This window comes from Meriones unguiculatus, chromosome 11, assembly GCF_030254825.1.
Source record: "Meriones unguiculatus strain TT.TT164.6M chromosome 11, Bangor_MerUng_6.1, whole genome shotgun sequence".
NCBI classification, from domain to species: Eukaryota; Metazoa; Chordata; class Mammalia; order Rodentia; family Muridae; genus Meriones; species Meriones unguiculatus.
Window position 1 is genome coordinate 17,284,992 of NC_083359.1, and position 286,038 is coordinate 17,571,029.

Sequence of the window (286,038 nt, forward strand, 5' to 3'; positions counted from 1 at the left end):
CAGCAGTTTGAGAATTTGAGTAAGAAGTTGTGCTACGTGAACTTAGTCTGTTTATGTGCGTGTACACGTATGCATCTGTGCATTCCTCAACCATTCAGTTGACTGTAGAGCGCTCCGGTAGATAGGTGAGGGCTTTTGTTTGGGGGTGGTGCCATGGATTGAACCTCAGGCCTCAGCCAGGCTGGGCAAGGGTCACGCTCCTATTTAAAACTGAGCTCTTTGAAGACAGAGGTTTATTTCTGGCCTGAGGTATCTGAATGAAAAAAAAAAAAAAGGAAAAGGAAAGGACACGGCTGCTCCTAGGTATGGTGGAGGAGAAGGTTTATTGTAGATAAAAGAGAGGGCACAGCCAGAGTCAGAGACATCTGGGAGAATTCAGGGTGAACGTGACCCTGAGCCAGGTCTTACGAGTAGAGTGGGGAGGAGAGAGAAGAGATGGAGGAAACCAACGGATTAGTGGAGCCAAAATGGTTGGATTATGTAGGGAAGAGCCCCGGGAGGGCAGCCAGCGCCTGGGCGGGAGAATTCAGGGGAGGCAAAAACCCTGTAGCAGGTGCGGACTGAGGGATGCCGGGAGTGCCTGGCAGCCAGGTCCACTTTCATAAGTTAAATAGGCAACCCAGTTAGCCATTCGTCCCTGGTTTGAGACATAACAGTATCCACCCCAGAAACTGGCTCAAAGCAGAATCTCCATCTAGATGACATTTGCTCAACAGGACCAGTTTGGATTCTTCAGTTACGGGAATTGGTTTTGGTTTGATACAGGGTCTCACTGTGTAGACCAGGGAGTTGCCTTGAACTCACAGAGATCCTTTGACACCCCAGTGCCGGCGTTAAAGTCATCTACATTACACCTGGGAGTTACGGGCGATTTTAAGTTGCAAGAAATTGCAAAGCATGTTTTGTGTTAACATTTAGGATGTTCATCTTGGGGCTGGAGAGATGCTCAGCAGTCAAGAGCACACACCGCGCTTGGGGAGGGTGGCGTTAGGGTCCCAGCACCCAGCTCAGGCATTCATGACACTCTCTTCCGGTCTCTGTGGGCACTGTACTCACGTGTATATACACATTCACAGGCACACACATACACTTAATTTAAAAATAAAAATAGCCGGGTATGGCGGCGCGTGTCTTTAATACTCCATAGCAGTTGGTCCTTTCTTCCCCTGATGGAACCGAGGAAGGTCAGGGTTAGTGGCAAGTAGATTGCCTCTACCCACTGGGCAATCTTAAAAGATGTCTTTAGGGGCTGCAGAGATGGCTCAGAGGTTAAGAGCACTGGCTGTTCTTCCTTAAGGTCTTGAGTTCAATTCCCAGCAACCACATGACGACTCATAGCCATCTATAATGAAATCTGGTGCCCTCTGCTGGCATACAGGCACACATGCAGGCAAAATTTTTTAAAAGTTTTTTTTTTTCAATATATTCTAAATGAATCCAGCTTCATGGCTCTGCCCATTTTTCCTGGTATAATCCTGCATTCATTACATCATACGACATAACATGGAGATATTTAGGCTACCATAAGCATCTTGAATCTAGAGGCTTTATATGTATGGTTTTTTTTCCTCTTTGTGTTGCATCTCTGAAAGAGTATTAAAATGTTTGCTGAAAGGATGAAATCAACCCATTTTGAGTGCACTGCTTTGCATTCAGATACCTTCTACTAGTGTAAAGGTTTTTTTTAGCTGTGTAAAAATCGCGTTATTAATACCATACAAAAGGAAAAATAGAAGAAACGTGGCCATTGTACATTGCGTTCCAGTTGGGGAGCAGAGCAAAGGACCTTTCAGAATGACCTTGCTGATTAATTTGTTTATTTCATGGACCACCAGCAGGAAGGGAGTGTCTTCAAAGCGAGCCCAGATCCTCACCTGCCTTACCACAGCCAAGCACAGACCCTCACCCAGAAGAACCAACGATCCACCTCCCTCCAGCCCAACCTCTCACCTGGGTGTCAGTCCACTTGGGTGTGTAACAGATATTCTAAGTTTGTCCTGTCAACGTTTAAACCCCACTCCCCGGTTAGCATCCCTCACTTCCCTACTGCCTTATAGTAAAAGCAGAGTCTGTGTCTCACCATCACTACCTGTTGTGGGGGAAAAAAAAAAGCGGCTACTAACATTCAATATTGATTTATATGACGATTAGGGTGACAGTTATCCCTTAACCCGCTGTATTAGAAATAAATGGGCACAGAAACCTGTTAGATTTTTAATAAGCCTTAATATGCCTGGGGCTGGGCAGATATTACCCCTCTAAGCTAGCTTGTCTATTTTCCATCTAAAAGCCCCATCAAATGCTTGCACAGGTTCCACTTGAGCTGTTCCTGCTCCATCCGGCCAGTCCTCAGAGCGAGCTGCTTTTGGCCACCTGTACCTGGTTCACCCTAACCCATGGCAACCTGCTCCTTCTTTTCCTTCTCCTCCCTGACCCCCTCCTGGTCCTTCTGCAATCCCCCAAAAGCCCTCAAACCTAGGATCCACCTCCCTCTTCCTGCCCAGCCCAGGTGTAGGCACTTTATTCACCAATCAGGGACAATTTGGAAAGCAAGGTTTTGGATACGTGAGGATACGCGAGGCTTTGCTCCTAAGGAACTTGGGAAGCGAACAGTTAACATTTGAAAACACAGTAGCTCCATATCAACCACAACAACTACCACTGTGGTTGCTCACAGGCATTGCTACTTTCAGAGTTGGTTTCCATAATAGCATCTTTGAGGGGTGACAGCTGTGGCTTGGTTGGCACGTCCTTGCCCAGCAAGCTTGAATCCCTGGGTTCCATTCTCAGTGCCTCATAAACCTGGTATACGCAGGTGGAGGGAGGAGAATCAGAAACTCAAGGTCATTCTCAACTACACGGTGAGTCTGAGACAACCTGAGAGCCACGAGACAGAGGAGGCCAGGTGTGGTCATCCCAGCACTCGGAGGCAAGAGACAGGTTGTTAGCTATCTGTGAGTTCAAGCTTGGTCTGTATAGGGAGTCCCAGGTCAGAGCAGCAAAGTATGACCCATCCCCAAAACAAACAAACAAACAAAAAACAGAAAACCCAAGGGGCTGGAGACACGGCCCAATGGGTAAGAGCACTTGGGAAGGTGAGTTCTCTTCTTTGACCCTATTGAGCCTGGACATCAAATTCAGGTCATCAGGCAAGACAGAGAGGTCTTTACCCACTGGGCCATCTTGCTTACCCTATGTACAGACTTTGTTAAGATATAATTAATACCCCACACCATACAATTCATCAATTTAAATTGCTAAGATGGGTGGAACGGCATGTCTATATAACTACAATCAGCTCCTTTACCCTAAAAAGAGGTGTAAGCCTAAAAAGTTCTGTGCTTAGAGTAGTCACTCTGTGACGGGGCCCCAGACTTAGTGGGACCACAGGCCATAGCATGACTGACTCCATGAGGGAAGTACCAATCGCACTGTAAAACTCAGCACATTGACAGCACCGCCTGCCAAAAATGGAAACAGAAACCTGACCTACCAAAGCTCTGTGAAAGTCTCTAAATGTACCAACCTTGCTTTGGGCTCTGTAGTCCTGATTCTGGCGAACTGTTCTTGTTAACTGAGTGATGTCAACCCATATGTTTGTGCTTAAAAGCTCATCCTGAGAAAGGCTCAGGGCTACGCTGTGATCCCAAACACCCAGTGTAGTTGCTGGCTGGCTAATAAAGACTTTCTGTTGGCTTAGGTCCATGTGCGAGCAGTCTTCTCTGGCAAATATCCCACAACGTTTCATTCTCTGTTTGTTTCCTTTCCGTTCTCCCAACACCCCGGGTGCTAGATCATCATTTTCTGTCTCTGTGTCTTTGCCTAGTCTGGACATTTCATGCAAATGGAATTACGTCATGGGTGACTTTTGCGAATGAATTCGTCCACATTTTTAGCATGATTGATGTCATAACCTTTCTCTGACCTGTATTCATGTATGTACACCAATGTGAGTGAGTGCCTGGTGCTCATGGAGACCAGAAGAGGGAAAAACAAACAACAAACAAACAACCCAGAGCATTGCCAGTTCCAAGGTGAGAACGTAGTTCAGTTGGGAGAGAGCTCACCTAGCATCCCTGAGTTCATCCCTAGTGCCCTCTCCTGGTGATGGAAGTAAGGAGGTTCAAAAGTTCAAGAGCATCCCGGGCAAGCCAGAAATACATGCGATACTGCTTCAAAAACAAAAACGTTACTAGCCCCCTACACATTCCCTGTACCCCTTTCCACCACTATTCAACCATTCCAAGGCTGCTGTAATGGTTTGAATAAAAATGGCCCTCGTTGGCTCAGAGATCGGAGTGCTTAGTCATCAGGGAGCGGCGCTGTTGGGAGGTGTGGCCTTGTTGGAGGAAGTGTGTCACTAGGGGTGGACTTTGAGGTTTCAAATGCTCAAGCTGGGGGCCCGGTGTCTCTCACTTCCTGCTGCCTGTTGATCCGGATGTAGAACTCTCAGCTACTTCTCTAGCACTGCACCTGTCTGGGTGTCTCCATGCTTCCCACCGTGACAATAACAGACTGAACCTCAGAAACTGTAAGCCAGCCCCAATGAAATGTTTTCCTTTATAAGAGCTGCCATGGTCATGGTGTCTCTTCACAATAATAGGACATAGACTAAGACAGCCACTGTGTAAATGGATAAATGCAGAAATGACTAACCTACCTTAGAGGGTGGGCTTATCACTTTTTCTGTGAAACAGAGTCTTCTGTAGCCCAGGCTGTCCTCAAATGACTATGTAGTGGAGGATGACCTTGAACTTCTGAACCTCCTGCCTCCGCCTCTCAAGTGCTGGGATTACAGGCATGGACTACCACACTGGGTTTATGTGATGCTTCGACTAAAATCCAGAGCCTTGTGGGTAACTGAGCTACATCCACAGCTGGGATTTTCACCCTTTTGGATAATCGGAAACCCAAACCCTGAGATCAATGCGCGGTAGGTCAGGAGCTATCCCAAGACTCAGGAGTGCTTTCTTGAGGCTCCTCATGTCCTCACATCAATTCTATCAGGTAAGATGCAGGATGGATGGCCAGGCACACACCAGACAATCCAGGAAGACTGTGGAATTCTGTGTGGGGACCAGGCCTGTTTAGGGAAGAGGTGTAAAGCATGGGTATAAGGGAGGAAGAGGAGGAGCCTCTCACTCACAAGTGGATGCAGACTTTCACTTTTTCACACACTAGGTGCCTAGCACCCAGTTTCACAGTGAGGGCTAAGATGCAGCCACCCGGCAGCAGAGCAAGTAAGTCCAGCAAGCCCACCCCTTCCTTGAGGTTCCCCAACTATAGGGTCACAGCACGTGGCCGTGAAAAGCTAGCCTGGATCTAGACTCCATCATGCTGGTGCCTAGGGTGAGAGGTGTGAGCCATCTGTGTCTTGTGTTGGCTTTGCTCTCCTGGAGGACCCCTGGTGGCCTTTTGATGAACAGCATGGGTTCCTCAAGCCTAGGCGGGGTCCAGACACCAGTAGCCTAAGCTGCATCCCAGAGGCACCATCCGGAGTGCTCCTGGCCTGCCCTCCTGATGCACATCCCGAGTGAAGACACGCACTGTGCTTTGGCAACCTCTGCGGGACCCAGACCCAATGCTGCCGGGCGTGCTTTCCCTCACCTAGCTAGCAGGTGCTTCTGCCTTAGAATAGGCCTGCAGGGGACTTAATTCCATCTGGGTTTAAGATCTTCTAGCCCCTTTGGTCTTTGGTCACCTTAATCAGGAGGCCTTGCCACTGCTGGACCCCAGACTCTGCCAAAACTCTGGCCACCCTCCTTGATTCTTCTCCCAACAAGATGAGATGTGCTATGCTTTGCAGGAAATCCTCTCCAGGCTAAGAACGTCTTCTATTTTTCTGAGCCAAAGTATATATACATATGAATAAGTTTAAATCCTGTGGATGTGTGTCTGCCTGTGAGTTTGTACATGTTAAATGTGGGTGCCTGTGAAGGCCAGAGATGTTGGATCCCCCTGGGAGCTAGAGTTCCAGGCAGCTGTGAGCCACCTCATGTGGGCACAGGCAACCAAACCCTGATCTTCCGCAAGAGCAATGTGCACTCTTTACCGCTGAACCAGCCCTTCCTTGCAGGCCACGTTCAACCTGGCTCTTTTTGCTATCTTCCTACAGCAATATAGTCACAGTAACGGTAGGAAGGCTCCTGTGAGATGGTGACAGTTGCTAGGACAAGTGACTTCAAGTTTACTTCCAGAAACTTGACCTGGCTGTGCCCATGAACGTGGTCCCTAATGACTTGAGACCCTTCTCTGAGAGGGGCAGGAGGTCCAAGTGCTGGGGAAAGAGCAGAAGTTCTGTATGTGCTTCAAGTTTGCTTGGCCGCCAGAGTTTTACTGTGGCATTCTGTCAGGAGATGGTTTCTCAGTCAGCTTCCCAGACCTTCCCACCTCCGGCTGCCCTCTTCCACCTTGAGGGTAGGGACATTCCTGCCATTTCTCCAGCACCTACCCTGGCCAATGCCAGTCTCCAAGGAAGCAGGAGAATATGGCTTGTGTGTCCAGTTCCAAACCTTGAGTACAAATGTTTATTACAATATAATCTGTGGGCTGGAATGATGGCTCAGTGGTTAAGAGCTCATGCTGTTCTTGCAGAGGACCTGGGTTTCTTTCCCAGGACCCACGTGGTGATTCACAAGCATCTGTAACTCCAGTTGAAGGGCATCTGTTGCCCTCCTCTGGCTTCCTGGTATACACAAACCCCCTCATAAACACGTGAGTGTGCATGCACTCACATACAACACACACACACACACACACAATTTTTTAAATCTTTTTTTGTTTTGTTTTGTGTTTTGAGACAGGGTTTCTCTGCATAGCCTTGGTTGTCCTGGACCACGTTGTAGACCAGGCTGGACTCATAAAATCTTTTTTAAAAGATATACTTTGTGCCCACTAAATTTTGTTTTTGTCTAATGAAACCTCAAGTGAATAACCTTTAAAAATAAGTAGTTCGGGAGGTCATAGTAATATTTTGTTTCTCTAAAAATGTAGTCTCAAGTCATTAATGCCTTTGGTATTTGGAAGTTTACAAAGGCTTCCACGGTTAGAAGCCTAGTTGTTTGTTTTGCTTTTGGCTTTGACTTTCAGAGACAGAATCTTCTGTAGCCAGGCTAGACTCAAATTCACTAGATAGCCAAGGTTGACCTTGAACTCCTGAGCCTCCTGCCTCCACCTTCCCAGTGCTGGGATTTTGTGTGCATATCACATCTGACAGACGTAGTCTTCTCAGACCTGAACCATCTTCAATACAGGCTGAAGGACGGGGGTGGGGCAGTGCATCAATTGGTAAAGCGCTTGCTGTGTGAGTGAGAGCCTGAGCTGGCTGAGATGAGAGGCATTTATAATCCCAGTCCCAGGGAGGCGGAGGAGATAAATCCCTAGGGATTGCTGGCCAGCCACTTACTGGAGCCACAAGTTCCAGGCACAGAAGAGACCCTGTCTCAAAAAACAAAACGTGGTCGATGCCTAAAGAATGATATTCGAGTATATCCTCTGGCCTCTTGTACACACACACACACACACACACACACACACACACACACACACACACAGAAGGGATAATAAGGTTGAAGGAAGATATGAGGCTACAGAGCTTTCAAGGCCCTGGGCAGTTTTTCAGAGTGCCTGTCCAGGAAACTGGAAGGTATCTTTTTTCTTTCTCTTGGTAGCCACGCTGGGATTGAGAGGAGTGAGTGAAACCCACAGCTCCCGGGAAACTTGGGGTGAGCTCTTGCAGCTGATCACACATGACCCAGCCCAGCCTCCGAAGCGCCCCTGTGGCTGAGCTGGCAGGCAGTGGAGGTTTTAGACCTTTTGCAAAGGGAGTCCCTCTGAAGTACGTGACAGTCACCACTTCCTAGTGACTTGCCAGACAGGCAAGATGTGGTTTGGTTTTTCTTCCAGAAGTATTTTCGGTGGCAGGCCACTAGAAGACAAGTATGTTGTGTGTGGATGCCCCGGTCCCCATGGATAAGAAAACAAAAGCTACTGTGACATGATGTAAGGCTTTGGCCTCTTTTATTTTCTTTTTCTTTTTTTTTTTTACAGTCAACTCCACATGTAAAAGACTTCATAAAGCATTGTGGCTCTGGCTGTACCCCGAATGAGCTGCTGGGGATGGGACTGGCTATTCCGAGCAGACTTCGCCGGGACCCCCACGCGGGGATGGTCGCTGGGGTTCTCCGTTATAATAAGCATGAGTTCGCTGAGTCTCCCTGAGACTCATCCGTGCCTTTGGAACAGCTGTTTTCACAACACAGAACAGGCAAGGCACAGGCGTGCAACACCTTGCCCATGCACCACGGCGAGGTGATCTGATTCACAGAGGCTCACAACATACCGCAGGGTGGAAAAAAAAATGTCATCTCTATATCCCACACCATTCCACCGGACTCGCACGTCTAAAGGACACAGGGTTCACTGGACGGAGACATTTGGACGGTACTATTATGGTCAGTTTCTCTCTTAAACACACACTGCAAAAATATTGAACTTTCCGTTCTATGAATATTGTAATATAAATATCTGTCTGCCTTTGCTATACTTTACACACATTCACTGAGCTGTCTCTATTCACCTACACACAGTCCTTATGGAGGCCTTAGACCCCTCTGATCTGGCACTTAAAAAAAATGTATCAGATATCGGTTCGTGTTGGTTTTAGTCGGGGGGGGGGGTAGGGGGGGGAGGGGATGGGGACATCCTTCAGGACGTGCTTGTTAGTAAGGCAAAATTATGCAAATGAGGAAATGTCATGGCGTCTTGGTCTGTTATGAAGCGTGAAAGTTAAACCACTAAGGGCAGTTTCGTTAGGAAAAACTGGCGCTGTTGACAAGGTTCCAGGTTTCTCCTCAGGACAAACGGTTACAGGTAACTTTCCCCGCTCACGGTAGGCTCACATTGCTCAGAATCCAAGCGTGGCCATCTATAAGGCTCCCGCCTCAGAGGGACCACGTCACAAATCAGACTCTCTGGGGAAGAAAAGGGTTGGGCCCACGCCGGATGCTCCCTGATCGGAAATTGGAAAACCATTTGCAATTTTGGTCATTGATATGTGACAACTGGGGGTGGAGGGGGGCGCTGGGGGAGTTGGGGGCGAGGGAAGTCTCTGTTCTAAATTAAAAAACCATGGTCTCCACTTCCACGCCCTGACGGTCCTGAGCTGGCCCCCACGTGGCTGAACGGCTGCCTCAGAGGAATCCTTCCCTCCACGTCGCGTCCCTGACCAGGCAGCTGCAGCACTGGATGGCGGGCCACCAGCTGCTGCAGTTCAAGGGTTCCACATTGGCTTTGGTCATCATCACCTTAGAGCTGGAGAGGCCCATGGCCGACTGCTGTGCTCCTATATCTGATCTGCTAAAGAAAGCACAGGTAGACATCAACTTGGCCCTTCGGGGCTGGCCCATGGCCCTGCTTGCTCCTTTAGGAACTCCAGAAGATGCAGGATGGCAGGAGTGACTGCGGGTGCCATGTTTTCTGTACAGGGTCATGCTCTGCATTCCCCCAGGATGGCAGACCTTGAACTCACGGTGGAGAGGTTTTGGCAGCGAGGAACAAGAATACAGGCAGTCTTCCGGCCAAGAGGATAGCAAGTCCTCTGGCAGAGGACTTGCGAGCTCAACACTGAGGACTCTAATGAATAACGTGAGAATGAACGGAGGATTATAGACTTCCATGTTACATGAGTGTGCAGTGACAGGCGCGGGGTTGGGGGGAATGCTGTTTTGAGCAGGTCAGATTAGGATGAAATGGTCGATTAAAATGATGGTGATTGAGGTTGGAGGTGGAGTTTCCTAGGATGGTACAGTTAATGCTATGAAGCAGGGGAGTTGTGCCACGTTCATAGCGCCTCACGAGACCACGCTGGCACTTGGCTGCCCATTCCTGCGTCTGAGATGACTCTGCTTCAAGTTTACCACTCTGTGTCGACACCCATCAGTGCTGAACAGCGCAGTGTGGCTGAGAGGCACTCGGGAAGCCTCACCTGACAAGTCTGTAGTTACCTGCCTGCACAACCAATTCTGTTTCACCCAGCAGCCGGCCCCTCTGCCGCCATCCCAAGGCCTCCAGGACCTGTGGGAACACAGCATGCTTGCACGCCTGTAAGCTCTTTGGCTTTATGAGTCTCATAAGGAGACTGGGAGACGATTCTACAACAGCGGCTCTCAACCTTCCCAATGCTGTGACCCTTTAATGCAGTTGCTCATGCTGTGGTGACCCCCAATCATCATAATAATAAAATTGTTGCTACTCAACTGTAATTTTACTACTGTTGTGAAAACAGTAAATCTCATAGGCTGAGAACCACTGCTTTAAAAGCCCCGCTGGGGAAGCTCCCTAGTCCTCAGAAGAAAGTTAGGAGAGATCAGGACCAGCAGAGGTGAGGTGGCCTGAAGCTGTGGCCCTGCCTTTCCTCTGCCCCCTCTCGGGGGCCAGGAAGCCAAGGAGAAGGCCATACTCTAACTTTTTCATTCCTCAGCAGGGGCTGGTTGTGTCCCTCAGAGCTGGCCTAAGAGCTACGGTGAGCTCTCCTCAGCCTGAAGAACAGGGCTAGTCCTCACGCTTTTTCTGTTGACACAGGGTCTCACTGTGTGACCAGAGCTGGCTCAGAACTAACAGAGATTCCCCCTTCCCCGGCACGCCCAGTGCTGGGATGAAAGGTGTGCACCTCCAGGCCTGGCTCCCTCACTGACCATTTCTTGCTGTTCCCCCTGCCAAGCCAAGCCAGGTCCTTCCAGCTTCTCAGACTTGTCCCCAACACAGGAGCAGCACTTCAGTCCCAGCTCCCTCTAAAAGATGGTCTCTCTGGACCTGTCCTGTGCAGTGGTAACTTATGTCTTCTCTGAACATCCAGATTAGAGAGCATCGCATTTCCCCTGTGAGCTCTGCAGCTCCCCCCCCCCCCCCCCCCCAGTGTTCCCTCATCCAGAAGGCTTCATGCTAAGGATGCTTCTGTGGCAAATATGGAGGGAATTACGAAGTCCCAAGCTGGAGTGGCTAAGTAGGCTGGGCCCAGCCTGCCCTGCTGCCAGGAGGAGAAGGGGACTTGCATGATGGCAGGGAAGAAGCCAGCTGCCTCTTTGAAGCTGTACTGCTGTTGAGCCATTCTCAACTCGGTGGAGCCTGGCTGGCCAAGATGCCACCTGGTGGCCTTGTGTCAGTCCTCAAGTTGGGGGCTTGAATGACCAGGCCATAAATTTAGAGGTGGTCTGTGAAGCTTTGTCACTGTGAACGGACCTTTTATGAATGTGCTAAGCCATGGGGTGGGTATGGGGATTGGGTATAGTCTGCTGTCGGATGCTCACTGTGGTCCGGGACCAGACAGGCCATATTGTGAGGCCAAGGTACCATTTAATCCTTTCTTTGGTTTTGCTTATAGGAGCTTTTTTTTTTTTCACATTTATTTATTTGTGTGTGTATGTATATGGATATTGGAGGACAATTTGTGGGAGTTAGTTTTCTCCTGCTACATGGGTCTCTGGGATCAAACTCAGGTTGGCCGGCTTAGCAGCAAGCGCCTTTACCTGATCACTCATTTCAACAGCTGCCATCATCATCATCATCATCGTATCATCGTCATCTTTCTGAGCCCAAATCTTATTGCAGCCCAGGCTGACCTCAAACCTAAAACCCTCCTGCTTCAGCCAGGCATGGTGGTACATGCCTGTAATCCTAGCACTTAGGGAGGCAGAGGTAGGTGGATCTCTGTGAGTTTGAGGCCAGCTTGGTCTACAAAGCGAGTCCAGGACAGCCAGGCCTACACAGAAAAACCCTGTCTTGAAAAACAAAACAAAAAAATCATCCTGCTTCAGCCCTTGGAGTAGTGAAATGCCAAGGACATGGCACCACAGCTGGCTATTGGGGGGGGTCTCTCTAAAAATACAGTTGGAATGGTTTTCAGTGCTGCTGGAGGCCTACTTTCCATTAATGGAACTCTGAGCATCTCTCACTAGAGTCATCTATACCTGGAATCCTATCCCCTGGATCCTGTCAATGGTCATCATCCAGGTAGGTCCTGAGGATAAGGGTGGGAGCTGACAGTTGCCAGGAACCTGGCATTCAGGTATCTTCAGCAAGATAGACATGATGACTGGCCTCTTGCTGCTCCATCCAGTGGACACCATGTGGGAATGGGATGGGAGCTCATTTCAAGGGCTCGCACTAGTGACTGTTCCCTGTGGCACTGGGTGTCTCAGGGGCTCTGGCCATAAAATGTTCCTAAGCTGATCCTATTCTCAAGCTCATGGAGAAAGCCAGAGAGCCTCCTACCAGAGTAAGGACGTGGCCTGTTGCTCTGTACATCTATAAATGAAAACACGTTTTGCTTTGTTTTGTTTTTTGAGACAAGGTTTCTCTGTGTAGCCTTGGCTATCCTGGAACCAGCTCTGTGTAGACCAGGCTGGGCTCAAACTTACATAGATCCCCTGCCTTTGCCTCCCGAGTACCGGCATTAAAGGCGTGCGCCACCATTGCCTGGCTACAAGTGAAATAACTCTTCTTGGGCAGTTCAGGCCTCCACTGCCGACATACCACTGCATTGTTAAGACTGGGATCGCACCGGGGGCCTGGGGTCTGTTCTTGCCTCTTTTAGTTTCTCACCTCAACATACAAATGGGAATCCCTATGGTTGGTTAGTAGAAACACATTTCACCTTCCTTCTGTCCCCACCTGGAAAGACCGGGGACAAGTGAAGGACTCAAACCACAGGAAACAGACATGAGAGAAAGCCCCAAGGTAGCTTAGCTTGTCCTTTCAACCACCAGTCCACCCTCCCTCGGCCAAACATTTCCATCTCCCAGGGCCTCCCACCTCCACAAAACCATCTCAGCCCCATGGCCCACACCATCACACTTATAATGGAAAGAATGACCACATGTCTACTCTTTCCATTATCCCGCTGGGATGGCAGGTTTAGTTCAGGAATTAGGGATACAGATAACCAACATTCAAATCCCAGCCTTCCGACTGCTTGCTGTGTTGCCTTAGGCAATTATCAAGCCTCTCTGGGATTTCCCTGATAAAATGGGGACAATAACAGTACCTAATCATAGGATGGTGAGGATTACAGATGTTAGAACATGTCATTACAAGAGCGGAGAACACACAAGCGAGCTGTCCCAAGCCAAGCTTTCTTAATAAAGATGTAAACTTTGAGGGCAGGGTATGCCTTCTCAGTCTTGGAGCCCATAGCTCTTCAAGAGCCACAGACTGCAGTTTCTCTTTCCTGTGATTCCTCCAGCCCACAAGCATTCCCAGGTGCCTGCAGCAGGATTCACTGGGGAATGGAGTTTGTTCAGGAGATCTGCCTCCTGAAAGGTCACAGGGGAAGCAGGCTGCGTACTGCCACAGCTACAGGATATTAATAGGCTCAAGAAAAGCTACTGCCCAAAAATGACACCATAAAAAGCTCAAAATAAATGCAAAATTTAATGAAAACAAATGAGTACAAAGTGGATGGAAAGGAACAGAAATGAGTCAATGGATGGAAGAGTAAATGGATTAACAACTGAAGTGCCTTTAGAAATGCATGGTAACATAACAGACAAGCAAGCTGGCTTTCCTGGGCCTCCTCTTACCCAGTCTGAGCCCCAGACAAGGGGAGTCCACACAAGCACACAGCAACATATGCGGGGCCAGTGTGCAGGTGACAAGATGCCGGGACTCTAGTCACCCAGGATGAGGGAGAGCAGACAACCTGGTTGGCCTGGGATACATCTGCTTGCTGGCTGTTGACTTGGTTTTCTGAGTGCTAGGGCGAGAATCTGGTCCCCAGTCATGCTAGGCACGTTCTCTAGCTACGGAAGCACATGCTCAGCATTTGTTTGTTTGTTTGATTTTGACATGGCCTTAAACTTTTGATCCTCCTGCCTCAGCCTCCTGCGTGCCTAGGGATCTGACATGATTACTTTTCTCTCTCAGAAGTGGGACCATAATTTACATGGTGATTCTACCACAAAACAAAATGACTAAAGGGGAGACATGACAGTAAATGGCCACATGATCCTATGGCAGTCCCTGTGAAGACAACTGACAGGGAGAAAACAAAAACGAAACAAAACAGGAATGAATCCCAGCTGTACATGGGGTCACACTCCAATAGGCAAGCTTCATGTCTTTCTTGCACACCAAAGACCAAGTTAACCTCAGCTAAAGAAAACAAAATCCCACACAGCGGGAAAAGAGCTTGCCATGGCTGATGGTCTCCACGGGGGAAAACTTAGACCCTAGAAAATGAAAGTTAGGTCTCTCCAGGGTCCAGGGATGCTGGTAAGCTTTGGGCCAAGGTGGGCACAGACCATAAACAGCATGCCCATGTTAGTGAGCTGCAGAGGACAGTGGTGGAATTGGCTGGCCCCAGAGTTCCCAGCATGGACTACAAGCTGGCAGTCCTGTTTTTCATACAACCAGTGGACCTGCTGGGTCATCCTGGTCTCTGGAATATGGCTAGGAAAGGCTGCTCTGACAGTCAGGCTTCGACCGACATGAACATGCTGTCAGATATTTTCCCAAGAAGAGCCACTGGCCTACAGTCCGCCTCTGCCTCACACACCAAGGTCCAGCATTGGTTCCGCCATAACCAGAGATGAATCAGCTGTGACACTCAAGAAGCTTCTAAGGCCTGAACCTAATTCTATATTCTTAAGACAGTCTTTGTAAATAATACCAGTGTCCGGCCTCGCAGCCAGGATCCGCCCCGGTCATGGAGGAGGTTTCCTCAGAGCATCGACAAATCCTATGCTCCTGCTGTGTGGAGCCTCTCACAGGTTCAGGCGGCCTTCGGGGAGTCCTGCCTCAATGCACTCACAACACCCTTCCCTTCCAGCTCATTCTGAATGAACCATCATACCAGGACAGGAAGAAGCCACACCGGTCGGGGGAGAAGTGATGCCGGCCTGGCCAAAAGGGGGAAATGGTGGTGGGGCAGGAGATAGGCTAAAAAACTGAATGCAGCAGAATCAGTGTGGTCCCCTCAGGTTCTCAGTGAGGGGCCCTCCGGGCAATCAGCCCCTCAGAATGAAGTGTATGCTTGGGGGGGGAGGGGAACCCAGCCTGGTGCTGCACCAGTGCTAAGGACATTAGTTCTCCCCCCCATTTTTAACCCTGAGGCTTGCAAACCATCAGGAACAGAGCAAAGTGGGTGTTTTTCAGTACTTTCCTTGTTTTTATTTTGTTTTTGAGATAGGGTCTCACGTAGCCCAAGCTGGCCTCTACCTCACTATGTAACTAAGGCCAACCTCTGGCTTTCAAACTCACAGGTCATCACACCTGTCAGGCAACCTCTTAAGTGTCCACACACAAAAAGCACAGCTAGAGGGGGGAGATCTTGGCTGCTAAGCTTTCGTTTTCCTTTCTCTCTCTCTTTCCCTCTCACACTGTCCTAATACTTCAGACGCCTTTATTTCCTTGTCCTGTGACTGGCCCAGGAAAGAAGTAATAATGACCTAGACATGACAGCCTTCTCCCCACTGAACACGCTGGTTGGGAGCAGGCAACTGTTTTGAGTCAAACACTGAACACACGTGTAGTTGGTCCCTGTCACAGGTAGCACCTTCTAGGGCAGAGACAAGGGCTTTGGGCTGTTGTTCCATTTACATTCACAGTAAAAAAACGTGGGTGTGGTCTCATTCGGGGTCCACTTCCGTCCATAAAGAAGTCCCAAACACTGTCAGAATAGGAACTTTATTTCCCACCTCTCCCTATATATTATAGAGGTGCTTTCTATATAAGGAGGTTTAGAGATCTTTTTAGTTAAAAAAAAAATTTCAGGGAGTCTGTGTTACTTATGAAAATAATGAAAGATATATAGATATTATCTGTCTTTAGGCTGGTGCCAAAATAAAAATTCAGGACTGTGGAAAAAGTTATTGGAATTAAGCTCTCTAGGTTAGAAAAATTAAAATGAAGAGGAACCAGGCGAATTCTGCAGCATGTAAATACCAGACCACAGGCCACGCCTAGGGCACCACAAGAGTCGCCGGCTTTGACGATGATCAGTTAGGCCCAGCATCGCTGGCTGGGCCCTCCCTAGAGCGGCACATAACTGCTCCGTCAAGGAATAGTGACACTGTAAATGGAAGACCAGCCACCGGCTCTGGAAAAAATAAACCTTGTCAGTTTTGGATTCCAGCATTCATGGCTTTGACGCATTTGCATAGAGAGGGGTGGCTGGCCAGGCCCAGGCAGCCTAGGGCCAGCAGGTGGGGACAAGGCAAAGGCTGTAAACACTGGAGTCTGTACCGGCTCCCAGTCCGTCCTCACACCATGTTATGGGAGAAGGGTCACAAGGTGTAACTCAAGCAATTTAACACATGAAAGTCTAAAGTCCGCTCTCGACATGTAAATCTGTGCGTGCTTTAACTGAAAAATAAAAATAAAACAAACAGAACAAAAACAGACACATTAAAAGATACGCAGAACAAATCAAACAGAAGCAAAAGACAGCAAGGTGGACACTGGGAAAGGGCAGTCAGTTTGGCATTTGTGATGAGCAAAGCAGGGAACTCGCTTCAGTTTGTGGCGTCCCGGGCTGAGGGTCAAAATCTGATTGGGAAGTAATTTCGCAAAAATTGATTAAAATTTAAAGAATAAGTACAAACCAAACAAAGCCATTTAACTAAACGGCCATGAAAAGCACCCACTTCCCAAATGCATGCCTGGCCCACCCTGTCCCATCGGACCAGTGCAAGTGGAAGGTTAGCCCTGAACCCCAACTCTGGCTCCAGAGGTACAGAGTCCTCTCTCCCGGGGCCAAATTGACTGAAGCTTTCCACTATATCCAGCCAGCAGAAAGGGCTGGTCTTCCAGACCCACATCTGGAAAACAATATCCCGGGAGACCAGACACGAGCCTCCATGAGAACTATGTCTGTCCTTTGCAGTGTGGGTTCTACCCTCAACTGCCCTGCAAGCTCTGTTTTTTCTCTTTCTTTCTTTCTCTCTTTTTTTTGAGATAGGGTCCTAGGCTACTCTAGCAATTCATTACATAGTCCAGGTTGGCCTCAAAAGCTAAGAGCAACCCCTCCTGCATTTGCCTCCCTGTCCTGGGAACACAGGCTTGTGCTACCACACCTAGCTGGCCCTGGGGGCTTCTCCCAGTTTTTTTGGGCACACTGATTACTGACCTCTACTTTCACAGGGTAGCCTGGGCTGAGCTGGCAGAGAACAGGGCAAAGTTATTTTGAGTGTACAGGCTCTGTCCCTGTTCCCCCCAGAAGGAGGCGCATTTCTGAGCTGCCAGCTTAAAGCCCCGCAATGCTTACACCTCAACTGTCCTCCATACTCACTGACAAAGGGCTGGGCGTGGGACCAGGGCTGAAAGCAACCGTAAAGTTCTACTGGCTGAGGGGAGCTGAGCCTGGGGTCCTCCCTGGGAACAGGGAGCTGGGGTGGGGAAGACTACAAAAAGGGGTAACACCTGTCCCACAGCAGAGAGCAAGCCTTGGGAACCACCATGTGCATCTAGTGCATTGTCTGCCCCAAGGAGACAAGGAGAAGCATTCTAAGTTTGAGGCAGGAGAGAGAGAGAGAGAGAGAGAGAGAGAGAGAGAGAGAGAGAGCTTGTGTGCATCAGGGAATTCCACCTAGGAGTGAGGCAGGATACAGAAGAGTTTATGCACAAAGATGCATCCCAGGACTACAGCTAACAACCCACTGTGTGGCCCTGACCACTAGACTCCACTGCCCCCAAGAATGAAAGGCCTGGGTGCTTATGTCCTTAAGCAATACAAGGGAAAACAGGAGCCCAGGAATGAGGGTGAGGATGGATGAACCTGCTTGCTTATTTTATGGGTTGGCAAGAAAACAACGAGGCCAAATCCAGGCTAAGGGCCAGGGAAACTGAGGCGGATGGGAACACCATGTATGGTGTGGCCTGAGACTGTGAATGAGGTAGCGCGGGAGACTGAGAGCCACTGGAGACAGGGAATCAGACAAGGACACGGGAAAGCTCAGTGGCAGCAAACTTATCTAGCTTGTGCAAGGCCCCGGGTTCAGCCCCCAGAACCACAAAAATAAATAATAAATAGCTTTCTTAAAAAGGCAAAGAGAAAAAGGAGGCAGCAGGGGCTGAGTCTGGGTAAGCAAAGAAAATGCTAAGGACACGTGACTAGAAGTCCTTTGTCTGGTAAGCTGACACACCTGGGAGGAGCCTCCTTGCCATCTGTCACTCTCTACAGGAACTGCTCCAGACCCTACAAGGGGAACAGCGCTGCTCCCTGACACAGCCCTGGAGCCCGGCCAGGAGCCACTGTGCTTTCGGCCCAAAGGAGCTGTTAGAGACGACAGTGACTGGGACAGTGCTGACTGGCCTGCCACTGTGAGTCACCTCCTGCTAGGAGTCCCTGTTGTTCTGGGTCACCATCTACCAGCCAGTGAGTTTCACAGTCCCAGCTGGCCTCAGAGGTCCAGGAGGCATGGGCCACAGCTGCTCCAACAGGAGCACGGGGTCTGCATCTGGCAGGAAATGAGGACAGTCCCACCTTCATCCCTCTCCTGGCCTGACAGACTTGTCCCAGTCTCCTGTAGCTACACCTGCTTGGCTGTTTCCCTGCTACTCACCGCCCATGTGACCCGGCCTCCTTCACTACCACAGCAGTGATAAGGCCCCAGATGCTGAGGATGTGGTGGGAGAATGAGGGAGGGCAGGGAGGAAGAGGGGGAGAGAGAGAGAGAGAGAGAGAGAGAGCAAAGGGGACAGGGTGAGCATAGGCCATGGGGCTGGATGGAGAGTAAACAGCTGCAACAGAGAGAAAGATCCAGATGGTGAGGCGTCAAGAAACGGGTAGAGAACAAGTGAGGAGGTGAGGGCAAACTGCAGTGAGCGTGAGGGATGGAGAGGTGGAGGGCAGGAATGACTGAGCCCAGGGGTAAGGAGCCAGCCCAAGGAGGGAGACACCACTCACTTCTTCTTGTCCTTGTCTTTCCTCAGGGGCTGTTGCGAAGTGGCGTGCAAGGCCTGAGACTGCAGGGCCTCCATGGCCGCCTTTCTGCAGTTGAAGGCTTTGGTCTCCTCCTCCAGCTCCTTGCGCTTCTCCTCTACCTTGCGCTTCTCCTCCTGGTGGATTCGCTTCAGGTGCTCAAACTTCTCATGGAGCTGGGGGAAAAGGGAGGCACCTGGGTGTGGGTGGGACAGCTCCCCAGCTCCACACCAGCCAGCCTGCCCTCCGACATTTCCTCTCCAGGGCGCCCCCACCCCAGGCCTGGCACACACCTCCCGCTCCTTCTCCTTCAGCTCTAACTCCGTCTCCTTCACTTTGTTGACGAACATCTGTCTCATCTCTTCCTCTTTCCTCTGCAGCTCGCTCAGGAACTCCTTCCTCTTTGCCTCGTATGTCTCCTGGAGGCTGTGGAGACCCAAAGGAGAGATCAAAGGTAGAACTGGGGCTGGCAGAGCAATAGAGCCAGATAGAGGCTGGGGCAAAAGACCACAGGCCGCCCCCCCTCCCCCGCCTCTGCCTGAGGCGGTGCGGCGCAGGCTAGCACCTGAAGGGCTGGCTGTCGCCGTCGCTGTCCTGGAAGCCCATCTCCTCCAGCTTGCAGCGCCTGTAGAGCTCGTAGTGCCGACTGTGGGTCTGCTCCCTCAGGTCCTCCATGTTGACCCGGATCAGCATCTCCCGAAGCTTCACGAAGTCACAGTGATTCTCGTTCTCCACTAGAAGCACAAGATGGACATGCAGATAGGTGGGGGAGCAACGGGGCAGCAGTTGGGTACCGCGGTGGCTCCGAAGCAGCACGAGGTGTGCAGACGGGCATAGGATGGTAAGACAAGGGGGTTCCACAGAGCAACACAAACACGCAGACGGTGGTGGGGACAGCAGGACAATGGCTGGGTGCCTCATGGCTCCACAGCATGAGGTAGGTACGGAGACGGGCAGAGGAGCAGCAGGAGAGTGGCCAGGTGCCTCAGGGAGTTCCGCAGAGCAAGGCAGGCATGCAGATGGGCAGAGGGAGAGCAGAACGGTGGTTAGGGGCCTCAGCTGGCAGGACAAGGAGAGAGGGAGCCAGGGTGGCAGCTGGGGGTGCACTTTTCCCACACTCACCCTGCACCACTCCCCAGGGGTACTGCCGTGCTCGAACTAGCTTGTTGCCCACCTTCACCTCCTCTGTGCTGCCCACCACGGCAAAAGGCAGGTGTGCCTGGAAAGTGGCCCAGGCATGTATGTGAGCAGCATGCCGGAACCAGGGGGCAGACTCTCTCACCACCCCTGCACTCTAGGGAGGGGCTGCAGGCCTTTGACAAGGCTCTGGGGTCAGAGGGTCACCTCCCATCACTCTCAGAAGACTGTTCTGGACTCCAGCCTGGGTGTTCCTGTATGTGGCGTGCTCTTATCGGGACCAACAGAGCTCTCTGACAAAGACTGTAAGCCTGGTTCCTTCCAGATTCCCAACCCCTGGCCATACATCTTCCAACTCACATTCCCACCCTGAGTCTAGAACTTGTGACCCTCAGATCTAGGCGACCCTTGGTGCAAACCCAGTATCCAAGTCCTCTAATCCCATGGCCGCAGAACTCAGGCCTGGGAAGCGTGTGGTGCCCACTTCTCTGTGCTGGAGACACTAAAGGTACCATACAGGCAGTGGGGTCCCCAGGGGCTGTCTTAGATTGGCATCTCCAAGCCCTCTAGCTCTGGAGGCCCCTCCCCGCACTCACGTTCATGACTGCATTGATCTCAGCAACAGCCTCGTCGTCGGTGGGAAACTGGTAGATCTGGACTCCGTTGCTGACCAGCTCACCCATGATCTTGATCTTGAACTTGTGGAGCTCGCTCTTGGAGATGGTGTCAGCCTTGGCAATGATGGGAATTATGTTCACCTGGGAGGGTCAGGAGAGGCAGGGCAGCCTGGTGGGTTGGTTATTTTAAGTAGCGGTCACTGACTGTGGACAAGCAGTAGGAGCAGGAAACCAGGAAGAGAGCCGCGGCCATGAGCAGTACCGGTCCAAACCCACCCACCCATGGCCGCTGTGATGCCCGGAACTGTAACAACGGGCTGTAAGGCTTCTCAGGGTCCCGGCTCCCCAACATAACTATCCAGCCCCCAGCCTGGTCACCCTGGGCATACTCAACTTGGACCCCGGATACTCTGAAGGTCTTAAGTGGTTTGGGGACTGGCAGAAACAGTCGTGGTGACCAAGCCACCCATGAAGCAGGTACAACGACTAAGGAGTAGCAGCTATGGAAAGGGCCTTGAGCTCTCCCAGGCCAAGATGACTCCATTTTTCAGTGACAATTGACTCCTGAGATGGAGAGGCAGCCACAGGGCTGAGAGATAACTAGAAGGGGCACAGGTTCTCCAGGCAGGACCCTAACCCTTCCTGACAGCCCCTGAAACTGCCCGCTACCCTCGTTCACAATTCACTCCTGAGTCATCTCCTCTCCTAGTGAGCTCAGAGGACAGCCAAGGGGAAGTCATGTCAGAAGGGAGAGAAATGCAGGGAGGAGCTAGAGACTAAGAGGCTAAGGTGGAAGGGGAACACTCCGGGTCAGCAGGAGGTGGTCATTTGACAAAGAACAAAAAGCAAGGCTCCAAATGAGAAGGAAGGGGCCTGGGGCCTGCTGGGAAGAAAGGGCTCTGAAAAGCTCAGTGAGGGCCACTGAAAGCCCAGATTCCCAGAGAGGACCAAGCTAACCACAGGATGGCCACAGGATGACCACACCTCCTTCCAGAGGAAGGCGGCAGAGGTCAGGTGACAAACAAACTACCTTGCTATCTAGTTTCTTCATGGTCACCAGATCCAGGGACTTCAGGGAGTGCCCGGTGGGCGTGATAAAGTAGAGGCAAACATGGATCCTCGTGTCGTGGTAGTCAAAGAGGGAACGGCGGATCTTCAACTCCTCCTGTAGATAGTTTTCAAACTGCGCATCGATGTAGTCAACGATGGGCCTGTAACTACAGACAGCTTCATCACCTGGGAGGCAGACCCTGGCTGCAGCAAGGGCAGCCCAGGGCCCAAGCCAGGCTAGCCCCTGGGAACAGCTTTGCCCTGTCTGGTATAGGAGGCTGGTTGAACCCTTCTCCTATAGCCCTTCCCCTGGGGCCTTTCTAGGTCACCTTAGGGCTAAATGTATGGGGCAGTTCAAAGCAGGAAGTCCTCGGGAAACTTTAGGACAGGGGTCAACCAGTGTGGGGTGGACGAGGCTAGGTGGAGCCGCCCTTCCCGCCTCTTGCCTGTCATCCTTATTGATCTGATCCCCAAAGCCCACAGCATCCACGATGGTCAGTTTGAGATGAACGTTACTCTCTTGGAGGTCATAGGTCTGAGGCCGCAGGCGTACACACTCTTCATGGTGGCTGGCTTCCTCGGTCTCAAAGGTCGTGTTGAAGAGTGTATTCATTAGGGTGGACTTGCCAATTCCAGTCTCCCCTGGTGAGTGGCAACAGCAGGGAGAGAAGTCAATATCAAAGACTAGACCCAGGGTTCTCTCTAGCTGGCAGCGAGGTGAGGTGGGGACTCAAAGACCCTCAGCTCCAGAGTGAGAGAAGGAAAGCCTTCTGCTCCATCACTCATTGTCCCGTCCTTGACGGCCTCTGAAATGCGGGGGCCGGGGTTGTTGTTGCTCAGTTGTAGAGTACTTGCCTGGCATGGATAAGGCCCTGGGGTTCCATCCCAGAATCCTCCCCCCCCGCCCCCCCCCCAAAAAAAACCAGGTCTGTGAGATGGCTCAGAAGGTAAAGAAGCTGGCAACCCAAGTTTGTTCCCTGGGACCCACAGCAGGAGAGAGCGTCCACTGGCATGTGTTCCCTCAAAAGGAATAAATGTGTTTAAAAAAAAAGGAGGGGGAGAAGGAAGGGAAAAGTAAAAGAAAGAAAGAAAGAAAGAAAGAAAGAAAGAAAGAAAGAAAGAAAGAAAGAGAGAGAGAGAGAGAGAGAGAGAGAGAGAGAGAGAGAAAGAAAGAAAGAATATTCAGAAGGAGAGTCCTAAAGGAAGCCTTTGATGTAAGATGTGGCTGTTCAGGGTATCTGACATTTCCCCAGGGAGTGGGGAAAAGGCAGCACCAGGCGATGGAGATACCACTGTATGCTGGCTTCAGAGGGAGTTAGTCACCAAACATATAGCCTGTCCTGGGCATCCTCCCTCTTAGGCCAATGTGGCCATGGGTCCACAGAACAGGACCTGAAATCATCGGGAGCTGATAGCTAGGGCAGTTTTACTCGGCGTGGTCTCCTTCCCAGGGGACACCTGCAGAGGGCCTTGCAGTCTTGCCATGGACACATGGAGACCTACTCCACCCCGTCAGGTTGTGTTTGTTCCAAGGTGTACTTGAGATTTACCCTGAGACCTGGAGACAGGACAGGGTCTGGGCCACCACTGTATCCCTGTCACACAGTAGGATGGAGGATTTTTGTTTTAAGATTCATTTTTATTTATGTGTGTGTGTGAGTATGGGCCTGTGTCTACAAAATCCAGAAAGAGGGTGTCAGGTTCCTCGGAACTTGAGCTACAAGCAGTTGTAAGCCACCTGACATAGGTGCCGGGAGCAGAGGTCCAGCCCTTTGGAGGAGCAGCAAGTGCTCTTAACCACTGGGTCATCTCTCCAGTCACGAGAAAAAACATTTTCATTTATTTATTTGTGGGAGGAGGGGGGTTGTTTGTTTTTTCCAGACAAGGTTTCTATGTGTAGCTGTGGCTTTCCTGGTCTCGCTTCTTAGACCAGGCTGGTCTCGAACTCACAGAGATAAGCCTGCCTCTGCCTCCCTGAGTGCTGGGATCACAGGCGTGTGCCACCACACAAGGCTTGTTTTATTTTTTTTAATTGAGTTTTGTTTATTTTATCTTATGGGTATTTTGCCTGCGTGCACACGCTGGGTGCAATGAATCCCCTGAAACTGGAGTTACAGACAGGTGTGAGCTGCCATGTAGGTGCCGGGAATTGAACCTGGGTCCTCTAAAGGAGCAGCCCTTGCTCTAAACTACTAAGCCATCTCTCCAGCTCTGAAAAAAAAAATTATTATTTTTTAAATAAATGAGAACTGTGAACCTCTATGATAACTGTGAATCTCTATGATAAACACCCATTTTTAGTGCTTTAGACAGCATTTTCATGGGCCCACTTCTGTTTCCTCTTTGTGGCATCTGAGTCAGATCCTGGCTCTAACCCTGACAGAGGCAGGACCAAAGCCTGAACCGAATATCTCCCTCAGCATGGGAAGCCCTCAGCCCAGCTAGACAGATGACCAGTATGGCAGAACACTGTCTCCGAGAAGTCTCCTCCTCCTCCTGCCACTGGCCAGGCCGCTTACCCACACAGAGGATGTTGAAGCTGAAGCCCTGAGTGACCGACTTGCTGACCAGCTGGTCAGGGAGGCTGTCGAACCCCACATGGCCGCCCAGGGACAGGCTCCGGGGCTCGGGCTCTGCGTTCTGCCAAGAAAAACACAGCAAAACAGTGAGCCCCCTGGGAAAAGATATGTGTGCATCAGACCAGCCCTGACCCTGGTGCCCGTGTTCTCAGCATGGCCCAGGACACTCTTCGAAGGCACCAGGATGCCAATTCCATGTCATGCTCCCACAGAAGGAGCCCTGGCTTCCCAACCCCGCCCCACAGCCACACACACACTTTTGAGACAGTCTGGCCTTGAACTTGCTATCCCATTGCTTCGGTCTCCAAAGTCTGCAAGATGATGAGTGTGTGCCACCACACCCAGCTCCCTGAGCTTTTTGCTAAACAGGAACTCGTGTAGTCCAAGATAGCCTTGAATTTGCTGCATAGCCAAAAACGACATTCTCATCTCTGCTTCCACCGCTTGTGTGCTGAATTACAGGCGTGCACCCCAGGCGGGTAGATGTGGTGCTGGGGACCCCAGGGCTTTGTGCATGTTAGATAAGCCCTCCCCTGGATCTTAAAGAGCCCGGGAGGCCCAGGTTGGAGCATGGATATTCCTGCAGCCAGCTCTGAGAAGGTGGGAATGCTGCCACTCCCCCATAGGCCTTTCTTTCCCAGCCCCTCCGACTTGAGTCTATCAAGGGCCCTCCCTGTCAGGGCCGGCTGGGCTGCTGATCCTCCACAGCAGCTTTCCCCTCCTCAAGTATCCAACACAGAGAGAGTCTCTGCTAGCAGAGCCAAGACTCCTGAGGACGGATGCAGGGTGAGGGCTCAGGGAAGGCCTCTGCTTCCTCCTCCGTGGTGGCCTCTGGAGACCTTAGGCTCTGGGATCTCTGACCCTACCCAAGCCGTGACTGTTTAGAAAGAGGATGCTGGGAGGGAATGTGGAGGCCTGACCTCAGCGGAGATGTGGGCAGCAGGCCCTGAGAGCGCAGGGACCACCGGACTTGGTCTGCAGCACTAAGAGAACCCGTCAGGCCCAAAGAGGGAGTCAAGGATGGATTCAACTTTGTGTGGATATTTTCTCTGGCTTCTCTGGGAGTGGAGTGGCCAAAAGAGTCGGCGGGGGCAGGGCAGGTGGATAGACAGGAGGCCTTGTGGCTTCAGCTACCCAAGAGCCTCCTTGGCACCTGGGCATCAGCCCTTGGCAGCTACACCCTGTTGCCTTTGGCCAGTCCCCCTCTAGCCAGTCTGGCCTCTGGCACAAAAACCCAACCTGCCTTAGGATACTTAGAGCTGTACAAACCATCCCTAAGGATGTCTCTAAGCATTCTAGATCTTATGTGACCCTTTAACGTGCTTCCAACAAGCCAGCTTTGCCCTAACCCTGTTTTCTCCAAAGACTCTTAGTAGAACCTATTTTTCACAATGACCCTTCCTACCTACCGCCATTCCCAGGGCATCATGTCCCCACTCTAACCACTCAGGGCGAGTCCCCTTAGGGCTGCATATGTGACCTGACAAAGGGCCACCAGGCAGCTTTCTTTCCTAGGTGCCCACATCACACAGAGCCTTGGCTACACCATGCCTCCCCCCTGTCTCCCCCTGCAAGGCAGTCAGTCCTTCCCAACAGGCTCGATTCCAGCCCCACTGGTTACTTCTAAACTTCTGTGGGGGGGGGAGGGGTTGTTTTGTTTCGAGACAGGTCCAAGCTGGTATTGAACTTGCTGTGCCAAGAATGACTTTGAACTTCTAATTCTCCCGTCTCCATCTCCCCAGTGCTAGAATCACACTTGCTGCCGTACCTAGTTTTACGCAGTACTGGAGATCAAGTCCGGGGCTTTGTGCATGCTAGGTGAGCATACGGCCTACTGAGCCATGCCTGCATTCCCCCTTCTCTCACACTTATTGTTTGTTTGTTTACTGTTGATTTATTTGTTTGTAGGGGTAGGAGTGGGGCTCACACACGCACAAAGCTCCTGCAGAGGTAAGAGGGCAGCCTGTCGGTTCTCTCCCTCCACCGTGTGGATTCCAGGGATTGAATTTAGGTCGGCAGCCCTGACAGCAAGTGCCTCTACCCACTGAGCCATCTCTCTCAGCCCCAAAATCCCCCTTTTAAGCTCAGCAGCTTCTCTGAACTGGGCTCCCAGGACTCTCTGCCTTCTTGCTGGCACCTGTCCCTAGCTGGCCCCTACACAACACAGCAGGCTGTCCCGGACAGTGGTCCTGTGTCCTGGCACCGATCCTTAACGTTTTATGCTTCCTGGTTCTCTACTTCTCCCCACTTCAGAAAGGTCGACACAGGCTGGGGAAGCCACACTCCCTACGCTTGCCGCCCTTGCCTGCTGTAACATCACCGCTCATTTTTAGATTCATGAACACCATCTTCAGCTGCTGCCACGCCGGAGGTGTCGCCTGCACACCTTACACAGGACTCCGTTATTCAGTCTTCCTTCCTGCTTGTGGCAGCCTGAGGATCAGACGCAGGACAGAATAGTCTGGAGCTTATTTTTAGGTGAGACTGAAAAATCTCCCAAATTGAAGGCATGCTGCGCTTGCCGAGAAGGCTGCGTAGCTATTCGTGCTCTCCTTTCAAGGGTGACACATCAGGAGGCAATCCAACATCCTGTAGTCTGCCCCCAAAAGTGACCGAGTCAGCCGTGTGGAAAACACACACACACACACACACACACACACACACACACACACACACACACTATAGCAGAGAACTTGGAAAGAAAGGAAGGAAGGAAGAAAGGAAAAAGAGAGAGAGAGCAGGCCTAGGTCTCACACTGAGGACCACACAAGCCCACCTACCAAGGCTTAGCAGCCCTGCCTGCCCTTCCCTCACACAACACAGATCTCTCTGTGGAATTGTGTGGAGGGCGGGGAGGTCATCACCCCCAAGTTATTGCCCAGGCTGCACTGCGTCTACGCAGGCCAATCAAGGACCAGAGTGGGGTGTCAGCTTTAGTACACTCACAGAGAGAAACAGCTACTGTCTTGACAGAGCTAGTGTCCTTCCCTGTCCTCGGGAGACTGATGTGACCTTCCGGCTTCACTGAGGGACGGCTCTCGCTAAGGCCGGCCTTCCTGATCACACATTTGGCATCAATAACTCATGACCCAAAATGTCCTACTTACTGCGCAGTCTCACTGTCCCCTCTGACGTTCGCTGGCCTGAGCAGTCATAGCAGAGGAACAAGTAGTAATGCCCAAGGGGTCCCCTACATGATGCAGCGACCGGGACTCAGCCAGAACATCAGGTCTCCCACTGGGTACCAGCTCTGACATTTGGCGGTAGCCAGTCAGCATGATGCCAAAGCAAGTGGCTCAGGGGGAGCCTTTATGATCATCTGGGGGAGCCAGTCTAAAACTAAAGCCAAGAAAATGCCAGAGCAGTTAGGGGGCCCTGTCTGGCCTACCTCTGGATCCCTCTCTCTGTGTCCGGGCTCTATCTCCAGCTGAGTAGAACCTTAGCTTAGCGCTGTGGTTGAGGGTGCCTTGACTGCTATTCTCCATAGAACAAGGCACAGGGTCAGGACAGAGTGGGGACCCCCTGGAAACTCCAAGAAGGGGCTTTATAGCCTCCAAGGAGTTTATAGCCTCGGAGGCAAAATGGAGGTCACCAGCCACTTGCTATGAGCCACTGTGTGTGACCCAAACCAACAGAGCTACAGTCATTGTGTCCCATCCTGTGTGGCACTAACCAAAGCCCGGCCCAGCAGGGATGGAAAGCAGAACAAGCCCTTAGCCAAAGCGCTCTGCTTCCGCCACTCTCGGAAAGCTCCCAATCCATCACAGTCAGTCATTGCTGGACACATCTGCTGTGCGGCGGGCACCGGGACAGCCAGCTGTGAGGAGAGGAGGGCGCTACAGCCTCGACTCCAGGCTTGTTCTAAACTCAAGTGCTACAGAGGCCAGAGAGGCACTGTAAATGGCCAAAGAGGACTGATAGAGCAATGCTGAGGACCCCCACAGTCACAGCTACAACTACTGAGTTCTAAAATATACGGCTTCCATCTTACTCCACACAGCAGGCCCATGAGGTTAGAGTGCAGTTTCCACTGTACAGGTGAGACCACTGGGGCACTGTGACACAAGTCATTTCCAGAAGGCCATGCTGCTCAGGATCTGCGTAGGGATGACGTGACTGGGAGATGTACACTCTGGCCACATTACTCTGGTTCAAAGACAGCAGCTGATATGGTCAAATATAGAATCCTTCCGGAAAGAGGTAGACATGGCAGAGCCCATGCTCAGACATGACTCAGGGTAGCCACAGGTCTGGGACTGCTGTCAACGGTGAGAATGCAGGTCTACTGTTGCCAAATCTGAACCCCACCCCCACCCCCCAGAGAGCCAAGCCGGCCTTGGCAACACCTTCAAACAATTCCAATGTTAAGGAGGCTGAAGCAGGAGGATTAGGAGTTCAAGCCCAGCCTGACCTATGCAGAGAGACCCTCTCTCAAAACACAAACAAGCCATGTGTTGGTGGTGCACACCTTTAATCCTGCACTCGGGGAGGCAGGGGCCTCTGAGTTTGAGGCAAGCCTAGACTACAAAGAACAGCCAAGGCTACACAGAAAAACCGTGTCTCATAACAACAACAACAAAACAACTAAACCAAAACCAAAACACCACAAACAAGGCAGCAATGGTGACACAGAACATGCCATCTGAAAGGCCCCAATTTCTAGCCTTAGTTCCTCCCCCAAACAAAACAAAGTGGAAAGGAAAGAAAAGATGTACGACATTAAAACAGGAGGATCAGGAATTCAAGGCCATCCTTAGGACAGCCTGGGCTGTTCTTTTTCCTGTCTCAAGAAAGAGAGATGTAAAAAGGAAGAAAATAATAAGCAAAAGAGAAGAAGAAGAAGAAGAAGAAGAAGAAGAAGAAGAAGAAGAAGAAGAAGAAGAAGAAGAAGAAGAAGGAGTAGAAGAAGTAGAAGAAGAAGAAGAGGAGGAGAATGCTGGGCCCAACACGGTGTTCAGGCATGTTCGAGAACAGATCTAGACCAAAGATATTACTGTGCGAGCCAGTCTGGTAGGAAGATCTGGGGAGATGATGAGTCCACGCTATTCTGGGGACATGGAGACATGGAAGATTATTCCATGAGGATGAGCCTTTAGGCTAGCAGGCCCTAGACAGGGGTAGACCTTGCTGACTCCTGCCCTTTTCATATCCAGCAACCTAGGGTGCTCATTAGGCGCTTTCAACATGAAGATCCTCTGGGCACAGAAAGGGGTGGCAGCTTGGAGATGTACACACAATAAAAAACTCGATGGGCCAATATCCCCTCTTTAATCACTAACATGCTCCTGGATCCTGAGCCAAGCCCCTGGGTTTCTACGTCACCCTTTCTTTGGCACATCAGAGAAAACCCAACTAAGAAGTGCAATCCTGCACGCCTGGCCATGCGAACAAAGCAGAGGGCCTCGTTTATTACACAGCCCACTGGGTAACTGGGACATCCCGCTCCCGGTCCGGAACTGCTCTGTCTGAACCCTAACTGATGGACACGACAAACTGCCCATTTTACCAAGAATTGAGGTGCCATCTGGGGAGAAATCAGGTCTCAAAACTTGCCCCTACCCACAAAAACAGACTATCCTCAGAGACTGGAAATCTGCTGAGATTGGCGAAGCTGTGGATGATTAAGGAACCCCAAACAAGCTGGTTGTTGGGGGAAGGTGGGGCGGTGCAGAAATCAGACACACAATCTAAGAAATGTGGTTCCTGAATCCTGGATGCAGAGCAGCTCCCTAATGCCAGGCTTTCCACACGTCCCTAGTACCTTGGTCTCTAAACACATCTGTCCCTGTCTCCCGTGCCTAGCATCCACTGGCCTCCTAGACTATCTTAGGGCTTAAAATTCAGAAGGCTTTATCTTCTTGTTCATCTCAAGGCATCCATGGTTACCCTGCCAGTTAGACAGGAAGCCCACTCTCCAGGAGAACATGAGGCCCTGGGAAGACCGCTCTGAGCAGTGGACCCAGGAACCACTGTACCACGGGGAGCCTTCTCCACTCATGCTCCTGGCACAAAGCAGCTTTAGCTACTTCCGAGCAGCCTGGGCCTTAAAAATAGCCAGAGCAGAGGCCTGCAGGCCAGAACTGTGGTGTTAAACACAACTGTCCTTGAGCCCAAGAGGAATCCTAGGAATTTTCCCAGGAAAGGCTGAAGCTCTGGTCCCAGGATTCCAAGCAAGCTTCTAAACCCAGGTCAGAGGTTACGGGAAATAACTAAAAGGCTGTATGTAGGAGGGCAAAGATGGAGATGCTGTTATCCTGGACCTAAGGAGAACAGAAGTAAGACACACCTGCCCTCAATCCGGAGGACAGCTGAGCTGCAAAGTGTCTGTCATTGCAGTAGGAACACCTGGGAGGAAGACCAGGTCAACCTTCATAGTGCCACCACGGTGAGGAGGGCTGCTGGGCCATCAGTCGCTCTCACTGGGCTAGTCATTACCAAGCTCCTGTAGGAAGGCCAGGTTATCCCTGAGCCCCAGGACTTGGCCCTTTGCTTCTCTGCCCAGGACACTCTCTCCTTTTTCCGACCGCCAGACTGTAGCTCATCAACCAGGGATGGTTTGATTCGCACTTCTACCAAAATCAGGTTTCCAAGGGGAAAAAAAAGAAAAAGCACAGACCCTGGGCCCATGCCTGTCCCCACCACCCACAAGGCCTGGGACACAGACACGGTCTTAGGCTTTGGTGTGTTGCTGGAGGAAGAGGAAATGTTCCATCCTGCCGCTGCACATGTGGAGCGCCCTGCACAGCAGCACGGCCTGGCTAGGGGCTGACTGGGGCAGCCACCACTGTCTGCAAATGGGGAAAGCCGCAAATGGTCCAACCTCATTGAAAGAAGGAGGCATCCTTTCCTTGTGAATGAAACACCAGCCTTGGAAGGGGGACTGTGGGTTCCAACGTTTCCTTGCCTTGTTTACCACCACAGGATGGGGGGGGGTGCTGGTTAGGTCTAGAGGGTTGCCCTAGCACCAGCCTCGGTCGCCAGAGGTGGCTACAGCTATGCATCTCTGATGGCCATTCACCCCAGAGGCAGACAAAGGAGCTTCTCTGTCCCCGAGGAGAATTCTGGGTCCATCCCACAGGCCGCCCCTCCCTCCCAATGCCCAGGTCCCCAGTGGCCCATACCCAGAAGGCCCCTCATAGAACAGCCAGAGAGCATGATCAGAGATGGACTCCCACTTCCTCTGGTCTGTCCCTCTATGTGCCTGGGAGCCACTGGTCCTAAGACTATCTAATCTGCCCCAAAGCAAACAGGGCAACTGTAGCTATTGCCAAGAAGCCCCTTGCCCCGTCCCCTGCTGCCTCTTCCCAGCCAGGCTTCCTCACATGAGCCCTGAGGACGCACACAACTCCTACAGAAGCTAATAGAGAACATCCCAGCTCCCGGTAGGGCGTTCTGACTCTTGGAGACATCCCTTTCCCCAAGCACATGTGTCTCCCTCCTGCCTAGCCAGTTCCACATCTGGCTGACCACAAAGCGAGTGCATTGTAGGAGGTGGCTGAGGGTCCCGAAACCCTAAAGGCGACACAGAAACAGGAAGCTGAAGAGGCCCGGAGAGACAGCTGGAGGCCAGCCGGTCCTTGCTTCTGTGCCCAGTCATCCCGCAGCTGGCCAATGGCCCCAAGGAAGCTGGGCTTCAGCCATAAAGACATTGGGATAGTTATTATCCCAAACACAGCCTAGGGCTCAAAAGTCAATCTCCTCAAGGGGCCCTCAGGTGGAAACTAGCATCTGGGTATCGGGCCCATCTTTGACTGGCCAGCAACCAAAATCTGCTTCCTCACCCAACCTCAGCCTGCTGACGTCAAAAAGACGATGAGCCCAAAACATCTATTGCCCTCCCTGCCATCCAAACTTCGGACAAGCCCTGAGTTCTCCGCCTCCTCTGATCCTCCTCGACAGTGGTCAGTCTCTTCTTGCCTCAAGCAGTCCATAGTTGGATGCTCTCTTGGTCCATCAACACCTTCTCGCCAGACTCACAGCTCTGATCCATTCCATAAAGTCCCAGTAAGGTTGGTCCCCTAGCGTGTTAGGTAGGAAAGGAAGGAAGGAAAGGGCACCCCTACCTCCTAGGTAGAGTAGAGCTATGGCTTTGCCTGGGGCATTCACATGTGACCCCTCAAGGCTGGTGACCTCCCGCTGGGAGCTACACAGACATCTCTTACTCAGCTATGTTTCTGTCCAGAAAGGCCCGGCAAGGTTCCTGGTCATTTTCACAAGATAGGGAGATCCCAGGAGACAGGCGCCTTGAGCCACACATGGGTGAGAAGGCTGCCTCCCACATCTCAAGCTTCAGGACAAAATAGGCACTCCTTGGATAGCATGCTTGTTGGGGAAGTGTCAAGATTACAGGGGCGACAACGGATGTAACAGATGGTGCCGGGGATAAAGCAGAGATGGGGGGGGAGGGTGACTGGCTGGGGAAGATGCCAAGTATGAGGCAGCTTCACGTTTCTTCCCGCTCCCCCGCAAATCTTCACTTTGCCCAGGACCCACCAGGTCCCTCGGCTAGCAGTCTGAACCTTGCTCCATTAGATGCAGACAAGACAAAGGATCACAGGATCTAGTCAGGGTAGGAGGAGAGTGAGCCTCAGAATCAGAGACTCAGGAAACAAGAGAGGGGCCCTAAGAGTATGGAAAGAGTCTGACAGCCCAAGGAAGGCAAGAAACGACAGAACCTGTTGGGGGCTGTCCCCACATACATAGACAGCAGCCAGCAACCTGAGCCCCTGAGCTGACCCAAGGCCGAGCAGGACCCAGTCAGGGGTCAAAGATATCGGGCCAGCAAGATGGCTGTAGGTGAGAGCACCTGCTGTCAAACCTGACAAGACTAAATTCCATTCCCAGGACCCGTATGATGGAAGAAAGTTGTCCTCTGACTACCCCACCCACCCCACCCCCGCACACCATCACACATGCATACCCACATACGTACATACTCAGACAACATATATACAACACGTAAATAAAACACAATTAAGATGGGCCTATGGTGCATACATCATGCTGGAAAGAGTTGGTCAAGATGCCAACACACCACCAGGCATGGTGGTGCATATCTTCAGTCCCAGCACTCGGGAGACAGAAGCTGGAAGATCTCTGTGAGTTCAAGGCTGGCCTGGTCTGCATAGTGGGATCCAGAACATCCAGGACTGTGTAGAGATACCCTGACTCAAAAACAAAAAAGATGCCAACACATCTCCACCTCAAAGTACTCACTGTGTGTTCATTTTTTCTTCCAGGCAGCACAAGGGACTGAACTGAGCTTCCTACATAAGTAAGCCGTCCACCCTGAGCTACAGCCAGATCCCTTCTGTGTGACTTTGTAGGCTCCAGATTAAGACAGTTTTCAGGTCCTCAGGAGCTAGTCTGTCCACCTTTGCACAAACCAGAGGGACAGTGGATACCTGCCACAGTGCCACCAAACCTTGCAGCTGGCAAAATATCCATCCAGCATGGCTCCCATAAGCCAAAGACTACAGTTAACCTTTAAGAAACTCTCTAAGGAATGAGTGTGGTTATGCACAAGATAAAGGAGGAGATTACCTTCCCAGGATGACAAGGAAGGGAAGAAAGAGACCAGACTTCTAAATTCCAGCCAAACTCCACCCAATATCTCCACCCAAATTCAATCCCATCCAAGTCCTCCCAGGAGGCTGATGGCCCAGAGTACAGAGGGCGGGGGCAGGCATCCATCCCTCTAATGTAGCCATCATACTAAGCAAGGCCCCAGGATGCCGGCATTCCAGCTGCTCCAGGCTGTCCCCTCCCTGTGCTTTGACCCACTATGGGGATAATATGAAGACTTCCCACAGAAACGGTCCAAAAGCGAACAGAGGCAAGGTCCTGCCAAGCCAGCCACAGCTGCACAGTGTAGGCGCTCAGCTGACCCTCTGAGGATGTCTCTGGCCACAGCAGGATGGAAGTCGCCGCAACCAGGCAAACACACTCCCTGCAGCCGTCTCACTCACGGCTGGGTATTCCCTGAGTCCTTATCAAGTACCTCACCTGCATTCCTTCACTCAATCCACACAACTCTGTGAGGGAGATACTGTTTTCCTCTCACTGTAGAGACGAGAACGCTAAGGGTTAAAGAGGAGCTTGCCAGAGGTCCCGTGAGCAACAAGTGGCCTCTCCAAGAATCCTCTCAGGCCACTAATGCCAATTGCTCTACACACACTCTCATCTGGGCAAGATCAACAGTTAGACAAGCATCTGACCTCAAAACAAACCCAGACATAACCTTCTGGTCAGCTAAGCACCGAAAATGCCGCACACAGACACACACACATCTTTTGGTCTTCATGGACTCGGCAGGTTTATAAGGACTCGGCTGTTTTCCTGCAGTACATAAATTCCATTTACAGCCACGGGAGTGAAGTGGATCTCAGTTTGGCCTAGCCTCCGCATCTGCTCCCCACGTTGTCAAACTTACTTAACAGACGCACAGGCCCCCTGCCCAAGGAGCACAGAACACACCAGTCTACACATTACGAAACCAAGAACCCCAGCTTTGGTATGCATATTCCCAAAGACCAACAAATGTATTTTCAGATTAAAGAAGAAATTTGCATATATAAATTCAGATGACAGTATTTATAGCATAATTACATAAGTCCTGGCTCCTTTATTTAGCCCCAGAACCAATTCGTTATCGGCCACACATTCAGAATTCTCCCTCCCAACAGCCCTAAGCCCTCCTCCACCTCCTCCCTCCCTTCCCCTCCTCCCCTTCCAGCCGACCAGGGCCTCTCATGCTGGCAAGAGGACACAGCTTCCTTCACTGTCACAGCCTAGCCTCCCAGACACACCCAAATCCAGCCTTAGACACCAAGAGAGTGCAAGACAACCCCCAAAAGGCCTCCCTCCGCGTGCAATGGCCTGGCTCAAGTCCACAGACACCCGCGTTAGGACCACCAAGTGACGTCAGCCCGGAGGAAGGCAGACCCCTGACTGGGGCCCAAACAAACATTCAATGGGTTGGATCTGGAATCACTTCGGCTCCTGGGAATGGCTGCCGCAGACCCAGAGCCTACCACTGAGGCTCTGGACCTGTCTGGAGTCGCACCTAGGGTTTAGGCTAGGGGCTAGGGGGAGTCGTGGAGAGGATGAACAGCAAGGCCTGGGTTCTTCCGGACCAAAGTCTGCAACTCCCCTGAGCTCCTTCGGGAGTGTGTGTGCTGGGGATGAAAAATCCCTGGATCCCTGGCGCTCCACCCTCACTCTTTGCACCCAGCTATCAGCACCTGCACGACTAAGGCAAGTCCCCAGAGATGCAGGAACACCTTGGGAGAGAAGAGTTGGGGGCGTCCGGGATCCTCCCGTCTGGACACGAGTCTGTCTTCACACCAGCCCAGAGCCGCCTAGGTCTTGGCTTCTTCCCCCCAAAAGGAGCTTCTGTCACGCGAAGCCTGACACTCCGAGACCCCCTCCCGGGGTTGGCTCCGGAGTCCCCGGGTTCGAGACCCCGCCGTGCGGTGCTGACAGCCCGCCTCGCGCCCCCTCCCGCGCCCCGGCGCGACGCGGGCCTCACCGAGATGCGTTCCAGGTCGGTGGCCGCCATGGCGAGCTGCGCACCGGGCGGGCGGGCTGCGGGGAGCGCCGGGGCCGCGGCGGGGACGAGCCGGCTGCGGGACGCGCTCCGCCCGGGCGGCTGCGGCTGAATGGATTCAATATGGCCACTTCCTGGAAACTCCCCTTGGCGGCGGCGGCGGGAGAAGCCGCGGAGCCGGCCCCGCCCCCGCCCGCGGGACCGGCCTCCCTACCCGGCTCGGCCCCAGCGCAGCGCGCTCCCCGCGGCTGGGACCGACCGGGGGTCTCCGCGGCTTGGCGGGAGGCACGAGCTGCGGGTGCTGCTGGGACTTGTAGTCTGCAAGGTGTTGGGGGGGACCAGGACTGCCACGTCTGGGGGACCCGGGGCTCTTCCCGAGGCCTGCTGCGTGTCCCTAGGAAGCTGCATTGGTGCACAAGGCAGAGGGGTGCTACGTGCGCCCTGGGGGTTCGGCCTTCAAGCTGACCGTCCCTGCTGGAAGCTGCGAATGCCCTGGGACCACCAGCTGGCGGGTTCACGTTCTGCAAGTGCTGGAGAGGGCCCCTCAGTCTCTTCTGCTTGTGCCATGGGTTCCACCTGATGCTCTAAGTCGGAGCCAGGGCGGGAACCCTGGGCTGGACCAGTGCGTCCGGCCAGGCAGCCTTTGGCTCCTTGCGCAATATGAACCGGAGAAAGATGCACAGTTCGGGAAGCGGAGCTCGACCATCTGCGTAGCATATTGCTAGTGATCCTCACCTTGCCTGTCCCACGAGTTTGGAGTTATGTCATTGTGCAGGGAGGACCTTGGTTCTCACAGCACGCGCTTCTTCTTCACCAACCATACCACTCAAAAAAAAAAAAAAAAGTCTCACGTCGGGGCTCCGTAATCTTTTTCAGTGACTACAAGAACCAGCTTGCCCGTCTTCCCTTCCCTGCCTTTCTCTCCGGTCTCTCTGATGGTGACGCAAAATTTGCCTCTGCGCCTCCACTTCCCAAGAGTGTGCACCCCCACCCCCAATATCTTCTTGAGAAACAACCCAGTCCTCCCACACAGTGGAAACTTGCTTCTGCTGGAGGTATCTGGAGACCACATCTGGACTTGGCACGCCGCTGCTGTGGAACACTTCCTGTCCCCTGCATAGCTCTACCGATCACCTTCTCTCCCTGAAGGGCTTTTCCCTCCTTTCCTTACAAGCCATATCTAGTCTCCAAGGTTCCCAGCCGAACTTAACAATGTTTTTATTTTGTTGTGTGCTCCCCTGTGCTGTTGTTTCTTGCACATTTCTCTGACAAGAAATGCAGCCGGTTCGCAGCTCAGTTTATAGAGTGTTTGCTTGCTAGCACGCAGGAAGCACTGAGTTCTGTCCCAACACTACGTAAGACAGATGTGACGGGTACATCCATAAACCTAGCAGGACAATTCAGAGTTCAAGGTCATCCTTCCCTGTATAACAAATTCGAGGCCAGCCAGGAGACAAAACAGTGGGGTCACAGTACAGTGGTTAAGAGTGGATCAATGGCAAACTTTTCCTGTTTGAATCACACCCCACACCCAGCTTCTTAACCTATGAAAACTACTCCTGTGATTGTAAAAATGTGGGTATTCACGGGCCAGCCAGATGGCTCAGGGGGTGAAGTTGCTTGCCACCAGATCTGATGGCCTAAATTCAGTCGTTGGGATCCACAAAATGGAGAGAACTGGCTCCCTCAAACTGTTCTCTGAAAATAAAGAAAAATTAGCAAGGGGGCTTTAAATTGGGTTTGAAATCTATTGTTTAGCGGTAATTCCTCTAGACCACAATGGCCCTAATGTCTGACCCCACAGAGTGAATGTATGTGGCTGATGATGTCATCATCCTTCCCCTTCTCTTTTCCTAGAACAGGCAAGGAGTGACTCCCAGCTGCCCTTTTCTTCCTCACACATCCTTGGCCCTAATTTGCCTTTTAAATGCCCTTTCATTTCTGCTTGAGCACTATTTTCAAAACATCCCCAGAGTTTGGCATGATGGCACTCACTTTTAATCGCAGCGCTCGGGAGGCAGAGGCAGGCGGATCTCTGTGTGCTGAGGTCATCCTGGTCTACTGAGTAAGTTCTAGGTCAGCCAGGGTTACATAGAGAGACCCTGCCTCAAAACAAAAGGAGGAGGGGAGGGAGAGATGGCTCAGCAATCTTTTAGAAGACCCAAATTTGGTTTTTAACAACCATTTCCTGGGGCAGCTTACAACAGCCTGTAAGTCCAGCTCCAGGATTGTCTGCTGCCTCTGGCCTCCTTGGGCACACATACATATACACACCACATACATGTACACACATCTAGCACTTCCAGTTGGCGTCTGAGATGGAAAAGTGCCGGGGAGACAGGTTACTACTCTCTCCTGAGATGTGTCCACACTCCTAGGAAAACTTTCTCCTAATCTCCAAGCCTCCCATTTCTCATATTGTGAGTGTTACTCTGTTTATGCTGCCTTGGGTTTGCACTTGTGAAGGAGGAAGGGCTGTCTGTGGGGGTGGAAAGGTGAGCAGAACAAGCTTTTCACAAGCATCGAGGGCTTCCTACAGCAGTGCCCCAAGTGATCCTTATACACCCAGAAATACAGCAAGGGCAGACGGGTCCCAAAGTCACGTGATCACAGGCTGAGAAGTCTCTGAGGAAGTCCTCAGAGGTTTTGGTTGCCTGATGTGCATTGTCACAGAGAACGCCTACTGTGCCATCTCTGCCCAGCCCTGTCCTGCCCCACCCATCTCCACCCCATAAGCAAAACCAGCAGGAATCTAAACAAGGCCGACCTCGCTCCAGGAAGCAGGGCCTTCCTGGCCTCTTGCTTCTCTTGTGTCTGTTTACAGCCTGCCATCTCTTTTGTGGCACTCAGGTTCAAGTTTTTCATGGGTCCACTGTTATTTTTGTTATGGCTTTCATTTCTCTTCTTTAATAAAATCTCTGGAATGGAATGTAGCTCTGGAGGGGGAATGCCTAACTGACAGGAACAGGGCTCTTGGGATTCCTCCTCAGCAATGGGGGGGTGGGGGGATAAAAAGAAGTTCTTGATCCTTTTGATCCTTGTCTCAGATTCAAAAAATGTTCAAAGGATGGGAGGGTGGGGTGTGGCTGAGCGCTAGAGCACTTGCCTAGCAGGGGCAAGGCCCTGTGTTTGATCCCCAGCACCACGGAGGAGTGCTTGCACTCTAGTTAGAGCTGAGCCCACAGACGTCTTGCAGAGGATTTAATAACTTTTGTAGACCAGTCACTTCAACAGCATTAACGCTTCTTCCCTCCCTCCCTCCCCATGTTGTCCAGGTAGACAGCCTAGCGCTTGGCTGACTCTTCTACCTGTTGTCGGTATCCACAACTTTGCCCTCATGGTCCAGCACGGTTGATACTGTGTGTGACAGTGCAACAGGTAGCAAAAGGCAATGGAGATGATACAGAGGAGATGAGCGAACACTCTCAAGTGATTCCAGGGGCTGCCACAGAGTTCCTCCAGTAGTTCTGCATACATCCCACTAGCCAGAGCTGGGAAAGGAGGTCTTTATTTTGCCCAGCATGTGTTTAGTGAAAAAGTCTATGAAATACTAGAAAGGAGACGGGGAAGTAGAAAGCCATGTATGGCAGCATAGATCCGTAACCCCCGTGCTGCGGGTGCCAGCCTGCTAGACTTTATAAGGAAGATATATACATTTTAAATAATTTTAATAGTACAGCTAAGTTTAAGCGGCCCCAGTGCCACCACCCAGAAATGACCAGCACAAGCATCACTTTGTGTTATCCTGGAAAGCTTTATGTGACTGTCTACAGACAGGATGAAAGGTAACAGATGCTTTGTAGATGTGTCCACCTTGGGCCAGCGAGATGGCTCAGCGGGTGAAGGCGCTTGCCCACAAGTCTGACGGTTCCTGGAACTCACATGCGAGAACTGACTCCTGAAAGTTGTTCTCTGACCTCCAGGGGCCCTGTGGTCTGAAGGAACGCACACATACAGACAAGAAATAAAATAAACAAATGCAGGCCAGGAGTGAGGGGACCCACGTTTAAGCCCAGCATTTGGGAAGCAGAAGCAGCTTGAGACCAAGTTGGCCTACATCAAAAGATCTTATCTCAGACAAACAAAGAAATAAATATTAGATCTATAATATCGATGCTACTGAAATATTATTTAGTATTCCTTGAACCTATTAGAAAAAAAAAATTTTGCGGTGGAATGTTAAGAAAGAGTTGAGCCTCAAAGACTGTTTCCTGACCGCAGGAGACATTACTTCCTACAGACAGCTCTGAGGTAAAACAGAAAGTTGCAACACCCTCCAGAGAATTGTTTCCTTAAAGTTCACACTTCTATTGTATGTGCTGGTCATTGCTGCCTTGGTTTCTTCCCTCCGCTTTGTTAATTGTTATTCTAACAGTGTCTGGCCTAGGAACAATGACATTCCATTCTGGAAACAGAATTCCACAACTGCTCGGTACCAGTTTAAATTAATTCATTTCTCAGCAACTGTCCTTTCACAATATGTTTTCATCTGCAATTAAAAAAAAATGAGAATCTCAGTTCAGCTCTTAATGGGAGGAATCTGTTTAGTTGTTTTTCCAAGAAAGGTTACGCTGCTTAAGAATGTCAATTATCCTAGCTATAGTGGCACTTGGAAGGCAGAGAGAGAACCAACAAGTTATCCTCTGACCTCTACAGGTGCGCTCTCTCTCTCTCTCTCTCTCTCTCACACACACACAGGAAACTTTTTTAAAAAGTTGTTTTAAAGAATGTCAGCTAGTCAGCAGGAATGGGCACATCTTTATTCCCAGCACTCAAGAGGCAGAGGCAGGAAGATCTTCATGGGTTTGAGGAGAGTCTGGTCTGCCTGGTGAGGTCCAGGCCAGTCAGAGATGCACGGGGAAACCTTGTCTGGAAAAGTGAAAAGAAAAACAAACAATATGAGTGTCAATGGCCTGTACCTGGAAACCATAAGGGAGCTGGGTAAATCATGGCTGCTGCTACTTTGCACTGCTTGGGACTGAACCGAGGGCCCAGGGCATGCTACTCAGTGTGTGCACACCTCACTCCCAGCCCTGCCCAGAATAGTTTTAAAATCGTAACTCCTTCCTCACAGAATGCAGTAGCTTTGGCTTTTTTCTTCTTCTAGGAGGCAATCTAAAGCTAACCTGAATGAATTTTTTTTTTTCATCAGAAGTAACGCTTTTCTCTTTGGAAGCGCTTTTAATCTTATTTGTTTGTTTCTTAAGACAAAGTCTCTCTACATAGCTCTGGCTGTCTTGGAACTTACTCTGTAGACCAGACTGACACCAAATTTACAGAGACCCACCTGCCCCTTCCTCCTGAGTGCTGGGATTAATGGCGTGCACCACCAGGCATGGCCCATTTTAAAAAAAGATGATTATGAGATGTCTTAGTAGTCAGTATTCCAGCGTTTTCTGGAACACTGCATGTTCTGAGTCTGCAGCGGCAGGAGGTTTTTGCTTTGTTTTGGTGTGGTTTAGAGGAATCCCTTGGCCCTGGCTTTGGTTTCTCTTCTAGAATGTCTGTCATGTCCTCTTCATTATCCTTCATTCCTTTAGAGCTGCTTTCATCTCTTCATTTACGTTAATTATCTGGCATGAGTGGGCTCCATTCTTTTTGCTTTTAGTTCTAATTGACCTATTTGTTATATAATGATGTTTTTTTGTCTTCAGCTCGTTTCCTTTATGTCTCATTTTTCTGGTTTTATTTTTCCCTCTTTGAGCATTCTAGTTATTAAATTGATTTATTTTAAAAATATTATTTTTATTATTAGTGTGTGTGTGTGTGCGCACATGTGTACAGTATGTGTGTATCTAGAGGTCAGATGACAACTATTGGGGGTCAGATCTCTCCTTGTACCCTGGGTCCTGGGGACTGAACTCAGGTCTTCAGGCTTGGAGGCAAGCACTCTCACCGGCTGAGCCAGCTTGTCAGCCCTTATGTTCTTATTAACTGACTGCATAGCATGAGGCCATTATAAGGATCTCCTTCTACTAGGATTTTTAGGGAAGATGGCCTCATTCTTTGTCCACATCCTCTTTATGTTTCTTACATACAGTGTCAGGAAAGACAGACTTTCTGACCATTGTCCCGCTGCCTTCCAGCCTGGCTCTCCTGCCGAGAGCAGCGTAAGCAGCGTAAGTCTGCATTAGCAGGCTTCACGTTTTGTTGGAGCCCTTGCGAACGCTCCCTGGTTTAAGGTTCTGTTTAACAAACTCAGGCCACACACACACACACACACACACACACTAATAAAAGCAAAGTAGATATGAAGTTAGCTACTTACTTAGAATCAAAAATACACACAACAGGATCTAGAAGGGGCACCTTCCAGTGAGAAATCTGGAAATGGAAGCCTCCTTGTTGTTTGTTTGTTTTTGTTGTTGTTGTTTTGAGGCCCAGAGTGCCTCAGTGAATGAATCATAAAGACACCCCTAGACCTCCAGTTCCAGAGGATCCCTGGTGCATCTCTATGGTCCAGAGCAGCCCAGAAGGAAGGAAATACCACTTCAAGCCTGTCTGGGAGAAGCCTTCAACTTTGTAAGGACTGTGCAGTTTGTCCATGTTCTTTGACTGTGGCCTGGCCTGCCTTCGGGCTCACTAGAACTCTGGTTCTCACAGGCTAGGAGCTTTCTCCTGCCCCCCTCCCCACACTTTTTTTTTGAGACAGGGTTTCTCTGTGTAGCCTTGGCTGCCTGGACTCACTTTGTAGACCAGGCTGGCCTCGAACTCACAGAGAACTGCCTGCCTCTATCTCCCTGAGTGCTGGGATAACAGGTGTGTACCACGGAGCTGGCTGCTTTCATCTGTCTTAACTATGGCCCACCACTTTTGGGGTGGGGTGTGGTGGTAGTGCCAACTATCTAAATAACCAAAGAAATACAATCTATAGCACAAAGTGCTTTATCAGCCCCAAAGAGCAGAGATAAGAGCAGACGGCAGGCTGCCGCACAGGGATGAGAAAATTGAAATGTTTTCCTTTGGGGGGAAAAATGTGACCTTCAAAGAGCAGAAGAGAGTGAATGCTTCATGCTGGCTGTCACGTCAAAGAAAGCATTTAAGAGAGGACAGGTACGTTTGTGAGACCAGATTCAAAACGGGGAGAAGGTCCTACAGAGCCATCCAGCTGGGTCCAGAGGGACCTTGAGGACAAAGAGAAAGGGCCCAGCAGGTGGAGCCTTCCCCCTCCCCAAATAACTCAACCCCATCTGCTTTATACATCAGGCTCGCACTTCAACAAAAGCTTCTTCTACAGCTAAAAATAAATCAGAAACCTCGGCTCCTGGGGGAATTTATTCAGAGACAACATGAGTCCGGAAAAGGCTGCAGGAGGGAGGAACCTGAGGGGGGCCTCTGAGGCGGAGTTCGGAGAACGGACAGGAAGAATTTCACCTGACGCCAGTGGGCTGGCCAGGAAGATGGCGAGAGGTTCTGTGGAGAACCACCAGGAATCACTCAGGAAAGAAGAATAAATAAGCAATAAGGAGAGGACAGGCACCCTAGGGGAGGGCTGAGGACCTGATTAATGGACAAAGATCACCTAGAAAGCCTAAGGAGCAGGGGGCTAAGGCCTCACAGCACATCTGTCTGGTTCATATTACTGATCTGCAAGTGTTTTTGGAGGGCAGAGGCAGAGGCAGGTGGATATCTGTGACTTCCAGGTCAGCCTGGTCTACATAGCAAATTCTAGGCCAGCTAGGGCTACATAGTGAGGCTGTATCTCAAAAACAAACAAAAACAAAACCTGGAACTAAAATAAACTAACTCTGTCTGCCTGTCTCTCTCTCTCTGTGTCTCTCTCTTATGTGTGTATTGTATGCGCATGTTTATGTGTGTGAGCGTGGGCAGCACGCGTGTGGAAGCCAGCAGCGACCTTGGTCCTTGCTGTTCACCTTGTCTGGAACAGGATTTCTCGCTGCTTGTCCGGGAAGCATGCCTCTTGGCCTGTAAGCTTTCAGGGATTCTCTGCCTCCTGTTTCACCCAGGAGTGCTAGGAGCACAGATGTGAACTGCTGTGCCTGGCTGGACTCGGGTTCTAGGGATCCAACCCCAGGTCTGAATATTGGATGCTAAAGACATGGACAGAGAGAGACTGAGGACTTCTCCCTTCTATCACCGTTGCCACGTGCGCGTGTGCGTTCATGTGTGTGCAGGTGTACACCTTCGCACACGCCCACATGGGGGCCAGAGGAACTCAGGTGTCATTCTTTGGGCACTGTCTAGTTAAATCACAACAACAACAAAAATAAAAACAGGTCTCTTCTTGGCCTGGAGCTCAGCTAATAGGTAAGGCTGGCAGGCCAGGAAGTGTCTACTACCGTGGCTGATATTTCTTACATGGGTTCTGAGTGCTGAACCCTGAGCATAGCACCAACTGAGCTACCTTCCCAGCCCCTGCTCTCCCTTTTATTGAGGAAGCAAGCTTTCCCAGATGCCTCCTGGTAGAGTTTATTTTTGTTTGTAAAATGCGGGCAGCTTTTTGCGTGTTAGTCAGTACTTGGTCCCCAGCTGGGGGCGCTGTTTTGGGAGTTGTGGAGCCCCGCTGGCTGGGGTTGGTCACAGGGGAGTGTCCCAGTTAGGCTTGTTCTGCTTGCTGAGCTGGCCACAGCAGGAGCTGTCACACACATACGGCCTCTAAGCCCCTCCCTCTACACCATGCCTTCCAAAATTCAAGTGGCTGAGCCCTCTGAAACTTGGAACCAAAGTGAACCGCTCCCTGGAGTTGTTCTGAGACAAGCTAAAGTCATGTGGGAAGAGGGAACCTCAGTTGATAAAATGCCTCCATAAGATGGGCCTGTAGGCGTGTCCTTGGGGCATTTTCTTGATTAGTGTGAATGATGTGAAAGGAGGGCCAAGCAATCCCTGGTGCCATCCCTGGGCAGGTAGTCTTGAGCTATATGAGCAGGCAGAGCAACCCATGGAGAGCAAGCCAGCAAGCACGGTTCCTCCATTGGCCTCTGCTTCAGGTCCTGCCCTGACTTTCTTCATTGAGTGTGACCTGGGAGTCATGAACCGAAGTAAACCCTTTCCTCCCCACGTTGTTGTTGGTCATGGCGTTTATCACAAAAATAGAAAGCAAACGAGGACACTTGTGTGTTGCCAAGTATTCTGTCATAGCGATAGGACAGTTCCCATGGGGCCTCCCAGGCCAGGACTGAGTCATGTGACTGCAATAGGTCCCAGGATTGCAAAAGGCAGGCCCAGGCTGATGCAATGTTTGTCAGCTGTATCGAGAACGTTGAAGTCTGAGGGAGGAGACAAGGAAAAATAATCGAAGAAGCAGACAAGAAACAGCAGGCGGAGTTGCTAAAATGTCCTCAGTATAGATAGCAATTTGGCAACCTGCGGGCCGCACTAGATGCCGAATAAACGAAACCCAGGTGTTAACAGGTATGAAGAACAGGGCACAGTGGGTTACCTGTAGAGGAGAAGGCACCGGGGCTAGAGAGACGGATGGCTCAGACGTTAAGCGCGCTAGCTGTTCTACCAGGGGACCCAGGTTTGATTGCCAGCACCCACACAGCAGCTCAAAACCATCTGTAACTACAGCTCCAGGGGATCTGTCACCCTTCTTATAGTACACACTGACATGCAGGGGGAAACACCCACATGTACTATGCAAATAAATAGATCGATGATAAATAAATAAATGAATGAATAGAAGGCACTGAAACTCTAACTGATGAGGTAAAACTCTGCCAACTCCAGACTGACAGCTGTTATCCTCACGTCTCACCCCACAGAGACCTCAGGATGCCCCTGCTTGCTCCTCCCCAGCTGCCAGGAGGGTCTCTGGTACCGGTTAGCTCTAACTAGGTATACTTGCACCCACGTCTGCCACACAGCCTGCCCAAGACTGGCTTGGAACTCACCATTTCTTCAAGGGTGACCTTTGAACCCGATCTCCCTGCCTCCACCCCCCGGGTGCTGGGATTACAGGCAGGCACCACACCAGGATATTTTTTTTTTCTTTCTACACAAATTTATTAGGCAGATATGTACCATACATGGGAGAGGCAGGGCATTAATATCTCATAAAACTGGGTACTTGGGCCCCTACCCCAGCTCAGTCCTGCAGAGGTGGTTAACAACAACAACAACAAAAAAACAAAACAAAACAAAAAAAAAAACAAAAAAAACTCCAGACTGGGCACAGAGGTTCACGCCTGTAATAGTGGTTACCCAGGAACATAAGGCATGAGGATTCCAAGTTTGAGACCAGGATGGGCAACTCAGTGAGACCTTGTCTCAGTATAAAATAGAAAGGGGGCTGCCAGTGCAGATCAGTATCTCACATAGACCTGAGTTGAGGCCTAGTCCCGCAGAAAAGAAAAAGAAAAAGAAAAAAAGGGGACATAAAAGTAAAATAAACCACCCACATCAAGGAAGGTCTGGTCCCCGGAAGCAAAAGGGGAAGGGGGGGGAGGTTTCCCAGAGAAGGATGCAGGAGGATGAAAGGATAGCCTAGCACAGGGATCAGGCCAAAGATAGCATCCATCTTCCAGAAAAAGGGCCTACTTACAGTATGATGCTCTGCAGATACCTTCACACACCAGGATTTTACACAGGGCTGGAAACTGAAGGGCTCCTGTGTGCCGGGCACATACTCTCTCACCTGAGCCACAGCTGCAGCCCCTCACTGTGAATCTGAAGAGGAATCAATAAACGTGTAACCTCCAAGCACCTTAAATCGGTCAGTGAGTCTTTCATGACCTTTAGTCCACTTGCCTGAGAGAGGACTCAACAGCTGTTCCTTCACCAAGGTAAGTCCACTGGTGACAAACAATAATGACCGTCCCCTAGGGCTGGAAACACCGCTAACTACGCAAAAAACAGAGCCCTGTTAGTCAGGGAAAGGGGAGAAGCCTGGAGGCTTCAGAGCCAAATCCCCTGAGTTCATTCTGGACAAAGGGAAGAAGTCTTTTCTCAGACAAATCACAGGGCCGCTCCTTCAGAATTAGCTCATCAGTGATGCTCCTGCTCAGGATCAGACAGCGCGGCTTCTCCCATCCTTCTGACCATAGAAGCTTTGGAATTGTTAGTTTTCCTTAACTGTGACAACCTAAGATGTCTGGCTTACAGGGAAGAAAGGTTTACTTGGGCTTACGGTTCCAGTCTGTTGTTTGAGGCCTGTGGTGGCACCATATATTATCTCAGGGAGCACGAACAAGAGGAGGCCAGCTCACCTCATGACAGCGGCAGTGGGGGGTGAGGTGGGAAATGTCTTGAGACCCCCCCCTTCAAGGGCATATACCCAATATCCTAATTTCTTTCCACCAGGCCCCACCTGGTTCTACTAACCTTTCAAAAGCCCCACAGACTAGCCCCAAGCCTGAACATGAGGTCATTTAGTCATTATATGACAAGGATTTCCTCATAAGCCAGAAGTGGTGGCTCACAGCTGTGATCCCAGCATTCAAGAGGCTGAGGTAAGAGGGTTGCTTGTGAGTCCAGCCTGAGCTACAGTGGGAGAGGCGTCTTTGAAAAAAAAAAAGTAATAGATTTACTGAGCACTTATTTTACGCTGTGCGCAAAAGGATGGCTAAGGTATGGATGCTGGCTGTCAGAATTCAGACTTCGACGTGAGAACACAGTACAATTCAATTCCAGCATTCAAGCAGCTGAGGCAGGCAGAGTTCTGTGAGTCCCAGGGCAGCCTGGTCTACCGATCAAGTTCCAGGACAGCCAGGACTACAAAGAGAGACCCTGTCTCAAATACTATTAATAAGATAAATAAATAGGACTGGACAGCCCGGTTCCTTTAAGAATCTTTTCTCATGGGTCGGTGAGATGGCTCAGTGGGTAGAGGAACTTGCTGCCAAGACTGCAAATATGAGTATGCTCCCTGGGACATATATGGTGGAAGTATATCTGTGGTATACTCACTAAATAAATCATTTATTTTTCAGTGTTCAGATCACAGATACAGTAAGCATTCTGAAGCCTAAATCCTAAGTCACCACGTGCTAGCAGTCTGCTTACGTCTCTTATTACCAGCCTTCACCTGTCTTTTTATCTGTCTCGCTCACGTGTGCTGCCTCAGTTGGCCTTTCCAGAACCCTGTTCCCTGGTGAGCACCCACGTCCCTGTTTCTACAGTCTGGGCTGCGCTACCGGAAGCCTGGACACAGACATCTGAAGAGTCCACCTTGCAAAGACGGCAAAGTCCACCCCGTGCCCAGGTGGCCGTGGAGGACAGGGACACACACACAAATCAGGAAGTGGCCTGATTCAATATCCCCTGCCAGCACCCAGAGGGGGACACAGGGCGGGATAGGGAAGCCGAAGGCTCCTCAGGCCATGGTATTCGGGTTGAGGCTTCAACACTAATTTGCTGTGGTCAGCAGCAGCTTCCAATAGAAAGAAAAATGAGCCCACCCAAGGCAAAAACAGTCTCTAGGAATGTAGCCAGGGCCTTGGGGAGCGACACAACTCTTCCAGGTCCCCACAGAGAGTGTGACAGCAGGTCAAATCGCAGTACAAAAAAACCCATCTGTTTTCTCTGCATGCTCCAAGCTGCTCAGAACGGCCTGAAGAGAAAAAGGACCACAGCCTGATGCCAGACTGCGATAGAGCCTCACTTCCATGTCCAGCAGGGCCTCCCACAGGGCAATCCTGCCTGGTCACCTCCCTGCCCCGCTCCCCCACACAGCTGCCTCGAGGATTAAAACCACCACCACCATGTCGGCCACCATCTCTTCACAACACACGTGGCCTCGGCCTTGAAATCTAGTCAATCAACGTGAGCGAGGGGGCCTCCTTGGCACCGGAGGCCTTCTTCCTGTCCTCACAGGGTAATGAGGGCCAGGAAAGCACAACCCAGTGGGCCCAGGGTGGCCAGCTATAGTGGAACAAGCCATCCGAGGCTAGCCTCTGAAACCCTCCTTTTAAGCCCACCCATCACCGAGCACCCACCCCAGGACTGTGCCACAGTGCCTGGGCTCCATGAAAGCTGTGTCCTAACTGCTCCCCAGAGCATGTGTTTCTTCATTTCCTTTTCTTTTTCCATTTCCGAGTGTGCGTGCATTTACTCGAATGTTTTCTCTGCCACGTTATTCGTTGAGGCACAGTCAGCCAATCAAACTCAGAGTTTGCCAAGATGGCGAGTCTTGCTAGCCAGCATGCTCCCAGGTCTCGTCTCCACCTTCTGAGGCTGGAATTACAGGTGGGCTAAAACACCCAAGAGGTATTTGTGAATTCGCTTGGATAGTGGAATCCAAACTCTGTCCCGTAGTTTGCAAGGCAAGTGCTTTTTACCATCGAGCTGTCTCCCAGCCCTTCCTGGGTCATGTCTCAACTCCCCCTCCCCCAACCCCCGCATGCCACCCTCCCCCACCCCCGCAGCTTGCAGCCTTAGTGGTTACTTCTTTTTCCCACAGCTGAGATCTCCTCTCGCCTTCATCTACCCTCTTACTCGACAAGTGCCCTCCAAGACCCTGCCAGGGAAAAGGCCTTGGGCTGGCCCCAGTGTCTCTGAGCCTTCCTCATCGCTCTCTTGCCCTTTGCTGGCCAAGCTCCCTAAGAAATGACCTCTTCAACAGCATCTTACAGTATGAGGCCAGCCATATTCAGGACAATGCTGCCGGGTCCTCACTGCTGAGTATTCTGCTCTTTAGCTCTTTAGCCTTGGGTCTTCTGTCTTTTGTCACATACCTTAAAGGAAGCTGTTTTTGTTTGTTTGTTTGTTTGTTTGTTTGTTTCTGAGACAGAGCCCGGGTTGTCCTGGACTCGATTTGTAGAGCAGGCTGGCCTTGAACTCAGAGATCTGCCTGCCTCTCCCTCCCAAGAGCTGGGCCTAATGGCATGTGTTTCCACACCCAGCTTTCCTTCTTTATTTTCTTTAATTTATTTATTATGTACACACACACATATGCACATGTGCCATGTCAAGTGGAGGTCAGAGGGCAACTTGCAGAAGTGAAATCTAGCCTTCACAGGCACTGCACAAACATGGTGCCTGAACCATGCATGTAGCCAAAACACCCACACATGAAGTAAAAAGAAAGGTTAGTAAATAGACGAGTAAACTTCTGAGAAAAAAAAATTTAAGGAAAAAATGGCTAGGGAGGTGGCTCAGTGGGTAAGGTACTGCTGTGTAAGCATGGGGGTCTGAGTTCAAATCCCCAGCGAGCACGTGTGTGGTTAAAAACTCCCGCAGCTTCAGTGCTGGACACGGAGAGAGGCAAATCTGCAGCTCAGACTGGCTCAGCAGTCAGATAGATCAGTTTGCTGACTCTCCAGACTGAGCAAGACCCTATCTCAAAAACACAGAGGTGGCCAGGCAGGAGAGACGGCTCAGCGATTAAGACCGCTTGCTGCTCTTGCAGGCCATCCAGGTTTCAGGGTGGCTCACAACCACCTATAACTCCAGCTCCGTGAGATCCAGTGCCTCCTTCTGGCCTCCAGAGTGTGTGGCCAGGGGCTGCTCATGGGCTCTCTCTCTCTCTCACACACACACACACAGGAACAGAAATAAAAATAAGAAGTCTTTGGGGAAAAAATGACCAAGGTTAGATATCAACCAATCAGGCACACAGTACACATGCATTACTACACAGCCATTCACACACAGCCACCACCACCCCAACACATATCAAAATGTAGAATGCAGACCATATAACCAAAAAAAAAAAAAAATCCTCAGAACGGATTTAAATTTCTCATTTGGAACACTGATTGCTTAGAGGAAAATGCGTCAGCATTCTCGGGGAAAAGTATTTTCAATCCAGAATTCTATAATAAGCCACACCATCAACTCACCACAAGAGAAGGGTGTGGGAGCTGGAGAGATGGCTCAGCAGTTAAGAGCATGTGTGCTTAGCACCTAAGTCAGGTGGTTCTAATTGCCTATACATCCAGTTCCAGAGGCCCCGACGCCCTCTTCTGGCCTCTGAGCGTAGCTACACAGCTGTGGTGCAAATAGAAAAGCGCACATGCATGCTCATGGGAGTGCACACACATGGAAACAAATCTATTCTTAAGAAGAGGGTGGGGAGCTCATGACATAAGTGAATTAACAATAAATGTAGCTGGGCATTTCGGTGGTGCACTCCCGTAATCCCAGAACTCAGGCAGGCAGAGGCAGGCGGGTCTCTGTGAGTTTGAGGCCAGCCCGGTCTACAAATCATGTCAGGACAGCCAAGGCTACGCAGAGAAACCCTGTCTGGAAAAATTAAGTGAAGAAAAAAGTTTGTCATACATTAGGTGTGGAAGAAAGGAGAAAAAAGAGCTAAGACACTATATAAAAATGTAATTAAATAGCCTCATTTCCAATTGGACTAAGCTTTTGTTTGTTTGGTTCCCTTTGTATTTTTAAGAAACACACACATCAGACAGGGGTGGCGCACACCTTTGATCCCAGCACTTGGGAGGCGGAGGCAAGCAGATCTCTGAGTTCAAGGCCAGCATGGTGTACAAGTTGAGTTCTAGGACAGCCAGGGCTACACAGGGAAATCTTGTCTTGGAAAAAAAAAAAGAAAGAAAGAAAAAGAAATACACACAAGTGTGTAGTGGAGGAGAGAAACAACCCACTCCTATAGTCATCCTCTGACCTCCACATGCACACTGTGGTATGTGTGTGTGCGCACTCACACCCACAATAGAGAAATAAAGTTAATTATAACTCCTTCAGTGAAAACAAATCCCTTGTGATTGTGTGTGTGTTTTTTCTATTTTTTCGAGACAGGATTTCTCTGTGTAGCCCTGGCTGTCCAGGAGCTCACTCTGTAGACCAGGCTGGCCTCAAACTCAGAAATCCCTCTGCCTCCTGAGTGCAGGGATTGAAGGTGTGCACCTCCACCACCATCTGACTCAGTTACTGTCTTTTCTTTTCGTCATGTTCCCCTATGGTTCCTGAACGTAGCTTCTGCTTGGGTCAGGTCATAGAGACTAGATTATACACACTGCAATCCCGGACTTCTCCCTCTCACCCCTGCTCCTGGCTTGAAGCTGGCCATAAAGAAATCTAATGCCCCATCCCAGTGTGATAATACATAGTAAGACTCCTACTTCCCAACCAGTGCTGTCCCCTGCCTGTGAGGACAAATGCCACCTTCCCTCCCCCCCCCCCAGCATACAGGCGTTTGAATCCAGGGCTTCCCTAAGGAAAGCCCTCCACCACTGCGTGACGGCAGACTCAACCTCCAACACTAAAGAATCTGAACTGACCGGCCTTGCTGGGTATCCCTGCCCAGTCGATTTGCCTAACATGACAGCCTTTTTGCCCAATCACCTTTGTACATAGCTGTCCATACTCACATCATGCCTGTGGAATGCATTCTTCATAAGAGGAGCGGGCAGGGTTCAGAGAGTCTCTGGACAGCTGGCAGGCAGAGGGTTCCGGCAGGACAGAGTGCTCAGAGAACATGAGGACACGTTGTACTCCTTCTCCTGAGCCTCGACCCACGCACCCCTTCCTGTGTTCTTTGTAATATCCTTCATAATAAACAGGCAAGCCGGCTCCCCAGGACTCTGTTAGCAAGTTACAGATACCCTGCTTTACAGCTGGTCAGTAGGTCAGAAGCAAAGCCTGGGGTTGCAGGAGCAGTCTGGATAGATGGCTTGGTAGTTAAGAGCACTTGCTGAGGACCTGGTTTGATTCCCAGCACCCATATGGCAGATTATAAGCATCTGTAACCCCAGTTCCAGGGTCTCCAATGCTCTCTGCTCGTCTGCCTGGCGACCAGACATGCATGTGGGTACACAGACATACACGCTGGCAAAGCACCCAAACACGTAAAATAAAAATACATACATCTAAAAAAGAAAATAGGAACTGTCGTAGGACTGAACCCTTGATCTCTGGGTTATGATGCTCTCTTCTGGTAGTCCAGTTGTATCAGAACTGAACTGACTGAACTGTGCTAAAGGTACTTGCCCACTACAGAACTGTCCTAATTTGCCTCTAGGTTGCCATGATAAAAATTGACCAAAGGCAACCCAGGAAAACAAGCTAATTTGCCTTTGGCTTCCAGGTCACAGTCCATCACTGAAGAAAGCAAGGCAGAAACCTAGAGGTATGAACTAAAGCGGAGACCAGAAAAATGAGGAACACTGCTTCGTGGCTTGCTCCTCAGGGCTTGCTCAGCTTGCTTTCTTTTACCACAAAGGACAACCTACCTAAGGAGGATCTAGGCCCTTCTACATCAATCATTAAGAAAATGTTCCACTGGGGGCTGAGAAGGTTGTTGGTGGTGGTGGCCTTTTATCTTAGGAATTGGGAGGCAGAGGCAGGCGGGATCTCTGAGTTTGAGGTCAGACTGGTCTCTGCTTCTGAGTTCTTGGACAGCCAAGGCTACAGAGAGAAACCCTATCTCGAAAACAAAACAAACAGAAAAGAGAAAGAAAGAAAGGAAAGGAAAGAAAGAAAGAAAGAAAGAAAGAAAAGAAAGAGAAAGGAAGAAAGAAAAGAAAGAAGTCACTTTAAAGACTTGACTCGGCCAGGCTTCTGGAAGCATTTTCTCAGTTGGAGGTCTCTCGTCCCATATGAGCCTGGCTTGTAGCAAGTGGACAAAACACTAACCAGCCCAGCCTGTTTGTTGGTGCGAAATAATCCACACACCATTTGTAGTCACAAAGTCTTCTGTGTTCATTGTTGAAGTGAGAGAGCAGAGGAGATTAACAAAAAAAACCAAAAAACAACAACAACAACAAAAAAAACACCTAAGCAACTTCCCCCTCCCCCTCAGCTACATAGTGAATTTAAGGACATGAAGGCTTGTCTCAAAAACAACAACAAAAAAGCCAGTATATTATCCAAGGACACGAAGATGAATAACACAGCAGCCGTAGATGCCAGAGCACCAAAGCTTAGAACTGACCATACAGATTCTGCTGGGAGAATGGTGTCCTGAATCCCCAGGGAAGGCCCCACGAGGACACCTCCACCTTCTGCCAGGAGCTCCTCCCTGCTTGCAGTGTTTCCAGTCTCCATCAAAAGCTGTCTCGCTCAGGACCTCTGGGCCCTTTCGGTTTCTAGTGGTTTTTCACAGACATCTGGATTAGGTGGTTTCCTAAGTGGAGCCCTTTGTTTAGGTATGGGCCAGGGCAGAGGGGAGTGAGGCTGAGGGCCAGGGGCAGGGACAAAGGAAGGGAAGGGCCAGGGCAGATGTGCAGGGGAAGTGGTGAGTGCCAATTGCAGGAACAGGGGAGCTGGGTAGTTTCAGGAGGAGTGGTGAGGAGAAGGTAGAATCATGCCATCTTCGGGAACCTGTCACCTGGGTGACAATGTTGTCCCCTTCCATGAGCTCGGGAAGCCTGGGGGAGGGGCAGGGGGAAGATGGCCAGCTCACTTGGACCCGTTGCTTTCTCATGGAGTGTGCGTACTGCCCTGAGTGGTCTGGCACCATGTACCCTCTCCGACCTATCTCTGTGTTCTACTATTCCTTTGGCCCTGAGCTGTCAACCTGAGCCTCCTGCTGTTCAAATCACTGACGCCCAAAACACACATGCCTTCTTTCTCAGGCTCAGAGCAGTCCTGGTCTCAAGCGGCTCTGACGAGACTTCTCCCCGCCTTTCAGGGCCCAGCTGGCTCACAGGTCACTGCCCCATCGGGTCCACACCCTCCCACACATTTGCTTATAGGGCTGCTACAAATACAGAAGACAGGAACGTCACACGTTACCTTTTATATGCTTCTTCGTAAAGGAGAAGAACAGGCAACACATTTTACTCCGGACATTCCCACTTCCTGGATGCTGTCTGGTAGACCATTCCAGAAGGATGCAGGCAATGTGAGGTGTGGGTTGGAACTGGGAAAGTGAAGGTGTCACAAGACAGGACCAGCTCAGTCAAGAGTGGAAAGCCACTCGTGGCCTACAGGCTCAGTACACGGATGCCTCTTACAGGGAGAAACTTTTCTCACTATCTGGATACCTTAAAACTGGGAGAAATTATATTTTATTTAATTTTTGAGATAGGGTTTCATATAACCTCAAACTCAGTAGGTAGCTGGAGGCAGCCTTGAACTCCTAACCTTCCCATCTCTACTTCCCAAGGGCTAGGTAACCTGTGCACCACCACACCTGGACCTGGATATTTTAAAACAAGTGAACTTCATTTTCCACAGTTCCCAAGGCCAGAAAGGCAAGGTGTTAGCAGGTTCCTCTTACGTTCCTGAGAATCCGTCATCGCCCCTTCCAGCCTTTGGAAGGCCCAAGCAGCCACTGGCAGCGTCACTCCTGTGCTGGCTGCTTCCACCCTTCCTCCCTCTTCTGCCTCTCGTATCTGTACACACCCCCAGGTTCACTGCCTTACCCAGGGACACCCACTGGATTCAGGCGCCACATGAACAATCCAGCATGAAAGAGGGTCTTGTTCTGAAATCCTCTATTCAATTATATCTGCAAAGATTTTGTTTCCAAATAACATCACCCTGAGTCCTGTGACTCAGAGCTTTTAGGGGGTCAGCAGTCGGCCTGCTATAACTTCCGAGTGCAGAGCGGACATAAGATGTATTTTAGAAACAATTTGTCTTTTAGAGTTTTAGTGTAGTATTCAAGTGTGGCAGTGTGTGTGTGTGTGGAGGGTCAGAGGGCAACTGTCAGGGAGCATTCTCTCCATCCACTATGTTTTTGGGGGACTGAACTCCAGGCCATAAGCGTGCCTGGCAAATGCCTTTGCCGGATCCACCGAGCCATCTCTCCAGACCAGTAAAAAATTTCTAATAACGGGAAACCTAAACAATATTGGTAAAAATTTAGACGGACCTCTGGAGTGGAAAAACCACCACCAAGAAGCAGCTGTTCGCAAGAGGAGAAAGAAAGAAAAAAGGGGAAAAAGGGCCATTTCTAGCAAACATTAATCTGATTGTTTCTATCCCAGCTGCCGTAGCCACACAGAAGGCTCTGTACAGACTGTGGTCTTATTGTCTATCCCCTGGAGAGCTTCTGAGACCCAGTGATGCTGGCTTCTCGGGACACGAGAACATTGTGACATTTTGCCAAATTTTTCCAGTCTAAAAAAAAAAAAAAAGAAGAAGAAAGAAAAAGAAAAGACTCTTTTGCCGGGGAAATTCTATGATCAGTGCTAATGAAGGGAAAGATTGGACAAGGAAGAAAAAAAACACAGTGACACACAGAAATAACCAAGCATAGATTTGCCTCTCTTGGGAACACGTTCCGGAGGTGAAATGGGAGACGCTTTGCTCTTTCCAGGCGCTCACAACACCATTTTTTTTTTCCAGTTTCTTGCTCTGGCTTGAATTGGGACCCTACAAGGCTAATATAGTGGGGTTTTGTTGTTGTTGTTTTTGAAGAGGAAGAGATGTTGGGACAGGATTTCATTTTGTAGCCCAGGTTAGCCTCCATTCTGTGGAGATCTTCTAGCCATACTTTCCTGGACACTGGGATTACTGGTTGTAAGCAACCATATCTGGCCACATGGATTTTTTTGTGAGCTAACTAGGCTATGCTCAATTGACATCTAAAATTTACCTTTAAAAAAAAATTGAAGTTGAAACAGGAGGACTAGGAGTTCAAAGCCATCCTCAGAGCAAAGCATGGCAGAGCTGATCTGTAATCCCAGCATCCAGGCTCAGGAAGGAGGATCATGAGTTTAGGGCCATTTTTTGGCTATAGTAGCTTCAAGATCAGCCTGGGCTACATGAGACCCAGTCTTTAGACAGATAGATAGATAGATAGATAGATAGATAGATAGATAGATAGATAGATGGATGGATGGATAGATAGATAGATAGATAGAACAAAGCAAAACTTTCAGATAACTATCCCTTTCTAAGAACCACTTATAGGTCCTAAAATGATGAGACCAGACCCATTTTTACCTGTTGCAACATATCCTAGTACTGACAAAGATGCTTTCCCTGGTCTCATTTTGAAATGAAAAGCTAAAGCGATGCAATTTACTACCATACAGCAAATTGTTGCCATTTTATTACTAGAGGTAGTAGCTGGACAAGGAATGGGCTAGTTTATGTTGCTCTTACAAAGGGCCTGGGTAGGTACTTTCTAAAGAGCTTTATCTGGCTCACTGTTCTGGTGGCTGGAGGGTCCAAACAGTAAGGAGCCAGAATCCTCGTGAGAACCCAGTCAGGACAACAGAATTACAACACAGTAACAGCAAAGCAAAAGGGAAGAGGGAGGGGCTGGCCTTGCTTCCTAAGACCACGCTCTTGTACTGGTAACTAAGCCAGTCTAGGGAGGTGGAACTTACTCCCTTAAAGAAAAGCATAAAATTCCCTCCAGAATTTGTGTCTCCATGATTGACAACACCCCTGCCTAGGCCCCTCAAGTTCTTCTTTGAGTCAGTGTCTGAGTTAGGGTTTCTATCACTGTGAAAAGACACCATGACCTAGGCAACTCCTCTAGAGGAAAACATTTAATTGGGGCTGGCTTACAGATAATGGTTCAGGCCCGTTATCGTCATGGTGGCATGCAGGAAAACGAGGTGCTGAAAGAGTTGGGAGTTCTACATCAGGATCCGAAGGCAGGAAGAGATAGTGGGCCATCTGGCCTGGCTTGAGTCTCTGAAACCTCAAAGCCAGTGACACACTTCCTCCAACCCACCCCAACAGGGCCATGCTTCCAACAATGCCGCTCCCCTCCCTATGAGCCTACGGGGGCCATTTTTATTTAGACCACCCCAGCCAGCGTCTCATGCAGCCATGACTAGCCTTAAACTTCTGCTCCCCCTGCCTCTGCCACCACCACCTTGGATGCTGAGTCTGCAAGCATTTGACAGCATACTTGGCTTACACGGTGCCAAGGACTCTGTGCGCGCTAGGCATAAGTTTCCCAAGGGAGACATCCCCAGCCCACACCGTCGTATTCATCTCAGAGCGGTAGAATTTCCTTGGTGTGCGTCGTTAGGTGAATGAAAGCAACGTTATTAACGACTTCATCTGCAGAGTGCATGGCCTGTGGTGGTGGGGTGACGGTCTGTGGAGTTCATCTTCTTCTTTCTCGCCAATTGTTCAATGGCAAAGACGATTACTCCCAAGGCTGCTAATAAATCTGCTCGATATTTACTTAGCTGGCAGTTTCAGAGAGTTAAGGACCTGGGACTAAACTGCTGCCAGTCTAACCTCTACCCCGACTCTCACCAACGACCTCAGCCTGACCCCTCTGTCAAACACACTACTTCTAAGACAATCTCAATCAACACCTGACATCAGGCCCTTCCTACCACTTATTTCCCGTGATTGATGGGGCCCCTCTGTTAATGAGCACTTAGAACTACAGACAAGGAAGGGAGACAAGCTGATGTCTTTCATCTTAAGCAGAAGGCAGGTTAATTATGTCGAGGAAAGAGGTTAGGGACAAATTGAACTGTGTCTACCAGGCTGTCTTTAAAAACAGGACACCTCGGTGCCAAGGGCTTAATGGCTGTTGTGGGTCTCACATGTCCAAACGTCAGGCGCTATAATCTCGGAGCCCGTCTGAAATGGTACTCATCTGCCACAGCATGAAGTCTGGCCTCTGAATCAGCCAGCCCGGCCAGCAGGGACACCGCTTCACAATCAAGGTCACGGCTAAACAGCACTCTGCAGACTTCTCAAATTAGGCCCATCCTAATTCAGACACAGCCTCATGAGAAAGAAAAACTAAGCCTCCAGATTCAGGGGGGATGGGGAACAGATTTAAAAAAAAAACAAATAAACTTTTCTATCGAGCCTCATAGAGCAGGTGGGGCTGGGGAGAGGGCCCAGCCTTTAAGAGCACTTTCTGTTCTTGCAGAACAACAGAGCTCAGTTCCCAGTACCCCCACCCTGGACTGCTCACCATCCCCCTGCACCAGCTCCAGGGGATCTGATGCCCTCTTCTGGCTTCTTTGGTCACTTGAACACAAGTGCCAGCCCATGCACTCACGAGAGCACACACACACACACACACACACACACACACACACACACACACTCATACAGACAGATGTATGAAGACATATCTAAGTCTTGTACATTAAGGCTGGGAATGTAGCTTGGTTGGTAGAGTACCTCCCTAGAATTGTAAAAAAAATTCTAGGCTCAATATTCAGCACCCCATAAAACAGGCATAATGGTACACACCTATAAACCCAGCGCTAGAGAGAAGGTGTTTGGAAGGTCAGAAATTCAAGGCCATCCTTAGCTACATCACAAGTTTGAGGCTAGCCTGAGCTATATGAGACCCTGTCTTAAAACAATAACAACAACAGATGCATCATATGGTGGGATTAAGCAGGCAGGAAAGAAACAAGGAGGCGGAAAGCTGCAGAGACAGCTTCAGGAGGGTCACCTCACTGGTCCCGGAGGACCAGGCTTCCCTACCTAGCAACCAAGCAACCAATCTGACCAATCAGAGAAACAGCCTGAAAAAAAAAAATCAAGGATACAAAAAACTGAGTTTTCAACATGGGCATGTGACCCCATGTTTGGTTGCTAGGATTTGGAACTATGACCTTGCAAAAACCAACCGGGCAACAGGCTGCAAAGCCCGAGAAGGGAGAGAGAGGCCCTCTTGCTTCCCCTGGGCTAGTGAGCAAGAACAAAAACATGATTTGTTCCGGAAGGAAGTCGTGACTAAAACAGCTTGCTATCTGGGCAAAGTCCCTTTGCAGCCACTGCTGGGCAACACCCCCCCTCCACCCCTCCACCCCAAGTCCCTGGAACTCTCGATTTTAGCTTGAGACTCCCCTGCTGACGATGCGTTGGTGAGGCACAAGAGGGCAGGCGGGGCCCACAGTGAGAGACCACACACACTCAAAACATGAAGAGCCCACGACAGCCCAGCGGGGCAAAGGCATGGAATTCAGAGGCCAGTGTGGGCTGAAAATCCTAACAGAGTCTAATGTTATATAATGTATTTGAGTTAGGAAGAATTTAAAACTTACATTTATTTATTTATTTTGCATGTGTGTATGTAAGTGTGTGTGTGTGTGTGTGTGTGTGTGTAACAGTGTGACTGTAGAGGTCACAACTGCAGGGATCAGCTCTGTCCTTCCACTGTGTGGGTCCTGGGAATCGTACTTAGGTTTGATGGCCAAGTGCTTTTATCCACTGATCTATCTTACCAGTCCCTGAAGGGGTTTGCAAACAAACTTAGATTTATTTATTTATTTTTAATTTTGTATATGTGTGTAGGTAAGTACACATGAATACAAGTGGCCTCAGAGGCTAGAGGAAGGTGCTGGGTCCTTGGAGCTGGAGTTGTTTGTGGGTGCTGGGAACAGAATTCCAGTCCTTAGGAAGAGCAGTAAGGACTCCTAACCACTGAGCCATCTTTCCAATCCAAAGGTTGTTTCTGTCGTTGGTTTTTTCATTCTGCTTTGTTTTCTTCTGGGGCTGGCTATGTAAACCAGGCTGGCCTCGAACTCACAAGAGATCCCCTTACCTCTGCCTCCCAGATGCTGGGATTAAAGGCGGGCGTTATGGCACCCTGCTTAGCCTGAGTTTTTAAACTTTACCTTTATTTGGCTAAGTAACTGGCCTTAACAACTACAAAGAGCTTTCCACCCGCGCTGCTGGAGCTTTTAGGGTACAAGCCTAGGCCCTGGCAGCCCCCAAAACAGGGGTTACTTTACCAGTTAAAGAGACAAGAACTAGTCCAGTATTATTCCATGTGAGCACACTGGGAAGAGAACAAAGAGTTTCAGTGTCCACCCACACACCAAGTCCATCTTTCTGGTACTGGCAGTTTGGAACCGAAGGCAAGAGGTCTATGCATACATAATTAAACAGCCCTAACTGAGGGGTGCTCCCTCTCATCACTGACCGGCCCATTATTGTCTGGCTCCCATATGTCTCCAAGGTGGTCTGACAGGTTGTCAGAAGCTCACCCTGGGGGCCAGGTTCCTTATCGGATGGATGGCATCAGGCCTCAGCCTCCCCTTCCCCCAGCACGGGATTCTGGGACATTTTAATACTTTGGAGCCCTTTTTATCACTAATCTGATAGCCAAAGGGAGAGGACTAAACAATTCCTCAGAGCAGTGGTTCTTACCTGTGGGTCAAGCCCCTTTGGGGGTCCGACAACCCTTTCACAGGGTCCCCTAAGACCACTGGAAAACAGATAAAGATTTATCACAGTAGCAAAATTACGGTTATGAAGTAGCAGTGAAAATAATTTTATGGTGGTGGGGGCGGTCACCGCAACTTGGGGAACTGTATTAAAGGGTTGCAGCGTTAGCAAGGTTGAGAACCACTCATTTAAAGTATCTCCTCTCAGGCAGCAGTTACAGCCTGCCGGCCTCCACGCGGATACCACCGAGTCAAAGGCAATGCTTTTCCTGCTGCCTCCACCATGCTCAAGGCAGTGTGGAATTTTACTCTTGCCATAAACGCACATTTTTCTATCGGATTTTCCTAATGCCTGTGGGCAAACTGCTGAGTCACTGGACGAATTGATTCAATGGCCTCCTTGGCAGCCGGGCCACCAAAATTAAAAAGCAGCCTGGGGAACATGATGCCGTGACCCTCCTCACCCTGATAGTTACTCAAATTAGAAACAAATCATTTAAGATATTGAAGCTAACTATATTCAGATGCCCGAGAAGGCAGAAGCCGATTCTTAGGCAGAAGCTAATTCTTAGGAGTTTTCCATAGGTTTACTTCTTGAACATTCAGAAGCACAATTTCTGAAGAGCTGGTGATCTAACATTGCCTGGTAAGCCTGCACAGGCAGTCTGGGGTTTGAGGTCAAGCTCGGCCGATTATGATCTGTGACCTTGGCCAAGCTTCTTTGTGTAGCTCAAAGCCTGGCATCCGCTGAGCACTGTCAATTCACTTTGCCTGTAGCAGCAATTCCTGTTCAATCAGTATTTAATCCCCTGTCTCTTCTTGGTGGACACTGTCAAAATGAGTTCAAAACACATCAATGGTGATGGGCTTCAGCACTGGCCTTTTCTGCTCCCCTCCAGCCTTTGAGGATGTCATTGCTATTTTAAAACAGGGTTTCAAGCAGTATAGGCTGGGTTTGAACTAGTGGTATAGCCTAGGATGACCTTGAACTTCTGACTTTTCTTGCCCCCACCTTCCAGTGCTGGGGAGACAGGCACAGGTACCACCAGGCCTGGTTTGTGTGATGCCAGGGTGGAACCCAGGGCCTGTGCATGCTAGACACTCTCTACCTAGTGAACTGCACTGCCAGCTTAACAAATACCCACGCTGGTGGAGGCTTTCCTACCTAGGAGATCATGAGAAAGATTTTCCAAGGACCCCAACAATTTACTTTGGTGTGGCGAGGGTGACCATGAAAACTATTCAGAGCAGCTTCAGTAACAAATAAATAAATAAACAGACAAACAAATAATAACAGGATTGACTTTAAAGATGAAAACAAAGCAAGTAATCCATGTTTTGCTTCTGACATACTTTTGGCTCCCATCCCACTGCCCTTACCGCCTCTCATAGGGACCTGCTATCATACACCAACTTATCTGTCCTGTAGTCCAGCACTGATCACACCAGGCTATGGTAGAGGGGGTTAGGAAATGGTATGTGGGGCTAGTGAGATGGCTCAGCAGGGAAAGGGGCTTGCAGCCAAGACTGAGGACACAGGTTCAATTTCCAGCACCCACAGAGTGACTCACATGCACCTGTAACTCCAGTTCTAGGAGACCTGATGCCCCCTTCTGGCCACCACTGGCACTGCACACATGTGGTACACATACATACACATAGGCAAAATACTCGTGCATATGAAATAAAAATAAATACATCTTTAAAACTAAAGATGATTAGGCATGGTAGCATGCGCCTTTAATCCCAGCACTTGAGAGGCAGAGGCAGAGGCAGGTGGATCACTGACTGTGAGGCCAGCCTGGTCTCTGTAGTGAGTTTCAGGGCAGTCAGGGCTATGTAGAAAGACCCTGTCTCAAAATAAACAAATAAATAAATAAAAACAAAAAGAAACAATGTGTGGTTTGATCCCATCTGCATAGGATTTCCAACTGGGATGTGGCTTGGGTGAAGAATGAGCTTTGAGCATGCAAAGGCTTGAGTTTAAGCCCTTAGCATCACCAAAAATGAATAAATGAGTAAGTGAATGAATAAGTACATAAATAGAAGCCTGTCGTGAACATAATCTTAACTGGGGGATTGAGGCAGGAAGATCAGAGTCATCATTGGTTATTTTTTTTTTTTGGGGGGGGAGACAGTGTCTCTCTAAGTAGTCCTAGCTGTCATCATTGGTTAACAAGTTGAAGGCTAAGCTGCATTATGAAACATAGCCCCCCAAAAAAACATAAGTAAATGAACCCCACGTGATATCCAGAAGGAATAAATCTTGATTTTGTGATCAGAAAGTGATTAAACAAACTGGGTGAAGTGACTCACACCTGACACCGAAACTGAGGATCGCCATGAGTTCAAGGCCAGCCTGGGCTACAGAGTAAATTCTAGGTCACCTTTGGCTAGAGTGAGACCCTGCCTCAACAAGCAAGCAAACAAACAGGGCTGGCAAGGTAGGGCAAGAACTAAAAGCTCTTGCTGCCAAGCCTGACATCCGAGTTCCATCCCTGTGAGAGGTGAAAGATAAGAACTGACTACTGAGGATTGTCCTCTGACCTCTACTCACACGCCATGGCTTTTACACACACACAGAGAGAGAGAGAGAGAGAGAGAGAGAGAAAGAGAGAGAGAGAGAAGGAGAGAGAAGGGTAAGAGAGAAAAGGAGAACAAATTCAATTAAAAAAACAGAACAATAAAGTATAAATATTTTATTTTTAAAAAAATACTTCTATCCAAAATTTATTTTAGCATGGCACACCTTTAATTTCAGCACTCAGGAGGCAGAGGCAGGTGTGAGTTCGAGGCCAGCCTGGTCTACATAGTGAGTTCCAGGACAGGCAGGGCTATACAGAGAAACCCTGACTAGAAAAACCAATTTATTTTATGTTGGAGTATGAGTGTTTTGCCTATATGCATGTATATGCACCATATGTGTGCCTGGTGGCCATGGAGGTCAGCAGAGGGTCAGATCACTTGGAGCTGGAGTTATGGATACTTGTGAGTGCTGGAAACCTCCCCAAGAGCAAGCTGTGCTCCTAAACACTGAGCCATCCCTCCAGCTCCTTACTTTAACTTTTCACTATTATGCATATGTATGTGGGTTCCAGCAAGTGTATGCAAGTGCCTGTGGAGGTCAGAGGCATCAGCTCCCCTGGAACGGGAGTTGCTCTGCGTAAGTGCTGGACACCAGACTCGGGTCCTCTGCCAGAGCAGTGTGCACTCTTAACCACTGAGCTGTCTCTCCAACCCAGCAAAATAAAGCAAGCAAGCTCTCTGCGGAATTCTACCACAGGCAGGGTAAAGTCCAAACTAGCACCCAAGGCCTCGCACCCACAGCAGGCGTGCTAACCCAGAGTTATCTTCTCTGGGAGCCGTGGGACAAACACACCCTCCACTGCAAACAGGCACCTCTTGCCCTGAACTCAGCCTTCCGTCCTCCCCACAAGACGTCATCTGTCCATGGGGACCTGCCAGCTTCCCATCTGCTGCCCCGGACCCACCCTTCCGGCAAGCACCCAGAGGGTCCGTTTTCTGGGCCAGGTAGCAAAATGGCTCGGCAGCTTTTCTCTGACGCTCTGAGTGGTGTGCTCCCCAATGGCAGGCCACATCTTCACAGGGGCTTCGGCTCACAGCTCACACTCAAAGACAGTCAGTGGATGCCTTTGGAGTCAAGTGTGGACAAAAGCGGAGTGCCATCGACCTGGGGAAGGTGAGGCAGGTTTTTTTAGGGTGTTAACTTTGGGATAGATTTTTTAAAAAAGGAGTATGGGGCTGGAAAGATGGCTCAGGGGTTAACTGGCTGCTCTTGCAAAGGACCCAGGTTCGATTTCTAATACCCACATGGTGACTCTCAACCATCTGTAACTCCAATTGCAGAGAATCCAATGCCCTCTTCTGGCCTTTGTAGAAACCAGGCATGCCACCAGCGATGCACAGACATGAAGGTAACACCCTCATAGACATTAAAGAAAAAAACAGAGTAAGAAGAAAAGGCAATGTTGAGTCAGAAATGCCAGTGATTTCACTATTAGCAGCACACCTCCACTGCTCACCAGGCTGAGAGTTCCCGACCTCAACTCAGGAAAACCAGACCTTTGGCTTCAGTTCAGAAGAGAATTTCAGGATGAGCTACAATGAGTCAGAGTGAGGGGTTCAGTAAAGATGTTTTCGCATAGATTCCAAACGGAGAGTTTGGAAGAGTGTTGTATTCAGAGAGAAAGTAAGGCCCGTGGAAGAGCATGGGTGTGGGCCTCTCTGAGTCTGCTTCCTATTGCTGTGATGAAAGATCATGATTTGGGGAGGAAAAGATTTGTTTGGCTTAAATATCCCAGGGTATAGTCCCATCCCCGAGGGAAGTCGGGGCAAGAACTCAAGATAGGATCTGGGAGGCATGAATGAAGCAGTGCTAGGGAGGAATGCTGCTTAGTGGCTTGCTCCCCATAGCTTGCTCGGTCTGTTTCTTATACAAGTCAGGGCCACCTGCCCAGGGGTCATACTACCCACCATAGGCTGAGCCCTCCCCCATCAGCCATCAACCAGGAAAATGCTCCCCTCCCCACTGAGCTGCCTACAGTCTATTGCTCAATCTGATGGAGGCATTTTCTCAACTGCAAGTTCCCTCTTTTCAGCCAGGTGCCCCTGGCTTGTGTCAGGTTGAAACAACAAAACAAAACAGAACAGAAACTCAGATAGGGCTCTCAAAAAAATAAAAATAAAAATTAGCATTTACTTGTCTTTGCAATAGTCAGATATACTGTTTTGGTGGCGTTTGAAGTTATTACCTTTAAAGGGTTGGTCAGAAACCTAAGTGAGATCACAGGGGTACCCTCAGGGGCACCTAACAGGATTACAGGCAGTCCAGAAGAATTGGGGTCAATTGCAGGAAGACAGGATGTCGCCACTGTAAGCAAAACCTTACTGATGAACATCCCAGAAAATGTCTCCCAGAGGCCTTAAGCCTGGCTCGTTATTATTATTTACTGTTATTTTTTGTTTGTTTGTTTGTTTTGGTTTTTCAAGACAGAGTTTCTCTTGTAGTCCTGGTTGTCCAGGACTCACTTTGTAGACCATGCTGGCCTCACAGAGATCTGCCTGCCTCTGCCTCCTGAGTGCTGGGATTAAAGTCCTAAACTACCACTGCCTGCCTTGTTTTTGTTTGTTTGTTTTTGTTTTGTTTTGAGACAGGGTCTTACTATGTAGCTCTTCTGGCCTTGAACTCACAGAGATCCACCTGCCTCTGCCTCCCCAGTGCTAAGATTCAAGGTGTGTCCTACTACACCTGGCTTTTCTGCAGGAGTTTGAAGTCATCCTGGGTCATAGGAGAGAAAGCAAACAACCCACCAAGGCAGGACTGGGGGGAAGGGGGGAGCTGAGTTCCATCCTCTTCACATCCACAAGGTGAAAGGAGAGAGCTCCTGGATAATGTCCCTAACTGCCATTCCTGCACCACTGCATGTCTGTGCCTACCACACATGCACCCATAAAAGAAAGTTGAAAACTACAAACAACAAAAATGAAACAAGAACCTTACAGGCTTCCTCTCCTGGAAAAGCTCTTTCCTGCATAACTACCTACCCGGGAGCTCTTGGCTCACCATCACCCACACAATGGGTCCTGTCCTGACCACTGCCCGGTTCAAACTCCCAACCGGTCCCTGTTGAGTTTCACCATGCTCTATTTTCTATGGTAGTTGTGGTGTATGCTATAACTCACATAAACTTCTGTTTCCTCCAGATAAATGAACTCTGCTAGGTCAGAGCTTTTATCTCTGTCAACACATTTCACAGCCTGAAAGGTCCTGGCGAAAGCTATGCCCTCAATAAATATTTGTGAAATAACCAAAGTTTTTAAAAAACGGCATGAGCTGAGAATGTGGTGGTGTGGCCTGGCATGTGGGGGACCCTGGGTTCCATATCTATCTCCCCAATTCCTGTTCCTAGTTTGCTTTTTTAATTTTAAAGTATAGCAGACATACGTATACATAGTGGAAGAAAATATTTCAAAATGTTAATAGTCATTTCTGGTGATATTTTTTTCCCCATCTTTGTGTATTTCTGTGGGTTTATTCCTGAAATCCTATGTTAAATGGGTTATTTGGGGCAGGCATGATGGCACACACCTATAACCCCAGCACTCAGAACAGAGACAATGGTGTCACAAGTTCCAGACAAATTTGAACCGCATATAGAGACAAAACAGAGGGGGTATGTCTAGAATGGCTCGGTGAGTAAAGGGGGCTACCGCCAAACCACAGGACCTGAATTTGAGCTCCAGAGCCTGTATGATGATGAAAATCCAGAACTGACGGCCCAAGTTGTCCACTGACCTAACACACACACACACACACTGAATAATAAGGAAAAAATAAAAATTGCAAAGCTCCACATTTGAAAAAAACATTATTTCATCTTGAGAAAACTGCTTTCTAAACCTCATGCAAGCCTCTGGTCCCATGCACCCAACGCCACACAGCGACCTGCTCTTGCTGTGAGTTTTGTGAATCCGTTTTTTCCCCCCCTGTATGAAAAGCATCAGAAATTGGCGAGGTGTCGATGCAATAGCTGTATTGCAGGGACATAGCTATGTAAAAACATTGCTTATATCTTGTGGCAAATAGCTGCTGAAGGTGATAAATATCCTCGCCTCGCCCATCCACGGGAACATCCCCAGGGAACACACCCACCTAGCAACCGGGTGCGGGGCTGAAGATCGGCGCTGCGCCTTTAATTCCGGTCTGGGGTGGGAGCCGAGCAGAGAGGCTCCGCTCCCCCATCCCCTGCGCACCTCCAGCGGCAGCCGTCACCTGTAAGCCGAGCACCCGCGCAGGGGCATGGAGCCTGGCGCCCATTGGACAGGCCCTCTCGGCAGCAACCTGGCCCCGAGTGTGGGAGCCCGGCGGGGCGCGGGCGGAGGGCGGGAGCCCCAGGCGCCCTTCGCCCGGAGACTCGCCAGCGGCGCGGCGAGGGCGTGACTGCAGTCCAGCTGCGGGGAGCCGAGGCCCAGGTGAGCCCGGCTCGGAGGCGGAGGGCGACCGGGGGGGGGGGGGCGGGGGGGGAGGGGAGGCCCAGCATGGCGCTGGCCGCCGCGGCCGCCGCGGCCGCCGCCGCAGCCGGGGTGAGCCAGGCGGCGGTGCTGGGCTTCCTGCGGGAGCACGGCGGGCAGGTGCGCAACTCGGAGCTGCTGAGCCGCTTCAAGCCGCTGCTGGACGCCGGGGACCCGCGCGGCCGCGCGGCCCGCAGGGACCGCTTCAAGCGGTTCGTCAACAACGTGGCCGTGGTCAAGGAGCTCGACGGGGTCAAGTTCGTGGTGCTGAGGAAGAAGCCGCGGCCGCCGGAGGGACCCGAGCCCCCCCAGCCGGCCCCCACCGGGGGGCCCCCCTCGCCGCTCCCAGCGGAGGACAGCAGCGCCCCCAGAGCTCCCCGCTCCCCACCGCCGGCCGGGGCACCGCCGGAGGATCCGTCCGCACCGTCCGAGCTACGGCAGGGCGCTGAGAGCCCGCCCCCACAGGTCACCCTGCGGGAGCCTCCGTCGGGCTCGGCGCCACAGCCGGGGGCTCCCGAGGAGCCGGAGCCACCCGGGTCCTCCGAGGGGGCCTCCCAGGTGGCCGCCCCGGCCGGCGTGCCGTCGGGGCTGGCCTCGCCGGGCCCCGAGCCGCCAGGCCCGCAGCCCGCCCCTGCCCCTGCCCCTGCCCCTGCCCCTGCCCCTGCCCCTGTCCCTGCCCCTGCCCCTGCCCCTGCCCCGGCGTCGCCGCAGAAGCCCTGCATGCTGCCGCTGCGCTGTGTCGCCCCCGGCCCCGCCGCGCTGCGCCTCCGCGCCGAGGAGCAGGGCCTGCGCCGGCAGCGCTCGGAGGAGCCGAGCCCCCGGGGCTCCCCGATGCTCCTGCGGCGGCTCTCGGTGGAGGAGTCCAGGCTGAGCCTGCCCCTGGGGCCCGGCCGCTCGCCGCACCTCAGGCGCCTGTCCCGAGCCGGGCCGCGCCTGCTGAGCCCGGACCTGGAGGAGGGGCCCCCCGCGCCGCCGCCGCCGTCCCCCGCGGTGCCCCTGGAGCCCACGGAGCACGAGTGGCTGGTGCGCACGGCCAGCGGCCGCTGGAGCCACCAGCTGCACGGGCTGCTCTTGCGGGACCGCGGCCTGGCTGCCAAGCGCGACTTCATGTCCGGCTTCACTGCCCTGCACTGGGCCGCCAAGAGCGGCGACCGGGAGATGGCCCTCCAGCTGGTGGAGGTGGCGCGGCGTGGGGGCGCGCCCGTGGACGTGAACGCGCGCTCGCACGGCGGCTACACGCCACTGCACCTGGCGGCCCTGCACGGCCACGAGGACGCCGCCGTGCTGCTCGTGGTGCGCCTGGGCGCCCAGGTGCACGTCCGCGACCACAGCGGCCGCCGAGCCTACCAGTACCTGCGGCCCGGCTCCTCCTACGCGCTGCGGCGTCTGCTTGGTGACCCTGGCCTGCGGTCCGGCACCGAGCCCGACGCGGCCGGCGGTGGCACTGGGAGCCTTGTGTCTCGGCATCCCGTGCAGGTGGCCGCCACCATCCTGAGCTCCACCACCAGCGCGTTTCTGGGGGTCCTGTCCGACGACTTGATGCTCCAGGACCTGGCCCGTGGCTTGAAGAAGTCAAGCTCCTTCAGCAAGTTCTTGGGCGCCTCGCCCATGGCTCCCCGGAAAAAGACCAAGATCCGCAGTGGCCTGCCGTCCTTCACCGAAATCTCTCGTCGACCCACTCCGGGGCCTTTAGCTGGGTTGGTGCCCAATCTGCCCCCTCCAACCTGAACGGCCTGGGAGCTACCAGTGCCTTGGTTGACCTACCAGGCCCTGGGCCACACCGCCCAAGACAGGCCCAACACTGGCGGCCCGGCTCACTTCCAACTTTTATCCATTGCAGCCTGCTGTACCGCGTGGGTGCGGCAGAAGGTTTTCTGTCTGAAACTTGAGGTGCCTACAGAGATGGGATTCTTGTTCCCCTGGAGAAGGGCCAAGCAGTCAGGCCTGAACTTGGGAGGAGTCAAAGCGTGAAGGGGCAGCAGCTGGTCTGGCCCCTGGACGTGTTTACCAGAGGGCCTCTGCGTGGACAAATGTGGACACTTTCCTAAATCAAAAGTAGAGCAAGTCTCTCGGTGTTCAAAGATGGCCACCTTAAGATCTGTAGGGGCTTTGTAATTCGATGCTTTTATTCTGTTTTTAAATTAAAATGAGGTACAACAAACTTTGATAACACCTTTTGAAATACTGTTTATTTTCCCATTTTTTTTGGGGGGGGCAAGGTACTAAGACATTTTCAGTCTTTTACTAAATGTTTTGGAAATCTATCTTTTAAAAAGAGATGGTCTAAAGGAAATTAGTCCTAGCCAACAACACTCAATAAGTCTATCTACCTCATTGTAGGCAGTACAGATTCTGGAATCTTGAACATGGAATAACCATTGTGACCCCAATGAATGTAACTAATTCTAATTATACTGTGAATGTCAAATATTGAGAAACAAGAGTATGATTGGGCTGGTGGCACATGCCTTTAATCCTAGCATTTGAGAGGCAGAGGTAGGTGGATCTCTGTGAGTTCAAGGCCAGTCTGGTCTACAGAGCAAGCCAGGGCTACACAGAGAGACTGTTTCAAGACAAGACAAAACAAACAAATCCCCATCAAGCCCCCCAAAAACCAAAACAAGCAAAAACGAACAAACAAGATGAAGTACATCTTGAGAGTAATAGTGATTTAAAACTAAGAGAGAAAAAGAGACATTTTGGTAAATAATTTTAAACTACTCCGAAATGTAAATGTGTTCAGCATTAACTGGTGGCTATTTTGATTTGGCATGAAATTTTAATTTTTTTAATTGTGATTTACCTGTGAATTCTGAATCTGTGGTTTTCAGTGCAATGGGTGACTATTCAAAGAAAAAAGTTATTATAACCCCTCCCCAAAAAATCTGATTAATAGTATTGAAATGATTATTACTCTTTTATATGAAGATTCTGAACAAATAAGTGTGTGATGTTTATTTTTTAAAAAAAAATATTTGAAATATCAGATGCAGAGCCTTATTCCATTGATCCAGAAGGATTAGTTTAACCTCCTTCTGGTGAATGGAGCAGAATGGTGAATGTGGGTGTGGCCAAGATTTCCGGTTGGGCACAGTAGAATTGTAAAAGTGCCCTTTCCTCATTATGTTGTTTTTTTTTTTTTTGAAGATGTGAAATCTATTTGCTGTATCAACTTTTTGTATCATATCATGGTATTACTGTTTTTGAAAATTATGTTTGCATGTTATCAGTCATACTGAATGGTTCCTGCTTCCCTCCCCAGTATGTGTCAGCGAGACCTTTGAAATCATTAAAGGCAGCCCAGCCGTCCTTCATGGAACGGTGGAAGCCATGAAATAAACAGTTCCTGTTTCTACTTCTGCTTGTGTGAGGTGCACTTCTCTTAGCTATAATTGCTTTTCCGTATTTAAAGGAATGTTATTATTATTATTGGGGCTGGAGAGATGGCTCAGTGGTTAAAAGTCTCTTGCAGTGGACCCCAGTTTGGTTCCCAGCAGGCACCTCACAGCCTCCCGTAACGCTGGACTCCATACCTCTACAGAGCCACGCACAAATAAGAATAAACCTTTAAATTATTATTGTGATGATTATGTGTGAGGAGGAGGGATGTGGGTCTTCATGTGCTCAGGGCATATGCTGGGGTTGGAAGACAACTTTCAGGGGTCAGTTCTCTCCTTCCACCGTGAGATCCGGGATTTGGATGTAGGTTGTCGGGCTTGAACGGCAAACGCTTTTACCTGCTGGAGCATCAAGCTGCCTCCCTTCCCCTCTTCCCCCCCACCCCCAGGGCTAGAGATTGAATCCAGGGTATCTCCCATAATGGAGAAACGTTACCCACTAGCTACATCCTGTTCCTGTTTCATCTGTGTAATGTCTTCCTTTTCCTTATATTTCCCTGCCCCTTTCAATAATTATATTCAAAGGGTTCAGATTTCTCTACAAAGGAAAGGAATCAATCACACAGGCATAGCTGCCACGAACAAAAAAAAAAAAAATGCAGGCCCTGATCCCATTCTTTCTACTTCCCTTGCCTGGAACTCTAGCTAGTCTGCATAAATTATTTTAAAATGCAAATTAAATCGTCTGCCTCTGCAGAAAATTGTGGAGAGGCAATAATCAGCAATTTGCCTAGCTGGAGCTCCAGGAGACAGACTGAAACAGATTTTCTGTGGTGCAGGAAAGACCTGACAGAATGGGTGATGAAGGTCCCAGGGGTAGATATGAAATGTCTCCCAGCTAACGGAGCAGCAAAGAGAACCAGGGATTAAGGAGAACTCACCTCCCAGGAGAGCTATTCAGCTGCCAGAGGAATCTCATAATTTCCCCAGTACCCTGCAAATCTCCAAGTGAAATAAATCATTTGCTAAGAGTCAAGAATCAATAAAGCCACAGCTCAGGGGTTAGGAACCATTGCTGATTCCTTGCAGGCCAAGACCATTCTGGAACGGTGAGGGAAGTCAGCGAGAATGACAGCACGGGGGAAGAACCATATATTTATTTTTAAAAGGAAATCATTCCTTGGGGGCCGGAGGGAGAGCTGAGTTGGTAAAGTGCTTGCTTCATAAACACATGAACCTGAATTAGATCCGACGAACCCACGTTAAAAAAAAAAAAAGCCAGGTGGACAGGAATAGTGGCACCTGCCTTCAATCCCAGCACTTGGGAGGCAAAGGCAGGTGGTTCTCTGAGTTTGGGGCTAGCCTGGCCTCCACAGTGAGTTCCAGGCCAGCCAGGGCTACACAGAGAAACCATCTCAAAAAACAAAACAAAACACAAAACCAGGTGTGGGGCAGGAGAAGTGGCTTGGGGGTTAAGGGCACTGGCTGTTCCCAGCACCTCCATGGTGGCTCACAGCCTCTGAACTTGAGTTCAGGAGGTCAGGCGTGCTTTCTGACATCCAGGGGCAGCAGGCACTCAAATGGCGTGCAGGCAAAACATCCATGCACTAAATAAGAAAAGAGAGCAAGGTGTGGCAGTGTCTTTAATGTCAATGCTGGGGAGGCAGAGACAGGCAGTTCCCTGGGGCTCACGGGACGGCCAGCCCAGCCCACTTAGTGAGATCCAGGCTACCCAGTGTTCCTGCTCAAAACAAAACAAAATCCGAGGCAGAAACAAATTACAAACGCAGTGGACAACATCTAAGAAAAGGGTGTCCTTCAGAGGCCATATATGTGGGAATCCATGTGTATGTACACACAGACATTTGCATCTGCACACACACACACACACACACACACACAATACACCCAGACAAATGTACAAATGAAATAAATGAACAAATGTAATAGAAAAATGAACCGTTAAGGCAGTTTAGGTGGTAAGGCTTGTCACAGGAGGAGAACGCGTCCTTTAAATGGAAGACAAGTTAATTGCTGATGGAGATGTGTGAGTCACAGCCACAGCAAACTTGCTGAAGTGTTTTACGTTGCGTTTGATGGAGCCTCCTTTGACTAATGCAGATTCAGGGCACCGGTGAAGGCATCTGTAAGTTGTGTTTGTTTGTTAAGCGTGTTCCAGGCACTTTCACTGTGCCGCAGTTGTCAACAAGCCTGCTGTTTGGTGTAGACTCTTCGTAGCTGGATGTTTTCCTCACTCCACTCCGTTTGCACGCGCGCGCGCGCGCGCGTGCGTGTGTGTGTGTGTGTGTGTGTGTGTGTGTGTGCGTGTGTGTGCGTGCATGTTTGCATGTGTATAGGCACACATATGGGTGGTACATGTGGGTGCATATACATGTGGAGGCCTGAGGTTGACGCCTGGAATCATATTCAATCGTTCTTCCGCCTTATGCAACGAGGCAGGGTCTCTCAATCAATCCAAGATTCATAGATATGACTGGTCTCCCTAGCTGGCTTGGCTTGCTCTAGGGACTCCCCGTCTCTGCCTTCTGAGGCTAAAATTACAGGTGAGCCATCATGCCTACCTGGCATTAATGTGGGTTCCGGGGGACTGGAATCTGGTCTCCGTGCTTTGCTCACCAAGCTCTTAAGTACTGAACCATGTCCCTAGCCCATTAGTGCCTGGATGTTAAGTCGGGAAACTAAGGGTTGCAGACGTCAGGAGAAACTTGGCCAGGCTCACTTCTAGGAAGTGGCAGTGTGGCATCTCATCAGCCCTATACTCAATAACTGTGACAGTGCTGGCAGCTTGAAAGAATCTAGACTCACCTCTGGGTGAGCTTGGTTACATCACTTGATCTTAAGGGTGGGCTGGCGGGATCGTACCCTGGGCAGGGAACCCTGGGGTGTGTTAAATGAAGAACGGGAGCTGAGTAGCAACATGCCTGCATTCATCTCTCTCCGCTTCCGGACTGGACATGGTGTGACCAGCTGCTCCAGCCTCCGGTGGCCTTGAATTCTCTGCCAAGATGTGCTTGCCTGTCAGATCAAACTCTTACTCTCACAGATGGTTGTGGGATACCATGTGGGTTCTGGGAACCGAACCCAGATCCTCTGCCAAGAGCAACCAGTGCTCTTAACCACTGAGCCGCCTCTCCAGCCCCTGAGGGCATTTTTATAAAGATTCACAGGTGCTCTCTTTCAGCTCACGTGGTGGCAGTTTCGGTGAGCAAGGTAAGGATAGTAGAGGAAGGTGAGCTAAGAAAGACATTTGCTTATGAGGCAGAAGCAGGCGGATATTTGTGAGATTGAGGCCAGCCCGGTCTACAAAGTGAGTTCCAGGACAGCCAAGACTACACGGAGAAAACCTTGTCTTCAACCACCTCACCCAAAACAAAAACAAAAACAAAAACAAAAAACAGGAAAGGAAGGAAGAAAGCTCAGTGGATAAAGGTACCAGATGCCGAGACTGACAACCAGGGTTTCATCTCTAGGACCTGCACGGCAGAAGGAAAGAACTGAGTCCTAAAAGTCATTCTCCAACCTCCACGCATATGCCAAGTCACGTGCACGCTCACACACGTGCGCACAGATAAATAAAAATGTAATAGAATAGTAAAAGGGTGACGTTGCCGCTTCTGAAAACGGTGGTTATTATTTTGAGACGCAGCCACAAGCAGCCTAGGCTGGTCTGGAACTCCATATGTATGGAAACTCAGGATGACATTGAGTCCCTGGTCCTCTGCCTTCACCCTATGGGGCTAGTGTGTACCATCATACTCACCTTCTGTTGACTCTTTTTTTTTTTTTTTTTTTTTTTTTTTTTAATTGAGACACAGTCCTGATATGTAGCCCTGGCTGGCCTGGAACTTGTTAATGTAGACCAGGTTGGCCTGGAACTCACAAGAGATACTCCTGCCTCTGCCTTCTGAGCGCTGGAATTGAAGGCAGGCACAGTCACATCTGCCTTAGATTTTAAACAAATCTAAGATTCTTTTGTACAGGGTAAGAGTGAAAACTGACTACCTGACCACTCTAAGGTAAGGGTAAGTGGAAGGTTTCTATTATAGACATGAGGGAGAGTGCAGCCAGAGACATCTGGAAGTCTGGAAGAGTTTGGAGCAAAGATAGATAGTAGTAGACTGAGCAGGCACCCAGGGAGGTAGAGGCAGGCGGATCTCTGTGAGTTCGAGGCCAGCCTGGTCTACAAAGCAGTTCCAGGACAGCCAAGGCTACACAGAGAAACAAACAAATAAACAAACAAAAACAAAAACGACAAAAAAGAAAAGAAAGTAGTATCCCATGACCATCTGTCATTCCAGATCCAGGAGACCTTTCTCTGACCTCCAAAGGCACCATCAAGCACACGTGTGGTAGGAAGCATACATACAGGCAAACATACACAAATAAAACGTGGATAAATCTCCTTTAAAAAAAAATTAAGATGTTCTCATCCAGGACCCTTACTCACTCTCTTCTATTTTATGGCGCTTTTTTTTTTTCTGGAAGAAACTAATATTTTGAAATGGTTTCATAAATAGATTCCTTATTCCTCTCCAGGAAGCCTTTTGTCTTCAGGAACTGGCCTCACGATGGGGAACAGCCACACCTCTGGACTTGAACCTCTGAGGCAAAGAGGCAGGGAGCCAGGAAGGAGAGGCAGTAGAAAGGGAAGATGGAGGGAAAGAAGAGGAAGAAGACAGCAGGACTTGGGGCGGGGGGGGGGGGGGTTGGGGAGAAAGAAGACATCTCAATCCATCCCTCTCCCGCAGAGGCAAAGCTAATTCTCTTGATGGGAATTGCAGAGTGATGTAAACACCAAAGATAACGGGCAGTCCCCTCAGCCCCCAAGCGTGACAGTAACGACGGGGATCTCGAGAGGATCTCTTCCCAGTAAGTGTCCTCTCTTTCTCACCCCACCATTCAACTCTTCTGGGCACAGCACATTTGCCCTGCCCTTCCCCGGAGCCTCTGCCATCTGCCATCGGCGCCTCCATCGGTCTCAGTGAGGACCCCCCAAGAGTTTTCCTTTAAGTCGGTGGCCCGAGGTACGCTCTGTAATGAGCCGAATGTTCCCGACAGCTTGGGGTGCCGAGGAACTCAGCTCCCCCATTCCATTTCCAGTTTACAGTAAGAAAGTAAAAAGTACACCAATTAAATTCTTAGGAGGAGGAGGAGCAGCGTGGGCGGGCGGGATGAGCGGGAGGCCGCGGCGATGCCTGTTGCCCAGCAACAACAGCCCAAGCCAAACATCCTTCAAGGCCCAGCGCGCCGCCTCCGGCAACCGAGGGCGTGTGCGACACCCAGTCTCCGCTCAAGCTGCGGAGGCGGCGGACAGAGACAGTCCCGGATGGATGCTCTAGGTCCACATCCCTGGCCTCGCTCCCGGGCACGTGTCCTTCAGTCAGACAATTTCCCAGCGTGAGGCCTGGGTAGCGGGAAAAAGCAAGCCAGCGTTTTCCTTCTCAGCTCGCCAGAATTTTCTTTCCGGCAGGAGCTAAAGGCTCAGTTCCCAGCTTTCGTGCTCCAAAGGGACATTGCCCGTCAGAGCCAGGCCAAATCTCGGTGGTTACCGTGGAAATGTGTGCGAGCCCGCCGGGCTGCGGGTGGCCCCCAGCGTGGGTGGAGGCGTCCATGGTAAAGGAACAGTGCCCTCTGCTGGTGGTACGCCGCAGGGTCAACCCGTTAGGGTTCCGGGGCCCTCAAAATCTTGAGGTCTGGGGTGCCGGTATAGAACCTCTGAACTCCTGAGTGCCCCCAAAAGAAACCACTGAGCGGACAGGAGAAAAACTGAAGCCGGAGGGAGACAAGAGCAGGTGAGGACTAGAACCAGCGCAGGAACTGCGGCCTTCCTTTGGGGGCTCTCGAAAACGGGCAGGAGTTAAACCCAGTGTAGAACCAAGGTGTATTTTAGCTGGAATAGGGCGGGCGTCCTCATCCCCACCCCTGAGCTGGAAGTGCTTTCAGCTGGCTTAGCGAACCGTTTCCAAGAATATCGTGATGGAAGTGTGCAATGGGGACCGTGTGCCGCAATGGGCACGGATTGGCAGCTTGCGCGCAGAAGGCTCCCCCAGGGACTTTGGTGCCCAGGCCCCCTGCCCACAGGGTTCAAAGCGACCAAGGCGAAGTGTAAGGTTAGGTCCCGCAACGGCTCCAGCAGGAGCCCCATACGTTTTTTATAAAAGGACACAGTGTGAGCATTGTTCCCCGCTCAATAGCCCGACTGTTGCAAATAACGCTTTTAGTATGAATACGACCATTTAAAGTCCCCGACCAGTTGCACTTAGGGACAATGCACATCAGAAAACAAGCCCGGGAGCACGGATTTCTCACTTTGGGGGTCAGTTGGTTTTGAACGTGCGTGCACGCGCCATTTAATGCGCCCAGCTTCCAAAAATACCCTGAGCTTCTGCAAGACAATAATATTCTCCCTGGTGTTTGAGGCTCCAATACTGAGGCCGGTCTCACGTTCATCTGCGAAGCCGGCTGTCTGGGCCACCCCAAGTTTAGACATTCTGAATACAGTACAAGCTCTAGCTGCCTTTTTGGGTCTTCAGGCCTCACGCCCCACTAATTCTGGGTACCCTAGCCGCCCTCTTCAGCTCCCACCCTCTGCCCCCTTCTTGTCTGGCTGATCCAGAACTGGTATCAGACCAACAGCTGGACAGAACCCCGGTTATCAGACTTGCACAGTACACTCTTCTTGCCAGCTGAGCCATCTTACCGGCCCAAATCTTCTGAGCTGCTGATGCAGTGACCAGGGCAGTCAGCGATTGCTGGTGGCAGTGGAGTGCCCCTCAGCCCCTGCTGTTTCTAGATGGTTCTCCAGCCTCCCCAGACATCGTTGGGCCAGACTGATGCTCTGCCAAGTCCCTCCTCCACTCTGGGCAGCCGGGACTGCGGCTGGAATCTGCCAGAGACCCCCTCCCCCCTTTCCCTGCCGTGTGCAGGCTCTCGCACTCCTCTCAGAAAATTTTTTTAGAGAATAAAATGCAATGCTTTGCACCTGCAGCTGCAGCGCTCTTCTCTCTCAACTCCTCTGCTCTGCCAGAGGGGCTTGCCATCACAAGGGGCGTGTGTGTGTGGGGGGGAAGGAGGTTGTGCTCTGTTTTTGTTGACCCTGTACCAGGGATTGAACCTAGGTCTCACACGTATCAAGCGAGCACTCAGCAGCCCTCTCTTTAAATTCTTTTTATCTCTATTTACTCATTTGGGGGTGTTTTGCGTGCAGACCCTAGAGCAGCAGATCCTCCCCCCCCCCCCCCCGCCCCGGGACCGGAGTTAAGGTGGGTGGAGCCATACAACACGGAAGCAGGAGGTGGAGCCCGGAGCCGCGGGAAGAACAGCAGGTGGTCTTAGCCGCCGAGCGTCTCTTCAGCCCACTGCGGCCCTCTTGTTACATTTTATTTTGACGCAGCGGTTCCTAAGATGCCCAGGCTGGCTTTGAGCTCCACCTGTAGCCCAGCCAGGCTCTGAACCTGAAATCCTCCTGCCTCAGCCTCCCATAGAGCTGGGATCGCAGCTACACCAACGTGCCAGGCTTTAAATACTGCCAGTTTTTGTTTTTCTCAAGAACCATAAATTCAGTCCCAAGTCATTAAAAACTTTAATAAGGCCACAGGAGACCACTGTGGGCGGATGTGTTCCTGGGAAGGCGCGGTCTGAGTCCTCCCTCAAGGGAAAGCTCTCTGGAAAGCATGGCTCCGGTTGTCAAGGGTGAGGCTGCGCCCTGCTCCTCAGCCCCAGCACCTGTAACTAAATATGGGTAGCAGGAAAGGGTGGTTTGCCCAGAGGACGAATTCCTGGGGCCCAGGACAGTCTGGGGAAAGGGGGGTGATGGCTCAGGTCGTTCCAGATAGTGTCCAGTTGTTCCTTCAGGAACCGGACTCGGTCGTCCAGGCTGCGCTGCTGGGACAGGATCCTGGCCTTGGCGGCCAGCAGCACACAATAGGAGCGCAGCTGCTCCGCGGGCAGCTCCCGTTCCAGCACCTGACGCAGGGCTTGCTCCCTCCGAGCCACGTGCTCCTTCAGCTCCTTAGCGTCCTCTTGCTGTCGCTGCAGAAGCCGGAGTCGCTGCAGCAGCGAGGCCTGGAACCACCGGGAGAGGGCGCAGTGAGCACCGCGGCTCCGGGAATGACAGCAGGCCCCTCCAAACCCGGCTCTTGCCCCAGCCTCAATCTCTTTTACCCTCTCGTCAGGGTCGCTGTCTGGGCCGGCCCTGGCCAAGGCGAGGTGCACACGGGCCAGGCGGCTGCCCAGCAGCAGCAGCAGACCAAGCACGCGCTCCAGATCAGTCATGAACCGGCGGAAGCGCTCCAGCTCCCGAGGTGTGCAGGCCTGGCTCACCGCAGCCTCCAGATCCTCGCTGCGTCCGGTCCAGTCTGCAGCCGTGCCCCGCAGTCGCTCCTGCTCCGTGTGAAGGTCCTGGAGCATCATGTGGAGGAGGCGGGCTAGATCCACCTGCCGGGAAGGCCTAGCTATTCAAGGACTGGGCCAAGGCTTTGAGTTCACCCCACCCCCTCCCCACCCACGACTCACTTTCTTGGCCTGGGTGCTGTTTTGTTCTGGGAACCCCTGCCCACTTGACCGGTCAGGCACGGGGTGGGGGCTAGAGTTCTCAGACCTGGATGCCTCCTGGGAGGTTGGCAGTTCCTGGCTGAGGCGGCGGCATCCGCAGGCCCTGAGGACAAAGCCAAAGTTCTATGAGTCTTCTTGTCCTAGACTGCAGAGAGTCCGACTCAGGAGTCTAGTGCCGGTCACTCACCCCACCTCCGGTCCACCAGCGTCCTTCTCTCCATCCTCCTCACAGGCTGGCCTCATCGCAGTCCAGGCCTCTGTGGCAGGAAAGAGCCCATCCAGCAGGCCCTGAGGTGGCTCTGGACCAGGCTGGGCCGCAAGAGTTTCACTCAGGGCGGGATCCAGTCTGGCCAGCTCCTGAACCAGCTCCTCGAAATGCCGACTAGGCCAAGTCGGCTTGGAACCAGGTTGGCCCCAGGCCAGGGAAGAGTGGTGAGGGGTTCCTGGAGCCTCAGGGCCTGAAGGTTGAAGGACATCGACAGAGACAGGCTCAGGACAGTTATTATCTGTAGCTGAGGAGGGGTCAGTGATGGGAGGCGCAGCGGCGTCAAATGGCGGGATGTCATCGTTTGTAGTCTCGGGGGGGCTACGGCTTATAGGTCTGGAGATAACCACAGAACCGTTCACCCCTTGCCAATGGTTGTCTGCTCCTGTGAGCCCTGGAACCTCATGGAGGGGCGTCTCTGCTGAGCCTGTAGTCTGGCCGGCTTTTTTGCTTACACCATTTTCATACTGCTGGTCAGGGGTGTGAAGATCCCTGGAAGAGGAAGGATCACTGAGTCGGAAAGAGCTTTGGCACAGACAAGAGCTGGCTCTTCAGGGGCTCCCTGCCCCCATTTCTACCCCCCAGGAGTTGAGAGAGAGTGTGCTCCCTGCCCTCTGGCATTTTCTAGATTGTATGTGTGAGGAGTGTGTCTTCCCCATGCTTGGATGCAAGAGGGGATTCACCTGACTGAGAGCCCCTGGGGGGCGTGGCGATCCTGAGGGGACGGTGTCTCGGCTTCTTCCAGGAACACGTCATCGTCAGGGAGGGAGGGGCACGGAGTGGACACCCTGGTCTCAGAGACCCTCTGACCGCAGCCAGCTGGTCTGGTCTGGAGGGCCTCTCCAGGACACCCCACCGCAGCCTCCTTCTGAGTCAGGAACCTAGAGGCAGAGAGCCTGCAGTGGCCAGGAAAGAGTGCCCCCCTCCCACACTGCACCAGAGAAACAGCAGAGCATGCAGTCTGCGAGAGACAGAGCCTCAGACTGAGGGAGGCAAACTGCCCCGTAATGATCAATGCGTCGTCAACTTGACCGGATTTGGAATTAGGAGACAGGTCTCTGACTGTGAGGGGGTTTCCAGAGAGGTATCCATGAGGAGGGAAGACCCGTACCCACACTGAATGTGGGCAGTGCCATCCCGTGGACTGGGGTTCTAGGACTGAACAGAAAGTGAGACAGGAGAGAGAGAGAGAGAGAGACACTGAGGGAGCTGAGCATCATCAGGACTCTGTTTCCTGACCACCGATGCAGTGTGACCAAAAGCCTCATGCTCCCTGAATCCATGCCTTTCCCTGCCAGGATAGACTGGACTCGCTTCAACCACGAGCCAGAATAACTATTTCTTCTCTAAGTGCCCTGTGTTAGGAATTTGGTCACAACAGTAGGAAAAGTAAGGACAGGACCCGTGATTCTTTTCTGAAAGCAAGACCTGTGAAAGTTGACTCCAGACAACTTTGTCCGCGGAGTGTCCCACGTCTCTCACCTGAAAAGCTTGGTCTTAAGCCAAGGTCTGGGGGTTTCTGCTTTCTGGGGAACAGCCTAGAACACAGGGACAGCGGCCTGAAACCCAGCAGGCTCCCACCAGGCGCCCTCCCCCACCAGCCCGGAGTTCTTTCTCTCTCATACCTGGACAGCGGCCACAGTCCTTTCTGAACCTGTGCGGGGAGCCATGACCTCTCCGGAAACGCTCTGACTCCGACCCGCAGGCCTACAGGTATTGCCAAGATCCACGGACCCGGAGCTCAGCTCCACCGAGCTCAGGGACTGAGTCTCCTGAAGCCCTTTGGATTTGGAGAGTGCCTCACGCTGCAACTCCTGCGTGGAGCAAGCCCCTCTCAGGCCCTCGGCCGTCGGCCCACCGCCCCAACCCACGCGATGCAGTTTGCCCGGCTCCGAGAAGCAGCACAGCCTCTGCTGGCTGGTGAGACGGCCCCGGCCGACCGCACCGGGCGCCGGGGCAGCGGTGCGCGCGGGCTCCGCTTCGGGCGCCTCCTGGCTGCCGGAGGCGGAGCGCGCGTGCGCCGAGGGCGGCCGCGCGGGGAGCGCGGGGCGCAGGCGGCCGGGCAGGCTCATGCGCAGCTCCTTCCGCTGGAAGGACGTCTCCCGCAGCACGCGCCGCTGCGCGCCCTGCAGCCGCTGGCGGTAGGCGTCCCGGGAGGCGGGCGGGCTGGGCGGCTCGGCGGGGCGGGCGGCAGCCTCGGCCTCGGCGGCCAGGGCGTACAGCAGCGGGGTGTCTTGTCTGCTCAGTGGCGCCCCGGGACTTCCCTGGGCCTTCTCGGGAGGCCTCGGGACGCCGTGCCCAGCGACTGTCGCCCCGGGCCGCTGGGTCGTTAGGAGGACAGCGTCCTGCGGGGTTGGGGATCGGCCGCCCCAAACCACTCGCACGTAGTCCCAGTCTAGGTACGGGAGGGGATCGCTCCCCGGGGATGGCGTGCGCGTCTCGGGACCGGCAGACGCGGCGGAGAAGGAGCTGTAGGCTGAGTCGGCGCGCGTGGACAGCCGTCGCAAGTCCAGGCTTCCAGGGGCTGACGCGGGGGAGGCGCGGTCGCTCCCAGTACCCAGGGCTTCCATGGCTATGCTGTTGGGGACTGGTGGGCCTGGTGGGGGCCGAAAAAAGAAGAAAATGACACAGGGGTTGGTGGGTAAAGAGTTGGGCTAGAACAACCTGCTGGCTCCTTCACCACGGAGAACAGGGGCTTACGGGTCCCCCCTCTGGTCACACAGTCCCTAGCTCTGGCATCTTCCTCCTACCCCTCAGGATGGTAGAGAAACTTTTGAGGTCGAGATGGCATGGACAGTGGGACAAGAACACAAGTCTGGACGTCGGGAACCTCATTATTGACGAAACTGGCCCGTTCCCATTACTCAGCCTCACCTCTGCCCTGGCACCTCCCGCCCTGCTGCGGACAGGCGCATGCTCAAACCCCAGTTCCACCCAGGCTGCTTCCTGACCATTCTGTTAGCTTCTCTGTGTGATCTTGCCCCGATAAACAAGGATCAAGAATGTTCTGAGATCACAGAGGAGCCCGCAGAAGGGGGGCGGGGGAGGGTAAGAGGCAAGGCAGGAGCAGAGGCAGCTTCAGGAGCCCTGTCTACCCTCGACCCCGTGGCCTTTTTGGTCCAGGTGCAGCATATAAAGACTCATCTTAGTCCTCATCTCCTTGCGTGCTTTTTACAGATTAGAACACTGAGGTTCTGAGGAGGAAGCGATTGGCCCAGAGGCACATACAGAGCCCTGGCTGGAATCTAGGCATGCCTCCAAGCTCACTGCAGCCAAGATCAATTTTCCACAGGCAAACCCTGCCCAAAGTCCTTGCCATGGCCCCTCTTTCCCCAATAAACCCCAAATCCCAAGCAAGTCACCCGAAGTACCATAGATTCCAGAATAATGCACTTGGAGGTCTTGGGGTTCTTTAGGATTTCCACAGTGTCACTCATTCTTGCTCCTCCCAGTCCCACTCCTGAGCTTCCTGGGGACAGGCTCTGCCCTTATTTGCCACCCAGTACCTGGCACCAGCCCTGGCATGTAGTCGATGTTAAATAAATAGTTGCTGAGCGTCAAGGGAAGGGTCAGAGGTGTGGGGAGTGGATGGAAGAGTGGCCTTGCTAGAGAAGAAAAGGCTTCGTGCCACTGGGCAGTGGTGGTGCAAGCTTTTAATCCCAGCACTTGGGAAACAGAGGCAGTCGGATCTCTATGAGTTCGAGGCCAGCCTGGTCTACAGAGTGAGTTCCAGGACAGCCAGAGCTACACAGAGAAACCCTGTTTTCTCGGAAAAACAGAACAACAATGAAAGGCTTCTTTTCCCCTTGCATCAGTCTTTTCTGGAGAAGGCAATAGAACGGGCAAGGAGGCCCTGGCCACGGTGGGTATAACCAGGTTACTCATGCATTATCAGGAAGAAACAGAGCCTGCGAGCAAGCAGGACTGGCTGGAAACTGATCCCTCCCCAGTGCCGGGAGGCAGAGCCAGGGGAAGGCCTCTGTGGCTGTGCTGGGACTGGCTACGAGGTGTTTTGAGGCGGGGATCTGTGACTCCCAATGAACTCTGGTGGCAGTTTGTCTTCTTTGAGCTGCTGGGTGTGGGGGAAGAGATTAGGGGTACACACCTGGGATGTGGTCCAAAAGCAGGCCCTTTGGAGCTTCCCAGAAGCTTTGGAATCCAGGGTCATCCTGAATTCCTCTCTAGATGCAGGATATTATACATTGCCGGGAGCAAGTCCAGGAGCAGAAAGCCTTCCTAAAAAGGAGAGGCAAGCAAGCCTCTAGGTCCTAGACCAGGCATCTTGATGCTGGGGGGCTCTTCATGCACAGCCAGATTAGTCTTTACGCTCAGGTTTGGGGATCTTTTTGTGAAGTCTTTCCACTCTCTAGACCTCAGGAAGGCAAGAAGCTGCGGAGTGACAGCCCCTAAGAGAATACTCAATTCTTCTAAACCGTCTACCCTGGCTGCTCAGGTACCAGCTCCCTTTTTCCTAATTTTTATTTTCTTTAAAAAGTTTTTTTTTTTTTTTTTTTGGCCAAGCAGTGATAGCACACACCTTTACTCCTAGCACTCGGGAGTCAGAGGCAGGCAGATCTCTGAGTTTGAGGCCAGCCTGGTGGCACAGAGAGAGTTCTAGGACAGCCAGGGCTATATGGAGAAACCTTGTCTTGAAAAACCAATAAAATAAAATAAAAAAAAATGTGTGTGTGGTATATGCTGGTGTCTGTGGAAGCCAGAGGTTGATGTCTAGTCTCTTTTCACCCTCTTTTTTTTTTTTTTTTTTTTAATACGGGGTCTTTTGATTATGTAGCCTTAATTGTGCCTGCCTCCCCGGTGCTGGGATGAAAGGCATGTGCCACCACTGCCCCACTGAGACAGGCTTTGTTCCTGTCTGCACTTCTCCTCCACACCCAGCAGCAGTACCCTGCTCTTTACTTGGGTGTTGGGGACTCAAAGTCAGGTCCACGAGCTTGTCCCTTACTTACTAAACCTTACTAAGCCATCTTCCCAACTCCCCTCTTCCTGATGTTTCTAAGCCCGGATCTTCCTTAATCTTTTTAAGCGTATACCACCCATGCCTGGGCCATGCTGGCCTGCCAAAAGGCAGCAGTGATGAAATACAAAGATAGTTCCTCAAAGGGGGCTTTGATGGTGGAGAGATGGGTCAGTCGGAAAGATGGCTGCCGAGCCTGACAACCTGAGTTCCATCCTGAGGATGCAAGTTCCAGGAGGCCTGTGTCAAAAATCAGACAAACAAGCAAGCAAACAAAAAGAGTTGCCGCTTTTGCAGAGGACCCAAATTTGGCTCCCTGGCAGCCGAGAATCATCTGTAAGCTGAGCTCCAGGGGATCCCGTGCTCCCTTCTGGCCTCCACAGGCACCAGACGTGCATGCGGTACACACACGTGGGCAAAACACTCATACACATAAAAAAATACATCTTAAAAACAAAAGGAACAAAAACAGCTTAAGGGACAGAAAGGTGGCTCACTGGGCAAAGCTGTTCACTGTGCAGGCAATTTGAGTCTGATCTCCAGGACCCCTATGGAAAGTCAGGTTCAGGGGCTGGAGAGATGGCTCAGCAATCAGGAGCGCCTACTGCTCTCACAACCGACTTAGGTTTGGTTCCCAGCACCACAGGGCTCACAACCAACTGTAACTCAAGTTCCAAATGATCCAACACTCTTCCCAACGTACGCGCTTAGCTGTACGCACATAAAAGAAATGCTTTTGTCAGATGTGGGTGGTGCCCAGCAGCAGCAGCCTCGGCTCGGTGACCGGCAGCAGCCTCGGCTCGGTGACCGTGAGGTGGGAAGCAGAACCAAGAGAATCAGCTGGGAGCTTTGAAGGCCAGCTACCCTCAAATATGCTAGGCAGCGGCAGAAACAACCTGGCCCCACCTAGGGGGAAGGTGACAAGAGGACTCCTAAAATCTCCCCTGATTTCCGCAAACACACCGGAACACTCCAGCGTACACACTAACACACACACCCAATAAGGTGATTAACGAAAACACCAACTTATAACGAGCCATTAAATGTGTACACATCTGTTTTCTTATTGCCCCTAACGTGTCTCCAGGACTCTGTTGCATAGGTGGTCCCCGAAGGTTTCTGTTCATGCAGAGCTCTGATACTTGTGCCCTTTGCAGGACCTGCAGTGCCTCCGGGCCTTCGAGGCCTCAGCGCAAACAAGGGATTTTCACACTTGTCCCCAGAGCAGGGGTTGTAGCAGCATAGGGTCTGCTTAGAAAATCAGACTGCGGTCCTGGGGGTGGAGGAAGGTGCTAGTCAGCTGAACAGAGGGGTACGGGAGCTGTGCTCAGGGTTCAGAGCCAGGGTTCCTAAGGGTGGAGGATGAAACCGGGCAGCACTCATTCAGTCTGGGGCCCCTGGGCTTTTCTGTGGCCATGGCAAGTCTAGCCATGTTTGAGATGTGGCTCTGCTGCTCTAGAGTCAAGGTGGACCCAGGACTTCAGTCCAGGCTTGTTGGGGGCGAGGGTGGGGAGAGGAGTCGATGAAGATAGTCTTCAGTGGGCAAAACCGCACCAAGACATCGCATGCAAGCCCAGGGCCACGTGACAGGAGAGGCCCAGGAGAAAAGGCAACCTCAAAGCTAAGCTGGGATGAAACTGTCCTTTCAAGGGCCACCTCCCATCTGTCTTCCTGTGAGGACCTGCGCAGGCCACTCCTTGCCTCTTGGCCTTCCCTCAGTACTGTGGAGGCCCGTAACTGCGCTTCCCCACCCCCACCCCCACGCTCCTGGAGTCAGAGATCCAGCGTTGGAGACCAGATCTCAAATCCTAGCATCCCAGACTAGACCTTTCTGTCAAACTCACTGGTTCTCTGTGTCCTGTTTTCCAAGGCCGTGGGTGACATTGCACCCCTGTGCGACAGAGCGACATAGAGGCTAGTTATACGGTCTCTATAGCCCTGCTGAGATCCCGCTTCCAGGACGTGTACAAAATTCACACCCGGGTACAGCCGGTCACTGCCTCGGACAGAGCGCCTACCCGGCGCTTCAAATTCTAGGCGAACCAGGGCTCAAAGACAGCTGGAGGGACGCCGCGAGGACCGCATGGGGCACCAGAATCCCGTGGAGAGACGAGAAAGGCGACGCTTGGGGGACACTAGGAGAACCGGTGGCCTCTAACCAGCCTGTTTTTTAGGCCTTCCCTGTGGAGTTCAAGATCCGGAAAGATAGGGGATTGGGAGGGACCGGGATTCTCCAGCAGCCGAAGCTTAAGAACAGAGAGGGTCGCGAGGCGGACGCCTCTGCTTGCTCCGTGTCCCTGCAACAGCCAGGACAGCTAGACAGCTCTGCGCCCTGCCCGGCCCGGCCGAGAGTGAAGGTGCGCAGGGGCTAGTAAAGGCACTAGCGCAGCCTGTCTGGACTCCAGGTCGGGAGGTCCAGACAGGAGGACGGTCCGGCAGCTTCGCAGCCACGGCTGTCACCGCCCCGACCCTCCCGTCCGGGTCTCCCTCCCGGGAAGCGGATCCGTAGACCACGCGCTGCGCGTCCCCTCCCTCCCTTCCCGGCCCCGCCGCGTACCTGTGGCTCCAGCTCCAGACGCGCTGCAGGGCGCCCGCGACCGCGCAGTGACATCCGAGCCGAGCCTCCGGCTCCAGCTTCCGACGCCACCTCCAGCCTCTAGTCGCCGCGGGAGAGGCGCCACCTCCGGCCGAGGGGGGCGGGAGCGGCGAGGGGCTCCGGGAGCCGCGCCCCTCCCTCGTGGGATTCTGCGCGTGGCCCTCGACCGGAGGCCCCGGGTGCTCTCACCACAGCAGACAACCGGGGCCGGAGGGCGATCGCACTCCCTCCTAGCCTCGGGGCGGAGGTCGGTCAACCCCGCCCCGGAGCACCAAAGTCTCACCTTTCTTTTTTTAACCTTAAAAAAAAAAAATAAATTACATTTATTTACTTATTTGGTGTGCCTGTGCGCGCCCGCGGGGGGGCGGGGGTGGTCCCATGTGGAGGTCAGAGAACAATTTACAGGAGTCAGTTCTCTCTTTCCACCCCTGTGGAGTCCTGGGATCCGATTGAGGCCATCTGGCCTGGTGACATCAAGCGTTATCTACTGGACCATCTCTCCTGGGCCTGTTCTCTTCAACTGCGTAGAGCAAACAGTTGTGCCTGGAGCTCCTGCCTCTTCCTCTCCCTCTGAGTTGCTTTAGATGGTAATGGCTTCTTGGCCAAAAACTCTCTCCTCCGACCCACATTTCCTGTCGCCTCCTGGACTCCTTCTACCGGCTCTCCTCTTTGGTCCTGGTCGGCTTCCTTCCCATTTCTCCCTCTACTAGAGCCAGGCCAGTAAGAAGCCAGCTCACCTTTGTTACCCAGCGCAGGGGACAGTGTGTGTGTGTGTGTGTGTGTGTGTGTGTGTGTGTGTGTGTAGGTGGATTCCTGGAGTTGGCTGGTCAGCTGGTCTACCCAAATTGATGATTTTAGATTCAGTGCGAGTCTTTGTATCAAAAACTAAGGTGCAGAAGTGATACAGGGAGACACCCAGTGTTGACCTTGACCTTTATACGAGCGCGCACGCACACACACACACACACACACACACACACACTGAAAGGGGGGTACACACGCATACACCACACAGAGAGAAAGTTAGGAGCCTGTGGGTTTGGCACTTGTCATTTATGCTGAAAAAATAAAGACCTTTTGCAACAGGCGCGGTGGTGTCCATCTATGACTCCAGCACTCAGGAGGAGGAGGCAGGAGAGCAGGAGTTCAAGGCCAGTCTCAGCTACAGAGTGACTCTGAGGCCAGGCTGGGCTGCGTGAAACCCTGGCTCAAAAAAAAACAAACAAAGCCACGTCTGTCTATGCTTTTAATTTTGTAAATGAGTGTATGTGCGTGTGTCTAGTGTGTTTATACACTTGAGCGCAAATGCCCACAGAGACCAGAAGATGGCATCAGATCCCCTGGAGCTGGAGTTTCAAGCAGCTGTAAAATGACAGAAGCAGGTGCTGGAAACTGAACCTGGGTCTTCTGGAGCAGGTGTAAATCATCCTAACTTCAGAGCCGTCTCGATGGGCAAATGTCTATTTTTGAAATTCCAACAAAACATTATCATTGTTTATATCCAAATAGCTGCTTAAACTGTAAACACTCCTTCAGGGCAATTCTCTCTCTCTCTTTTCTTTTCTTTCTTTCTTTTTTTTTTTTTTAAACCTTTTTGTTTCATTTGAGAACAATCTCAGGACCAGGCTGGTCTGGATTTCCTAATTCTCATGCCTCAGCTTCCTAAGTACTAAGACACAGATCACAGATGAGAGGGCAATTGGCTGTGACATCGGTCAACCCATTGAGTAACAGAGCTGACTCAGCTGATCTGGCCTGCCAGGTGGGTGTTCCCAACTTCCATGGACATCCCTTCCCCACACAGACAGGGCCCAGTCTTCATTCAAGGACAGGAGCAGCTGTGCTTGTCTGTTAGAACCTCTAGACACATGCACACACACACATACACACACACATACATAGTTGTTGTTGTTTGTTTTTCAAGACAGTTGTGTGTGTGTGTGTGTGCATGTGGAGGTCAGAGGTCAAGCTGGACTTTGTTCCTCAGGAGCCATCTACATTGTTTTCCGGGACGAGGTCTTTCACTGAGTCCTGGGCTCAGTGATTGGACCAGGCTGGCTAGCACACCCCAGGAATCGCCGGCCCTGTAGCTCCACTGCTGAGATTACAGTGTCAGCCACCGCAGCCAGCTTTCTCTGTGGATGCTAGGGACCAGACTCAGGTCCTCATGCTTGCATGGCAAGCTCCTCACCCACTGAGCCATCTGTTTGCTTTTGAGTTACACACTAGATTCACGAAACTTGTCCAGAGATAGGGCTTTGACCACAAGAAGGGAGCAGAGGGAGCATGGAGCTTGCTGTTCCCTGTGGGGTTCTCAGCAGCAAGGTCTGAGTGAGACTTGGTGAAGGCTGGCAGTCCTGGAGTGTAAACAGCTCTTCCTTTCGGACCCCCCTGCTCCAAAGAAGGAATGCTGGGTGGTGGCATTCTGCCTGAATACATGTATATCGTCTTTTCCCTACAATGCTGTTAGCTTTGATTATAATAGCCAACTTTCCTCTTCCATCCAGACTCATGGCGCCAGTTCTGGGATCTTCCTGGTCTGTCCTCATTTATAAATTACCCACAGGTCTTTGCACAAAAGAAGATACACAAGGTGAATGAACACATGCCCCCTACAGTTCATTTCGGTTCTCAAAATTAGAAACTAACTCAGGGTCTGGGGAATGTAGTTCAGTCGGTAGAGTGATTGCCTAGCATGCATGAGGTTCTGGGTTCATTTCCCAGCATTCCATCAAGTCAGGCATCGTGGTGCACACCTGTAATCCAAGCATTCTGAAAGTGGAAGCAGAAGGACCAGAGTCCATAGCCATTCATAGAACATTTGAGGCCAGCCTGGGATACATGAGACCCTGCTGTAAAACAAAAACAGAAACAAAAAACAAACAACAACAAAAACCAAAGCTGGCCAGTGATAGCACCTTTAATCCCAAGCACTCAGGAGGCAGAGACAGGTGGGTCTCTGAGTTTGAGGCCAGCCTGGTCTACAGAGTGAGCCAAGACTGCGTGGTGTGAAACATCATCAATGTCACCCCACAAAAAAAAAAGAAAGAAAGAAAGGAAGGAAGGAAGGAAGGAAGGAAGGAAGGAAGAAAGAAAGAAAGAAAGAAAGAAAGAAAGAAAGAAAGAAAGAAAGAAAGAAAGAAAGAAAAGTAGCTAAATCTTATCTGAACTGTACCCTGAGGTGACAGCCTCGACCTCAAATGGGCCAATTGCTCATTTGTGTTTGGACTCTACAAAGAGATGAGGTCATGCCACAAAGCTCCTCTGCTAAAAGCCTTCTTCTGTTCCAGCTGTAACTTTCAGACCTGTGTCTGCTGAGGACTCAGCTGACCTGGAGTCTAAAGAAAACAACAAACCAGTTCCAGAGCTCTGGCCCAAGGCTGCGCATGAGACCTGCATGCTGGACTTGACACAGCACTGGGTGACAGCATGCTGTGTGCGCATGGGGTGAATTTTGATCGTTGGCTCTGGAAACAGAGAATAAAGGCTCCTGGGTTCCCCGGGGAGAGACTTTCTGTTTTTAACTTGAGGGTCTGTATAGTTAGTCAGACTTTGATTTGAAACACAGGTATGAAGATTGACTTCCAAAAATCATGGTCCACATGTTTATTTTATTTTTTTTCTTTCCCTTCTTTTTTTTTCTTTTTTCTTTTTCTTTTCTTTTTTTTTTTGAGACAGTGTCTCTAACACTGGCTGGCCTTAAACTTTCTATCTTGTCTTTGCTTTCCTCTTTTGTTTGTTTTGTTTTGTTTTGAGACAGGGTTTCTCTGCGTAGCCCCGGCTGTCCTGGAACTCACTCTGTAGACCAGGCTGGCCTGGAACTCACAGAGATCTGCCTGCCCCTGCCTCCTGAGTGCTGGGATTAAAGGTATGTGCCGCCATTACCACCTGGCTGGCTATACATTCTTTCTTCATGGCCAAGGATGACATTGAACTTCTGATCCTTCTGCATCTCCCCAGTGCTGGAACTACAGGTGTGAGCCACCATGCCCAGTTTGTATTACGGTGGGCTTCGTGCATGCTAGGCAGGGACTCGACAGCAGACCTACATCCCAGGGAGTATGTTTAAGACTCTGCCATCCCAGGAGTGATTGTGAACACACACACACACACACCCATCAGAGAGAGCAAGAAAGTGTCTAGTTAGTACCTTTGGACTTCAGGGAAAAAAAAGAGAAAAAAAAAAAGCCAGGTATGTTAGCACACACATTTAATCCCAGAGATTGGGAGGTAGAGGCAGGTGGATTTCTGTGAGTCTGAGGCCAGCCTGGTCTACATTGTCAAGTTCCAGGACAGCCAGGGCTATAGAGAGAGACCCAGTCTAAAACAAGGCCACAAGTCACTGTTGGCTCTCCTGACAGATCACCTAGCAAGACAAAAGGGGAGTGTGTCTATGAACCGGGAAACACTGAAGGAATTCTGGTGCAAAGAGCAACTGACCCCAGCTCCCCAGACACTGCAGAGATGAAGTCCCAGACAAGTTCATTGCTCAGCCCTGATTCCTCACGATAGAGCAGGGACAAAGAGGTGTTTTGTCTACAACTCAGCGTCCCAGGGCTAGGAAAGCCAGAGCCACAGAAAAGCACACGTAAGTTGAATGCCAGTAGCTGTTTGGCCTGGAGATATCCCAGCATTCCTGGACTCCACTTCCTCATTCATAAAACAGGGAGCCTGCTACATACTTGCCGGGCAAAGGTGGACTGGGATATGGGCCCAGGTCTCCAGTTCCACGCTCAGAGTAGGTCACCAGTTAATGCTGTGGGATTTTTTACTGCCTGTACAGACCCACATCCGCCCCAGTGCAGTGCCCTGTCCAAGCGCTGATTTACACAACAGGGTCTCGTGAATAGTCTCATACTTTTGGAGCTCCTCACCCAGCTTTGCCCCAGCCCCAGCCCCAGCCCCCAACAGGGCTGAAAATCTTGTTTTGAGGTGGATTGTACATTGTATAAGTCCCGGCGAGAAAGAGCCTCTGTTCCGGGTTGGAGACCCAGGTCTAGCCGATCTGATGCTCCTGCTAGAATCGGGGGTGGGGTGGGGCGTCTTGGGTGACATGGAGATGCAGGGACAGGTGAGAGGCTCCCCGGGTAGTCCTCCTGCTATTGCTACACAGTTGTCCTTGGTCACTGGAAGCTTTCCAGGCTTCTGGTTAATTCTGGGAGCCACCGGATCTCCTAGCAACATATTCCTTCTGGGAACGAGGCTGGCAGAGCCGGTTGCTGAACTTCTAACTCTGATGTTTCTTGTGTGAAATTAAGACAACTTTTCACGCTGGCATGCCCTCGCTGGGAGGAGGGACATGAGCCAGGTTGTGGTGGGCGGGGAAACATTCCCCTGGGGAAAACCACCATCAGGCATGATGGGGAGAAATCTGCCATAGGTGCTTGGGGTTCAAGGAGGTTTCCCTGTCCTTTGATGTGGCAGAAAACCCTCTAAAGCACTCTTACAACAACTTCAAAACGTGCAACTGGGGAAGCAGGATAAAGCAGGGGGCGGGGAGGGCAAGTTCCTGGTTCAAAGTCATAAACACACACTATAAAACTGAAGGCAAGATTTCCCTTGATAAACACAAAATCAAAGGCAAGAAAATGTGGAGAGGGCTTGCTTTTTCCTATCCCCGCACCAAGGAGGGTTAACTTGGATTCCGCCTTTTCTTCTCACACTAACAGGGGCCGAGAGACTAAGCTGAGGTGGGTCAGGGTGGGCCTGTCTGGAGGTCCGGAGTGGCGAGCTTTCACCCCATAGCTGCATGGCCTGGCTGTGGGCCAAACTTCCCATTTCCTTCCCTTCCTTCCTCCATTGGCCAAGGATGCAGGCTGGTGAGGACCAATCATGACGCAGAGTCCCACAGTTCCCCAGCCTGGCTTTACCTCCTCGGTGGACTCTTTCTCAAGACCCGGAAGCAGAAGCCTTTGCTCCCGGCTCCACCTCTATAAATGTTCACTGTCCCCCACAGGCTCGGGAATTTGAACCCTCGCTCCCCAGCTGGTAGCTGCGTTGGAGAGCTTGCTGGGGAACCTTGGGAATAGAGCCTTGCTGTCGGAAGCAGGTCACCAGGGCGCCTTTTGAGGTTTTACAGCCTAGCCCTACTTCCTCTTCTCTCCCTGATTCCTGACTGGGGAAGAAACGTGAGCTTCCTGCTCCCGCCACCGTGCCTTCCAGCCGGCTTGGAATGTATCTCCTTGAACTGTGATGCTGAATAAACTCGTCCTTTCTGATAATTGCATTTGGCAGGCATTTTATCACAGACATGGTCTTACTATGTAATCCAAGCACTCAGGGAGGCAGAGGCACGCGGATCTCTGTGGGTTCAAGCCCAGCCTGGTCTACAGAGTAAGTTCCTGGACAGCCAAGGGTACACAGAGAAACCCTCTCTCAAAAAAAACAAAACAAAAGAGTAAGGAGCTGGGAATGTAGTTCAACGTTTGTCTAGCGTATGCAAGGCCCTGGGTTTAGTCCATAAGAACACACACAAGTAAAAGAGGTAAAATTAATTTTAATATACCAAGAGCTGAAGGTACAGCTCAGTTGGTAGGGTGCCTGCTTAGCATACATGACTTCCTGTTTTCGAACCCCAGCGTTGGCTAAAAAAAAACTGGACATGATGGTGCAGGCCAGTAACCCAGCCCTTGAGATCAAGGCTGGAGGGTCTGAAGTTTAAGGTCACCCTCAGCTGCATGGAGAGTTTGAGTTCACACATAAACCATGTCAACCTCAGGTTAGTTTATCCTCATTGTTGTGACGAAATCTGTGACAGAGTGCTGGAGGGATGGCTCAGCGGGTTAACACTGCCAACTTCCACAGAAGACCCAGAGCCACTAACTGGCATCCACAGCAGACGGCCTACTCACTGCCTGTAACCGAGGCTCCATTTGTTCACACTCTGTCTTCTTGCTTCTGTCCGGGAACGTCTGGGCTGCTACTTTTGCAAACCAGGCCATGATTGCACAAACTGTCGGCACTGCCACGTGCTGTGTTTGCTCTGTGCTTGTGCCCTCTTGACCTGGTGCCTGTGAAACATAACAGCTGAGGCTAGGCTGAATACCTGCACACACATGGTCCACATTCAGACAAGTGTCTCTCTCACACACACATACACACATAAATAAATATAATTTTTTAAATGGAGGAGATGAGGAGATAAAAAAGGGAAGAGGGAAAAAATAGCTCTCTAAGACAAGGGCTTAAGTTGGCCAGGCAGGCCTTGAACTCGCCATCCTCCTGCCTCAGTGTCCCACGTCAAAAAATTTACAGGCCTGGCTGCTCTGAGTGCTTTTCGAGCAAAGGTTCATTTAATCCTTACACAACCCCGTGACACAGATATTAACACCAACCCATATTAGGAAAGGTGAAGGAGTTCTGGAGAGCTTAATTCATTTGTCCCCAATACAGCCAGGCTCCCCAAAGCTGGAGCGTTGAGCTGGCCTCGCCCCCGGGATCTGTCCTAACACTGAGCTCACCCTGTTCGGTAAGACAGCAAGGCCTGACAGCAAGGCCTGTTCTTCTGGGAAACAGCTTTTGCTGATAAAGTGGAGTCGTGGTCCCTTCAGGCTCAGGAAGTGCTCAGCGTGCACTCAGCCAGTCACTGGGACTCGTCACCTTTGCTTCCTTCAGCCCTTTACACATATTTCACAGGCACCGGTCAAGGGCGGGGACCTAAAGCAAACTTACCAACTTGCTGTGCTGAGGGTTCGGGTGATCCTGCATGGACTTTGCTGGAGCTTGTTGAGGGAGCTCCTACAGACTGCTAAACCTGCTTCTAGCTCCTGTTTATTTCTCTTCTCTTTCCTGTGTGTCTCTGTGTGTCTGTGTTTGTGATATGCACAAGTGTGTATGCATGGGTTTTGTTTTTTGTTTTTTGTTTTTTTTGTTTTTTTTCTTTTGCTGGTGCATATTGCAGGCCTCAAGTTGATGTCCAGAACTATCCTCAGTCACTCACCTCATTCATTAAGGCAGGGTCCTTCAGTTAAAACCAGAACTTGAATATTCGAACAGCCAGCTTGCTCTGGGGCTCCCTTTCTCTCTGCCTTCTACTGCTCACTCAGCATTTTACATGGGTGCCTGGGATCCAGGCTCTGGTTTTCACAAGCACTTTGCCACTAAGCCATCTCTAGCCTTTTTTTTTTTTTTTTTTTTTTTTTTTGAGGCAGGGTCTCTCTTCATAGTCCTGGATGTCCTGGTACTCACTATTGCAGACCTCGTGATGGCCCTGAACTCACAAAGGCCCACCTGCCTCTGCCTCCCTGGTGCTGGGATCAAAGGGATATACCACCACACCTGGCTGTTTTTGTTTTTCAAGATAGGGTTTCTTGATTTAACCCAGGTTGTCCTGGAGCTCACCCAGTAGACCAGGCTGGCCTTAAACTCAGAGATCCACCTGCCTCTGCCTCCCAAGTGCTGGGATCAAAGGCGTGCGTGAGCCACCATGCCCAGCTCAAGTTTTTATTCTTAAAATTAATTTTAATTTCAATGTGCTTGAAAATTACATGCATTTGTGGGTTACTATTTGATTATTTTTACATGTATTTCTTTGTGTGTCTGTGTGCCACAGTGTGTGTGCAGAGGTCATAGCACAACCTGAGGGAAGGAGTCATTTCTCTCCTACTCCATAGGTCCCAGAGATTAAACTCAAGCTGTTGGGCTTCAGTGGCAGGCTCTTGGTGCCACTGAGCCACTCGCCAGTCACCAAACCAAACAACCATGTGATGCTTTGCTACATGGAGAGATTGAATAATGTTCAGAGCAGGTTCAACTTACCTCTCCTTCTTTAAAAATTATTGTTTCTCGTGGAGAGAGGATGTTAGGAAGGGAAGATCAGACATCGAAAAGCTGAGTTCAAAGGTAAAACGGTGTATGTGAGAAAAAATAGTGAGCCGCTTGGCAGATTCCCGCAAAGAGTATAAAACTTTGTTCGTGTCGAGACCAACAGGTCCAGGGAGGAGGGGCCTTTTGCCTAGGCTACCCACACTCATGGGTAGCTAAGTGTGAGAGCACCAAGATGACAGGCATGTGCTGGGGATGGAACCTGGTGCTCTGTGCATGCTGGGCCAGCCCTCCACCCGCTGCACTGCACCCCAGCCTCCAACCAGGCTCTGATCTGGAAAACCTCATTCCAGCACTGTCAGTGTCCCGGTGGTTCTGTCACGTTACAGTTGTGAGCACACACACGTGTGGGCATGTGTGTTGATTACAGAAGAAAACCTTGGCTGTCATTTCTCAGGTGCTACCATTTTCTTTTTTCTTCTTCTTCTTCTTCTTCTTTTTCTTCTTCTTCTTCTTCTTCTTCTTCTTCTTCTTCTTCTTCTCCTTTTATCTTGTTTGTTTTATTTGTTTCTGTTTTGTTTTGTTTTATTTTTGAGACAGGGTTTCTCTGCGTAGCCCCGGCTGTCCTGGAACTCATTCTGTAGACCAGGCTGGCCTCAAACTCAGAGCTCTGCCTGCCTCTGTATCCCTTTGAGTGCCGGCTTAGGACTCACACTTTCAAGATTAGCCAAGCACTCCCCAGTACTCTTCTACAGCTTTCTGAGCAGGGTGTTCTCAAAGGAGCTGCACCAGAGAATCATGGGACCTCTCTGCACCATTTGGTTTTTTTGAGACAGAATCTCACTGTATAACTCCGATATCTACCCTTACCTGCCTAGTGCTAGGATCTAAGGCATGCACTAGAAAATGAACTTTCATTTGCCTGCTTCAACTGTTATCTTGGAGGATTACTGCTTCAGTCTGCTGACCTAGGCATAAAATTCTGGAAGCTTCTAGCCTCCGTACAAGCTAGCCTAGGCCTAAAATGTTTTCAGCCTTTAAGAATTACTGCTTAATAAGCTCGCCATTTCTTGTTCTTTCCAAGCTCTGGGCTGGCTGGTTCAATTCAGCTGTTGTGGCTCAAACTCCTCTTCCAGATAACTTATTCCATTTGGCTTTTCTCTCAGCCTCTGAATTGCTCTGTTTGGCCTCAAACTAACTCAAACAATCTGCTCTAAACTCTTGGCTCATTCTCATTCTCTGGCTCATTCTGTCTTCACCTGAGTTCTCTCTCTCTCTGCAACCCATCTGTCCTGCTAAAAATGTCCTGTCTCTCTCTCTTCTCTATCTTTGCATTGCCCCTTAAGTAGTTTCCCTCTCCCTCTCTCTCATGAGAGTTCAGCATATCCTCTGATTTATCACTTTTCTGCCATTCAGTTAGAAATCACTTTCAAACATGTTTGCTTCCTTCTACAAATTAACTTTACCTTCATTATTTGGATTTAATGGCCACCACGTCTGGACCTAAGCTTTTCTTTACCTGAAACTTGCTTTACACCGGAGGGTCTTGAACTCAGATCTGCTTGCCTCATTCTCCTGGATTAAAGGCGGGGTTGTATTCCAGCCAGCTCACATAGACCTAGACAGTCTTTGGATTCATTCTCTTGCCAGTTTGAAATTGGAATTCCTCTACAATACACCATCAAGTTTGGCTCTGTAATATTTCTCACAATAAGCCATAAACATATATCACTTCAACGTTTAGTCTTTAGAAAATCAAACCCAAAGCAAGATACTTCAGCCTCCCTTCAGCCTGCTCATGTATGATCACTCCAAAGTGCATTCCTCTGCTGAGGGGACTTGGGATGACAAAGGAAGGTAGCAGGGTTGTATTGGAGCTAAGGATATTGGACTCTGTGCTTCATCTTCATGGCGCATGTGTCAGCGTTCAGTAAATATTTATTCAGTGAGCTCATTGTTTCTGAGAGAGCCAAGATGCCAGGCACAGCCTGTAAAGAACTTGTAACACTTCCTGTCACAGCAGTTGGTCATGGAGATACAGGAGCACCAAAGCCATTTACAAAGCTCTCATTCTTAAAGCAACAGATGCCTAAAACACACAAGCGACCCCGGTCCTCATGTCTATTTTATTCAAATCTTTTACAAAACTTGCATTAAGTAGGACAATGAAATGCTATGCCAGGCCATTTACCACACAGGCCGGGTGGTGGTGGCACACGCCTTTAATCCCAGCATTCAGGAGGCAGAGGCAGGCGGATCTGTAAATAAAAAAACAGTCCAGCCTGTTCTACAGAGTGAGTTCAGGGACCCCCAGGGCTATATAGGGAAACCCAGTCTCAAAAAACAAAACAACAACAAAAATCTTGCTCTTTTAGGGGTCTGGAGAGATGGCTCAACAGTTAAGAGCTCTTGTTGCTCTTTCAGAGAACCTGTGTTCAATCCCCAGTACTCACATGGTGGCTCACGCCCATCTGTATGTAACTCTAGTTTCAGAGATTCCAATACCCTTTTCTGGCTTTTTGCAGGCATTGTACATACATGGTGCAAAAGACATGCACCATTCGGGTCAAATTCCTGTACCACATAAAAATTTAAATCTTGCTCTTCTGAAGCACTGAAATAGCCCTTGTCTCAATAAGCCAAGGTTCTTGCAAAAAAATTGGCTAATACAGTAATTCCCCCTTCCTGAAAAATATTTATTTTTAATTTATGCATACATGTGTACCTCTGTGTGGGTGTGTGTCATGTGTCTGTGGATGTCCTCAGAGGCTAGAAGGTGGCTTTGAGTCCCCCAGAGATGAGGTTACAGGTGTTTGTGAACCACCTGACGTGGGTGCTGAGAACCGATAACGTCTTCTGAAGGGGTAGAAAGACCTAACTGCTCAGCCATCTCTCCAGCCCCACCCCTTTAACATATAGGGCTTCATGGATGGCCAGGCCAGCCTTGAAATCACCATATAGCCAAAGGTGATCTTGAACTTCTGATGTTCTCTGCCTCTACCTCCCACTGCTGGGATTACAGGTATGAGCCATCACATGTTCTTTCTGTGAGAATGGACCCTCAGGCCTCGTGAATGCTGGGTAAGAACTGTCATCCTCTTTAGCCACAGTTAGCTTTATTTGGTTTCAGTGACCTCTAGTCAGCAAGGAAGCAAAGTCTGGCATCAATTAAGGGTGGGGAGGACAACTGTGACCCCAGCACTGCAGAGGCAGAGGCAAGAGACCACCTCAAGTCAGAGGCCAGTCTGAGCTACCTAGTGAGTTCCAGGAAAAGCTGAACTTTAGAGTAAGACTGATCTCAAACAAACAAACAAACAAACAATCCAAAAACCAGAACAGGAGTTGGGAAGATGGCTCAGCCAGTCAAGTAGTTGTTGCATAAGCCTGAAGACCTTCACCAGCAGCCCCAACCCTCCTCCCCCGAGTCTGTGCGAAGAGACAGGTGTGGCGGTACACACCTGCAATCCCAAAGCTGCGGAAAGGGCAGGAGCAGGTGGCCGCCCGGAGCTCCGGCGCAGCCAGTCCAGCTGAGTCTGAAGTTCCAGGTTCAGGTTCTCCTTGGAGACCTTGTCTCCGAGGACAGAGAAGGACTGAAGAACACTCAGCATCGGCCTCTGGCTGCCACACCCACACACACAAAGCCCGGAAACAGAAATTAGTATGAGTTTTCCGTCTTTACAGCTTCGTGGATGGAAGAATTGTTTTTAACATGGGTCTTAGCAACCTTAGCATGCGATTCTGTACTTTCTAAGTCAAGCTTGTTCCCCTCTTCACTCAGCAGCTCCACCCAGACCTGACTGCATCCTCTGCCTCTCTTGCCCTTTGGAGCTATGACTAAGTAAGCGTTCCCCAGCACAAGCTCAGTGGAGCAGCAACCGTTAACTGAGCTGGCACCTGACACAGATGGACAGACAGAGGGATTCATATAGCTATTACATAACATAGATATGACACTTTTTAAAACACTCTTTTGAGATTTATATCTTATGTGTATGGGTGTATGGGTGTATGTCCATGTGCCACATGCCCAGAAGAGAGCACTGGATGCCCTGGTAATGGAGTTACAGATAGTTTAAGATGCCATAGGGGTCCTGGGAATAGAACCTGGGTTTTCTGAAGAACAGTCAGTGCTCTTATCTGCTGAGCCATCTCTTCAGCCCAATAAGAATTCTATTTTACTATAAATTATTGCTCATCTCTTGCTATGCTACTGTGCCTCATTTGTTTTTGTTTGCTTGTTTTGAGACAGGGTTTCTGTGTGTAGCCCTGGATGTCCCCTAGAACTCATTCTATAGAGCAGGCTGGCCTGGAACTCACACAGATCTGCCTGCCTCTTCCTCCAAGTGCTGGGATTAAAGGCGTTCACCGCTGCCTGGCTATGGCACCTCGTTTGAGTCGAACATTAAATTCGGTGTTATCTGTCTGGAGAGAGGGCTCACCAGTTAAGTGTGCACACTGCTACAGGAGACCCAGCACCCTCTTCTGGCCTCTCTGTGCAACTGCACTCACGTGCACACACACACACAGTTTAAAATAAAATAAACATTAAAAACCACTAACATTACTGAACCAGTGAGAAGGCTTAGGAAATAAAGGTACTTGTTATACATGGCGACTTGAGTCCCAGACTCCAGAGCCCTCATGGTGGAAGGAGAGAACAGGCTCCAGCGAGTTTCCTCTAAGGTCTACAGGTGCACAATGGCATACCCCTCCTCCACAAATAAATGTAAAAGTAATTTTAGAAAACCTAAGCACTGCCACGAATGTGGGAAAACTACAGGGCTACATACATACAAACTACATACAAACTAGCTGCACGTGGTCTCAGGCTTCCACTATGGAGCTTGGAGACCACTGCCCAGGGATGAGGGGCAGGATCGAACCTTTGCCTGAGGAGGCTGGCTCTCATGTGAAGAAACTCCCCTCCCAGTTTGACTCCTCCACTCTGCTGAAGGGTGAGGTGTCTGTAGTCCTTCATAGTGGTATTTTTTTCCCTTTTTTTTATATCTGTAATCCTAGCACTTGGAAGATGGAGGCAGGAGGATTAGAATTAGAGGCTATCTTTGGCTACAGAGTGATTTCCAGGCCAAGTCTAGGCTACGTAAATCCCTGTCCCCAGAAACCCAAATAAATAAAAAATATTTGAATTTCGCTTCACCGTCTTATATAGGACTCTGCCTACACAGTTAAAACGAGTGTTGCCTGCTGAAACATTTTCAGAAGCCAAGACCTTTTCCAAGCTGGTGCCCCTTCTCTGTGTAACTGAACACTTTCTCTTTCTCCCCCCAACAAAGAGCAGCCTTGCTTTCCCCACAGGCTGCCTGCACCAAGCCCTAAACCCAGAGTAGCCGCTGTCCTTCCAGCTGACACAAAGCATTCACACACAGATAAGGGCAGGAAACTAAAGGTAACGGCAGCTCACTGCCCGAGCATTGTTCCCCTGCCTTCCGAGGCCCTCGGCACAGTGCGGTGACCGCCTATCTCATCTGGACTAAATACCAAAGCTCAAGGCATCTATTTAAGGCCGTCGAAGCTTCCTCCTTGAATTTCAGATTTAAATCTCCACTGTCTGTTCTCATCTGTTCTCTAAACTCTCGGCTTTTAGAGGAGTAACTGAAGTAGGGTCAGTATGGAGGAGAGAGGCGGGAGGCAGCTGTGTCTCCTTGAATGTATGAGAAACTTGGAAGTTTAAACTTTGGAGCTGTAACAGCCCAGAAGAGTCCCGCTGTACTAGGATATGAACAGAGCTACACTTATAAGTTAATTCTAGTTCTGTGGTTTTGAGGTAGGGACTCATGTAGCCCAGGTTGTCCTCATACCCACTACACAGTCTAGGATAGCTTTGAACAGCCTGTGCTACAGGAGAACCTGTCACAAACCCCTTAACTCCCCAAATGCTGACACCTAATGCATTGTAAACATTACACTAAGTAAAATAAGACAGATGAAGAAATCTTGAATGAGAACACACCTAGGGGATGCCAGAGGTGGCTAATTCATGAAAAGCAAAGAATGGAGTTTACTGGGGTAGGCTAGCACTTTTTGGTTTGGGTTTTTGTTGAGACAGGGTGTCTCTGTGTAGCCTTGGCAGCCCTGGACTCACTTTGTAGAGCAAGCTGGGCTGGAACTCATAGGCATCCTCCTGCCTCTGCCTCCCAAGTGCTGGGATTACAGGAGTGCATCACCACGCCCAGCTGTTTTGTTTTTTGAGTGACTTTGTGGGATGAAGGAAATACCTGGAGATGGTGCTGGTGCCGATTGGACAATGGTGTGAATGTTTGTGAATGCCAGGTAAGGCCAGTTAATGTCAGTGACCCACACACTTCCATGTGGACAGTGTGGTAAACTGTTATGTCATATGTATTTTATCACACCCTCACACAAGTGAAGAGAGGGCTGGTGAGATGGCTTTAGAAGGCAAAGATGCTGTCATTTAAATCTGACAACCCCCGGTTGGAACCCCGGCACCTACATGCTGGAAGGAGAGAATCAACTCCTGAAAGTTACCCTCTGCCCTCCACACACATTGCTTCATGTGCATGCCCACACACGTATGCTTACACACAGTAATTTTTTTTTTTTTGAAAACATGGTCTCATCTTATATCTCTGGATGGCCTGGAACTCACTGCATACACAAGGCTAGCCTCAAACACAGAGATCTGCCAACCCAGTGCTGGATTAAAGGTGTGTGCCACCAAGATTACATAAACATAACTTAAAAAAAAAGCCAGCCAGCCAGGTGTGGTAGCATATGCCTTTAATCCTAGCACTCAGCAGGCAGAGGAAGGTGGATCTATGAATTCAGGGCCAGCCTGGTCTACATAGTGAGACAGCCAGGGCTCTGTAGAAAGATCATGCCACCCCCCCCCCAAAAAAAGAGACAAGATAGGTCTGGACAGCTGACTAAGCAGCTACGAGTACTGGTTGCTCTTCCAGAGGACCTGGGTTCAGTTCCAGAACTCAAGTGGTGTTAACTTGAGCTCCGGCAAATCCAGCACCCTCTTCTGGCCTCTTTGCTCTCTGGGTACCAAGTGTTCAAGTGGTACACAGACATACATGCAAGCAAAACAAAACAAAACACCCTTACACATAAAATAAATAAAAGTAAATTAAAATTTACCTTTTAAATTCAAGTGAAAAGATAACCCACAGAATGGGGCAGGGGAATTTGGAACCCATATTTTGAATATATAAGGAATTCAACTCATAAAAAAACATGAGTGATCTGATGAGAAAGCAGGTAAAGCTGGAAGCAGTGGTGAACACCTTTAGTCCCAGAACTCAGGGAGTCAGAGGCAGGAAGAAATGCGAGTTCGAGGCCAGCCTGGTCTATAAGCAAGTTCAGGACAGCCAAGGCTTCAGAGAAAAACTGTCTCAGGGAAGAAAGGAAAAAAAAAAAAGCAGGTAAATGGGGCTGTAGAGATGCCTCAGTGGTTAAGAACACTGGCTGTTCTTCCAAAGGTCCCCAGTTCACTTCTCAGCAACCACATGGTAGCTCGTACCCATCTATAATGAGATCTGGTGCCCTTTTCTGGCCTGCAGGCACACATACACGCAGACTTATATATTATAAAGCAGGTAAAGGACCTGAACAGACATTTTTCTTTGCAAGATTTTTTTTTTCTTTTTAAATCAGCGGTGTCCGTTGGATCCCCTGGATTTTCAGGTGGCTATGAGTTCCCAACATGGTTACTGGGAGTTGAACCTAGGTCCTCTGGAAGAGCAGTAAGAGCTCTCAGATGCTGAGCAGTCTCTCCAGCCCCAGAGAAGATATAGAAATGGCTAATAATGCCAACACACTGAGATACGGTTCTACGTGCTCCTGGCTTGCTGGGATTTTTAAAAAGTCAGAGTCAGAGGAGGCATGGACTGCAGGAGTTTCCTATGCTGTTGCGGCTGCTTGGGGAAATAGCCCAGCACATCCTCAAATGGTCAAAGACTCTTACGGCTGCATGGCAGCTTACAACCATGATCCTAGCACTGAGAAGCAGGAAGATTAGGAGTTCCAGGCCAACATGGTCTACATGAGGTAAGGTGGCACACACCTTTGATCCCAATACTGGAGAGGCAGAGGCAGGGCCGAGTTTGAGGCCAACCAGGGCCACATAACGAGACCCTGAAGGAGAGAGATGGAATGCATAAACCAGAAGTTCTGCTAGGGATACAGCAAAGAGAACCGAGACACAGGCTTCGTTCGTGTTACTAATCAGTGTGGGCAAAATGGGGCTGGGACAATGGCTCAGAGGTTAAGGGCACTGGTTGCTCTTCCACAGGGCTTGGGGTTCGATTCCTAGCACCCACATGGCGGATCATGCTCTGTTACTTCAGTTAGAGAGAGTCCATTGCCCTGTGTGGGCACTAGGCACGCACACAATGCACATTCACACATTCAGACCCAATACCCACAGGCCTAAAGTAAAAAAAGTTCAAAGAAAGTTAAGTGCTTGGGGCCAGAGCGATGGCTCAGAGGGTAAGAGAGAGCACTTGTTCTTGCTTCCACATGGTGGCTCATAACCCAAGGAAATCCAGTTTCGGGAGATTCACCACCCATCTCCACATACACCAGGCATGTATGTAGTGCACTCAGATACATAAAATGTAAAAATCATTTGTTTAGAAATTGGTACCTCTAAGTCCCTTTCATAAAAACCCCACTAAAGCCCCTGGGTCCAATTAAGACCAGTCACCACTGTGCCCACTGGGAAGAAAGTCCAGTCCCAGACTGAGGAAAAACAGGAAAAAGCCAACCATCAGAGGCCAAAATAAGCAACAAAAACAGTATCTCAAAACTTCTTTGGCTTCCTTCTATCAAGCTAGAAGGCTTAAAAATGTCCAGATGAAAATAGTTCTAAAATCTTCCACCCAGGCTTGAGGAGAGGTTTGGAGTGGAACGCCCTGTGCTGGACGGGAGAGCAGAGTTCAAGCTCCAGAGCCCACATGAAGGTGGAACGAGAAAACAGTTTCCAACATGTGTCCTCTGAGCTCTACATGCCCACTGTGGCACACGATACCTTCCCTCCACAATAAACATCTTCATAAAGACCTTTAACACTCATGCCTATGATCTCAACACCCGAGAGATGGAGGCAGAGGATCAGGAGTCCAAGGCGACACCTAGGTTACATGGTGAATTTGAGGCTAGCCTGAACTATCTGTGACCCTGTCTCAAAAAGCAGCAGCAAAACACACACACAACCAACCAACCAACACAAAACCTAACAAGAGTAAAACCAAAGCTTAGGGGAATATGTTATACCTACATTTACATTAAACCTATGTATAAAACTGAAAGAACAAAAAAATATAGAAGTATTTCCTTAAATTCAACATTGGAAGCTGGAGAGATGGCTCAGGAGTTAAGAGCACTGGCTGCTCTTCCAGAGGATTGGAGTTCAATTCTCAGCAACCACGTGACAGCTCCCAAGTTCTGTAAGCCCAGTTCAAGGGGATCTGATCCCCTCATAGACACACATGCAGGCAGGCCAAACACCAATGAACATAATAATAAAAAAAAATATTCAACATTGAAGCCAGGCATGGTGGTACACACCTTTGATCTCAGAACCTGGGAGGCAGAGGCAGATTTCTTGTGAGTTGGAGACCAGCCTGGTGTACACAGGGAGTTCCAGGACAGCCAGAGCTACATCGTGAGATCCTGTGTGTGTGTGTGGGGGGGGGGTTGGGGGACCGGAAAGCCATTTTCCCTTAAATGAATGAGGCACGTGTTACATTTTTTTCCTGTGACTCAGCTGAGTACCGTAAGCTAGCTGTGTGCAGAATTAGCACTGTGGTCCTCTGAGTCACACCAAGCAGACATACATCCTAGCTACAGTCCCACTGACTGTGCCTTCACAGGAGTGAGCAGCCAAGTTCACCTCTCTTTCGCTCTAAAAACAACCAAAATCAAAGCCAGGCTGGCTATCCTCAAGCCATCGTATATGAAAAGTGTCTTTTAACAGAACACACACAGTTTATGCCATCAACAGGAATTTATTCTTCTCTTACATAAAACCACAGCACTCTCAAGTGTTTGCAGCTCCATTTCCACTCAAGACTTCCTCGGATCCCTTTGTCCATCAACAATGCTTGTGGGAAGGTTTGGAAAAGGAAGATCTCCAAACAAACTCCCTTTCACTTGGTTTGTGGCAACGGCTGGCGTGTGTCCTCTATCCCCACAGACACTGCACACAACATGCTCATCCGAACACACACTCCCCCTCACACAATGTGCACCGAGTGACGCGGAGAGACTGGTCACGCGGCGCCCTCTGCGCAGGCACTGAGGCCCACGGCATGGCCCTGCGGGCCGGGCTCAAGGCGTTGGCGTGGCGGGCCCCATGCTAACGGCAGGTGCACCGAGTAGCGATCATGTCCTCGTACTCTTTGTAAGCAATGGAGCCGTCAGGTTCAATGGTCAACACGCTCAAGGGGCTGTACTTGCCGGGCACGCACGAAGGCCTGGGCACCGAGGGGTCCAGCTTCTCATAGATGATATTCTGGACCATGGTGTGCACGGGAGAGCCGTACCGGTGCCTGACGGCCCTGGGACAGTCCCCTTTACAGTACCTAGGGTTGTACCTGTGAGGGGCCACGATCCAGTTGTCCCACTTGAGCTGACTGAAACTCAGCCTGAAGTCGTGGAGTTCGCACTCGTTCTGGGGGAAGAGGAACTGTTTGAAATATTCGCTGAGATTGAAGGACGCGGTGAGGACCGGCTTCTTCGCCTCTGCGCCGGTGGCCTTCTGCCCTCGACGGTGCCGGGGAGACCTTTCCACCTGGGCAGCCTCCGCACTGTGCTGGCCAGGACGAGGTGAAGGCCTCCAGGTGGAGTGGACGGAATGCCAGGAGTGATAGGCCTGCGCACTGGTGTCGTTGAGGTATAAAATGAGTGACGGGGGCACGGACAGAGGCACTTTGAACACACCGTCCTCTGGGGCCTCATCTTTGGTGCAGGTGAAGTTGACAGATAGGTGAATGCTTCTCTCGCTGGAGGCCACCAGGGGCTGGAGGAGGGAGGTCACATCCATTTCGATCCATCTGTGTTTCTTCAAGGTGAAGGAGTATGGCACTCTCGGAGGAGCCTTGCCGGAAGGCCTGGGCTCCTTTACCACAAGGTCCCACACGCAGGTCACAGTGGAGGAGGGAGCGGCTGAGTTCAGAGTGTAGAGCAAGACTGATTTGAGCAAGTGCTCCATGGCAGTGACCCGATCCAGGTTGAACAGCAGGTCCACCGTGGGCACGACTCCTGGGGAGAGAAGCCACCAGTGAGAGGTGCTTGCAAACTGGGGGGAGCAGGAGGTGAGATGGGGGAAGCGGTGCTTCCTTAAGCCTCGAAACAAAGAGGCGAGAGGAGCTAACAAAGAATATAGAAGGTCTGGGGGTGTGACCCGGTGGCAGAGCGCTTGCCAGGCATTCACAAGAGCCTGGGCTCATGCCTTGAGTTGGGTGGGAAGGTCGGTTTTTGTACTATCATCGCTTTGGAGGCTAAGGCAGGAGGATTGCCACCAGCCCCAGCTATGTAGTGAGACTGCTTCAAAAATACATACACACACACACACAAGCCTATCCCAGCACTTGGGAGGTGAAGGCCATCTTTGGCTAAACAGCAAGTTTGAGGCCTGCCTGAGTTTGCTAAAGGAGACTGACTCTTTCAAAAATCACCCAAGCCCACATGGAGTGGCTCAAGTCTTGAAAGATAGAGGCAAGAGGACCAGAAGTTCAACAGCCCCTTTGGCTATGGATTGAGTTCAAGGCCAGCCTGGGCTAGAGGGGAATGATGGCTGGTGGGCAGAACACAGTGAAGCTTGAGGACTTGAGATTGAGCCGCAGGATCTACATGGTGGAAGAAGAGAGCCAACTTCTGAAAGCTGTTCTCTGACCTCCACACCTGACCCTCGCCTCCAACTCACACAGGCAGATACATTTTATCTACAGAAAAGTGAGAACAGCTTTGCTGGAGAAGAGAAGCAAGAGACCATCCTTACACCCTCCAGTTTCAGACCCAACAGTCTGCTCCAAACACAGACAGCTGAGCATTTTCCTGGGTGGCATTTCCACCGACACAGCCAGGAGACCATGCAAAGCCGCCCTCGCTAGGCCTCGAAGACATTCTAGGCCCGGATGAAGCAAGTCAATTAAGAACATTTGACGGCCGAGTTAATTTTTCCCTTGGTGATTGGAATCAAGCCGTGGCTGGAAGGCTGCTGCAGGGGGCAGGGAGCGTGCCTTAGAGCAGCCACAACGGCCCTGTACAGTTGTGCTGGTGGCCGGGATGTGTGTGTTGAGGGGGGTGTGTGTGGGGTTAACGGGCACACACTCTCCACGGAGCACATATGGAGCTCAAGAGACAACTTGTGGGAGCTGGCTTGTTTTAAAGCACAGCTCTTCCTTCTAACCAAATCATTCCCATCATTGACTAACACATGAGACTTGGCTTCTGTTTGTTTCTCGGTTGTTGAGACAGGGTATCACGGTGGAGCCCTGGCTGGCCTGAACTCTGGAGACCCAGCTGGCCCTGAGTTCACAGAGCTCGTCCTGCCCCTGCCTCTTCAGGGCTGGAATTAAAGTCATGTGTCACCACGCCCCACTTGAGTTTTGTGTGGTTGGTACTGGAGGTCAAACTCCGGGCTTCCGGTACAATGAACATAAACTGTACCGCATCTCGGCCAGACCATTTTCTTTATTAAAAAAAAAAAAGATGGACTGTGCCAGATGGAGACTGAAACTTTCCTCTTCCAGGAAAACAAACAAAGGGGGAAATATCCCATTTATCACACCTGCCACTGGCTCAAAGAAAGAGGTTTTAGGCACAGTGCTAGGCCAATAGCTTGGTAGAATACAAAGATGCTAGCCAGCTCTAGGACTTTCTTTGGCTGTTCAGGACATGAATCTCTTTTAAGCCTTAATATATTGAGCTGGTGAGTTACTGCAGGCCTATAATCCCAGCACTAGGGCGACCGAGGGAGGGCCGTCCCCTGGAGAGTTTGAGGCCAGTCTGGACTGTCAAGCGAGACGGTCTCAAAATAAAAAAGGAGAAAAACAGAAAGAAAACTCAAACAATATCATATTAGCTTCTTAACTGATGGTTTAAGCAAAAAGAAACGAAACAGTGAAATCAGTGCCAAGTAAGGATGTAGTGGCAGAGGGCTTGGCTAGCATATGTGAGGCCCCTCCCCCACCCACCATTTGATCCTTGCACCACCACACCAAAAAAGCAAAAAAAAAAAAAAAAAAAAAAAAAAAAAACTTAAAGAAAAATGCTAAAGTTGTTTCAGTTTGGATACCGAGAATCATGCAAAATAAAATTCACATGGTGGTGTAAACCTGTATGATTCCGGTTCTCGAGGGCGCTGAGGCAGGAGGATGCAGAGTTTTGAGTGTAGCCCCATGTGTGACAGGGTAAGGCCAACAAGCCCAAAGTGTAGACTGGCTCCTTTCAGTAACAGAGATGCCAAAGCTCCCCTTCTTCCCTCCGCTTAGGTGGAAACTCTGTTTTTACCCACCTGCCGCCTCATTGCTGGGAGCCTGCGCCTGCTGGGCACGGGGGCTGAAGAGCCGGACAGTGTTGTAGAGGTGACTTCTGCTGGGTTTAGGGACCCCCTCCTTGGTAGCATATGTCTTGTAGAGCTTTTTCATGTAGTAGAGTGCTCTGGAGTCAGGCCGTGGCTTGGGGGTCTCACCGCCCCTATCAGATAGGACCTTAAAGAGGGGAGGCAAGAGGCCCGGCCTCTCGGTCCCATCTACTGGCAGCAGCAAGGACCAGGGGTCTGCCTCAGACTCCAAATTTGTACTGGCTCCAGTCTGTGATTCTTGCCGAGAAGCCTGAGAGCTGAGGCTAGTAAGAAAACACAGCCAGGCAAAGCAGCAGAACCCCAACAGGAAGCTGCTGGGAAGTGCCATGGCCTGAGAGAACTAAGAAGGAACGCATCTCCCCGTGCCAGTCTTCTTTCTAAAGCCTGGGGCGGCCCTGGCATGGTCCTTAAATAAAGTTTAGGTGTGGGAGACAAGCATCGCTTCTGTAATCAGGCCTCAAGGGTGCCTAGCTGGAAGTCATTTTTCCTTGACTCTACAGCAGTCAGCTGCCAGCACGTCTTTATCCAATTTGTTCTCATTAGATACAGATTTATCTACTTCTTTAGCTTTCTTTCCCCGTTTCTCCTGAAATTTACCTCCAACCCATCAAGCATCATTCCTCTGATGGACTAGTTATATAGCTGAAAATCCAAGAGAAACCCCAGGGATTTTAAACAGCACCTCTTAGGGCTGGAGATGCAACTGCAAACATGTTGGATTTTATTTTCTCTGTCGATTCATCCTCTCTCTCCACAGCTTCCACTTCCAGGTGCTTAGGATAACTGGTTACTTACCGCATAGTGAGTTGGAGAGACAGAAAGTCACAGTGGGTATGAAAATTCCAGAGTGATGTTGGGCTGTTCAGCCTGCCTGGCTGGCTTAGTGATATAAAGTTGGCACAAGATAACAGCTACTGGCTATGTGTGTGTTTGGAAAATGAGCCAGGTGTGCTGGTGCGTGCCTTTAAGCCCAGCATTTAGGAGGCACAGGCAGGTGGATCCCTGTGAGTTCAAGGCCAGCCTGGTCTACATAGAGAATTCTAGGATAGCCAGAGCTACATAATGCAGAGACCCTGTCTCAAAATAAAAAGAGGACATCACCTTTAACCTTGACGAATTAAAAAAAAATAAAAAACACTATCCTGGGGCTGGAGAGTTGATGGCTCAGAAGTTAAGAGTACTTGTTACTCTTCCCAGAACAAACTGTGTGACTCATGACCATCTGTTACTCCATTTCCAGGGGATCCAACACCTTACTCTGGCATCCTTAGGAATGCAACACACCCAATATAAAATGAAAAGAAACAAATCTTAAAAAAAAAAAAAATCTACCTGGAATGATAAGACAGCACCTGCCACCAAGAACAGTGACCAAAATTCAGTCCTAAAAACCTGAATTGAATCCTGGGAATTCATACTCCTACGGGCTGTGTTCCAACCTACACCCACATGTACCCCTAACCCTCACATACAAAATACATATTTTTAAAATGGAACGGAAAGCACAGTATTCCGATGCCCCGGGTCTACAATTCATTTGACCACACTTTGATCGAAAAGTTTTGAGATATCTGCAAAGTGTTATTAAATAAACGTCTTGTTTATTTTTTAACCACCACACCCAGATGGCAGAAACCACGGCAGTATTTCAGTCCTTGACTAAAGGGTTTGTGTTCCTGCCGTGGGGCTGACACCGGGCTAGATAACGCTTAAGGAAAACCAGGAGCAGGTGCGTCATGAAAGGAGGGGCTCCCTAGCACCCTTCAGGAGGAGACGATCTCTAGGGAGAAAGTCAACCCGCACTCATTACACAAGGTACAAAATCATTTTGCGCAACAGCAGATTGATAAAACTCGAAAAAAACCCTTGCAAAACTGAAGCCGTCTGCCAAGCCGCCCCAGTTTGATTGCCGGATTATATACAGCCACCCATCCCATTCACAGGCCCTGAAAAGAGCAGAAAGGTCGGTGGGTCCCACGGGGAAGTATCCGGAGGAGGCGCTTTGGAGAGTGGAAAGAGTCTGGGCCTGACGAAGCCCCTAGCGCCTCCCGCCTGGTTTCCACCCCGACTATCCGCGTCTGGCAACTGCCAAGCGGAGAGCTGAGGACCTGTGGCTGAACTGGGAGAAGCGTTTGTGTCACGTCTTGGACAAGTCAACAGCCGGCCAGTGCCTTGCTAGGCGGCGTTACCGAGACCCTAATTCGGCGTCCCTAATTTTGTACTGCGGTCCCCTTTGGCTTGCGGGGACAACACCTGGCGGAGGCTAAGGGACAGAGGAGAGCAAGTCCCCCTTGTGCCCTTTTCCAGAGAAACGTCCGGCACTGAGCGGAAAGGACCACGTCTGGAAACGCCCAAGTGCTCCTAAGCCCCTCGCGTTGCCATAAATCGCGCCCTATAAACCCATAGGCCCCGCCCCGTTTCCCTGGACATCAGCGACGTCAACGCCTGAGCTCCCTGGGAGGGAGGGGGAGGACCTTCTAAACCCCGCCCATTCCTCATCAAGCCCCGCCCACCCGTCTTCTGCGCTCTGGTACGACCCACCTGCACCGGGCATCTGCAAGCCCCGCCCCCGCCCCCTAGTTTCCGGTCCACTCCGGCGCTCCGGGAAGGCCAGACCACGCCCACTCGGGTCGGTGGCTCCCTGCGGCTCCGCCCCCAGAGATGAAAGGAAACTGGCAGTCCCCAGAAGTGACTTCACGACCGCCAGCTGGGCTTCCGCTCCTCCCGGAAGTGACGCGCGGAAGCCGGGCTCAGCGCCGCGGAGGTAGAGGTGACCCGGTGTTGAGGGCTGTTTGGTGTGGGGCGGTGGGAGCTCCCTGCGACACTGAGCCGCGCTCCTCTCCGCCGTCCTCAGGGCCGCCGCCGCCATGGGCCGCGAGTTCGGGAACCTGGCGCGGGTGCGGCACGTGATCTCCTACAGCCTGTCGCCCTTTGAGCAGCGCGCCTTCCCCAACTACTTCAGCAAAGGCATCCCCAACATGCTGCGCCGCACTCGAGAGCGCATCCTGCGCGTGGCGCCGCGTGAGTGCGGGGCGGGCGGGGGCGGGGCCGCGCAACTCTCCTTCCACCGTCTTCGGGAGACGTGGAGTTCTTATCGAAACGGCTGGCCTAAGGTCGCTTGGTCGACTCCAACGTCTCCCTCAGGTCATCGCTGCCCATTATCAGTGATGAACTGCTGATGCAGTGTCATGTGTTAGATAGGCGGCCGGTTGTGCTGATGGTTTCATGGCATTGGGAATATACCAAGAGCCCGTGGAAGGTACACTTGAATTGGGTGGAGAGCCTGAGGCCCGATCAAGGCCAGCAAGGGCCGTACAGTGAGAGCCTGTCTGAAAACAGCGGAAGCATAGCGCTGGGGATGGCCCAGCAGTTAAAAGCACTTGCCGCTTTTTCAGAGGATCCGGGTTCTGCCCCCAGTGCCCATACGGTGATTGACGACCAGCTGTCACTCCAGCCCCAAGGGATCTGACAGTCTCTTTAATTACCTCAGCCACGGTCCGTAAGCATGGTGCACAAACATACATACTGGCGAAACACTCTTGAAATGACAAGCAAGGGCTGGGCATGCACGCCTTTAATTAAAGCATTCAGAAGGCAGATTTCTGAGTTCAAGGACAGTGAGGACCACACAGAGAAACAGTGTCTCCAAAACCAAACGAAAAAGTTAAAAATCAGGGACAGTAGAACAGGCAGAGTTGTTTGAAAGTCAGAAATGAGGACTGAGAGCAGGACAGAGGTGGGTGAATGTCTTGTTTGAGGCCAGTAAGTCCCTGGGCCCTGGAGAGATGGCACACTGCTTGTTGGTGGTTTGGGGTTTTATTTGTTTCTGAAACAGGGTTTCTCTGTGTAGCCTTGGCTGTCCTGGACTCACTTTGTAGACCGTGCTGGCCTCAGACTCACAGAGAACCATCTGCCTCTGCCTCCCAAGTGCTGGGATTACAGGCGTGTGCCACCAAGCTGGCTGGAACACTGGTTATTATGGTGCATGTACTTGTTGATGCAGAAGACTGGGGTTCGATTCCCAGCACCTGTATGGTGGTATAACAACCATCCATAACTCCAGTTCCAGGGGACCCTGCATCTTCCAGCCTCCAGCCTCCATGCCTATGGTGCACAGCCATGCATACACACAAAGTGCTCCCCAACAAAATAACAAAATAAAAGTTTAAAAAGAAAGGAGCTGAGAGGTTATGTGCTCTGTGCACTCACAGCTTGCTCTCTTGAATCTTACAGCATTTGTGTTGGTCTACCTGATCTACACATGGGGCAACCAGGAGTTCGAGCGGTCCAAAAGGAAGAATCCAGCCTTGTATGCAAACGACAAGTGAGCAGCATGCATCTGGATGACAGTTTCCTGCCTTTGAAAGACCGTTCTCCAGGAGAGGAGTCTACACTGTAGTGTCTTGAGGACAATAAACTACTTATGGTCTCTCCTTTGGTGACTTTGTTTGCCTTTTTTGAGACAAGGTCTCACTCTGGGACCCTGAATGGCCTGGATCTCCTAAGAAATCCGCCTGCCTCTGCCTCCTGAGTCACGGTTTTCACCGCATACCTAGTCCGCCTTTGTTTTGTTTTAAAAGCAAAGTTCTTAGTGTGACTGGTGATATTCAGGGTCATGATGGTTTTTTTCTCAGCACAAGTTCTGAATGGGGTTTGGGGGTGGGTATGAGTGGCATGGTCTCTGGAGTGCCAGCTCTTAACCCTCCGCTCCCATTATAATCATAAAGTCTAGTGATGACACCGCAATTAAGATGCCGGCTGTTCTTTGTAGACACGTCAATGACTTTTTAACTCACGGCAGCCTTTGAAGCAAGCATTCTAATCCCTTTGCCCATGAGGAGCCACGGCTTAAGTACTTTGCCCAGAATCACATGACTGAGTCGGGAGCCAGGCACCAGTGTGCGCTCTCAGCACCAAGCGCTGCTGCCTTGCTCCCCAGGGAGGAAGGCCTGCCTTAGCCAGTGGGGTTTTAGCTTTGGAAGGAGGGCATGAGGCAGTCCCTTGGCTGTTAGAGCAGGGGTCAGTGAGGGAACTATGTTGGGCTTTGTGTTATGGAGCCAATCCAACAGTGGCTTTTGGTCACTATGTGTACCACAAAGGCTTCAATGAAAAAGGTATACCACCTGCTCTAGAGCCTTCAGATGCCCTATTTTCTCTTCACCTGGAGATGATTGGGTGGGTACGGTTGGCAGTCCTGGGCTGGCCCTGTCAATCAGCTAAGGGCACATGTTGCAGCCTGTCTGACTCTCAGACTTTTTGGCCTGTTGATTGCTAGTTATTGCCAAACATTCTTGGAGCAAATTACTTCCAACAGGGCATCTTTGAGGTAGGATATAGGAAATGGCTGTCAGACATAGCCTTGCACCCAGGTCCTTAAAGCAGTGGTAGTGCTTTAGTAGAGCTCCTCATGTGACCCCCCAACCATAAAATTACTTTTGTTGCCATTTCACATCTGTAATTTCGCTATTATTATGAACTGTAAATATGTGTTTTCTGATGGCCTTAGGTGATTGCTGTGAAAGGGTCATTTGACTCCCAAAGGGGTTGAGAACCACTGCCTTAAACTGTCACATCTGGAGCTTTCAGTGTCCTATCTGTAAACATCAACCCAAAGTGCTTGGGCTAGCTAGGTGTGGTGGCACACATCTTTAATCCCATTACTCAGGCACTCAGGAGACAGGCAATCTGAGTCTGAGGCCAGTCTGGTCTCCAAAGCGAGTCCAGGTCAGCCAGGGATGTTAGAGAAACCTGTCTCAAAAAACAAATGAAATGAAAGAAAGGAGGAAAATGAAAAAGTACTTGTGTTGGCTGTAGTGAAATGGGTGATCCCAGGGAAATTTTCAGGGCTGTACACCATCTCTGTCCTCATTTATTCCTGGGTCTTAAACTCATATTTTAAGAGTTTCTAGAATCTGAATTAAGCTGCAGGTCCCAAGGAGGCAGAGGTACAGCTGTATCCATCTTGACTTTGGCCACACAAGCTCAGAAGAGCACCTTAAGTTTTCTTAGCCCACAGCAGGACATGAGCCTCCTGGTCTGACCTTTTAAAAGTGTATATATTGTATGTGTGTGCACCAGTGCTGCAGTGTGCGTGTGGAGGCCAGATTCTCGCCTTCCATCTGTATCTGAATTGCAGGGATCACTCTTGGGTGCCTGGCTTTGGATGGCAAGCACCTTTACTGCAGAACCATCCCTCCGACCCACTGTGAATCAGCTGATGACCCTGCTGTAAGCGCTCTGATGTCCAGAGGTTCTGCTCATGGCTGAAACCGTTAAAGCTGTTTCAGGCTGTCTCTCACAAGAGAGGCAGAGGTCTCCTCTGTGTGACAGGTGCTCAGTGACTGTGATGTAAGGACTGGAGCTACTTTAGGGACTTTTTTTTTTTTAAGGCTACTTAAAAAAAAAAAAAGAATATAGTTTGTGCATTGGTGTTTTGCCTGCATTCATGTCTGCATGAGGGTGTAAGATTCCTGGAAGCAGAGCTACATACAGTTGTAAGCCGCCATGTGGGTGCTGGGAGTTGAACCTGGGTCCTTTGGGAAGGAGCCAATAATCTTAACCACTGAGCCATCTTTCCAGCCTTAGGGACTTGCTCTATTTACAGAGATTCATAAAAAACAATGTGAGTCGACTTCTCCCCACCATTCACACACATCAGGCATCTTCCATCACTCTCCACTGTGTTTTTGTGAGACAGGGCACGGACCACCACAGATTCAGCTAGCTGAGTGGGTCAGGGAGCCCTAAGGATTCTCTCTCTACTTCCCAGCACTAGGATTGCAAACATGCTACCGCCCCCGGCTTGTCATGTGGGTGCTGGTGATCTGAACTTAGGTCCTCCTGTTTGTGTGGCCGGTACTTAGCCAACTAAGCCATTTCCCTATCTCCATGAGTCAAGCCTTTTAAGGAAGGAACGTCCCATGTCTCAGATACCCAGTCCTAAGATACAGATGGCTCTTCTGTCTGCTAGGTTGCATCCATTTGCTCCATTTAACTCTTTGGAAAGGCCCATGCTCCTGCCCCACATGGCTCTCCCCTGTGGGCTGCCATCTGGGGAAGGGAGATCTCTTCACTCTGCCAGTACTGTAGTCAGGACATAGGCCTACAAATTACAGGCCCAGACACCTGCCAAAAAGCAAATACACTTTGACCCTTTGTTGAAATTTTACCTGGAAACATTTTTCCATTTCAAAGTCTTCCACCTTTTATTAGGCACCTCTTGCTCAGGTTCAACACAAAAAAGCGTCCAATTAGTGCCACGTCTTAATGATCCCCTCTCCATCTGGAAGGCATTCTGACAGCTACCCAGCAGCCTTTGCCCTTTTTCCTGTTTCCTTCCAGCACTTTTCTCTGAACGATCCCTGGGGGTTGTACCTGGAATGAGCAAGCTCCTGCTAGCAAACCCGTTTGCCTCTCTCTTCCTGTAAATTAATTATTTGAATCCCAACAATGTGCCCATGAGGTCCCATACCTATGTTCTTCTCACTGTCCGAGCAAAGACTAAAGCTGAAGAGGGGAAAGGCTGGCCTGTGGTCAGGTCAGCATACTCAGCAGCCTGCAGCTTCTGTCTCCCAGCTGACAGTTCTTGTCTTACAGCTGAAACTAGGGCAGCTGAGGCCCATGAGGAAGGAGCTTGGAGCTCTTCATTCATTTAGCAACATCCTTGATAGGAGAAAACAGACAGATGGTTTAAATTTCAGGTACAGTGTAGTTCTCCACAGCAAAGGTACACAATGGCTGTGAGTAATGGGTGTCAATTCTGCTAAGGGCTTCCATGCTAAAGTTTGAGGGGTGCTCCTTCTATTTATTTATTTATTTTTGTGCTAGGGATTGAATTCTGAGCCTTGCACATGATAGGCAAACACCTGACCCCTGGGCTACATCCCCAGCTTCCACATTTCCTTTAAACACCACAGGCTTTGTTTAGGTGTTGAATAACTTGTCCCTATCACGTCATTCCTTGAGAAGGGCTGGCCTGCAGATGGCTTCAGTCTGGGGCCCTTGGGCCGTGCTGCACCCATGGGGCTGAATGCTCTTTTCCTGTGCACAGGGCATGGGCTTCAGGTGCTTTCCCTTGGCTGGGCTATGTTGAACTTTAGAGACTACACAAAAGGTTACTTTGATTTTGCTCAGGGCATAGGAAGGCAGGAACAGAAGGATAGGGGGGAGGGGGAATCCCATCTTTTGGATGAGCTGCATGCCTGAGCACTGGTGAAAGGAGAGTCTGGCCCCAAGCCTGCAGACCTAACTCATTCTAGGACATCACGTTGTTCAGCCTTGCTTATCTAATCACATCTGTGTTCTTACTCAATGTTCACTGGGTCATGGCATAGCCTCTCCTCATCTCTGCAAAAGTTCCCATTTAGTTTTCTACTTGAGGTCGTTTATGGAGAGGGAGGGGGCAACTGACTAGTCCCGAGTGGGTTGTGTTTAGTAGTCTGATCTACTCAGCAACTTTTTTTTTTGAGACAGGGTTTCTCTGTGTAGCCCTGACTGTCCTGGAATTCACTATGTACACCGGGCTGGCCTTGAACCTGGGACCTGGGGGATCCACCTGCCTGTGCCTCCCAAGTGCTGGGATTAAAGGCGAGCACCACCAGAGTCTGGCTTTACTCAGACTCCTATGTTATGGAGTTCCCCGCCAGCATCCCCCCCCCCTTTTTTTTTTAACAGAGGACTAGAATCAGGGCAGACAGATCTTTGGAGTTAAATCCCACCCACTCCAGCTCCGAAGTCTATCACACTTCTCCCTCGGCAAAGAGGGACCTTAGTTTTGGTTGACTGGTGACCACACTGCTCTCTCCGGCACTGTAACAATTCCTCCATTTTAGCTAGGGACAGAGAAACAAAAACAGGCTCTTGTCCAAATGTCCAGTCATGAAGAATGAGAAGAGCCTTGGGAAGGGCTGTTATCGGTGAGATATTGGGTCAGGGAGAGAAAACTTACTTCCAACTTTTTTTTGTGTTGTTTCTTATGGGCTTATGGAGATCTAAATGCATGACTTCCGATTCACCTTCCCCCCTCCAATGTATTAAACCTCCTATGGCTGAGCATGGTGGGTCACTTCCGAGACCACAGCAGGACTGTGAAATTGGGTCAGCCTGGTCTATGTGGTAAGAGATTCTCAGAATCAAAGGTCTTGTCCCTTTGATAACTGGTCACATTCGGTACAATCAAGTGTCAAAGAACCTACAGGGACTCATTCTTAATAAGACCAGTGTTTGGGCTTCAGCCTCAGCCTATCTGCTGCACCGAGGCTGGTGGGAGTGCTCTGCCAGAGCCCTAATGGCCGAGGATGAAGCCCACCATTGATCTGGTAGCGTCAGTCCACAAGCTGTAATGACACCGACTTCAGAGTTCCAGCTGCTTCCTCACTCACGAGTGTTCAAAAACAAAAGCCTAAGGAAGGGTACAGTTTGAATTCCGCACAGCCAGGGCTGTACTGGAAGGCAGTGCAAACTGCTAGGGCGACAGCCCCTCCTGAATGGGGGCCCCAGGATACTGTAAACCGTCTATGTAGCCTCCCACAGAAGGAATAGAAGGCCATATCCAGCTGCCCGTACACAACAGGACAGTGGGTTTTGCCTAGAAAAGGTCAGAGGTCAACATTACTTCTGAAGACTTTATTAGAATCCTATTTTGATTATAACCGTCTCACTGAGGTATTTTTGGATATATTCTTGGTTCTGGGAATTGAACCCAGGACATCACACATGCTCCCTCTGTTACATTCCCGGGCTGCTGAGCTGTGTTAAAAGTATGGCCAGGTTCCTGGTCTCCCTCATGGATTCACGTGGCTGTCCAAGGGAGGGCAGGACAATGCTGATTCCTGATAAGATGGGTATAAGGGTCCAGACAAGCAACACCATCAAAGTCCAGATGAGGGATCAGTCAGTGCAATGTGCCCGAAGTGTAGCCCTTGAGTACATTCCTTGGGTACACATTAACTTACTGAATCGATCCTGATTACAAACAAACTTTGCCCCTATCTTAGCTGGCAACCATGAGAAAGGCAGATAGGTGTCAGCCTATAAAAGGAAACAAGAACTGGCCCCTGGCTTTCAGGCTCCAACATCTTCCTTCTGCCAACATGTTACAGCTCAAACTCTTTGCAGTGCTCCTGGCTTGCTTGCTGCTGTTGGGCCAGGTAAGAAAAGAAACAGTAGTGGCAGTGGAATTCAGAGTCAGTCTGAGTTCTGAGAAATGCAGGTCAAGCTCCTGCAACCTGAAAATGGCCCCTTTTCTACGGGTGATGCTTCTCCACCTGAGGGGAATATGCCTTTGCTCTGTAGGTCAGTGGCTCCCCAGTACCAGAGCTGAGTCCAGCAAAGAGAGCCCGGAGAATGACCCCGTTTTGGAGAGGGGTTTCCCTGAGGCCCATTGGCGCATCGTGCCGGGATGATTCGGAGTGTACCACAAGACTATGCAGGTATTTGACAAACCTGGGTGCAGGGTGGATCAGAGTGCCTGGGAAAGCTGCAAGGTGTGCTATCAGAAATCACAGAGACCCAAGGGTAAAGCCGAGGCAGTGTGTATAATATATGGAGCTGCAAGCTCTAGGGAGAAGAGTCTCTTGACAGCTAAGAACCATCTAGATCCGTAACACTGGGCAGACGAAACAAGGGGTAGTGGAGGCAGCAGAGGTGGCCTGGGGCACGTTAGGTCTACATCCAATCTTAATCACTTTTTTTTTTCTTCCCCCATTAGAAAAAGACGCTGTTCCCTAAGTGTGGCTCAGGAGTGATGTTCATACCAGGGGAAGAGTCACCTCCAACAGTTCTATGGAATATTGGTTAACTACATCTTAGCTGGAGATACTAAAGTGAAGCAGCCTTGTGTTTTTAATATTTAAAGACAGATACTTGCTTTAAACTGGTCTCCATTTCTTCTTAGAATGCTGTTGATTTGTATATAAACTAAGTTTGTCAGAGTTTATTTTTCTATAAAAGCTATTAAATGTCTCAACTCTAAATTCTGGCAGTCTGGAATTGACCCTTGACTGAGTCACTTCATACACCCAGGAAACAGCACTCACTGTCTGAAGGGTGGTGCAGGTCCACGGGGGGGGGGGGGGCGTGAATACCACTCTTCAAAGACTCCCATACTGAGCAAGCATGAGAGCAGGCAGCACATAAGCTTACAATGGTCAGCTTTGGCAGATCCAAACTTGTGGCTCTTTCCTCGGCAAGGAGCTCTTCAGGCTGGCACGAGCCACCTGAGGACACACACAAGTTTATCTAACTGTGAACATAAAACAAATTTCGGAGAGTCTGATTTAAAAAATAAAACAATAAGCTCGGCATGGTGGCACATGCCTTTAATCCCAGTACCAGGGAGGTGGAGGCGGAGGCAGTGGCAGACGCAGAGGTAGAGAGGCAGGCAGATCTCTGTAGGTTCAAGGCCAGCCAGGTCTATATAGTGAGTTCCACACTGGGCAGGGCTACAGTGAGACCCTGTCTCAGAAAAACAAAAACAAACAATAAATAGTAAAAATAAGTAGTAAAAATAAATAATAGCCTATACCTTAAGAACATAAAAAAGGATTGATGATTTCTGTTGGTACAGGAGATACACGGACAAGGACCCATGGCCACAGTTTTTTAAAAAAAAATTTTTAGATGTATTTTATGTGCATTGGTATTTTGTCTGCATTCATGTCTGTGGGAGAGTACTGGATCCCCTGGATCACAGGTAGCTGTGAGCCACCATGTGGGTGCTGGCAGTTGAACCCGGGTCGTCTGGAAGAGCAGTCAATGCCTTTAACCACTAAGTCATCTATCCAGCCCCAAGTCCAAAATTTCTGTAACCAGAAAATGAGACCTGTGCTGGCCAGACCAGACCTTTACAGCACAAATAAGATGCAAAGGAGCAGGTACAAGAAATGGCCACAGTAGGGTCTGAAGAAGTGAGAGCGCAGTGCATATGAACATCATACAGAAAAGCTATCTGATATTTATTAAACTTAGTTTCTCCAGCTATGGTTTGGCATTATACAAAGCATTATAATGACACAGTAGAGTTAAAAAGAGTTTACAAATTGAAATGTGATACCCTTGTCTCCAAATATTTTAATTGCCATAAATTTGTTTAAAAATACACATTAAACGCATGTTTGACACTCTAAACTTTCTATAATCTCAATACCACAAAATACATATAATATACTATACAGATGTGGAAAATCTAGTTAGTATATAATACTTTGCTCACCATTAACAGCTTATTATGTGAAATGCACATACTGACTTAGAAATTCTAGCTTTTGAGCCCCAAAGTACCTCTGAATTTTAATGTATTGCAACAAATAAAAATCACAGTATATAATTGAAATTTTGGTTGAAAGTGTCAGATGCCTAAATATTTTGGATAAAAGAAACATAACACAAAGATTCGATCATGTACAAAATAATGGCCTCCCTCCTACGAGCAACAGCATCTTTCTGAAGAGTCACCAGGCCTGGACTTTATCAACCATCTTACTGCCCCTCCAAAACCCTCCCCAAATAGCAAACCATTATTTACCAAATGATTTTAGTTTCAAATAAAAAGATCATCAATAAATATATAAGCATTTCCATCCTCCATATATAAAATTTCTCAAAATCATTCAAAACGGAGGCTAGGTAGAAATTTCCCTAACTGTGCTTACCAACCCGGTGTCTCACCCTCAAGTGGGGCCTTCACAGGCCCTGCCAATTGAGCCAGTGCTGTTGGCCAGCCCCACCCCCACCCCAGTACTGTTGAATGCTCATGTCACTGACGTGCCGAGTGTGAGCATAATGGGGACACCTTTGAGTCAGCAACAAGCTCAACAATATGGACGCCATGGCACTGGTTTGAAAGGCAGCACCTCCAACCTGACGTCTTCGAGAGGTACAGAACAGGCAGAGAGCCCCAGCTAAAAGGCTAAAAGCTGAGAAGAAACCTAATACAGAAGCAGCGCGGTCTAAACCGAGTACTATTGGGATTTCTGAGCTTGTCCCCGCTCATCTGAGAGCTTCCTCTGTGTTTAAGGATGATGATCTCTGCTTAGCTGAGCAATGGCAGCAAGGAGAGAGGCGCATGCAGACAGTTCTGAAAGTCAACTTCTTAAATATTGGCAATTTAAGCTGCTGAAACCTCTGACTAGTGGAGACTTCACCTGGACACCTTGTTCTAAATTCCATTTATGAGAGAGGTGTAGCTTCTATTCCCGTCCCTGCTCTAGAGGCAGCAAGTTCTTTTTAACAAAACCCGGGGCTCATGTAAATGGGAATTCCACAGACCAGCAGCTTACTGGTCTTACTCAACTTTGCTTTTCTCAACAAGGTCTCTCTGTGTGGTGCATGCTGGTCTCAAACGGACAACCCAAGTGCTAGAATGAAAGCATGCACCGCTACACTTGCTTCACCAAGTAACTTTCCAGTGTATTGAGCTTTTAGAGAGTGGCTCTCAGCAGCGCAAGCTCTCCACCCAGCAAAGGATGACCTCTGCCTCAGAGCAGAGCTCCTGGCCTTCTCCCATCTTAAGGGCTTGTTGCTTGCTGGCTTGGTTTTAGGGTCCGAATGTCTCCACTGGTAAGCACGTAAAAGGTACCTTCCCAACTGTGACAACTGGCCTCTTCAGGGACCTTCCCAGATGTTTATTACTTTTTCTACTGATTTTACCCACAGCAATGCTCGGTGGGCAATGTTACTGGAAAAGAAGTCTGCCTCTCCAACTGAGATGTGAAGCTGGCTGGGACTTGTGTTTCAAATCCTAGAGGAGCATGAGTCACAGGGATCTGGATCTGAACCAGGTGCTCCGGCTCTCCAAGTCACTTAGCTTTAGTCTAAAAACCACTACACCCGCCTAAAACAGTCATCCTCAGTAGATGTCCTTGGGACCCAGACACCTATAGACGCCTATAAATCAAAACACACAATGAAGCCATTTTGTTCAATTAGCTATTGGAAAATTAAAATCTTTCCCACCCTGTGAGAGCCCTATTACACTACAGAAGGGCTCAAATATATTTCAAAAGTTAATTTACTACAAATCATAGTAATTAAGCTTTAACAATCTAAAGGAATACACACTGCACACTCGAATGTTAACATTCAAGGTGCCAAGAACAAAGTGTCTTTGATCAATTTAATAAATAATGTGGAAATAGTTGCACTAAGCTAAAATACTAAACACACACATTTTTGACAAACTAATTCCATGTTTTCATACATACATACGTACATATATATATAAAGTGTGTATGTGTACATCATTTTAAGATCCAAAGTTGCATGCCCTCATACCTACAAGAGTGCACAGCATCCCCGTCTCAACTGAGCTAGGCATCACCCGGTCGCGCTATCACTGCTTGCACTACAAACTCCTCTGAGCACCAGCCTCAGCTAGTGCGCGTACTCCTGACAAGAGCCTTTGTAGGCTCTGGCTACACAACACAAGCTCACGCATTGAATGTCAATGTACCAAGGTTTCAGCTATTGAATACAAATGATGCTGTCTAAGCTAGCTGAGTAAACCTTTAATGAAAAGAAATGAAGAACAATTTAAAAACAAACGAACAAAAAAATCAATAGCTACTCTAAAGTCACAAGTGTGACATTCAAAGTGCAGCCCAGATGCCTATAAATCCCCAGTGAACGAGTTTCCCAGAAAAACCAGGCAAGTGTGGATGTGTGCACGCGGTACTCTGAATTGCTTTTATATTGGAGAATTAAATCAGTAGTGGTCAGTTTTCTCCCTTCAGCAGCTGTATCTGTGAATTTATTTGAAGCACTCACGGATAGTAAAGTGACTTCATAGCTTCTTGCTCAGAAAAAGGTGTCACTGAGCAAGGAAAGGACTGGGTGCTCTCCAGCCAGAATGGGCGAGGCTGTGTAATCTTGCATGCCTGGAGGGGAGTGCCCCCACGGCCCAGCCTCTCCCAGGCAGGACTACTGTGACAGTTCCATCACTGCAATAGTGTGGGCTCCTGTCCAGAGTCCAATGGTGCGCGCTGCTGCCTCCTGGCACAGAAATGTAAGAGCAGTGAACCGAGTATTAAGGATAGTTGCTATTTCTATTAATAACTATACAGTGAATACAAGTTTCAGACTAAGTTTGTAGCCACTTGTCAAATCAGCTTTAAATGGCTAAAAAACACTGAGGGCACCTACTGAGAGGGGAGGAATGATCACTTGTAAAGGAGTCCAAGGTATGTGCTGGACACGACTGAGACAAAACATTAGAGAAGAGACGCAAAGAGAGTGCATTCTCACACACTAGGACAGCAAGAATTCAGTCACTTAGGATTGGATTTTGATCCATTGCCCATTTCCACCAGGTGGGGAAAATCCTCCACAATGAAAGGCTTAACAATTTCATTCTCCGAGAACTGACAATTTTAAAGAGAAAGTATCTCAAAGCAGCACCATGATCACGTAGAAGTCTCTGCTTTTAACACGACATCAGAATCACTCTAGAGTGTACTGGCTGCCTTGCAGTGCACACAGACCAGAGTTGGACAGCAGAGCCCTGCAGTGTAGCTGCTGAAGGCTAAAAGCCCAGAGGTCGCTTGTTCTAAGACCTCCCTGAAATTAAGGAGCCAGAGTGAGAGAAAAGAGGCAAGGATAGGACACACAACTGTTAGACCACGTAAGTTACTAGCACAAGAGAGGAAACGATGGCCTCTGAAGAAAAAGTACTCCTTAAGCACAGTACGATTAAATTAGAAAGGTACAGAGGCAATTTCTCCAAGGGGAAAATGTTAAATTCAGCGTAAGCTGTAGATATCAACCCTAAACAGTATGTAAAAATAATGAGGTACAAAGCAGTTAAGCTCTGTAAATATGAGACTGCAGGACAAAGTCCACTATCTTCAAAAATAGGTGGTAAAACAGACTAAAGAGAGGGTTTGCGACACCACTAGATGTGAAGATTCTCTATCTCTCTTTCCCTTTCCCATTTCAAGTCTGAACAATCATCTGCTGATAATAGGGATTTTTTTTTCTCCCTAACTGGATGGATTTTTGGAATGAGAAGGAAAAGCCATTTTTTTTGAAGCAGCATTATATCCAATTGATTATACTAAGTCAGGTACCAAAGCCCTAGCTTTTCTGAAGGAATCTATCGTAAATATGACTCTAAAGGAAGATTTAAAATTAAAGAGAATTTAAAATTATTATTGTAGAGGACCAACCATGCATGGCTAATCTGGTCCCAGCGTAAAACTTTATCTGTAAACAATCCATAGAGTTATCATTTAAAGTTAAGATTTAAGGCACACCAGACATGACGGGGTCACTAAAAAGTATAGAGGAAGAGAGACATTCCTCTCCCTTCACTGCTACACGCACCTTGTCGGGAACAGTAGTTTGATAAGGAATTGTTACAGAGCTGGCTTCCTAAGCACTATCTCTATTATTTCCCCCTTTCCAAGAGAGCTCATATTGAGCCACGTTAGGTACTTTTCTAGTATGAATTTTCTTTCTTATTTCTTTTAATGTGACAAGGGATCATATAGTCCAGGATAGCCCTAAACTTACTGTCTAGCTCTATGTAGCTTGAGGATGATCTTGAACCCCTGATCCTCCTGTCACCACTCCCCAATGATGGAATTACAGGCATGCACAACCATGCCCAGCTGCTACTGCGGGTTTTCTGATTCTGTCAGAAGCATACATCACTGATGAGGATCTTTGGAAAGAGAAATTCATCATCTCCACTTTAGACATTGGGACACCTCCTTTCAAGTTCCAGTTACTGCATGGTCATATCCGAGCATCACAATCTCTCCACCATAGGGGAAATCTGCAGACTTTAACCCTTAAATATTATCAAAGAACAAAGGCTGCAACCTTCAGAAACTGGATCACTGTTTTAGGAGTAACTTACTCTGCTTCAATTAAGTGTCAAATGAGTAAAACAAAAAAGTGTATAAGGTTTTAATGAACTCATAGTTTAAGATTGTCCTCTGTGAAGCCCTTCAGTCTGCCGTGCTTCCCCAGCAAGCCTATCTGCTTCTCTGTAATGCATTAGATGCAATGTAGTCACCTTGTGATTGCTAGTGTTACTAACACGCGTTCACAGTTTCAAAATAATGCATACCGAACCAGACCCACTCCATTTTTGCACCCATGTAGAATGCCATCTTCTCATGTTTAAGCGACTTTTCACATGTGAAAGAGCATCCTCAATACAAGCATAAATCCTACAATAATAAAACTGAAGTAAGACTTGAAATAACATCAGGTAAGTAGCTGTAGAAAGAACAGGTCCTGTCTTAGACAAGCCCACTATTATCTTAGAAGACATTAAGTAACACAGCTCCCAAAATATATAAATTAAATGCCTACATTAAATTTATGCTAAATATTCAACAGAATAAATCTATAGGCAAAAATAACTAAGTTTTAAACAAGTTCCAATGTGGGAACTTGAAAAAAAATGAAAATAAATAGAATTTTACTTGATTATTTATGAACTGTAACTGGAATTCCAATTACTGAAACCATCTTGCTGATGTACTTCAGGTTTAGAAGCATTTAAATACTTGTCACATTGGGAATATTGGAAGGGTCAAAATTGATTTGATGGCTTTGGGTTATCAGAAATAACATAAACCAAAGAGGAGAAAACCATTCCTCATTCTTAGTGTCGACTAGGTGGTGTGTTATGGCAGTTTTCCTTTGTGATGTGACACAGTGTTGTGGAGAAAATCAGAGGCAACGAGAATATGTTCAGTTCAAGATATCAACTTGGCATCCTGCCGAAGCCAATGTAGTCCCTGCCGGGTGTAACGAGCCAGATCTGTCATGATGCTTGCATTAAAGATGAGAGGGCCCATCACTTTGTCCAATTCAGAGAAGAATTCTAGAAAATTAAAAACATTCAGTAAGTATCACACTTTTATTAAATCACTGATTTTCTGTAAAATAGCATGCCTCCCACACTGAAGGCCTCTACAGTCTCTCAAGTTCCTGAAGTCATACATCAGTTTAAACAGAATGCACAGCAATGAGTTCCAAGATGAGTACCACTGCTACTACACATTAAAAGTGGCACGTGTGCAGCGCCCCTCTGGATCACGCAAAGCCCTCTCTATGTGCTATTCCTGTGCAAGAACTAAGCAGTAGGGCTGAAGAAATGGTTAAGAGCACTCGCTCCTCTTCCACAAGACCCTGTTCAATTCCCAGCAGCCACCTATCAGCTCATAACTTTATGTAACTCCAGTTCTAGGGGAATCCAACACCCTCAGACATACATGGAAGCGAAACACCAATGCACATAAAGTAAAATAAAAAAATAATTAAAAACAGGAAGTAGTATAAAGGAGGAAACAGTGTTTCTTGTTTCCCATACTAGCTCCTGTGCAGCTCCATACAGTCTACAGCCAACCTTTCTGCTACTATCAGTTGCCATGCACTGATAAATCCCTTCTTAGTCAGTGATGAAACTAAAAGGATCCTTCCTAAATGAACAACAACAACAAAAAAGGCTCTATGGCAGGATGGCATAAATGGGAAGAGAGGACAGTATATTAGGATTTGACTCCAATGCAGTTTTGGCAGGGAACAGACAGGGATGTAGTAAGTACTTAGATACTTCCCATGGAAAAAGCTTTTAGTCATGCAGAGAAAAAAGGCTCTCTTTAAAAAAACATTTATTTATTATGTATGCAATATTCTGTCTGCAAAAGGGCACCAGATCTTATTATAGATGGTTGTGAGCACCATGTGGGTGCTGGGAATTGAACTCAGGACCTCTGGAAGAGCAGCCAGTGCTCTTAACCTCTGAACCATCTCTCTAGCCCCAAAAAAGGGCTCTTAAAGATTACAGGCTATCATACAAGGCAAGAATCAGACAGCTGAGGTGAAACATCTCTACAAAAATTATAACAAATGCAAAAGGAATGTCAGAACAGAATATTGACAGTGGTTTTTCTTTGCTCACCCTTTCCCCGAGGAAGCTTTGACATAGCCTAGGCTGGCCTGATCCCTACGTAGCCGATGATAACCTCAATCTCTTGATCCTTACAGCTTCTGTTCCCAACTGCTGGAATTACAGGTAGGCACTACCATGCCTGACACATAATGAATTTTCTATTTCCTAAAAATGGACCTAGGCAATGTTCATCATGGATGTTCAAAAGTGTAAGTTAAAGTTTAATAGGAAATGTTGTATCACTCATTAGTGACACTATGCAAATACTCTACTGATCTTTAAAATTATTTTTTTTTTAAGAAGACAGGTTCTTGCTACATAGTCTAGACTGGCTTCTAGCTTGCAATTATTCTGCCCCAGCCTTCCAAGTTCTAGGACTAGAGTCTACTTTACCATGTCCAGGTCTGATGAATCTTTTAAGTTTTCTAAAATAGGGTTTCTCTGTGTAACAGCCCCATTAGACCAGGCTGGCCTTGAACTCAGAGGGCCAACCTGCCTTTGGCCTCCTGAGTGCTGGGATTAAAAGCATGTGCCACCACTGCCTGGCGCAGGTCTAATTGGTCTAATTAATCTTAATATCAATAAAAGGTGTGACATGATTGGGAGTTGTTCTGACCTGGCTGGAGTTGGTATAGCTTTGTTGGAGGAAGTGTATCATCACGGACAGGCTTTGAGGTCTCAGAAGCTTAAGTTAGGCCTAGTGACTCACAGTCTCAACCTACTGCCTACAGATCCACACATAGAACACTTAGCTACCTCTCCAGCACCATTTTTGTCTGTATGTCTCCATGCTTCCCACCATGAAAATAATCTCTGAACTGTTAGCCAGCCCCAATTAAATGTTTTCCTCTGTAAGAGTTGCTGTGGCCACATTGTCTCTTCACAGCAATGGAAACCCCACAAAGACAAAACCTTAGGTAACTAGTTGTATCCTAATAAGATGTACCACCTTGAACATTTTATCTAAATACTGAACTTAAATCTAATAAATAGAAAGAAGATAAGAGACAGAAGAACAAATGTACTGATAGCATGAGGAGGAAACCAGTCAAATACGGAACAAGACATACTCTTCTCGACATTAATTGCATGGCCCAATAAGGGGGAGAGGTGCTAAACAGACTTACTGACAAAATGCAGCATTTAGACCTTGAGTGAATACTATGTACAATAAATCAACTACTGTATTTCTTAATGGTTCTCTTTCTTTTACATTTGTTTTTCTGTCTGTGCACGTGTCACAGTGTCCTTGTGGAAAAGTCTATGGAGTCTCTTCTCTTGTTCCACCAAGTGGTCCTGGGGCTTGAACTCAGGCTTGGTGGCAAGCACCTCTACCTATTAAGCCAGCTTGCCATCCCAACTGCTGTACTGCTCAAGGTATATCTGAGACTATGGGGAGGTGACGGTGCTGCCCCCTGAGCTACATGCAACAAGCCGCAGCAGACAGACTTGTGCTGCACCAGGGACTACTTCTAGTCCACCCTGCGTCGCCAGCACTACAAAAGCTCCCTGTCCATGCTGCTTCCCACACATCAGTCCACCTGTCCCCCCTTCATGCCAGGGACCAAAACAAGGGCCTTCTGCATGCTGGGCAAGTAATCTAACAAGGATCCATGCACTGACCAAGGATTAACCACATTTAGTATGTGGCTAAGCAAAGGAGGCTATTAGCAAACTGATTATATGATTGTCTCTAAACCACAAAATAAATAAAGTAAATGTTCTCCACATAACTAAATTACTAAAGTTTCTTTTAAGAATTCTACCCTCAAAGTTTGTCCAGAGCCCAACAAACCTTTTTGCTCTTTGGAAAGCTGTTCAGCTTGGTCCCAAATTTCGGTGGCATAGAGGAAGTTGGACGTGACCTGGACATAGCTCGCTGCCATCTGGTGGATCTTCTGTGGAATGGTCACTGAAGAACCACTTGCTGAGGCACTGCTGCCCCCAGAAGAGTAACTTCCGGAATTGCCTGGAGACAGCTTTGGAGAAACGGGGGAGGGCATCCCAGCTTTGCTATACACAAAGAGAAACAGGAGGCTTGGTCACACACGTGGTGAGCACTATGACATCCACACTCTAGAGGATGGAGGCCGTCCTGGGCTTCACAGTGAAAGCCTCTCTCAAAAGGACAAACTAACAAGGCTGAGGACATAGCTCAGTGGAGAGCACTTTGTCTAGCATGCATAAGGCTCTGGGTTTTTACTTCAGCTCTGGAGATGGCTAGACAGGGAAAACAAGATGGAATTTCTACTTACATTAACACAAGACCTCAACAGAGACCCAGAAAATTAAGAAGAAAACGTAAAAGGTTGTTTGTTCCCCTTTTGGGCATAGGTAGGAAGGGTTAATGTGAGAATGGAAGATAAATGAAAACCATGCCACTTGGCACTCTGGCAGTGCCAAGATCTGAGTGGAGTTAAAAACCACTGTAACAAATCTAAGTAACTATGAAATTAACCTGAGAAGAACTGAGGTACTCTTAAGAACTCAGCTATCTGGGAGCTAGTGAGATGCTTCGGGGGTAAGGGTGCTTGCCACCAAGCCTAAAAGCCTGAGTACTACCAAGGAACCTACACGGTAGAAAGGGAGTAGCAAAACCAACCAAAAGCTAACTCAGATGTCTGTAGGTAACATGTCTCATTTCCAACCTTTCTAAAATTATGTTCACTATATTTTAAATTATTAAATTGAAAGTAATAGCTTAAGAAATACTTTTCCAGAGACATAACTTAGTGGGAGCACATGCAAAAAGACCTGGGTTCACTTGCAAATATAAAAAAAAAAATTTTAAAATACCTAACTAGAGATTTTAATATTTTTAAAGTAGCAATCATTTTGTTGTCCATTTCTACTCTGATACACAAATAAATTTATTTTAAATTTATTTATTTTGATAAATTTATTTGATAAATAAATTTATCAAAAATATTGCAGAGAACAAAACTGTACTTACCTCCCCAAGCCAGGTGAAGGTGCTTGAGAATTACTGTAAGAATTCTGCAGGGAAAAATAAATTTATTTAACAGCAATATATAACCTTTAAGGTATCCAGTGTCTTCAAAAGTATTGGGCTAGGGCGAATCTTAAGAACTTAATAATCATTGGCTCCACAACCAGTATGAGGTCAGCTTAGACTTATGAGACTCTATCTCAGAAAACAGAAACATGATGCTAGACAGATGGCCCAGTGGTTTAGAGTAACTGTTGCTCTTCCAGAGGACCTGAGTTTGGATCTCAGCACCCAAGTTGGGTAGCTGACTCTAACTACAACAGATCTTGGTCTTCCTCTGGCCTCTGAAATGCACACACACACACACACACACACACACACACACACACACACACACACAAATCTATAAGTGTTTCAGTATTTTTTTGTGTATAGGTTTTTGCCTACATGTGTATCTGTGTATGTCACACATATTCTAGGTGTCCTCAGAGGCCAGAAGAGGCTATCAGATCCTTTAGAACACAGACAGTTGTAAGCGGCTCTCATAACTATAAGGATGCTGGGAACTGAAACTGGTTCTTTTCAAAGAGCAGCCAGTGCGCACTGAATCTTTAAAAAACATCAACAAAGAGTATGCGGAGGCACAACAGAAAGAAAGTATTAAATGAAAGCTAGGCTGTTCTAGAAGACTCCATAGACAATGCAGAGTAACAGAAATACATGAAAGGAAGTGGAAAAGAACAGGAAATGATGGGCAAGGTGGCACACACCTAAAATCCCAGCATTTGGAAGGCAGAGGCAGGCAGATCCCTGTGAGTTCAAGGCCAGCCTGGCCTACAAGGTGAGTCCAGGACAGCCAAGGCTACAGAGAAACTCTGCCTCAAAACATAAAACAAAAAAACCAAAAAACCCACAACCATGAGCTGAGCAGTGGTGGCCCACACCTTTGATCCTAGCACTTGGGAGGCAGAGGCAAGCAGATCTCTTTGAGTTCCAGGCCAGCCTGGTCTACAAGGCGAGTCCAGGACAGCCAAGTTTACATACAGAGAAACCCTGTCTTGGAAAAAAAAAAAAAAAAAAAAAAAAAGAAAAAAAGGACACAGGGAAAGGAATCATTATTATAATTATAATATTGGCTCCAATACAAAACTAAGCAGAAAAGAGAACACAAATGACTCATCTAGGTTATGTAAGAAGGGGTTTAGATAAGAAATAGGAGATGCTTGAGGAACTTGTAGGCCAGACCTTGAGCCTGTAGGCAATAGTGAGTTATGGAGGGTTCTAAAATCCAAACTACAGCAGGATTTTGGAAGAATTTATATGGTACTGGCTTGAAATTTTTTTAAAAAAGGAAGACATTTTAAGATACTATAATAACTTTGGGCTGGGTATGTGGTTCAGTGGTTGGGCACTTGCTTAGCATATACAAGCCATGAGTTCGTCGATTTCTAGTAGTGTAAGGAACAAAACAAGGTAACAGTTTAAAGACAGGTGTAGCAAACATACAAAGAACATTTTCAAGTATAGACTTGGCTGGTGTATACAGCTATATGAAAATTCTGTAGTTCAATATACACATTTGAAAGCTTTCCCAAGAAGGCACAAACGTCTGAGAACGTTCAAGCAGTAGTAGTTAGTTTGTTATGGTTTGCCTGAATATGAGGGTATCTCTGGGACAAGGATGGACTCCTAGGCGATAGATTCTGTTATATATACTTACCTTCAGGTGCTCAGTCAGTGTCTTAGAGTACTTCAGAGCATTCTCCTTCTTCAGTTTGAACAGTCTCAGGTACAACAGTGACTGGCATCTCAGGCTAAGCAACGGGCAAGGACAGTGTATTTAGACATGGCTTTATTTACAAGCAATCTATCCATTGTGTAGGAATATAGGGCTGGCTTCACGTGAGCAACCATAGTTCAGGGTTAACATTACTTCTCAGACAAAACCAAAAGGTCAGCTTAATATGGAACACATCATAGGAAAAGAAAACTAGCTAAGAAACTTAGGACTAATATCCCAGATGGTACTCTGACATTCAAAATTAAAACTACACCAACATAGAATGTACTTTCAGAAAGTTAAAAACCAAAAGTAGAAAACTGAAATATTACAAGTATTATGGAATATACCGACCTTCACCCAGCTCACACAGTTCAGCCCACATAATTATTGTTCCTGCCTATGTGCCCAGGAAAGGCCACTCTCTCATTCACTGGTCTTTCAGTCCTTACAAGTTTCCCATTCCTTCTCACCATCCGGCCCCTGCCTATGTTGTAACTTCCAGAGCGAATCTCCCGATTTCTCTAAGAGATTTTATAATTTTTTTTTGAGACAAGGTCTGTCTATTCCATCTTCCTAGATGTCCTGAAACTCTCTATATGTGGACCAGGCTGGCCTCAAACTTAGAGATCCACCTGCCTCTGTGTTGGGATTAGAAGTGTGTGCCACCACACCTGACCTGAGTATTCTTTTCTTTTAGAGAAACTTGTTCACATATTCACATGGTTAATTAGTTTCCGTCTGTAGATTACATGCTGAGCAGGGTGGTATCAGACGGCTCACAGCTGCACTTCTAGTGTAAACACTGCCTGGTCAAGTACGCACCCTGAACAAGTCAGCAGATGATGTCTTTCTGGGGTACAGTGTTGTTTAGGAGCATGCATAGAAAGGAACTTAAAAAAAAGTGGTCACTTAATTCAATGGAGGGTTCTGGTACTAGTCCTAATCCAGCACTTTCATCAGGAGGGCAGTCGATTAGAGACTGACAGGAGCTAAAATCTTTCAGTGGGGATTTTGAGCTATTTTCTGTTTGACTGTTAAGGCTTGTGAAGGGCTTGTGGAAGACTGATTCAAGGATAAAGCACACACAGCACAATTCATCAAGGAACTGCCTGTCACCCAGCAAAGGCTAGAATACACAACACTTACCAAAGTACTGTGAGTCTCTTGTCTGCAGCTGTAGCATCTGGTGCCAAGTAATTCTTTAGTTTCATAGTGTATCTATGAGTTGAGATAAAAAACCAAACCAAGTAAACAGAGTATTTCACCTTGATCTTACAACTTCCCTAAAGAAAATGGAACATTAAGCATCTTTCTAGTTCACCACATTCAGTTCACCAAGTAAGTAACAATAATAAATGATAGTTATTCCGGTGAAACGTCAAGATCCCCACTTACTTGATGAGCTCCACCGTGTCTGAGTACATAGGGAACGGGGACTTGGATTCCTGAGCGTTCTTCTCTAGAGCATTCCCACACTCAATGAAAGACACCACAGCATCAAGGTAGAACACTGCTTTCTCAAACCTGTCAGACTAAAGGAGGACAGTGCTGAGGAATGACGCACTGCAAGTGCGGACAACAGAAGGGACATGGTAGCTTTATGACGTACATCCTGAGGAGTGTTTACATACCAAAGCATCTGCATTGTGTTTGAGTTTTTTTGCTTCTTGTAAATAATGGTCTGCTGAATAATTTCTGCAAAATAAGAAGGTCAACATTTTCTAAGATAATTACTAAGTTCTTTTAGTCTCCAGTATCTTGCAGCTTTCACAGTCTTGAGGAGTGATCATTAAATATGTCATAACAATAATAAACTATTATCAAACAATTCAATTTTCTGACAAATGTATGTAAATTAAAAACATAAATTATGGGCTACTGTGGCAAATCTTCTACTCAAACACACAGAGATCAAGCTCCAAAACATTAAACATTAGCTTATTCAAGGTTTTTTGTTTTGTTTTGTTTTTAACCAAGAGTAAATAGGATGCAGGTAGAAGAAGTACCTTCTGACAAAAGGCATGAGAAAGCAACACTGCTTATCTGAGAAGACCCCCGATACCAACAGTGGTACTGACAGCAGGAACAGCTCCAGGAAGCACATCCTTCCTGTCACTCAGGACAGTCTGTAGGTCAGACACAAGTACTACTGTTTTTAAAACCTGTTATGTTTAAATGAGTTTCTTATATGGTGACTGGTATTTCTTAAATACATACTTGAAAGTGTATTTATCTCTTTACAGCTGGCATGGTGGCACATACCTTTAATCCAAGCACTCAAGAGACTGGGGCAGGCTAATCTCTAAGAGTTTGAGGCCAGCCTGGTCTACATAGCAAGCTCTAGGACAACCAGGGCTGTACAAGTGAGATTCTGTTTCAAAAACAAACACCGCCCCCCCCAACACAAAAAACCCCACAAACTTTATCTCACCTGTCATCAAAGGCAAGCTTTGTTCTCCGAGGCTTCGAAGAATCAGGAGTTAGTGTAGATGGAGGACAGTTAGAGGAGCTATTTGGAGCCTTTTCCTGACCAAAAGAAAATATACAAGCAAGTTGAAAACTGTCAAGAATTAAAAAAATGAAGCTAATCTCACTTCTTCAGCCACTGCTAAAACAGAAACAAAATTCCACAATCTTCAAATTACTTTGTTACTAAAGTCAATAGTGGAAGGAAAGAAAGAAAGAAAGAAAGAAAGGAAGGAAGAAAGGAAGGAGGGAGGGAGGGAGGGAGGGAGGGAGGGAGGGAGGGAGGAAAGGAAAAAGGAAAGGAAAAAGGAAAAGAAAAAGGAAAGGAAAAAGGAAAGGAAAAAGGAAAGGAAAAAGGAAAGGAAGGAAGAAAGAAAGAATGAATTCCCCACCACTACCACCAAAACCCCCAAACCAGATTAGGTTCATTTCATAGAACCAAAATATTTATTCTTATATTTATTAAGAGTCCATGGCAGCTCAGTGTCCAAGTGGGTTCCCTAGTAAGGGGAACAGGGGCTGTCTCTGACATTGTGAACTCAGTGGCTGGCCCTTCGATTACTGCCCCGAGGGGGAGCAGCCTTACCAGGCCACAGAGGAAGACAATGCAGTCAGTCTTGGTGAGACCTGATAGGCTAGGGTCAGAGGGAGGGGCAGGAGGACCTCCCCTATCAGTGGACTGGGAGAGGGGCATGGGTAGAGAACAGGGAGGGAGGGTGGGATTGGGAGGGGACAAGGGAAGGGGGCTACAGGTGGGACACAAAGTAAATAAACTGTAATTAATAAAAATAAAATAAAATATATCTGAAAAAAGTCTACTGTATGCAAGGCACTTAGGCTAGGTACTTGTTAAAACATAAAGCAGACACAAACTGAGTATCAAAATGGCAGTCCTGGGTTGAGGAACGGCTCTGTCGGTAAGCCCATGTGCTGTAAGGCAAGAGAACCTGAGTTCAAATCGCCAAGCTAGGCTGCATATTCCTGAGACACTAGGGTGGTGGGGCAGAAACAGGCAGATCCAGGGAGCAACACTGCTGAGATGGTGAGCTTCAGGTTCAAAGAGAAGTTCTGCCTCAGGAAATCAGATTCAGGGCTGGACAGATTTCTCAGCAGCTAGCAGCACTGGTTACAGAACACCTGGGTTTGGTACCAAGCACCCACACGGTGACTCACAACCATATGTCACTCTGGTTCAAGGAATCGATTGCCCTCTTCTGACCTCTGTGGGCACCAGGCCATAGGTGGTGCATAGCACACATATATGCATGTAAGACACTCATACACATAGAACAAAAACAAACAAACTTAAAAACTAAGAGAGAGAAAGATAGATCAACAGAGAAGATGGCAGAGGCCCTCCCCTGGCTTCTACACACATGCATGGACACAGACCTGCACATGAGAGCACGCACACACAACTAAGGGGCAATACCAGTCAGTAGAATATAATGCTGGTGTGTGGCGGCACATGCCTTTAATTCCAACAGGATGATTTCTGTAAGTTTAAGAACAGCCTGGGCTACACAGCAACCTTGGGTCATTCAGGGCTGCCCAGTGAGATCCTGTCTCAGAAAGCAAACCAAACAAAGACAAAAAGAGGTTCATAGGTTCATTACTAAGGTAAGTGCTTTGGCTATCCTGGACTCACTCTGTAGACCAGGCTGAACTCACAGGGATCCACCTGCCTCTGCCTCCCTGAGTGCTGGGATTACAGGCATGCACCACCACACCCAGCCTTAGTATGGTTTTAATTCTTCAACTACCCTATGAAATAAGTGTTAGTATTAGATAGGCTTTGTTGTGTTTTAAGGTAGTCTAAGGGACTGGAAAGATGGTTCAGTGAATAAAAGTACTTCTTGCTCTTCCAGAGTATTTGAGTTTTATTCCCAGCAGCTCACAACTTGCCTGTGACTGCAGTTCCAGGGGTATCTGATACCTATGGCATCCAAGGGCACTGCACTCTTGTCTACATAAAACACAGATACACATAATTTAAACTGAAAAAAAATCTTAAAAAACAAAAATCCAAACAGTCTAAGCATAGGACAGGGACTGCTCCTTGGAATACAAAGGCAATGCTACACCCTGCAGTATCAAGAGAGGTCACAAGCTGTAGCATTCAAGTGGGGGCAACTGGTTTTCAGCTTCTTCCTCATTCTGAGAAGACAATGCTCAAAACTTTGTACTGGGTTTCTAGCCTCCAGAACTAGTCCGTTTCTGTTGTTTGAACTTTCCAGCCTGTGGTGATACCATAGCCACCTTGACTAAACTAACACAATCCTAAGTTCACTAGATAGCTGAGGTGATCTTTCCTTGACTATCAAAGTGCTGAAGCTTTATTCTTTCTAAACCAGTGGTTGTCTGTTTCTTCTTAACCAATATCAAAGTGCTACTTGTATGCATTGATGTAGCCGTAAAGGCTTACTGATAGCATCAGCTAAGCCAGTCTATACTAAGTACATGTAGGTTACTGTGTAAAGAAAGCATCATGCAAATGGGCCGGGAAGTAAGCAGAGGGAAGTAAGTCAGCTGCTTAAATTCTACTCCCGACTCTAGGCTTTCTTTAAACTCCACTTCCTCTGGAAAAAGTTAGTGACTCTAACAGGGACAGCAATTCTAAGATTTCCTATAAGAAAAAGAGTAAAGTAAAAGGCCAAATGAGAAGAAAAAAACAAAACAAAACAAACAAACAAAAAAAACCACCAACCAAACAAACAAACAAAAAACACATGCCTGTAATTCCAGCATTCAGGAGGCTGAGGCACAAAGATCTCAACTCCCAAGAAGCTAGCCTGGGCTCCATAGTGAGGCTCTGATCTTATATATAAAACAAAAGAAAACAAAACCCACCAAATACCAAGTATGATCCCAAATATGATCCAACAACATTTCCTAATTTCTTAGTAAGTTAAAACACTAGAGAAAACATTAAGACATATACAAATTCCTGCTTTCAAAAACAGAGTTATTGAAGGAAGAAGCCTCCTTTACAAAGAAGAAACACAATGACTTCTACCTGTAGACTCAAGAAGCCGGAAGAGCACATGAGCTCACTTAATGAGTGCACTTTTTAAAAGGGACTAGTTTAAGGAATTAGCATGGAAGCCTCAAACTCTGTATGGGAAAGGATAAGAAATGGAGAAAGGGCCGGTAAGCTGGTAAAAACAGAATCAGTTAAGAAACGCCAACAGTCAGTGTCCTTGGGGTGCTGGGTGAGATCCTCAAGTTCCTACAGAAAAATAGGGTGCTTGCTTGGAGAGAAATCCCTTTATACAACTCACCTTAAAAAGCTCATAATTTGACTTACTTAGACTTAAAATCTTTAATGACTACATTTAATAGGCCTGTAGCAGTGTAGAATATTCAATTTCCAAACTTTTGCATACTCAATTAACAATTGTTATTGTTGAGGCAGCATTTCTCTGTGTAGCCCTGGCTGTTCTGGAACTCACTCTGTAGACCAAGCTGGCCTTAAACTCAGACATACCTCTGATTCTGTCTCTGCCTCCCAAGTGCTGGGATTAAAGATGTACACCACTATTACCCTGAACTATATTCTTAAAAACTTAAATATCTTAATTTTCACTTAAATGCTGTAATATCATAGACTTGGACCAGACCAGAACAGCTTAAAAGCATATGAACAACCTACTCATCTGTGACAGGTGATCAGTTCTGGGGTTTTGTTTTTTTTTGTTGTTGTTGTTGTTTTTGTTTTTTTCATGTCCAAGTTAGGCTACATAGTGAGACCCTGTCTTAAGAAAAAAACAATTGCCAGAGGGAGAGACAATTGGGAAGTAGAGACAGATGGTCCTCTGTGAGTTCAAGGCCAGACTACAGAGTGGGTTCCAGGACAGCCAAGGCTACATAGAGAAACTGTCTCAAAAAAAAAAAAAAAAAAAAAAAAAAACGGGGCGGGGGGGTTTGAGATAAAGAAAATAACAAACAGATTGAGGGTCTATTAAAGCACAGTCCTGAAAAACCTTCCTGGACCCAAATCTCAGTCTATAATTAGCAAGACTATTCAACTGTATCACTACTTTGTGAAGGATGACCTTCTGAAGCCAGGTGTGGTAGCACACACTTTTAGTACCAGCACTCAAGAAGCAGAGGCATGCAGCCCTCTGTAAGTTCCAGGTCAGTCAACAGTGAGATCCTACCCAAAACACAAAACAAAACAAACAAACTAAAAACCCCAGGCACGGTGGTACAATCTCCAACCCCATCACTCCTTCAGAGGAAAATCACCCAGCTAACCCGGGATGCACCACAGGGCAGCAGTAAGGAGATCCCACCTCAGCAAGATGAAAGGTGAGAACTGACCCCTCAAAGTTGTCCTCTGAGACACACACAATCATTCATTCATTTAAAACCTGCACATGCCTACAATCTTAATGAGATCTTTACAAAGAGCAATGTCACCTCAGGAAGACACAGCAGGGTGATTTTCAAAGGCTCAAGCCCCCAAACCTTACCTTGGCCTCTTTGGAGCTGCTGGAAACCTTCCCTTCGGTCTTCTTCTGCTTTGATGTGGAGGAACTGTTCTTGCTGCTGCCACTATTCTCCTTGTTGCTGGTACTGCTGGACTTTAAGGAAGACGACTGGCTGACAGTCCTCTTCCGAGAGCCATGCTCGGATTTTGAATCTTTTGAAGGAACGGGCCCAGCAGGTGAGGGCAGCAAGTCCTTTTCTTTTGCGCTACTCTGCTTAGATGACCTGCCAAGCAAAACAAATGCTCTTATTTCTGTGGCGTGATACAGGAGGGAAGGATTTTTCCACCTCTTTCACTCGATTTTAAGACAAATTTGCAAAGACATTCTCTATATGATTATTACAAAACAGAAAGACGGTAAATTCCATCAGGTAGTCACCTGTCTGTTCTGCCTCCCCTGTGTTTTCTCTTGCACAATCATGTCCAGTGCCTAAAACGATCTGCCACATGATAAATGCTTAATAAAATATAAGCAAATAGAAAAATTGTAAAAAGATTAATTCTTATCTCGTACTCTGAGCTGCCTGGTTTTATGACAACTTAACACAGGCTAGATTTTATTTGAGAGATGGGGACCCTCAGTTGAGAAAATGCTTCCGTAAGATTGGGCTTATTCAGTCAAGTCTGTGGAGCATTTTCTTAATTAGTGGTTGACATGAGCAAGGGCCCAGCCCATTGTGGGTGGTTCCATCATTGGGCTAGTGGCCCTGGGTTCTATAAGAAATCAGGCTGATCAAGCCATGAGGAACAAGCCAGTAAGCATTACTCCTCTGTGACCTCTGCAACAGCTTCTGCCTCCAGATTCCTGCCGTTTTGAATGCCTGTCCTAACTTCCTTCAATGATGAGCAGTTGTTACGGAGGTATAAGCCAAATAAATTCTTTCCTCCCCAAGTTGCTCCTGGTTATCACAGCAATAACAGCAATAGTAACCCTAACTAGGACATATTCTTATCTTATTAAAAAAGAGAGAAAGGGAAAATGTTTCCCATCTCTATTAGCTAAATGCAAAACTCTTACCACTATCCAAATGTGCATACATGTATATGACATTCAGTCAACTAAAAACAATACTCTGAAGTATGTCAAAAAGTACTAAACAACAAATGACACATATAGCCAATACTGGCACGCAACATGATTTGGGGGACATACTCTCTGTTGCTGGATGGCTTGTGGCCCGATGAGTTCTTGTCCTCCGTTTTGGGTTTTTTGCTCTCACTGGCTCGGTTATCATCATCATTCTAGACAAAAACAGGAACAGTAGGTCTTAAGCATGACAAGGGTGTCCTATGTTAGATCCAGAGCATAAACACAGTAACAGATTTCCCTAAAGTCTTATATGGTATCTCTTTTATGTAATAATTTTAGGGTTGGACAGATTTGTAGAATTAAGATGTAACTCACAAACCATAAAACACATCCTTTAAAAGTATACAACTAACTCTATGGCATTTAGATACTCAGAATTATACAGCCATCATTATAATCAATTTTAGAACATTTTTTTTTTATCAACAAAGACATCCATGTCAGCAGTTTCTTCTTCTTCAAGGCCCTGATAACCTTTAATCTGCACATTTAGTCTTTCTAGACATCACATATAAGTGAAATCATACAATGTAATCTTGATGTCTAGCTTCTTTTTCGCCTAATCTTTTAATATTCATATCATTTACGGCTGGGTAGGATTGTACCATACAGCTATAGTATAATTTATTTATTCATCATTTAATAAGCATGAAATGATGTGGCTGTGAGCACTGTAATGGTTTTGTAGACCTAGATTTCCATTTCTCTTGGACGTGAACCTGGGACTGTAACTGGTGAGTCATAAGGTAACTGTATATTCAGCTTTTGAAAGAAACTGCCAAACTGTGCTCCCATGCAACCACATCTTGCCGTTCTACCAGCAATGCATCAAGTTCCAGTTCTGCAGTTGCACTGGTGCTTGAATGCACAGCTACTTACTAACAACTAACCTCATCCCCTCTGAAAAACTTCCTGGCCAAATCCTAAGTGTTAAGCCTGTCTACTGTTGATGTTACTTCCATAGGTGAACCCAAGTTCCCCTACTGCTTCAAGTAGTAAGCAACAAGAATGCAAACAAGTATTCCACCTCTACTGTAACAGAAGAGTCTGCTTACCATCAAATGGTTAAATTCTGATAGACGAAGACATGAGAAAAAGTAATCTACAGACTGCTAGCAGGGACTGGGTCTCCTCCCATTATTATCAGTATAAACTCTAGGAATTGCCTCTGATACTTTACCAAAATCATAATTCTGGGGAAGAGCTGGAAAGATGTCTTAGTAGTTAAGAGCCACTGGCTGCTCCTGTAGAGGCTCTCTGGATTTTAAGCATCTACACGGTGGCTCACATCACATGTAACACAAGTTCCAGGGCACCCTCTTCTGACCTCCTTGGGTACTAGGAAAAATATGGTGCACATGCTGGCTCTGCGTAAAGCTGATCTCATATACCAGGTGTTGTCTTTATATTATATTGGAAGTACTCAGGGATGAGAGTGGGCTATGTGCCAACAGACTTTCCCTCCATGTTGGAACTGCATCAAGGGCTTCACACATGCTCAGCAAGATCTTTACCACTGAGCTACAACACTAAGCCCCAGGGGATGTTCTCGGTTTTGACCTGTGTTAAAGGAAAAGGCTAAACACGAAGCTAAATAGTGAATGGGTGATAGTCTCATGACTGTATCTGTCACAAAATTAGTGACTCAGCTTTTCTCACATCAGGCCAGTAATAAAAAGCATGACTTGACCTGAGTGTAAGACAGAAAATGATGCGTAGATTATACTCAGACTCCAGCATTCAATGTTTGTTCTAGTCTCACTTTTATTCTGGCCACCACACAATCTCCCCAGAGATCCTATTAAAAAAAAAAAAAATCATCCTGCTTTATTTAAGGAGACAGAGCACAGAGACACTGTTCTGTACAGAGTCTCGACGGGGCCTTGTGCTCAATCACTATTTTCCCTTACAGCTCATGATCCACAAACTATATATCCACAGCACTGCAGATGCTGGTATCTAAGAATGACCAACAGAGGCTGGCAAGATACTTCAGTGGGCAAAATCCTGACAACCTGAGCTCAGTCCCTGCGGTCCACGAGACAGAAGGAAAGAAATCATCTCCACAAGTTGTTCTCTGACCTCTAGATATGCACTGTAGTGTACGTGTGCGCACACACACATAAATAAAATAATAGAATTTAAAAGGGACAGTGACTATGTAATATAAAGTCAAGGTAGCAAGTACTTGGGCTGAGAGAGATGGGCACCTGCTACTTTTCCAGCAGGACCAAAAGTTTGGATCCCGATAACCATGTCAGGAAGCTCACAATTGGCTGTAACTGGCTCCAGGAAATTTAACTCTCTACTGGCCTCTACAGGAGCATACAACAGCATCAGTGCACACACAGATACGGACGCACACAGATACACAAACAGCGTATACTCATAGATACACATAAATAAAATTATTTTTAAAAATAGCTAGTATTTTAATATCGAGATATTTAAGGGTATGGAAATGGGAACAAAAATATTTCTAAAAGAGAAAAAGAACCACCACCTCTTTACAGACCTTGTGTTTCCTCTTGCCTTTGTTGGAAGCCTTTTCTGAGGCTTGCTTCTGCACCTCTCTCACGTGTTTTTCTGGCACATTTTTCTTTTCCCCCTTGGGTGGTTCTGTTTCTTTGTAAGGCTTCCCAGGTATTCTAGCCAACAGATTCAGGTCAATCTTCACAATAAGTGGATACCTGTCATCAGGCTCACTGAGTGGGGAAAGGAGCTCCTTCTCTTCCATAGGAGAGAACATTCGTTGCCGAAAAAAGCTATCTTCTTCCTCCACTGAGGAGGGTTTAACAGGAGTCCTATTGCTCTCAGGGTACTTAGGAGTCTGTGAGGAGGGAGGGAGACTCTCACTTTCATCTGAATCTGAGGACGAGGTATCTGTTTCTATGATTTCCCGTGATTTCTGGGAGGATTTACTTGCTGACTTGTATTTCTTTTTCTCTGCTATAGGTCGAGGGGAAGATTTCGACTCCTTTTTGATGTTGGGTTTCCTTGAGCCTTTGGTGGCTGCTTTATGCCTGCTGGAGGGCATGCTGGTAGCCATGTCTACAGGGGTCTCACTTTCTATCTTCAGGCCTCCCCGGGGCTCTTCAGCAGCTGACTTCTCAGTTTTTTTGGGTTGTTTTTTACCCACAGTTCTCCTCTGTGTGGTGTTGTCACTCTGTGCAGGAGACTTCTGCCTCCCACGACCGCTCTCTGACCCCTTTTGGATGGTTTTAGAGTCCCGTCCAGGAGTAGCAGAACTTGTTTCTTTTGGCCCGCCAGGATCAGTGTAGTTATTTACAGCACCCTGTTCTCGGCCTTCCTTTTTGTAGGCTTGAGAGGATGGGATGTTACTGTCTACAGAAGAAGCTGGAGACACTTTATGTGGGTTCACTTTGTTCAACCAATTATCAAGTTGCCACTTGTTTGTTGGTGGTGGTTCAGGCTGCAAAAAAAAAACAAAACAGAGAAATATAGAGATGTAGGGTTTTCCCCCCAATACTGAAGCTTTCCCTCTCTTTACAAAGTCAAGTAAGAGGAAAAAGAATAGTGCTTAAGGTGATAAGCACTGTCTGGCAAGTTTCTTCCAGGATGAAAGCACAGGTTTAACACTAATCACTTGGCCTCCTGAGTGCTAGAGTCAGGTAGAGCCACCATGAACAGCTTATTACAAATGGCCTTTAAATAACCGTTATTCCAGGTAGGAGTTTAACTTGAAAGGTATATTGCAAAGGATTTAATTCTAGAAAGTAAACATGATGTAGGTATCAGGAGAGACTTTCAACTGTACTTTATCACTCTCCGGTACGATTACACAACGGAAGAGCATGTTAGTCACAGTAACTACATAACAGAAATTCCTTGTTAAGAGGCAAAATTAAGGATTAAATTCTAATTTTTAAAAAAGTTTTTCAAATAATAAGAAAACCAAAATAGTTTAGGTTTTTTATAAGATGCATAGTTCAACTGCCTTTGATCAGTATATGCAGTAATGGGTTTAGTGGACATCATGAGGCTTGAGAGCTGCAGAAGCACCCCTGCCTCACCTCAGGAGATGCACTCTGGGATGGTTCATTTGCCTCACTGTCACTGGAGCTACTTTCACTTTCCGAGTCAGATCCAGAGCTGCTTTCAGATCCACTGTGGCTGCTGGAGTCATCCCTAGAGTTATCTGCTCCCTCACTATTATGATGTGAAGGTTCGGAGTTACTGAAAGAGATAAAATAGAAATGACAAGTTTCCTTTATGATGGAAAAACCCCACCCAAATCTGACATCCAACCTTATTAACGATGTGTGCATAAGAAACCTAAAACTTGGTTGCAAATGAAATAGACATCCCCCATGTATCATTCAGTTAATAATACTCACTTCTAACATATTTTAAATCTTACCCAGTTTGAGTTCAAAATTTAATGAATTTAATTTCCAGAATTATACAACCATCATCACAACTGACATTATTTAAAAAGCCGCTTATGGTACCACCACAATGTTAAATCAGACTAATCTCAGCCCTCAAAACAATTACAACAAAACCACAAAATAAAAGGATCCCTACCTTCCGGGTGTACTCCTTGGCATAGTCTTATCACAATCCTAAAAGTGAAGCATAAGAAATCTGTGAATGAATAATACTCTATTCAAATAATATAAATGTCTGAACTAAAAAAAAAAACAAAAGCTGGCTTCTCTACCATATGAAACAAGATATACTTAAAACAGTGATTGAAACAAAAACAGTACAGTATACCACAGCACTCAGTAAGTAGAGGCAGCAGGATCATGAATCTGAGGCTAGCCTGGGACACTTACTGAAAATGCCTCAAACCAAAAACAATAACCAAAACCCCTCAGACAATAACCAGCCAGGACCCTGTTTTTGCTTAAGTTAGGATTCGCCTAACTAGTCCTTAGTAGCACTACTACCAAATAAAAGAGGTAAGAGAAAAAAAGTGTCTCTAGGATAAGACTTAAAATTTTTGGAGATTGGAGAGATGGTTCATCAGTTAAGAGCACTCGATGCTCTTACAGAGAGGATCCAGGTTCAATTCCCAGAACTCACATGGTGCTCAGAACCACCTGTAGCTCTAGTTCCAGGGAACTCATACATATAAAAGAATAAATGTTGTTAACAACTTTGCAAATATTTCTTGTAAGTACTCTCCTGCTTCAAAAGTATTCTCTGATCCACAATAAATATTTTTAAAAAGTCAATCTTTAAAAAAATGAAAAAAGAAGCTTGAAGACATTGCAGAAGGCTGTAAGCATCCAGTGTCAGAAAGCTTATAAAAAAGTTACTGGCTCTTAAGTTAAGACATAATAAAACAGTAGTGTAGAGGACTGACAGACTGTAAAGAGCACACACCTGTTCCCCATCACTGTCTTCACTGCTGCTTAGTTTTAAGTCATCTTTTAACATACTAGAGGAAAAAGGTAGAAAAGAGCATTAATTAATCACAGCAAACTACAGTACTAAATGTGTACCAATAATTCTAGGAATCACCATTGTGTTAGACAAAAATTTAAGTGAAGCATACATACACATATATATATATATACTTATATATATACTTATATATAAACTTATATATATATATACTTATATATATACATATATATATATATATATATACTTTCTCACCTATTTGGATTTGTTCACATTATACTAAAAAAATTAAAAGTAAATTAGCCATTTTTATAAGACCTAGACTTTCCATGCATTAACAAAATATGTTTAGGTCAGCCTTGTCTACAGAACTAGTTCCAGGACAGCCAAGGCTACACACACAAAAAAACCAACAACAACAACAATCAAACCCTGTCTCGAAAAACAACAACAAAAATTATTTTTAAAGAAAGCAAAATTTAGTGTTCTGCAAAGGGAGAGAGGCATGGTAGGAACAGAAGATCTGCGGCCTACATGAGTAAAACATTCAATTTTTGTTTCCTAAATAAATTCTCATATACATTCCTGTTACAACAAACTTGTCTCTAATTATAAATGTACATATATATATATATACTCAAACAATTAATATAGCTTTGGTTTACCAGATATGATTCCTAAATAGCAGCAAGATAAAGTCAAAGCATCAAGCAATTCCTTCTTCGTCTCCAATAATCCACAAAGGGACACCTACATAACTTGTGGTGACCGATAACTGTGAAAATCACAACACAAGTTCCACAGTCAAAGTTGTGGTTTAAAACTGCCTGGCTAGGATGACAAGAAGACACCAGCAAAAGAATAGTTTTGGGTAAGAAATAACCATGTATGAACTTTTAAATTCCAAGTTCCAAATCTTCCTTCACTAAAATTCAAATTGAATTAAAAATATATAAATATAATAACATGAAAATTTCTACAATTTGTTTTAAAGTAAAATCAAAGATTTAAGTTTTCTTTTAATAATTAAACTTAAAATCCGAGCAACACAATCTGTGTTTTTTTATATGAAAGAAAAATTACAACAAAGTTTAGGAGACCTATACCTAGAAAAATGCTTCCTTTCTTGTCGCTTGTAGTTCCATTACCTTTCTTCCTAAAGTGTGGTGAGTTTCCAGTCAGTAGGAAGAAGTCTTCTTTCGCTGCAGTAACTACTTCCACTCCCCTCAAAGCTCAATCTGCATTTCTAAATCTCACCACAAATTCAAAACATACACACACACAAAAAAATCCCCTGGAAATAAAGCAACCAGGTGGCTATAGAATATGAAAAGTGTTTTACAACTAGGTCAGTAAATGAAAAATTTAAAAAGTTTCCTTTTGAACAAGGACTTAAGCATATCTCTATGACTGATTTCCAGTGAGGGAAATGTACCCTGAATTCTCTCAGCCCTTATGATTTAATAATGGCAGCTCAATGAACCTGTTTACATACGTGAGTATGTCAAAGCCTTCACCACACTGTTCCAGGTCCAGCATGCTTTTGTTTCCTCAGCAAACACAGTGATGTGTCCATGTACAGCAGACATGCATTATTAGTTCTTGCATGCAGGGCTAACAGGGATACAGAAGTTTCTCAGCAGTGTATGGGAAGTGTTTTCAATCATGTACCTCCTTCTCAATCCTTTTGTTACGTGAAAAGGCTATGAGGCTGAGGTTATCAATGTGGTCTGTGGCCATGGCACAGGAAGCCACACAGTGGCTGTTTCTTTGGACCTTGTTCTAATCTAATTACGGAGTTAACCTGTAATCGTAGGAGTTATGTGCTCAACTCTCCAGATGTAATTTATCATCATCTAAAAACCTATCCCTACTGTGATACATATGTATGTGATACATATATCTGATTCTATGTGTGCTTTAGTATACTTTAGTATGTGTGCTTTAGTGCCTAGGTGGAAAGTTTACTAAGAAGAATCCTATCTTTAACACAATTTATTAAATGTAAACTATGAGCTCAGGGTAGGTGTGGACAGATCATGGACTATAGGTGAAACCTAGGCCACAAGTGTTTTTTCTTTTCTTTTTTTTTTTTTTGAGATACTTGTTGTTTTGGAAAAAAAGGTATTACTTATATATAGCCCAGGTTGGCCCAACTTGATTTGCAGCTCTTGCTGGCTTTAAATTAATGGCAATCCTCCTGACTCAGCCTTCCGAGTGCTGGGTTATAGACATGTATTTCCACAGCCAGGATTCCGCTGGTGTAAAGAAATTCTTATCAGACTGGAGATATTGCTCAGGTGTATGGTACTTGCGGAGTATGTGCAAGATTCTGTGTTCAACCTCTTTCTCCATCGAGAGAGAGAGAGAGAAAGAGAGAAAGCGCAGGTATAATAACACTTGCCTATATATAATCTGAACACTTGGGAGGCAGAGCCAAGAGGAGCAAGTTCAAGTCATCTGTGACTACATAGAGAAAGTTTGAGAACAGCCCAGACTACATGACACTTGATCTCAAAAAACAAAACTAACCAAATTAGTGTTATTACACAGAACACAGCCATGTCTGTAGTCTATACAGCTTTTATATTATAGTGACAAAACTGAGCTCTTAGGACATAAGATACATGGTCTTTAAAATCTACAACTTCTGGCCCTTTTCAGGCAAAGTTAGCTTACATCTGCCTTAAAACATTAGTGTTTCTGCATGGGGATGTGTGCAGTTCAATAGTAAAGTATGAGCTTCTAGTTTCAGATTAAAAAACAGAGTTCAATGAAATGGCTCCGTTGATAAAGGTGCTTGCTACTGCGCCCAACAACCTGACCTTCATCGCTAGGACCAAAGAACTGGGTCCCACAGGTTGTTCTTTGACTTCCACATGCCTCCCCCCCCACACACACACAATAAATGGGAATTTAAATAAAAAAAAAAGGATAATTTCTATCACTCAAAATATCCAGCTATTACAGATAACTTCCGGGGGGGGAAAAACTATTAAGAAATATACTTACGATTTTGACTGGTGTCCATTTGATGTTTTAGCGGAAGCATTGTATCTTTCTAAAACAAAAAATGTAGAAGTGAGCAACTGAAATTGGTTGTTTAGATTATAAAATATCTACACAAAATGTCTAGTCAACAATATATATCAAAATAAATGCACTGCACACGGTGCACAAAAGACACAGGCATTCTCATAAGCAATGATCTTCCATAGCCATTTCAGGAAAATGAGTTCATATTACCTTATCAATATTGTAACTATCCTGCTACTAATCTAGTTCAATGAAAGCAACCTATCCAGTATCTGGAGGAATACTCATACATACAGACAGACATGATGTTCATAATAATAAGGCTTTTGTAGTTTTTGGAGACAGAGTCTCACTACACAGCTCAGGCTTGCCCAAATTCACAATGCAGAGCCTGGACTGGCCTTGAACCTGCAATCTGTCTTCCCCAGAGTCAGGGTAATAAGTGTGTGTCACCACATCCAGATTTTAATAGCACAGCTTTAATAACAAAAGCTAAGAAATAAAATACATGTCCATTAGTAGAAGGCTAATTAAATGACTGTAATTATTTCCTGAAATATGGTTTAAATATTACAAAGAGTGAACTAAAATTTCATACTGATAAACATTTAAAGTAACCCAGTGAAAAATACAATGTACTAACAAACCAGATGAAGTTTATGGTCCCATTTGCCATAATTAAACACTAAGGAAGTAAATAAGGGTGAGGAAAAAGTAAGGAGACATTCTTAAGAGAAAATTAAAAGGTTTTGGTTTATAGCTAGCTATTTTGGTCATATCAACATGTGAAAGCTGGGTGTGGTGGCTCAGGCCTTTAATCCTAGCAACCCAGAGACAGAGGTGGGAGAATCTCTGACTGATATGCCAGCCTGGGCTAAACAGTGAGATCGTGCTTTAAAAAAAATCACCATTACAGCCAGGCAATGGTGATGCATGCCTTTAATCCCAGCACATAGGAAGCAAGAGCAGGCAGATCTGTGAGTTCAAGGATAGTCTGGTCTACAGAGAGAGTTCCAAGACAGCTAAGGCTATGTAGGGAAACCCTGTCTCAAAAAAACAAACAAAACCAAGAAACTCACTGTCACTTCCCTTTTACCTTTTTATCTCTAACTACAGCTGTTCGATAGAAATAAACAGACACACAGATTTAAAGTTTGACTGCTCCAAGTTGTCTTATGACCTCCACATGTGTACTATGGCATTCCCATGCCTCCTACACACATGATAAATAAGTAAAGAAGAGATACATTCTTGCATTAAGATCACACACACAGACCAACTAGCAAAAGGTCAAATCTTATTTACATCTTTCAGAATACTCTTAAAACAGCATAAATCTATCTCGTAACCTGCTGTTCCTAGAATATCTTTTGTTTTTTGTTCCAGCACTACATAGTAACACTCCAACATCTGCAGTGGCCCTAACCTCACCAATATCAATCTGCCCATTTCTTGGTTCCACATATCTCTATAGCCATTATCCACAAGAATTCTGAAAAGCGCAAAGTGGAGGTGAAAGTGAGGCTGCAGAGGACAGCAGGCTTTTTATCCAGACTAGAAGCCTCAGGAAGAATAAATACAGGATGCCCAAAGAGCCCATAGTAGTGCTAACATGACCATTCCTGCCTCTTGTTTTATCACCACAAAACTAATACCATGAAAAAAGTGAAAAGACAGAAAACGGCTCTTGATTTCATGAGGTGCCCACTAAACTGATTTTATGAAATATCAACTATTAGTTCAAATAAATAAGCTTATTTTGATTTTTGTTTGTTTGTTTTTTGAGACAGGGTCTCTTTACATATACTTGGTTGGCTTGAAGCTCCCTAAGTAGACTAGGCTGGCCTTAAACTTACCGAGATCTGTCTGCCTCTGCTCCTAACTACAGGGAGGATTTAAAAGCATGCACTACCATGCCTAGCTTATTTTGATTTTTAATGACCTACAGTTACTGAGTTTTCTTAAGAATGAGCTCAGCTTGTTATGTATCAGATCATAAATTCAGGGTAAGATGGGGCTGGAGAGTTGACTCAGAGGTTAAGAGCATTGGCTGCTCTTCCAAAGTTCCTGACTTCAATTCCCAGCACCCATATGGTGGCTCATAACCATTTATGTATAGTGAGATCTGGTGCCCTCTTCAGGCATGCAGGCAGAACACTGTAGACATAATAAATAAATAAATCTTTAAAAAAAATCAGGGTAAGACATGTAAAAAAATTACTAGAAAGTACTATTAGGAGTGACTACATGAATAAAATGTCCAATAAAATAGGTTACTTTGAAAGCCAGGAAGAAAAGAAATACTTACTTTGTTCTCCGGGGCCAAAGTTAGACTGCTGAGACTCCTGAAAGTAAGGAACATAGAGTTACGCAAAGTGATGGTGTGTGAGAAAAATCCATAGTGGGAAAAGCTCCGAGTGATAGAAATACTCCAACATGCACGAAAGAAAAACACTGGAAGAATGTTATCGCCCTCTAAGCAACAGACTCCAGGAGAGCTCACAGAGGCAGCACGGAGCCACCAAGAGTCTCCATTTCTTTTCAACAGAACTTATGATCTAACTCAGCGACCTAGAGAGTTCAAATAATTTCAAGATTTTTGGTCTTGGGGCTGGAACGATATCTAGTGTTTAGAGCAAGCTCTTGCTAAGGATCTGAGTTCAGGTCTTGGCATCCATGTTGTGCAGATCACGCCCCACTGTAACTTCACCTCCGAGGATGAAGACCCCTTCTCACAGCTTCTTGAGCCCCTGAGCCCACCTGCACATACTGCACACACACACTTCTAACTAAAGATAAACCCGATTCTTGGTCTTAAGGAAATGCTGGACTACAGGTGTGAATAAGCAGTAGACAGCATTTCCTTTTTCCTAAGATTTATTTTTTTATTTAAACTGTGTAGCACAGGCTGGCCTCGAACTCGTGATCCTCCTGCCTCTGCCTCCTTTGGCAAATCCTACTGGTGTGCGCCACCACCACTGACCTGCATTTCCTTACTATCCCCAAGGTCCTCGGTTCAATCCCCAGTACCCCAAAGGGGAGGGGCTTAGTTTGAAAAGAAAAAAAGGAGCTAGGGATTGAGCTCAGTTGATAGGTACCTGTCCAGCATGGTGCTGTGGCTCATAACTACAATGTCAGTACTTCAGAGGAAAAGGCTGAAAACTGGAAAATGAAGGACACTCTAAGCCCCTAAGCTATACTGTGAGTTCAAGGGTAGTCTGTGCCACCTAAGAGCCCATCTCATAGAATAGTACACTAGATGAACACAGCTGTGCAATCTAGAATACATTCAAAATATACTATTCTCTCTCTAAAAAAAAAAAAAAAAAAAAAGCTTCCACATGGGTATTCCACGCCACTTTACTCCCTTCCTACCTCCCGTCCCTAGTTTCTTACAAACTAATAGCACTGTGAAAACAAACGGTCACATATGTCTTTATTATTTGTTTGCTTGTTGTTCTTTCCAGATAGATAGCTCTGGCTGGTCTAAAACTCTATGTAGATCAGGCTGTGCTCAAATTCAGAGATTCTTTTGCCTCTGCCTCCCCCACACTGAGCACATGCTCTTTTTAAAGCTCTATGATAGTACAGAGCCTGGCACTAGAGAAGCTTCAAAAACATCACAGAAACATCACTTTCCAAATAACTTCATATGCAAGCGTGTTTTTCCAGGTTAAGTCTGTGCTATAAGATATAATGCCAAAATTATACAGAGCCATAAAAAACCTACTTAAAAATCTTCCTTTAATGACAGAATTTTCCAAAAAAGAGCAACCCAAATAATAAGCAAACTAAAAAACACTTGCTGTTAGAAATAAGTCAACTAAGCTGCGGCAGTGAACAACTGTGATCCCAGCACTCAGGGAGGCAGACACAGGCAGATCTCTGTGAGTTTGAGGCCAGCTTGGTCTACAAAGTGAGTCCAGGACAGACAAGGCTACACAGAGAAAATCTGTCTCAAAAAACCAAACCAAACCAAAAATAAATAAATACATAAAAATAAAATAAAATAAAAAGAAGTCAATTAAACCGAGCACGGTGGCACACACCCGTAATCCCAGTGCTTGGAGAGGTAGAGGCAGGCAGGCAGTTTGAGACCAACCTGGTCTACAAACTGGGTCCAGGACAGCCAAGGCTACATAGAGAAACCCCATCTCAAAAACAACAACTACAACAACAAAAAACAAGTCAACTAGTTTTTCAAGATCACTCAATGAAGAAATAACTTTTTCAACAAATTGTGTCAGGACAAGAGCCACAGCCAAAAGAATGAAGTTAATGTGACGGCTAAAGCTAAAGAAAATAGTGCCAAATCTTAATGACTTTGCATTTAGCAGAGATTTCTTATCGTAATAAATCAGATACACACAAAACCACATAAATTGGATTCATTAAAATCAAGAACTTTTATAGCTCCAAGGACACCATCAAGAAAGTGAAATGAGCCAGGCCTGGTGACTCCTACTTGTCATCCTAACACTTAGAAGGCTGAGACAAGAGGGCCTCAAGCTTCAGGCTAGCATGGGCTACACAGTGAGTTCCAGGCCAACATAAGTTACAAAGTAAAAATGTGTCAAAAAGGAAACAAAATGAAAGGAAAACTAAGGGTGTGGCTCAATGGTATTAAAAGGGATCTAGTCACTTGAAACATATAACTCTCTCAACAGGTATGCACACGCAAACACACACCAAGAAAGTGAAAAAAGAGTGACACATACTTGTAGTATCAAGAGGCGGAGACAGGAGGACTGAATTCAAGGCCAGTCTGGCTTTACAGCAGGCCTGTAGGTCAATAATTAAGGAGAAGTGGGGAAGGAAAGCCGGATTACAGAATGGGAGAATGTATGGGTAAGTCCTATCTTTATAATGGATTGGTATCTGTACTATACAGAGTTGTAAGCATTCCTTACAACGTAGAAGTCCTCATTTACTAGATATGTTTATAGCCATGAAAGATCACATAATCTTAGATTCCACTTATTTGGAGCAGAGAAGTAAGGGAAAACTAGCTACAGGGCATGAGATTCCCTTATGAAAAAGATACAAGGATGGTCTATAACTGGCAATGGATGCACATATCTATAAATGTGCTCAAACCACTGAACTGATGAATTACATTGTCAGTAAATTATTACTTTTGGATGTAACAAAATCTTACTACATAAGAACTACCTTATTTTTAAAATGTAAATAGAAAGCAACTAAGAAGTCATTTTTATGAATTATGTTAAAAATGGAGAGTCCTGCCAGGCTGTGGTGGAGCAAGCCTTCGATCCTAGCCCTCAAAAGACAGAGAGAAGCAGATCTCTGTTAGTTCGAGGCCAGCCTGGTCTATAAAACAAGTTCCTGGACAGCCAAGAATACACAGGAAAAACTTAAAAAAAAAAAAAAAAAGATTTCTAATTGTCTCATATTAGTTTAGTTGGCAAGTAGTCCAAGAGTTAAAAGCCCAGTAGGGGGTGGTTGTATACACTTTTAGTCCCAGCACTAGGGAGACAGAGGCAGGGAATTCTCTGTGAATTCACACCAGCCAGGGCTGCATACTAAGAATCAATGTCCTTCCCCCAGCCCCCAAAATAATATATTCTGTCTCCGTCAAAATGCCTCATCTCCTTTGAGCTATCTTTTTTGTTGTTTTTTGTTTCGAGACAGGGTTTCTCTGTGTAACCTTGGCTGGCCTGGACTCACTTTGGAGACCAGGCTGGCCTCAAACTCACAAAGATCTGTCTGCCTCTGCCTCCCTGAGTGCTGGGATTAAAGGCGTGTGACACAACACCCTGTTATGAACTTTGTTTTTCATCTAGGATGACTATGTAATGCATCTTCTTTATTGAAGTGTTCCCCTTTCACTCAACGCTGCCTTCTATTTTTTTTTTTTTTTTTTTGCAAACCCAACTCTTTTTTTTTTTCTTCCACAAATCCACTTTTATTTATTTACTCTTCATTAGTTTAAATCCGGAAAGGGTACAGCATCACAAGGATTCTGTGTCCAATGGCCTTTGCAGGAAGGTTGCTTTGGGATTTGGCAGGAACCAGGCCACTGTTTCCATGGGCCCCAGTCACTTTTCCCCAGATCACTCTGGTTTTGTTTGGTTTGCCTCCAGGAGTCCCTGTATTGTTTTTTGCTTTATACACAAAAGCACATCTCTTGCCTAAGTAGAATTCAGTTTCATCTTGGGCATAAACACCTTCAATTTTCAAAAGAGCTGTGTGCCCTCTTTGGTTCTGGAGACGTTTTTGTGGCCAGCAAAAATGACCTTGCACCACAGCCTTCCAGACATGTTTGCTTAGAAGTCCTGTTCCCAGCAGGCCTCCACAGGCGCCAAGATGACACAAAGAGTACAAACCCAATTCTTAATGTATCATCATAGCTTTTCTATTTTTTAGGCAATGTACCATCATTTTTTGTTTTTCCTAGGTATAACCCTCACCCTTCTTTTGGAGACCAGGTCTCACTATGTACACTATGTAGCTAGGGATGACCTTGAACTCCTTGATTGTCTCAACCTTGAATGAAGGCTGGGGTTTCAGGCCACCTTTGCCTCACATTTACTCCTATATCTAGGTACCAGTGAAACAGAATAACAAACAAAAAGAGCACTAGCTCTATGAAGACAGTATCTTTAATGATTCAACTACTAATAAAAATTCAACTACCAAGGAAAATAAATGCAGGTCAGAAACGTGCTAAGCATCAAACAACAGTTTTTAATATAAGCTCACTACTGTTGTATATGAGAGACAGCTTGCCAGTTTCATCCCCAACACTGACACGGCAGCTCCAACTGTCTGTAACTTCAATTCCAGTGGATCTGTATGGTGGTCTGAATAGGTATGGTCCCATAAACTCAGGTGTGTAAATTCTTGGCCCATGTGGACTGGCACTATTAGGATGTGTGGCTTTTGTTGGAGGAAGTGTGTCACTATGGGGGTGGGCTTTGAGGTCGCCTATGCTCAATAAGAGTCCAGTCTTATTCTGCTGCCTGTGGATCAAGATGTAGAACTCTCAGCTCCTTCTCCAGCACCATGTCTGGCTGACACTTCTATGCTTCCCACCATGGTGTTAATGGACCTAACCTTTCAAACTGTAAGCTAGCCCCAATTAAATGTTTTCCCTTACAAGAGCTGCCTTGGTCATGGTGTCTCTTCACAGCAATGGAAACCCTAACTCAGACAATCTGACACCCTCTTCCAGCATCTGAGGGCATTGCAGACATGTGGTACACATGCACAAGCACACATGCAAGCAAAACACCCACACAGAGTTAAAAAAGAAGCAGACCTGCAGGGTCAGCAAGATAGCTCTGTGGGTAAAAACACCTGCTGCCAAGCCTGAAACCCAGAGTTCCATCCCTGGCACTCAGATGGTAGAAGTAGAGAACCAACTGTCAGTGGTTGTTCTCTGACAACAAACGCAAATTTTTAAAAGTAAAGCTCTGGCATGGCAATGCACACCTTTAATTCCAGCACAGGGAGAATCTGTCAGTTTCAGGCCAGCCTCGTACAAGTAGAGTCTTAGATTAGCCAGGACTATACAGTGAAAGACACCGTCTCAATAAAAGAAACTAATGCCAATGTATTTCAAAGTCAGGAGGAAAGAAGTAGGAGGGTCAATCTCATACCCTTCTGGCATCCGGGAGCTCTGGTGCACAGAGCTATGCCTGCTTGTAGTGTTGCTTCTGTTTTGATTGTAGTGTATTTGCTACCTTTTTTGTTGGTTTGTTTTAAGGTAGGTTTCATATAGTTTAGGCTGACAAACTTGCTATTCAGCCAAGGATGACCAGGCTTGCTTTGAATTTACAGAGATCCACCTGTCTCTGCCACCTGAACGCTGGGATTAAAGGCATATACCTGGCCTCTTCCTTTTTGTTGCTGTTTTTTAAAAATATTATTATGAGTGTTTTGCTTGTATGTATGTTATGTACTATTTCATGCTTGGGGCCACAGAGGCCGGAAAAGGGTGCTAAATCCCCTGGATCTGGAGTTATAGGTGCTTGTTACCTGTTCCTCTGGGATAGCAAGCCAAAGCTCTTAATCAGAGCCATATCTCCAAGCCCTTCATTCTTATGTAAATATCCCTTTTTGTTAGAGAGGAATACTATCTAAATGTGTAGTGTTTTGCCTGCAGCAGCCAGAAAACAGCCCAGAGGCTACTACCAAAAAGCAAGTTTCAACAGCTTCCAGACTAAAACTGGAAAATCTAACATGCTATCCCAACTGTACTCAAGTACTCTGCCTCTTTCCTGTGAAAAAGAATGACCTAGTTGTGCTCCGACTGAAAGGCTACTGTCTACTAATTCTGCACCAAATCTCAATGCCTTTTAAATTTCAGGGTTACCACTCTTCCATGTATAATTTCTATCTTTTATCACATCATTATGCTCATCTTATAAATATGACTAAATATTCTATCTTGCAAAAACATTCTCAACATGATATGCTGCTTCTAGCATATTTGTCTGGTACCATTTATAGGAACGTGCTTAAAAAGGCAATCTTCTTTTATATATTCACCATCTGCCAGTATCTCTGTAGCTTGCTGCAATCACTGTACTATCTAGCTTTCTATTTAAAAGGTTTGTGGATGGGTGTGATTTTGCATATCTTTAATATTAGCACTTGGGAAGAAGAGGCATGTGGATTTCTCCTAAGAAGATCATGTCTAAAAAAACAAACAAAAAACTTTTTTAAAAAGGTTGTCATCATCAAGAATGACTGTCAAATCTAATGCTTGAACATCTTTTAAAAATAAATAAAAAGCAGAAATTTAGAAGTACAAACCCCATCTGAAATCACAATACATTGAGACCAACAGCGTATCAGATATTGCAAAACCTAAGAATATAGCAGCAGAAGCAATATAAAACTGAACAAAACAGAAGAATGCATTATGTAAAAAGAGTCCCTGAAGCAAGGAGAAGGAAACAGAAAAGAATCTGAGGACTATAAATAACTGCAAAGGTTTTTCTAACTTGATAGAAACTACAAATCACAAATTCCAAGCACAACACAAGAAAAGAATAACATATATAGACCAGTAAAGTCAAAATATCGACAAGTTAGAATTCTATAACCAGGGGTGGGGGTTGGGGTGGGCGCAGGCGTAAGCATGGTAATACCTGTATCTCAGAGGTGGAAGAAGCAGGATGACATTGAGGTCCAAGGGAGCCTGGGCTGTCTAGTGAAGCCCTATCTAAACAAACAGAACAGCCAAGCACTGTTGCTGCTTGCCAGTCCCAGATACCTTGAGACTGAAGTAGGGGACAACTTGAGCCTAGGTTCTGGGACAGGCTGGGCAACAAAGCAAGATAATATCTCTCCCTACACACACACACACACACACACACACACACACACACACGAACCCCCTTCTTAATACATTCCAACTCTGCTCCATTCTTAATTGTATTGAAATTCTTTTTCTAAGACAAAAATAAAAAAACTAAAAAACTAAAAAAAAAAAAAAAAAAAAAAAAAATCTCAGCTTCACCTGAATATAGATCACCTAAAAGAACTCAGGCTGCTGCCGGCAGAAGCATGGAGCTGTTTTCTAGCTTCTGCCCCACTGCTGCTGACAAAACAATTAATAATTAATTAAAAAATTTTTAGATGCATAGCAAAAAAAGTACTGAAGGAAACAGCTAGGACAAAAAAGAACTGGCACCAGATAGAGAGTTCAATGAACTAAATGACAAGCAAAAGAAATGCTAACTGCACAGGAAGCATTTTCTTTATCTTCGTTACTTTAATACTGATTAAATATAATAGGCTAGGCATGGTGGGGCACGCAACCCCAACACTTGGAAGACAGTGGCAAGATTATCAGACCTTCACGGTCATTCTTAGCTACCTAGATCGTCTGAGGCAGCCCAGGACAAAGAATGAAAGGTAGGTAGGTTTGAGGGAAAAGGGGGACTGGGAAAATTAAGGGGACATGGGGAAAAGAGACCCCAGTCCAGAGTCTGATTCAAGTTTCTCACCAGAACCAATAAATTTCAGCACCATTAATGACCATTGCTGTGAGGCTGTTTGCATGGAAGTAATATTTCTTTATATAGAGCTATTTTCAAACACAAACACTAAAATAGCAATGAACCTTCCCCACCCCACCCTCTGTGTAGCCCTGGCTGTCCTGGAACTCACTCTGTAGACCAGACTGGCCTTAAACTCAGACATATGCCTGCCTCTGCCTCCTGAGTGCTGGGATTAAAGGTGTGTGCCACCACCACTCAATGCAATGAACTATTTTTAAAAGCTGAGCAAAATGACTTCTGAATATGGCCCAACTCTTTTCACAGATATAAACTTGAAATTGTCTAGAAATCTCACAAACAAGTCTGTAAACTTTAGTTTATAATAAAAACACCTTCCTTTCCTATATGATCTTTGTGACCTAGGATTTCACCTTATTAACTGGAATCCTATTCATCACCAGAGCTCTTCTATGATCTCACTCAGGTTCCTTAGCAACCCCTGGGACAACTTTAGAAGCCACCAGAGTGCAAAATACAGCTAATGTAAGCTTACGGGAGGCTCTTTAGAAGCCGGCAGCTCTTGAATATGTCCCTACTTCTCCTGAGTGCATCTCCCTCTCCCTCATGTGTATGCTTGAGTCTAATTAAAAACATCTTCCTAGGAGGGAGGGGCTTATGGGGGGGGACAAAATGAATAAAGTGTAATTAACAATAATAATAATAATAATAATAATAATAAAATCTTCCTAACAGGGGTGTGGTGGTGCTCGCCTAAAATCCCAGCACTCAGGGAGGCAAAGGCAGGAGGGTCTCTGTGAGTTCAAGGCCAGCGTGGTCTACAAAAGAATTCAGGACAGCCAAGGCTACACAGAGAAACCCTGGTTCAAAAAATTAAAATAAAAATAGAACAAAACCCCCTTCTTAATACAATGGAATATACTCTGTGCCATTCTGAATTATACTGAATTTCTTTTTCTAAGACCAAAAAATAAATAAATAAACAAATAAATAGATAAGTAAATAAATATTCTCCGCTTCACCTGAATCTAGGTCACTGAAAAGAACTCAGGCTGCTGCAGGCAGAAGCACGGAACTGTTTTCTAGCCCCTGCCCCCCTGCAGCTGACAAAACAACACAGAACATGTGCCTTATACTCTAAATCAACTTGGTTTGACACACATAGAATACTCTATACTCAGCAAGACCAAAACATATTCTTTCAAGTCTACAGAAAATACTGACAAAAAGAAATACTCTGGGCCATGAAATAAGTCTTAATAAAAATAAAATGATTCGGGGCTGGAGAGATGGCTCAGCAGTTCAGAGCACTGGCTGCTCTTCCAAAGGTCCTGAATTCAATTCCCAGCACCCACATGGTGGCTTCAGGACCATCTACAATGGGATCTGATGTCCTTTTCTGTCATACATGCAGATAGAAAACCCATATGTATAAATAAATAAATCTTTTTAAAAAATGATTCAAGTCATATGAAATATGCTTTCTGATATAAATGAAACTAATCAGTAATGTGAAAAATCTCCTGAATCCTTGAAAACTATAAAATATTAAAAAACACTTGAAAACAAACCATAAAAAGAATTAAAACACAAAATATTAAAATTTGTAATGCTTTATTTAAAGCATATTTGCATAAATAAGGAAAACCAGTTTAATGATACTACTTTCCACTTCAAGAAACACTTTTTAAAAACAATAGTAAATGAAAAGAGAAGAAAAAGCATAAAAATTATGGAAAAATTCTAAACTAGGGAAATTGATGAAATTTTAAAAATAATCACATACCCTCTAGAAAGCTTTTAAAAAGAACAAGTAGCCTCCACTTCTCTGAAGAAACAAGGAGGAAGGAATAGGGGTACTGTGAGGGTGGGACTGGGAGGAGAGGAGGAAAGAGGCTTCAAATAGGCTGCAAAGTGACAGGGTTTCTCTGTGTAGCCTTGGCTGTCCTGGACTCACTTTATAGACGAGGATAGCCTTGAACACACAGAGATACATCTGCCTCTGCCTCCCTGAGTGCTGGGATTATAGGTGTGCACCACCGTGTCCAGTTTAAATAAAAATTTAAAAAATGCAGAAACCTGTCATCTCAAAAAAAATACAGAAATTTGACGCTAAAGAAATGAGGATATTATGAAAAACTTACTTCAATTCACTAACATCACTTGCAATTCATACACAAAATGGAAGGCCATGGACACAGCTCAGTTAGTAGAGCTTGTCTAACATGCAGGAAGTCCTGGGTTCCACACTAGTCTCACACAAACCAGGCATAGTGGTACATGATTCTAATCCCAGCTCTCAAAGGCGGAGGCCCAAGGATCAGGAGTTCTATGTTATTCTCAGCTCTAAGTTGAAGCCAGCTCTGGGTTTTAAGAAACCCTATCTCAATAAAGGAGAGAGCAGAGAGGGGAGGGATGAAGGGGAGAGAATAGAAAAAGAAAGAGAAAAAAAAATATAAAGATTCTTTGAAAGATACAAACTACCAAAATTCATTCAAGAAGAAATGGCATGGTAGCATACACCTTTAATCTCAGTGCTCTAGAAGCAAAGGCAAGCAGATTTGGAGTGCTAAGCAAGTCTACTGTACATAAAAAGCTCTAGACCAGCTACAGTTGCACTGAGACCCTGTCTCAGTAAATACCTATTAGATAGACAGACAGACAGACAGACAGACAGACAGATAGATAATCTCTGACCCTCAACACAGATTCTGAGCACAGTGAAATAAATATAAAGCTACTGCGTAACTGCTCTTGCAGAGCTGAACTTACAACACCTAGACACAGATAAGGTAATTCAAAAAACGAGCAACAGTAACCCGGGGCCTCTAGACAGAGGCTTGAGATAAAGAGAACCTTGTGCTTGCAGTGCAGAGTTGGTTGTGACTGGCATGGGAAAGAAGAGAATGAGTGGTGGGAAGACAAGTGGATTCATAGAGAATGTGGAAGAAGCCAATAGGAGATCCAGGTAATTTGAGACCTTGTTACTGAACAAAGGGGGTTGGATATTTGTGTCAAAGTCAATAAAACACACTAACTGTTTAATCAGGAGCCAGAGTTCTTTATATCATCCTATTGGTTCTAAGCATTAGTACTGGAAGGGCTCTGAAGCAGACCTTTTAGAATGTTGTAACCATGGTCTAAAGGAGGGGTCAGCTTAGCTTAGTTGGACTAGTAAGCTTAGTTAGTTAGCTTAGACTACAGCAGGAGAGATGAGAATGCAGAGAAATGAAAAACTGAAGGGTGGGCAACCTTCTAACAAGGGAAGAAATTGAAGCTCATTAGTAAACAGGGTCCTTTTTAAATCCTCACAGTCCTTTTTAAAAATTATCATTACATTTTTATTTCTTTTGTGCATGTATGTATACACAAACCATATTGCACATACAGAGAAATTAGGACAATCTGTGAGCCAGGTGGTGGTGCACACCTTTCATCCCAGCGCTCGGGAGGCAGAGGCAGGCAGATCTCTGTGAGTTTGAGGCCAGCCTGGTCTACAGAGTGAGCTTCAGGACAGCCAAGGCTACACAGAGAAACTGGACTCTCCCGGCCACCAAAAAAAAAAAAAAAAAAAAGAGAGAGAGAGAGAGAAGACAACAACTTGTGGAAGTCAGATCTCTTTTTCCACCATGTAGGCCCCCAGGTATTAAACTCAAGTTATCAGGCTTGGTGGCAAACATCTTCACCTACTGAGCCATCTCATCAGCCTCAGTCCTTGGTTTCATATTCTTATCTTGGTTAAACAGACTGGTGACTTTTCTTGTTATGGGGACAGAATACCAAAGCAACCTAAGAAAAATCAGATACCTAATTTTTCATGATGAACACAGTCAGGATGCCAGGGAAACAAAGATGTATAAAATTACCTTTAGGCCATATGTGTAAAGTATATATAAAACATAAATCAAATTTGTGTTCATACTTCACTTCAGAGTGCTCATTTCCTATATGGAAGAATTTCAAAAAGCTTAAAGCACTAAAATCTGAAACACTTCTGACTCCAAATATATGGAATTATTTAACCCACATAGGAATGGCCAATAACCACAAGAAGAGACATAAGGGACATAAATTAAAATAAAAATGACATACCTCTAATATACCTGCTAAAATGACTAAAAGCAAATAGACCAATAAGCTGAAGGCACAGACAGAACAAGTGGCCTACACATAGTTAAGTAGTAGGGAGGGGTAAGGCAGGAACATTCCAGCTACTCGAGAGAACAATGTTCAGCATCTTACAAGTGCAACACATAAACTACATGACTCAGCAATTATTTGTATCTTATCACTAGTATTGGCCCATAAGAAAAGAAAGCCTAAGTCTACAATACATACAATAATGTTTATAGATATTTTAACAGCCTAAAGGTAGAAATAACTTATATGTTCATCAACAACTGAATGGATAAGAAGTTTTGGTATTCACTGAAAGCTTTCTAAAAATAAAAATAAAAAATAAATTAATGATATACTCAAGAACAGGGAAGATGGCTTGTTTCCACAGGCCTGGGTTCTATCTCCAGCACACGTGCACACATGCTCATACACACAGACCCTTACAAACGAGGATGGTTGAGATGACAACAGTAAGATCACGGAGACTTGCTGCTCACTAGCTTATAGAAAAACAGTGCTCTAGATCCAGAGAGCCTGTGTTCAGGGAGGAAGGCAGAGAGCTAGATAGGAGGAAGTTTCCTTTTAGCCTCTACACACATGAATGGGTATGCACAGCTGTATTTACATGTGAATACACACAAACGTATATACAAAAAAAAGCCCAAGATCATTATAGGCTCTACAGAATTCACAGACTGTCTGGGCTTCATAAAGCACTGTCTCAAGAAACACCTCGGCAGTGGTGGAGCACACCTTTAATCCCAGCACTTGGGAGGCAGAAGCATATTGATCTCTGAGTTCGAGACCATCCTGGTCTACAGAGCGAGTTCCAGGACAGCCAGGGTTATGCAGAGAAACCCTGGGGGTGGGGAAAAGAAATATAAACTGGCAAAGAATAGAGGTAGGCACTGATGTAGACCCCAGCTTCCATACCCAAGGGCATTAGCTGCGCACTCCTCCGCATACATACTCACAAACATACACTGATGCTCACGGCCAGTATCTGTCCACATCATAATAAAAAATGAGGGTGCTGGGTGGTGGTGCACACCTTTAATCTCAGCACTTGGGAGGCAGAGGCAGGGAGATTTCTATTGAGTTCCAGGCCAGGGTGGTCTACAGAGCAAACTCCAGGCCAGCCAGGGCTACACAGAGAAACCCTGTCTGGAAAAAAAAAAATTAAGGGCTGGTGAAATGGCTCAATGAGTAAAGGTGCTTGCAGCCAATCATGACAACCTGAGTTCCATCCTGAAACCCAGATGGTGGGAGGAAAGAACCAGTTCACGTCATGCACACACACACACTACACAAGTCATACAGATACACACACACACACACACAAATATTTTAAAATGTTTACGGTAATAAAAACTGATAGAGTAACTTAAACACTAAAGAGAAATGGCTATAAGTCAGAAAATTAGCACTTGGAATGAATTCAGAAGATATAAATACCTCTAAGTAAACAACATAGAAAGGACTCCAAGACCACTGTTGACAGATTAATGATAGAAAACAATTTGTCTGTATAGAAATAACATTTACATGGAATGAGTATACACTTGTAAGTTTGTACACATGGATGCAAATGCTATGAAAAGGTTTGTAAAGACACATGAAATTGAATGAACTAGAGAACAAGAATGTGGAAGAGCTGTTATTAGGAGGCTTGAACAAACTTTCACAAAACAATGTATTTCTGTCTGGTTGTTTGGGTGTCAGGAATTTTTGAATTCTGAAAATGCAGCCAGATTGGCCTTAAACTCTTGATCCTCTTGTCTTTGAATCCATAGTTCTGGGTATCACAAATGTGAGCTCTTGCACCTAACCTTGTATTTTTATATTGTTTGTGTGAGTATAAATTCATGTTTAAAAATTTAATCTGCCAAGTTTAGATGGACTGGAAACTGTTGTGTGCGGGCTTTTTCTCATTAAGAAGTAAATATATTTGTGGCTAGGATCTGAGGTCCCTCAAAAAACAACCTGAAAAGCCCTTGCCCCCTTCAGTCTAGAATACCATGAATTTGCAATTAACATCAATGCCTTTTTAAAAAACACTCTCTCCATATTGCCTTCCAAATTTTCTTACGTACCTCTCAGTCCAAGAAACTCTCAATTCTATCATTCTTTTTAAATTTTTCATAGAAATCATAACTACTTAAATTTACTTACTGATTGATTGATTATGCTTCCCAATAGGGAATGTCTAGACAATTTTGAACTCATGAAATTAAATTGAGCCATTTAGAGTGTTCTTACATCAAAGACATTTTATTTACTTACCTTAGTTGGAAAAGGAAATTTGGAAGGTTCTGTTTTGCATGGTGTATGAATAGCCGTTAGAGGGGGAGGCCATGAATGCGTCATCTCCTGAAATGTAATTATTACAGTTTGTTTTCAACCAGGACAAGCTTACAAATCTACACAGCTAAAAACCAGATTTTACTTAGAAATGCTGGTTTTATGATCAATCCTCCAAAACTAGGCATAGTGAGCATAGTGGATACTAATAAGGCACAACTGTATGCAGGCAGGAGGGCTGGCAATGGGGCGGGAAATACCAAATTCTGACTTTAAAGATCATATAGGTAGAATGATAAAATCTGTGGACAGTTCTAGAAATAGGCCTGTAATGAAAAACAAGGTCTAAGGAGTTTGTTTGCTTGTTTTTTGAAACAGGGTCCCAGGCTCCTTTACCGTGTTATAGATAAGCCTTGCCCTTGTGCTGATCGTCCTGCCTCTGCCTCCTAAGGGCTAGACTAGAGACATGAGCCACCATGCCTGACAAGTGCACATTATACAATGCTACTAAAAGAGGATCTTGCTGTGGAAATGGACGGAAGTAAGGAAAACAGTTAACATTAATCTTTAGCATTAAAGATCAGAAACTATGTTTTGCTTGTCAATCATTTCTTCAAATCATGAGATAGCTATTACCACTCTAACTTATGTAAGATGACAGTGAAGCACAAAGTCAACATGATTTATTCAAGGTGGCATGCTTAGTAAATAATGGACACAGAATTTCACTGTAGGAAGTCAGATTACAGAGTCCACATGCTCACTGAAAATTTTGGTCATGTGAAGAAATCAGAAAAGAGATTTCAAAAAGCATATTATGAAGAAAACAGGTAAGACCGTGGGTCTGATTTCATTTAATGCCTTCTATCTAATTGTATTTTATATAAATAGCTGGGCATGGTGGCATGTGCCTCTAACTCAGCTCTTGAGAGAAAGAGTTCAAGGCAGCCTGGGATGGACACCCTGTCTAAAAGGGAAGAGGTCCAAATGAATTTGAATAATAATGTGTATGTCAGAGTGATCAAGGAAGAGAGGTATCAATTAGAATAAGGGTGTATTTTATTTCCTGCATTTTGTTCAAACTTAGCTATTAGGGGAATTAAAGGTGACTTATAATACTTAGAAATTTATATTGTGGCTACAACCACAGCTATATAAAGACACATTAAAATTATATAAAGATTCCAAGGACTAAGAGAAAATGTTAATAACACTGATATTCAACAATACAATACTGATTAAATAAATTAGCAGACATCCATACAATGGAACACCAGACAGACATTAAAATGAGAAATATGATATGAAATGATGTCCACTGCATATCACTGTCAAACACAAATAAGTCACAGTCTATGCCCTAGCAAATATTATTTCTGAGCAGTCAAGCCTCTGGAAGGATGCTTAACAGTGGCTGCCTTTGGGCAACAGGATGACAGAAAAGGGAAGAGCCAGTTGCAAGGGCAGTTGGTGGTATCTACTAGAACCTCTCGAATCAGCCACTTGTAGGAGCAGAGAAGGTGGACACAAAGTCCACCCCGAGCTGAGGAGCTTGGAGAGAGTCCGTTTTCTTGAAATGTGTGGCCCTTGGCAGGTCTGCCAAACTGCAGTGGATGGCCACATACCCGAGAGTATATATGCAGCACAGACTGGACTTGCCGGGAAAAAGAAAGGACAGGAAGCTGCGGAGGTAGAGCAGGAGCAGTGGAGCTGCAGGAAGGTGAGAAGTGAGCATGACCAAAATACATTATATAAAACTATCAAAGGATGAATAAAAGTGAGGAAAAACAAACAGCAGCAACAACAAAAAAGCACTAGCCACTTGCATGTAGTTATTCTCTGTCCTCTTACAATACTTATATTTCCTATAAGCAGCTCTAGAAAGCCAGATATGATATGATACTATAACTCACATCATTGCCTCATGGCCAGCACCTGACACATAACAAAGTAAACAACTGACAAGAGTATTTTTTCAAAAAACATTTTTTAGGCAGATTTTTTCCCCTTATTTTCGTAAGAGCTCCTAAAAACCGTGTGATTGCCAAGTTGAATGGAAACAAAAACCTGTGAAACAAACACGGTAACTTCTGCAGCTCAGGTTTTTAGTACTGGCATTTCGCTAATCAAATACCAAAATACACTCAACTGCTATTTTTTTTTTTTTTTCAATAATCAGCTTGGCTGGGAACTCAAAGCCACATGCCAAGATCATACACAGAAAATGTAGGCTTATATGTTTAGTGAGAACAGAGAGACAAAGAAAGTCTTCCAGGCACTAAAGTTCCATATACTGCTAAAATTTCAGGGGAAAAGGTGTATGTTCCCTTAGAACACATACAGACACACACACACACACAAATATACACACATACGCACATATACACACATACACATACCAAATAAACAAACACAAAAGCAACCAACTATAACAAAATATATACATGAGTATTTCTTATGCACAAGCCTGTGTGTGTGTGTGTGTGTGTGTGTGTGTGTGTCTCAAAAAAAGTGAATGCTTGGGACTGAAGATATGGCTCAGTGGTTAAGAGCACTGGATTCCATTCCCAGCACCTATCTATATAGCAACTAACAACTGTCTGTAATTCCAACTCCAATGGATCTGACAGCCCCTTCCGACCTCTTTGGGCAATGCACACACAGAGTGCACAGACATACATGCAGGCAGGACACTCATTAAATAAATAAGTTGAGAGAGAGGGAAGGAGAAAGGGATTGCTTTTTGAGATTGAAAGCGAAGTGTTTTCACTGTGGGCTGACACAGGAAGAAGAAAGTTTTCCCTGGGATTCTACAGAAGACAACTATGTACGTACTACTACAGAGAGTAGAAGTGTTCAGAGGAATTTTAAGGAAGTGATAAAAAACGAAACAACAACAACAACAACAAAAAACAGTGTGGAATTACAAGCCTCTAATACCACTGCTTGGAAGGTGAGGCACGAGGACAGAGTTCTAAGCCAGCCTCCACTATAAGAAGCCCCAAAAAGAAAAGAAAGAAAGAAAAAAAAAGTATAGCTTAAGAAAACTACTTTGGCAAAAAGTGGTCAGCGCCCTCAGCAGAAGAGCTGAGGGGTGGCTTTGGGTGTCTGGATGTTAAATTCTTCCTCTGAACTTAGCCATCCCAGTCTATCTTAGAGAGGCACTGAATACTTACAGCAGAAAAGTCAAGTTATGAGGGCCAGGGTCTAAAGCAAAGATATGAAGCAATATAAAAAGACAACTGAGAGATTTTACAGACAAAACCAAAAGTAATTAAGACTGTCCTAAAGCTCATCACTGCTATCACTACCGTGTGAGCTGAGCAGTGGTGGCACACACCTTTAATCCCAGCAGAGGCAGGAGGGGTTTCTGTGAGTTCTAGGTTCGCCTGGTCTACAGAGTTCCAGGACAGCCAACGCCACACACATTTTCTCTTGAAAAACAACAAAACAAGCAAACAGAAATAAATAAATAAATAAATAAATAAATAGAAGAACAACAAAATAAAAAGATTACTACTATGAGGGTGTGTGGACATGTGGCCATGGCACACAATGTCAAAGAGTGCTATCCGGAGGTCAGAACACAACTTTTGGGAGTCAGTTCCCTCTTTCCACTGTGGGTTCTAGAGGACTGAATTCAGGTCATCAGGTTGGTGTGACAAGGACTTTTTCCTGTTGAGCCATATCATTGGCCCAAGTGAGAATTTTTAAAACTACTGAAGTATAAGTTGGCAGAAATAGAAAGAATGAAGATTTTCAAAGAAATTTTAAGTCTAAGCCTAGTTTTGTAGTTAAATAGAATGTGTGGAAGAAATTAGAGATAATGAGGACTCTACATTTATAAGCGTGGGCAGATGGATTAAGAGGTAAGAACTAAGAGGCATAAACCTATAGGAAACCACTGAGGAGAGAAAGACTAATAGCTAGTTATCTGATAAAACTAAGGATGAGCAAGATGATGAGTTAGCAAGATGAGTAAGAGTGTAAAAAGAAAAAGAAAAGGCTAGAAAAGGTAAGAAAAGCTGTAACACTACCAAAAGAGGTGGGAAAGGGAGACAAGAAATCGAACAGTCGAACAGTGAAGCACAATAACAAGGAAGGAACAAAGTTTCTCACAGGAAAAAAAATGTGTAACTCTCAAACAGCAGAGAGTAATAATAATAATAACAACAACAACAACAACAACATGAGTTCTTATATGCATTATACCCCAGGCAGAAGCCAAGAGAAGGAGATTAGAAAAACAGGTTCAGCAAAATGGAAAAGGGAGATTATAGCAGCTAAAAGAAGGAACGGGAGATTAAAAGGTAGAAACGGGTTATAGGAAACAGGCCAACACAGAGAGTCTCAGAGGAATAGGCCACAAAATCCAAGTATAGACAATAATTCAGTAGCTTCCAAAAAAAAAAAAAAAAAAAAAGGAAAAAGTCATGTGTGACTGGAATTTTTATCTTAGGAGCAAAAAGCAGTCGTTGTCACTCACTAATTCCTCTTTCCTTCTTTCCAACAGAGGATGCACTTTTTTGGGGGAACACTGAGGGCAGTTTGAGACAGGGTTTCTCTGTGTAGCCTTGGCTGTCCTGGACTCACTTTGTAGACCAGGCTGGCCTCAAACTCACAGAGATCCACCTGCCTCTGACTCCCTGAGTGCTGGAATTAAAGGTGTGTGCCACCACTCCTGGCTCATGGCAGATTTTTATTAAGTGGGTCTAATAAATGTTCCAGATCAATACTCAGAGGACAGCTTTAACTAAAGTAAGGTACCTGACCAGGATGTACAGTTGAGTTAAAAGCCAAACTACTGTCAATAATGACTTGGTAACTACTGAGAATTTTTAGCCTTTAAATTATTAGCTGATAAGCCTAAAGAAAATGCAGTTATAATTTGTTTCTTCCTCTTTTCAAGGCAAAAATTAGAACTTATTTTACTTACAAACAGTAAACAAAGCATGTGACTAGAACATGAGAGGAGTCAGTTATTTATTGACATGACATAATCAAGTCATATAAGCAATCTGTGTTAAGAAAGAATTAAGAATATAAAACAAAGTTGATAAAAACAGGCATAATTACAGACCAAAATGATAAAAAAAAACTTACTTTAAGTATTTCATCCACACAGCTTACATCACCAGAAACTGACGCCTTAAGAAAAAGAAACAGACATTAGATTTCAAGTAATTGTTGTTAGACTTTTAGTATTTACTAAATATATTAGAAATTACATAAAATTTGAAGAATTATTTATGATCCCATAAGTTAGAACACTAGCTAGAACTTTTGAAATAGCTTCTCTATACAAAACTTTTTAAGATTTACTCATTTTTATTTTATGTACATAGGTGCTTTGCATGTATGTAGGCCTTTGCACCACATGAGTGCCTAGTGCCTGTGGAAGCCAGAAGAGGGAATCTGATCCCCTGAAACCAGAGTTAGAGACACCTGTGAGCCAGCCTATGAGTGCTGGGAATTCAACCTAAATCCTTCAGAAGAACAGCCAGAACTTTTGGCCCTTGAACTATCTTTCCAATACCTAATTTTGTTTGTTTGGTTGGTTGGGTTTTTGAGACAAGATTTCTCTGTGTAGCCCTGGCTGTCCTAGACTTGCTTTGTAGACCAGTGATTCTCCTGCCTCTAACTCCCTGAGGGCTGAGATTAAAGGCATGTACCATCATACCCGGTTTGATGTAAATTTTTTGTTGTTGTTAAAGATTTATTTATTTATTATTTATTTATACTGTATTCTACCTGCATGTGTGCTTGTGCACCAGAATTGGGCACCAGATCTCACTATAGATGGTTGTGAGCCACCATGTGGGTGCCGGGAATTAAACTCAGTACCTTTGGAAGAACAGCCAGTGTTCTTAACCATCTCTGAGCCATCTCTCTAGCCCCTTGCTGTAATTTTTTAGATTATCAGATTACCTAAAAATTTCAAAAGTTATTCATGTACAAAATATAACATGACCTGAAGACATAATTCCACATAAAATAATGTTTGTAAAATAACTTTTGGAAGATTAGTAATTGGAGCCACAATATATATTTTTACATAGCATTTAATAAACTGTAGAAGGGAAATTGATAATTTTAAGGTATAAATAAAAACTAAACTCAAATCTAGTTACAAGGATGATGTGTTTGAAGAAAACAAATTACCACTTCTCTGAGTGTGGGAAAGCAACTCAGGTCCTCTGTAAAAGTAGCAAATGCGCTTAACCACTGAGCAATCTCCTCAGGCCCCAAGATTCTTTTTTTATTTAATTCTATTCTTGTATGTCTGTGAGGTGTATGTGTGTGTATGTAAGGGTCTGCCGTGTGGGGGAGCGGTCAGAGAACAACTCTTGGGAGGTGGCTGTCTCCTTCCACTACAGCATCTAGGAACTGAACAAGTCATCAGGTTTATACTTTATCCAAGAGTTTATACTTTATCCTAAAGGTTCTGAAACATTTTCTGTAACTCTGATTCCTTCTTCTGCCATTCTGAACTCTGAGTTATACCTGTTGTCTTCTTAACGTTTTTTTGTGTTTTATAAAGATAAACCTTGAAGGGCTGGGGAAATGTCTCAGTGGTTAAGAGTACTGGCTGTCCTTCCAGAGGACCCAGGTTTGATTTCAAGCAATCACATGGCAGCTCACACATTCTGTAACTCCAGCTCCAGGGGTCTGAGGCCCTCCTCTGTCCTCTGTAGACAACCAGGATACACAAGATGCATAGATATACATGCAGGTGAGACACTCATGCACATAAAATAATAAAATTATTTTGGCCTGTGTAACAATGTTTCATTGTAACCTATTATTCTGACAATTTAGTATATGTTAACAAAGAAGATAAAATTTCAGCTTAGTTCTTTGGTTATTTTGAATGTCAGCTTTTGGACACCATTACAGCAGCTGTCTCACCTCTTTAGCTGTGAGCAAAGGAAAGCAGCATCAGAACTACATAATATCATTTCCAAAGACTGAAAAGTCCCAACATTCATCACCGTAAACCATGACTTACATTTATCTGAAATGCTTGAAGAATAAAGGTAATCTTATTTTTAAGTAAAAAGAAACAAGCTATACCATCCCAGAAAACCAAAAGGAAGCTGGGTGGTAGGAAGTGGGGGGTGGGGGTGGGGGTGGTGACATACACCTTTAAACCTGGGACTCGGGAGGCAGAGACAGGTGGATCTCTGTGAATTCAAGGCCAGCCTGGTGTACAAAGTGAGTCCAGGACATCCAGGGATACACAGAGAAACCCTGTCTCAAAAAAACCGTAAATAAATAAATAAATAAATAAATAAATGCGAAACCAAAAGGAGGAAGTGTAAGCTATTGATAAATCTTACTTTTAGTCTATATTAAAATGAAAAACTATGAATGATATTTTTCCTCTATTATCCGAAAGGAAAGTACATAGCTCTATGGATCCTCTTGGGGGTCAACTCCAAAGTTGTTCTTTAAGCCTTTTCCTCTTAAACTTTTTTAATTTTTATATTTCTCATACTTAAGGCAAAAAGACAGTTCTAATTCACTAAAATTTCTACAAATTGCTGTATCCAGACAAAATGCTCTACACTCTGAGTGTGAGACTTACATCCAAAGGTCGGGAAGGTATTTTCAGCTTGGTGAGATGTGCTTTGCTGCTGGGCTTCAGCTCAGTCATGTTGTTACCATGAGACTGGCTGCTGTAGTGCTCGGAGGACAGCTTTGGTTCCACAGACTCCTGTCCATCCATGGGCCGCACATAGGCAGTGGGTTTCTGTAACATTGAACTAGATTTTGACATCAAAGAAGGTGGGAAAGACTGATTTGAATGCTGCCCACTTGAAAAAGGTACACGGGAAGGAGAATCCCAATTGGCATCAGGGTCCCGAGGTGATTTGGAGCGCTGATGTTCCTTGCTATGGTGGTCATTCCCATGAGATCTGGAATGACCAGAACTTAAGGAAGAAGCAGCCTGGGGTTTCCCAGGGCTTGAGGATCGTGACTTGGAGTGCTCTGGCCCATGCTGGCCTTTTTTCCGGCTACTGCTGTATGAGTCACGGTCATGCCTCTGGCCACTACTACTCGTGCCACTACCACCTGCACTGGTCCGCTGGCTACTGTGTCCACTCTGCAAGCCAGAAGATCGTTTCTGAGACTGAGAAGTGCTGGGTGCAGGTCCTACAGGAGTCCATTTGCTACTCTGATGAGAGCCTCCATGTCTCTGTTCAAAAAAATTTGGGTTTGCTTTGTCGTCTGTTGTCGCTGGTGCCGCAGGCTTGGGAATTGCAACAAGCTTTGGTATCGATCTGTCTCCTATGTAATCCTTCATCTCATCGTAGTTTCCAAGCATACTCTGAATACGACTTGACAGCTTATCTTCTTTGCTGGTCTACAGAAAAGAAGGAAAAAATAAGGAAAGTAGACTGTCAGTATAATGTGAAACAAAATAGTCTACGCTCACTCTAACCCTCAGACACAGGAGGTGTTGTCACGGCAAGTCTCACTTTTTATACTGAAGTTAACACCTACAAATACACACACACACACACACACACACAAACAACAACAAAAAACTAGAACCTCTCACATGCTAGGTAAGCACTCTACCACTGACTCTATCACATACTCTCAGTCCACACTTATAGTTTCCATAGTGAAAAGTATTTGGAAAAAAAAACTAACAAAGAAAATATATGAAAATAACTGCCAAAATACAGAAGAAAGTCTATAGATTACATTAAAAAAAAACCCATAACTAAATAACCAGGGCTGGGATATAGCTCAGGCAGTAGAATGCTTGCATGGTATGCATGAGCCCTGACTTCAATCCCTAGCAACACAGAAGTCTCACTTGATAGCATATTCCCAGCAGTAGGAAGGATCACAAGTTCAAGGTCATCCTTGGCCACATAATGAGTTTTAGGCCTGGAAAACAGGAGATGTCATCATAAAAAAGAAAAAGAAAAAAAAACAAAAAACAAACTAATGAACAAAAACCCAATTGAAATACCACTATTTATTTTGAGATTGGAAAACATTAATAACTTTAGATTGTTTGAAAATCTGTGATCTTATTAAGGAATTGAGATAAATCTGCAGCTAGTCACCAAAAACAAGTCCAGTGTTTATAGTTATGGAATGAATAGTAGTATGATTCACAGATTCTGAAGAAAACTCTCTTGATTTGTTTCAAATATGTTTTTAGCTGGGTAGTGGTGACACCTGCCTTCAATTAAAACAGAGGCAGAGGCAAGCGGATCTCTAAATTCAAGATCAGCCTGGTCTCCAGAGTGTGTTCCAGGATGCTACAGCTGCACAGAGAAGCCCTGTCTTAAAACACCAAAACAAACAAACAGAAAAAAGCTTTTAATCTCTGATTTAATCCATTATCCAAAATTACTAAAGGCTCTCTGTTACACTCAAGTAAATGATGTCAATGTGACATCATTTTTCAAATTGGAGTATCCTTAAGAGCTCTAGATACATCGCTTTACATAGTACATAAGGGTTTATACACACCAAACAAAAGGGTATATTGTTATAGCCAATGTTTCTTCCTTTCAGAATTTATGTGCAAAAGTCATGGGCGCGGGGTCATAAGAGGGAGTCAGATCCCTTAAAACCAGTGTTACTAATAGCTCTGAGCCATTATGCAGGTGTTAGAAAACTGAAGTCCCAGCACTTGGGAGGCAGGAACAGAAATATGGATCTCTGAGTTCAAAGCCAGTCCGACCTACAAAGTAAGTTCCAGGACAGCGAGGGATACAAAGAGAAACCCTGTCTTAAAAAACGAAAGAAAAAGAAAAAGAAAAAAAGAGAAGAGAAAGAAAGAAAGAGAGAGAGAGAGAAAGAGAGAAAGAGGGAGGGAGGAAGAGAAGGAAGGGAAGGAGAGTAGGAAGAAGAAAGGTAACATAAAATATACTCTCTCGCTCTCTTACTATAAACCAGCAATGGCCATTACTGTCATAATGTATAATAAACACTAAAGCTATTATGCATAGCATAACCCTAAAGTTTTAACAACTGTTGAAATGAAACCCAAAGGTAAATGAAATGCTAGAAAGACATGTCACCACTAAACCTACATCAGGGTCATGAGAATTATTACTACTTAGTTTTCTTTTTTAGTAATCTCAAATTAGGGACAATGATAATAATTAAAAATAGCAACTGAGTATGGAGAAATGATTCAGTGACTGAGGGTACTTGGTTGCTCTTTCGATGGACCAGAATTCAATGCCCAGCGCCCCCATGGCAGTTTACAGCTGTCTGTAAATCCAGTCCCAGGGAGAACCTGATGCCTTCTTCTGGATTCTTTCAGCACTGCACACACGTAGTGCACAGACATATAGGAAGTATAAACACTCATACATAAAATAAAATAAAGACAAAAATTTTAAACATTAACATAACAATTGATCAGGCTGGATGCAGTGGCATATGTCTATAATCCCATTATACAGGGAGGCAGAGGCAGGAGGATCTCTGTGAGTTTGAAGCCAGCCTGGTCTACAAAGTGAGTCCAGGACAGCCAAGGCTACACAGAGAAACCCTGACTCAAAAAAAAAAAAAAAAAAAAAAGGCAATTGATCCAATGTATTTTTCTTAATTTTAAAAAAAGATTTATTCTACATAGTGAATTCCAGGATAGCCAGGGCTATATAAAGAGAACCTATCTAAAAATAAATAAATAAATAAAAACAAAGAAACACTAAATAAATAAAAATGGAACAAATGAAATGCTTTTAACTGCTGAGCCATCTCTTCAGTCCCTTTTCAATTTATTTAATGCCTCCAACAACATGTTCCAATGTAACTGATAATAAGTAAATACATTAGAAGAAATATCAGAGAATTTAATCTATGGTAACAGAGATGAACTACGTAAGAATCATTCTAACATACTGTCAATGAAACTTACTAAATAAGCAAAGACAAGAAATAGGGAGAAACAGCACCTGTGAAAGTCCTCTTTGATATTATAACCAATGAATACAGAATCCCTAATAAACAGGAGATAGTGTAAAGTCACTGTTTTTGAGACAAGATTTCTCTATGTAGCCCTGGAACTCAAGAAATCCGGCTTGCCTCCACCTCATAGAATGCTTCCATTAAAGGCATGCATTGGGCTGAACAGATAGCTCAGTGGTTAAGGGCATGTTCTGCTCTTCCAAAAGACCTGAGTGTGGTTCCCAGAACCCATGGCTCAAAAGTTGTCTAAACCACCATCTGCAGGGCACCTGCCATCTTCTAGCCTCTTCAGGGACCTGAGAACATACATGCAAGTTACACTTACACACACACACTTTTTTTTAAACCTAAAAGTACAAATGTCCTGTAAGTAGAGTGAAAAAAACATTCAAAGAAGATAACTTACAACTTTGTATGGCTCAGCAAAGAGAGGAGAGCTGGGTGGGAAGGCGTCTTCGCCCTGCTGAACTTCCTGATTCCGCCTCTCCCGTTCTTTCATGCGCAGCACATTCCGGTCTTCACGGTTCATGTTGCTATGAAGAGAAGCACAATTTTTATATCACAAAAATAAAAACGTAACATTTTGTAGTGACTGTCAATTTAACACTCCAAACTTCTGTCGACTTCTAAGCAGTTAACAGGCATTTCTGCTAAGGTGGGATCCTAGCACCGGTGTTAGCGACTAACGGCATCATCACCGTCCACAGTCACTCCAGAAGGAAACATTAGCTAGAATATAGGAGAAACCACTACTCCATCCAAACAGCCTCATTTTTTTTTTCAGTGCTGGGAACTGAACCCAGAGCCTCACATATTCTAGGCAAGCATTCTTCCAACTTCTCTGCCCCAAACGCGACAATGTTTCAAATACTCTGCTACCTGAAAGTGAGCTACAAGTAAGCTGAGTACATTCAGAGAGAAAGGATTTCCTACTTAAAGCAGTTTTTCAGTATTTCCTCTTCACAATGCTAACTGGCAATATCTTTGGTGGCATATAATCCACTCTCATCTTCCACCCAAAACCCGTGTCCAGCTCTTTTCTCTACTTTGCATCTACTTTATCTTGATTTCTTTTTGTCCCAAACACAGCTTCCTTGATGTCCATTCTTATAGCAATGTGACCTCAGCTTGCTGTTGTTCCAGATTCCCTAAATAATGATAGTTCTGCTCTAGATATAGCAATACTTCAATTAATGCCTCAATAAATGGCAAACTGAGGCTTTCAGTGATAGATGTTAAAGTTAGCATGTGTTAATAAGTGTAACTAAAAACTATATTTGGAGTCCAAGAAAAAAGTATTTAGAGTCTAAAGGAAAAAAATGGAAATGTTATTTCTGTAATCATGCTAGAATAAACCAAGACAAATAGCTTATTTTTATCTAAACAGCAGAGAGTTTTGTCTAAATGGACAATAAATGAAAGAAACTGTGAAATGCTAAGTAAATAATAGCAGGGCCTCTGCTGCTCCTTTCCCAAAGCTCTATCATGATTTTGTTTCAAAAGAGGAAGAAAAAAGCAAAGACAGAGACACAAATACATAGAGACAGACCAAGCAAAGAGGGAAATCAGAGTGTATCTGTGTAAACCAAATAAAACAGAAATCAAGCTGGGCCGTGGCAGTTCAAGCCCTTAATCCCAGCACTCGGGAGGTAGAGTCAGGTGGATCCCTGAGCTGGAGGCCAACCTGGTCTACTGGACAAGCAGGGCCACACAAAGAGACCCTGTCTCAAAAGAGGAGGAGGAGGAAGAGGAGAAAAAGAAAAAAGAGAACTCAGACAGGAAAACACTTATCACTTAAGATAAGCAGTACATTCTTGAGACCAAAGAAGAGGCTCTGTGCTTAAGAGCACTTGTTCTTACAGAGGTCCAAGGTTCAGTTCCCAGAATACACAATATGTTTCACCAATGTCCTTAACTCGGGGGATCTGGCACCCTCTTTTGGCCTCCTCAGACACTAAATATGTACACAGTGTACATACATACACACAGGCAAAACATTTACAAACAATAATGGACAACAAGAGAGATTCTAAGTGTTTCAAACTGTGTTCAAGTTGTTTCTTTTTAATTATTTTTTTTCAGACTGGATATGAGATTTATTACTGAACATGATCTGGTACGGTACGGGAGAGCACTGTGGAAGCCCTTGGAAATACAGGGCTTGCCACCTGTCCAAGAGGCCTTGAGTGGAGATATATTTGATGCCACAGCCATCAAGAATAAGCCACTCCTCAATGACCATGTCTTCAAACTCCTTTGCATTAAACTTGGCGAAGCCCTACTTCTTTGAGATGTTCTGGTGGCCAGTGATCTTGAATTTGGCTCTATGCAGAGCTTCAATCACAGGTTCCTTATTTTGCAGCTTGGTGTGGATGGATAGGATAACCTGGACAATGTGAACCTGGCCACTATTCCCTGGGGCTTCCCAAAGGCACCATGCATACTTGTCTGGAGTCTGTCCCCAGTACAGGACAACATCTTGTTAATTTGGATGACATGGAAAGGGTGGAGCCTACTTGAATATGAAAGCCGTCCTTGCTATAACTCTTTACTATGTATTTGTTGGCACCAATACGGGCAACCTCCAGGGCTTTGGAAAAGAGTTGATCATATTCATCTGGCACCGTGGGACCACAGTAGAAATTCATCAACTTTTGCCTTCTTCCACCCCAAGTCAAAGATGCAGATCTTAGCATCAGGGATCTCTCAGCAGAAGGGAAACTTTGGGTACAGCATGTTCTTACAACATTGGCAACACTGGGCAGGGCAGCTGTCCATGAGGACAGTAAGATCTTCAGGGGCTCACAGGAGAAAAAGAGACAAGCTGTTTCTTTTCTTGTTGTTGTTTTGATTTGGTTTTTTTCCAGACAGGGTTTGTCTGTATAGCCTTCACTGTCCAGGACTCACTTTGTAGACCAGGCTAGCCTCAAACTCACAGAGATCTGCCTGCCTTTGGCCCCGAGTGCTGAGATTACAAGTATGCACCACTGCTGCCTGGCTAAGTTGTTTCTTTTTAAACACAAGCTTTTCTACATTCATGTGCGTGCTTGTGGTGTCTGTGTGCACACGTACCCTTGTGCGCCTGCACAGGCACACATGTGTACTATGACATCTGTGGAGGTTAGAGGACAATTTATGCCAGTAAGTTCTCTCCTACTGTGTGGGTTGCAGAGATTAATCTTAAAGTGTCAAGTTTGGGAATAAGTACTTTCAGCCGCTGAGCCTCCTCCCTGGCCCTCAGATTGTTTCTTACCTGTGTGTATAATATTCTAGTGTCACTAGTATATAACCTACTGTAGTACACAAAAATACTGTTGTTTTCTCTAGCTTCCCTAGTACCTAGCACTCTGTAGAACCATACAAATTATTTGAATTTTCCTCTGATGAATATCTAAAGCATTTATACTTTTGTCAGAAGATAAAACAAACAAACAAAAAAACATCCTTTAGCATATCTGGACAAATCAATAAATGTTCTTACTTAACAACCAAGTTTCAACTGGGACTCTTAAATTAAGGTACTGGCAAAATACAAAGCTATTTGGAGCATAAGGGGTATGTTAACTACCGACTTCCTAAACTCAAATCCTGAAAGATCAAGGCTGGGGTAGAAATCATCAGTGGAGTGAATGCTCATGATAGATAGCTTGGAGTTTCATCCTTATCACAAAACCCCCTAAAAGGTCAGAAAATGTTTAAAAAAAAAAGACTTAATGTTATATATCAAACAGCACTAAAATAATTCAAGATATATTAAGAAAAAAACTTTTAATTTTGTGGGTTTTGTTTGGTTTGTTTTTGTTTTTCCAGAAAGAGTTTCTCTAGGTAGCCCTGGCTGTCCTGGAACTTGCTCCAAGTAGACCTGGCTGGCCTCAAACTCAGAGATTTGCCTGCCTCTGCCTCCTGATTAAAAGTTTTATGTGTATAAGTGCTCTGCCTGCTAGCATATGTGTTAAATCCCCTGGACCTGACTTACAGACAGCTGTGAGCTGCCATATCGAAGCTACGAGTTGAACCCAGATCCTTTGGAAGCAGTGCTCTTAACCACTGAGCCAATTCTTCAGACCCCCTGTTTTTCTTTGTAAAGAAAGGATATTATCATCATAAAGGAGAATCCTTGGTTACTATCATTTGTCACCTCTTCCTCTGTCCTCATGATTTTACTGATAGGCTTTAGGCTAATGAACCTGTAGTGAGAATTCTCGAAGTTTGGGTTCTTTAAAACACACAGAAATATTGTAAGAATGTTTTCTCTTTAATACCAAGTGTGGGGATATGCAGCTACTTCACAGCAGTTGACTATGATTTGCCTCTTGCTCTATCAGAGGCATGGTTTTGCCAGCTGCAGATAGTTTCTGCAATTGTGTGGTGATTTAGAATTCTGTACCCGGCCAAAATTAAGAACTTTTCAAAGGGTAAATAAATGCTGGAATCCAATAAGTGGGGTTGGTGGTTATTGGTCATCCAGAGGGGTTGTGGTTTATTAGTGGCTAAACATAAACAAGAAGAAATTAAATTCAAGCATCTCTCCCCTCTGTCCTTTTTTTTTCTCCTATCAGGTTCTAGGGAGTGGAACTGGGGGTGAGGGTGGAGGTGGGGAGGTGAGGATAAAGGGTGGGTAAAAAAACTCACAAAGTAGCAAAAGACCAGCTACATTAACTTCTGAAAGTAATTCAGGTTCCCAAACCCTTCTGCTTAAACTTAAAACTATCAGAAACAACTGTTACCTTCCATCACTGAAACATATTAATGCTATTCAAGAAATAAAGAATGAGTATTGTGGTACACGCCTTTAATCCCAGCACTCAGGAGGCAGAGGCAGGTGGGTTTCTGTGAGTTCAAGGCCAGCCTGGTCTACAAAGTGTGTCCAGGACGGCCAGGGCTCTGTTGCGCAGAGTAACCCTGTCTCAAAAAACCAAAAAGGTCATGAAAAGAACAAATATTACAATCTCCTAGTAATTGCTATATTGAATTAACACTATACAAGCCAACTGGAGCTAATGGTTACTTAACAATACTTCAACAAAAGAACACATGCTTCTTGCATACACACAGACCATTTTCCAGTCCAGGACTACATGTTAGATGATAAAACAAGTCTCAATAAACCTTAAAAAAAAATGTGTATTCTCTAACCATAGTGGAATGAAATTAGAAGTCTAGAAGCAAAGAAATTTTAAGAAAATCACAGTATGTGTCAATTAATACATTCCCAAAGAATAGATGGGTTAAAACAAAAGTTCAAGGGAAATAAGGAATTCCTGTAAGCTAATGGGAACAAAAACAAAACATACCTTGTGAGATACATTAAACATCAACATTTTAAACAAAAAAAAGTTGGGGGCGGGAAAGTTGGTTCAGTGGTGAAGAGTAATACTTTTGCAGATGAGCAGGGTTCAGTTCCCTGCACCCACATCTGGCAGCTTACAACCTCCTGTAAGTCCAGTTCCAGGGACTATGATGCCCTCTTCTGGCCTCTGTAGGCACTGCATACACATAGTGCACTCAACAATACACACAATCAGGTACACAGGAACATACAGAAAATAAAATAAACAAAACGCAAAAAAAAAAAAAAAAAAACCAAAACCCACAGGCATGCTATAATTCAACTCAGGATTTTTTTTTTTCCCCCTAAAAACACAAAATAAAGGCTGGAGAGATGGCTCAGTGGTTAAGAGCACTGTCTGCTCTTCCAAAAAACCCGGGTTCACCCAATGGCAGCTCACAACTGTCTGTAATGCCAATTCAAGTGATCTGTCACCTTCACACTGATACACATAACAAACTTAAATTATATATACAAATAAACACAAAACAGTTAAATGCCTTAGTCACACTTCTAAGAGACACTTCTAAGAGTTTATGGAGGCTATGACCAAGACAACTTACAAAAGAAAGATTTACTTTTGGGTTCACGGTACCAGAAGGTTAGAGTCCATGTCCATCATCAGGTAGGAAGCATGCACCAAAAAGGCAGGTATGGGACTGGGGCTTATATAAGCTGAGAGCTTATATCTCTACCCACAGGTAAAAGGAAGAATGCTAGCTGGAAAATGCTTGCGCATTTGAAACCTCAAAGACTGTCACCAGAGACACACCTCCTCAAATAAGGCCATATATCCTGACTTTTCTCAAACAGTTCCACCAACTGGGGATCAAACATTCAAATTAACGAGCTTATGGAGGCCATTCAAATCACCACAGTGTTGATAAGAAATAGAGGAACTGGTGTTCCTTCTGTACTGCTGTGAGAATGCACAAATGGAGCAGCCACTGTGGGAAAAAAGTGTTTAGTGATCTCTCAAAACCTTTAGCATAGGGACTAGAGAGATGGCTAAGTCATTAGGAACACTAGCTGCTCTTCCAGAGGACCCACATGGCAGCTAACACTTGCAACTCCAGTCCCTGGGGATCCAATGCCCTTTTTTTGCCTCTGAAGATACTACACACATAAACCTATACATTCAGGTCAACACATTTTTAAAAAGATGGATTGATTGATTGATTTTATATATATAGGCACTCAGTCCGATTTATTTATTTATTTATTTTACATATATGTAAAATAAATTATTATTATACATATATGCTCGGTCTGCATGCCTGAAGAGGGCATCAGATCCCAGTATAATTTGTTGTGAGGCACCATGTGGTTGCTGAGAATCAAACTCAGGACCTCTGGAAGAGCAGACAGTGCTCTTAACCATTGAACCATCTCTCCAGCTCCAGGTCAACACATTAAAGTAAATAAAATCTAAAAATCAAAACCAAAAAGCAAAACTTTAATATGAGGGCAAGAGAGATACAGCTCAGTTAAGAGCACTAGGTACTCTTACAAACTCAGGTCCAGTTCTCAGAACTCACATGATAGATCTACAACCATTCTTAACTCCAAGGATCCCCCCCTCTTCTGATCTCCATGGACATGAGGCTCACACTGTAGTATGTATACATACATGCAGGCAAAACTCATACACATAAAATTAAAAAAAAAATTTTTAAATTTAAAAACCTTTAATAGAATTACCAAATGATGCAGTAATTTTAATTCTCAGTATGCGCTCTAAAAGAATAAAAAGTAGAAACTGCATCCTTGAACACCAACATTCATAAAAGCATCATTCACAATAGTCAAAAGACGGAAGCAAAGTAAGCGTTCATCAACAGACAAAACGAATAAGCAAACGATGGTATATACATATAACAGAATATCTTCAAGCCACGAAAGTGAATAAAATTCTGTTACAACAAAGATGATTCCTGAGAACATTAGGCTATGTGAAATAAGCCAGACTCTGATAAACAAATATATAATTACAATTAATATGAGATACCTACAATGAACAAATTCATAGAAACCAGAAGAACAGCAGTAAAACAACGGGGAAATACCATTTTATAGTCTGTCAGAATTTCTGTTTGGAATGATGAAAAACTTCAAGAAAAGAATACTTTTTTGTTTGTTTTTTTATTTTTGTTTTTTGGCATAGGGTTTCTCTGTGTGTCCTTGGCTGTCCTGAATTCACTTTGTAGACCAGGCTGGCCTCAAACACACAGTGATCAGCCTGCCTCTACGTCCCTGAGTACTGGGTTTAAAGGCGTGCGCCACGGCACACGGCTAAAAAGGATACTATTGATGGTTGTACAATACTATGAATATACCATGAATTGTATAAATAAAATGTCTAAAATGATACAATTTTATACTATGTGTGTTTTCCCATAATTAATCCAATAGGGCTGAATACATTACGTACCCAACACATTGTGTATTTGTATGAAACTACCAAAGAATAAGTTTCCTTTTTTATGTGTTTATATGTGTGGCTGTGTGAGCTTTTGTGCCCACATGCATGTAGGATCATGTGAAGCAGATAAGGGCATTGGATCCTCTGAAACTAGAATTACAGACGATTGTAAATGCCATGTGGATGCTGGAATTGAATCTCTGGAAAAACAGCCAGTGTTCTTAATTCCTGAGGCCCCCAAAGTAATTTTTTTTAATTGAAAATGATCCAAGAAGCCTATGGTAAAAATAAAAATCAAAGTAGGCATTCCTAATGAATCAGAAATAACCTACTTTTATAAATAATGACATTAATTTTATAATTTAAAAAATATTTAAAAAAAGAATATGTTGGGTCTGGCATGGTAGTGCAAGCCCTTAATCCCAGTACTTGGAAGGCAGAGGCAAATGGATCTCTGGCACCTGGCATGGCAAACACAGTTCTAAGACAACTGGGGCTTTATAGAAAGACCCTGTCTCTAGTAAACAAACACACAAATAAGTAAATGAAATGTTGTTTTAATATGTCCCTTTCAAGTGAAGCTCAGAATCTGTTATGGTCTCCACCCCCATTACTGTCTTAAATCAATTATCCTACTAACAACAGGGCTGTTCAACTAACAAATTATTGACTCCAAAAGTCAAAACGAGACTTGAGTTGATATTTAACTATTTTCAAACAATTGATACTTGATTTTAACTTCACCACAATGTACTATGTTAAAGCACAAAGCCTCATGGACCCAGAAACCCCTCTTGGCCTCATTTGCAGGATTTCTCTACCCAGGAGAACTTGTGAAGAGATCACATCCTACCAGATAAGGAAACAAAGAGTGCACACCTGGAGATCAAAACTAAACTAACAAAACATCGGGTCCCAAGACAGTATTTTGTACAGAAGGGCAGTGCTGAGAAGACGCACAGTTTATAGTTTCTTTTGTTTTCTCAGTGCTGGAAATCTAACCTAGTGCTTCAGTTATGCCAAGCAAAAAAAATTAAAATATATAAAATATAAATATGTGTATATATATATATACACATTACTGAGCTTTATCTTCAGATGTAAAATACATTAAAAAATTACAAAAACAAAGATAATGATTCTCTAGCATTTTTGCTGTTCTGTGTGTTGTCTTGGTTCGTGTAAATGTGTAAATGTGTGTATATGTGCCTGTGGAGGCCAGGCCAATTTGGGGTGAGTTCTTCAATCACCTTTCACCTTAACAGAGGAGCTCCTGAGATCTGCATGTCCTTCTCCTTCCCAGTCCTGGGGAACTTTTCACACTGAGTTATCTCCTTAGCCTGTAATTTCTATTTTCCTCTTCTTCTTTTTTCAATTTAATGTTCATTGGTGTTTTGCCTGCATGTATGTCTGTGTGAGGGTGTCAGAGACCCTGGAACTAGAGTTATAGACAGATGTGAGCACCATGTAGGTGCTGGGAATTGAACCTGGGTCCTCTGGAAGAGCAGCAGTGGGAAGCCCTAAGCCATCTCTCCAGTCCCATTTCTACTTTCTTAATCAAACTTTTTTTTTTCCTTTTGATTTTTTGAGACAAGGTTTCTCTGTGTAGCTTTGGCTATCCTGGACTCTCCTTGCAGACCAGGCTGGCCCTCGAACTTACAGAGATCGGCCTGCCTCTGCCTCCCTGAGTGCTGAGATTACAGGCTAAAACTTTCTTAAGTTAAGGTCTCATGTAGCCAAGGCTATGGAGCTCAGGATGGCCATGAACTCCTGATCCTCTTGGCTCCACTTCCCAAGTGCTAGGAAAACAGATTTGTGCCACCATAACCCAATACACAATGTATTGGGTACGTAATGTATTCAGCCCTATTGGATTAATTATGGGAAAACACACATAGTATAAAATTGTATCATTTTAGACATTTTGTTGTTGTTTTTGTTTTTTGAGACAGGGTTTCTCTGTGTAGCTTTAGCTGTCCTGGAACTCACTCTGTAGATAGACCAGGTAGAGATCTGCCTCTACCTCCCGATTGCTGGGGTTAAAGGTGAGCACCACCACCACCACCACCTGGCCCATGGGCAGCTCTTAATCAGGTTTCTATGTGTCACCAATTTTATTTTACTTTATTTTTGGTTTGTTTGTTTTGTTTTATTTTGTTTTTCTGAGACAGGATCTTTCTGTGCAGGTCTGGCTGTCCTGAAACCCACTCTGTAGACCAGGCTGACCTTGAACTCAAGGATCTGCCTGCCTCTGCCTCCCAAGTGCTGCACTTTAATTTTCTATTATCCTTTCTCATGAATCATATTGTCAACCAGGCTCTCAAAGCCTTGTAAAAGTTTAACAGTCTTTCTCTTTCTATTTCAAAAAGTATCCCACTGAGTCCTATGATATTCCCTGATCCCAACTTATTCCACAAATGACTTTTTATTATGGGACAAAGATCAAGAAACAGAATATTAAAAATTAAAGGCGGGGGCCAGGTGTGGATGTGAATCCCTTTAACCCAGCACTCAGAAGGCCCAGAGGCAGGCGGGCCTCTAAGTTCAATGCTAGTTTGGTCTACAGAGCCAGTTCCAGGACAGCTAGGGCTACACAGAGAAACTTGAAAAGCAACAACAGCAGCAAAATTTGAAACTATACCTTCTTATCACCTAAGTATCAGTTCTTAAAATATCATCATCTGAATCTATTCTGTTCTTTCCTCCTAGTTACAAAGAACAACAAAAGCTCTTTTTATCAAAAAAACAATCTCCCACAAGTTGCTATCTTCTGGATCTTTGTCAGTTCCTGACATTTCTGCAGCAACATCAACTTCTTTCTAATGAACCCTTTTAATCGTTTCTATCATTTAAATGTTTTTTTCTCTTTTTAAAGGTTAGGGTAATGCTGGGTGTGATGGTACGTATCTTTAATCTGAGCACTGGAGAAGCAGAAGCACAAAGAGCTCAGTGAGTTCAAATGTAGTCTAGTTCAAATGTAGTCTAGATTTGTAGTTAAGGATGGCCTGAATTTCTGATCCATCTGCCTTCACCTCTCAATTTGTGGGCGTGATGGGATTACAGCCACGCACCTCCAAGCCTAGTTTATGTGCAGCTGAGTGCTATCCAAAGATGCGACCAACTGAGCTACATGAAGACCTGGAAATATAAAGCAGTGTTAGCCTTGTACTGCATTCAACAACTGCTTAGTGTATACAGCAGGCCGTACATTAGACTAGACTAAGGATGTAAGAAATAAAAGTTCCTTTCATCCTCAAGATTTGGTTGTAGCTAGTCTGATTAGAGCCAGAGGAAAGAAGACAGTTATGTGACTTGTGGGCAAAGAACCTGTGCAACAACCGTAAAGAGCAGGGAGGAAAGGCATACCTCGGGAAAGGATGTGGACCATGTGTAGTTAGGAAAAAGGTTTGGGGAGCAGAGGTGCAAAACAAAAGATATGAATGAAAATATTCAGAGGCTGAATTAACCAATAAGCTTGTCTCACAAATCTTACAGAGAAAAATACCATCTCAGTGAAAATGAAATATCCCAGAGTCTAAGCACTTACTTCAATGATTTTTTAGGATAGTATACATAGTCAAATAACCATAAATTCATTATAGCTTATATAACTATAAAACTCAAGCAAACTCAAGTTTAAAATAACAATGTAACAAATGATGTTTTACAAAAACTAGACTAACATTTAAGTATGGAAATACATATCTTTAGGACTGAAAATTATTGTTGTTGTTTTTTTTTTTTTGAGACGGAGTCTTTAGCCTTGTCTGCCTGGAACTCAGAGATCCACTTGCCTCTGCCTCCCAAATGCTGGGGTTTCCTGCACCACTATTCCCAGCCCTATATTTTATTTTTATTATTTTTGCAGTGCTGGCTATCAGATAGGACCTTGCAAAAGCTAGGAAAGTAATCTATCATTGAGCTACAAACCTGGTCCTAGGTTTCATAATTTTTAAATTTGATTTCAACAATACTAATATATAACATGATAAATGTTTCATTAAACAGGCTTAATAACTGTAAGGTTTAGTCAGGCAATGTGGCTCACAACTTTAATCCCCAGCATTTGGGAGGCAGAGGCAGGCAGTTATCTTTGAGTCTGGGGCCAGCCTGGTCTATAATGTGAGTTCCAGGGCATCAAGGGCCATTACACAGAGAAACCCTGTCTCAATAACAACTGTGAGCCTTTACATACTAGTTCATGGAATTCAATCTTACAATACCGTATCAGCTTCTAAGGTTTTTACTGTTATAACAGTCTTGCTAGTCTAAGATGACCTCAAGTTTACCATCTTCTACTCCAGCCTCCCAATGTGCTAAAATCACAGGCTTACACCTTCAAAACCCAGCTTTTGCTGGTAATTCTTGGTCTGTTTTTTGTTTGTTTGTTTTGCTTGTTCTTCCGGGGCGGTTTCCCACATCTTAAACTGTCCTTGAACTGTTAATCTTCCTGACTCCATCTGCTGGGATTATAGCTATGTATCTCTATGCTTGGCTAGCTGGCAGTTCTTAAACACTAATTTATGAAGAAGCTTCACCTATAAATTGTGGAGCTCCACTCTGTACATTTATGATTAAGGGTACTGTGTTTCTACTACCACTGCTGAAGTTTGTAACAAACTTCCTGTGGAAATAAATTGTTTCAAAGTTTATTAACCACAAAGATGAGCAACACCACATACATAAAAACATGTCACTAACTGCTATGCCAGGGTTCCTTTGGACTTTCCTTGTCCTACTTGCAATAAACAACACATTCCATGTCACAATCCAATTTTATCCAACATCTTTCTCAGCTGAAACCACTACAAAGTCATTAGAGCACTGCACTGAGACAGCATAAACATAACAAACAACGAAATCTAAAAATGGTAAATGAAAGCACCAGGTCAGTAGGAGACTATAGTCTTCCTTCAGAAGTTTCATAAACTCGTTCATGTTCAATAAGCCTTGGATAATATGCTAATAAAAACATTTAAAAACAAACTCGTTTGCTTTGTTTTTGTTTTTTGAGACACGGTTGCTCTCTGTTGTTCTGGCTGTCCTTGAACTCTGCAGACTAGGTTAGCCTTGAACTCAAGAGATCCATGATCCACCTGCCTCTGCCTCTGTCTCTGCCTCCCCAGTGCTGGGACTAAAGACATGCACCATCATCACCTGGCAAAACTAAGCTTTTAAAAACAGAAAGGAGTTTTAAGAAATAAAGATTAAACCTAATCTTGAAAAGAGATCAGATTCAAATGTTAAGGAAGTAGAATCTTGGCTGCCAGTGAGATGTGAGACGTGCAACAGGATGCGGGACAATTCATAGGAAAAAAGGGAGGACAGTGGTGGCATTCCCCAGGGCAACGAAAAAGAGTAGAATTTAGAAGTGAAGGCATTGAAGTAGAATAGTTAATATTAACATGATGATCTGACCAGCTTCTAGCCTTATCTCAACTTCAGTTTTTCTGGATTTTACCTGATTCACAGAGCTGTACTAAAAGCAGACATGTGTAGCACGATCCTACTTTAAGGATACAATAGATAGCTAAGACAATGCCCAAGCCCAACCTGCTTTATATGGTATAGCAATGCCTATTATGCTATATAGTTCTAAACATTATATACCCTATTCAGGGTAAAATGGCATCACATTCAGTATTACATATTATATAAGATATCTACTATAAGGGTTAGAGAGATGGCTCAGAGGTTAAGAGCACTGGCTGTTCTTCCAAAGGTCCCGACTTCAATTCCCAGCAGCCACATGGTGGCTCATAACCATCTATAGTGAGATCTGGTGTGCAGGCAGAATATTGTATAAATAATAAATAAATCTTTAAAACAAAGATGTCTACTATGCTTAGATAATACATATTATGTGTATATACAGTATCCAAATACTGTAGACATATACATATATATATCCTATAAATAAAGCCTCAATAGCCACTAAACTAGGGACACTGTAACTTACATTAAAGTCATTCCCATATATGAATTGTAGCTCATTTGATCTGCTAAAGCAAGAATCACCAAATCTTTTTAAGGCCAGATAGTAATGTTAGGTTTGGCAGTCCATAGTCAGTTACTCAACTCTGTTCTTGGAGCAGCAAAACCCAGCCACAGACAATACATAAACAAATGGTTTGACTGGGTTCCAATACAATCGTATTTATGGACACTGAAATTTGAGCTCCCTATAATATTCTCTTCCCAAATAACATTTTGACTCTTTGCTACTATTTAAAAACATAAAACAAAATAAAAGCCATTCTTACCTCATAGGCTGCACAAAAACAGACAACAGGTTACACTGGATTTACTGGCCACAGTTCACTGACCCTTGTACAACACAGAACTGCCCTCACCCAAACTTTCCAAATATTTCCTTTTGTGTTAATCTTAATGTAAGAGAAAAAAGAAAAGAAAAATCTCTTACTTGTCAGAAAACATTTACATGGCTAACCAAAGTCATCTCTCAATTTGCAAGCAAGTCAATAAACTTGCTGCTTATTTCACATGGCTTTATTACTGTGTATTCAGAAAGATCAAGATCACTGTAAGCTGTAGAATAATACCTAATCCCTTCCCTTAGAAGCATTTTACTTCACTAGTTCAGGGGAAGAGCACCTGCCTACCATACATAAACCCTGAGTTCAATTTTAATACTGTAAAACAAAATCTAACCCAATCTTACAAAGTAAGTGGGTTTTTCCCCCTCTACTACCATTTATCAGCTGTATCAGAAATAATCACACTTAGCATTTTAGCTCAGTTTTCAGTCTTATGAGTAAGAGGATATCAGGGACTGGGGTGATGGCTTCCTGTTCTTCCAGAGGACCAAAGTTTGGTTTTCCATGCTGGGTACCTCAAAATTGCCTGTAACTCCAGCTCCAGGGGACACACACAACACACATAATTAAAAATAATAAAAATGAAATTTTAGGACAACATTTAACATCAGTACCTAGGAGAACAGTAACCTTTAAATGTGTTTATTAAATATAAATTTGGGTAATATCCTACAAAACAATGAAGTTGTTTGCTGATGCATGTGATTAGTGTATGTTAAATTAAAAACTTATTCCATATGGGAATACATTTGGGGAAAAAGCAAGATTGTGTACGTGTATTAAAGAGAAGAATAAAGGGTATGCAAGCCTTTTACCCTGTCTCTTTCCTGTATGTGATGTAGCTGATAAATTATGTTATCACAAGGTAGATCACTGAAGTAGGCAATAAGAAAATGGATTTGGGACTGGGAGTCAGGCCTATTCTTTCTATGATAAAAAGAAATCTAAGATTTTAAGTTCAGATTCAAGTGTTATAGCCAATCTACAGCAAACGAGAATGGAACACATCTCAGATGATAAAGAAATACTCTTGAACACACTGAATCCCCTTGGACGCAATCATGCTTGAGTTCTTTGCGTCCTCCTATGGGCTTATCACCTTTGTTACATTTCTTAAGGCATTCAAATTCCTTTTTCTTTAGTTAGGTTTGTGTCACTCTTAGCTAAAGTGCCTACCAGACAATCTACAAGGTATACTCAGATGAATGAATCCTAACTTAAAGATAACAGATGCCACAGTTTGGATCTAGATGGTTCCCAAAGGCTCCTGTGCTAAAAGCCTGATCTGCAGTCTGTATTGTGGGGGATGGCAGAAGCTTTAGAAGGCAAAGCCTAGTGAAAGCGAACTGGGTCATTAGCGAAATTTCCTTGAAGAAGATATTGAAACTCAATTGTTGTGGGCTAGCCTCCCTCCCTACTTTCCTTCATTCTTTTCCTTCCTTTCTCTCCTTCATGGCTTCCACAAAGTGAATTCGTTTTTGTCACTATGATTTTATACTATGAAATATGAAATAGTCCTTACCACAGTCCCAAAAGTAACAGTCAAATAAAAAAGCACTGCAATTTCTAAAACCCAGAACCAAAATAAACTTTCTTTTTCTTCTCTCTCTCTCTCTCTCACACACACACACACACACACACAAGGTCTCACTATATAGCCTTGGCTGGCTGGCCTGGAACTCACTATGTAGACGAGGCTGACCTCCAACTCACAGAGATCCGCCTGCCTCCACCTCCCTGAGTGCTGGGATTACAGGCATGGGCCACCATGCCTGGCTCCATTTTCTCTTTTTTAGGAGAATGTTGTTTAACTCAAACATTTTGTCACAGCAATGGAAAGCCAAAAGCAACTAAAAAAAAAAAAAAAAGGATGTGATCAACTTAGAAGAATAAACAGAGAAGTCCAACATTAGAATCCAGAGCTATCAGGGCTGGAAAGATGGCTTGGCACTTAAGAGCACTGGCTACTCTTCCAAAGGACTCTGGTTCAAATCCTAGTACCCACATGGCAGTTCACAATTATAATTCCAGTTCCAGGGACTCTGACACCTTCACACAGATATATATGGAGGCAGAACACCAACGTAAATAAAATAAAATTTAAAAAGAATCCAGAAGGGGGAAAAAAAAGATTCCAGAGCTACCAAAATGAAGATGCCAATCTGAGAATTAAGACTCTGCAAAGGAGCAGGCATAGTGGTGCGTATCTTTAATACCAGAAGGCAGAATCTCCAAACTGAAGGTCAGCCTGGTCTACATAAATTTAGGACAGCCAGGGCTACAAAGGGAGATCCTGCCTAAAAAAAAAAAATTTTTTTTTTAATTTTTTAAATAAAGAGATAATCTGTAGCTGGGCACGGTGGTGCACACCTATAATCCCAGTGCTCAGGAGGCAGAGGCAAGTCGATCTCTGTGAGTTCTAGGCCAGCCTGATCTACAAGGCAAGTCCAGGACAGAGAGAAACCCTGTCTCAAAAAAAAAAAAAAAAAGAAAAGAAAAGAGTCTGCTGCAAAGGAACACCAGCAGTCACAAAATTTAAAGAAGAAAACAGTAGAGAGGAAACAGGTAATGACTTTCAAGTACAATAAGTAGTGAGGAACTAAGGCCAACCACACATTTTGGCCACATAGGATTATAAAAGGACTTGGGAATCAACTACTTATGATGAGTGAGAAACCAGGCTGAAGGTTCAAGAGTGAAGAAGTACACAACACTACCTCTTCTACACATTGAAAATAAAATCAGTGGAGCACAGTGGCATTACACCTGTCATTCCCAGCAAATGGGGATACAGGCAGGAAGATTAGGGCTCAAAGTCATCCTCAGCTACAAAGAGCTCAGGCCGGCCTGGGTTACAATAGACCCAGTCTCAAAATGTCACAAAAACAAACAAAAAATACAAATAAAAAATTCAAGTGTAAGTTAAATCTAGCTTATTGATATAATTACAACTTACAGAAAACACAGGGAACAGAAGAACATACTACATGAAACCAAAGGGGTACACTCATCATAATCCAGGCTGCAAAATTTCAAAGGCCTGGCTTGGCGGTGAATGTCCTTAATGCCAGCACCAGAAGGCAGGCAGATCTCCATGAGTTTCAGGACACCCAAAGATATATAAGTGGGACTCTGTCTCAAAACAAAATTTTAAAAAGAAAAAAAAAAATCCACAAAACAAACCACAGTAATCCAGTTACTCCAGCATTTAGGAGGTGGATGCAACAGGATCAGAAATTCAAGGCCAGGCCAGGCTGCTATCATGCTGAGCCCAATGAGAAGTCACCATGAGCAGGGCCCACCCTCCTAAACTGAAGAAATTCTGGACAAGGAGTTATCAAGGAAGTTAATGGTAGCAGACATGTACAAGGAATACTAAATCCCTTTGTCAGTCTTGTGATTGATGAGAGTGTGGAGATGGCAACTAGGAGGCAACAGAATAAAACTGGAATGGTGGCCATTCGTGGAACAGAATCATCATGTTAGAAGCCTTGGAAAGAGTCTAAACAGTGGCTGTTCAGCAGAGGAGTCCACCTCCCTCTCCAAAGGGCCTGTTTGACTTTAGTGTAGAATTGGGTCATGTATACTTTCATATGAAATTTTTTGTTAAGTAAATTTTTGTGATACTCAGAAAAACAAAAACAAAACAACAAGAAAGAAAGAAAGAAAGAAAGAAAGAAAGAAAGAAAGAAAGAAAGAAAGAAAGTTAATCCAAGGCCAGCACCAACCAGAAATCCAATTTGAGGACAGTCTGGGCTATATGAAACCTTGTCTCAATTTTTTTTTCCTTTTTTCTTTTTTTAATTTAAGAATAAGATAAAGGGCTGGAGAGATGGCTCAGTGGTTAAAAGCACTGCCTATTCTTCCAGAGGTCCCGAGTTCAATTCCCAGCAACCACGTGGTGGCTCCCAACCATCTATAATGAGATCTGGTGCCCTCTTCTGGAGTGCAGGTGTACATGCAGACAGAACCCTGTACACATAAAATATAAATAAATCTTTTTTAAAAAGTATAAGATAAAAAGTAATTCCAACATTAAAATTAAAAACTAAATTTACCTGGCTCTCCCTTTCTCTGTGTATCAGTACCACTAAAGTTCTCAAGGTGTGGTCAGGCATGGTGGTGCATGTCTATAATCCTAGAGGCTTAGGTAGGAAGAGAGCTGAAAGTTTGAGGCCAGTCAAAGTTATACAGGAGACTTGTCTCAAACAAACAAAACGGCAACTGAAAATGAACAAGACAAAATGGATCAGGTGTTAAGGCAAGAGTTAATAACTGGAGTATTTATCATTGCTATTCCATGTACTAGACAGTGTCACTTCAAATGTACCAAAATGGGTATAGAATTAAAACAAGGCGGTAAGGGTATTAAAGACAAATGAGAAAGCAGAAGTGTAGCTACAGTCTTGAACCTTTAACTACAAAGTTATTTCACAGTAACTGAGACTGCCAAATACCCTCCCAAAGATGAAATCATTGTTTCAATTTATCAGAGGAAATGAAATAGGAAACAGTAAAAATACGAGTTACAGAAAGCTATAAAACTTTATAATATGCAGCAAAGGTTTTTATCTAGAATGTATGTGGAACAGAGATACAGATGGAAAAAAAAAAAAGCCAGAGGCCTGGCATAGTGGCGTATGTTTGCAGTCTCTGGCTGCTACCAATCTGAGGCTTCTGGGTTTAGGTTGTGCCCCCAATACTTAAGGATACCTCTTTAAAGGCGGGTGTGGTGGCACAAACCTTTAATCTCAGCACTTGGGAGGTAGAGGCAGGTGGATCTCCATGAGTTCAAGGCCAGCCTGGTCTACACAAGTTCCAATCCAGTCAGGGATACAAAGTGAGACTGTGTCTCAAAAACAACAAAATCCTTCTTTGATCTTTATGAAAGGTATTACAAAGAAAAAGGAAGGTTTCATACATTTTTGACTATATTCTAAGCCGGTAGATAAGTCAAAAAGAATAAATACCTGTTAAATGCCTGTTTTCTTTGTTCCTCTGGGACACATAAAACCATGACTTCCACCTTATCACGTCAAAAAAAGTAAGATCCATAACTTTTAGCACGCTTGACCTTCCACAGCACTTTTTGAAGCTAATTCCCATTTCCCCCTTTCAAACACTGACCACTTGCTCACATAACTTTGGGTTATCTGTAAAATCTTAGATCGGATAGATCTACAATTTCAACTTCAAAATGCTATCAAATTCAATCTAACTGCATAAATACTGGAGAAGACAGAGTTAGAATAAAGAAGATACTCATTCTAAAAACACTACCATAGACTTTTAAGAAAATTACAACATGCAAGTGAATGCACTGTTCTGAAAGAGATGTGGTAACCTGACTACAGAAGAGAGCGCACGAATCGGAATGTGACACCGTGACAAACAGAACATTAACTGAAACAAAAAAATATTCTCTTCTTAGGAATTAATCACACAACTTCACCAAAGCACTGTAGTCAGCCACCTTCCACCTCCAAACAGTCCAGCTCCTTCCAAACCACACACAGATAAGCCCACCCCAACCAAACAGTAAAGATTTGGCTACTGGCTATTCTGGAGATACCCTACCTTGTCTCCACATGAAGCAAAATTTTCATTCAAGTAAAATGTGCCTTCTACCCCTCAGAGCTAACAAAAACCAGCCTGCAAATGACCACAAACTGCATGACAACTGCTGATATCAATTAAAAAAAAATTTATATATATATATATATATATATATATATACTGCTTCTAGGTTTTCAGGAAGTTCATCATGAAAGGCAATTAAAAATAACTTTCTGAGACTTTTGTTTGGAGACAGAGGACTGAGAAACGTAGTGATCAATACAGAACATAAACCAGAAGGAGTTGAAGAAGAAACCAGCTTTGTCAAAAGCCAAGTGGCCCCTAGCCAACACTTTATGCCTATATGATCAAAGATGATGATTCGAGGCTTCCTCTCGGTCCACCTCGGCTTCTCGTCAATTCTCGAATTAACAAGGATCTCATAAACATTTCAGTTCTGATAAGTTAAAAGGACGACCAAAACAAAAGATTTTAGAAAGCTCAAGAGAATCAACACGGAAACAAAGCTTTAGGCTTTTCACAATCTGAGCCTCCCCCGCCCCCCCTCGGCCCCACAAAAAGCACACATTTTAAATGTCACACAAACAGCCTATTCACGAGCACCTAGAGCTTAGATTCCGGCACTGGAAAGGGGGCTAGCTTCAGTTTAAAAATCTCAGCGGGGAGGAAAAAGCAGAATTCTAACTTGCAACTGACGAAACTCGGGAGAACCCCGAATCGAACTCTCCGTCTTGGTTCGAACTTCACTCACAAGCATTTTCAGAGCAGGGCTCTCGGCTCCCTGGAAAGGTGTCATCTGTGAAGGAGAAGGCTAACAAGGACACCCCCACACCCGGGACTCCCGTACCCCAGGATCCGTTCTCAGAGAGTGGAAGCAACAGCAAAGTGGCAGGAACAAAGCACTGACGTCAATTACGAGATTAACCCCGAGCACAGGCAAGCTTGGAGGAGAGGCCTAAACATCAATGCCCAGAGCCCGGCCATCGCCATCGCCAGGTACCAGGCCCATTCCGAGTGGGGAGGATGGTTTCTCGTATTCCAACTCGTATCCCATCTTTTCACTCAAAAAACCCCATCGATCACCAAGGACGGAAACTCCACCCCCCCCCCTTTTTTTTCTTTCGGTGGAGGGGAGATGGGAGAGTGGGGATGCGGGGGGGGGGGAGGTGCGCAGGATCGCGAGAAGGAAGGCGAGAACTAGTTGAGATGATGGCCAGAATCGGGCCTATTTTTCTCTAACCGGGAATGACTTGAGCCGAAGGAAGGATTCATTTTTTTCAAAGGCTAAATCCGCCGACCGCATCTACGGGGGAGGAACGGACGACAAGGGGAGGGAGAGAAACGGCCAGAAGATGGGCGTCCGGAAGGTTGGTTGGGAACGGGTTGGCCTTTAAAAATATATATATATAGATAGATAGATATAGATATATAGATATTTTCCTGGTCTGATATTTATTTCCGAGAGGAAAGTGGGGCGAGAAGACTTGCGGGCGAAGCCGGATCCGGCGCCCTCCCCTCCCCCGCGGGTCTCCGCCAGCGTCAGCGGCCCGAGCCTCGCCTTCCCCGCGGCGCGGCCGCGCCTCGGTCGGACGTCAGTCGGTCGGTCCGTCCGTCGGCTTCTCACCTCCAGTCCCCGCTCCGCTAGGCCCGAACCATCTCCCGACCGCGGCGGCGGCGGCGGCGGCTGCGCCCGGCCTGCACCTTCACCGGACGCGCCTTCGGGTCCGCCCAGGAGGCGGCGACCGGCTGCCGAGGCCGAAGGGGCAGCGGCGGATCCGAAGGCCGCGGGGAGCCCGGGCGGCGCAGCGCTCACGCGGCGGGCGCCGGGGTCCCGCCCCGCTCCATGACGGCCCGGCCGAGCCCCGGGACGGGTGACTGAGGCGGCGGCGGCGGCGGGGGCGGACGGGGCCCTGGCACCGAGATCCCCGCCCCGTCCGCTGGGGGCGGCGGCGGCGGCGGCGGCGGCGGCTCGACTCCCGCAGCAGCCCGGACTGTGACTGACGCAGTGGCTGCGGCCCATGTGACCGGGGGCCGGGCTGCTGCGGGCGTCACGTGACCGGGCCGCGCCCCTCCCGCGGGCGGCGCGGGGGAGCCGGGCGGCCTCCTGCTCGCGGGGCGGCGCCCGCGGGGCCGACGTGCGGGGCTTGACGTGCGGGGGCGGCCGGGCCCGGGGCCTGAGGAGGCGAAGCGCCGGGCCCTAGCGGACTGGGCGGGACCCCGCAGCGGCGTCGGGCCCGGCCGGCGGCCCGCCCCGGGCTTCGGGCACACGCCCTCCCGCGCAGCCCGCTAGGGAGGCGCCCCGGGGCGGGGCGGGGCGGGGCGGGGCGGGGCGGGGTGCAGCCGGGTAGACCGGTTCGGGGGTGCAAGTGAAGAAGGCCTCGGACCCCCCCCACCCCACCCCTCGCCGCCCGAGTGACGTGGATGTCCGCGGCACGACGTCCGCAGCCGCCTGGCGCTTGCTGTGGGAGGACGAGCCGGCCCTCGGCCTCGTCTCAAAATAAGTAAATAATAAATGAATAAACAAACCGTCTGGAAAGCCCGGCGTCTTGGCAGGCCTGTAATTGCAGCACTTGGGCTGCCGAGGCTACGGAGGATCGCTACGCATTCGGCCTCTGTGGGCCAAATAGTGGATTCAAGACCGGTCTGAGCTACTGACAAAACCCTGTCAACACAACCCGGGCGGGCCTGCGCGCTCACGCACGTACTCAGGCTTTGAACACTCCCATCACCTCTTAACATTCTGCCAGTCGGGACAAGCCGTAATTTAATTGAAATTAGTGATTAGACAGACAAGGTCTTAACGTCTCCTGGAACCCGGTAATGGTGTACTGCAAGAGAGGTGGCCTCTTCAGGTTTATCTGAAAAAACGTAGACTCCTGTCATTGCTGTCACACCGTCTCTTATCTGCTTTCGTCATTTGATGGCACCTCGTGGTGCTTTTCCGCCGCTAACGTTTCGAAACACACGCTGTTTTTTAAGTTAAGTTCGAAGTTTATAATCTCACACCTTGGGAGTCTGCTCTCAACTACAGCCTGAGGCTAGGTCTCATAAACACTACATGGGAGCCTAATGCAATTGTTCACATCTGGGGAGATGAGGAGGCAGAGAGGGTCATGGGGGTGCTCGGCTACTTCCTCATTTTCCACTTTTTGTGTCGAGCCCATGAGATGGTGCCAACTACATTCAGGATGGTTCTTGTTTCTCACTTAATCATCTCTGGAAACACCAGGCACAGACACACCCAAAATACCTCAAAAATGTCCCAGGCATTTCTTAATCTAGTCAAGCCAACCATAAAAATTAACACAGCCTGGTGTGATGGTACTCACCTTCAACCCCAACACCTGGGAGGCAGAGAGGCACAGTCTTACCTAGCTCAGGAGAGCCTAGAACTCACTCACAGTGTAGCTGAGAATGGCCTTGAATTCCTGGTGGCCCTGCTTCTGCCTGCCCTATGCCTTATGCACCATTCTGCTTAGCTTAACAGTTCTAGCATTGTTCAGAGATCTGAGGCTCAGGGCAGTCCTCCTAGACGCTCCTGTAAAACGAAAAGCAAGTTATGAGGTGGGCGTGGTGACTCACGCCTGTAATCCCAGCACTCAGGGAGGCAGAGGCAGGTGGATCTCTGGGAGTTGGAGGCCAGCCTGGTCTACAACGCGAATCCAGGACAGCCAAGCTACATGGAGAAACACTGTCTCGGAAAAAAAAAAGCTATGTACCCCCGTTACACAATGGCATGGCGAGTGCATGCACATTCCGAAAGTGAGGAAAAGGAAAATAACAAGGAGAGATCTGGTCAAAGCAGGGCCATAACCCATCAGGGCAAACGTCAGCCCTTGCAGCCAGCTCCGTATTCACTATCCAGGGCTTTAGTGGCATCCTCTGAGTCCCAACAGGCTTGGGTAGTGTGGGAAGGGACACAGTGCGAGAAGCTGGAAGCTCTTGCTTAGCACAATCTGAACTCTGTCCCAGGAACCCATGGTGGGAGACGACTGATCCCCAAGACTTGTCCCCTGGCATCTATACATGCCGTGTGACTCCTGCAACACACACAATAACACACAAACAATTGTTTTTTAGAGACAGATGCTCATTATGTTGCCCCCGCTTGCCTGGAATTCACCATGTATCCCCTGGTTGTCCTCACGTTCACAAGAATCTACCTGCTTCTGCTGGAGCAGAAGGCATGCACCCATACACTCTAAACATATAGTTTTAATTATATGTATAGTGTGTGTGTGTGTTTCTGTGTTGGGGTTAGTGCAGATCAGTGCAGCACTCTCAGAGTGCCAGAAGAAGGAAAGTATTTACTCTGGTCTTGCTTTACTTCTTTTTTATTTTTATTCTTTGTCTTACTATGTAGCCTTGGCTATACGCTACCCGCGGCTCTGACTACACAACTCTTTTGAACGTGTTTTAATTTTATGCACATTGGTGTTTTGAGTGCGTGCATGTCTGCATGAGGGTGTTAGATCCCCTGGAACAGGAGTTAGAGACAGTTGTGAGCTGCCATGAAGGTGCTGGGATTTGAACCTTGGGTCCTCCGGAAGCACACTCAGTGCTCTTAACCACTGAGCCATCTCTCCAGCCCGACTCCACTCCTCTTGATTTTAGTATGGAGAACACTGTCAGGACACTGGGATGTACCTCAGCTGGTAGAAGAGCCTTGGCCTCTCGTGAAAGTTATGGCTGCCATCCCTAACATGGCAAAAAACAAGTATGCCATTGCATACCTATAACCTTAATACTCTGATGCGGAAGCAAAAGGATAGTGAGTTTAAGGTCATCTTCAGGTGCAGAGTAAGTTCAAGGCCAATTTAGGACACATGAGACACACACCCACACCCACACACCCGCCCCCTCCCCCCCCCCCCCGCAACACACACACACACACACACACAAAGGAGAATCTCAGGCTGTCAGGTCAGAGTCAAGTTAGAAAGTTTGTTGAAAAACATTTTTGTTTGTTTGAAGGAGTCTGGCATAGTCCAGGCTGGCCCTGAACACCTTGCCTTTCTGCCTCTACATCCCGAGTGTGAGATTACAGTCGCACCCTATCACGTCCAGCCTTAGGAGATTTATCAGTGGCAGCATACACAATGGTGGCAGCTTCCAGAGACACATTGTTTAAAGTTTCTAAGGAATTGTTTCTCTCAGTTAATCAGACCCTAGGTTAGTTCCTGAGGTGCAATAGATACAGGTAGAATCCAATGAGATAAAACTAGAGACAAGCTGCAGAAATTACTCAGCCATTAAGATCACTTGTTGCTCTTTGTAGAGGACTCAGGGCAGGAGGGTTGTCGGTGTCAGACTCACCCTATGGCAGCTCACAATTGTCACTGTGGTCCCAGAGGATCAGACACGCTTCTCTGGCCTTCATGGGCATAGGTGTGCATGTGGTACACTGATACTCATGCAGGCAGAACTTTTTTTTTTTTTTTTTTGGCAGGAGGTATTGGGCTGGTTGGCTGTCCTGGACTCAATTTGTAGACCAGGCTGGCCTTGAACTCACAGAGATCCCCCAGCCTCTGTCTCCCAGAGTGCTGGGATTACAGGTGTGTGCCACGACACCCAGCAGGCAGACCTTTCTTTTCTTTTTTTTCTTTTCTCTTCTTTTTGTTTCTTTTTCTCTTCTTGTTTGTTTTTCGAAACAGGGTTTTGAAATGTAACGCCCTGGCTGTCCTGGAACTCTCTCTGTAGACCAGGCTGGCCTCAAGAGAGTCCACTGCCTCTGCCTCCCAGGTGCTGGGATTAAAGGAATGCACCGGCACAGTCCCGCCAGGCAGAACTTTCGTATACAAAAAAATCTAAAAAATGATCTATAGGTCACAGGCCTGAGGAATCCTTACTGTACTAGGTCAGAGTTCAGACGTGATGTTTTAAGCATCAACAAAGTTTGCAGTCTTGATTGTGATATTTTCAGAAAATTAGAAGGTCGCAACTGGGAAAGGAATAAAGCTAAACTCAAAGATCACATGAGGTTAGATGTGGTTGTCACTGTTTTAACGCTCTTATTTGCCAAGGCTTGCCAAATGCCTCCCAGCACTCAGGAGGCAGAGGCCGGAAAGGTCCTGAGACCGTCCAAGTCTGCTGGGTGATTTTCAGGACAGCCAAGGATACATAGTAAAACACTGTTTCAAAGAAATCCAAACTAAAAACATTCATTTAAAAAAAAAAACTTGTCTCTACATAGTGAATTCTGCTATATGTAACAAAATTCCTACCTTCAGCCCCTGAGAGGCTTAAGCGGCCTTCTTATTCTTCTGAGCCCTCCAGGTCTCTTGGCCAACCAGAGCACCACACCCTGTTTTTGTTTTAGTTTTTTTGTTTTGTTTTTTGTTTTTTCTTCCTACTGTCTGGCTGCTGCTTTTCGCTCTTATTTGCTGGCGCTCTTCCATCTATTTCTGATTTCTGGGAGGTGATGCAAACCTTATCTTTAGACCTTTTCTCTCCAAGTTATCTAAAAAAAATAAAAAAACAAAAACAAAACAAAACAATAAAAGCCTGGCAGGCACTATGACACATGCCTTTAATCCCAACAGAGGAACAGGGAGGGGGATCTCTGAGTTCGAGGCCAGTTTGGTCTACAGAGTTTCAGGACAGCCGGGGCTACACAGAGAAACCCTGTCTCGTAAAACAAACAAACAAACAAACAAAAAACCCACTCTCGTTTTTACTGAGACCCGTCAACATAGGCCGAGTTCGTACAAAGACTGCGAAGACAGCAGCCGGGGTCATCTAGCCAGGTCATCTCCGAGAAGTAACTGCACAAGCCTGGGTAATGACTTCCACACCAAGAGGGCCCTGGGGGAGAGGATCACCGCCTTTACACGTGTGTCCCTTGTGCCCTCCCCTTCCCCTCCTCCTCTTGCCCCCTCCCCGCTACCCGCCCTGCCCCCACTGCCCCGCACGCACACAACAAGAAACTCTGCAGCAAGATTTCGGGCTGTCTGAAGTCCCGAGAGGTCCTGCAAGAGCTCTCGCAACTTGCAGGAGGAAGAAAGATAGGAGCGATAATTATGTCCGGGAGGTTTCAGCCCTGGATCAGGAGATAACTGCGGTAGATCCAGACTCCCAGGAAATGCTGAACTGGCTTTGGCAGTCTGTCCAACCTGCAGGTCACTCAGCCTACAGTTGGGAGGGATTTCAAGACACCCCGTGGGGCCGTTTCAATCTATTCTGTACTATTTTCAATAAATCTGGGGCAACTAAAAAAAAATAAAAAATTAAAAAAAAAAACATTTATGTGCATGTTTGTTAGTAGGAGCGGCGATCAAAGAAAAACGTGCAGGAGTCCATTCTCTCTGTAACATTGTCAGACTTTCCAACAAGTGCTTCTGAGTCACTTCGAGGGCCCAAAATTATTTATTTTTATTACTTTTTATTTACTTAGCCTGTGTGCGTGTGTATGCTAGTGAATTGTATAATCAGTCCTGTTCCCCTCTTTCTGAGACAGGCCTTTATTCTGCAGCTCAGGAAGGTGCGGCATTTATCATGTACTCCAGGCCTGCCTCCGACTGGTGGCAGAATGGCAGGTGTGTGTCACCTTGCGCTTTGGGCCTAAAACAATTGACAGGAGCTGGAGAGAGGGCTCAGGAGCACTTGCTTTGTGGTCACAAAGCTGAAGCTCAATCCCAGCACTCATGTACAAGCCAAGGGTGGCACCGCCAAGGTCTGTAACCCTGGCACGGAGACAGGTGATGTGGAGATCAGAGGACTTCGGGCATGCTGGCTGCCAGCTTAGATAACAAACAGGAACTCCAGGGCAGCAGAGAAGGCTCAGCTGTTACAGGCCTAGTCAGGAAACCAAAAACAAAGTCCGGGCTCCACAGGAGGCCCTGCCTCAAAGTGAGAAGGCTGAAAGTGATACCTTCCTTTGGCCACAAAGACTTAACATTACATGTGTGCATACATCACATACATACACATACATGAAACTACTTAAAATATTTTAAACTTTTAAAGGCCAAGTGGAAAAAAACCAAGGATTTTATGCAGCTAATTATAGTATGAACAGTTCCATAAACTCTGTATTGATAAATACAAACGATTGCTAATTAAACCTGGCGATTCAGCATTACCACTTCTTAAAATGAAGTAGTTTTATCAGGTGAAAACATGTCACTAATTATGATTCAAAGAAAATGTTTCCTAAGAGCAAAAGTAATTTTAAGGTCAGGGAGGTGATTCATTCATTCATGCCTATAATCCTAGTACTCAAGAGACTGAGACAGGAGGATTGCGGTGTGTGGCCATCCTAGAGTACTTAAGAGAGTAAGAGACCAGCTGGGTCACATGTCATGATCCTGTCTCAAAAAAAAAAAAAACAAGAAAAGGAATGCCAACAAAATGGCTCAGTGAGCAAAGAAGCTTGCTGAGAAAGCATGGCCACCTAAGTTTAACCCCTAGATCCCACCCACGTGAACAGGGAAAGCATTGACACACACACACACACACACACACACACACACACACACACACGCACGTTTAAGAACCAGAATTTCGATCCCGGAGCACATCTTAGAACAGGTGAGCATGGTGGCCTGCCAGCAATTCCAACGCGCTGGAGGTGGTCAGAAGATCCCAGGGTAAACTGGCTAGTCAGACTAGCTGGAATCGATGAGCTCTGCATTCGGCAAGCAATCCTGCCTCAGTAAACAGGGCTCAAAGGAAACATTCAACATCATCTTCTGGCCTCCACGTGTACCCGCACATGTGTGCCCATGTACACAGGAACACGAATACACATATGCTCACCACACACATACAAAGAAAAAAATGATTCCACATCTTGAACTGTAACGAGATTGTTCTTTCTTTCAAGACAGGGGCTCGCGCAGTTCAGGCTCAAAGTCGCCCTGTAGCTGAAGGTGATCTTGAACTCCTGATGCACTTCCAGGACGCTGGGTTACAGGTGAGTACACCTCCCGCCCCCATCCGTGTTGACGCAGTAGCTACACCAGCACCCTACAGCTAAGCTACATGGCCAGCACTATCATCTTTATTAGCATGTATTAATTACGCACAGTGATGGGCACATTGTGACCTTTTCATTCCTGGATATATGTGGATCCTATTCAACCGCATCCCTTCCTTTGTCCCCCTCCCCCTCCTCTCTCACTATCTGCTCTTCTCTTCCCAACCAGTCCCCGCTCTGACTCTCATGGCCCTTTTTGGGGGGAGGTGTGAGGCCTGATGAGTTTATTTTAGCGTTGCTTACAGAGGCATGGGTGAGCGGTTACTCACGGGGGCATACACAACTTCTGCATTTCACTTTTGAAACAGTTTTACATTCGAAAATAAACCACCACGCACCTACTGTTAATCGGTGGACACAAAAGGCTGAGAGTGTCTCCTGCTTGAAAGAAAAGTTTCCAGTTCCCTTAGACTCTTCTTATCGGCCCCTATTACATGGAAAGGGGGTCAACTCCAAGGAGGAGTTTGGGAGATGGCGGGAGGAGACTGAGAGATGGCTCAGAGATTAGAAGTAACGTGGAGTCAGTTAAAGGTTCTTGACCCTGCGCTGTCAGCGGTAGGCTAGACATAAAACAAACAGGAAGCCTCCAAAGTACCAGAGCAATGAGACATAAACCAGCCAGCCATCAGTGGACAATCACGGGAGGGAAATGGCCGCTAAGGGGCTGATGAGGACATGTAGCCGCATTTGGCATGTTTCCACGTAGATACATAATTCTATTTTATAGTCTTCTTTGCATTCACATCACTATGTTCAGCCCTAGGACCAAAACAAACAAGCAAGAAGAATGTGGGGGGTGGGGAGGATTAGTTTAGAGCACTGCCGATCTTCCAGAAGCTGTGGGCTCAGTTCCCAGCACCCACACCAGGCCGCTCATTCTCTTCTGCGACTCCAGCTCCAGGGCTTCAGCACGGATGCACACACCTACATGTAATTAAAAACAATGATTAAAATATTCACAAATTGGGGGGGAGATCCTTAATCATGAAGCTAAACAGAATCTTTGGTTCTGTGGGACAAGGCCTTACGTAGCCCAAGTTGGCCTCACATTCATTATGCAGCTTCCGGCTCTCCAGTCTCCGCCTCCTTTATGCCTAAGCAGGCAGGCAGGCTGTGTGCATGGCGGGCCGGCTCTGAAGATAAGCCTGCAGCGAGTGTACCGCAACTTCAGCAAAGGCTAATTTCCACCATTATTTAGTATTCAGAAACAGTGCTGGGGTAGTTCTCCTGAGACCTTCAGATCTCACATTATTTACTCTAGCCAAAGAGCGGAAATAACCCTCCGGGTAAATGAATGAACAAAGTGTGTTACATAATATAACGCACTATCATTTAACCTTAAAAGGGTTAAAGCACACCTGACTTGTGCCACCGATTGGGCACAAGTGGAGTGTGAAGACATTATGCTAAACGAAATGAACCTGTCACAGAATAACCAACTGCTGTATACCTCTTTATTTGAGGTCCTAAGAGGAGGCACATTTGCAGAAACCGAAAGCAGAATGGCCACTGTAGAGATTAGACAAGGCAGGGATGGGAGATATTAAAAAACAAACAAACAAACAAACTAACTAACAAAAAACAGGATCAGAGTTTCAGTTTTGCAAAATGGAAAGCTCCTTTGAGGCAGTGGAGTTCCTGGAGATGGTGGAGTTGGTTTCACAATGAGATGAAGCGCTTCATACAGCTGAGCCACACACGTCAAAACAGGAGAGAAAAAGGAGAGATGCCAGCATCCCCGGATGCAGCTCCCTGGTGAAGCCATTGCAGGGGAGGCCATTGCATGTCCAAGGCCCACAGTATGATCCCCAGTACCGCAAAACAAGGCAAAGCCAAAGATGAACACGAGTTGCTTAATCTGCTCCCACAAATGAAATTCACAAACAGGACATGGTGGCGCAGTCTTGCATGCCATCCCTCAGAAGGCAGAGGCAGGTGGAGCAGGAGCTCACCTCCTGCCACATAACACGTTTAAAGCCAGCCTGGGCTACAGGAATCTCTGGGTGGTGGTTTGGATGAGAATGGCCTGAATAGGCTCATATTTTCCAGCTAAGGGCTCATGGGGGGAAGGTGCACAAGCCTGGAGACCTGAGTTCCATCCCTGGAACCCAGTAAGGCCCGGACAAGAAGACCGACTCTTGGAAATTGTTCTGATTCCCGTAAGCATACTGGGGCAGCTGGGCTCACATACACATACATAATGTGCACGCTAATGAAAAAAAAAAAAAAAAAAAAACATAAAAAGTAAAATACCCCTTGGCTGGCCGTGAAAGTGCAGACAATCCCAGTAATAATTTACAGATGTTGTGCCACCGGCGCGTTGTAGGGTAGATAGGGCAGGGTATATTCAGCCCTACCACTTCTGTTTATTTCAAGTTGATTTTGTTTTTGAGGCAAGCTCATGCTGGCCCCAGTCTTGCTAAGGGTGGTCTTGAACTCCTGATCCTCCTGCCTCTACCTCCCCACTGCTGGAATTACAGGCAATATACTCCCTGGTCCAGAGAGCAGTCTCTCTGAAAAGAAATCCTAAGAGACTACAGTCCATACTATTGTTTAGTAACACAGGATAAAGCCTCTCTCTCTACCTTTTTCTTTGTGCAAACACCGAAGCAGTTCAGTTTAAGTTGATGAAAGATCAATAAAATAAAAATTAGTCAAAAAAAATCTCGTGGGCTTGGGAATGTAACTCAGTTTGGAAAGCACTCGCCTTGATTTTGGGGGTGGGGGCGACCTTGCCTTCCACCCATAGCATTGACTGGGGTGGAGGTACTTAAATGCTCAGGAGTTAAAGGCAGAAGGATCAAAAGTTCAAGGTCATCTTCAGTAGATCCATGGGACCAATTTTTAAAAAAAATATTTACTTATAAAAATATTTATTTATTAATTTACACATCATTCTGTCTACATTTGTGCCTGCAAGCCAGAGGAGGGCACCAGATCTCACTATGGATGGTTGTGAGCCACCGTGCGGTTGCTGGGAATTGAACTCAGAATCTCTGGAAGAACAGCCAGTGTTCTTAACCTCTGAGCCATCTTTTTTTTTTTTTTTTTAATTGGACCAATTCTTAAAAAACAAGTAAAAAGCAGTTTCAGTTACCTACAGTGATGGGCTACAGCACACATTATAAGAAATATATTGGCCAAGCATGGTGTCATACGCCTTTAATCCCAGCCCTCTGGGAGGCAGAGGCAGGCAGATCTCTGTGAGTTAAGGGCCCAAACAGCCAAGGTTATACAGAGAAACCCTGTCTTGTAAAACATACATATAAACAAACCACTCTTTTGGACTTGGCCTGCCCATAATCATACATACATGTTTGGATATGTATTTTCTAGCTGTTGCAATCCAACATGATTTAATGATTAACTCTGCATCAGTACATGGCCATCATTGCTGGCCAACAAATGAGTCCATCAGAAACTTACTGTGGTGTACACTTGTAGGCTGAGGCAGGAAGATGGAGTCTAAGGACAGCCTGGACTAAGTAAGTTCAAGGGTAGCCTGGGTTACATAATGAGACCCTGTCTCAAAAACATTAGAAGGAAAGAGAGAAAGAAAGAGTTAACAGCCTTTTCTTCTTTTGTGAAGAAACTGTCATGGCGGGATACTCCATGAGAATGCTCAGTGTCTTATGATCGTCACACCTCATTCTGCAACATCCTATTGGTTGCATAAGTCAGTCACATTTGGTGTGGGAGACGATGGGAAGCGTCAGGGTCACCAAAGGCCAGTTTATAGGCTGTCTACTACAATATCCGAGGAAGAATAATGAATCAACAGAAAACGCAGTTGTTTTTTTTTTTCATTTTTGTTCTTTTTGGTTTTTGGTTTTTTGAGATGGGGTTTCTCTGTGTAATAACCCTGACTTTCCTGGACTCTGTAGACCAGGCTGGGCTTGAACACACAGAGATCCGTCTACCTCTTCCTCCTGGGTGCTAGGATTAAAGACATTCAGAACCACGCCCTGTCAGAGTGTTTTAAGAGACCTTTGTCCCAGTCTAGTCACATAGATTAGCGATGATTCAATTATGAGAAGGGATTACACAAGATAACTTAAGCCTGGAAGGGAGTCACCTTGGCATCGGTTTCTCTCTCATATCTTTGGAATGATTTTAAGCAATTCCACAGGGGCTGGGAACCTACCTGTGAACAAGGCTCTAACTTTTACATTGGTCCAATGTATCTCCTTATCTACATCTTCACCCTACGTAGATGCACACCCTATGTACATGGTTACTCCCAGTTCAAAGTTTATTTCCTCTTAGTATATATAATTAAGTGTCTAACTTGAACATCCAAAGCCGCATTTAATAATTGGAGCTCTCAGTGGTTAAGGTTTTAAAACTACACATTGAGTTTAATATAGGTTAGCACCCGCTTGCTTTTTACTGAGTCTCAGTGGACTGTCTTTCAAGGAATTTCTCTAGGGCCAAGCATAGTGGTACACACCTGTAGTCCCAGCGACTTGGGGAGTGAGGAATGAGAAGCATTTGCTCCCATCAGCTTAAGATCACAGCAGGTAATACGAGAAGCCCTGGGCCTATCAGTTCCAGATGGCAGCAGTAGATAATACTGACAGACCTCTAATAAGAAAAACAATTTTACGGCATGGTGGCACATGCCTTTGATCCCAGCACTTGGGAGGGAAAAGCAATCGGATCTGAGTTAGAGGTCAATCTGGTCTACAAGTTCTAAGACATCCAGGACAAAAACAAAAACAAAAAGAAAACCAGCCGGGCGAGGTAGGGCACGCCTGTGATCCCAGCACTCGAGGAGGCAGAGGCGGGGTGGATCTCTGAGTTTGAGCCCAGCCTGGTGTACAAAGCAGAGTCCAGGACAGCAAAGGCTACACAGAGTAACTCTCTCTCTCTCTCAAAAACAAAAAAACAAAACAAAACAACCAACCATTTTGTCCTGTCATTTAAGAACCAGTAAAGCTTTTCACAGTATCATTTCCCCAGTCTGTAGTTTTTCCTGATACTGGTAATTTGTGACTACTCTTTTTTTTTTTTTTACTGAGCATTTTAGCTGTGTTCATCTCTTTTACTAACCTCATAAGGGCATCTTTGGAGACAGGCCCAGTAGCGCATACCTGTAATGCCAGCACTCAGGGAGGCAGAGGCAGGCGGATCTCTGAGTCTGAGACTAGCCTGGTCTACAAAGTGAGTACACAACAGCCAAGGCTACACAGAGAGACCCTAGTAACTACGGGATGCAGTGGCCGATGCAATACCACCACCTGGCCGAGGCTGATCTTGAAAGCCAGAAATAACCTTGAACTTCTGACCCTCCTTTTCCAGGGTGCTGAATAACAGGTCTGCTTTACCAGTTGGTGACTGCGAATCCAGGGCACGCTAGACATACTACCTAGCACACTCCCTGCTGTATGTGTGTGCAGAGACCAGAATGTCCTCCTCCAGCTCTCCCTCTGAAGCAGGGTTTCTTCCTGAACCTGAGACAGCATCTTAGCTAGGCTGGAAGCCAGCAGGCCCCTGGGAGCACGTGATGGCTGTGCCCTCCCCCACGGCCAGGCTTGTAGGTATTTGCAGGAACACAGGTATAACAGCTTGTTATATGGGTACCAGGATCGGAACCCCCAGTCCTCATGACCGTTCAAAGCACTCTTAACTACTGATTTTTATTTAATTCATTTTTTGAGACCGGGTCTCACTATTTGGCCCTAGCTAGCCTTGAACTCTGCCTCCCAAGTGCTAGGACCAAAGGTGTGCGAAATCATGCCCAGCCTTAATTTTTTTCTTTTTTCTTTTCTTTTTTGTTTTTTTGAGATAGGTTTTCTCTGTGTAGCCTTGGCTGTCTGAGAACTCACTCTGAAGACCAGGCTGGCTTTGAACTCCTAGAGATCTACCTGTCTCTGTGCTGATATTACAGGCATGCAGCACCACAGCCTGGTTCTCAACTTTAAAATTTGATATTTACTATTTGCTTTCTTTTGCTTATTCAGGGATTTAATTTTATTTTCCCAATTTCTAAAAATACAAACTGAGGTCATTTGTCTTGGACATCCCCACCCCCTCCCATAAATTTAGGGTCACAGCTAGGTGTGGTTGCTCACATTAGTGACGTGCAGGTCTCAGGAGGGACTGGTACACAGGACTCTCTGCACTCCTGAATGAACAAATGCTCAGTTGTTCCATTCGTCAAAGATTCATTTAAGGCTGAATCTTTATATCCTGACAGAGAACTAATGTCTTAGAAAAAGCAACTGGTAAATGTGCAAAAATTCCACAGACAAAAAAAAAAAAAAAAAAAAAAAAAGAATCAAGAAACCAGAAGGAGCCAGGTGAGGCAGGGCACACCTGTAATCCTAGCACTCAGGAAGGCAGAGGAAGGTAGATCTCTGTGAATTCGAAGCCAGCCAGAGCCCAGCCAGGTCTAAGAAGCAGTCCAGGACACCAGAAGGAAATGAATGGTAAACAAATCATTACATGGACCAGAGAATGGCTCAGCAATGATGAGCATTTGCTGCTCTTGCATAAGACCCAGGCTTGACTCCCAGCATCTACATAGCAGTTTCCACAGTCTGTAGTCTGTTACTACAGGGGGGGTCTAATGCCCTCTTCTGGCCTCTCCAAGCTCTCTCACAAATGTGGTGCACACAAACTCACATAGGCATATACACATACAATTAACAAATAAATCTTAAAGAAAAAAAAATAAAAACAAAGAAACAAACACAAAAACTGAAACATCATTTTGATGTACTGTATTAGATTTTATGTATTCAGGATAGGAAAATCAGAATTTCCTGAATACAAACATAAAAATAGAGCACAGAGAGCTACACTTACAATAACAATGTGTAAAATCTCACATAATAAACACAGCCAAAAGAGCACGAGAAACTTCCTGATATTCTGCTGCAGAATCTTCAGAGCCTGTCCCAAACACGCCTTAACATAGACCCACATAAAGCATTCATTTCATAGGCAGAAAAAAAAAAATGACCTTTATCTCTGAAACAAATTTTCTGGTTTTCAGCTTTGATTATATGCTACAGATATATTTCAAATATAAAAAAAAGTCAACAACAAAAGCTGAGCCCAGTGCCACATATCTTTAATTCCAGCACTTGAAGAAGCAGAGGCAGGCACTTCTCGGTGAAATCAAGGCCAGCCTGCTCTACACAGCAAGTTCCAGGCCAGCCAGACCTACAAAGTGAGACCCCCATCTTTAAAAAAAGTAAAACAGCAAAAACCCAATATTCATTCCTAAAATAAACATCTTTATATATAGTCTTTTATTAACATCCTACACAATGGTGAATACTTACAAAGTTCTGGATTCTAACAAGTCTGACCAGATATAAGCTGCTTGCATGAGCATGTTTTCAGTCCCTCTGTGAGTCACAAATGCTTTTGGTCCATTGGCCCTGTGTACAGAGAGCTCTACTTTTTTTTCCTCTTCTTTGGCAGCTCATCATCAGAACTGCTCTCTGTGCTGCTGCTGCTGCTGCTGCTGCTGCTGGAGGAGGAGGAGCTGGAGTCCGAAGAGGAGGAGGAGGAGGAGGAAGCTGAAGAGGAGGAGCTAGAGGTGCTGTCATCTGAGTCACTGTCCTCTGAGGAGGATGAGGCAGATGTCTCACTCTCGGATGAAGACTCACTGGCCGAACTGTCACTGCTAGAGGTACTGGAACTTGTGACACTCTTAGACCTATAAAGTTATACAGAGTGGACACACATGGGAAGCTGACATTCAACACAGCACTTAAGGACACTCCTGCTGAGCTCCTGCACACAGCCCTAGGCCCAATGTTTGGGACTACCTAACTGCTGAAACACATGCCTCCTTACTTTACAAGCTCTCCCTCATTTCAGCAACTCTCTCAGAGTTCATAGGTATACCTCCCATACTATGTCATACTGAGCATGCTGCCATCTGCCGGTAATCAGGAGTTCAAGGTCACCCTCAGCAACACAGTAAAGTCAAGGCTAGTCTACTGCTGTAACCCCAGCATTGGAGACGCTGAAGCAGGAGCATCACCAAGAATCTGAGGCCAGCCTGACCTACAGAGTGAGATCTAGTCTCAGGAAAACAAAACAAAGGCTAAGGAGAAGGCTCAGCATTTAGAAGCCTTATTGTTCTGTCAGAGGACTGTCATAGAAGTCAGATCCTGGTACCCATATCCGGCAGCTCAGAAACACTACACACAAGTAAATAAAAGCAAAACCAAAGCCAATAAAAGAACCCAAACAAGCCAGGCAGATCTCTGAGATTGAGGCCAGCCTGGTCTACAGTCAATTCCAGGTCAGCCAGTGCTATGCCTGGACTTAACAGAAACATTTTATTTTCATTTCTGTGTCTGTTTATGTGGTGCTTGTACGTACACAAGTACACGCCAGGATGTGGATATGTATGTTTGTGAATGGAGACCGGAGCTCAACATCAGGAGTTCTCTCAGGGAGAGGTTCTCTCATTGCGCCTGGAGCTCCCTGACTCACCTCGGTTGGATGCTCAGTGATTCACTGGGATCCTCCCCTCTTACCTCCCCAGGGCCAGGACTTCAGGAACCCCTGCTTCACCTAGCTTTTTACATATGTGCATGGCAAGCACTTTACTAACTAGACCATTTTTAACAAAATTTAACAAGATTTTATTGTTAGGACAGGAGAAGGTAGTTCGTATTTTCAGGTATAATAATTTTAGAATGTTGTAGAAAAAGGAAAGGGGAAAATGGAGCCAGTAAACTCCACAGAATAAGAAAAGATTAGACAATACGATGATAATTAAGGGTTGCAAACCAAGGCTTCACACCCACCCTCCCTCCCCCAGGGGGTGTCACGAAAAGCACACCTACCTCTTCTTCTTGGTTTTCCTTTCTACGTTGGTCTCTCCGATGCTAAAGGAGAAAGGGGAATAAAAGCTCCTATTAATAAGTGTGACTACACAACCTGCTAGCCTCGGAACTGTTCTGTTCATTATACTATCTCAAGGACACAGGATTTCTTGTTTCACTCAGAGCGCATGCTAGACTTAGTGCTTCAACAACACATTTTCTCTCTTGTACCATCAAAGCAAAGCCAGTTAGTAGTTAAGATGACTGAACACATACGTTTTTTTCCTTTATTTTAAGATTTATTTATTATGTATACAATGTTCAGTCTGTGTGTACCCCTACAGGCCAGAAGAGGGCACCAGATCTCATTATAGATGGTTGTGAGCCACCATATGGTTGCTGGGAATTGAACTCAGGACCTTTGGAAAGAAGAGCCAGTGCTCTTAACCTCTGAGCCATCTCTCTAGCCCCTGTTCCCTTTGTTTGTTTGTTTGTTTGTTTGTTTAGAACTTTACTTACTAAACAAGCATGGCAAAAAAAAAAAAATACAATAGCTGTAATCTGAGTTCCAAGAATTACACACAGCCATTTCATACTGCTACAAAAGCAGATTTAATTTCTGCACAGCTTCCAAAATTTTATATATATATATTATATAAAAACACACACACAAACTCCAAACTGCAAGACTGTGTTCCCTAACACCATAAAGAGCAGTCAAGTGTGAGCTACATTTCTGCCATTTGTACACTGATGAAGCTTTCAGACTGCAGGATCGCTGCTCCTATCATTAACACTTGGAGGTTCAAATCCAGGGCTGGGACCTGCTGGACAAGCACTCTATACCTCATAACTTTTCACTTTTTTCTTTTTTCAAATTAATTCTAAATAGAGACATTTCTTCTTTTTCTTCTTTGCTACTCGGTCTCATGTAGCCTAGGCTGGGCCTGAACTCCGCTATCAGCTGAGATGACGATGACCTCTTGACCCTTCTGCCTTCATTTATGCAGCGTCATGGATCGCACTCAGAGCCTTGTGCATGCTAGGCAAGCACTGTACAAACTGAGCTACATCTCAGCCCAAGTTCTACTCTGGGCCTGTGCTTTCAATATTTTCAAAATGAGTTTCTGTTCAAGGAAAGTAGGCTTGATCCTGCCACAGCCATGTTCACCACACACAGAACCACCACAGGCCCCCCTAACCAGTCTCATGAGAAATTCAGTTCAAAGCTGGCCAGAGCTCACATCACATCAGAGCTGTGTGCACTTCCATTTCCTTTGGTATAACAGACGGTGATTTATTAGCTGGGGGCAGGCACTGCCTTGTTCTGTGAGCAGCTACACTACAGAAAAGCCTTCAGTGGTGTATCAAATATTAGACTGTTCTTGGTGCCTAGAAATCATCACCTGGCAGAGCTGAATGATTAACTATTTCAGACAGGGTCTGACTACATAGTTCGGGCTAAAATGGATTTAGTTATGCAGACCAGGTGACCTGGAAATCATAGATATCTATCTGCTTCTGCCTCCTGAATGCTGAGATTAAAGGTGTGAGCTATCATATTGGCTGAGTAAATACTTGTTATAAGTTGGCAAAGTTTAATATTAACTCAGTTTCTAATTTTAATTTTTAGATACACTTCCGAGAAACATGACTAACCCAAAAAGACAAAGTTTTGATACAGAAAAGCCACACAATTATTATATATATATATATATACATACACACATATAAATACATACATATACAAAATATATGTTGTGCTGAAGGGAGTGTCGCTCATGCATGCTAAGCAAGCATTCCGCCACTTGGCTCCATCCTTAGCCTAACACGAAACACTTGTGTTTTTTTGTGTCTTTCTGCCTGCTGCTGCTTCACTTCTTGTTTTCCTCTTTCACTCCCATCCCACTATGGCTTTCTACTTTGATGCCTCATGTGCTTTATCTCATCTAGCTCAATCCTTTTAAAGCCTCTTTTGCTCACCTTCTAGTGTCCCAGTGTCTATACCTATTCATGCCCGCACTAACACACAAACATAAAAACTGGAAGCTAGGCTTCCTGAGAGAGAACAGTGTTCGTCTGAGTTTGGGTTATCTCACTTCCTATAACATCTTCCAGTGAATTCCCATCCATTTCCTGTGGATTTCCTGATTCCATCTTTACTGTGGCCATTCTGATGGGATAAGACTGAATATCCAACTAGTTTTTTCTGGACTGGCTTTGTAGACCAGGCTGGCCTCAAAATCACAATGATCTGCCTGCCTCTGCTTCCCTGAGTGCTGGGATTATACACCACGTCCACTCAGCTCAAATGCCTTTTGAATTTGCAGTTCCCTGATGGAACACTTAAAAAAAAATATTTATTAGCCATTTGTATTTTTTGTAACTATTAAATTCCTTAGTTCAAATTTTAAAATTGGGCTGTTTCCCTGTTTAATGTTTTTAGTTCTTTGTATACTCTAGCTATCAATACTTTGTCAAGGATGGCTGGCAAAGATCCTGACCAGTCTGTAGGCTGCTTTTTCTTCACTTGATTTAGTGCTTTTCTCTGCTATCCAAAAGATTCTTGATTTCATAAGGTGTTGTCATTTTGAGAGTGGGACTTTTTTTGAAAATAGGGTCTCACTACATAACACTGTCTGGCCTCAAATTCAGAGACCCATCTTCCTCTGCCTTCCAAGTGCTAGTACTGTGGGCTGAAGGGATGGCTCTGAGGTTAAAAGCACTGTCTGCTCTTCCAGAGGACCTGAGTTCAATTCCCAGCAACCACATGGAGATCTATAGAGATGTGGTGCTTTCTTCTGGTGTGAATATACAGACAGAATACATGCAGACAGAATAATGTATACATAATTAATAAACATCCATGTCTTAAAAAAAAAGAAGATGGGATCATTGTAAAAGTAACTTTTATTCACCTGTGGTAATAAAAGTCACCTGTCTCAGAGGCTTACTGACTCCATCTGGTAACCTAGGCCTAGTCCTGGAAGCTTCTAACCTCCATACAATCTAACCTATTCTTAGAATGTGTTCGCCTCTACTGTTGAATAAACTCACTCTTTCTAGTTTTTTTCTTTTTGTTTGTTTGTTTGAGACAGGGTTTCTCTGTGTAGCTTTGGCTGTCCTGGATCACTTTATAGACCAGGCTGGCCTCAAACTCAGAGATCCACCTGCCTCTGCCTCTCTGAGTGCTGGAATCATAGATGTGTGCCACCACACCCAGCATTTCTAGGCTTTTTTTTTTTTTTAACTTTGGCTGGCTGATTCAACTCAGCTGTTCTGGCTCAGTGCCTCTCCAAGTTAAGTGATTCCATCTGGTTTCTCTCAGTTTCTCACTGAATAGCTCTGCCTGGCCTCAAACTAACTCTAGTAATCTGCTCTAATCCTCTAACTCCTCATTTTCTGGTTTGTTCTGTCTTCATCTGTGTCAAATTTGTTAGCTCTTCCACCTGTCTTTGGAAAAAAACTGTTAAAAACTGTCCCTGAAAGCCAGGCGAAGGTGACACACACTAATTCCAGCAGTCAGAGGAAGGCAGATCTTTGTGAGTTAAGGCCAGCCTGTTCAACAAGAGTGAGTTCCAGGATACCCAGGAATACACAGAGAAAACCTGTCTTGAAGAAAAAACAAAGAAAAACAAAACAAATCTGCTTCTGAGCTGGGCAATGGTGGCACAAGCCTTTAATCCCAGCACTCAGCAGGCAGAAGAAGGTGGATCTCTGTGAGTTCAGGGCCAGCCAGGGTTACAAAGAGAAACAAAATAAAACAAAATTAAAATTTAACTCATATTTTTGTGTGTGTACATGCTCATATGTGTGAGCACACAAGTAGGTTAATAATAGCTACATTACAAGCAAGAGGTTTAAATATGCTGACACTGCTAAAGGGCATCCAGGGCCTGATACTTAGTAACCATTCATTAAAAATCAGCCATTACTACTTAAGCTGGATGTGGTGTGAACACCTGTAATCCCAGCACCCAGTTGACACAGGAGGACTGCAAATTTGAGAACAGCCAGAGCCACACAATGAGAAAGTCTCCAAAACTCAAAATAAACAAAAATATCCCCATAATCAAGTCTGTAAATATTTTTCTAAGTTCCTCTGGATACCACATGTAAGCCTACCTTTGCTGCAATAATCTGTTTTCTTTTTCTTTTAGAGCCTTTTTCAGCTCTGCTGTTCTTGAAGGCCTGTGTAGGTACTTTCTTTTCCCTTTGCATTCGTAAGTCCAATGTCCAAATTCCAAGCATTTCTGACATCTTACATGTTGCTTATTGGCTTCACTACAAAGAAAAAAGAGAATACAAGTCTTAGAAGTTTTGTATTGTGACACTTTCTGATTTGAAGGAGCAGAGAGTGTCAAGTGATGTTTGCTCTAATGGACACAAAAATAGCATAGTTAAGTGAATCAATGCACGCGACATGAGGTTCAGTGGATGGAGTAAAGTCTCGGCTCTTCTCAGCCCAGCATGTGCTTCATGCTTATAACCTTCCACTTTCCAGCTAAAATAGGACAGACCTGAGTTCAAAGCTAGCCTGTGCTATAAAGCGATAGACCGTGTCTCAACAAAGCAAAACAAACATATAAAAACAAAAATTTTAAGTTTTTCCATTCCAGTAATGATGTATTCAGTCCAACATTTTTAGCTCAGAATGCAAAGGATAAAGATTTTTATTTTACCTTATTTGTTGTAATACCATATTAGGGTCTCCTTCCCGAGTGTGAAGCGAGAGGCTCTGCCACTGAGCTAGACCCCTCACCCACTGAAACACTAAGTCTGGGGGATGGCTGGGTGGGTAAGGGTGCTTGTTGTAAGGCCAAAGATCTGAGTTGAATGCTGGGTCTGTGTGGCAGAAGGAGCAGAGAACTGACCCCAGCAAACTGTCCTCTGACCTCATTCCTACGTACTCGCGTGCGTGAACAGGCGCGAACATACACACACACACTATGTAATTTTGGTTGGTTGGTTTGGTTTTTTGAGACAGGGTTTCTTCTCTGTGTAACCCTGGCTGTCCTGGAAACTCACTCTGTAGACCAGGCTGGCCTCAAACTCACACTTGAAGAGACCCGCCTGCCTCTGCCTCCCAAGTGCTGGGATTAAAGAGTGCACCACCAAAGCCTGGCTTCTTCATGTACTTTTTTAACAGGGAGGCCTTGGAGCAGGGAAGTGGTGGTACACCCCTTTAATCCCAGCACTCGGGAGGCAGACAGGCCAGCCTGGTCTACATAGCCGTGTTCCAGGACAGTCAGGGCTACACAGAGAAATCCCGTCTAGAAAAAAATTCAAACTGAATTAAACTAAACAAAAAAGAGAGAGAACTGGGGCTAGAGAGATGGCTCAGTTGTTGAGAACTCACTGCTCCTGTGCTGGAACCAGGCTCAGCTCTCAGCACACATATACAACTGTGTGTCCAACGTTCTCTTCTAGACTCTGATGGCTCAAGGCACACACGTGCACACATGCATCTGTGTACGCAGGCAAAACACCCACACACATAAAATAAATCTCTTCTTCAAAAGGACGGGAAGCCAGGTGGTGGCGGTGGACACCTTTAATCCCAGCACCTGGAAGGCAGATGCAGGTGAATCTCTGCAGGTATGAGTACTAGGCCAGCCTGGTCTACAGAGTTTCAGAGGATGGCCAGGACTACACAGAAAACCCCCCATCTCAAAAAAAAAAAAGACAAATGGAAAGACAGAGAAAGAGAACAGAAGATAGCTCAGCAGTAAAGAACAATGACTCAGCCAGGTGTGGTGGCACATGCCTTTAATTCCAGCGCTTGGTAGGCAGGGGCAGGTGGATCTCTGTGAGTTTGAGCCCAGGACAGCCCTGTCTGGGGGAGGAGGTAGCACCAGCTGCTCTTGCAAAGGACCTGGTTTCAGTTCCCAGCAGCCACGTGGTGGCTCCCAGCACTGTGGCAGCAGTCCAGTCCAAGGCATTCCATCCTGTCCTCCGAGGGGGCCTGCAGGAATGTAGTACATAGACAATCTCAAGGAAAAAAATTATGTATTTATTATTTTGGTTTTTCAAGTCAGGGTTCCCTGGCTGTCCTGGAACTTGTATACTGGCCTCAAACTCACAGAGAACGAACAGCCTCTGCCTCCCAGAGTGCTAGTATTTTTTTTTTTTCAGAGTGCTGGTATTAAAGATGTGCTCCACCACTCCCAGCTAAGAATAATCTTTTTGTGATGGGAACGAGAACGTAATTTGTTTTTTAATTCATTAACTTCTGCCTTCTAGGCCAGACTGTACAACTATAGATAACAATAAATTTTTAGCATCCATTCAAAAATTAATTCTAATTTGAGAAATTAGTATTTCAGGCCAGGAAGTAAGACTTAAGTAAATACAGTGATAAAGAAAGCTGCCACCACGTAGTTGTGTTGAGCCTGCCTGCTTTGATGAACTACTCAAAGTACAACTTTTTCCTTTAAAATGTATTCGCTTTCTTTTATATGTATGACTGTTTGGTGCTCATATATGTCTGTACACCATGAGTGTGCCCAATGAGGATGGAAAAGGGCAACAGAGATCCTGGAACTCGAGTTAACAAACAGTTGTGAGCTAGCGCGTGGGTGCTGGGTATTGAACCTGGGTCCTATGGAAGAGCAGCCAGTGCTCTTAACTACTGAATGTCTCGCCAGCTCCCTCACCCCCCAGACCCCACCCAGGCTTACTTTTCTTCTTTTCATCTCTTTCCTTAGCCCACTCCCTGACACTTTGGGCTTCTTCACTCTTTATCTGAAGCTCCGCTCCATTGCCATGCGGCTGCTCATCTGTCAAGACGTTACTTACAGACCTCCATCCCTACCTCAAAAAGCACAGCTTTCTCTTTTTCCGGGCAGCTGTTGAGATGTACTGATTGCCTGTGCTGGGTTTTTAATTGTAAGCTTTAATAAAATAGTCCTTGAGCTTCCAAAATTATAAATAAATACATAACCTTGTGCCTACTGATGTGGGTACGATTCTTCTGCAATACAGATTGAACATTCCAAATACAAGCATTTGCAATCTGAATACTTCCAAAACTCTTTTTGAGAACCAAGGCACCACAAATAAAAAATTCTATTCCTGACTTGACGACAAGCTGCAGTTCAACACCAGGCACACCTAGAGCTGGAGAAATGGTCCAACAGAAAAGATCATTTGTTGCTCTTGCAAAGGAGCAATGGTTTGTCTCCCAGATTTTATATGGTGGTTTACAACCATCTATAACTCCAGTTCCAATGATCTGACACCCTCTGCTGACTCCCAGGGGCTTCCACCTGCTTCTGCCTCCTGAGGGCTGGGATTAAAAGCATACTCCACCACATCTGGCCCAACACTCCACTGTTTTTGTTTGTTTTCCAAGACAGGGTTTCTCTGTCAGCACTGGCTATCTTGAAACTCACTTGGTAGACCAGGATGACTCAGAGATCCTCCTGTCTCTACTTCCCAAGTGCTGGGATTAAACGTGTGAGAGCCACCATGACTGGCTAATAAACCATAGCTTAGGTGAGAAGCAAGGAAGTTAGAAACATGCAGGTATGAGATCCATAAACAGTATTCTCCTTTCAGTTTCACATAACTTTGACAGGTTTGAGAAACATGCCATGTCACATGGCCACACAGAGGGTGGGTTATAGCATCCCTAGAGGGTTTTGTTTTTAAGATGAGGTCTTATTATGTTGCCAAGGCGGGACTCAAATCCATAGGTTCAAGTATCCTGTCTCAGCCCCCTAAGTAGCTTACACCACTAAATGGGTAGTTATGAGTTGGTTTTTTGTTTTTGGAGACAAAGTCTCCCAATACAATCTTGGGTGGTCTGGAACTTGCTATGTACTCCAGGCTGGCCTTGAACTCAGTGATCCACCTACTTCTGCTTCCCCAGTGCTGTAACTAAAGGCATCTGCCACCACATCTGGTAGTTACTGGGGTTCAAGAGGAAAAAAAAAGAAACATTAAAATTATTTATTTAAATGGGGCATGATGGCATATGCCTCTAATCTCAGCACACAGGAGGCAGAGGCCAGCCTGGTCTACAGTCGGTCCAGGACAGCCAGGGCTACACAGAGAAACCCTGTCTCGAACCCTTCCTCCCTCCCTCCAAAAATAAAGAATAAAAAAATTCTAACAGCCTCAAAGCAATTATACCGCTGTCTATCTTTTCCCAAATCCCCTGGTGACTGCGTCCTTTTTATGGCGTTCAGCCTGTCTTCAAATGTCGCTCCTCCAGGGATGCATTTCTAGTCTAACTTGAAGCGGCCCTTTCCTCATCACAGTCTCTTACTTCCTACAAAGCTTAATTTTGTTTGTTTTGCTTTTCGAAACAGGGTTTCTCAATAAGAGCCCAGGCTGTACTGGAACTCTGAAGGCCAGGCTGGCCTCAAAGTCAAGAGATCCACCTGCCTCTGCCTCCAGAGTGCTGGGAGCATCACCTCCCAGGAACACCACTGTTCATGTCCTACAAAGCTTTTAAATCACCAGCTGTACTTGTTCAGAGTTATCAACAGGTTCCACAACTAGACTGTAAGCTGCGTGTCTTGAACACAACTGTCTTCACACTTGACACTCCCGCCCGGAGTTGTAGACTGAACTAAAAGAAATATTTACTGAAGGAGAGAACCGCAGGAAGTGAGGCAGTAGATAGGAAAAGAAAAGGCATTGCAGACCGGCTTGTTTCTAGGAAAAGCGGTAAGAAGGAGACGGAGAACGCAGCAGAGGGAAAAGTTTGGGTCCTCGGGAGGGAAGGTGTGGGCATGCTTCTAGGCTATCCTTGAAAACATATGGAACGGACAGAGGGAAATAAACCACCCAGCGACCAACTCTCGGATTCATTTCGGACTCTCTTCAGATCCCGCTCAGTCCCGCAGCCCGCGCCCGCTCACTACCAGCCGACCGGCGTCTGCACGCCGCAAGCCCTACCCGCAGACCGCTCCCCCCGCTCCCCCCGCCCCCCACCGGCCGATTCACTTACGCTAGTCTCCGAGCTATGAGCCGATGCATGGGAGTCGCCATCTTGGAACAGTCGGAACTCGATGCCACGCACGGGCTTTTGGGAAACTCCGAAGGGTAGGCGGGACCTTAAAGACCTCCGCGGCCCTGGGCGGGGCCAGACTGGCTCAAACCAACCGACGCGATTGGTGGCCGCTGGCTGGTGTGTTGCCTCTAATGTCTTGTGGTGGTCTGTGTGAGCAGGGCCTTGACCATCAAGCAGTATTCTCGAAGGAGGGATCTGTAGTCTATGGCGTGGAATTGTGTAATGTTCAAAACACCTGTACTTTAAGCGTGCTCGAGGCTGAAGCAGGAGAATTGCTGTGTCCAAAGGCCCACCTGGGAAAAAGTAAGCCCCCTAGCTCAGAAAACAAAAAAACAAAAAAGCCAGGCTTTGGTAGCCCAAACACCTTTAATCCTAACACTTTCTGTGACTTCAGGGCCAACTTTGTCTACAGAGTTCCAGGGAAGCCAGGGTTGCACACAGAAACCCTGTTTTGAAAAACAAACAAAAACTGACAAGAAATTACAGGTGTGCATCATCATGACTGGATCATTCTGGTTTTCGGTTTTTTGTTTGTTTTTTCTTTTTTACGAAGATCTGTTTGGACCAGCAAATGTCTCACTGTTATTCATTAGATTTTAATGTACATTGGTGTTCTGCCTGCATGTATGTCTGTGTGAGGGTGTCAGATCACCTAGAACTGGAATTACAGACAGTTGTGAACTTCCATGTGCTGGGAATTGAACCCAGGTCCTTTGGAAGAGCAAGCCAGTGCTCTGCTCTTAACCACTGAGCCATCTCTCCAGCCCCTAATTTTTGATGATGATGATGATGATGATGATGATGACGACTTTAAAGATAGTCTTTAATTTTCCAGGCTGGCCAGAAACTTAGCTCAGATTGGCCTAACTCCTCAGTGATACATAGCAGCACAAGTCTCTAATCCCAGGACTCAGATGTAGAAGAAAGAGCAGTAGGAGTTCAAGGCAAGCCTGGGCAAATCTGAGGCCAGCCTGGTCTTACATGAGACTTTGTATTAACACAAAGTGTTTTGTTTTGTTTTTTTAAGCAAACGAAAAATGACCTTAGAATCCTGCTGCCTTCATCACTGTGTCACTATTTTAATGATTTTAAAGTCTATTTTCATATCTACAAAACCAAATCTCTCTTCATTATTTCTTCCTTTACCCTATATTAGAGTCATTGCTTGGAGGCATTTGTTTTCCTAGATGAATTGCTTGCTTGCTTGTTTTAACTTTTAATTCGTTGTGGGTTTCACATCATGTACCCCAGTCTTGCTCATATCCCTACCCCCTCCTATCTGCCCTTTTGCCTTTGTAACCTTCCCTCAAGATGAAATAATTGAGTCAAAGTTTGGGGGCTTCAGATGTAGCTCAGTGGTAGAATTGTTACCCAGTCTGTGTAAAGCCATGGCTTCATCCTCTTAGCAACACATACACAAGAAGAAATAATTTTCAAGTTTCCTGAAAAATAGTTGTGGTGGTTTGAAAAGAAACGTCCCACAAGCCGGGTGTGGTAGCCTGTAATCTTAGCATTCAGGGAGGCAGAGGCAAGCAGATCTCTGAGAGTTTTGAGGCCAGCCTGGTCTACAAAGTGAATCCAGGACAACCCAGGCTACACAGAGGAACCCTGTTTCAAAAAACCAAAAAGAAAAAAAGAAAAGACATGGTCCCCCAAGACGCTTGTGTTTGAAAACTTGGCCCTGAGTGGCACTGTTAGAAGGTGTGGCCTTGCTGGAGGAAGTGTGTCACTGTGGAGGTGGGCTTTGAAGTCTCATATGCTCAAGCTAGGTATAGTGTGGCAAGTTTCCTTCTTCTGCTGCCTGTGGAGCTAAATGTAGAACTCTTGGCTCCGCAGCACCATGTCTGCCTGCGTGCTGCCATGCTTCCCGCTGTGATGATAATGTATAAAACCTCTGAAACTGTAAGCCAGCCCCAATTAAGTGTTTTCCTTTATAAGATTTGCTCTGGTCATTGTGTCTCTCCATCGCAATATAAACCCTAACTAAAACAATAAGATTAAGACTTGTTGTTTTTTGAGACAGGGTCTAATTATGTAGGGTTAGCTATCCTGGAACTCACTATGTAGGTAACTTTAGCCTCAAAATCATACAGGTTCTGCCTACCTCTGCCTCTTCAGTGCTGGGATTGGCATGTGCCGCCACACCCTGCTCTTAATAGCTAATTTCTAAAAACTATTTATGTATTTATTGTATATGTATGTATGTGGGCACAAGTGTCCCTTGCCACTTGTGTGAATGTCAGAGTACTCTCCTTCTACATCAGGAGTCCCAGAGATTAAACTCTGGTTTTCCATCTTGGCTGCAAGCAACTTTACCCACTGAAACATCTAGCCCCTCCTTGTTAGCCAATTTTAAGGGATATCTATTATAAAAAGTATCAGAATGCAAGAGACAGATGGGGTATAATAAATGGGAAGGGGGAGGCAAATGTTATTTCTTGCAATATTTGGGCTGTGCCCTTTGGAAAGTCTAGGAGAATTAATGAAGAACCCTCCTGGACAGCTCAGGATAGAGGTTAACCAGACATACATTCAAATACAATGATTATATGTATTCCCAGAAGAACCAGGCTGAATTTTGGACACTAAGATTTTGAAAATACTGCTGACAAAAATTAAAATCTCATGAAGAAGCTACAGATGATTTCTACCTGGCATGAGTGAATACTTAACTAGGCTTAAAACAGACTGTTCCTTTATTCCGGGATGGCCTCCTAACATGCATTCTGGTTTTATAGGATGCCTTAATAAAAACAGAAAAAGGACAGAAAGGCCTGGGGTGCAGGTAGTTGCATTTCTGGCCTTACACACTCTCATGGTTACGATGAAAGTTGAGCAGTAACAAGGCCTGTTTTTAATGTTCTGCTACCTTCTTCCCCACATTCTCTGTTTTGTTTTTGTTTTAGCTGTTTTGTTTTTGTTTTTGAGACAGAATCTCTTCTTGGTAGCCCTGGCTACCCTGAAACTCACTTTGTAGACCAAGTTGGCCTCGAATGCACAATGATCTGCCTGCCTCTGCCTCTGCCTCCTGAGTGCTGGGATTAAAGCATGTACCACCATCACAAGCTCAACATTCTCACTTTTCTTTTCTTTTCTTTTCTTTTTCATTTTTCAAGACAGGATTTCTGTGTGTGTGTGTAGCGGGCTTTGCATCCCAAGTGCTGGGATTAAAGGAATGCACCATCACTGAAAGAAACACTGCATTTTAAGTTTGCAGTCCCTACAAGTTATATAACTTTTCCTAATACTGAGAAGTTTCTGGAAGACCCTATGAGTTTCTGAGCACAGTGTTGGCACACTGAACGTAGGCTTTGAATGTGAGTTTACAGACTGAGAAGTTGTGGGTGAAAGGCCGGTTCCTAGCCAAAGAGTTCTCTGGCTTCGTGATGTTCATCAACTCTTTGTGGTAAGGGTCCACTGATCCAGTACAACAACTGAATTCCACCAATGGCGGACCTGGCTTTGCTGTTCAATCATGGGATGGCACAACTGGCCCAAAATTTAGATTTTTTTTGTTTCTTCTTTATTTATTTTATTATGTATATGATGTTCATGTACACCTAAATGCCAGATCTCATTATAGATGGTTGTAAGCCACCATGTGGTTACTGGAATTGAACTCAGGACCTCTGGAAGAACAAGCAGTGATCTTAACTTCTGAGTCATTTCTCCAGCTCCATTTTTTTTTGTTTCTTTGCCTGAATTTTGTTTGAATGTTTTCAATTTTTTTTCTATATTTGGACATAGAAAGGATTTTTTTTTTATTGTTTGACATTACTGAAACATCGGAAGTTTTTAAAAAGTTCATTTATGTGCATTGATGTTATACCTGCATGTATATCTGTGTGAGTGTCTGATCTTGGAGTTATAGGCAGGTGTGAGCTGTCATGTGGGTACTGGGATTTGAACTTGGGTTCTTTGGAAGAACAGTCAGTGCTCTTGACAGCTCAGCCGTCTCTCCAGGCCCTAACATTGGAGATTTTTAAAGATCTTAAGTAAACTCAAAATGTTGCTACAGTTCAGATTTGTTGTTATCTAAATTCTAGAGTTACAGTGGTTTGAATTGAGGTAAAATGTTTGAGCAGGCTGGTGATGGCACATGTCTTTGGTCCCAGTGCATAGAGGACAGAGGCAGGAAGAACTCTGAGTTCTGGACCAGCCTGATCGACACAATGAGGTCAGGGCAGGACCCCCTGCTGATTAGATAAAACTGCTTAGAAAGGAGACATTTTTTTCCTTGAACTTACCGTGTAAGTGTAAGTTTTTCCTTAATAATGGATAATAAATGTCCTCACTGATCTAGAGGATGGATACAAATCAATCTTGGGTTTATGTAAAAAAAGATGATGTCACACTGGGCTGAGAAGCCAGCCAGTTTCCTTAGGAAGTGGAGACCTCATGGGAGAAATGGTGCCAACAGGCATTTTCGCCTAAAAAAAAAAAAAAATTCTGCTAGTCAATGTAAGGACCCAAAGTTAGGCTGGGAGATGAACATGCAAACTGCATGCCTTTCACAGCCAAGAGTTCCTGACAGCTAACATGAAGTTTAGATGCCACACTGCTATGGGTAGCCAGCCAATCCCCATAGATGTGAGACTCTCTTGGGACACAGGTAGTAGCTCAGCCTGGCACAGAGGGGCACAGGGGACAATACAAGTGACGAAATACATGCCAGCCTAAGTAAGGTCCCAAAACACAAAAGCTACAATTCCTATGTTTAAAAGGTGGATCTTCCTATTCCATGTAGAAGTGGCAGGGCAAGGAGAGCCATATTGAATGCTGAAACCCAGACACAAGGCTCTCAACAGGTACAGTATACTTAAAATGTACTTGAGCATTAAAGATAGACTGGAGTTTAAATAAAGGGGATGTAAAAGGTAATGCTTTTTCTGTTGCTATGGGCAGCAAGCCAGTCCCTATAGATGTGAGGCTCTAATGGGGGGCAGTTGGCAGTGTGGTGGGTCCCAAGGGCCCAGACTGAGAATAATCTGAATAGTAATCATAATAAAAATAACAAGTATCACTATAGAGGAGGATATTTGGACACCATACAGTCTTGTTTTGATATGCAACATAAAAATGATTGTATGTTCAATGATAATGATAATATTATGTATCCTCTTTGAGAGAGGTCAAAGTGGATCAGATCTAGGTTAAAGAGGCACTGCTAAATTAAATCAGTCTATGCTTGTAATGGCTTCAAACTATAGGACCAAAGGTATGTTATATTGGCAGACAGGTTTTATGGTTATATCAACAGGAAAGAAAAGGCTTTAGATTTCATCCAAAGTAATAAGAATCAGAGTTGACTGGGGAAGGCCTCCTGAAGATCTTGGCTACAGAGAAAAAACAAGCAAGTAACTTGTATTGCTTATCCTACTACATGGGAACAGCTCTGAAACTGGCTGAGGCATGAATGTCTATGCATAGCCAATAAATCTTATTGGTTACAGAATCTCCATTACTTATTATTAAATGCCATCCTTTCATATGTTATGAATGGAGATTTACAGATGTCTTTCTTCAAAGAGCAGAAAACCATCCCTTTTTTTTTTTTTTTTTTTTTTTTTTGGCTTTTTTGAGACAGGGTTTCTCTATGTAGCCTTGGCTGTCCTGGACTTACTTTGTAGACCAGGCTGGCCTTGAACTCACAGCAATCCACTTGCCTCTGTCTCCCTGAGTGCTGGGATTACAGCTGTGCACCACCAAAGCCATCTTTAATTGATCTGTGCATTATAATTTTAGAGCTGTATATTACTTGTGAGAAATTATACTTTCAGAGCAAAAGAACCAGACATTGGTAAAATTGCATCAGACCCAACAGGATTCTTTCTGGAGAATGCTGAAATGCTGACACAAGGTATTCCAGCATTCTACATTGTCCTGACTCAGACTGCTTCAGTTGTTCTTCCTCAAAGCTTGTTTCCAGAACAGCTTCAAATAAAGGTGCTGATTCCAAGTGGTCCAGCCTTTCAGACTGTTCCAAAAGGAATTCAATTAAGCCTGAAATTTCCCAACATTTAGAGACTGGACAAAACATATTATTGCTAGATTGCTTAACCATTTTCCTCCAATTTCCATGGGCCTCCAAAAAGTTATCCTATGCTCCAAATTAGCAGAATGCAATCCAAAGAAGAACAGCATGCTATTCCCTTGGGTTGGGTGTGTAGATTTTGATTGTTCTAATAAACTATAGACATTTATTCTCATTTAGGGGAGTTGGTTAAAATTATTAATGGTCTTATTCAGAGAGAAAACAAGGTATAAAAACAGACTTAAGATTTCTCTCCTTTCCTTTTCTCTATTTTTCTTTCTTTCTTTTTTCTTTTTTTTTTTTTCTTTTTTTTCTTTTGGCTTAGGAGAAAGGGTTTGAAAAGAAAGGGGAGAATATAGAAAGATTTCATAGGAATAATAAGACAAAAGGTAGATTGAATCTACATTTCAATTTAGAGATGTTATTCTCCAGTAATGTTATCTGCTTACATTGTTTAGGACTACTGTATTTGATAGAGATTTAAGGTTCTCTCTCTTTTTTGTGAAGTAATGGCCTATACAACTTATTTATAAACACAAGGTTTACTTCCAATCCTTTTATAAGCTACTATTACAAACTGTTTAGAATAATTAAGTAATACAAGTTAATGGTTAGTCAGTCCAGACTCATGGTAATATCAGACAGTTGTCTAGTTTATTATTGACCAGATAGTAAGTGGCTAGAAACAAGCGATTATTGCCTGTTCGGATGTACTGTAGACAGACAGATAAATAAGTAGATAGAAGTCTCAAGTGCTATGATTACAGGTTTTGGGTTTTTTTTTTTTTTGTTGTTGTTTCTTTTATTTTGTTTTGAGACAGGGTCTCTACCTATTCTTGGGTGTCCTGGAACTCACTAATAAAGACCAGGCTAGCCTCCGAATCACAGCGATCTGACTACCTCTGTGTTTGGAGTGCTGGGATTAAAGATTTTACCATGCCCAGCTATCATACTTGTTTTTTATTTTAATTAATCATTATTTATTTTGATTTTATTTTCCATTCATTTTAATCCTTTTTCTGTATATAAGTGTTTTGCTTGACTGTATGTCTGTGCACATGTGTGTACAATGCTTTTAGAGACCAGAGAAAGTTGTTGGCTCCTCTGGCACTGAAGTTGCGAACAGTTGTGAGCCATTACTTGGGTGCTTGGGAGAGCAGCAGTGCTCTTAAGTACTGACCCATATGTCCAGCCCTGACTCTTAGGAAACAAAACAGCTATTAATTACTCAAAATCAATTAACTAATTAGCTAATTAATTAATTTTAAGCAGAAGGAACGTAGCTTTATTAAGGAAAAGTGGGAAGGAATTCCCAGGAATAGCAGGGGTTCCAAGGGAGGAATAACGTATTTTGAAATGGGCATAGGATGTAGTTCTAGTTGGCCTTGAACTCAGCAATACTCCTGCCTGAAGTGCTGGCATTACAGAAGTGAACTTCCAGCCCTGGCTTTTTTTTGTTGGTGGTGTTATTTTTAAGATGGGATATTATGTATTCCAGGCTGGCTTTGAACTCAGCACATAGCTGAAGATTTGCTAGCATGCCTAGTTTTTAAAAATTAAGTTAATATAAAAAGTAACTCTTTATCCTCCTCTTCCTGTCTCTTTCTGAGCTTGGTGGCATGGGATTGTGACCCAGCATTTAGAAGGTAAGGCGCAATCATCAAGTGTTCAAGGCCATCTTTAGTTACATATCGAGTTTAAGGCCAGCCTTGAATACACAAGAACTTGTCAAATACATATATAAATACGTACATATATATGCATACATACAAGAATGAAAAAGTGGAAGGAAGGGAGACACATGAGAAAGCAGCCCATTATCAACAGAAAAACTTAATTTTGTTGACAGATGCTATCCCCCACCCCCTGCTTCTGAGTCTCCAAGCCCTTCATTTCCTCTCAGGTCGAGTCTTCTATAGTTGAAGCCCGTACTCCCTCTGACATTCCCTAGAACCTTAGTGAAGTCTGCATCCCCATCTCATCCCAAGCTCATCTCAAAGCCTGCCCACTCCTGTCTAGATTCCTTCGCTGGCTGGAACACTGTACACACCTTTTCTTTCCTTAAAGTAACTGTGAGACATTTTAGGGGTGTCTTTTTCTAGTTCTTGTTGACAAAACTGAGTGTAGCTGACCCTGTACTCCCAGTTACACTTGACCAAACTAGCTTGACTAATCTAAACTGGATAAATCCGTCTTTCACTGAAACTCCTTTTTTTTTTTCAACGTTTTATATTTTTAGCAATTTACATACCAAATTCCAGGCCAGCCAGAGCAACAACATAGTGATGCCCTCTTTCTGGTAAACAAAAAACTTCAGGTCTTCATCCCAGCACTTGGGAGGCAGAGGCAGGTAGATTGCTGTGAGTTTGAGGCTGGCCTGGTCTACAAAGTGAGTCTAGGACAGCCAAGGCTACACAGAGAAGCCCTGCCTTGAAAAAGACAAACAAACAAAAAACAAAACAAAAAACCCCGCAGGTCTTCAATTTCCATGTCTATGTGTATTCGTGTTTGTGTGTGTTTGCATGCACATATGCAGGGAGGACAGAGAACAGCTTGTTGGAGTTTGTTTTCTCCTTCCATCATGTAGGTCTCAGAGATTCAATTTAAATTGTCAAGTCAGGCCTGATGGCACACCCTTGTAGTCCCAGAACTAGGAGGGGGGGCAGAGGCAGGTGGATTGCTGTTGTAAGACTCGGGGAAGTCCTATGTTACCGGAAAGACCCTCGAGTGAGACATGGAGACCGACATGGATGCAAACAGCAAGAGGTTTATTGAAGCCAACGTGTTGGGGTCATAACATATATTTAAAAAGGAATCATGTGGTTTCCCATACATAGATATGACTCTACCATTCCAAGGACTTAGATAAGGCAGTCCTTGGGATGGCGGGGTGTACTCTGCACTTGGTAATCAGTGGAAAGTCCCTAGTATCCTTGGTTGACTCCCCCTCCCCCCAGCTAGGTTCCTTCATTGTGAGTTCAAGGCCAGCCTGGTCTACAAAGGGAGTCCAGCTACAAAAAAGCAAATAGATTAGATAGAAAGATAGATAGATAGATAGATAGATAGATAGATAGATAGATAGATGAATGAATGAATGAATAAAAAAAATGGCTAGGTGGCAAGTACCTTTATCCACTGGGCCATCTTGTCTCACTGTTTTCAGTGAATGCATACTGTTGACATGAATACAGCCATGTTAAGGATCCCAGTGCCTCAGACTCATTGTTAACTAGCAAAGTCCTCCCTGGGTCAGGATCAGGGAATTGGCAGCCTTCCTCTGAATGTGTTCAAATGTTGACAGCTTGTATAGCTTCCTCCTCTTTGATGTTTATAACCAGAGGCTGGGCCCCTACAGAGACCTCCCACCATACCACTTCTCCTCCTATGCCATATATAATGAAGGACCAAGGTTCCAGGTTGTGGCATAGTAGCAAATTTGAAGCCAGCCTGAGCTACGAGAAACTGTCACAAAACAAGAAAACAAATAAACAGCTTTTATTAGTGTATTGTGGTTGCACATCCCATGATCTAGCATTTGAGGCACAGAGGCAGGAAGATCAGTCAAGGTCATTCTTGGTAAGTGAGTTCAAAGCCAATCTGGGCTGCATATTCTAGTTTGCTTTCCTGTTGCTGAGATAAACACCCTGGCCAAAAGCAACCTGGGTAGAAAAGAGTTTGGTTCATGAGTTCCAGGAAAGCCAAGGAAGGAACTTAGGACAGGATGTTGAAACTCACTCGCCCAGGGATGAACTCGCTCACACTGGACTGGGCCCTCCTCCCTCAGTTAGCTGTTAAGAAAATGCCATAGGCTAATCTGATCTGAGTAGAGGTTCTCTTGAGGTTCCCTCTTTCCAAGTGACTCTAGGTTTGTGTTGACAACTGAAGCCAACTATGACACTTTCAAGATAAAAAAAAATATGTAGTTAAAATTTTAATTTGTGTGTGTATATGCCACATGTGTGCAGGAGCCCATGGAGACCAAAAGAGAGTTGTTGGATCCCTTAGAACTAGAGTTGCAGGTGCTTATAAACTGTCGAGGATGGGTACGTGGGAACTGAACTCAAATCTTCAGCAAGCGCGCTTATCTACTGAGCCAACTCTCCTGCTTCCAAATAAAGAAACCCTTGACATTGGTAGAAATGGCATAAATATATATCTATGTTTGGTGGGCTGTGATGTATTTATTCTTAAAAGACTTTGTAAGCTGGACGCAGTGGCGCATGTCTGAAATCCCAGCACTCAGGGAGGCAGATCTCTGTGAGTTCGAGGCCAGCCTGGTCTACAAAGGGAATTTAGGATAGCCAAGGCTACACAGAAAAACCCTGTCACAAAAAAAGAAGACTCTGTGTGTGTGTGTGAGAGAGAGAGAGAGACAGAGAGAGAGAGAGAAAGGCAGAGAAAGAGACAGAGGGTGTGAGTCTTACAGTCTTACAGGCTGGCTTTGAACTTGCTGTAATGCTGGGGCTGATCTTGACCTTCTGATCCTCCAGCCTCCACAGTCCTAAACTCTGGAATCACAGGCCTGTGCCTCTATACCCAGCTTCAGTTATCTATTTCTGAAGAAAAAAATTACTCTATTACATTTCTTCTCTTTGATGAATAGCTTCTTTATTTTATTTTTTTCAAAGCATTTCAAGATCACAGATGTTCTTGCATTTTTTACTTTGCACTATCTCCGCAGTAGAGGCTGCTTTTGGATGCTGTCAGGCCACCTTTTCTCTTTGAGGCTTTAATTTGATTTGGAGGAAGACTCATGATGCTCCCACGGAGCTCTGCTCATCATCTCCTTGCTGGGTGTTTCTGCTCTTGCCGTTAGCTTCAACTGGCTTCTTGTGCCATTCCCTAGAGACCAAGTTAGGGTGTGTGCTACTACTGTCCAAGTGTCAAACTTTAAGCATCTGGGATATATTTAGATTTTGAACTCACACTGCATTTGAACATTAACTAGATGACAACAAGAAAATAAATGGTCCTCCTTTGGTTGTGAAGCAATGTCTGGGCTGAGAGCCACATGAACTTGCAGCCAGTCCACATAGCACTGATCCTGTATCAGATAACAGGCTCTCTGACTTGCTTTTTCCCTCCCCGCCCTTCCAATGCTAGGGATGAGACCTGGATCCTCCTACATGCCTGTAGATGTTCTACCACTGAGCAACACTCTCAGGCCCCTTGTTCACATTCTGTGAGGAATGCTGGAAGTGAGTCTATTATAGGGGTCATAAGGTCTTAAAATCATTGTTCCTAATTAAGAACCAAAGACTGCTGCCTTTTGAGATAAGCGAGCTGTGCTTTGTCCAGATGGAAACCAGCCCATGATATGCTGAGTCCTGATGAGTCTGAGCATCAGAATTAAAAATGGCCCAGAAACTTTACATTTTAGGAATTATATAGCGGTTGCTGCTGGGGCTGGGGGCAGCTGGGCTGAGCAGTTTCTGCTGTCAGCTGACCAGGCCAACACACAGGAGTAGAATTGGAATGTCAGCTGCTGGAGATGGAAGAAGGCCCAGCCTGAGGCTGGTTGGGGAGAGGATGGATAAAGAAACTGTGACTCATGCCAGGAAAATTATTGGTGATCAAGGGGCTTAGAGTTAAATGTGATCCTATCAGCTTATGAGGCCTGTAGAAGTCTGTGTAAAGTTCACCTAGCATTTCAGGATCATGAAGAGGCAAAGAACTGGGACTGCTAATGACACTGCAGAGCAGATGTGTAGGAGGAACAGCCTTAATAAGGGCCAGAGTGTATGGCTTTGGGGAAGAACTCAATGATATATAGTGCCACCAAGGAAGTAAACAGTTTGACGGGGTTGAAGAAGGATCTCACCAGTATGGGATGGAATTGAATGATAGGGTTTATTGTTACTATTTTGGTGGTGGTGGTTGTGTGTGTGTGTGTGTGTGTGTGTGTGTGTGGTATGTAACACATGCTGGCCTCAAACTATGTAGCAGATGATGACCATGTGGTAGGGTTATAGAATGCAACATCCATCCGGTCAGTTTATGTAGCGTTTCAGGGTAGAACCCAGGGCTTTGTGTATGCTGGGCAAGCACTGCACCAACAGAACCACACTCCCACAGCTCAATGTTTCTACCAGAAAAGCATAATAAGAAAATGGCGCAGTGACAACAGCAGGAGACTAAGCTATACTCTATTATCTTAGCCCAGTCTTTTCATTCTGTCTAGACAGTATTTTCTTGTATATCCTTGGCTGGATTGGAACTTACCATATAGCCTTGGCTGCCTTTACACTCATGGTCTTCCTTTCTTAGCCTCTCAAAGTATTGTATTAGGTGTGGGCTACCACATCCAGCTTGGAGTTCTGGGATTTAAAAACAGGGAGTTCTTTTGACTAAGGCCCATTGTTCAACTCTCTGTGAGATGGGAAGGCCAGGGGTGTATCATTACTCAAGATGTAACTTCATCAGGACACAAGTGATTGGCAGAAGGCCAGGATTCTAGTGACCCCTTGGTAGGTGGGGATTATGAGTTCTCAACTGACTGAGAACCTTTGGTCTCCTGGTGGGTACCTTATGAATGCCCTATATTTAGAAATAAACAAGTGTTGTTGTTGCTTAAAACTACGTTTAACCAGAACTAAGCTGTACCAGAGGAAAACATCAGATAACTTCCTGTTTCTGAAAACACTCCATAAGCTTGCTGAATGAAGAACCTGTGTGCTGCAATCACAAGTGTCTCCAGCACATGTCCTGGAAACTCCACGGCTGTGCCGTTGGAGACTCTGGGAACCCTGCCATTCAGATTCTTCACAATTCTCAAATAACTTTTTTGACTTTGTGTATTTAAATATCCCAGAATAGCCTCTTGAGCTATAAGTTTGATGATCTAAGAAACTATTTTTAGCAGGATGAGTACTCTGTGACTGATGTTGTATTTTATTTTGAGAAAGACAAATTGTTGAAAAGATTGATAGGGCTGTGGGATTGATAGGGGTTTTTGTTTGTTAGTTTGTTTTGTTTTTAAAGACAGAGTTTCTCTGTGTAATAGTCCTGGCTGTCCTCAATTTGTAGACCAGGCTGGGCTTGAACTCTCTGAGTTCTTCCTCCTGAGTGCTGGGATTAAAGAGGTGCGTCATTATGCCTAGATTGGGTTGTGGCATTTTGAATGGAAAATAGTGCTAGTGCCAACAGGCCAGGTACAAAGCTGGCACAATTTTTTTTTTTTTTTTTTTTTTTTTAGTGGTTTAGCCAAAGGTTGGAGAAGACTTCTAAAAGCAGGAAGTCAGAGAACATCTCGGTCTCTTCCCCTCTCCTTTACTTTATTATTATTATTATTATTATTATTATTATTTTTGAGAAGGGTTTTTATTTAATATAACCCTGTGTAATAGCTCTGGCTGTTCTGAACTTACTTTGTAGACCAGGCTGGCCTCGAACTCACAGAGAGTCATTTGCCTCTGCCTTCTGTGTGTTGGGAATAAAGGCATGCACCTCTACTGCTTGGTTTCACCTTTAATTTAAATATTGTTACTCTATAGCTTTGGCTAATTGGCCTGGAACTCACTATGTAGACCAGGCTGGATTTGAACTCACAAAGATCTTCTAGCATTTGCTTCCTAAGTGCTAGAATTACATGTGTCTACTACCAGGAGAAGGTCAGTAAATCCTTCAGGTTGATAGGATACTTGGGCTAGGCAGCCTGAACTCTGATCAGCACTTAATTACGCAAATGGATGAGCCAAGACTCTGTCATAAGTAAAACAAGCACAGTCATAGGGGCTCCACATCTCCTCTGGAGAATGTGGAGAAGGGGAATGATTGGGAGGAAAGTCAAGGCCAACCTCAAAAAAGGATGGCTGACTTTATTTTTTGATTTTATTTTGTTTGTTTGTTTTGTTTTGGTGTTTTTTTTTTTTTTTTTTTTTTTTTTTCCAGTTAACCAGGCTATCATTGAACTCTTGGGTGCAAGGAATCCTTGTTCTTTGTTTTCATGCAAGGTCTCCCCAGGAATGGTGATGTCTACCCATAAACCCAGCACTTATGGGGCAGATTTGTGAGTTCAAGGCCAGCCTTATCTATATAGACAGTTCCAAGCTAGCCAGTACAATCCTGCTTCCCCACCTGAACAAACAAGCAAACAACAAACTCAATACAGGATCTCATGTAGACCAGGTTGACTTTGAATGTGGGATGTAGCTGACACTGATCTTGAAGATGTGAGCCTGTTGCTTTCTCCTTCTAAGTTCTAGGATTCTGGGTGCTTGCCATGACTATCTTTCAAGGGAACTTTTTACTTAACTCTACGAATAGCTGGACCAACAGGTATATAACACCATACCAGGCTGACTTCTTCGAACTTCTAAAAACTGTGATTAAAGTATGTTACATGTGGATGGAAAGAATACTCAGTGGTTAAGGACACTAGCTCCTCTTCTAGAGGACCGTGGTTTGATTTCCAGCATGCATAGGGCAACTCACAACCATCTCTAACTTCAGTTTCGGGAATCTGACACCCTCTTTTGGTCTCTGCAGGCACTGCAAGCACATGGTGCATATACATATGTGCAGGTAAAACACCCATACACACAAAAGTAGGGGCTGGAGAGATTGCTATGCTATTAAAAGTTCTCGTAGACCCGAGTTTGATCCCCGAAACTCACATGGTGACTCACAACTATCCCCAACTCCATTTTCTTGTGATCTATCTTCTGACCAGTGAGGGACCAGGCATACACATGGTACATAGACATAAATGCAGGCAAAGCTCTTATACACATACAATAAAATAAAACTGAAAAAAATTAAGAAGAAAATATAACATAAATCTTACCATTTTAGCCAGGCAATGGTGTTGCACACCTTTTAATCCTAGCACTCAGGAGGCAGAGGCAGGCAGATCTCTGAGATCTTTGGGACCATCATGATCTATAGAGTGAGTTCCAGGACAGCCAGGTTTACGCTGAGAAACACTGCCTCCAAAACAAAGCAAAAACAAACAAACAAGAGTTTAAAGCCAACCTGGGCTGCATGAGATCCTGCTCTAAGTTTCCAAAGTAGTGTCATCAAATATATTCATAAGTTTGTGCCAACATCACTGAAATTTTCATTGTAACAGAAACTCTGTCCTGACACAGTACCTGTCAAGGCTCTCTACCCACAGCCTGCAGAGATTGGTGATTAGTAGGCATTCCATTAGGCCATTCGAGGTTTGTCATAGAGTGTAGTCACGTACAGTTTGTCCAGTTGAGTTTGCCTTCTTTCCTTTGACATGTTTCCATGTTCACCCATGTTGTTGTATCAGTTTTGTTCATTCTTGTTTGTTTTGGGACAGCATCTCCCTATGCAGACCTAGGGGGCCTTGAATTCTCAGTGAGCTACCTGCTTCTGTCTCCTGAGTGCAGGGATAAAAGGTCTGTGCCTTCATACCTGGCTTTGTTTCAGTCTTTTTTTTAAGGCTGCACATTTCACTGTATGCATACGTGCACTAAAAGATTGATTTACTGTGCAAAGCCCTAAGGTTCAGCACCCAGTACTTACTAAACAACAACAATGAACTAACCACCACCACCAAAAACCAAAATCGACTTAACCATTATTGGACCCTCAGATTGTCCAATAATGTCCACTCTAACCCCACCCCTTTTGCCAATAACTTTCTGTCACCCAAGTTGGCCTTGAATTTGTTCTGTTATTCTAAAGCTGGTCTGATCTTCCTGCCTGTAGCTCTTGAGTGTGGGATTACAGGCATGTACAACTATGCTCTGTTCCTTTTGGCTATTCTGAATATGTTGCTCTGTCTCTTCAAGGTGTCCTGAAGTCCAAGCTGGCCTTTAACTACATAGCTGTAAGCCTTGCGCTCCCCCTGATCCTATTTCCTCAGCCTTCTAACTGGGGGATTACAGAAGTGGGCTTTTCTTGTCTCCACTTATTTAACCCCATCACCCTTTCCAGTAGGATCTGACACTTGATACTTGTTTTTAGCTCAAATGTAAGAACCTTCTGGTAATCAGCAAATTTAAAGGTATTTGCATTGTAGCTACTAGAAGATAAAATGCCTTCAGAGGCAGCAATAAATCTAGAGAGACTCTTCCTTTAAAGAGGTGATAATGTACTTTGTTTTCTTGGACATTTGTTTTTTGAGTGATTTCTATTACTTAGATCTGCCCTATAGCAACACAAAACTTACTGTAAGCCATGTACCATAGGGGCTGGTGAAAAGATTACACATGCCGGCAAGCTTCATGACCTGAGTTTGATCCCTGGAACTCCCAGTAGAGAGAACCGTGTACCCCAAGTTGTCCTCTGATCTCCACATACTGTAGCTCCATGTAATTTTTAAAACCCTTATTGTAATCTTCAAACCTTACTAAATAACCTACTGCTAATTTTTTGACTGTATGATGGCCTTTTTCTTTTGTGGAATGTCTTTGTATTCTCTATCATTTTGTGCCTATAGCTCTCATTTAGATCAGGACTGGTTGAGGTGATGTGGCAATAAAAGGCAGGAGAGACCAACCTCTTACAGGATCAGAATCATACTTTAATCAGAACAACCAAAGGACAGTATTTTCCTCTCTGGTGTGGAGACTGTGTCAGGGCTCTAGGGGTTTGAGATTTTATAGGGCAGCAAGCAGAACTTTTGGGTGGGGAGATTTTACCTGCAGACCTGTTTTTTTCTTTTCCCAAGCTTATGCACTTTGGTGGAGTCCTTACTATGATGGCATGGGTGCCAGGAGTTCTGACATGTTGATCCCTGGCCTGGAGCCTCCCTGCTAACTACCTTCTGATATCTATTCTTCCTGCAGGGAGTTTCTCAGGCTCTGAGGCCTTTAGCTTATTAGCCCTTCCTTCCTTCATTACCTTTTACTTGAATCCCTTTACTTGGCTATCCTCCCAATAGGGGTAATTCAGGGTGAGTGAGTTTGTGTCCATGTGCATCTATGTGTGTGTGAGTGAAAGTGGTGTACGAGGGTGGCTATGTGTTTCACAGAGTCTCAAGGAGAGAACGGGTGTCATCTGTCACTCTCTGATGTAACTCCTGGAGACAGGGTCTCTAAAACTGGAGTTCTAAATTTTGGATGAGGCTGGTAGTCATGGAGCCCCTTGAGTTACTGTCTTATCTCTGTCCTGCTAGGTTCTAGACGGCAGGTGTGGGTAACTGAGTGTCTAGCTTGTGTGTGGTGCGATTCAAACTCCAGTCTTTAGGATTTTGCATCAAATATTAACTGCTGAGCCATCTCTCCAGCCCCTAACGCACATTTTACTGAGTTGAAACTTAAGAGTTAGGCACCCTTAAAAAAAAAAAAAAAGTCACAGGCCAGGTGGGGTGGTGCGTGCTATTAATCCCAGCAATCTGGAGGCAGAGGCAGGTGGATCTCTGTGATTTTTGAGGCCAGCCTGGTCAACAGGGTGAGTTCCAGGGAAGCCAGGACTATTATCCAGAGAAACCCTGGAAAAAAAAGTCACAAATAAGTGAAATTTAAAATTTTTTCTAATTTTGTGGTGTTGGGGATCCAATCCAAGTCCTTGAGCCTGTATTTATTCTACCACTGTGCCATAAAAATAACTGGGAGGCTCAAGCTTTTCCTTCTGTGTATTATTAGAAATGCTTTGAAGCTGGCCTCATTTCTTTTCAGCTTTCAGCAACTTTTTGGTTAAAGTCGGGGTCACTATAGTTTCAGATTCTTTCGCTTAAACCAATTATGTATGGTGGGGCATAGCCGTAATCTCAGCACTATGAATATGCGTTTTAGAATTTCAAGGTCATACTGGCCTGCGTGACATTTTTGTCACAGGCTATATATAATGCATGTATTAGCATTACGTAAACTTGCCATTGGTCTTAGCAGACCTTCCAACTAAGAGTGTGCTATCTGGGCTTGTGTCCGGCTCAGGGACAATATCTATGATTGACAGGCCCCTATTCTGACCTAAGGACGTTGAGTGATTTTTAAAGATTTAGTATTTATACAGTATTCTGTCTGCAGAGGCCAGAACTGGGCACCAGATCTCATTATAGATGGTCAGGAGCCACCACGTGGTTGCTGGAAATTGAACTCAGGACCGCTGAAGAACAGCTAGTGCGTGCTTTTAAACCTGAGTCATCTCTCCAGCTCTCCTCTACCTCGGTTAGTGCTTTGTCTCTTTTACTCACTGAGTTTCACCATAAGGCCGATCTGAAACAGAAGAGGACTAGGTCCTGCGGGACCTACTAAAAACTGCGGAGGGCCTGCGAAGTCACCGCCGGAAGTCCCTCCGCGATGACGAGCAACAGCGGAAGTGAGCTCACCCAAATTCTCTGGAACAGTGTAGCACTCCGTTCGCGGAACTTCTGGAACGGAGGCGTTCCACAGCCCGCCGCGGCTGCTGGGACTTCGCGCAGGCTCTGTTGACAACTTCCCGCTGGACAGCTTTAGTCACTTCCTCCCCCGCTTCCTGTGCCAGGGCGTGACGCACTAATACGTCACGCGGGGAGGAGCCTTGGGAGGAAAAGCGGCGGAGCGGGGCTCTCGCGAGAACATTCCGTTCCTGCGCAGTTCTCGCGCTGCAGCCTTGCTCCTGTCGCAACGAGAGCCTTCGAGATCTTCTCCGCCCCCGCTACCGGCGCCTCCCGTGCTGCCGCGGAGCCCGAGCCGGCTTGAGCGGCAGAGGCCCGTCTCTCTCAAGGACCCGAGCATCCTCGTGGACGGTCGTCCGGCTTCGCCCGCCTAGCCGCGGTGCTCCGTCCGCCCACGCGGCTCGCCCTCTCCACGCGCCCACCCCGCCGGGTTCTGTGTGCAGTGTCGCCGGCCGGCCCTGGGCCCGAGCCCGAGCAGTAGCCGGCGCCATGTCCGTGGTGGGCATAGACCTGGGCTTTCAGAGTTGCTATGTCGCTGTGGCCCGCGCCGGCGGCATCGAGACGATCGCTAATGAGTATAGCGACCGCTGCACGCCGTAAGTGTGGGCCTGGCCTCCCGGGTGCCTCGTTTTCCAGGCTAGGGTCCGCAGGAGACCCCCGCCTAGTGCCTGGCCGCCCGTGGCTGCCACCTGCTTCGGAGCCTGTGCATGCGCCAGGCGCGAGGCCTTTTCCCGAGGCCCAAACGAAGGCTTTGAGCCGGTACTCTGGTCGGCACAGGCACGAGGCGGAACTGAAAGGGAAGGCAGGCCTGAGACCGTAGGATGGACCGCTCTCCCACTTTCTTTTTTTTTTTTAAGGGGTGGTGTCTGAAACTAGGCCTAGGGCTTGTTGAGCTTTGTTTAACCCAAGAGAGGTCAGAACTCTGCATACAGCAAGCGTTTAATAAAAGTTAACGTGAGTAGATTGTAGTCTAGGGACCGGGAAGCGGTCTGAATCGCACGTGAGTTGGGGGTGGGGTGGTGCCCGGAACATGTGGAGTCCCGAGTACCCAGGGCTCAGGCCCTTGTCCTCAGCAGCTAGCAGTTTTGGGATGGCCAGGATACATAACGAGATTTAATAAAGTCGATGCTTTTCTTGATAGCTTTTAAACCCCTTCCCTCAGGAGGTTAGGGTTAGGCAGGATATTGGGCCATTCTTTGCCTTTTCTGCTCACCTATTCCTTAACAGGGTTGAACTTTTTCATGCTAATGAATTCATCCTTATGGTGGCCACAGTTCTAAATGCATGACTCAAGGGCTCACCTTGACTTCTAGAACTTACATGAAGTTAGGGGATCAGTATAGACAAATCTGCAAGAAAGATGACTCATCCGGATATTTTCTTGCTGAAGTAAAAGGGAGACTACCTTTTGAGTATATGTAGGTTGCTCTTTTCTTTCTTTTTTTTTTTTTCCACTTAAAGGACAAATTCTCCCTTGTAGTCCAGGGTGATCTCATATTTGTTAATTCTCCCTCTGCCTCCCAATATTTGGGATTACAGGTTTGGTGAAATTTCGACCGAGCGGTGGTGTGGCACACACCTGCCTTTTATCCTGGCAGAAGCAGGTGGATCTCTAAACCGGGGACCAGCCTGGTCTAGAGAACTGAGTTACAGGACAGCCAGGGCCACACAGGGATGCCCTGTTTCCAAAAGAAAAAAAAAGACTGAATATCATTTAGACACGCTTCTGGTTATTTCTGGTTTTGCAGCCCCAGTTCATTGTTTTCATCTGAGTTTAACCAATTTGTGGCAGGTTTCCTGTGGTGCAGGCTGCTCTGAAATGACTCCTTGGGAATGACCTTGAATTCTTGCTCTTCCTACCTCCACCCCTCAGGTGTACAGCCACACCTCCTAAAGCCCAGTTTTATGCACAGCTGGGGATTGAGCCCAGGGCTTAGTATACTAAACACTACCAACTAAGCTATTGCCAACCAGTCTTCAAGTTCGATGCCACAGAGCTCTGGGACCATTATCAAAATCAGTTTTTGAACATTTTGCTCAGCCCCCTCCCCAATTTCCAGTCAAGCTCTGCTTCCCATTTTTAAACTAGGTAATCTTACTTGTATTTCTACAGAGATACCCTGTTCTGCTTTTGAGAAGTATTAAGGCTTCTAGGCATTTTAGCATTAATTTCATATTTGATAATGTTTCTGCTGGCTCCTCACTTTATCCATAAAGATCATCTTAAGGGATTTCAACTGCCTGAGCCACAGAATACGGCTTCTTGGTCCTCACCTGCTTAGAGTTGAGCATAATTTAGCTGGGCTGGGGGAGGAGAGACATGACCTGAAGAAGCCCCAGGCTTGGGAAGCAGAGCTTCTATTCTTCACTTCAGTTGCCTCAACCTGTCATCTCTTAGATTGCAGCTGTGCAGAAGTTTTGCCGTGAATTCCGTTATTTGAAACGTTAGTTGTTATTTTCTGGATGGCAGTTAAATTTGCATAAAGACTGAATAGGTTATTAGGTTGGTCATGTAATTGTGATAGCACAGAAATCCATCCTTTGCCTTATGTTTCCCGTGTACTTTCCCTCATCACTCAAGTAATATATATATATATTTTTTAGACAGAGTCTATCTACATAGCTTAGAACTCCCGCTGTAGACCAGGGTGGCCTCAAACTCACAGAAATCCGCCTTGCTCTGCCTCCGGAATGCTGGAACTCAAGGTGGGCACTACCACGCCCAGCACTAATTTCTTTTTTGAGACAAGGCCTTACTGTTTCTCAGGCTAGCTTTGGAGGAACTGCAGAACTGTAGTCTCCTGAGCTCTGAAATCACAGGTGTGCACCACTATGCCTGGCTTCCTTTATGTACTCTGCAGTATGCAGTTGATAGATTTCTATACTGGAGGCTTGGCTTGTTAGAAAATAGGGGCAGAAAGCACAGCACCTTTTCTTCAGGTTGTGGAAGTGGATTTAGTTCTCTTAAGTATGTAGAGATCGAGTTGCAGGATTGTTTTAAGTTGAAAGTGTAAAGGTGCAGGTCCCAGTGGTTTGCCTGTGACAGATGCACTTTGTTTTCAGTCTAACGTTCCCAGTTGAACTAATTCTGCAAAGGCAGATGAAGCTTTATGTACTTTCTTTCAAATTGGGATTTACTTAAGCCAGAGAAGTGGCCAGATCTTTGCATTTCCATTTCCTGAATTTTAGTAGATTATGTAGTGTAACTGTTGAGACTGTTAGGGGATGGGGGATGGGGATGCTGTGATGAACAAGAACATGCTTGGTCTCGCCATCATAGGTATGGTAATGGAAAAAGCCACATACTAACCAAGAGTCATAGGCACGGTAATGGAAAAAGCCACATGCTAACCAAGAGCATACTGTTACTATCTGGTAAAGAACAGGGTGGAAAACTACAGAATCCGACAAGCGTGTAGTAGAGAGACACAGTGCTGTGAGTGGGAGGTGCTTCCAAAATGGCGATTGTGACCTGGAAGGTGGCTAGGAGTCTAGGAGTCCACATGGAGGCCATGGAGCCTATGAAGAGGGATTATTCCATCAAAGGGGAAGACCTGAGCCAGGCAGTGCTTGACACAGTTGAGAGGATGATGGCTTATCTTGACACAAGGCTTGGGGAACGATTAGGATTTTCCATGAAGGTGCAGTGGGAAGTGACCAGCTCTACAAACTGATGGTCAGCCTGTCTTTAACCCTAGCTTTCTCAAGGCGGGGCAGGTGCGACTCTGACTTTGAGACTAGCCTGATCTACAGAGCAAGTTTCATGTAGCCGTGGCTTCATGGTCTCAAAAAAAAAAAACAACAAAATGTGATTGGCTTGTAAGAAAGAGAGAATGGATATGAGAAAAGCAAAGAAATAGATTGATACCCAGGAAGTTCTGACCTATTTGGTTTCTCCTTGTATGATAGCAATGGGAGAGAAATGAGCAGCCTTTGCGTTAAGCCTGAGGTTTTGAGCTCACTGTTAATTTTTTACTTTAGTGTTGTGCATGTGGTGTGAGCACATGTGCCATAGCGTGCATGTTGCGGCCAGGGGACAACTTAGGGGAGAGTTAGTTCTACCACAGTGTGTCCCAGGTATTGAACTGTAGCCAAGAATGATCTTGAGGTCCTTGAGCTTTTTATGTATGTACATTGATGTTTTCCCTGTGTGTGTGTGAGGGTGTCAGATCCCCCTAGAACTGGAGTTACAGACAGTTGTGAGCTGCCATATGGGTGCTGGGGATTGAACCCAGGTCCTTTGGAAGAGCAGCCAATGCTCTTACTGAGCCATCTCCCTAACCCAAAGTTTCTTGAGTTTTTCATCCTTCAGCTTCTACTTTCTGAACACAGGGATTATATACACTAGTATGCCTGGTCTGCCTTTTTCTTCACTCATTGCATAGAATAGTAGTTTAGTACCAGGATATTTGCCAGCAGTCTGGCTTTTTATTTCCCTCTCCCCTTGGAGACAGGGTCTTGCTTTGTTGCCCTAGGCAAACCTGGGCTCAAATTAGTGATTCTCCTGCTGCAGCTTCCTGAGCAATGATACAGGCATGAGCTGCTGTACCTGGACCTTTTTGCATTTTTTGATTAATTCTGTAGTAATTATAATGACACCAAGATGAAATCTGGACATTTGTACACTATTTTTTGTTTTGTTTTGTTTTGTTTTTCAAGACACGGTTTTTCTGTGTAGCCTTGACTGTGCTGGACTCCTTTTGCAGAGCAGGCTTGCCTGGAACTCAAAAGATCTGCTTGCTTTTTGCCTTCCTTGAGTGCAGAACTATAAAATAGTATCTAAAAAGCCAGGTGCTGTGGCACACACCTGTAATCCTAGCAATTGGGAGACAGGTGGATCTTTGAATTCGAGGCCAGCCTGGCTTAGAAATCAAGTCTAGGACAGCCAGGGCTACACAGAGAAACCCTGTCTTGACTCCACCCCCACCCCCCAAATTACCTATTTTCCGTGTTTATGGCTGGTTTGTCTGCATGTATGTTCATGCTTGATATTTGAGTAGTGCCCTTGGAGACTTCTGATTTCTGGTTCCCTGGAACTGGAGTTATAAACAATTCTGAGCTGCTATGTGGGTGCTGGGAACCAAGCCTGTGTTCTCTTCAAGAGCAGCAAGTGCTTTCAAAGCCATCTGTTCAGCCTCTCTTAATTTTTTTATTTATGTAATTTTATGTGTGTATCTGTGTATATGTGCAACTCGGGAGGTTGGAGGACAGTTTGTTGGAGTTGGCTCTCAATCATGTGAATCTTAAGTGCAGTCCTAGGTTTGACAGTAATTGTCTCTACCTGCTGAGCTATGTTGTTGGTCCTACTTATTTAAATGTGAATAGGTTACTGAGAATTTGTTTAATTTAGGAGGTGCAGACTTGTTTTGCTTTATCTTTGAGACATAGCCCTGGGTGTCCTGGAACTCATTAGACTAGGCTGTTCTCATATTCACAGAGATTCACAGAAATCCACCTGCCTCTGCCTTCTTGAGTGCTGGGATTAAAGAGATTTGCCACCAGGTCCAATTTAGGAACTGCAGATCTTAAAATCTGAGGCTTGCTTTGTTTGATACTAACTTTGTTACTTTCTAGTTTAAGGCTCAGACAGTAATTAGAGCACTCTTCAAGGAAGTATCTGTTAGGCCAGTTGAAGAGACTATATATAGTTTGTTGAAGAAAGTGAGTTAGAGTAACATTTTCTTGAATGTGTTAAGTTCTCTGTGCACTGGAATAGTGAGCCTGTGTTAAAGATTCTCTGCAAACCTCTTGAAATGCATAAATATTTGACTGGTAGTATCTCATCTGGAAAAGCTAGAGCAAGTATTCTCTGCCTGAAAAGGGATACTGTTGGTAGGATTTACAGTTTAGAACAGAGGATCTTGAGTTTAAATGTGAACTAGTTTCTTGTAGTGGCAGTTTGTAATGTGGAATGGAGGAAAAATACTGTCAGCTGCGATTGAGTGCTCCTCTGGGTTTGTGCAGGGCTGATTGGTGTAGGGAAGTGCAGACATGACATGCAGGCAAAACACCACTGCACATAAAATAAGGGCGCGGATGCTTGCTGTCTGGAATCTAACAGCCCGGATTTTAGATTCTCAGGTTGCAGTTTACTTTCTGTTTATAAGCACTTAGATGAGTTTTCATATACAGAATTAAGGTGATCAAGCATAAATAATTTTAAAGAAAGATGAGTGTCTAGATTTTAGTGGACAGCTTGGAAAGTCAGTTTTCAGAGCAAACAATTCAGCACATTTTTGTTTGAAACCTAGTCTGTATGGCTTCTTGAAGTTGTAATACCTGGTATTTTATTTTTTATGGTGTGCCAGTCTTTGACATGAGCCCTTTAGAAGTGGATAATCATTTAGTTTGTAGCAATGCATTGAGATAGATGCTGTAATTTGCCCCATTTTAGATAAGTAAGTTGCATTTCAGATAAAGTAGCAGGAGTTGCCCAGCTAGAAAGAAGCCTATAGTATCTGGCTGTGGAGCCTCTGTTCAAATCACCCATTGATAGCAGAGTGGAAGTGCTATAGTTCTCAGTTGCTGGTGTTGGTACAGAACTTTTTTGTTTTATTTATTTATTTTTTGAGACAGGGTTTCTCTGTGTAGCCTTGGTTGTCCTGGACTCACTTTGTAGACCAGGCTGCCCTCAAACTGAGATTGGCCTGCCCTGCAATGCTGGGATGACAGGTATGTGCCACCGCACCCAGCTGGTAAAACGTGAGAGTTCATTGAGTACTATGTGATGATTCCTTGTAACAGCAAGGGCTGTGTGCAATCCTTAGACAGGAGTTCAGGCTCAGGGTTAATTATTGTATCATGTGGCCACAGAGGGACACTTTATTAGTGACATGCTTTTAAAGAAGGTGAAGATTGTTACACTGTGTTTCTGCATACTGCATACACCAAAAAAGAATGAGTAGCTCAGGCGCTGAAAGGCCTTTTTTTTTTTTTTTATTAAAAAATTGTTCTGGGCAGTGGTGGTGCACACCTTTGATTCTAGTGTTTGGGAGGCAGAGGCAGGAATATCTGTGAGTTCAGGCCACCCTGATCTACTGTCAGCCAAGTCTACACGTAGAAACCCTGTCTCAAAAAACTAAAAAAGAAAAATATATTAAACCTGGTGGCATGAGCCTTTAATCCTAGCATTTGGGAAATGGGCGTCTCGGTTTGAGGCTAGCTGGATAGATTTAGTTATAGGCCAGCCAGAACTTGATAGTGAGATCTGTCTCAAAAAACAAAACAATAAAAAAGCCATTAAAAAACAAAAACAAACAATAGGTAGGCCTGGCAGTGCGCACATGTGATCCTAGCTCTCCAGCAGGCAGAGGCAAGACCTGGTCTACAAAGTGAGTCCAAGACAGTAAGGCTATCCAGAGAAACCCTATCCTAAAACCAAACCAAACCCCAGATAACAACGTTCCCCGCCCCCCCCCCCCAAACAACTTTAATTTGCACTTGTGTGTGTGCGTGCTATGGCTGGCCTGTGGAGGTCAGACTTATGGGATCAGTCCTCCTATTCTGTGGTTCCCAAGGTTTGAACTCAGGTTCATCAGCAAGCACATTGCCCCGCTGACCTTTTCAGTCCTGTGTGAAAGACACTGATCCCCTACTGTGAGACCTTTGAACTCTTAAAGGAGATACAGAGAAAAATAAACCCACTTAGAGGAAATTAATTTAAAAATATCTGTGATAGCAGAAGTGCTCTGTACCCGATTGTCTAGAACAGTAGACACAGGCCATATGTAAACATTGAATTCTTGAAAGCTGGCCGGTGGGGTCTGAAGAACTGAGGTTTAGTTAAATCAAATTCAAATAGCCCCCCTGGCTAGAGGCTGTATTGTTAGAAAACATGTACCTGTAACCCTATGGTAAGTTAGTTTTGTTGTAACTTAGACCTGCTTGCTTTGGAACTTGCTATGTAGAACAGGCTGGTCTTGAACTCACATCCATTGCCTCTGCTAGGATTAAAGGTGGGTGCTAACATGCCTGGCTTGTTAAAGACTTTTGCTTTGAGACATTGACATGTGTGTCAATGTCTCCTGTATGGTTATGCATGTACTCCTTGTGTGTGCCTGCTTGTGTGTGCATGGTGGTACATGCTAGTGTTCAGGTTGCAGTAGTTGATTTACAACTACATTAAAAATCAAAATTGAGTTTCTCATAAGTAATTAGGCCAAAGTCCATTAAGTTTTAACAGATAGAAATGATGGATTTATTTTACTTGGGACTAAGCAGGTGTCCAGATGACAGCTGAAGGACCAGGAGATTGCAGGTGTCAAAAGTAGTTCTTGGGACTGGAGAGACGGCTCTGAGGTGAAGAGCACTGGTTATTCTTCTAGAGGTCCTAAGTTCAATTCCCAGCAACTACATGGTGGCTCATACCATCTATCATGAGATCTGGTGCCGCCTTCTGGCATGCAGGCACACACGAGAACACTGTACACATAATAAATAAATCTTAAAAAAAAAGTAGCTCTTAGTAAAGTGGAAAGATTCTAGTTCTTAATAAATAGGGGTTGTGTTGAGGTCACTATGAGTGGTTATAGGGGCTGGCTTGGAACAACAGAGGACTTAGGTTCCATATGTAAGAATGTGGGATATGTTTAGTAGTAGTTGGTCTTAGCCTCTGAAGCCTGGAAAAGTCTTATATTCTCTCCAGCGCCCCCCCCCATAATGTGACTTAAATATTAATATGTCTTTTTATTTTGTGTGACTGCTCATGAGTGAACGGATGCCATGGTGTGCATGTGGGAATCAGAAGAGAGCTTGTGGCAGTCGGTTCTCTTAAACCTTGTTGGGCCTGGAGGTTAAACTTGGGTTGTCATGCTTGGGGTCCCCTCTAGGACTCAGTTTTTACTCTTCTGAATTGGAAGATGTAGGTCCATGTTGAGGGTTAGAAAGGGTCAAGCTGGAGTATAAAGTACAGAGACATGAGTTGTCACTTTTAGACCCTAGCACTTACTATACTAATGGGCATTTCACACTCATTTCTTCTCTGATAATTGGGTATGTAGGATGCTTCTGAAGGCAAACAATATTACAGGAAGCAAGCAACTAGTTACTGTTACTAAAGTAGGAAAGGGAGGTGACATGAGCATAAAGAGAATATGGCCTGCTTCGAGGGTCAAAACAGAAGTCTAAATAGCAAAAGCATCAACTCCCTAGCAGCCTACTTTTTAAACACAGTGTTTTGTTTAAAACCTACATGCAGGTTTCTGTTTTTAAAAAGCAGCAAGGGGGGTTAGAGTGGTTAAGAGCACATGTCTTCCTTTCAGAGGACTTGAACTCCCAGCACCCACACCTCGCAGCTCCCAACTCCAGCTTTAGGGGATCTGACATTCCTGTCTTCTCAGTTATATGCATACATACATGTGTACTCATAAATAACTAATAGCAAACATACTCTTCAAAAAAAGCAAGCAGCTACCCCGGTACAGTGGCTCACACCTGTAATCCCAACATCCTGGGAGGCAGAGCCAGGCGTATTTCTGTGAGTTCGAGGCCACCCTGGTCTACAAAGTGGTCTAGGACAGCCAGAGCTACATAGAGAAACCCTGTCTGGAAAAAAAAATAATAACAAATAAAAAGCAAGTAGCTTAATCCAGTGTATGATTGATCTGGGAAAGTATTTAGGTGGTGGTAATGAACCTCTTGGCAATATGTTGTTGAGTCTGGAAGCTACTTCTAAATAAATTACTTTTTGCTCACACAAATAGGACAAGAGTTGTTTATTTTTTACGCATGAGTGTTACACTTGCATGTATGTCTGTGCATCACTTGCATACCTGGTGCCTTTGGAGATCAGAAGAGGGCACCAGAGTCCCTAGAAGTGCAGTTAAAGGTGCTTTGATGGGCCAGGCAGTGTGGAGCATACCTTGAATCCCAAAGAAAGTCCAGGGGATACCGAGTATACAGAGTACAGAGAAACAAAAGAACAAACAAAGCTGGAACACAGGTCTTCTTTGGTAACTACCTGTCTAAAATCCTCAAGAAAGGTAGACAGGACAACAACTACCACCTTAACCTTCTGTATCTCATGTTCAAATTCCAATACAAAGCAATATACTCCCATAGAGATTAAACAGGCCTTTTTTTTTTTTTTAACAGAGCTGAGTATCAAAGCAGCCTATTAAAACAACTCTGGGGTGCAGGTGGTTAAAAGGCTGTTCTTCCAAAGGTCATCATTTAAATTCCCAGCAACCACATGGTGGCTCATGACCATCTATAATGAGATCTGGTATCTTCTGTCGTGCATACATACAGGCAGAATACTGTATAAATAAACCTTTTTTTTTTTTTTTTTAAGGCATTTTCTGTACTTCTAGAGGACAGGAATTCCATTTTTGGTTCTGGTTTTTGGAGACACAATTTTTTTTTTTTAATATAGCTTTGGCTGTCCTGGAATTCACTCTGTAGACCAGGTTGGCCTCAGCTCAGAGATCCACCTGCCTCTGCCTTCCTGAGTGCTGGGACTATAGGCCTGTGCCACAGCTTTTAAATGACAGAATTCATCCTAAGGCAGTCTGTTATAGACAGTTTTACACAGTAGAAATGTCAAAATTATAGACAGGTCATATTATCTGAAAATAAATGGCTTACATCCTAAATCACATAAAAGCAGCACTACCTGGACTCAGCAGGTTGTACTTAAGTATTTGTGTGTGAGATTAACAATAATAATTAAAAAGAGTCCACAAATTTAAGGGGATTGGGAAGGGCATTAGAAGAATTAGAAGGAGGGGGGAATAATGTAATTTTAATTTTAAAATTTTATAAAAATTACAGTTTCTAGGTGTTATTTAGAAATCTTGCCTGGTGGAGTTGCAGGTGTATTACTGTAAAGTCTGATTCCTAAATAATTGTTTTTATCTTCTAGGGCTTGTGTTTCTTTTGGTCCTAAGAATCGTTCAGTTGGAGCAGCAGCTAAGAGCCAGGTACAGTGCCATCCTCCCTCCTAAAATGATTTCTTTCTCTGATTATTCTGTTCACTCAGCACCAGAGCCCTCTTTTTATGTACTTGTGGGTAATGACAGTAGCATACAATAAATTTAATACAAAATTGCTAGTGTGTCTTGTTGCCTGGATTTTTTAGTAATATTTGAGGTAGGGTCTTGATATATGTCCCAGGTTGCATTTATGCATTAGAACTCAAATTTTAGCTCAGGCTGCCCTTGAACTCAAGTTCTTCCTTCCTCAGCTTCACTGTGTGCCAGCACACTCGGTCTGCGGGGAATCTTTAAAGCGAAGGGTTGTTAGCTTTTGGAAGTCTGCTCTGCAGGCCCTTATGTTCTTCATATTTAAGGTTATTGGTAATCGGGCTCCACAAGAAAGGACACTAGACCTGAACAGGTTTATTAAAGGCTTGTCATGTTCTTTGTCACTCAGGGTCTTGATATATTTGCTTGTTTCTGAGTAACCATAGCAACAAAAGCTCAAGAACCCATTACCCCAAATGTCTGAGGTATTTGTAGAGTTAAGGAGTTGGATATTTGACCTGTGTTACAGTTCAGTCTGGAGCAGCAAGTGCGTGAGTAGCTTTTTTGACCAGGCAGGACCTAAAATGAGCCTAAGATGCTGCTGCTGGGGCTGAGGAGATGGCTCGGTGGGTAAAGTGCTTTTCACAGAAAATAAGGTGGGAAGCAGTAGAGGAAGAAACTGGACTTCATGCACACAAAAATCAGTAAATTTCTTCACTGGGGATGGCTGCATGCATGAGGCCTGGCTTCAGTCTCTAGCACCACATAAAACCATGCACTTGGGTGGGTGGTGAGTGTCTTAGGAGGGTTTCTGTTGCCGAAACAAAACCCAAGTTGGAGCTGGGTGTGATGGTGCACACCTTAAATCCCAGTGCTCAGGGGGCAGAGACAGTCAGATCTCTGGGAGTTTGAGGCCAGCCTAGTCTACAAAAAAGAGTTCCAGGACAGCCAGGGTTACACAGAGAAACCATGTCTTGGAAAAAAAACAACAGAAAAAGCAAGTTGGAGAGGAAAGGGCTTGTTGGGCTTATATTTCCACATTGCTGTTCATTACCAAAGGAAGTCAGGACAAGAACTTAAGCTGGGCAGGAACTTGGAAGCAGGAGCTAATGCAGAGGTCCTAAAAGGTCACTACTTACCAGCTTGCTCTCCATGGCTTGCTCAGCCTTCTTTATTACAGAACTCAGGACAAGGATGGCACCACCGGCAACAAAGCCCCTTTCATCACTAATTTAAGAAAAAAGACTTCTTTTCAGATGATTCTAGCGTGTGTCAAGCTGACATAAAACTAGCCAATACACGGAGGCAGGAGGATTAGTACTCTTCAGGCTTATCTGGCTACAAAGCAGGTTTAAGGCCAACCTGGGATAAATGAGTAGAGACCCTGTTTCAAAGAAAAAATGGTGCTTGGTTAGGTGGTTTTTACTTGATTGTTTCAGTCTCATTTGTAGAGTGTTAATAATTTTGGAGGCAGTTGATAATGAATTTATGTCTACCCTCAAATGGTTGTTTTATAAACTTTGTCAATGGATTTGTTTGAAATTGCTTTCTTTACTGAACAGTTACTGTATTTATTGGCTGCCTGTTTGTTTATGTGCTCAAGAATTGATTGTGATACACTGAGTTTCTGTTTCAGGCCAGGCCTAACTTTGAAGGCCTCACTGGTTTGGAACCTAGATGGGGTTGGATTGTGTAGAGAGCTTTTACTGCCCGTGCAGGCTCCTTACGTATATCTCCTGTGCTGTGATGAGCAGCTGCACACATTCATCCTGGAACTTGAAATGTCCTCCACTATTATCATAGTCCTCCATAGTTACGGTCTATTCTAATGGAATTAAAGTGTATTTAGAAGAGTTTAGGGGATGTGGAAGTCCTCTGCTCGGCCATTATGGAGAGAGATGACTGTTGTCTTTTGTTTCGGGTTACACATAGTGCCTCGTGCATGTTGTGTGCACACTCTTCCTCGGCCTCACTGTTACTTTTTAATGAATAATCCTTCTGATCTTTTTTTTTTTTTAAAGATTTATTTTCCATTTTGTGTGTGCTTGTGTGTGCGCAAGTGCACATGTGTGAGCCCTCACACGAGTGTGGGTGCCCGCAGAGGCCAGAGGTGTTGGGTTCCCTGGAGCTGGACTGACAGGTGGTTGTACCCACCTGATGGGGGTGCTGGGAGTTGAACTGAGGTCCTCCAGAAGATCAGTACTTGTTCTTAACCGCCGAGCCAATTATCTAGCCCTCCTTCTGTTGTTTGTAAGCATCATTAAGTGTGTTTCCCCCTAGGTGAGATCACACTATAGATACTTGTCTTTCTACTTAAAAGGGTTATCCTTTATAGTATTTTAGTGTTTGAACATGTTGTAATTTATTTTACTTTCCTGTTACAAGAACAGTTAGAAACTTCTCCCAAATTGCCTTTGTTCTAGACATGTAGTCTGGTGATTTTTCTTCATGGGTCTGTGGTGTGTGTGTGTGTGTGGACTAGAGATTGAATCCAGAGTTGTGTGCTGCTAGGTATGTGTTTGACCTTCTATAGCTCCAGCCCTGTGCTGAGTCTGTTTAATGAGAATTTATTATGTAGTGATGAATTTGTTCCTGGAAAGTTTGAAGCATAAACTGTGAGCAGTTTTAGAAGCTGATAGTCATTTTCTGTAAATATTTAAAAGTTTAGGAACAGAAAATATTTTGGTAAGTGCAGTAGCCTGACTGATGAAGAGAAAATATGCTAGATTGTTTTTAGCCTTGCTGCTGAGACCCTTGTAAGCCCCTTGTTCTCATTTTACTTGATTTAAAAAGGTTGGATGTCTAAAGAAAATTGAAACTTGGAACCATACCTTCTCCTCACATCTTATTTTGCCTCTTTTTTGCATTTTGAGCATTTGTAAGAGAGACATTAGATGGTTTAGTGAAGTAGCCATGTTCTTGTATCCCAGAGCAAAGAGTGTTACCAGGACACATGGTAAAGAAATAGGCCAGTTGATTAAGAAAGAGAAAGTACTCCTGCGAATGGGAGGAGCCAGAAACCTGCCCGCACAGCATACCTTAAAAGTCTGTTGGCTGTGTGTGTGTGTTGGTGGTCTTTTTCTATTTCTTCCTTCTTTTCTTCCTTTTTGTTGTTCTTACACGATCTTACTATGTAGCCCTGGTTGGCCTGGAACTCCTTTCTGCTTTTGCCTCCTGAATGCCATATACCACTTTGTCTGGCTCTAGAAGTAAGTTTTGTGAATTAAAAGGATCCTAATTAATTTGAGGCTGTTGAAAATTGAAAACTGAATGATTTTTCTATGCTATTCTCTCTTCTAGGTTATTTCCAATGCCAAGAACACAGTTCAAGGATTTAAAAGATTTCATGGCCGTGCATTTTCTGATCCATTTGTGGAGGCAGAAAAATCTAATCTTGCATATGATGTTGTGCAGTTGCCCACTGGATTAACGGGTATAAAGGTAAGGATTTGCAGATGCAGTGTTACGAGGCAGCATTTATTTCATCAGCGCAGTATGTGTTCGTGTATTTCTGGTGAATCTGTAATGAAACATTGTCTTTACACTTTTTTTATTTTTTAAATCTTGTGAGTATTTTGCCTGCATGTGTGCTTGTGCACTATGTGTATACCTAGTGCTTTTGGAATTTGGGAGAGGGAAGAAGGTGTGGATACCCTGGGACTGGAGTTACAGATAGTTTGAACCCTCATGTATGTGTACCGGAGGTTGAATTCCCATCCCCTGAAAGAACACTCAGTCATCTCTCTAGGCCCAGTAATGAAAACGTTTAAGAATAATTCTTGTTGATAAAGGCTGGAAATCTTTGAATGATTGTGATGGTTTGGAAGCTATTATAGCTACTGTTCGTTCCTCTGTATTTGAAGCCTTGGCAGGGTAGGGGGGTATGTTAACTCAGTCATTTCTATTTGTGGTGTTCACAGAAAGCTGTCTTTCCAAGGTGATTAGAGAAGACTTGTGGAAGAGCAGGCCAAAGAATAACTTTAAAGTTGTTAGCCAGGTTCATGGTTATAGTCATGTTAGTAGGACTTAAGCTGCAAAGAGATGTTCTAGGGAAGATTGAATTTGATCTTTGTTTTTGGAATATTACAGAAGAATCTTTGGAACAATAGTGACCCCATCACACAATACTAAAGAGGTCGTGGTATGGCCTGGGTAACGTACCTGCATCTCCTACAGTGGAGTAAAAGGACTCTAGGCAAGTGAGCTTAAGAGCCGGTTTGTGATGTGGTGTGTGTTTGTTTTTTTTGATATAAGGTCTTACTTTGTAGCCTAGGCTGGCTTGCCTTGGCCTCCTGAGTGCTGGGACTACAGATGTTAGCTGCCATCCTCAGCTAGGTGTGTTCAGTGAGACCACAGCAGTTGCAGAAATAAGAATCATGAGATTTTCTTTTCTTTTTTTTTTTTCAAGACAGGTTTTCTCTGTGTCCTAGACTTGTTTTGTAGACCAGGCTGGCCTCAAACTTATAGTGATCTACCTGCTCTGCCTCTCCGAGAGCTGGGATTAAAGGCCCCAAGGAGCCCATCGAATCATGGGATTCTTAATTGAGCTTCAAATGGAGCTGATTGTAGAGCTCCATAATAGTGCAATTTATGAGCTCCAGCTTTAATCCTAGTGCCACAAACCAACCAACCAGCCAACCAAAACCACAGAAGTGGGAGAACAGTAGCGTTCTGGCACTATAGCTGAGAATTCAGATTAGGAGTGAAAGGTTCTCTTAAAAAATAACCGCATACAGGTTTAGTGGGTAAGGGGGCTAGTTAGTCACCAAGACTGACAGTGCTGGTGAATTAAATCCTGGAAGTTGTCCTCTCTGTGATCCTTCCTGTATGTGCTGTGGCACATAACTGCTCCTGAGTAAAGAAATAGTAGAAAATGATGACTAGGTTTACATAAGGTACCTGTGGCAGTAATCTTAAGAGTGTTTGAATGGCTCCCTGCAGGATAAGGCTGGAATGCACTGGGGGAAGGGGAAAAGATATTGTGAGGAAATGGGAATTTGTTACAGTGAAGACATTGGGCAGATGAGGCAGAAAAAGGAAGATCGTGGGGGGAACTGGTACAAGGCACAGAACTGACCAAGAACAAGCCAGGTGGGGCTCAGTGAGGGGACTCTGTCCCTGTCTGTCGTGCTTAAAGTGACCAAGTGTCAGCTTCTGCACTGCAGTAGGATTGGAGGGAAGTGAGGAGATGGTTGCTCAGAGAACCTCCTCCATGTTGAGAGAAGAGAGCCAGTTCTGGATGTTAACTGCTGGGCGGGGCTAAGCTTGAGAGGGGTTATCCTGGGCAGTGCTTGAACATTTGGCTTGCCTTTCTTAAAAACGTTGCAGAGTTTATTCATGACAGGGTTTTATTTATCATGAAACATTCCCTGAGACTTGGTCAGGAAATTTATACTACTTTTATTATTTAACTCAAAAAGCATTTATTATGGATGTGTGGGTTCTGGGGCATCTTGAGTCTGAAACCACTTGTGCCCTGGTTATGGAGATGAATAATGTAGACACATTATTGTCTACACAGTATTCCAGATGGCAAGGCAGTTTTGACCACCAGTTTTTATGGCAGGGAAGGATGATTTGCTTCTGGTTCAGGTAATTTCCTCAAGGTTTGTTTTAAATTATGGTTGTCTTTTGCTTACTTTAATGTTTGGAAATTGTATTAAGCAAAAACATGACTTTGAAGGTAATATTCCCTCTTGAGGCACTGTTTATTCAGTAGGACAGGAAATGGACTAAAATAAGATCCTTTGTCTTCTTGCAGGTTACATATATGGAAGAAGAGCGGAATTTTGCCACAGAGCAAGTGACTGCCATGCTTTTGTCCAAACTGAAGGAGACAGCAGAATGTGCTCTGAAGAAGCCTGTGGTAGACTGTGTTGTTTCGGTGAGTTTGGCTCTGTTCTTAGGGAGCTGCTGTGAGAAGCAGAAGACAGCTGTCAGCTGCAAGTGAAACTTGTTATTGTGGCAGATGCAGTGGTCATTTGAGAAGTTCTGGTTTTGAGACAGGGTCTTGCTCTGTAGCCCAGGCTGCCTGGTAACTAAGTGTTCCTGCGTCTATCTCCTGTGTGTTGGGATTGAAGGATGATAACCATGCTCAAAAACCTAGCCGTCCCTTCCTTTTTATTTTATTTTATTTTTTTTCCTATCTTTCTTTCTATTATTGGAGACAGGATCTTACTGTGTAGTCTGGGCTGGGCTGGGAATTTGCTTTGTCGACCAAGCTGGTCTTGCACTTGGTTGCTATTCTCTTCTGTGTGCCTCTTGCCTGTGCTGGAATTCCAGACATGGTCCAGCTTGCCTGGCTAAAAGGAAAAAGATCATCACCATCCTACCCACTCACCCACTCTGAGCCAACCCTCCAACCTCATGCTCGTTTTTTAAAATCTTTTCTCCCTTTTACTTAGGACTCCACTATTGTACCCATTTAAATCTTGTCTGTCCTTCAAGCCTCATTTGAAATTCCACTTTTGCCTAGATTTTTTTTTTTCCCAGTACTTTGTGTAGTATCTAGGGACAGGGTAGCTATTTGATCGAATCTTTTTAGTATTAGATGAAAATGTCTGCCTCCATCTTTTTTTTCCCCCTCCTGCTTGTATCTAGTACTAAAAACAGGGAGCAACCAACAGATACCTTTTGTCTTCTGTGTGTCCTTGCTTAGATGGGAGCCTGGCTTCTTACTGTGTTGTATGGTGAGTCTAGAGGCTATTGAAATGGGTTTCTGTACTTTGCAAAGCAGTGCCCTTATCCTGCCTTTGCTACCTGATTGTCCTAGTTAGGGCGATGGTTGCTGGAATGAAACCTCATCCTCAAAAGCAACTTGGAGGAAAGGGCTTATTTGTCTTATGCTTCCACATTACTGTTGATCATTGAAGGAAGCCAGGATAGGAACCCAAGCATGGCAGGAACCTGGAGGGGAGGAGCTGATTGCTGCTTCGTCTCATAGCTCGTTCTGCCTGCTTTGTTACAGAGCCCAGAACCACCAGCCCAGAAATGGCCCCATTCACTAATTACTGGGCCCTTAATTGCTCATCAAGAAAATGCCTTACAGGCTTGCCATCTTGTGGAGGCATTTTCTAGTTGGGCTCTTCACTTTCAGATGAGTTGTGTCCTTTATATAAAGCTATCCACCACACTGATGATGTAGCTCTTGGCCATTTGGTATTAAATGGGTGTATTGATTAGCAAAGCAGGATTCTTTTTCACTACAGATTCCTTGATTATTCTGCAAATTGATATATTGGTAGAGGTAATAATTGAAAAGAAAAAGGATTGAAAGAATAGAAAGGCTGCTGGGAGGCCTGGTGAAGTGGTTCATTGTTGAATGCAGTGGTTCTCAGCTTGTGGTTCTCAACCCCTTTGGGGTTTTTATATCAGATATTTGGCATATCAGGTATTTATAATACAGTTCATAACAGTAACAAAATACAGTTATGAAATAGCAGTGAAAATGATTTTAGGATGGGGTCACCGTAACGTGAAGAGCTATAGTAAAGTAAAGGGTTTAGCCTTAGGTTGAGAACCACGCTAGCTTAGTGGCTGAGGTTCTTGGAATGGTTCTTGGAACCATTCCTCAGCTCTCCATTGGTTTTCCAGACTTGACCTCTTTCCTTTGTTTAGTGCCCCTTACTTTGAGAAATGTTGAAATTACATTTATGTGAAATAGTGAGGTGTCAAAATGGCCTTTTTTCATTTGGAGTGAGTTGGGTTTTAAAAGGTGGCTTTCTAATTCTTGCTTAGAAGTCCCTATGATCTCACAGAGTTTGAGTGACTTCTGTGGTGAAAGGACCACAGTCAACAGAGGGAAAGATAAGAAAGCCACAGTGTCGAGGCAGAGCTGTGCTTCACACCTTCACATTAGGTGTAGGAACAGGTGTGGCCTTTTTAAGAGAATGGTTTCTCTTGTAGGTTCCTTGTTTCTACACTGATGCAGAGCGCCGGTCAGTGATGGATGCCACTCAGATTGCTGGTCTCAATTGCCTTCGGTTAATGAATGAAACAACTGCAGGTAAGACAGATTAATAAACGAAACAAGTGCAGTGAAGAGGGACTAAGAGGCTGGGTACTGAATGCCTTTAATTCCAGCACTCAGAGGCAGAGACACATGACTGAGTTCCAGGTCCACAGAGTGAGTTCTGAGACAGCCAAGGCTTGAAAAAACAAGAAAGGGGGTCGGGGGGATTAATGAATTAAACAGATGCAGACGAAAGGATTATTGTTTACTCCTACTCTCGGACTTGTTAAATAGTGATAATGTTTCACATGAATAAATAATGCAGTGCTTTAAAGAATTTGATTATGTCTACAACATAGTACCCAATATTTCTGTTCCTGAGATATAAAGCCTGTTTTTTCTCCTATTGGTTAAATGAATTTTAGTATTTAGGAGATAATCTGTTGAATTTATCTTTTCCCCTTTTGTGTAGTTGCTCTTGCATATGGAATCTATAAACAAGACCTTCCTGCCTTAGAAGAAAAACCAAGAAATGTAGTTTTTGTAGACATGGGACATTCTGCCTATCAAGTTTCTGTATGTGCATTTAATAGAGGAAAACTGAAAGTAAGTATTTTTCCAGAAGTCAGGAAATTGCAAATATAATTGTTATATATTTTTGAGTGACAACTACTTTTTTTTAAACCAATGGAAGCTTGTTGTGAGTCACCTGAGCTGGAACACAAGATACTGTGGTGGGAGAACTGGAGGTTGTGGGCCCAAAATAAGTTTTACCCACAGTTGGCATGGTGTGAAGTAAAGAGCATGAACTTTGAGGCGAGGCTCGTAAGCTTTCTAGTCACGGTTTTCTCACCTGGACTGTGTGGGAAGCAGTGCATCTCTGGAGCATTTCCGTCACCTCTTCTCTTGGTTACTGAGAGGACGTGTAAGCTGCTCCTGCGATTTAGAGAGCTCTGGAAAGAGCTTGTTGATTCAGATTTTGGATGTTAAAGGACACTAAACGAAGTGAAAGCCTAGGTGTCCAGAACACGCACAGCTCCAGAGTAAGCACTGTTGGGTAGAGGGATTGTCGTAGCATGGTGGTGTTTGCCTCCTCTGTGTTGCTGCACCGTGAATAGTTGCCCATCTGGCTAGGTAACTTTATCCCATGCCTGCTTTTGAGCTGTTTCAAGGTTCTTGATAGTAAGGTCTTAACATGTCCCCTCTTAGCCACCCCTCCGTCTCATGGGGCAGTGTAGGAGGGACTAATGTGAAATAAATGCTCATTAGTTTTGGAGGTCAATTTTGGGTTCTGGTTTGTTGTACTTTTGTTTGTTTGTTTGTTATAATAGACTTGGTTTAGTTTTGCTTTCTCATCTATATTCAAGTTATTTTGTTGCTAAACATTGGGAAAATGGATATTTACAAGGTTTGTAGTTATAAATTGTGGGTCAGATATAATGCTCACTGTTGAGGTAATGCTTTCTGCTGGTCATGGCGGCTCAGAGTGTAATCTAAGTCCTCGGGAAGCAAAGTATCATACTTAAGACCTGTCTGGTCTATAAGGCAATTCTTGGGCCATTCAGGATTGTATAGTGTAAAAAACAAAAATAAAAGAGCTGTTGAGATGATTAAGTGGATGAGGCATGTTTGCTACCAAGCCCAAGTTCAATTCCCAGTACTCACAGGGTAGGAGAGTACTGAGTCTTGAAAGTTACCCTCTTTTCAGCAGGCCGCAGTGTCACGCGCCTTAAATCCCAGCACACTGGGAGGCAGAGGCAAGTGAATCTGTGTGTGTTTGAAGCCAGCCTGGTCTGCAGAGCTAGTCCAGGTAACCAAGGCTACACAGAAACGCTGACTTGAAAAAGACAAAAAAAAAACAAAAAAAACAACAACAAAAAAAAGATTATGTTTTACGAGTTTAGTTGCTTCACAAAAATGTTGCTTAGCTTGGCATCTCTTCCTGGGTCTGCTTCAGATTTAACACGTTAACGAATTTGTTAAAGATTTGGAAAACTATCGCTGCAAGTTTGCAAATTGATGTGGTCCATGGAAACAGAGTTGTGCTTAAGACTTCTCCAGCTGCCTGGGCAGTGATAAAAGCATGGCCTGTTTCACGAGAGGGTAGTGTTAACAAGGGTTATGTGCTTCATTGTTATTTTCACCTTTGCGGAACACATTTTCTTGCCTTTAAAAAATAAAGTATGGCCAGGTGCTGGTGGCACACACCTTTAATCCCAGCACTCTGTGAGTTTGGGGACAGCCTGGTCTACAGAGTGAATTTGAGGATATCCAGAGCCAGACAGAGAACCCTATCTTGAAATAGCAAAAATAAAATAAAAATAAAAAATAGAATGTGTCATGATAAACTTTAAAATTGGTTAACTTTTGGATTATCTTTTTCCTTGAAGGTTTTGGCCACAGCTTTTGATACAACACTGGGAGGCAGAAAATTTGATGAGGTGTTGGTAAATCACTTCTGTGAAGAATTCGGAAAAAAATACAAGCTAGACATAAAATCTAAAGTTCGTGCTTTATTACGACTGTCTCAAGAGTGTGAGAAACTCAAGAAGCTGATGAGTGCGAATGCCTCAGACCTCCCTTTGAGCATTGAATGTTTTATGAATGATATTGATGTATCTGGAACTATGAATAGGTAACTATATTAATTCTTAATGCTAAATGAACAACCTTCCATTTTGTTTAACTGATTATTGACATCATCGTGGTTAGCATGTTATTACAGGTCATTTGGGACCCAGTTTTTATATAAAGGTTGGAACTGGTGGTTCTGTCTCTAGTGGAGACAGAAGGGTTCTGTTCTGGTAACCTAAATGTTCCTGAAAGTCACTGAAGTTAGCTTAAGTATGTATTAGACATGAATTACTGGTTTTCATAAAACTAGTGAACTATGCTTTAATGCCAAATTAGGAAGAGTTTAACTTAGGCCCAAATTAAAATATGGTTCTTTTTGAGTAGTTCAGGATCACTTGTGAGGGTAATAGCCTTTTTCGTAAAAACGCTGCAAGAATTTTGGGTACTTGACATTTAAGGCTATTTCAGAACCATACTCATTGTTATTGTTGTCTGATTGTGTTGCTTGGGTGAGGGAGTGAGATGTTCTTTTGGCTGTGAACTCTTTGGGCAGAATTCAGGCAAGACTGATGGCTTGTTTGGGGAAGGGTGCCTGAGTGACCCGTAAAAAATTTGAAATGGTATTTATTATTGGCCAGTGTCCAAGTTTGTCCTCGCTCACCCTTCTCTCCTGCTTGGAAATTTCTGTTTGTTTTTATTGAGTGTGGGGTCTTCCCTCCTACCCCTATGTGCATGGGGGAAGGGAGGGAGGCAGACAGAGAGAAACTCTGAGATTGAGGGTGGGCCAGTGTGTTTCAGAAAAATAAGTCAGATGCTGCTTATAAGAATAAGTAGGCCGGGCGCTGTGGCGCACACCTGTAATCCCAGCACTCTAGGAGGCAGGGGATTTCTGTGAGTTCTAGGCCAGGCAGGTTTACAAAGTGAGTCCAGAACAGCCAGGGCTACACAGAGAAACCCTGTCTCGAAAAACCAAAAAGAGAGGGGAAAAAAGTAGCTCTGTGTGTGTGTGCTCAGAATTTTTATGTGTTTGGGTGCTTTGCCTGCATATATGTCTGTGGTCCACATACATATTTGGTGTCTGTGGAGGCCAGATGTCACATCTCTGGGACTAGAATTAAAAGCAGCAGGAGCCACATTGTGAGTGCTGGAATTGAACCCAGGTCCTCTGGAAAGGTGGCCAGTGCTTTTAACTGCTGAGCCGTCTCTCTAGCCCTGAATGCTGCTTTGTTGTTAACATGTTGTGTTGTCTCTGCATGTGAGAACACAGAACTATTCTGGACTATTTTACAGTTTTCATTTTTCAGTGTTGAGTGTTAATTCTTGGAAAGGAATGAGATTGATTACTTTCAACATTACAGTATTTCTTCTTAGTTAACTTTGTCTTTTGTTTAAAAAAAAATGGAGGAAAGGGCTAGAGATGTAGCTCGGTAGGTAAGGTACTTGGTGAGCATTTCTGAACCCTGGGTTTGGTGTCTAGCGCCAAGTAATAGGTTGATAAGCTGGAGTGCCAGGAGTTGAAGGTCAGGCTGGAGAGATGCCTTGACAATTAAATGCTGATTGCTGTTCAGCTCTTGACCTGAGTTCAATCCCAGGATTCACAAGTAATAGAAGAACCTCCACACGTGTGTCATCACACATGTGAACCCCCCCACTCAGTGAAAGATGGTAGGAAGTTCAAGTTGTTCTTAGTTACATAGTTTGAGGCTGGTTTGGTCTTCATGAGACTTATCATTTCCTTGGGACTTGGAGTAAGAGAGAAGCCAGAAGAATCTGATGCACAGAGTAGGGAAGAGGGGAAGTGCCATTTCATTTAATTCTGTCTGGTAGATGTGATAGCTTGAGCAGCTGCTTGAATGTGGACCATCAAATGAGGTTGAAGCCAGCCTGGGACATAAAAGATCCCATCTCAAAAAAAAAAAAAAATTAAAAATTCATACCCAATACAATGAAGCATTTAAAAGGGACCAGTCAGCGGCATTTAGCCTGTTAGCCGATCAGGTGGTGCTGGTTCAGACTTCGTTTGATCTCTGCACTCATCACAGCAGTGAGGCCATGCGCATGTGGCGCTGTGTTCTGCATGATGGTTTCGAGGTTCATTCCTGAGGAAGCGTGCACGGTGCATCGTTGTCTCTTCCGGCAAATGTGGAAGGGTGTGACTGCTGTATGCCCTTATCTTCCAGCTCGTGTGCATTCATATCATTTCCACCCTTAGTGATGGTTTGAGTGTGAAGTGGGCATTTGTGACAGATACTTGAATGTGTTTTCCATTCTTCGAGGTGTGCACTAGGAGTGTAAGTCTTTCCTCATGTTGCAGTTCTTAAAAACTTTTGTTGTGTATGTGCAAGCCACTTTTTGGAGCCATCTCTCTAGCCCTTCCAGCTCTGATTTAATTGTTCTTAAATTAAGCTTTCTTGAGTTGAGCGTTAGTTGTTTCCTAGCTTTGCTTTTCTTGGGGAACCTGGCCTGTCTGGGATGTGAGACTCTTGAGTACTCTGGGGCTTGCTACTGGACGCTTTTGTTTTTAAACACCTTGTGGCTAGTTTCCATATCTAATGCTTGTTCGTTTATAACTTGTTCTTACTTCCTTTTTTATTTTTTTAACTTGAGGTAGACTTCACATATAAAAAACTCACTATTAAATGTATAGTTCAGTGTTTTTCATATATTCGTAAGGTGCTCACTCATGACACTAATTATGAATGTTTTTGTCATCCCTCAAAGGAGAAAGAAACTCGGGCCCAATAGCAATTAGTAAGAGTTCCTTCCAGTCTCAAGGCAGCTGTCAGATACTGTCTTTGTAGGTTATTTTTTGTTTTAACTTTTAGTCGAAATAAGTATTTCCAGGTTCTTTTCAGTTTTTCTGCTCCAGACCGCTTTTATTTTGTGAAATAGTTGTCACCCTGTAGCCCTGGTTGGCTCAGAACTCTTCACTTTGTTAGTCTTTCTTCCAAGCACTGATATTATATCATGGCCACCTCATTGGGCTTTTTTGTTTTAAAGTCAGGGTTTCTATGTGTAGCCCTGGCTGTCCTGGAACTTGTTCTGTAGTCTAGGGTGGTCTTGAGCTCATAGGATCCACCTCCCCGCCTCTGGCCTGTGAGTGCTGGGATTAAAGGTGTTTACTACCACCACCTAGAGAGCTAGTTTTTGGAGACAGGTTACCTTGCATCTTAGGCTGAATGAGGATGACTTTGAACTCTTGCTTTTTCTTTGTTTACCACTTCCTCAGTACTGGGATTGCTGGGATGAACTACCATGTCCTGTTTGTGTGTCCTGGGGATCATACGTGCTAAACAAGTGTTGTACACTTGCACTATCTCTAGCCCCAGGAAAACAATGTTTAAAGTGATCCTTCTTTTGACTTTAATGCTATTTTCTGTCCCAATTTGGATTTGTTTATCAGTGGTTTTTTTTCCTCCTTGTTTCCTTTTTTTTTTTTTAAAGATTCATTCATTCATTCATTTTTTTTTTTTTAATTACATAGTATTCTGCCTGCATGTACACCTGTAAGCCAGAAGCCAGAAGGGGGCACCAGATCTCATTATAGATGGTTGTGAGCCACCATGTGGTTGCTGGGAATTGAACCCAGGACCTTTGGAAGAATAGTCAGTGTTCTTAACCTGAGCCATCTCTCTAGTCCCCTTGTTTCTTTCCCTTTTTAAAAATTATTTATTTTTTATTTTTATTTTTTTGCTATTTAGAAGTTTTTTTTTTTTTTTGGTGTGTGTTTGCCTGCATATATGTAGGCATACCGTTAGCATGTGCATGCCTAGTGCCTTCAGAGATCAGAATAGGGTGTTGGATTCTCAGGAACTGGACTTAGAACCATGTGGGTTCTAGAAAAAGCAACTGTTAACCCTGAGTCACATCTCTAGCCCCCTTTAAGGGAACTTTTAAGTTTGCCCCATTGCAGTCTTCAGGGCTGTTGATAATCCCCCAACATACATACCAGGTAATGAATAAACAACATGGTTTGGTTTATCACATGGCTTAATTTTTGACAGTTTGAGACATACATCTCTCCATAGAGCTGGGGAGAGAATTCAGTGGTTAAGAGCACGTGCTAGTCTTGCAGAGGTCTTGGGTTTGGTTCCCAGCACCAGCCTGGTAGGTCATAACTTTCTATAACCCCAGTTCCAGAGGGTCCAGTCCCCTCTTGTGATCTGAGGGCATCAGGCTCTGCAGTCAAAATGCTCATATACAAACATCAAATCTAAAAAAATTAATAAAATGTAGATGTATAATAAATCATGGGTGGACCTTGACATTGCTAGTTACTAGACTTTCTGAAAGAACTGAATATTGTATACTTCTGTGTATATAAAATGTTTGGAATAGGAAAAGCAAAACCCAAAGTAGTTAAAAAAAAATAACCAAGCAAACAAAAAGAATTGGTGGTTGCCAAGGATTCGGGAGGAAAAGGAGGAATACAGGAGAGCAACCTACTCTGTTAAAAAAGCTGTAAAGCGCTGGCAGAAACCCCGTGTCAGTATTCATTATATCTTAGAATTGCCACACTAGGCCACAAGGTGTTGTGAGGAACTGTGCTTTTTTCCCCTCTAATTCTGAACTGATCTTATAAAGAAGAATTATATGTATGTTACTGTTCTTTTTCTACCCAAGCTGCTACTGAACTGTTACCTGTCTTGATTGATCTGTCCCAAGTATTTCATGTAGATGAAGTAATGGGCATCCTTTGGTTCTGTTTAGTACAGCACCTTCAGGTCTAGCCTGATACACACTATGCATCAGTTCCCTTTTTGTTCCATTTGAATTGTTCTTGTTGCCGCTTGTCTTACATGTTCTTTTCATTAATTATATTTCGGTTCTTTTGGTTTGTGTACCTAGCATGGAATTGTGGTCATTTGGCAATGCTGTGTATAGCATTCCAAGCAAAAGCCAAACATTGTTTCTTTTACATAGCCCAGGAACATGTAAGGGCTGCACCCTTTCCACATCCTCACGAGTGCTTGTAATGACCTGAGTTTTGATGATATTCTTTTGTTGTACACACAAATGGAATGTGGTTTAATCTGTTGTTTCTTTCACAGAGGCAAATTTCTGGAGATGTGTGATGATCTCTTAGCGAGAGTGGAGCCGCCACTTCGTAGTGTCCTGGACCAGTCCAGTATGTATTTCTACCATTGAATTGCTTGTATATTTCAGACTCTGGAAATGTATTGCATGTTAGCATTTTCTCCTCCTAGTCATATTTCCTGCATAAACACTGTCAGTTCCATGCTTCAAAGTATCTGTTCGCTGGAATGTTTCTTTTCCCTAAAGCCTTCTTTTATGAAGAATACAGGGAAATAGGGTTTTCTTTGAAACAAATCCCATTTTCAAATACACTTGAATATATAAATCTGTATTTACCGAAATGTTTTTTTGTTGTGTGTATGTGGTGGTCGTGCAGTCTTTGTGTCAGCCCTTGGAGTGGATCTGAGAGATGGCTCAGTGGGTAAAAGCTTGTTAACCATCAGGACATTTGTTTGGCTCCTCAGCACCTATATGAAACCCAGGTGCAGGTCCACGCACCTGTGATCTCCAGCAGCAGGAAGGCAAACAGATCATCCCGGAATGGAGCTCCATGTTCAGTGGAAGAGTCTCAAAAAATGAGGCTAGAGAGATGGTTCAGAGGTTAGAGCACTGGCTGCTCTAGCAGAGGACCCGGGTTTAGGGTTTAAAGTCCCAACATTTCCGTGGTGGCTTGTAACTGAACATAACTCCCGTACCAAGGGGCCTGACCCCATCTTCTGATGTCAGATATGCACATGGTGCCCAGATAGACATCATGCACAGACACATGCAGACAAAACACCCGGATGCATAAAGTAGTTTATGAAAACAATTCCCAGTCTCTCTCTGTCCCTCCCCACCCCCTTTCTTCTATCTTCTCTCTGTTTTTTGGTTTTCCAGACAGGTTTTCTCTGTGTAGCCTTGACTGTCCTGGGACTGACTATGTAGACCAGGCTGACCTTGAACTCAGATTGCTGTCTGCCTCCCAGGTGCTAGATTAAGGGCATGTGCCAGTAGAGGATGGAGGTCAAGTGGTGGTGCATGCCTGTATTTTCAGCATGTGGGAGGCAGAAGGGCCAGAAGTTGGTCATCAAGTTTAATGCCAATCTGTGCTGGAGACCTTGTCTCAATAATCCCAACACTTGTCTTAAAACAACCAAACCAAAACAAAAATAAACAGATTAGTAAATATAAAAAAATAAAATGGAGACCGGGGATGAAGATATCATGTTGACACAGAAGCACAGGAAGGCACACAAACTACATGTGTGACACATAAGATGTTTTAATTTTGTTTCAAACAGTTTTAAACAGTGTTTACTCTTTTGTTAGTCACTAACTAATTCAGGGTGTTGATGTAAGGTTAGCTTAGCATTGACTTGGGTCTTAAATCAGTGCTAATGGACAGGTAATTATGTTTTTACTTCGGATTTTGGGAGTGTCATGTCCTCCATGCTTCCCATATATTCTTCTGAGGAGTCTCAGGTATATTGTGTAGGCTGGTCTAGAATTCTTGGACTTGAGCAGTATTCCTTCCGCCTCCAGTTAGCACATACCTAATGGCCTGGCTGCAGCCCATTTCTTGAATGAAAAGTGGGTTAGTGGAGGTCAGAGGACAACTAAGCAGAGGTGATGCTCCTCTTGCACATTTGCATGGATTCTGGAGACTGGACTCTCGGGCGTTGCCAGGCGTGTGCTTTCAACCTGCTGAGCCATCTCACTGGCCCTTAAGTTTGTTGCTTTAAATAGCTCTTCTCAAGAAATAGTGGAGCCAGGCCCCGTGGCACACACTTTTAATCCAAGGACTGGGAGGCAGAGGCTGTCGTATCCCTGTGAGTTCGAGGGCAGCCATGACTACACAGAGAAATCCTGTCTCAAAAAAACAATAACAAAAGAAGTTGTTAGATAAGGTGTGCCTGAAAGCAAGTGCCCATTGTCTGTTTTTTTGAGCATTCAAGGAGCCTTGCCATGTCCTTTCTCCTGATTCTGAAGAGACGTTTACCATATGCTGTTTGGGACTGTGTCTTGTTCTCTGGACTGAGGACTGACTGAGATGAGACTAAAAGCCTTTCTCCTTCACAGCAGGTCATGCATGACCTAGTATTTTGAGGTCCAGTTGTGGCAGATATGGGTCTCTTACGGTTCTTTGTGTGCCACTGTTAGCGGATGCTGAACCTGTACAGGGCAAAGTGTAGTGTGCTCGGCCAGTGCCTTCCAGACCACACTGTTTTATTGCTCTTCTTTTCTATGATTTTGAGAATGAAGATGACTGCTTTTTTTTTTTTCAGAGGCTGTGCAAACGTGCATGTATTTGGGATAGGGTCGAGAGGGAGCTGAGTTTTTAATTTTTGTGGATTAGTTCGCCATGATCTCCTGTACTTTCGTCACTGTAAAATACTGATTTAAAGATTGTTTTATAAATGTCTCCTTGTGACATAGAGTTAAAGAAAGAAGATATTTACGCAGTGGAGATAGTTGGTGGTGCCACACGAATTCCTGCAGTGAAAGAGAAGATCAGCAAATTTTTTGGTAAAGAACTTAGCACAACATTAAATGCAGACGAAGCTGTCACTCGAGGCTGCGCACTGCAGGTGAGTTTGGTGTTATCACCTCAGGGCAGTTTCAAAGTGTTAAGATTCTGAAACATTTGTTTAAAATGGGTAGCTGATGTACATAAAAAGTATTGGTTGTGTAGCATGTGGTAAGATGGGTTGAGAAGTTACATGAGCTGGGCTGTCGTGACGCAGACCTTTAATGTCAGCACATGCAAGGCAGAGACAGGTTAGAGGTCCTGTCTACAGAGTGAGTCTACATAGAGAACACTGTGTTGAAAACGAGGAGAGAGGACAGAGGTTGGATACATAGGTGGCTCTGAGCTAGAGCGTGAAGTAGTGCACGTCAGTTAAACAAGGGCCTCGAGGTCATAGGAACTGGTGTAAAACAACTGGCTTACAGTGACAGGAGTTTGTAGAACTCTTCACATGCTGTTACATTACTACTGAAAATACTGTGTAAATCAGTGATGGCCTTCTGAAGTCATTGTAGTTCTAGAATAACAATTTATAATGTCTGCATGTATCAATGGAATTTTTATAATTATCATTCTAGTGTGCAATCTTATCACCTGCTTTCAAAGTCAGAGAATTTTCTATCACTGATGTGGTACCATATCCAATATCTCTGAGATGGAATTCTCCAGCTGAAGAAGGGTCAAGGTAATATATTATCAATCTTGTTTATCCGTATTCATTTGGGTGTTGAATCTAGGGAATGTGTTGTTCTTCATTTCAGCTTACACATGTGTCTGTTAAATACATAAAGTGATTGTGTCTCACTGTAAATTCATGGTGAAGCATGATAATGAATCCCTGGAGTCTAGCATGTTAGAGGTGGAGGGAGGCAGGAGAATCAAGAGATAGAGGTCATCTTCAGGTACAGAGTGTGAGGCCTGGCTGGGCCTCTTTTTTGTTTGTTTGCTCTTAAAGACATGAATAAATTAGTGCTCTGTCCTTATTAATTTTATCTACTTGTTCCTATTGAGGCTTGGTACCCCTTTTTATGCTGAATGGCTGTATTTCTTTTTAAAAGCGTGTTTTTTTAAAAACACTCTTTAAAGAATTAAACTTGTTTTATTTTTATGAGTATTTTAGCTGCATATATGGCTGTATACCTTGTGTGTGCCTAGTGTCTGAGGAGGCCAGAAAGAGGGCATTGGATCCTCTAGAACTGGAGTTAAAGACTGTTGCAAGCTGACATTTGAGTGTTGGGACTCAAATCTATGTCCTTTGGAAGAGCAGCCAGTGCTCTTAACTGCAATTTTTGTAGCTTCTCTTGAATAACCTGGAAATACTATCAGCTGACAAAGAGGAGAAACTAGGACTCTTCAGTAATTACAAAGTTAGGGTAAATTTGTCAAGGGTGTTAAGGTTATCATTAATGTGGGTTGAGGAAATAGTGGGCAAAACACTTGGCATACAAGCCTGGAGACCTGGGTTTAAATCCCCAGAATCCAGGCACAGCTGGAGTGAGATGGGAGGTGGAGGTTGGGGATTCCCAAGAAGCTTGCAGGCCGGGAGCCTGGAATGGGTAGGTGCAAACAAGATGGAAGGCAAGGATGTTTTCTTTCCTTCTTTCTTTCTTTCTTTCTTTCTTTCTTTCTTTCTTTCTTTCTTTCTTTCTTTCTTTCCTTCCTTCCTTCCTTCCTTCCTTCTTTTCTTTCTTTTCTTTCTTTTCTTTCTTTTTCTTTTGCAAGGATGTTTTCTTCAGCAAATCCTACCGGCCTGCACCACCAGAGCCGGTGCAAGGATGTTTTCTAACCTCAGCATGCACACACTTACAGGTATCCCTCCCAATAAAATAAATAAGAAGACTGAAATATTTTAAAATGAAAAGGACTATTATGAATTTGTGTGGTTTTTCTTTTTCTTCTACCTAGTGACTGTGAAGTCTTCCCCAAAAATCATGCTGCTCCTTTCTCCAAAGTCCTCACATTTTATAGAAAGGAACCTTTCACTCTTGAGGCCTACTATAGCTCTCCTCAGGATTTGCCTTACCCAGATCCTGCTATTGGTGAGTAGAGTTTAAACTAAAAAAGTAACGAATGAAAGCTTGTCTCTACTTAGAGTACTAAAGGAGATAAAAAAAAAAAAGGGGGAGAAATTTAGGTGCTTTAGACCACAAAAGCAAACTTCTTGTGCCCTTAGTACCAGATACAGAAGCAGTCAGATAGTGTACATAGGAGTAACTGCTTAAGATGATGGTCTTGATGAAGAACGTGATAGAGGTCAGCTGGGTTCTATAAAACAGAATTACAAGATTCGCACAGAAATTACAGGATTTTTACATAACTCAGTCCATCCTAATATTTGGAACCAAGTTGACTAGCATCTTCACAAACTGGCAGTATTTACAATTTGGAAATAATAATCACTTAAAAGAGAAGCCAAGAGTTCTGTAAGATCTGTGCTATGGATGAAGGGCCTGTAGTTTCTACAGGCCATGGAGAAACTACAGGCTCCATGGCCTGTAGAAACTATGGGAAGAAAGTGGATGCCCTGTTTTCCATTTGTAGGACAGGAAGGACCATGACAACCATGACAATAATGCTCAGAAAGGCTAACTTCTGTGTCCTTTTCTATTTTTTTTTCCCCCAATACTGGCCTGTCCCTGGGTGTGTTCTCACTAACACATTGGCTTCCGTACTCTTCTCTGAAACCCACCATGTGGCTTACCTTCCTCACTGGCCTGTTCTCTTTCTCTTAGGCAGCTGCCAAGATAAACAGCTTGCCTGTCCCATGGTTTTTCTTCTTAAACCCTTAATAAAATTGTCTTTGTGCTTTAAGAAAAAAGAAAATAAAAGTTCCAAAACAAGCCCTTGGTTTGGTAGTGAGATTTAAAAATGATAATTCCTTAGAAAATGGCATAAACTGGGAAATTTTAAAAATAAATGGTGGAAATTGGATACTTTACTATCTGGCACAGCATATTGCTGATGACGGGACTGGAGGAAAGGGAAAACCAGCTGAAGACATTTGAGCAAGGGTGGCAAGAGCCAGCTGTGTTGAAGGATACCATGGATGCCGAGAAATGACCCTGCCCTGGTAGTCGAGTTATTTTGTTACTGTGTCCATGGATGTTTAAGTTCAGTCTTATTGTGTACCCTTCTTGCATCTTTTCTTAAATCCTTAGCTCAGTTTGCAGTTCAGAAAGTCACTCCACAGTCTGATGGTGCCAGCTCAAAAGTGAAAGTCAAGGTCCGGGTAAATGTGCATGGCATTTTCAGTGTGTCCAGCGCATCCTTAGTAGAAGTGCACAAATCTGAAGAGAATGAGGAGCCGATGGAGACTGATCAGAATGCAAAGGAAGAAGAGGTAACCCAGACATGTTATGCTATGTATGTTGATCAGAGATGACTAGCTGACAGGAACACGCAGGCCACTCACACCACTTTGACGTGTCATTGGAATGGAAATAAACTCAAATTGCTGCCTCCCTTTAGCCTGCTTCTCAGCTTAGACTACTGATTATATAATAAAAATGTTCTGTCTGTTGAAAGTACAATAGATTATATGCTCTTGATAGTCTCTGTACATCAGATTCAAAGCTTTGTAAAACCCTGAAAGCCTGGCTCCTGAGATGTGTGTGTGGGGCGCTCAGGTGCCAGCGCCGTGCAGAACACCTTGATCCTTCCAGTGTGTGCTGCTCAACGTTGAGATCTTGGTTCAGATGCTTCACAAACCTCATTATTGCTGATGAAGGAATTCTCCATGCTTTCTCTCCCCCAGTTTGTACAAGGGGGAAATGTGTTTTTTGTGACTGTGAGAATGTTGGTGTAGGAACTCAAGAAAAGCTCTGGGAGGAAGCATGTGGAAGAGCAGCTCATGCTTGCTTCAGGGCCTGGACTTGCCACACTGTCTTGAGTACTTTGTGATTCATAAGGCAATTCTGTAGTTACTCTAGTTGATACAAGGGAGGGCATGTCGGGCAGGACAAGCACTGTGCTGTGGTTTTGCACGCCAGAGGGGAGACTCCATGTAACCTGTGTGTAGTTGGAATGTTGAGCCCAGTATGCTGATTGCTGGTGAGTCAGCTGGAGCCCTGTTCAGCGTGCCTTGGAGTTTGTCCTGACGGCTGCCTGGTGTTTTTGTTAGAATATTCTGGCTTCAGTGTTTAACTTTACTTTTTTCAGAAAATGCAAGTGGACCAGGAGGAACCACATGCTGAAGAGCAGCAGCCGCAGACACCAGCAGAAAACAAGGCGGAGTCTGAGGAGATGGAGGTACAGCCATGAAATTCTCCTCTCTTATAAACCGCAGGGGTCAACTTGGAATGTGTTTCTGTGCTGGTACTTATTTGTACAAGTTTTTAGCTACATTGCATAGTGTGCTTTGGAAAGTTACATTGATAAAAACAGTGAGACAGATTTCTCTTTTCCAAATTTTGCCTGCTGACTTACTCTTTTTTTCTTTTGCTAAGTTTTAGTGAAGGAAAGGTTTGATGGTTTACTTTTCTTGAGTTTGTTCTGACAATTGCCTGGTTCAGTGCTAGCCAGTGTGCATAAGTATTTCTCCACAGGCTGTACCCTATTGAATAATAACTGTCCTTCAAGTGATAAACACCAGCAAGGGGCAATGTAATAATAATATTCTAGTTGAGATTTATGTCTTTGTGGTCACCATTTTCTTGCCTCAGGTGTGGAATGGGCCCTAATGAACAGCCATCACCGTGACGAGGGAGCACGAAGGGCCCTTCCTTCCGTCTATTGGAAGGTGTTAGTTGGTAACAGCACTAAATTCCATTCCCAGAGCAGGGCCAACACCTGTGCCAAACTTCACAGCTTGACTTGGATCCACACAGTGTAAAGAGAACTGGTTCCCCACAGATTGTCTGCTGACTTCCACCCACATGAACTGTAGCGTGTATGCATGCACACACATAAATGAAGTCTTAAGAATGTAATTTCTAAAAACTGGACACAGCGGTGCATTCCCGTGGGTGCAGAACACAGGAATCCCAGGGCCTTGAGGCCAGTAAGTCAGGTTGAATTGGTTCAGTGAGATAACTTGTCTTAAAAAAAAGATGTTGGTTTGGCAAGGTGTCTCAGCCGGTAAGTGTGCTTGTCACCAAGCCTGGCGGCCCGAATTTCATCCCTACATGGTACAAAAGAAAACCAGCTCCTGCAAGTTGTCCGGTGCACATGCACACACACACATTAATAAATACAGGCGATAGACTCTTTTAATCTGGAAGTTCTCCGGTGTTCATCTCTGGCTTCCACACAGGTATCTGTGTATACACCTGCTTGCTCAGCCTTAAAGTAGAATACACAAACACAGATATTACTGTGAAAGCTGTGTTTAGATACAGTGTTTAAAATTACTTCAGTATGATCATGTAAATTTTAAGCCATGTGTACGCTGTGTTGTGCCTTCATGTTTACTTTTACTTTCGGCACTGAAAGCATTATCACTGAGGGTATTATTCCATGGAGTTTGCAGTCTCAGCTTTTTAGGCAATCCCTGTGTAACCCATTTTCATGTCATTGAACAGATTTCCTATAGCTGTGTAAGTGGTGGTGGGTTTTTGTTGGTTTGAGATAGGGTCTCACATCACTCAGGCTGGCCTGGAATTTATATGTCCCAGCCTGTGCTATCCAAGTGCTATGTGCCAGTACAGTGTGGCCAGTATTGTATATTGGTTGTGAGAGTTCAGGTGATTGTTAGGTATATTAACTTTTTTCATTTTTAGTGGAAAAATACATACAGTTACATTTAAAGCATAAAGCACTGTAGCTATTGTTATCAGCACTGTACTCTTCATTCCTACAGAATGGAATTCTCTACTTGTCCTTTTCCGAATCCCGTGACTGCCATTATGCTTTCCTCCTGAATAAAATCATGAGTTACACATCACCAGAAAGTTAATTGGGTCAAATCAGGTTTTGACACTGATTCATTTTAAAATTTAGGTTAGTCTGTATGGTTTTGTTTTTCAAATTTTCTGTTTCTTTAGACTTCTCAAACTGGATCAAAAGATAAGAAGATGGACCAACCGCCTCAAGCCAAGAAGGCGAAAGTGAAGACCAGCACTGTGGACCTGCCCATCGAGAGCCAGCTGCTCTGGCAGCTGGACCGAGAGATGCTTGGCTTGTACACTGAGAACGAGGTACATTCACACTGCAGCCTTAGCACGGTGCTTTTTAACCTTGCGGTGCTGCGACACTGAGGCAGCCCCTCGTGTTAGGACCCCTAACCATAAAATTATTTTGTTGCTACTTCCTAACTATGTTTTGTTAGTGTTGGGAATCATAATGTAAGTATCTGATATGCAGGATATCTAATTGATTCTGTAAACCCCCAGGGATTGTGACCCATAGGTTGAGAACTGCTTTAGGGTTTCAGCCAGTTTGTACTACTATTGGTAAGAGCAGATTTAAGTAGTATAGCTATGGCTAGTTATTTTTGTGTGTGTGATAGTAACATCGCTAGCTCTGCTTTTTGTTTGAGACAGGATCTCTCCCTGGCTATCTTAGAACTCGCTATGTAGGTCGTTCTGGCCTGGTCAAAGATCCGTCTGCCTCTTCTTCCTAAGTGTTAGGATTAAAGGCATACACCTCCATGCCTGGCAAAAAGATTCCCATAAATGGCTTCAGAGATAGGGTTTCTGTGTGTACCCCTGACTGTCCTGGAACTTCCATGATAGACCAGGCTGACCTTGAACTTTTGGAAATCCACCTCTTGAGTGCTAGGATCAAAGGCATGCACCTCCAATGCCTCTAAAATTTTCTTGTCTTAAATGTTTTATTTTTGCTTTTGAGGTTGTGTCTTAATATTTTTACTACTTTCTCCCCCCCCCAAAATAAATGCCACAAATCTGTGCTCTTCAAATTTTCTTCCAGATTATATTCTTCATTCTGTTTTGTTGGGGTGACTCAAGAATTGAAAGGATTTGAGGAGGGAAAGCCTTTTGCTTTTAATTCTATTCGATGTTTAAGAGGAAGCTGTCATAATTGTCCTTGTGTTTAATTCATTGCTGCTGTTTCAGGGTAAGATGATTATGCAGGATAAACTGGAGAAGGAACGGAATGATGCCAAGAATGCGGTGGAAGAATACGTGTACGAGATGAGAGACAAACTCAGTGGTGAATATGAGAAGTTCGTGAGTGAAGACGTAAGTGCTGCTCCTGTACTGCGGGAGCCTCGGGGAACCCGCAGATAATTGAAGGAAGACCTCCTTCCAGTAATATGTGTGACGACGTTATGAAAAATGGCTGGAGAGAGAGAGAGAGAGAGAGAGCTCAGTGGCAAGGAAGCTCTGTCCTGAGCTTCATTCTCAGCGCCCATATGGTGACTCATAATGTCTGTAACTCCAGTTAGACAATTGACATTTTTCTGGCCTCCACGGACACTGCATGCATGTGGTACACTTGCAAACATGCAGGCAAAACATTCATGTACATAAAATAAACCTAAAAGATACTGAAAAATGTACCTATTCAAGGGGGAGCTACATAGTTGTCTGTGTGTGTGTATATATATATGTGTGTGTGTATATATTTTTATGTATATATTTAATATATACATGTTTAGTTTACATGTGTGAAGGACTTACATGCATGTGGGTCCATGTAGAGGTTCAAAATTGATGTTTGCTGTCTTAAACTTGATTGTTGTCCACTTTTTTTGGTTTTTGAGACAGGGTTTCTCTGTGTATCCTTGTCTGGCCTCGGGCTCAGAGATTCGTCTGCCTCTACCTCCCAAGTTCTGGGATTAAAGTCACCACTGACTTTAATCACTTTTAATTTTGAGGCAGTCTTGTTTTGACCCTGAAACAGGTTGATTGTTTACTAGTGCAGCTAGGCAGCCTGTTCCAAGGGTCCCTCCCTTTCTCTATCTGAGAACTAACACACCTGCTTGGATTCTGCATTGATTCTGGGTTTTGGAACTCCAGCACGTAATGGCAAGCACATTAACTACTTTCTGATCTGTCTCCCCAGCCCTGCTTTGTGTTTTTATATCATTACATTTTTTTCCTATGACAGTGTGTGTGGGTGCAGGTGAGAAAGAGAAAACAGTCTAACGTGATTATAATATATGTATATTTTTTATTTTTCATTTATAGGATCGTAATACTTTTACCTTAAAATTGGAAGATACTGAAAATTGGCTGTATGAAGATGGAGAAGACCAACCAAAGCAAGTTTATGTAGACAAATTGGCTGAATTAAAAGTAAGTGACTCTTAAGCAGAAGTATCTGAGCCTCCATAGCTTCCAGAGCAGATCTTCAAAGTAAAGAGCACAGGCTAAAGTTGCATTCAAGAACTTACTGCTTTTGTGACCAGTTACAGAGTGAGTTAACTTCTGTCCAGTGAATTTACATTGAGGATATAGAAAGAAAAACAAGTCCTATCCCTTCCTCAGAGGTGCCTGCCATGTATTTGGAGTCAGGGCTGTATATTTATGTACCTTTACCCACAGTGTAGCTAAGGCTGTCCTTAAACTTCTTAGCCTCCACCTTGCTGCATATGCAGGTGTGCCATCATGCCCAGTGTAGGTTTTCTTTCAGGTAAAAGCAAAGCATGGCGGTGTATTTGTGAGGAGCTTGATGATTAGACTGGATTGTTAACATGGAAAGCATTACCCCTTTTGAGGCCTTTGTTTGAAATAAAAATTGTAAATTCACTGAGAGGAAATTAGAGCATTCTCTTTTGTTTTGGCTTTGTATTGTGGACTTTCTGGAGAATTGGGCCACTGTAGCTGTCCATGTGTGGCTCAAGAACAGTGCCTGGGGCTTAGTTTACCCTGGCAGGGAAGTGATCACTATGCGTTTATTTGTTTGTGACGAGATTGCTCCATGTTGCACTAGCTTTTCTTGAACTCAGAGTTCCACCAGCCTTTGCATCCCAAGGCTGGATTAAAGGCGTGCATCACTATTGCCTAGTTTCCTTGTGCAAAATGTTTTTCATTTCTTCTGAGAAGGGCCAAACAGGAAAGTTGAGAAGTGTTTCAGGTATCTTCGCTATGTATTTTCTGTACCTTCTTCCAGTATGAATGAAGCTTTTTTGTGATTTGGATTATGTTTAATACAAAGTATATGTTTGTAAAGCCCACAGCCTGGTGCTGCACCATAATTGCACCAGAAATCTCCAGTGTCACTGTTGTGTTTTCGAGTTATTTCCTAAACAGTGATCACTTAGTTGACATGAACTGGGAGCCAGATACAGTGCCCATAGTTCATCTTGTGTCTGTGGCTGATCTTGTCTCTGGTTTTCCTCATGTCTGTGCTGTAGAGATGGGGGCATTTGTTGTGAAGAGTTTTCTTCAAGTATGGATTTTGCTCCTTTTTGTCTTTACAGTGGTTTTGTAGAATCATCAGACTCTAATTGTTCTAAAAAGCTTTTTGGAGATTTTTTTTTAAGTGTATGAGTGTTTACCTGAATGCATGTTTTGGTACCCTGTGTGTGCAGTGACCTTGGAGGCCAAGAGTCTGATCCCTTGGGACTGGGGTTTATATAGGTGGTTCTGAGCCACCATGTGGTTGCTGGGACTTGAACTCAGGTAGCTCTTCATTGCTGAACCATCTCTCCAGGGTGCCGCCCCTGGTTTTTTTTAAAAAAAATTTGTTGGGCAAGTGTATTTAGACTGGTAACTTTTGGTTGTTCTCCCACTGTGAGGATTAGGTCTTGGTTGGTAATGAGAAACAACTCCACTTGGGACAGACTGGGCTTGTGCTCAAGAGCAGCCTGAGAAGGCGCCTGGTACTTCCAGTGGTTTGCAGAAACATTTGTCTTCAAATACCAGCATGTGTTGTTTGTGTTTATGTATGTACACACGCATACCCAGAGAGTGACGCTTGTCTTAAAATACCTGCATGTGGTGTGTGTGTGTGTGTGTATGTAGGTATGTATGTGTTTATGTATTTATGAATGCGCACACACATACCCAAAGAGCGACACTTTAACCCTATTCTTAGTAGCAGCAGTTTACCTTGGATGGTGTAAGCTACCCTGTACAAACCTGTGTATTCTGTTAGACTTTAGGTCAGCCTATTAAGACACGGTTCCAGGAATCTGAAGAAAGACCAAAATTATTTGAAGAACTAGGGAAGCAAATTCAACAGTATATGAAAGTGATCAGCTCTTTCAAAAACAAGGTATCTTATTTTCATTTTCCTTTGATTTTTGGTCACAGCACTGTTTGATTTTGTGTTTGATTGTATGTTTTTGAAGCAAGATCTCATTGTGTAAGCCTAATGGCCTGGAACTTGCTGTGTAGACCAGGCTGGCCCTGAACTTAAGGTCTCCTGAGTGCTAGAATTAAGGGCATGAGCCATCACACCCAGCCTTAGTTTTTCAAAGATTCTGTTTTTTCCTCTGTTTTAGTGTGCACATAGAAGGCATTGGATCCTTCCTGGGGCTGGAGTTACAGGTGGTTTTAAGCTGCCCAGTGTGGGTGCAGGGAAATGAAGTTGGATCTTGTACAAGGGCAGCAAGTGCTCCTAGCTGTTTAACTACATCTTCAGCTCCAAAGAGAGAAAGTTTTGGAAGACACTGTTGGGTGAGAAGTGGCTTATCCTAAGCACTTAACTGTCCATTTCCCACATGTAGGAGGACCAGTATGAGCACTTGGATGTTGCCGACATGACAAAGGTAGAGAAAAGCACCAGTGAGGCCATGGAGTGGATGAATAGCAAGCTGAATCTGCAGAACAAGCAGAGCCTGACACTGGATCCGGTTGTCAAGGCAAAGGAGATTGAAGCTAAAATTAAGGTGGTTTTCAGCTTTGTGTGCTTTTGTCTTTTCTTTACAGCTCTTTAGTTGGGACCTCATTATGCCCCTTAGCTACTGGGCTTTAAAACACATGCCATATAAAATTTGTTTAATTCATAAGAAACAGTAGTTTTCTTTCTTTACTATTCTAGGAGCTGGCGAGTACTTGTAGTCCTATAATTTCAAAGCCCAAACCCAAAGTGGAACCCCCAAAGGAGGAGCCAAAACATGCTGAACAGAATGGACCAGTGGATGGCCAAGGAGATAGCCCCAGCCCCCAAGGTGTCGAGCAGGGCGCAGACACAGCTGTGCCTTCTGATGCAGACAAGAAGCTTCCTGAGATGGACATTGATTGATTCCAACACTTGTTTATATTAAAACAGACTATTATAAAGCTTTAAGTTGTCAACTTTGTTCTAAATATCAACTAGAGCAAGCAAATACTGGAGATTTCTTAGTTTTAGGGATCTTGGGGTGGGGTATAGGTAATGTGCGGAGCATTTTGACTTCTAAATAGTTAGACCCAGGGGTGAAGTGCACTATTTATCTCTTCCATGCGAGCCCGGCTTGTCTTTGAGCTCTTGCCGCCCTCATTCGTGTTTTAATCTTGCTTCTTCAGGATGAAGTGTGTTTGGGAAAGCTGAGCTCCAAGAAAAGCTGTGACAGCTGCCAGGCAGGCTTTTTCTTACACATGACAGAAGCTCGTTATACTATAAAGTCTAGGAGGAGAGCACCACCAGCATTTTCTGCCTGTGGGGTGTGTGGGGCTTGGGCTTCCTCCATTTCTGAAGGTCAGAGCATGGCCAAGCATCAATTAACACGGGAGAGTGCGGTGGGGTCCACTCTGAGACCACATTGCCCTTCACTCTCAGTCCTGTCCCCCTCCTCCCTCAACAAGCAGTGTAAATGCCACGTGCCCTCTTCACTTAGAGCGAGCTTTGGTGTGTCAAGGGACTCGGACTTAGTGGCTTCCTGTACTTCCCGAATGTATATTCACTAATGCTGAAGCATCAAAGTCTCTAGGTTTCTCTCCAAGTTAGGTTGAGGATAACACTGTTGGGTGTAGGCACGGTGAATCTGAGCAATCTATCCTGGCATATTATCGTGGAACGATTTGTACTCTGAGATGATGTATGTAAATTAGAAGTTTGGATGGAACAGGGTGAGAGTTCTAAGTTTTCAGTTCATTTACCATCATCTGTATTAATGTTAATGTGTGTCATGAATCTGCCAATCTTTGTGTTAAAGTAGATGACAGATTGTAAAGCCATTGCACTGCCTTGCCCTGGATGAGTCAGAAATTAGTGTTAAAGACAAGGTGCCCAAGGTCACAGGAACACTGTTGAATGCAACCAGTGTCAGGGTACCACACGTTTCCTGGGCCAAGTCTTAGAGGAAGGAGATGTTCTGGAAACAAAGGGATGGGTTCCGGCAGAGTTGGTTACCTGCTTTAGTTACAAGTGTTGGTTATGTTCTAGGTCTTCGTAATCACTGATCTCTAAGAGAGCCTCTGCACAGAAAGTGCTGTAGCCGCAAGTGCGCTAGAGGCGGTTGGCTGGAAAGGAGGAAAGCTTAAATCACTGGATGCCACCCGGACCCCCAGGCCCAGTGTATCCTGTGCTGCAGGGGTGCCCGCCGGCCTGCCACTAGCTATTTCAAATGCAGGCTGCAGGATTAAGCCAACTCTTAGGCAACTGACTGTCCTTAATGACCATTTCTCATAAACATTGTGTGTGTGGGTGGGAGGGTTCGGGTGTTGGGATGGGGATGAATTTGAAGTTTCAAGTTAAAACTAGAAATCAGATGATCTGCTTCCGCTCTGTCTAGGCAGACTGATTGGACTTGTGGAGGCAGCCCAGAGTGGCAACTCATGACTTGTGTGCAAACAAGCATTTATCCAGGTTGCTTATCTAAATTGGTTTGTTAAAAACTCTAGGTCACATTCTTACACTAAGAAAAACAGTAAACATGAGAATTTAGGAAAAACTAATAAAAGAAACCTGTCAACTTGAATGGCTTTCTTAATTTCCTTTCACTTTGTGTGTGTGTGTGAGAGAGTCAGAGGTTGGGGGAGACTTATGTGGGTTCTATGTTGTGTGGAGGGCAGGGGCTCCCTGGGGCTGGGGGAGACTGTCCAAAGAACAGTCTTGAGCTGAATGCACTTTTATTTTTTTAAGTCCTTACCATGCGCATTCTGCTTTAGCTGCACAGGTGCTGGGTGTTAGGAATAGCAGTCTGGGTATTTTCTAGGCCCTTAATTTGGTGTAGGAGTTTTTGTGAGGCTTGCCTTCAGGTTTGATGATAGAAGGTAGATGCTATAGAACATTAATCTGAATGCCAGGACTTAACGGGTCCAGAGTTTGCTAGGAACTGATTGCTAGTGTCTGTGTGTCCTGCAATGGGGGAACAAGAATGAAGCTGTGGGAATTTACTGCCGAGGCATGGGTCTTAGGGAGAGGTCAGAGGTTGGCCTCAAACTCCAATCTTCCTGCCTCTGTCTCCTCCGGTAATTGCTCTGGGCCACGTGCTGCCTGGGATGCAGAGCAGGAAACTAACCTAAGACTCCTGGTGTGCATGGTGACTTCTAGGTCAGCCAGGGATACCTAGTGACACCCTATGTGACAAAACGGAAACAAAATCTAAACAAAAGTAAAGGGAGTGACACTTCGGGCTGAGGATACAGCTCAGTTTGTGGAGTGCCAGCCAAGTAGACGTGAAGTCCTGAGTTCAACCGTTCAGTCCCTGACTCCACATAAATCCAGCATGACGGTGCATGTCTGTAATCCCAGTGCTCCCACTTCCACCCAGGAGTGGGTGGAAGTGGGAGGATCCTGGTTCAAGATCACCCCTGGTGTGTAGTGAGTTTGAGGATAATCTAAATCAAGCTGGGATGCTCCAAACTAAGTAAGCTACAAGTAAGAGTGACTTTAAAGCCTCAACTCTAAAACAGATGTGACTAGCAAGGTGGAACGTTGGTGCTTGGGGGTCATGGCAGGCCAGCTGCTGGCTGTAAAGGTTGTATAGGATAGAGGCGAGAACTGTGGTCCCAGATAATTGTGGATGGAAACAACCGGCAGGAGGTGTCCTGATTTGGGGTGGAAGTAGAGAAGCTTCCAGAGTAGGTGTGTCAGGAAGAGGGAGGCTGTCAGTGAGAAATGGCCTAGACGCTTCAGGAGCCTTCCAGAAGGCTGAGCATAAGGAGCTTGGGCTACAGTGAAACCGGAAGTTCCCGGGCACTCAGCCTGCTGGAAACCGCACCAGTTGGCAGGCTGGCCGGTGTCCTGTGTCCACGATGTAGAATTAACGAGGATGGTTCTCACCAGTCTTCAGGAGGCCTGTGAGTGCCAGTACATTTCTTGGATGGCTTTTGCTGGGGACAGCCCCAGGACATGACCCTCAGACCTGGAATGCTACTGCCCCTGTGGTCCGGATGCTGCCATTTGGAGCAGAGGCTGCTGTAAGGACTGTAGCAAGGGAGGTGAGCTTTTCCGGGGGAATCGGGGACAGAAGGGACCCAGGCAACGGTAACAATACAGAATGCTCTCCCAGATTTGTACAGTGCTCAAGGGCAATCACCAGGCTGGCCCTGACCTGACCATTCAGCTTTGGCACATGCAGTCAAGGCAGAGAATGGGGGAATATTTGCTTCCAATTAGTCAGTGGGATTTGCATGATTCAAGACCAGCACTCAGAATCAGACACTGTAGAAAGCCAGGTTTGTCTTGGGCCCTTTTCATGAGCTGTGCCAAGACTTAAATCCTTCCAGCGCTGGGTGCCTGTTAAATTTTGGAGTCCTGGATCAATGGAGGAAGAGGGCCCACGATGACTGCTTTTCTTATCTCCAGCTAGCAGGCTTTCCCCAGCGCTATTGCAGGACTCACATTGTTCTGCTTTGTTTTCTACATGAACTTAAAAACTTACTTTAAAATTGGAACTGGAGAGACAGCTCAGCAGGTGAGTGCCTGCTGCTGATCTTGCAGAGGCCTGAGCTCAGTTCTCAGCTCCCACAATGGGCTGCTCACAACTGCCTGTAACTCCAGCTCCAGAGGATGAAAACCTCTGGTCTCCATAGGCAAAATCGCATTTGTGTGCGTGTGCACACACACACACACACACACACTCACACTT

General features: G+C 45.6%; 9 protein-coding genes, 1 long non-coding RNA gene and 3 pseudogenes across 16 annotated transcripts; 6 read left to right on the forward strand and 7 right to left on the reverse strand.

The window, feature by feature from the left end:
* Positions 1–7,997: 7,997 nt before the first annotated feature.
* Positions 7,998–36,270, reverse strand: Septin8 (septin 8). Its single transcript, XM_021637309.2, is given in 10 exon segments — positions 7,998–9,354; positions 18,902–19,092; positions 19,210–19,342; positions 19,482–19,650; positions 20,039–20,135; positions 20,650–20,811; positions 21,701–21,887; positions 22,167–22,362; positions 24,240–24,360; positions 35,830–36,270. Coding segments are annotated over 10 exon segments (1,845 nt in total). The 5' UTR covers positions 36,256–36,270; the 3' UTR covers positions 7,998–9,191.
* Positions 36,271–67,079: 30,809 nt separating this feature from the next.
* On the forward strand, positions 67,080–71,166 carry Sowaha (sosondowah ankyrin repeat domain family member A). The gene has a single exon (XM_021637340.2). The coding sequence runs from the start codon at positions 67,839–67,841 to the stop codon at positions 69,537–69,539; it is 1,701 nt and encodes a 566-aa protein (XP_021493015.1). The 5' UTR covers positions 67,080–67,838; the 3' UTR covers positions 69,540–71,166.
* A 7,567-nt stretch (positions 71,167–78,733) lies between these two features.
* Positions 78,734–87,655, reverse strand: Shroom1 (shroom family member 1). 4 transcript variants are annotated; one of them, XM_021637342.2, is made up of 8 exons: positions 87,521–87,655; positions 81,614–82,584; positions 81,471–81,526; positions 80,672–80,869; positions 79,911–80,480; positions 79,685–79,826; positions 79,334–79,606; positions 78,734–79,234 (listed from the first exon to the last, which is right to left on the reverse strand). In XM_021637342.2, exons 2-8 carry the CDS (start codon positions 82,556–82,558, stop codon positions 78,902–78,904), a joined length of 2,517 nt encoding a protein of 838 aa, XP_021493017.1. In that variant the 5' UTR covers positions 82,559–82,584; positions 87,521–87,655; the 3' UTR covers positions 78,734–78,901. The 4 variants fall into 4 exon arrangements, with proteins under 4 accessions (XP_021493017.1, XP_021493019.1, XP_060219709.1 ...); XM_021637344.2 differs by lacking the exon at positions 87,521–87,655 and adding an exon at positions 84,094–84,226; XM_060363726.1 differs by lacking the exon at positions 87,521–87,655 and adding an exon at positions 82,739–82,844 and having other exon boundaries at positions 79,334–79,570.
* LOC132646304 (uncharacterized) lies at positions 82,016–87,893 on the forward strand. Its single transcript, XR_009584450.1, has 2 exons — positions 82,016–82,129; positions 82,746–87,893. It is a non-coding gene; the product is annotated as an uncharacterized LOC132646304 (long non-coding RNA).
* Positions 87,894–106,328: 18,435 nt separating this feature from the next.
* On the reverse strand, positions 106,329–110,223 carry Gdf9 (growth differentiation factor 9). The gene is made up of 2 exons (XM_021637318.2): positions 109,827–110,223; positions 106,329–107,569 (listed from the first exon to the last, which is right to left on the reverse strand). Exons 1-2 carry the CDS (start codon positions 110,221–110,223, stop codon positions 106,665–106,667), a joined length of 1,302 nt encoding a protein of 433 aa, XP_021492993.1. The 3' UTR covers positions 106,329–106,664.
* A 2,289-nt stretch (positions 110,224–112,512) lies between these two features.
* On the forward strand, positions 112,513–114,328 carry LOC110548775 (cytochrome b-c1 complex subunit 8). The gene is made up of 3 exons (XM_021637341.2): positions 112,513–112,659; positions 112,750–112,916; positions 114,129–114,328. The coding sequence occupies exons 2-3, from the start codon at positions 112,763–112,765 to the stop codon at positions 114,221–114,223; spliced, it is 249 nt and encodes an 82-aa protein (XP_021493016.1). The 5' UTR covers positions 112,513–112,659; positions 112,750–112,762; the 3' UTR covers positions 114,224–114,328.
* Positions 114,329–119,888: 5,560 nt separating this feature from the next.
* On the forward strand, positions 119,889–120,868 carry Leap2 (liver enriched antimicrobial peptide 2). Its single transcript, XM_021637335.2, has 3 exons — positions 119,889–120,043; positions 120,189–120,325; positions 120,604–120,868. The coding sequence occupies exons 1-3, from the start codon at positions 119,900–119,902 to the stop codon at positions 120,638–120,640; spliced, it is 318 nt and encodes a 105-aa protein (XP_021493010.2). The 5' UTR covers positions 119,889–119,899; the 3' UTR covers positions 120,641–120,868.
* A 960-nt stretch (positions 120,869–121,828) lies between these two features.
* On the reverse strand, positions 121,829–199,567 carry Aff4 (ALF transcription elongation factor 4). Of its 3 annotated transcripts, none has more exons than XM_060363727.1 (21): positions 199,547–199,567; positions 177,761–177,887; positions 173,993–174,772; positions 171,508–171,552; positions 166,387–166,473; positions 152,301–152,337; positions 149,969–150,017; positions 146,936–146,990; positions 146,129–146,166; positions 145,615–145,777; positions 144,096–145,013; positions 141,644–141,732; positions 140,474–140,714; positions 135,964–136,058; positions 135,164–135,227; positions 134,928–135,064; positions 134,679–134,750; positions 133,470–133,563; positions 131,753–131,796; positions 130,595–130,812; positions 121,829–127,728 (listed from the first exon to the last, which is right to left on the reverse strand). In XM_060363727.1, the coding sequence occupies exons 2-21, from the start codon at positions 177,881–177,883 to the stop codon at positions 127,601–127,603; spliced, it is 3,477 nt and encodes a 1,158-aa protein (XP_060219710.1). In that variant the 5' UTR covers positions 177,884–177,887; positions 199,547–199,567; the 3' UTR covers positions 121,829–127,600. The 3 variants fall into 3 exon arrangements, with proteins under 3 accessions (XP_060219710.1, XP_021493007.1, XP_060219711.1); XM_021637332.2 differs by lacking the exon at positions 199,547–199,567 and adding an exon at positions 198,645–198,784; XM_060363728.1 differs by lacking the exon at positions 166,387–166,473.
* On the reverse strand, positions 155,854–159,516 carry LOC132646306 (large ribosomal subunit protein eL33-like; annotated as a pseudogene).
* LOC132646305 (large ribosomal subunit protein uL16-like) lies at positions 177,921–182,317 on the reverse strand (annotated as a pseudogene).
* Positions 194,731–194,949, forward strand: LOC110548772 (small nuclear ribonucleoprotein G-like; annotated as a pseudogene).
* Positions 199,568–206,063: 6,496 nt separating the features above from the next.
* On the reverse strand, positions 206,064–223,905 carry Zcchc10 (zinc finger CCHC-type containing 10). Of its 2 annotated transcripts, XR_009584451.1 has the most exons (5): positions 223,752–223,905; positions 218,918–219,076; positions 214,814–214,855; positions 213,290–213,669; positions 206,064–206,921 (listed from the first exon to the last, which is right to left on the reverse strand). XR_009584451.1 is itself a non-coding variant. In XM_021637345.2 (4 exons), exons 1-4 carry the CDS (start codon positions 223,790–223,792, stop codon positions 213,405–213,407), a joined length of 507 nt encoding a protein of 168 aa, XP_021493020.1. In that variant the 5' UTR covers positions 223,793–223,905; the 3' UTR covers positions 212,708–213,404. The 2 variants fall into 2 exon arrangements, 1 of the variants encoding a protein (XP_021493020.1); XM_021637345.2 differs by lacking the exon at positions 206,064–206,921 and having other exon boundaries at positions 212,708–213,669.
* An 18,411-nt stretch (positions 223,906–242,316) lies between these two features.
* Positions 242,317–283,923, forward strand: Hspa4 (heat shock protein family A (Hsp70) member 4). Its single transcript, XM_021637356.2, has 19 exons — positions 242,317–242,736; positions 253,002–253,059; positions 256,402–256,542; positions 258,863–258,985; positions 261,007–261,106; positions 261,525–261,658; positions 263,443–263,687; positions 268,678–268,754; positions 271,082–271,233; positions 271,751–271,857; positions 273,078–273,211; positions 274,331–274,512; positions 275,331–275,420; positions 277,154–277,306; positions 278,186–278,311; positions 279,263–279,370; positions 281,175–281,294; positions 281,749–281,910; positions 282,063–283,923. The coding sequence occupies exons 1-19, from the start codon at positions 242,630–242,632 to the stop codon at positions 282,264–282,266; spliced, it is 2,523 nt and encodes an 840-aa protein (XP_021493031.1). The 5' UTR covers positions 242,317–242,629; the 3' UTR covers positions 282,267–283,923.
* Positions 283,924–286,038: the final 2,115 nt, after the last annotated feature.

Bases quoted from the DNA above. Each gene is read 5' to 3' on its own strand.
- Sowaha (XM_021637340.2), top strand. From the start codon at position 67,839: ATGGCGCTGGCCGCCGCGGCCGCCGCGGCCGCCGCCGCAGCCGGGGTG.
- Shroom1 (XM_060363725.1), bottom strand. From the start codon at position 82,823: ATGAGGTTCCCGACGTCCAGACTTGTGTTCTTGTCCCACTGTCCATGC. The intron at 81,527-81,613 runs GTATGAGAGAGA...CCTGTGTTCTAG, and splicing joins GGACTGTGGCCGCTGTCCAG to GCTGTTCCCCAGAAAGCAGA. The intron at 79,235-79,333 runs GTAAAAGAGATT...CGGTGGTTCCAG, and splicing joins ACAGCGACCCTGACGAGAGG to GCCTCGCTGCTGCAGCGACT.
- Gdf9 (XM_021637318.2), bottom strand. From the start codon at position 110,223: ATGGCACTTCCCAGCAGCTTCCTGTTGGGGTTCTGCTGCTTTGCCTGG. The intron at 107,570-109,826 runs GTGGGTAAAAAC...TTCTCTCCCCAG, and splicing joins TCCCAGCAATGAGGCGGCAG to GAGTCGTGCCCACGGTGGAC.
- LOC110548775 (XM_021637341.2), top strand. From the start codon at position 112,763: ATGGGCCGCGAGTTCGGGAACCTGGCGCGGGTGCGGCACGTGATCTCC. The intron at 112,917-114,128 runs GTGAGTGCGGGG...TGAATCTTACAG, and splicing joins CATCCTGCGCGTGGCGCCGC to CATTTGTGTTGGTCTACCTG.
- Leap2 (XM_021637335.2), top strand. From the start codon at position 119,900: ATGAGAAAGGCAGATAGGTGTCAGCCTATAAAAGGAAACAAGAACTGG. The intron at 120,044-120,188 runs GTAAGAAAAGAA...TTTGCTCTGTAG, and splicing joins GCTTGCTGCTGTTGGGCCAG to GTCAGTGGCTCCCCAGTACC. The intron at 120,326-120,603 runs GTATTTGACAAA...TTCCCCCATTAG, and splicing joins TGTACCACAAGACTATGCAG to AAAAAGACGCTGTTCCCTAA.
- Aff4 (XM_060363727.1), bottom strand. From the start codon at position 177,883: ATGAACCGTGAAGACCGGAATGTGCTGCGCATGAAAGAACGGGAGAGG. The intron at 166,474-171,507 runs GTAAGTTTTTTT...ATTACATTTCAG, and splicing joins GTGTGGATGAAATACTTAAA to GAGATGACGCATTCATGGCC. The intron at 140,715-141,643 runs GTATGTCCCCCA...TTTGCTTGGCAG, and splicing joins AAGCCATCCAGCAACAGAGA to GTCATCTAAGCAGAGTAGCG.
- Zcchc10 (XM_021637345.2), bottom strand. From the start codon at position 223,792: ATGGCGACTCCCATGCATCGGCTCATAGCTCGGAGACTAGC. The intron at 219,077-223,751 runs GTAAGTGAATCG...TTTTCTTTGTAG, and splicing joins CTCATAGCTCGGAGACTAGC to TGAAGCCAATAAGCAACATG. The intron at 213,670-214,813 runs GTAGGTGTGCTT...ATAACTTTATAG, and splicing joins AGGAAAACCAAGAAGAAGAG to GTCTAAGAGTGTCACAAGTT.
- Hspa4 (XM_021637356.2), top strand. From the start codon at position 242,630: ATGTCCGTGGTGGGCATAGACCTGGGCTTTCAGAGTTGCTATGTCGCT. The intron at 258,986-261,006 runs GTGAGTTTGGCT...TTTCTCTTGTAG, and splicing joins TGGTAGACTGTGTTGTTTCG to GTTCCTTGTTTCTACACTGA. The intron at 271,234-271,750 runs GTGAGTTTGGTG...TTATCATTCTAG, and splicing joins CTCGAGGCTGCGCACTGCAG to TGTGCAATCTTATCACCTGC.